This window comes from Pleurodeles waltl, chromosome 12, assembly GCF_031143425.1.
Source record: "Pleurodeles waltl isolate 20211129_DDA chromosome 12, aPleWal1.hap1.20221129, whole genome shotgun sequence".
Lineage (NCBI taxonomy): Eukaryota > Metazoa > Chordata > Amphibia > Caudata > Salamandridae > Pleurodeles > Pleurodeles waltl.
In genome coordinates, this window is record NC_090451.1 from 142,019,454 (window position 1) to 142,307,811 (window position 288,358).

The 288,358-nt window shown below is 44.7% G+C and overlaps 2 protein-coding genes across 2 annotated transcripts; both read left to right on the forward strand.

The window, feature by feature from the left end:
* Nucleotides 1-75,157: 75,157 nt before the first annotated feature.
* Nucleotides 75,158-95,827, forward strand: LOC138268067 (2-acylglycerol O-acyltransferase 2-B-like). Its single transcript, XM_069217428.1, has 6 exons — nt 75,158-75,452; nt 78,824-79,002; nt 83,821-84,025; nt 87,465-87,639; nt 88,528-88,727; nt 95,308-95,827. The coding sequence occupies exons 1-6, from the start codon at nt 75,176-75,178 to the stop codon at nt 95,460-95,462; spliced, it is 1,191 nt and encodes a 396-aa protein (XP_069073529.1). The 5' UTR covers nt 75,158-75,175; the 3' UTR covers nt 95,463-95,827.
* Nucleotides 95,828-98,783: 2,956 nt separating this feature from the next.
* MOGAT3 (monoacylglycerol O-acyltransferase 3) lies at nt 98,784-231,637 on the forward strand. Its single transcript, XM_069217429.1, has 8 exons — nt 98,784-98,899; nt 142,659-142,755; nt 146,407-146,514; nt 161,750-161,820; nt 166,276-166,480; nt 216,010-216,184; nt 228,646-228,848; nt 231,408-231,637. The coding sequence occupies exons 2-8, from the start codon at nt 142,683-142,685 to the stop codon at nt 231,560-231,562; spliced, it is 990 nt and encodes a 329-aa protein (XP_069073530.1). The 5' UTR covers nt 98,784-98,899; nt 142,659-142,682; the 3' UTR covers nt 231,563-231,637.
* Nucleotides 231,638-288,358: the final 56,721 nt, after the last annotated feature.

Here is a 288,358-nt window from a genome sequence, read left to right on the forward strand (position 1 = left end):
TCCATCTGTGATAGACCCCCAGGGTCCGGATGTCCTTGGCGATGGCACGCCAAACATCCTTCTTCTGGTGGGCGCTGACCTACAGGAATTGTACAGGGGAAAAAGAAAAGTTATTACCAACTGCACCGACACAGTCATTGGCCCCCATCCCTACCCTTGCCATGTGGCACATGCACTCACCGTCGTTTCATGCACGCCTCAATCTTCCCCCCCATCTTTCATCCACCCCACTCCACACAGGCATAGCCCATACAGCATGCTCCCAGTGTACTTACCTGTTTGTCTGGAGGACCGTAGAGTAGCGTGTACTGGGGGAGGACCCCATCCACGAGTTTCTCCAACTCCTCCGATGTGAAGGCAGGGGCCCTTTCCCCAGACGCACGAGCCATTGTTTCTTCCAGACTGAGGTCACAGCAGCACTTGCAGTGTAGGTCCTCTGCTGTTGAAGATCAGGTATCGAGTGATTGAACAGATAGAAAATTGCGGTCACATCCGCGGCGGTGCATACCGTACCGCCGGCGTACATTGTCATTGGCTCCTGGGACCCATAGGGTCCAATGTTAACCAATGCAGAATTGCGCCACGGTCTTCAACCGCCTACCGCGACGGTGTACAACGCCAGCGCAGTTACCTCACATTCCATTGTCCCACTTTACAGGTCAGGCAGCTGCCATTTCAGGGTCCCACATGGGTTAATTTTTAACTGTGTCACACATACCTAGGCCTTGCCTCAACACTCATACATGCAAATTTCGGATTATGAATCGTGTTCTGTGTAAGCTGTGGGTACGTACCTCTGAGTTGGTTGACTCTGTGCTCGCTGTTGTCCTTCATAGGCACCGTCCGCTGGGACATGTGAGGAGACGGCGGCATCCTCCAGTGTACAGACCGCTGGTGGACCTGTCGACAATGGAGGAAAGACATGTGATCATCACCTACAGGCTTGATCGTGCCACAATCCTGGAACTGTGTGCCCAGTTGGAGCCAGACCTGATGTCAGCTATCCGCCATCCCACAGGAATCCCCCCTCCAGTGCAGGTGCTGTCAGTACTTCATTTCCTTGCAAGTGGGTCATTTCAAACAACAGTGGCCATAGCATCAGGGATGTCCCAGCCTGTTTTCCAACTTGTTGTCCAGAGTGTTGTCTGCCCTGCTGAAACACATGCGGAGCTACATCGTTTTCCCTCAGGTGGAGGATTTGCCTACAGTGAAAGGTGATTTCTATGCCCTGGGACATATCCCGAACATCATAGGTGCCATTGATGGGACACATGTGGCTTTGGTACCCCCCCCGCAGGAGTGAACAGGTGTACAGAAACCAGAAGAGTTATCATTCAATGAATGTGCAGATGGTGTGTTTGGCCAACCAGTACATCTCCCATGTTAATGTCAAATTCCCTGGCTCAGTGCATGACGCTTACATCCTGCGGAATAGCAGCATCCCTTATGTGATGGGGCAACTCCAGAGGCACTGTGTGTGGCTATTATGTGAGCACCTGGAAGCAAGTCAGTGGGAATGGTTGTCTTGGTCTGGGGATATCCCTACAGGTTAGTGTGTGTCTAACAGTTGTCCCTCGCCATTTGCAGGTGACTCTGGTTACCCCAACCTGTCATGGCTACTGACCCCAGTGAGGAATCCCAGGACAAGGGCATAGGAACGCTACAATGAGGCCCATGGGCGAACCCGGAGGATAATAGAGCGGACCTTCGGCCTCCTGAAGGCCAGGTTCAGGTGCCTCCATATGATAGGTGGATCCCTATTCTACTCACCAAAGAAGGTGTGCCAGATCATCGTGGCCTGCTGTATGCTTCATAACTTAGCTTTGCCACGACAGGTGCCTTTTCTGCAGGAGGATGGTCCAGATGGAGGTGTTGTGGCAGCTGTGGAGCCTGTGGACAGTGAAGACGAGGAAGCAGAAGAAGAGGACATCGACAACAGGAACTCGGTGATCCTGCAATACTTCCAGTGAGACACAGGTAAGAATACAAACCTGCCTATTACATGTACTTTAACACTACTACCTCTCTACTGTCTGTCATTTTCACCCAGTGTATGGTCACTGAGTTGTCACTTTCCCTTATGATTTCACAGATGTGGGTCCCACTGTGTGACATCTGCTTTGTTTCCTAATGGACTAGAGCTGTGTGACATAGGTATGTTGACATTACAATTGAAAGAGCATTTTGACACTGTAATTGCTAATATACTATTTCAAAATCACAGACAGACTCCAGATTGTTTTGTGCTTTAAGGGTGTTTATTTAAGTGCTCAATATTGGAGGGTGTTGTAAAATGGTGAGGGGTGATGGTGGAGGAATGTCCATGGCAGAGTCCAGTCTATTAGTCTCACAGGTGCATTGCCCAAATGGGCATAGGAAGTGGAGCTGGGGCAGTTTGAGGATGGACAGGGTGACAAGGTGGGACAGAAGGATGACAATCAGGGTGGTCTCGTTTCTTGGTGTGGGTCTTGGCATCGTTCTCTGTCTTTGTCCTGGATCTCAGGGACCGTTTGCGGGGTGGTTCTCTGCAGGGGGTGGGGTGCTGGTGTGGTGGTCCTGTGGCAGTGCCTCCTGTCCACTAGCGCCGGCAGAAGTGGTGGGCAGTTCATCATCCAGGCTAGTGTCAGGGGCCCCTTGTTGTGCCACAGTGTCCCTCCTGGTGTTGAGGACTTCCTTCAGCACCCCTACGATGGTGCCCAGGGTGGAATTGATGGTTCTGAGTTCCTCCCTGAAGCCCAAATACTGTTCCTCCTGCAGCCGCTGGGTCTCCTGAAACTCTGCCAGTACCGTTGCCACTGTCTCCTGGGAATGGTGGTAGGCTCCCATGATGTTGGAGAGTACCTTGTGGAGAGTGGGCTCCCTGGGCCTGTCCTCCCCCTGTCACACAGCAGCACTCCCAGTTCCCCTGTGTTCCTAGGCCTCTGTCCCCTGGACCGTTTGCCCATTGCCACTGCCCCCAGGTTCCTGTTGTTGTTGGGGTGGTGGGTTAGCCTGGGTTCCCTGTAGTGGTGGACACACTGCTACTTGACGTGTCCTGGGGACAGAGGAATGGGCCCGCTGGGTGAGTGCTGTGCTGGTGTTTCCAGAGGGGGGAAGCTCTGTGGTGGCCTATGCCAGTGTGAGGGGAACCGACTGTCCTGAGGTCCCAGATGGGCCGGGCTGGTCATCTAGATCCAGTTGGACAGAGCTGCTGTCATCACTGTGGGCCTCTTCTGTTTGTGGTGTGGACATGTGTGGACCCTCCTGTCCGGTGACGTTGGGTAGGGGTCCTGAAGGAGTATAAAAGGATGTTTATTGCATCTGTGTGTGCCATGGTGTGCAATGGGTGGGTGACCGTGTACCCCAGTGTTTGCATTCCTGTCTGGGACCTTGTGTAATGGTGGTTTAGGGGGGTGTATGGGTATGTGCAGTGGCCATGCTTTGGTGATGGGTGTCCATGCTTTGTTGTTGCATGCAGGGCTTGGTGTTGGGATGTGTGGTTTGTGATATTGGGACATTTGTGAGGAGTTGGAGTGATGGGGGTGAGGGTGGGGGTATGTGATGGCATGCAGGTAGGGTGGGGGATATAGTAGTAACACATTGCTTTACCAGAGTCCATTCCTCCATCTACTCCTGCAAGGCCCTCAGGATGCAGAATCGCCAAGACTTGCTCCTCCCATGTTGTAAGTTCTGGGGGGAGGAGGTGGGGGTCCGCCACCAGTCCTCTGCACCGCGATGTGGTGTCTTGAGACCACGGAACACACCTTCCCCCGTAGGTCGTTCCACCTCTTCCTGATATCATCCCTATTTCTTGGGTGATGTCCCACTGCGTTAACCCTGTCCACTATTCTTCGTCATAGCTCCATCTTCCTAGCTATGGAGGTGTGCTGCACCTGTGATACGAATACCTGTGGCTCTACCCAGACGATTTTCTCCACCATGACCCTGAGCTCCTCCTCAGAAAACCTGGGGTGTCTTTGCCGTGCCATGGGGTGGTGTGGGTGATGTGTGGGGTGGTGTGTGTAGTGATAAGTGGGGTGATATTTAGTGGTGTGTTGTGTGAGGTGCGTGGAAGTTATGTGGGTGATGGCATTGTGTGCCTGTGGATGCTTGGTAGTAGTTTGTAGTGTCTCTCTCTGCCCTTCTTTCGGTATTTTGGTCGTAGGGGTTTGTGGCTGATGTGGGTGTGAATTTTATATTGTAATGGGTGTGTGGGAGTGGTGTGTGTATGTATATCAGGTGTGTGTATTTCGAATTGTCCAATGTGGCAGTGTTTTGTCAATGTGTGTGTATTTTTAGTGCGGCAGTGTGTACAGCCAATGGAATACCGTGGTTGACAGACCGCCGCGTGGATTCGTGGGTCGTGATAGTGTGGGCGTATTTCTGTTGGCGTGACGGTGGAGGTTTTGTTTTCGCCAGTTTATCACTGACCTTCAGTGTGGCGGACTTGTGTGGGTGTCTCAATTTTGGCAGATTCCGAGCAGTGGGTCGTAATAGCTGTGACGGAATTCCTCAGCCGCGGCGGTAGGGAACTGAGGTGTGGGTGCAGGTCTGGCAGCGGTCTTCTGCACGGCGGTAAGCGGCTTTTACCACCAATGTTGTAATGAGGGCCTTAGTGTAGTACATGTGGCCGACACATCAGTTAACTGGAGGTCCATGGATTCTAAAGAAGAGGCCGAGGAGAATGAAGAATATATTTTAATAATTTTATCCCGAAAATGGGTTGCAAATGAGTTGCTCTGTTTAATAGATGCCTCTGTAGGGGAGTCGGTTTGAGGAGCCAACGTCAATTCCTTGAAAATCTGTATAATTGCTTTATGGTAGTTAGAGGATTCTTCTATTTTCATACTATAGTATGTCACCTGGGCTGCTTTAATATTCTGATGATAATATCTAATAGCTTGCCTGTAGGCTTCTTTAGAAGAAAGGCTATAGTTCTTTCTCCAGATTCTTTCAAGTTTTTTAAAGTTTTTTTAAAAGTTGTAACAGAAAAGGTGAGAACCATGGGTTAGATTTATGGGTGGACTTTTGTAATCTAGTCTTAATAGGTAAAACAGAGTCTAAAGAAGTAAAAATCCTGCAGTAATCAGAGATGAATGATGAGAGGTTTGGAGCACTTTATGCCACTCTGTGGGGACTAACTTGGACCAGATACGTCCCACTGTTTTAGTCTTAGTATAAGCATCCAAGGTGTGGTTGTATGAGAGAGAAAAGGACATGAGATAATGATCTGTCCAGGTCAGGGGCAGAGGAGTAAAGGTTCTGAAATCAGGGACGTTACTAAAAGTAAGATCAATAGTATGACCTTTAAGGTGAGTGGGAGCAGTAGAATATTGTACCAAATTCAAGGCAGTTAGAGAGGCTAGCTGGGATTTGGCGTCAGGACAGTCTACATTCTCGGAGTGAATGTTGAAATCTCCGAGAATGGTCAGGTTGAGAGATTTACAAATGAGACTGGCTACAACATCAGGTAAGGATTCTAAGAAATTGACACAGGAACCTGGGGGACGATAAAAAAGAATACCTGAAAAAGTGAAAGTAGGCGATAAATATAAGGTAAAAGTCATACTCTCACAACCTGCGATATCCAATGATGAAGCAACACATTTAATTGCCCTCTTATAAATGATAGCAATACCACCCCCCCTTATGAGGGGTATATCCACATGAATTATAGAATAAGTAGATGGTAAAGTTCAACAAATATCAACAGATGAATGATCTGTCAGCCACGTTTCGATAAGGAAAAGTACGTCAGTTTGGAGATCTGTTAATAGTGTGTGAATATGTAAAGAGCGTGCTGGTAGGGAGCAACAGTTAAGCAGGAACATTTTGCTCAGTTGCTGAGAGGAGTTCATGGGAGGAGGGGAATTAATAGGTTTCCCAGGGCAAATAGGGCATAATAAAAAATTGCAAGCACCCAGAGTGTTAGAGGGACACTTACCGGTCATAGGAGATTTTAGTGCCGGTGGTGATAAAGGGGGGTGAGTGGGCATCTCAGTTTTCAAAGGAGCAGCATTTCTGGGCTCGTCTGGGCGCGGACGGGTGCAGGCGAACAGCAGGCTTTTAATCCCCCATCTGGGGAAGCCTGAGACCGAGCGCAGTAGCGGCTAGACCGCTAACCAAAATGGCGGCCGAAAATGGCCCTTTAAGACCAAAAGTGGAGAGTAAAAATGGAGACTGCCGGACCACTGAACACGGGAACCGGCAGCTCCTAAACAAAGAAAAACTGCCCCAAAAATAGTTATGCCACCAAAAAAGGTGATCCCAAAAGCACCAAAAACCTTTAACTAGTTAAAAGCAGCTAAAAAGATAAAACATTTTTTTTATTTTTAAAAAGAGACTCCGAGAACCACGTACCTGTTGTGTTTTGTTATGCTATGTTGTGCTATGTGTGTTATGTTATGCTGTGCTATGTTGTGTTGAGTTATATTATGTTATGCTATGTTGTGTTATGTTGTGCTATGTGTGTTATGTTATGCTATGCTATGTTGTGTTGTGTTATGTTGGGTTATGTTATGTTATGTTATGCTATGCTATGTTGTGTCATGCTATGCAATGCTGTGTTGGGTTGTGTTAGGTTATGTTCTGCTATGTTGTGTTACATTATACTATGCTATGTTATGTTGTGTTATGCTATGTTATGTTGTGTTATGTTATGTTGTGTTATGTTATGTTGTGTTATGCTATGTTATGTTATGCCATGCTGTGTCATGTTTGGCTGTGTTGTGTTATGTTATACTATGTTGTGTTTTTTGTGTTATGTTATGCTATGTTGTCTTGTGTTATGTTATGCCATGTTGTGTTATGTTGTGCTATGTTGTTTTATGTTATGCCTTGCTATGTTGTCTTATGTTGTGTTATGCTATGATAGGTTATGTTGTGTTTTGTTGTGTAATGTTATGCTATACTTTGTTATGGTTTGCTATGTGGTCTTATGTTATGCTATATCATGCTATCTTGTGTTATGTGATGCTATGCTATGTTGTGTTATGTTGTTATGCCATGTTGTGTTATATTGTGTAATGTTATGCTATGGTGTGTTATGTGACATTGTGTTATGTTATGCTATGTTGTGTTACATTGTGTTATCTTATGCTTTCTTGTGTTATGTTATGCTATGTTGTGTTATGTTATGCTATGCAGTGTTATGTTAAGTTATGCTGTGTTGTGTTATGTTATGCTATGTTATGTTATGCTATGTTGTGCTATGTTATGTTGTGCTATTTTATGCTATGCAATGTTGTGTTATGTAGTTATGTTATGTTATGCTATGTTGTATTATGTTATGTTTGTTATGTTATGCTGTGTCATGTGTTATGATATGCTATGTTGTGTTATATTATGCTGTGTTACATTATGCTATGCTATGGTGTGTTATGTTATGCTATGTAGTGTTATGTTTTACTATGCTATGTTGTGTTATATTGTGTAATGTTATGCTATGGTATATTGTGTTATGTTTTGCTAATCTATGTTGTGTAATGTTGTGTTATGTTATTCCATCGTGTGTTATATTGTGTTACTTTATGCTATGCTATGTTGTGTTATGCTATGTTGTGGTATATTGTGTTATGTTATGCTATGTTGTGTTAAGGTGTGTTATATTCTGTAATGTTGTGTTATGTTATGCTATGTTTTCTTATGTTATGCTATGTTGTGTTATGATGTGTTATTTTGTGTTATGTATGCTGTGTTGTGCTATTTTTGTCATGTCACGATATGCTATGTCATTTTATGCTATGCTGTGTTATATTTTATGTTATGCTATGTTTGTTATGTTATGCTATGTTGTGTTGTGTTATGCTATGTTATGTTGTGTTATGTTGGGATATGTTATGTTATGTTATGCGATGCTATGTTGTTTATGTTATGCTATGCTATATTGTGTTATATTGTGTGATGTTATGCTATGCTGTGTTATGTTATGGTATGTTGTGATTTGTTATGCTGTGTTGTGTTATGTTATGCTATGCTGTGTTGTGTTGTGTTATGGTATGCTATGTTGTGTAATGTTATGCTATGATGTGCTATGGTGTGCTATGCTATGTTGTTATGTTATGTTATGTTGTGTTATGTTATGCTATGTTGTGTTATGTTATATTATGTTATGCTATGTTGTGTTATGTTGTGTTATGTTGTGTTATGTTGTGCAATGTTGTGATTTATTATACAATGATGTGTTATATTGCGTTATGTTATGCTATGTTTTGTGTCAGATGAAGGGACAGGAAACTCAATCCACCAAGCTAGGACGGAATAAACACAAGGCAGCCAGGTTGCAGGCACTTTATTTTTTGCTTATTTTGTTAACCTTTATAATGCGCTCAAGGCTCCCAAGGGCGGTATACAAGGGGCACGACAGCACATAAAATATACAGAATAAAGAGGCTTATTTTATTTTCACGAGGGTGGAAGGACAGTTAAAAGTGCATGTAACCATACAAAATATTCTGAATAAACAGGTAGGATTTATACGAGTTCACGCTGTTGTGCCTGTTCACGTTATGAGTGCCATGACTGCCATGCAGCGAGAAGCGGCGAGACAATAGAAAAAAATAGTTTGCCCACGTTGAAGTATTTCGGCAATCGTACAATTAGCCATATAACAGGGGCAGTCTGCAAGATGTGACAAAAACAGCCTCAAGTTGAAACACACTTAAAGCATTTACCAATGACATCAAGTGAGTTCTGAAAGGCAAGCCCACGAACGAGTGAAAGTGATGGGCGTGAGATGGGAGTGGTCAAAATTCCACAATGCTAACAATGGGTCAAATCACTTGCACACTCAACCTAAAAAACGCCATTAAGAGATCTGGTGCTTTTGCCTGTTCATGAAGTGGAAGAGTGGAATATATGAATAGTTCCAGGCTCTAACACATCACACTGTTCTGCTGCATTCACAAGCAGCCTAACAGTGGCCGTTCCCCGTTCTCACCTCCCATAGAGCTGAGACGTATAAAGACCCTAAGGCTGTGCAAATATGCTGTAAGGAGACAACCTCACCCCCTTCACACTTTGCGAAAAAGAGCCTCAGCCTGCATAGAAACTGCTGAAAATAAATAATTAAACATGCTTCCTGTCACAAATGAAGAATGTAGAAGCCCTATTTCTATAGCTTCCACACTACATGACACCTGGAATGGAAGAGCAAACAATGTAGTCAGATCTATTCAATATATATGAAAGCAGTGCAAGACGGTGGGAGCATCACCTCAGCAGGATCTGACAGGCTACCGTGCCCAGGCAAACCAACACCTCCATGCACCACTTTATAATGCACCGCTTGAAGCACAGAAGTGCCAGGCACCCCTTCCATTAATAAAAAAAAATTAAATGGTAAACATAGTAGGGTGAGCTTTTTTATTTGCAGTAAGAGTCAGTAAAAGACATGGCACGTTTGCATTCGCCAAGTGCCACACGGTGAGGCATACAGTGGAAATAACGCTCACACAGCTTTGTCAACCAGAAAATGAAAAGTAAAACATTTGACATAAGCGAGACTTATTCGAAGCGCCATGGCTGACATGAGCATGAGTGCGAAGGAGAGATACAAAAGGAAAAAAAAAGTTTGCTCACAGTCAAACATGTTAGCAATCGTACAATTATCCATGTGACAGAGTCGATGTTAAAGGCGGTAACAAAATCACCCCAAGGCGGGACAAACGTAAAGCATCTAGCAGTGATATCAAAGGAAAGGCAAGCCCACGAACAAGTGAAAGTGATGGGCGTGAGGTGGACATGGATAAAAGTCCCCAATACTTACAACAGGTCAAAGCGCTTGCACGCTCGACCTAAAAATGGGCTTAAAGCCCACCCATTACTTACCTATACTCACCATGGTTGGCTCCGACGTCACTCTCTTTTCCTTGCTTCTCATTGAGCAGCACCTCCTTCTTCCTCTTTCCCTTCAGTTCTTCCAGTCTTTGACTTAGATTCTTCTGGTCTTCCTTGGAGTTTGGATGAAGTACAGTTTCCTGTCTGCGACCAGTGTCCTTCCATTGTCCACCTACTTGTCCCTCACATTCCCTTCTCCTTCATTGTTGCCTCTCCACGCTGCCCCTTGTTTTGATATCGCCCCTGCCCTCTTCTCCACTGTCTACTGATGATAAAAAACAAGTGCTATGATACTGTCAGTGCTGGCCACGTTATAGCACTTTGTTTTTATTTACTTTAAGCCATCTTAAACAGCAGCCCACGCCATTGAGCAACATCTTTTTGCGATTGTTTGTTGACCTGTGAGTGGAGCACGAGTCTGTTTTTAAGCTTCTGCATTAGTGACACCATGTGATTTCTGATTGCGAGAGCGCCAGCGGGAATTCAGATACAAGACGTGATACTGCAGCTGAAAGTCTGGGCGGGATCTTTGTCGAAACCTATTTTTCCCAGGTCAGAGGGACTGCTCAGGTGAGATGTGTGGCTGGGTAGCCATGGGCAGAGCATGTTAGTAAATACTTTGAGTGTAACACTTTAAAAATGCTCGCCACATAGTTTGAAATGAGCACCCATTCTCATTTTGGTGACCATTTTAGCAGCTGATGAAAATGAGACTAACTCCCTACCATGTCCACCAAATTGATTTTGTTCTTACTCTTTTACTCAAGTTCATGACAGCGTCTGCCTCTGGCTCCAAGAGTTGATTGGACATGCACTATCAATCGAAACCATGGGAAAACTGCTGGATCCCATTATAGGGTTTGACAGTGAAGTTCTGGTCCTGGAGCCTCACTCTTTAACTTTATGGTGTGACCGATTAGAATAAAATGAGTAAAGATACGCGGCCCACTGCAACAAGTTCTTCCACTGGATTAGCAATGTACACCTAGCCTGCCATCTTTTAACAAGCCGCCTTAACATGAATCAACGCTATTATTAAAAAAATATAGAACTGTTCACGTTACTCATATGTTAACAGCACCCCTGTCACAGGACTGTGAAACAAAGAAATGCTATATTTCACCTCCCTTTCCTACTTGCTAAAAATAGTTTTTCTTTCAGAATTTGCCTCAGTTTGAAATTGATCAGGCAGTCTGTCAGTTCATCATGCTGAAGTCGTGTATGCTGAGAACATCTCTACACATTACCAAGGCTGCTCTTTGAAATGCCTGGCACTGCCCTTTCTTAAAACAGACGCAATAAATATGATCACTGCACCAAGAGGTCTCCGTGGGGACCTGCTGGCGGGTGTTCGTCAGGGAAGTTGGGAGAGAAGGAGGGGAGGCGGAAGTGCAGGGAGTGAGAGGGAGGTAAGCAGTGCACAGTGTTCTCGTTGTGAGGTCATGACATCTTGACTCTGTCAGGGAGCTACCATTCCCACAGGCTATACATTATGTGTGAATGTGGCAGGCATCTTTCTCATTACTGAAAAAGCACAAGGTCACATACGACTCCGTGTGGAGCACTCTAACAGCATCCTTTAACCAGAACACATGCGTTTCTCAGGTACACTTTCTGTGGCCAGGTTATCTATGAACTCCAGGTCAAAGTACGCTATCTAATGACCATACAACATATCCCCTAACCCAGGAGTCGGAGAGAAAACATTGGAGGGCAGCCTTCATTGTTTGCTGTCTGCCCCCTGCCTTTCCACATGTGCCACATACACAATGGCACATGCAGGTAATGCTGTGCAACATCTTTTGTTGGTTGTTTGTTGGTCTGTTTTTTGGTCTGTTTTTACTGCTGATTTCCCTTATTTTTCCAATATTGTCTGCAGCAAGCACCTGTGCACATCACTCTCTCGTGCCTTGCAAAACGTATGTTGCTTGTTTTTACAGATTCAAAGCCACCCTGATATGCTCCACATTTTTTAGCCATCTGATTTATTTGTGGGGACCACTTTTATTTTGGTGCCCTGTGTAGGAAAGTCCTCCTTTTTGCCCTGGTCACCCCCACACTTTTTTGGACAGGTACTGGTGGTTACTGACTCTTGGCTGTGCCCTGGGTACTGCTTACCAGTCCCAGGGCCAGTGCTCTGTGTAAAGTGGATATGCAAATTAGGCTAATTATAATTGGCTAAGTTAACCTACCTATAAGTCCCTAGTATATGGTAGGGCATTTGACTTTGGAATTAAAAGTAGTTCCAAAGTCTTAAACTACCTTATTTTTACATATAAGTCACCCCTAAGGTGTGCCCTATGTGCCCCTGGGGCTGGGTGCCATGTAACTATAAGCAGGCACCTTATAAAAATAGTTTTATAAGCCCTGGTGCGGTAAAAACAGCCAAATTCGTTTTTCCCTCATTGTAGTGAATGGCATCCATAGGCTAGAATGGGGAGACTTTATTTTCATTTTAAAAGTCCCCTTAACTAATGGATACCAAGAGTTTGGTATCAAATTAATTGTTATAATAAATCCCACAACTTCCAGTTGTGGGATTTAATATAACTTGTTCAGGTAAAGAGTTTTAAACTTTACCTGAAAAGTTGCCAATTTCAGCCCTGCATTGTTTTTGCTGCTGTGCTCTGATTGGCCAGCCTCTGGCAGCCTGGTCAGGCTGCCTTGATGAGGTGTGAAGTGGCCTGGCTTCATACAAAGAGATGTGCCTGTGGGAGAGATCTCCCCTCAGCAGATGGTGAGGCAGGAAGGGGGTGGGCTGCCAAACTGGTCTTCAAAGGAAGAGAAGGACATTTGGAGCACCCCAGCAACACCCCCACATCCTGCAACCCCAGACAACTAGGTGCCCCCTTGATTAGATGAGGAGAGGGCAGGAGAGAGGTGTGTTTATGATTTTTAACCACACCAGTGGGTGGGCTCAGCCAGATGTAACCTCCAAAAATCAGATTCAGCCATGATGGATTTTTGAAGAATGTTGCCTCCTGGGATTGATTTTTGCCAAACTTCCCAGGAAGTGGTCATCACAGGGGTAAGGACCCTGCACCTGATTGGAGAATCAGGACCCCCCTGTTTTTCACCCAGGAGCAAGGATACAACTGGCAGACCTGCACCCACACCTCAGTTCCCTACCACATCCCTACCAGGAAGAACTACAGAAGAAGAAGGACTGCCTTGCTGGACCCCTGGCCTGCACCTGGAACCTGCACTCAGAAGGACTGCACCAGCTGCACACTTGGGCTTCACCACTAAAAGGACTTTGCCTGGCTTCAACTGGTTCAAGGAGGGACTCCCTGTTTGCTACAGGTGAAAAATTGCTAACCAGAGTCCCCTGCACCAGCTCCTGAAGAAATCACCCAGCTGACCACTGCCCAGTGACCAAAAAGGAGTTTGCGCCAGGTGAATTCTGGGAGTTGTAGTCCGCACCCTCAAGGATCATCTCAGAGCTTCTGGACCCTTGGGGTGAGCTGTGGACCCCAAAAGAACCTTAAAAGAACATCTGGGAGAAGCCCCAGAAGTTTGGAGAAGTTTGGAGTACTTTTGAAAAAAAGCTCCATAGAGGGACCGACCCACCACGGCAACTCTAGCCGGCTTGCCTCAACCGCGACCCGGCCTGATTTGCCGGTTCGTCCCGGTGAAGAAAATCTCCAAAAAAGAGACTAAGTCCGAAGGTAAAAAGTTGACTGGGACCTCCCAGCCAGCGTATCTGAGGAGGGCTCCAAGGACGTCGGATCAAGATCCAGGTTTACCCCGGTCGAAGGATTTTCACCTCGAAAAAATGACTAAGTCCGAAGGTAAAAATCTCCACTGAGGATTCCCGCGATGCATATCCGGAGAAGAGTTCCAGGAGGTCGGATTGGACTGGCAGGTTCGTTCCGCTGAAGAAAATCTTCAGCAAAACAACTAAGTGCGAAGGTAAACTTTTGACCGAGGCCTCCGGCAGCCTGTAGCCGAGCCGGGCTCCATCGCGGTCGGCCTTAAACTTTGACTTTGCCCCGGTCGAGGTGCAACCAGATGACCCGATTGGCGTTTTTTGTTTCTAGGCGCTAAAAAACTATAATTCTTTAAAAATTCATATCTCTGGTTCCCCTAATCCGATTTTATTCATTTTTGTGTCATTTTAAAGAGAAAAATATAAACTATTGTTATCAATTGGTTTTGTATTTTTAAACTGTTCCTTGTGTTTTATTTAATTACTGTTTTGTGATATTTGAATGCTTTACACTCTGTCTCCTAAGTTAAGCCTTGTCGCTTGTTGCCAAGCTAACAAAGGGGTGAGCTGGGTTTAATTTACTGAGACCTAGCTGACCTAAGTGGAGGTTAGTGGCCTATTGCTAAGTGTAGGTACCTACCTGCCCTTACCAATAACCCATTTCCCAACACCCTGGCATATTTCTTGTCCCATTTTGACCCTGCCCTCATGCTCGTCATAAAGTGCAGATGTACCAGTGTTTTTGCTGAACATGCCTCCACCTCCCCCCAAATGCTTGACTTCCAGAGAACAGAATGTATTGTTTTCTATATTGAACATAATAAGGCTGATGGTGAACTCTGAGACCACAGCCATGTTAAAGGTATGACAAGGTTCTACCACAGTTATTTGTTTCAGATTGGTAGTTGACTAGCACAGCCATTTAAACGTTTTAGCACCTAAACATGGGACAAGGCTATACGGAGTGGATAATCAGTGCATAATGTTTTTGAATGGAAAACTGGGGGTTTGTAAAGAACAGGTACATTCATCAACCAGTTCCATGTCATAAGTATGAGTCAGAGCCTGCCATGATCTTTCATCCAGCATATCCAGCAAACATTTAACTTCTCCAGATCAAGGGGCAGATTTATAAGAAAGTGGTGCAGCGGTCCTAATGTGCCACTTTTCTTGTGTCCCCTTTACTCCCCCAAACGACACCATGGTTGGATGAATATACAATAAAGCAAACCATGGTGGTTGTTACAACAACAGCGTCAACATGTTTGATGCTGTTGTGGCGCTTTGTTGCACTAGCGTCAAAGATTTTGATGCTAGTGCAGCAAAACACAGGGAGACCCATAGATTATTATGAGTGCTTCACTTTAACACCTACCCTGAGCAGGAATTAAACATGATGGAAAAAATGGCACTGCGAGATCTTGTAAATTTCAGTGTGCATTTTTTTGGGCCTCTCTGCGCGGGAACACCCCCCATGCATACATTATGCCTGACGCAGGAATAATTTGGTGCAAGGGGTTGCAAAGTTGCACAATGCATGCATTGCACTACTTTGTAAATATGGTGCGAGAGAATGGCCACTCTAACGATGCTTTAGCGTCATAAAAATGATGCTAAGGCAGCATTAAGGCAGTGCTAGGGGCTTGTAAATCTGTCCCCAAGTGTGCCCCCCCTTTCCATTTTTCCCTACATTTCCCATTACAATTGGTCTTGGGAAATAAAATATGTTCCAATCACACATGCCCACCCTCCCCTCAAACCACAACATATTATCTATACAAGGTTTCAGTCCAGCCCCCTGGTCTTCCAAAAAGTACAGATATATACCACACACATTGGCAAAGCCAATAAGTCTTGCCGATGAGGCCTATTGGCTTTGGCAATGGTTTGTAGCTATAACATACAGGAGTGCAGATGCTTTAGAGTGTGGTTAAAACTAATTGAAAAGCATCATGATACTTTTTATAATTATTGTTAGCCATGATGAACAGGTGCCATGTCGCTATCCAGCATTGCTACAAACCATTGCCAAAGTCTGCAATGCCCATGCGGTCTGTACAGCATGAACAAAAGCAACATCACAAAACAAAATAAAATGATGGACGGAGTGTTGAAACTTTTCAAACACTCACCCCCAGTCACAGATCTAGGTTTAGCCATTGTTATTTTGCTCGCCACGTCACCCCAGTTTGGACCCAGCCATAGGCAAATCAGTCTTGACCCTGTTCCCCATGGGAACAGTCCAGCCCGAACTGCAAGGCCCGGTCCTCCCTGGACAGGAAACAAGCATCCTGAGACCGGTTTCTGGGTATCACCCTTCATCAGCCAGGCTAGCTTGAATCCAGTGGCGCAGTGAGCAAGGGACCCACATCTGGGCTACCCCTGCCACTTAGGGCGCATAAAGCAACATCACAAAACAAAATAAAATGATGGACGGAGTGTTGAAACTTTTCAAGCAGTCACCCCCAGTCACAGATGTGGGTTTAATCCTGTGCCACTGGATTCAAGCTAGCCTTGGTAACCTTGTTGTTACGATTCAATTTAACCTTGTTAAATGCTACTGTTGTTTTTTCTATCTGCGCAGTAGGCTTGTGCTCGAGTGCTTGTTTCATTTTAAAATTCCACAGGTCTGACGAGGGTGAGTACACGCCACTCGATGACCTGTCAGGCTCTTGGAATTTCTGTCAGACGCTTCATTTGCCCAAACTAACCCTCGCAAAACACACAGGTTGTTGTATATTTTAAACAATAGCACCATCTAGTGGTGTTTTTGTTATCAGTATATATTAAAAAATATATATTTTATTAAAGAGCACCAGCGAGGTGGCTACCCATATTAAAATTTTGGGTAAGTAAATAGTCTATAATTTTTTTTCTATTTCACATAAAATATATATATATATTTAATATTTTAACAAATAATTATTTTTCTTTGTGCTCCCACCCTCATAATGGACCATAACAATGGTAATGGTAATTCATCCTTTCAGAATGCCGAAAAAGAGTGGCCTCCTCAATGTCTTCCCCCAGAGGTGAATCAAGCGCTTTCTATTGCCATTGTGAGTGCGATAGCACCTCTCTGGGAACAGGTTGATAAGCTCACTATGAGCATTCCAGGGGGTTTTAGTCATCCTGCTGAACCTAAACCAGGCACTAGTAGTCTTAAATTGAGGGTATGAAGGTCACTAAGCGTGATGCTGGGCAGCTAGAAGATTTTGAAAAACTTACTGAAACCTTCCATAAGAGTGGCCGCACGCTTAAACATCTGCCCTACCGGGAGGAAGATCAACCAGGGGAAGTGAGCGACTTTGTCACAGAAAATGCAGACCCCCTTCTTTGGGGCCACCTTGGAGGGGAGGGTGTATCGGATGCCAAAAATTTCTCAGGTGAGGAACCGTTCTGTTTCCCCTGATTCTTTAGAGGAAGAGTCGGATATGTTTAATCCATTTGAAATTTACCATCTCAGATCCTCAGATTGGGTTCCTAAACCTAAGATGGCTGATTATGTAGCCAATAAGATTCCCAAGCCTTTGGAAGAAGAAGTCAGGGCAAAACTTAGAGCTGAATGCCCCAGACCTTCCCTTCCTGGCAAGGTAGCCGTCACTCTTGACATTGATCCAAAACTATGTACCTTTTCCAGTACAAACATTAGAGACTGAAAAAGAGGATTGATAGGTCTTGGGGTTGTCAGGATAATCTCCTAGATGTGGTTGGTCCTCTGACTCAAATAATGCAATTAGCGGAACAGGCAAAACACACTGGAACTCCAATACTGGTGGACATTGTAGCTGGCTGGGTACAAAGGGCCAATGCGAACTGCGCTCTGGAAGCAGAATGCAGAAGATCGCTCCTCATAAAAATAGACTCTAAACTCGGGGAATTGGCTACTTCAGAGGCAGGTGCAATTGCCCAATGCAACCTTTTTGGGGATCCTTTTGGTAAAGAACTAGGGAAGTTTGTTGCAACCTTTTCTGCCTTGGACAAGGCTCACAGTTCCATAGAAAAGATTTTCCCTAATAAGGTTTTTGCTGGGGCCGGACGAGGAAGGGGGCGCTCTTCTGGCCGTTTTTATCACCAAGGCTCCTCGAGACCCTATCCAAAAAGGAACAATGGTTGGAATGACGGTCATCAAGGAACCTTCTATCCTTCCCAAAGTTTCGGCAGAGCAAGAAACAGCTGTGTCAGAGGAGGGGCTAACACACCAGGAGGGAATTCCGGTAAGCACCCTCAAGATCCTGGGGAAAGGCATCAGAGATTTACTCACAACTGGGAAATGATAGCGAAGGATCCCTGGATCATTCAGACAGTTCGATGTTTTCACATAGAATTTTATGGATCTCCAATCCAACAGACTCGACCCAGACCTTTAATTTTCTCAAAACAGGAGATTAATCTTATAGATCTGGAAGTGCAAGAACTTCTGCAAAAATTAGCCATTTGCAGGTCGGCACTTCACCCAAACGGATATTTGAGCAATATTTTCCTTGTAGAAAAGAAAGACAAAGGCTTTCGCCTTGTCATAAACTCAATTCAACGAATGGATAGTTTATCATCATTTCAAGATGGAAGGTCTTCATCTTTTGAGAGACTTCCTTCTTCCAAAAGATTGGATAGTCAAAGATGCATATCTTTCATTTCCCATTTTTCACCCTCATTGGAGATTTCTTCAATTTGCATGGAGAGAACAAATATACAAATTCAAAGCTCTCCCTTCTGGTCTCTCCTCAGCCCCTTGGTGTTTCACCAAACTCCTACATCCAGTAGTAGAATTCCTCCGTACCAGGGGAATACAGATGATTATTTATCTAGACGACATACACCTGATGGATCAATCCCTAATTAAACTCAGATTCAGTCTGAACACAGCTATTATGCTCCTTCAAAATCTCAGATTTGTAATGAACTCACCTAATTTGGAACTGATTCCAACCCAACAGATTGTATTCCTGGCGTTCCTCACAAACTCACTCATGTCAACTCTCCGCCTTCCACTAATAAAATTTATCAAGATTCAGAAAGAACTCAGGAAAGTTATCACAAGAGAAAGACTATCTCTCCGCCAATTGGCCAGGATAGTGGGACTTATATCCTCGTCAGTTCAGGCCATCTTTCCAAGTCCTCTGCACTACAGTGCATTGCAGAGACTAAATGTGTCTCATCTCCGGAGAGGTCTAACTTATTCAGAGATAATCTCCTTATCTCTGAAAGCCAAGATGGATCTCCAGTGGTGGATAGACCACATGGAAGCTTGGAACGGGACAGAGATATTCGGCACATCACCAGACATGGGAATAGAATCAGATGCCAGTCATCTGGATTGGGAAGCCAGTTACGGGGACATATCCATGGGAGGCAGATGGTCAGAGGAGGAACTCTCTCTACATATCAATTGCCTGGAACTCCTGGCAGGATCCTTTGCGACCAAATCTCTCACCAGGGACAAAGTATGTTGTTCCATTCTCTTGAGAATGGAAAACATATCAGCAGTCCAGTACATCAATCGTCTGGGAGGGACTCGATCAAAAGCCCGCTAAGAAATAGCAAAGGACTTTTAGCATTATTGCCTTCAGAAACAAATCTCGGTAACTGCAGAATATATTCCAGAGATCAAAAATATTTTGGCGGACTGGAACTCCAGGAACTTCACTGACACTACAGATTGGAAACTGGATCGGAACATTTTTCTAGCCCTAATGAAAATATGGGGTCCTTGCAATCTAGATCTCTTTGGTTCTCAAATAACTCACCAACTCATGAGATATGTCACTGGAGGCCAGACCTGGGAGCAATAGCGATAGACACCTTTCTCCATGATTGGTTGAAAGATCTTCCATATGTATTCCCTCTGTTTGCAATGACTTCCAGAGTTATCGCGGCTCACGCCTTAATATCTAAAATGCAGTTGTTTTATTAAAAGAATCTATAAAACTTAAACTGCCTTTGTCATTTGTATATGAGATCATACAGTAAATGAGAGAGCTGGTTTGGATCTGAGTGACCACAACTTCCCTGAGAAGTTCTAAAGATGTCATGCGCTCAGCTGCCCAATCATCCCTTCCCCATGGAGAGATGAGGCACTGCTAGTTAGCTGGAGCAAAACCGGATTTAGGGTGACAGAGGTACTTCCAAGTGGGTCAGACTCATTCCCCCACACCAGGAACGATCCTGCTACCTAGAAATCCAGTAGTCTCATTTAGGATAATGAGAGCCCACGCGACAATGTCAAATTCCATCTTTGATGCTAGTGACTCCGATATGGAAATCTCAAGCATGGTTCCCAACTCTGATGGAGCTATCTTGGGATCACCCAATAAAACTATCATCTTTCCCTTCAACACTTCTAGACCATCAAGGCTCTCCTCACCCGTTAGTCCTCCATGGCCATCTTTCCCTCATTGCCTGGAGGATTTCCAGGGAAGTTGAAAAAACAAACACCTCTCAAAAAAAGCTACTAACTTCATTCAACAAGCTTGGTCTACAAGTACAACCAAGGCATATGGATTGTCTTGGAACCGATGGAATTGTTGGTGTATAGAGAAACATCTGCATCCCTTGGGGGCAGAACTTGCCCAGATCCGGAACTTTTTAGCCAAACTTGCCCAATCGGGTCTGACTTACCGTACGATCAACTCTTTTAGGTCAGCAATTTCTGCTGGGCATATTACCATCAACAGGAAACCAGTCGGCAAACACCTGTGGGTATGTAAATTAATGAAGGGCATTCACCTTTCTAAATCTACAGAACCCAAATATTCGGGTCTCTGGGATGTTAACATAGTCTTACATTTTCTCTCTCTATGGCAGGATAATCATTTCTTATCTTGGAAACAATTATCAGCGAAATTAGCTATTCTATTATGCTTCATGTCTTGCAAAAGAGTTTCTGATGCTAGAGCCCTCGATTTATCAGCTAGGGTCTTCACTCCAGAAGGTGTTACTTTCACTATTTCCAGAAGGAGCGGAACTAATATTAGTTTAGTATCTTACCCTGCTTTCCCAGAACACCCTGAATTATGTGTAGTCAGATGTATAAAGGCATACGAGCACATGACACTCAAGCCCATATTTATACTTTTTTGCGCTGCGTTTGCGTCATTTTTTCACGCAAAAGCGGCGCTAACTTACAAAATACAATTGTATTTCGTAAGTTTGCAACGTTTTTGCGGCAAAAAGTGACGCACATGCGGTGCAAAAAAATTGTACATATGGGCCTCAATGTCAGACCTGCAGGTGAGAATCAACTTCTTATTGCCCCACAGAAAACCTTTAAAGCAGTTTCATCTCCTTCTATTGCTAGATGGGTTCGATGGATCATGACAGAGGCAGGTATTGACATCCGGAGGTTTGGGGCACATTCCACCAAAGGAGGAATGGCATCTAAAGCCATTCAGGTAGGTGGTAGATTAGAGAACATCATGAATTCAGCAGACTGGTCATCAGAATCCTCTATCAAAAAATTATATTTTAAATATGACAACTCTGGTTGTCAGTAAGCTTTAAACATGCATAATGCTCACCTCTGGTCCTGACATAGAATGAAACATTTCCTAGCTAACAAGAAGGAAAGGTTTGATTCTATTCAGGACAAGGAGGCAAGGATTATCCCACCAAGTAACTTCCCTTCTTAAAGTACCTCTCTTTCCTATTGACTAAAATGCCTATGTTTTTCTTCAGTAAGTAATATAAAATATTTTGTCTATTATCTTATTCCTAAAGATAGGATTCTTCTTCTTTCATTAATATGTTATAATGTCTTTATTCAAAACAGATAAATAATTAATTTTCTTTTGTGATGGTTTTTCTGTAATACATGATAGTATCTGAAGAACCTGATAACATGGTTTTTTCCTCAGTCTATGCAGGGAACAATCAAGGATTGGATTAGGACCATCATCAACTTCAACTTCCTCAAGTGAAGAAGACAGTACAGGAAGCTACCTTCATATGTTTTTCATCTGTGGAACTGGACTTGATTGGTCTGTGTTTGGACTCTGATTCCCAGAGCCTCATGGGGAAATGTAGGTTTTTTATATAGAGTTTTTTCTTTATTTCTTTTAATGTGCTATATTAATAAAGTGAAGAAAGTCATGCATAATCCTCACCTCCTTAATAGAATTTAAACTTTCCTTCTTGTTAGCTAGGAAGTTTTTCATTATACCAACAAATCCTATGTTGCAGGTAAATTATTTTAAGCATTCATTCCCTTATTTTAAAACATTTGGAACTTTCCACAGTTCAACTGTGAGCTGCTCAAAACTTGAATAAAAGGTGCACGAGTGTCATCAGTGAAACGTATGCAGCACGCTATCAATTACTGAAATACCTCACACCCGCTCACTCGGTCTCTATATTTTTCAACTTACACTGAGTTCATGAAACCTATGCAGCAACCAATCATTTATCAAAATTGCTCGTGCCTGCTCACTCTGTCTATATTTATTTTTTCAACTTACACTGAGTACAATCAATTGCAGCTCACGTTCGCCTGAGAAAACCTCACTCCCAATTATATGTGGAACACTAGCAATTCTAATTTAGCTCGTGTCTGTCTGGAAATATAATGTACGATATGCCACATTTACTTTAAACCTGTCTTCAGGCTGTGGAACATCAATGTTAATGCTCTCATTGTAAATTTATATTTATGGAAACTCTTCTAAACAATAGAAATAACACCAGCCAAAAACACACATACACAAGATAATTTAACCCGTAAAATGAGCTACTAGTGGATTACTAAAAAATGTAATTTAACAAACAACTCCTTCAAGCAGACTAATCACTTCTGCAAATTAGAAGCTTGAGCCAGAAACTATACAACATTCACATCCAAAGCCAATTAAAGACAAGTAATAAGGTACTTATCTGAACAGGAGCAGCATTTGAAAGAGTAGGACTGTTCTGCTGCCCTGTTATTTATAGATTGTTAAGGTTCTAATTCTGGAATTTCCCTTTGTTATGCAAATGCTTTAAAGGTGTTCCTGGAGGTATTGCAATTAGAAGGTAATGCATAATTGGTAGCCTCCAGTCGTGTAATGAAATTTATAATGCTTCACTTTCCTCTTTACATCCTTTCTCAGCTCTTTTCCACATTCTTTCCAAGATATATCCCTTCTTTCAACTTTCTATTGAATCTCTTGACCATACCATAAGTTAGTGGGTGGTACAGTGAACATTTTTAAATACCTTTGTTCTTCAAAGACTCTTCAGCTGAACTCCATTATCGGCCTCTGAGACGCCCCTCTCTTTGGAACATTTGTTCATATATACTTATGACAGGCCTTGTATGATTTCAGTCGCTACTCTTGAATGAGGCCTAAAATTTCAAAGGCTACCTCCAGCCACAGACCTGACAGACCCTGCAGCCCATAAGTGGTGTCCTTGTCTTCTTCACTTTATCACTTTGCTGACAATAAAGATCTTCTATTAGTATCCTCTTAACCTGCAGATCCTTACCATGCTGCCAATAGTCACAACCTAACTTCTCCCTAGTCTTCCAGATCCATAAATTTGCGGTGTAAAGTAAATCAATTAAATGTGACCCAATTTAATTTCAAATTTCCAAATCTGAACTTGAAACAAAGGTCTTCTTGCAGTAAAATGTCATCTTTAACAGCTGAAAAGGCTGTATTGTTATCCTTGAGGTTGTCACGTTATATCCACCCCCTCTTAACTTAGCTACAAACCTCCTACAACTCTTGGTCTTTGTCGAATTCTTCCAACCATTCCTGCTGAGTTACTCATCCTTCCATGACAGCACATACTTTGACACTACTTTCTGGACCACTACTCTCCTCCATCATCATGTTACATATTGACACCTTACAACAATATGGATAATCATTCAGCAGCTTCGTTGTCCATTCCTGGAAAGTACTTGAGTTCAAACACAAAATCCTGAGAACATACAAACCACTTTGCAAAGTGTGAAGAAACAGAGTCTAACACCATCTTCTCAAAACTGTCTTTAAACAAGTTTTGATCTGTACAGAAGGAAAATTCTAATTCCTACGAAAAATGCATAAACTTCCTTACCACCCAAACACTACTAGAGCCTCCCTTTTAATCATTAAACAGTTTTTCTCAGCAGCAACTAGTGCTCGAGAGGCAAACACAATGGCATTCTCACAAACACCACTTTTTGCTTCATGACAGTTCTCAAAGCCTTTTGCTTTGCTTTCATGGTTATACTACACTTGAGCACAAGTATGAAGCTCTGCATATAGGGTGCTTTGTTAAGACATTGCGTATCAAATCAAACTCTTTTTCACATGTCAGTCTTTTAACTCTATTCCTTTTCTTACTAAGTTAATTACTTAACTCAGTTTTGCTGTCGGCCTTTGCTAAAAATATAGATTAAAATTCTGCTATTCCCAAGAAGGTATGTACATCCTCTTTTTTTCTCTGGTCTTGGTATTTTCTCATTTGCATGCACTAAATCCTCTAGAGGCTCGACCTTCATTCTCTGTAATTACATGTCCAAGATAATGTATTTCAGCCATGCTCAACTTACATATTTTCATTTTCAAAGCTAACCCCACACTAGTACCACAATTACTTTCTCATTATATGCTTTCCATGTTTTTCCATATCCTGAAAAAATGTACTTTGGAATCCCACCAAACAGGTCAGTCATTGCCTTTGGAAACACAGATGCTGATAAACTCAGACCAAACACCATTCTGGTAAAGCAACACACTCCAAAAGGATTAATAAATGCTGCAAGATCTTTTTTCAATCCTTCATGTAGTTTAACCTAAAGTGATATGAATGTTAGGTCTAACTTTGACAAATAACATGACAGCGACAGCAAGTTTACCAGCTCCCATGTACTTGTCCTCCACTACACATTTATTCAATTGTCTGAGATCTATGCAGAGTTGCATTCCATCATTAGCTTTACAAGCTATTATGGCAGGTACCAATCATTCATTTGCTTCTGCTTGCTCAAATATGCTGATATGAAATTCAGAGCCTACTGACTCCCTGACATTAATGGTATATTCCCACCTTTGCTTGTTACGGGGACATCTCCTTCCTTTAATTTTTTTGCGGTTTTTGCAGTGATAATATCTCCTGAGCTAATTAATTCTTTAAATGGATGTTTTTTTAATTAACATTTCCAAGTGTGATAGTTACTATCACTGAGAAATGCAGAGACTGATGTTGCTGAAGAGAAGGGAGATTTATTTTCATGAGAGGCTTCAGCCACCAGCCAATTTCAACTGACTTACATATAAGGGTCACAGTCATATAATTAGATGCACACACAGAAATCCCCAAATCATTGTCTATGATATGAAGCTACACCACAAAAGAGAAACTGTACAAATGCAAGTAGCATGCCTTACAATTTACATGACAGCTAGCACACCCACATAAGCTATTGGTGGATTGTACCCTTTATGACTGGCCCTCAAAACTACAGACAATGCCAGCTTCTGAATATTTTAAAGCTATCCCAAGTTGATTTGTCCATTCAGCCTTTCTCATACACAAGCATGTCTGCAGTAGAGGTCAACAAGTGTTCTCCTCACTCTTTTGTATTTGTATCACAGCAACTAATGTTACGACTCGGTCGTCCCATTTCCAGGGGGCGCTGTAAGGGGACTGTCAGAAGCCTGGGAATCACCTTGAACACCTATCTAGAGTCCCTTGCTGACTCCTGTTTGTTTCTCTTTTCTCCATGGTACACTTGTGTAGGACTACATTTGCTTCTTGGGAGTGCAAATCCCATAATGCGCAGCTTGGTAGTCAGGAAAACCCGGATTCTGTTTCCCATTGTTTTCAATGGGAGAAGTCCAGTTGCTCCTTTTCACTGGATCCTCTCCTCCAGGACTTGCAAGTGTCCGAAACCACACACACCTGAAACCTCTCCTGTGCAGCCCAGCTTGGAACAGCTTATAAGCAGCCATTTCCTCAAGCTCCCCGTCGTGCATCGGACTTCAATTCCTTTGTGTTACAGACCCCTTGTCGGATGGTGTTCCAGTTTTGTTCTTGTTCTGTTCCAGCCTGATCCTGTTTCCTGTTTCTCTGCCCTGCTCCTGATTGTTCCAGCCAGAGTCTGCTCCCTACTTCTTAGCCTTGTACCTGTTTGTTTCTTCCAAAGCCTGCTCCCTGTTTCTCTGCCCTGCTCCTGCCTTGCTTCAGCCTGAACCTTCTCTCTGTTTCCCAGTCCCGTTTACTGCTCATTTCCTACTCCCTGTATTCCAGTCCTGTCCTTGCCTGTTCCAGCCAGAGCCTGTTCTCAGTTTCCCAGTCCTGTCTCTGTCTGTCCCAGCCAGAAGTTTGCGCCCTGTTTTCAAGTCCTAGACCCGCCTTTGCTTCAGCCTGAGCCTGTTCCTAGTTCTTGCCTCTGCCTCTTTGTTTGTTCCCTTCTGTTTCTGTTTCTTCTTGGTTCTTTGTGTCTGGTAAGTGTTCTATCAGTCTTCACCAGTGTATACGTGTCCTCCTGTGTACTGGGGTTGGCTCCTGGTTTCCAGGAGGCAATACCAGCCCCCATCCTTGTCCAGTGTTATAGGTTGTATTTCGTGCCTAACAGTGACAGTGTGCTATTGCTGTTTTCTCAGGAATCGCCACTGTGTTTCCAGCTGGACCCACAAGAGCGTGTCCTGTGTATGTAAGTACTATCCTTGTTTGTGCTCTAGGGTCCAGAGACAGAATCACTTCTGCTGCCTCTTTTCTATGGGGCTGGCAGGGTGACTATCTGTAAGAGCAAACTGCACAGAGGCATTGAGATTCCCTGTCACTGTGGGAGGTTCTGCGCCTTACTCTGTGTACAACCCCAGCGTGTTTGTCCACTGGTAATCCGTTTCCTGTTTGTTCACACAAGGGTTGCTCTGCTTTTAATTTCCTGTTTCCTGTGCCTATCCATAGCTGTCCTTTTGTGTATGCCTTTAGCTGCTCCTCTGCCCCAGTGTACTACCTCTTTAGGATATTCGGTGACCTCAAGGGGTGTCCCAGCCAGAGTCCTGATCAGACCCGCCCGAAACCGTGACAGCTAAATATTAGTTATCAATAGGTTTATTATATCCACAGATTCAATATGGATGCACTGTGGGTTGTTGCTTTTAGAAGGCAGGCAAGCAAAATTGTACTTTTTAGAGTTCTTTTCCTTCAGTGACTGTGTTTACCAACTTCATGTTGACACAGCGTGGTCCTGGCCAATTTGCCTGGCTCGATCTTGTTTGAGTAACATGTGAGATAGTGCTGCTATCTAGGGGCTCACACTTGGGAGAGGGCGCGCTGCTGTCTGCGATATGAACCTCCCAAGTAGCTCGGCAGTCTGAGGCCTAAGCTTGCATCATCTTCACACAAGGATTAACTCTTCTATTTTAGAAATATAAACAAATTTGTTATAACCTAAGAAACGGATATGCTGTCTACGCTCACAGCTTCTACATTTTGTGTAACTCATGGGCTAGTTCTGCTGCACGAGGCCTGTGTCTGTATGATTTGAGCCCCCAGTGATACATCTCTGCTCACAACAAGTTAACACATGTATGATCTGCTTCACTTGAAGGATATCTCTGCTGTATAAAGCTGGCACCTGTGTAGCTTTACAGTACAGTATGGGTGTAATGCAGCCTTTTGGTTGTTGAAACACAGGAGCAAAACAGACAGTGGAACCTGCAGACTGCTGCTCCTCCGCACTTACAGTGTGCATGCACATTCTGACACTTTCACTGGGCAGGCTTCTATTGGTAACTTCATGATAATCATGCCCGGAGCCAATTGTGCTACAACTGCACTCACTGTCACCTGTAATGCAGCCATGTCAACTGTCATATCCACACCTAATTTTATACTAATACCATTATCATAACATACGACCAATGATGTCTACAGGTTGATGGGTGCAGAGTTGTATTCCTCCGCCCCCAGCTTCCAAGTAAATAGCACACCTGCCTACTATTGGCTGCTTTTCATTTCACTTCTTGTGATGCCCCTTGACCCCCTGGCTCCACGCATTATTAACTATTTGCTTGCTGCACTCAAATCTTAATGAATTCTTATTGTAAACTTAGTCTAGTGATTAGTGACTAATTTGCATCACATTATTAATAAATAAATGTGAGCACACACCCCACTGATACCAACAGTTTTATCTATGGTTTTTCTTGGACTCACTGAGAAGCATTTATAGAGTTGTTATTGACTACAGTTACACAGCTGTTTTTCCATTCACATGTGGCGATGTTGGGTACAGTAAATTTGTATGTATGTATTTGGTATGTCTAAACTGCAAACCTAGCTAAAAGGCAGAGGAGCACTGTGCATGGTCAAAGATAATCATAAAATCAGTGAATGATGGGAGAGGTCACAGGTTTGTGGATGGTAAATGCACTGCAGTGCAGGGCGGCTCCCCCGCCAGCAGCAGGAGCTGCAAACCCTTTGAAAATAAAACAATAATAAACCACGTTTATTATCATTTTATTTTTAAAGGGAGCAGGGCCATCAGGGTGACAAGTGTGATGGGAGTGCACACAGCACTTCCCTCAGTGCGTATGTATTTTTGGTCGGCTGTCTTGGGCCGGCAAAACACACATGCTCATAAAGGCTCTCTCCAACTCGGCACTGTGTTGCCAACTTGAAAAGTACCAGCCCAGGCTCCAAGTTTAAATTAGAGTGCCCAGCCAGGGCACTCCAGCCAATCATAACGCTGCTCTGAGCAGTGTCATGATTGGCCGCAGAGCAGGCTGAGAGCCTGCAGTACAGCGGAGAACGCCGGAGAGTGGCGGCGATGTCCAGGTACGTTTTTTTTTTTTTTTTAATGTATATTTTCTTTTTATTTTATTCCACGCCCCGCCCTGCCCCACCACTTTTCAAAGCCGCCAACCTGTGACTGCTGTGGTGTAGTGTTCTTAGCCCCTTCGCTGCCAGGCCTTTCCCCCCCAGGTGCTAGGCCTTTTTTTGGCAATTTGGGGCAGTTTACGCTTAGGCCCTCATAACTTTTTGTCCACATAAGCTACCCATGCCAAATTTGTGTCCTTTATTTCCAACGTCCTAGGGATTCTAGAGGTACCCAGAGTTTGTGGGTTCCTCTGGTGGAGACCAAGAAATTAGCTAAAAGACAGCATTTTGTAAACAAAAATGGGTAAAAGGGCTGCAGAAGAAAGCTTGTGGTATTTTTCCCTGAAAATGGCATCAACAAAGGGGTTGTGGTGCCAAAATCACCATCTTCCCAGCTTTCAGGAACAGGCACACTGGAATCATAAAATCACATTTTTCAATACAATTTTGGCATTTTACTGGGACATATCCCATTTTTACTATTATTTGTACTTTCAGCCTCCTTTCAGTAAGTGACAGAAATAGGAGTGAAACCTATGCTGGATCCCAGACAGCTAAACATTTCTGAAAAGAAGACAAAACTTTTAATTCAGCAAGGGGTCATTTGTGTAGATCCTACAAGGTTTTCCTATACAAAATAACAGCTGAAATAAAAATAAATTGAAATTGAGGTAAAAAAAGCAATTTTTCTCCACGTTTTACTCTGTAACCGTTTCCTGCGATGTCAGATTTTCAAAAGTAATATATTGTTGTGTCTGCTGGACTCTTCTGGTTGTGGGAATATATTGGGCTTGTAGGTTCATCAAGAACCCTAGGAACCCAGAGAAAATAAAGGAGCTGCACCTTGCAATGGGTTTTTATTGCATACTGGGAATACAGCAATTCATTTGGTGAAATATAAAGAGTGAAAAATAGGTATCAATGAAACATTTGTATTTCCAAAATGGGCACAAGTCAAGGTGTTGAGAAGCAGTGGTTATTTGCACATCTCTAAAATTCTGCGGTGCCCATACTAGTATGTGAATTACAGGGCATTTCTCTATTACATGTCTTTTTTACACAAAGTCTTATATTTGGAAGGAAACAATGTAGAGAAAGACAAGGGGCAATAACACTTGTTCTGCTATTCTGTGTTCCCCCCAAGTCTCCCGATAGAAATGGTACCTCACTTGAATGGGTAGGCCTAATGCCTGTGACAGGAAACGCAACATGGACACATCACATTTTTACATTGAAATCTGATGTGTTTTTTGGAAAGCACCTAGCTGTGGATTTTGGCCTCTAGCTTAGCCGGCACCTGTGGAAACCTACCAAACCTGTCCATTTTTTAAAACAAAACACCTAGGGGAATCCAGGATGGGGTGACTAGTTGGGCTCTCATCAGGTTCTGTTACCCAGAATCATTTGCAAACCTCAAAATTTGGTCAAAAAAACACTTTTTCCTCACATTTCGGTGACAGAAAGTTCTCGAACCTGAGAGGAGCCACAAATTTCCTCCTATCCACCCTACCCCCAAGTCTCCTGATAACAATGGTGCCTCACTTGTGTGGGTAGGCCTAGTACCCGCAACGGAATTGCCCCAAAACACAACATGGACACATCACATTTTCCGAAAGAAAACAGACCTGTTTTTTGCAAAGTGCCTACCTGCGGATTTTGGCACCTAGCTAAGCCGGCACCTAGGGAAACCTACCAAACCTGTGCATTTTTTAAAACTAGACACCTAGGGGAATCCAAGATGGGGTGACTTGTGGGGCTCTCACCAGGTTCTGTTACCGAGAATCCTTTGCAAACCTCAAACTTTGGCAAAAAAAACAATGTTTCCTCACATTTCAGTAAGGAGCCACAAATTTCCTTCCACCAAGTATTTTTCCAAGTCTCACGATAAAAATGGTACCTCACTTGTGTGGGTAGGCCTAGTGCCCGTGAAAGGAAATGCCCCAAAACACTATGTGGACACATCAAAATTATCAAATACAAAACTACCTGTTTGTGCGGGGGGGTGCACCTGCGTTTTTCATCCTGGGCTCAGCAGCCATATAGGGAAACCTACCAATTCCAAACATTTCTGAATGTCCCGAGGGAGTCCAGGGAGGTGTGACTTGCATGGATCCCCCAGTGTTTTCTTGCCAAGAATCCTCAGAAAACCTCAAATTTAGCTAAAAAAATCAAATTTTTCCCACATTTCTGTGTGGGATCACCGCTAAGGCGCATATTTCCCCTCAGTCTCCCGGTAAAAATGATACCTCACTTGTGTAGGTGAGCCAAGTGCCTGTGAAAGGGAAGAGCCGAAAAACATGTTGAAAATGAGGTGAAAACAAAGGACAGTTTGAAAAAAAACATTTTTATGCTGACAAGTGGGGCATATTTTTAACAGTATATATGCAACAATGTTGGGTGGTAGGAATTTTGTGGATTCCTGCAGATTCTGGAAGGATCCATCACCAAAATGTGGGAAATATGTGTGATTTCCAGCAAAGCTGGAGGTTGGCTGGGCATATGAACCACACCACCCTGGACTCACCCAGATGTTTCGTTTTCAGATGTGTCTAGGTCTTGTAGATTTTTCTACATGGCAGCGTCCCAAAGTCCAAAAATTGCAGACCTCACCAGTCCAACTGGGATGATTTTGAGAGTTAGACAAGCTCTCATGGCCCAAATGTGAAACCAAAACCCCAAATAATCAAATGTCCTTTTGCTTGCTGCGGGATAAGATGTTTTTGTGTGCGGGGAGAGCTGAAAGACTGTTACCCCCTTCATTTGGGGTGGGGGCATAACAATGCCCATACTGGTTGGTAGCCACCACCCCACGATTATTATTTTTGTTTCATTCTCTGGCATCTAGTAGGCTTTCTGCCCCCCCCGAGAGTGGATCGGGAGTAATTGGCCCATCAGAACAACTTTGTCCCAATTTATTTGGGGTCGAGGTATGGCCATTCCCCCCACCCTCTTTTTTTTAAAAACAATTATTCCCTGGTGTCTGGGGGGCAGATGAGTCTTACAAACATAGGCAGATCTGCCCCCAATGGGGGCAGAAATAGCCTAAAATAAATTTTCCCCCCAGGGGAGCGACCCTTGCCTAAGGGGTCGCTCCCCTTGAGTGAAATTGGCACAAAAAAATACACTGGTGTCTAGTGGTATCTGCCCCCTTTGGGGGCAGATTGGCCTAAGACAAATAGGCTGATCTGCCCCCAAGGTGGGCAGAAATGGCCTAAAATAAATTTGCCCCCCAGGGGAGCGAACCTTGCCTGAGGGGTCCCTCCCCATCTGGACAAAAAATAATCCCTGGTGCCTAGTCGGGCTAATTAAAATAGGCCAATCAGCTCCCAAGGGGAGCAGAAATGACCTTAAATAAGCTTGCCCCCCCAGGGGAGCAACCCTTGTCTAAGGGGTTGCTCCCTTTTCTTGAAATTGTCACAAAAAAAAAAAAAAATCCCTGGTGTCTAGTGGTTTCTGCCCCCAAGGGGGGGCAGATTGACCTAATAAAACCTGAACGTCACAGCAGCGGACTTAACCACCTCGTCCACGGAACCCGAGGGGTTAAAGAAGTGAGTCTTCAACTCTTCTAATTTGGAGCAGCGTTGAGGCAGTCCTGATGGATAGAGGAATGTTATTCCTGATCCTGGATGCAGAGATGGAAAAGTCCAGCTGTCTTGTTCTTCCTTTTTAGATCGAGAGTGCAAGCGCTCTGGCCTCTTGTACTCTATTTGTGGGCCTTTAACCACACCCACCACACGCCCATCACTATTAGTTAGTTAGGAATTTACAACGCTAATAGCTCTAACTCACGCAAACGCGAGACCCATTCCATTGCAAATTCTTGTTTATACTTCCTAGTCTGCAGTTTGAATTTGCATTGCCTGTGTGTGTGCAGAGAGACACTGTAAAGAAATGGCTCCCTGTTGCAGTTACCCCCCACTTTTTGCCTGATACTGATGCTGACTTGACTGAGAAGTGTGCTGGGACCCTGCTAACCAGGCCCCAGCACCAGTGTTCCTTCACCTAAAATGTACCATTGTATACACAATTGGCACACCCTGGCATTCAGATAAGTCCCTTGTAACTGGTACTTCTAGTACCAAGGGCCCTGATGCCAAGGAAGGTCTCTAAGGGCTGCAGCATGTCTTATGCCACCCTGGAGACCTCTCACTCAGCACAGACACACTGCTTGCCAGCTTGTGTGTGCTAGTGAGGACAAAACGAGTAAGTCGACATGGCACTCCCCTCAGGGTGCCATGCCAGCCTCTCACTGCCTATGCAGTATAGGTAAGACACCCCTCTAGCAGGCCTTACAGCCCTAAGGCAGGGTGCACTATACCATAGGTGAGGGTACCAGTGCATGAGCATGGTACCCCTACAGTGTCTAAACAAAACCTTAGACATTGTAAGTGCAGGGTAGCCATAAGAGTATATGGTCTGGGAGTCTGTCAAACACGAACTCCACAGCACCATAATGGCTACACTGAAAACTGGGAAGTTTGGTATCAAACTTCTCAGCACAATAAATGCACACTGATGCCAGTGTACATTTTATTGTCAAATACACCCCAGAGGGCACCTTAGAGGTGCCCCCTGAAATTTAACCGACTATCTGTGTAGGCTGACTAGTTTTAGCAGCCTGCCACAAACCGAGACATGTTGCTGGCCCCATGGGGAGAGTGCCTTTGTCACTCTGAGGCCAGTAACAAAGCCTGCACTGGGTGGAGATGCTAACACCTCCCCCAGGCAGGAATTGTCACACCTGGCGGTGAGCCTCAAAGGCTCACCTCCTTTGTGCCAACCCAGCAGGACACTCCAGCTAGTGGAGTTGCCCGCCCCCTCCGGCCAGGCCCCACTTTTGGCGGCAAGGCCGGAGAAAATAATGAGAAAAACAAGGAGGAGTCACTGGCCAGTCAGGACAGCCCCTAAGGTGTCCTGAGCTGAAGTGACTCTAACTTTTAGAAATCCTCCATCTTGCAGATGGAGGATTCCCCCAATAGGGTTAGGATTGTGACCCCCCTCCCCTTGGGAGGAGGCACAAAGAGGGTGTACCCACCCTCAGGGCTAGTAGCCATTGGCTACTAACCCCCCAGACCTAAACACGCCCTTAAATTTAGTATTTAAGGGCTACCCTGAACCCTAGAAAATTAGATTCCTGCAACTACAAGAAGAAGGACTGCCTAGCTGAAAACCCCTGCAGAGGAAGACCAGAAGACGACAACTGCCTTGGCTCCAGAAACTCACCGGCCTGTCTCCTGCCTTCCAAAGATCCTGCTCCGGCGACGCCTTCCAAAGGGACCAGCGACCTCGACATCCTCTGAGGACTGCCCCTGCTTCGAAAAGACAAGAAACTCCCGAGGACAGCGGACCTGCTCCAAGAAAGGCTGCAACTTTGTTTCCAGCAGCCTTGAAAGAACCCTGCAAGCTCCCCGCAAGAAGCGTGAGACTTGCAACACTGCACCCGGCGACCCCGACTCGGCTGGTGGAGATCCAACACCTCAGGAGGGACCCCAGGACTACTCTGATACTGTGAGTACCAAAACCTGTCCCCCCTGAGCCCCCACAGCGCCGCCTGCAGAGGGAATCCCGAGGCTTCCCCTGACCGCGACTCTTTGAACCTAAAGTCCCGATGCCTGGGAGAGACCCTGCACCCGCAGCCCCCAGGACCCGAAGGACCGGACTTTCACCGGAGAAGTGACCCCCAGGAGTCCCTCTCCCTTACCCAAGTGGAGGTTTCCCCGAGGAATCCCCCCCCTTACCTGCCTGCAGCGCTGAAGAGATCCCGAGATCTCTCATAGACTAACATTGCGAACCCGACGCTTGTTTCTACACTGCACCCGGCCGCCCCCGCGCCGCTGAGGGTGAAATTTCTGTGTGGGCTTGTGTCCCCCCCGGTGCCCTACAAAACCCCCCTGGTCTGCCCTCCGAAGACGCGGGTACTTACCTGCAAGCAGACCGGAACCGGGGCACCCCCTTCTCTCCATTCTAGCCTATGTGTTTTGGGCACCACTTTGAACTCTGCACCTGACCGGCCCTGAGCTGCTGGTGTGGTGACTTTGGGGTTGCTCTGAACCCCCAACGGTGGGCTACCTTGGACCAAGAACTGAACCCTGTAAGTGTCTTACTTACCTGGTAAAACTAACAAATACTTACCTCCCCTAGGAACTGTGAAAATTGCACTGTGTCCACTTTTAAAACAGCTATTTGTGAATAACTTGAAAAGTATACATGCAATTTTTATGATTTGAAGTTCCTAAAGTACTTACCTGCAATACCTTTCGAATGAGCTATTACATGTAGAATTTGAACCTGTGGTTCTTAAAATAAACTAAGAAAATATATTTTTCTATATAAAAACCTATTGGCTGGATTTGTCTCTGAGTGTGTGTACCTCATTTATTGTCTATGTGTATGTACAACAAATGCTTAACACTACTCCTTGGATAAGCCTACTGCTCGACCACACTACCACAAAATAGAGCATTAGTATTATCTATTTTTACCACTATTTTACCTCTAAGGGGAACCCTTGGACTCTGTGCATGCTATTCCTTACTTTGAAATAGCACATACAGAGCCAACTTCCTACATTGGTGGATCAGCGGTGGGGTACAAGACTTTGCATTTGCTGGACTACTCAGCCAATACCTGATCACACGACAAATTCCAAAATTGTCATTAGAAATTGATTTTTGCAATTTGAAAAGTTTTCTAAATTCTTAAAAGACCTGCTAGGGCCTTGTGTTAGATCCTGTTTAGCATTTCTTTTAGAGTTTAAAAGTTTGTTAAAAGTTTGAATTAGATTCTAGAACCAGTTGTAGATTCTTAAAAAGTATTCCAACTTTTAGAAGCAAAATGTCTAGCACAGATGTGACTGTGGTGGAACTCGACACCACACCTTACCTCCATCTTAAGATGAGGGAGCTAAGGTCACTCTGTAAAATAAAGAAAATAACAATGGGCCCCAAACCTACCAAAATACAGCTCCAGGAGCTTTTGGCAGAGTTTGAAAAGGCCAACCCCTCTGAGGGTGGCAACTCAGAGGAAGAGGATAGTGACTTGGAGGAAAATTCCCCCCTACCAGTCCTATCTAGGGAGAACAGGGTCCCTCAAACCCTGACTCCAAAAATGATAGTCAGAGATGCTGGTTCCCTCACAGGAGAGACCAACACCTCTGAAATCACTGAGGATAACTCCAGTGAAGATGACCCCCTGTTAGCCAGGATGGTCAAAAGATTGGCTTTGGAAAAGCAGCTCCTAGCCATAGAAAGGGAAAGAAAAGAGATGGGCCTAGGTCCCATCGATGGTGGCAGCAACTTAAATAGGGTCAGAGATTCTCCTGACATCCTAAAAATCCCCAAAGGGATTGTAACAAAATATGAAGATGGTGATGACATCACCAAATGGTTCACAGCTTTTGAGAGGGCTTGTGTAACCAGAAAAGTAAACAGATCTCACTGGGGTGCTCTCCTTTGGGAAATGTTCACTGGAAAGTGTAGGGATAGACTCCTCACACTCTCTGGAAAAGATGCAGAATCTTATGACCTCATGAAGGGTACCCTGATTGAGGGCTTTGGATTCTCCACTGAGGAGTATAGAATTAGATTCAGGGGGGCTCAAAAATCCTCGAGCCAGACCTGGGTTGATTTTGTAGACTACTCAGTAAAAACACTAGATGGTTGGTTAACTGGAAATGAAGTGTGTGACTATGTTGGGCTTTATAATTTGTTTATGAAAGAACACATTTTAAGTAACTGCTTCAATGAAAAGTTGCATCAGTATCTGGTAGACCTAGGTCCAATTTCTCCCCAAGAATTGGGAAAGAAGGCAGACCACTGGGTCAAGACTAGGGTAACCAAAACTTCCACTGGGGGTGACCAAAAGAAAGGGGTTACAAAAACTCCCCAGGAGAAAGTGGGTGACACTAGAAACAAAGAAAAAGAGTCCTCAGTAGGCCCCCAAAAACCAGAACAGGTGGGTGGGCCCCAAGACACAACCCAAAACAAAGGTGGGTACCAGGGTAAGAACTGGGATGCCACTAAGGCATGGTGCCACAACTGTAAACAGTCTGGGCACCACACCAAGGACACTTCTTGTCCCAAAAACAAACCCCAGAACAAAATTCCAGGGGTAACCAGTGTAGCCATGGGAGATGACTCCTCAGATGAGGAGGTCTTCCTAGCCTTCAACTGGAAACAGGGCCCAACAGGTGAGTTGGAGATTCCAGAGGGAAGTAGACACTTCCACCACCTACTGGTGAATGGAATCCAAACCACTGCCCTGAGAGACACTTGTGCCAGTCACACTATTGTGCATGACAGGCTGGTGCTCTCAAACCAGTACATCCCAGGTGAGACTGCCAGGGTAAGAGTTAGCCTAGATAGGGTCACTAAGAGGCCTGTGGCTTTAGTGCCCATAGAAGTGGGTGGCACTCTTAGCTGGAGAAGGGTAGTAGTCAGTACAGACCTCCCCCTTGATTGTCTCCTTGGAAATGACTACCCAGAGGTTAGTCAGAGCCCAAGAGAGAAACTGGTACAGTGCCAGTCCTCTCCCAAGGATTCTGGAAGTCCTGCCTCTGCAGTAAATGCAAGCGGGCCCCAGAAGAAGAAGAAAAGAAAACTGAGTAGGAAGGGTGGACAACCTTTAGCCAAGGTTACAGCAAGCCAAGGAGATTCTGCTCCAGTAGGGGAGAACTCCAAAAATGGCCCTGATAAAGTCCAACCTGACCCACAAGAAGTCCTGGCTAGTCAGGCAACTGTTAAACCTGAGTGGGTGGCTCCTCAGCTAACAGGAGAAAGAGTGGAAGAAGGGTGTTTACTACAAGATGTGGTAACCCCCCACTCCAATACAGCAGACAGGCAACCTGAACTCAAAGAAGCCTGTAACTTAGCCCCTTCCCTTTTAGGTGAAGAGCTAAAGGTGTGGTTCTGGGCACTGACAGCTGTCAGTGGCCTCTGCTGGGTGTTAGCCTTTATGGCTGCACTATCCTTAGCATGGTGGTCTGACCCCATGCCAAATAGCAAGTTAGGCCCCCTGACCCTGTTGGTCATGGTGGGGTTACTCCAGCTCTGGGTAACCTCTCTGGGTAAGCTAGGGGTAACCCTGGCCAAGATAAGGTCAGCAGAGGTGGATACCTCTAAGACCAAAATAGAAAGAATGGGTGGAGACATTGAAGAGGCAGACAAGAGGCAATTCAGACTAGGTCCTATCACTGTGGAAGTAGGTCAGTTCCCCAAAGGGAATGACCTGAACAGAAGGATGTAAGGCAGAGTAGGCCCTGCAACTAACCAGCCTATTTCTCCTACTCTTCCTCGCCTGACAGACTAGGAAGACTCTCCCAGCTTGGGCTGAGTCTCCTGGCCTGTGGGCTGGGGGGGGCTTGTGTAAAGAAATGGCTCCCTGTTGCAGTTACCCCCCACTTTTTGCCTGATACTGATGCTGACTTGACTGAGAAGTGTGCTGGGACCCTGCTAACCAGGCCCCAGCACCAGTGTTCCTTCACCTAAAATGTACCATTGTATACACAATTGGCACACCCTGGCATTCAGATAAGTCCCTTGTAACTGGTACTTCTAGTACCAAGGGCCCTGATGCCAAGGAAGGTCTCTAAGGGCTGCAGCATGTCTTATGCCACCCTGGAGACCTCTCACTCAGCACAGACACACTGCTTGCCAGCTTGTGTGTGCTAGTGAGGACAAAACGAGTAAGTCGACATGGCACTCCCCTCAGGGTGCCATGCCAGCCTCTCACTGCCTATGCAGTATAGGTAAGACACCCCTCTAGCAGGCCTTACAGCCCTAAGGCAGGGTGCACTATACCATAGGTGAGGGTACCAGTGCATGAGCATGGTACCCCTACAGTGTCTAAACAAAACCTTAGACATTGTAAGTGCAGGGTAGCCATAAGAGTATATGGTCTGGGAGTCTGTCAAACACGAACTCCACAGCACCATAATGGCTACACTGAAAACTGGGAAGTTTGGTATCAAACTTCTCAGCACAATAAATGCACACTGATGCCAGTGTACATTTTATTGTCAAATACACCCCAGAGGGCACCTTAGAGGTGCCCCCTGAAACTTAACCGACTATCTGTGTAGGCTGACTAGTTTTAGCAGCCTGCCACAAACCGAGACATGTTGCTGGCCCCATGGGGAGAGTGCCTTTGTCACTCTGAGGCCAGTAACAAAGCCTGCACTGGGTGGAGATGCTAACACCTCCCCCAGGCAGGAATTGTCACACCTGGCGGTGAGCCTCAAAGGCTCACCTCCTTTGTGCCAACCCAGCAGGACACTCCAGCTAGTGGAGTTGCCCGCCCCCTCCGGCCAGGCCCCACTTTTGGCGGCAAGGCCGGAGAAAATAATGAGAAAAACAAGGAGGAGTCACTGGCCAGTCAGGACAGCCCCTAAGGTGTCCTGAGCTGAAGTGACTCTAACTTTTAGAAATCCTCCATCTTGCAGATGGAGGATTCCCCCAATAGGGTTAGGATTGTGACCCCCCTCCCCTTGGGAGGAGGCACAAAGAGGGTGTACCCACCCTCAGGGCTAGTAGCCATTGGCTACTAACCCCCCAGACCTAAACACGCCCTTAAATTTAGTATTTAAGGGCTACCCTGAACCCTAGAAAATTAGATTCCTGCAACTACAAGAAGAAGGACTGCCTAGCTGAAAACCCCTGCAGAGGAAGACCAGAAGACGACAACTGCCTTGGCTCCAGAAACTCACCGGCCTGTCTCCTGCCTTCCAAAGATCCTGCTCCGGCGACGCCTTCCAAAGGGACCAGCGACCTCGACATCCTCTGAGGACTGCCCCTGCTTCGAAAAGACAAGAAACTCCCGAGGACAGCGGACCTGCTCCAAGAAAGGCTGCAACTTTGTTTCCAGCAGCCTTGAAAGAACCCTGCAAGCTCCCCGCAAGAAGCGTGAGACTTGCAACACTGCACCCGGCGACCCCGACTCGGCTGGTGGAGATCCAACACCTCAGGAGGGACCCCAGGACTACTCTGATACTGTGAGTACCAAAACCTGTCCCCCCTGAGCCCCCACAGCGCCGCCTGCAGAGGGAATCCCGAGGCTTCCCCTGACCGCGACTCTTTGAACCTAAAGTCCCGACGCCTGGGAGAGACCCTGCACCCGCAGCCCCCAGGACCCGAAGGACCGGACTTTCACCGGAGAAGTGACCCCCAGGAGTCCCTCTCCCTTACCCAAGTGGAGGTTTCCCCGAGGAATCCCCCCCCTTACCTGCCTGCAGCGCTGAAGAGATCCCGAGATCTCTCATAGACTAACATTGCGAACCCGACGCTTGTTTCTACACTGCACCCGGCCGCCCCCGCGCCGCTGAGGGTGAAATTTCTGTGTGGGCTTGTGTCCCCCCCGGTGCCCTACAAAACCCCCCTGGTCTGCCCTCCGAAGACGCGGGTACTTACCTGCAAGCAGACCGGAACCGGGGCACCCCCTTCTCTCCATTCTAGCCTATGTGTTTTGGGCACCACTTTGAACTCTGCACCTGACCGGCCCTGAGCTGCTGGTGTGGTGACTTTGGGGTTGCTCTGAACCCCCAACGGTGGGCTACCTTGGACCAAGAACTGAACCCTGTAAGTGTCTTACTTACCTGGTAAAACTAACAAATACTTACCTCCCCTAGGAACTGTGAAAATTGCACTAAGTGTCCACTTTTAAAACAGCTATTTGTGAATAACTTGAAAAGTATACATGCAATTTTTATGATTTGAAGTTCCTAAAGTACTTACCTGCAATACCTTTCGAATGAGCTATTACATGTAGAATTTGAACCTGTGGTTCTTAAAATAAACTAAGAAAAGATATTTTTCTATATAAAAACCTATTGGCTGGATTTGTCTCTGAGTGTGTGTACCTCATTTATTGTCTATGTGTATGTACAACAAATGCTTAACACTACTCCTTGGATAAGCCTACTGCTCGACCACACTACCACAAAATAGAGCATTAGTATTATCTATTTTTACCACTATTTTACCTCTAAGGGGAACCCTTGGACTCTGTGCATGCTATTCCTTACTTTGAAATAGCACATACAGAGCCAACTTCCTACAGACACAAATAATGATGAGCTCATCTGCAAGATGAGCAGGGTGTTGTTGTTCCATTCAAGACACAGGTACATCTGGTAGCTATAGCTGACAATAATTTGAAGAGCAGTCAAATACTTTATTCCTTATGTAAAGTTTGTGGTCGTATGTATCCCCTGCTGTATATGATAAGGATATTGCAAGTCACCAAGGAGTTCCATAACCATATAGAGGAACAAGACAGAAGGCTGAGTTCCTTTACAAGGTTATGGGACTCCAAGGTGACATTCTGTTTTCCTTGGTTTTAACAGATGCTTCAGTTATGCTTTGTGACCTGACCTGCCTTTCACCCCAGCTGCTGGATCTGGCAGCAGGCATTGTGATGTCAGAACTTGACTGCAACAACTTAGGAGTTCTGTTTGGCCACTGAGTGTGTCAAAAGTAGCTGCTTTTGAAGAAATTAGAGATTGCCTTTTATACAGGGATTACAAAATCCTATGTGTTATTGCAGGCTCAACGTCCTACTTCCTACCCTGGAATCTTAACCCGTCTAAGTCAGTGTGACATGCCAGGTTGCTGTTATGTAACTGGGAAGCTTGTCACAGCATTACCATAACACAGGGGTGCTGGTCCTGATTGCTTTGTAAATGATGCAGCTGTTTCTGAAGATGCTGCAGGCAAGCAAGGGGAGCCAATGGAGTTTCATTAGGATGGGGGTGATGTTACCCTGTTTCTTCAGGACCTGATGAGACTACTGCAGCCCCTAATATGCCTTATACTATAGCATTATTCAGTGCTTTCTCACTGAGACGAGTTATACTTTACCTATGTTTACTTTCTGTAAGCTTTACTTAATCTTCACTGCATTCCTGTTTAGCACTCAGATGTGAGGAAGCAGAGATTTCACTGATAAAATGTTGAGTCTTTTTTACGTAATCATATTTACAGATTTATGTGTGGATTAATTAGATAATAATATTATGTTGATGAAAATGTGACTAATTGAATGGCCACCATCTTATGTAAGGCCTATATTTTATTCATGCTAACTTAAGCTGATGAAATTATTCTGTCTTTTCAAGAGAGTGTGTTTCTTAACTACGAGAAATAATAGAAATAAATGTGTATTTAGTGGCCTCTGCTAGACTGAAGTAGAAGCAGATGCAAGGTCATTGTGTAATGCTAGTTGTATAAAATGTTTCTAATGTGTTCCGTAGCCTGACTGACTTAATTGTTTAAACATATGTTTCTAACTTGTTTGTCTTTCTTCGAGGGCAAAGAGAGGACGAAATAACACATTTTGTAATCGTTATTCCTGTGACTTTGTATTTCGGTGGAGTGAAAACAAAGGCTTCACAGATGAGGCGGAAGAAGAGGAAGCCTAATATATAAAATGTATTAGTTTAGATTTCGACTATGGAATAACAGCAAATAGAAGAGCTTGGAGTAAACTAATTGTATAATTTTGATGTCTGTTAATATTCTGATTGGTCAAAACTTTCTCACCTCATGCTTTATCAATCATTTTCATTTAACAAGTTTAATTTAATGTTCAGTCACCATTGTTCGGGGTTATTTCCTTCAGGTCATTCTTTGGGTGATTCTCGTGTATCCTGAGAACTAGAGATTCTATTGCTTTATGAAGAAACTTAATGCTTAGATGGTTTAGTATATCTTATAGTCCAAATTCTAAACCATAACCCCTGTCCTTATTCTGTTCCTATCCCGATGACTGGTGCCTGATGCTCTCCCACTGACGAAGTAGACATTGTTGCCGAATTCTGTAGTATTTTGGTAAAGTAGAAATGTGAATTGTTATTTGTCTTTTGTTTTTCAGGTACCAGCTGCAATTGCTTATTTACTGCTGCATATTTTTGATAATACTCTAGCTAGATGTTTTCTAAATTTGTATTACTAAACTTTTTACATGAAACCATGCATGTCAATGCTAAGTAGTGGTTAGTGAGGGAGGCGTTGCTCACATGCTCATGATTTATCTTTGATATTTCCTTGACTTATCATTATTCAGATGTATTCAATTTCTCTTGCTCAGATTCTATTGCTATGGTTTTGTGTTATAACTATTGAGATAATTTGTATTTTTGCATTGATTAAACTCATATATCCTGTGTTTGAATCTGCCTTTGCTGATTCTCTAAATGTATCATTTGTGTTTGAGAATTATTTTCGTGACTTTAGCGTTGTTAATATATGAAAATACATTATTAACTTGTTAATAAACTGGTGTGGTTATTGAGGTTAAACTGACTTCCATGTGTTATTTGTTATGTTTATGAGGTATTCTGTAAGACATCCCCTAAAAACAAATTCGGTTTGGTTCATCGACCTAATGTGTGAAATCCACTATTCAGTCTAAAATATAGCTGGGATTTTACCCCGTTAATAGGTACTGGACAGGAATCCTACGGGAAGCTGCGTCCAGCCGTGTCATAAGCTTCTGCGAGGATCAGCGATCTCACAGCATCTGGCGCCATCTACTGGTACATTGTGAGCAGAGCAGGCTTGCTGTAACTTTTGTAAAAATAAATGTTGAAACAAGAGCGCGGAAACAGGGCAGGTGACGGGAGATTATCCTCCTGCCCTCCCCTTGTGAGGGGGCGGTTAGCATCTTTCAGCTGCTACGAATGTTTTGTAAGTAGGGCACAGCTGCCAACCCTGTCTTGGCAAGGGAGGCTGGGGTAATTTAGTGAGAGGTACAAGACGGAGAGGAACTCTGCAAGGACCTTGTGTGGACAGACATTTCCCAGGAGTCAATCCGAGAGGGGTTAAGCAAGAGTTCAGAATTAGGCAAGAAGCTCGGATCAAAAAGTCCGAGTTTCCAAGATGGGCTTGGCAAGCGTCCAGGGCCGTCATTCTGCTCAAGAAAAATATAGCGGTTTGGAGCACACATAGATCCGAACAAACGGCTTGAAAATCCGATAGGGAGTGAGGCAGAAATACAGATTGGGGCACACAGAGAGGCAGCAAGAGCGTGGGGCAGAGTTAGACGGACCTACTGGCATGATCAATCTGGGCCAGAAAATAGGACTGGGCACCGAATTAAAAGCCCCCCTCCCCCCAGTTAAAAATGTAGCCGACGTTTGCAAATCAAAGCACATTTTAATTTGTAAAGACAAGCAGCGTAGCTGTTTTGCAAGGTATGGAAGACTGTGTTTGCTGCAATATAAGAGAAATCCGCAGTAAAAACCAGGACACCAGACCATAAAGGTGACAGAGGAGCTGCAGAGGTTGGAAACACTCACACAGAGGCTGCAGGGGGGTGAGGCTGCAGGGGGGTGAGGTTACAGAGGAGCTGCAGAGGTGGGACATGCTCACACAGAGGCTGCAGGAGGGTGAGGTCACAGAAGGGCTGCAGAGGTGGGACACCCTCACACAGAGGCTGCAGGAGGGTGAAGTCACAGAGGGGCTGCAGAGGTGGAGCCAGGCAGCATAAAGAGGTGCTGCAGAGAGGTGTGGAACTCACACACAAATGCTTCAGGTGGGGAAGAGGATGAGGGAGTGACTAGGAGGCATGCCTACTGGGTGTGTAGTGAAGCAATCACCACGAATTTACACTGAATGGGACTGACGATGAGGCTCTGCGGGTCTCCACTGCGCTCTCTGTGGGCCAGGAGCAGCACCAGCTCCAAGCACAACAGCTTTGGGAAGACTAGGCACTGCAGCTCCATCTGATGCTGCAATGTCCTGACCTCTCCGGACCGCTATCTCCAGGCTGCAGTCACTGAAGAAGTAATGATTAGGGAGGCAGTACCACAGCAGCCTTCGTAGAAGGCAATGCCATACTGGCTGTATCAGCCATACCGGGCATTGGGCATTTACCTGGGAAGTGTGGGTGGCTGTTTTTGGTCCTTGGGGCCAGTTTGTTAGCAGTGCAGCAGTTTTAAAAGCACCCGCTGGAGAGTTTCATGTACATCCAGCAGTTTTCAAGCAACAATAAAAGTGTCAATAAAATCTCTGTTGATTAATTTTCCTACTAGAGAGAGATCAGAGTTTTGTCGAATGGCAGTTTTGACTCACGTAAGGTAGCGTAGAGGGTTAATATGCCTGCTACAAAGAACGTCTATCATGCAGATCACAGGACTGTATTTTTATGTGCATTGCTCATTGGGCTACTGATTTTGTCACAGAGGTTCTTTTACTATTGTGCAGTTCATAAGTTACAATTGTAATCTAGCACAGTGAGTTATGAACCATCAAAGAGTTGCATGCAAACTGCATGGTACAGGTTAGAAAGTTATGTTTTTCCCAGTGTTTTATTATCCTAATGGTGCTAAAAAGGGGTTGTTTCATTAGAAAAACATTCTTATTATTAAACCCAACTGTACTCACTGTGTTACATTCTGAGTCCTAAGTGTGTGCTTCTCCAGACTAAGCACTCTTAAAAATTGCCTACCAGTGTGGGAGACGTGAATCCTAAACCTTGTAGTCCCCTTTATCTTAAGTAGCATTTTCTACACAGATTTACACATGTCTGAATCATTGACTCTGTAGGTGTGTGAGATGTAAGGTGCTTCAACAACCTATACTGGTCTGAGAGGCGCTGTGAAACAAATTAAATGCATGTATCCTGGTGCACTGTAAGGTCATAATTTACTACGCTTTAAAGGCTAATACAATTGAATACGTAATGGAAAATGTATTGGGGAATTCACCATTTTTGCAACTTTTAATAAAGAGGGCGGCAGTAGGGCTGTGGAGAGACTGAACCATGTGACTGCTGCTGTGAGAGAGGCTGAGCTGTGCATACTGTGGGTACTCACCATCATAGATCCACACAACCAACATCATATAGCAACACAAATGTTTTATTTATTAATAAAAAAATTGTATTATTAGTAATGTGCTGAGCAAGTGATCTATCCTTAAATTCACAAATGTACACTGACATAGAGCTATTTATTGCTTTGAAATGATATGACCTGTTAAAATGCATTTTCATGGCTTATTCTAACTAGGCCACAAATGTCCAAAATTGATGTTTCATTCACTGTTTCCTGTTTCTGCTGCATGTAGTCAAGCAAGTCATGTTTCTGTATATCTCAATTACACTAGAATAATAATTTTTACCATAATATTTCCAAAGATCTTCCGCTTGTGTGCAGCAATAAATTCATTCATAATAGTTCACTTTTGTTTAGGTAACTAATTTGTTCTGACACTTCCAGATCATATTATTAATTTCCTCTGAATCAATATCAATGAATTGGGTTATTGCTTAAGGGATAGGGTTGTATACAGTATACAGTTTTAAATTCTGTATGTATTCTGATTTGATGAAAATGTATTTCTTTGCTCACCCCATAATGATTCAGCACTTTTCATGCTCTTCTATTGGGAAATTGCCTATATAAACCATTGATTTTGGTGGTCAGACAGAGACCTTTCTTTTGCTACTTGGGATGCAGTTCGATTTCTTACTAATTTTGCTGCATATTTGTGACTTTGACTATTTTGAATTTGCCCTGTATTCTGTATTATTCGATTACTGAGAGCCTTCTTGGCTCTGCGTTTAAATGAGATTTTCTGGATCTACACGCTATTATTTCTTAATTGTACCTTTTGCATTTTTGTACTAAATCTTCATAATTGTTGTAATACTGTCCTAGAACTCACTTATTGAGTCAGTTTTTCTTATTTGACACTATTTTTATATGCTGATGTGTACCTATTAAATGGGACACATTGCCGCACGAAGTAGAGGTTAACACTATCCCCATGCACCTAACCATGGCAGTGTTTTTGAAGTATGAAATTTAGAAGTATAATACCCAGCACCCATCAACGTAGGGCTGCACACCCGTCATCATATGTCCACATGATTAACATACTAAACCTTCACATCCATAATCACACTCCCACACAACCAGTATCATATGCCAACACACCCACCGTTGTACACTCACACAGCTAAGATAATACTCCAACATACAACCCATCAAACACCATACTGTACCACTTCATACACCAACCCCCACCCACCATCATAGTTTCACCCAACCAACGTAATAGGTAACATACACCATCATACTTCCAGATAAGCAATATAATACTCCAACACATCCACTATCATGCACCAACATAAAAAATAAAAAAATAAAATAAGAAACAAACCATGAAGTTACAAAAAAAAAACTAAGTAAAGTGAACTAAGGATAATTAAGATTGTCATGAGGAAATCCTGCTAAGCAGAACAATTGATGAGTTGTGACCTGCTTTGAGAGATCGTGCAAAATGGTGTGTCAACGCTGGCAGCGAATACCAAGGGTAACTGGAAAAGTGACATGGAGAAAGGACTTCCTGAAGTGGCTTCAAAATAGCTGACTTTAAGCGCAAAGGAAGAATTGATCTGGCTAGAAGCAACACCATTTTACATCCAGGAAATATTAAGGATGTCAGTACTGATACACAGGGTTGGCTTTCTTCCTGAACTTCTCCTCTGCTACCCGTCAAAATGGGTTGTGGACCCAACTGCTAAGACTCCACTGTATATTTTAACTTGTAGTAAATCTTGATATTAATGAATCTATCATCTGGCTTCCTTTTTAAGAACTTATGAGTACATTCCTCTTCAAAGATTGAGCAAGAAATATATATTTTGAATCAAAGACAACCCTAAACAGAATATGAAATGTATGGCTAGACACTGACTTAAATGAAGGAACAGTTTCAGGTGGCAATTCAAATTTAATTTTTGACATTTTCATTGAACTTATAGAGGTGAGCACACAAGGATTTAATTAACACTAGAAATACTGTGGTATTTGTCATGTTAGATAGTAGTATCTCAAACATTTGTGTGCTTGATATTTTAGCTTATGTTCTTTGATTACAGAGATTTAGATAGTGAACATATTTTGTTTAGTCCTGTTTAAGATTATCAACATTCATATGAGGCCCTAAAGAAATATTCAAAAATATTATCTTTGTGACCAAATAATTAAAGTCAGGTAGGCTGTATGTATGTTTTTCTACTTCAAATAATTAGAAAATGTCATATTGAAGAAACCAGAGAAAATAATCTGTATTTGCTATTGTCTTATGTAAAGAATGGAGTTTAAATTCTATTCGATGAGAAAGAAACAGTCCTTTCCGAGGAAAACCAGTAGCAAGGAAAAGCTAATTGTGCATAAGTCGATTCCGTTTTCTATTTGTTAAACCAATTCATCTTTTCCGCATTCTCATCTTCAAATTCATACAGTTTTTATATTCACAAGAGTTTGTAGGCACGAGGGGGCATTGGGAGTCTTGTCTTGAGTCTACACCTTTCCTGCAAGACCAGGAACGCAACTATATATCCATGAGTGTTTTTTCTACTACCAAATATGTCAGTCATGAAATTTTAAATTTTATGTGCATATTACATCTACCTTAGCTCCCACCCGCAGCATGTACTCTTCACAACGTCAGTGAAACAAGAAAAAAGTACTCCTACTGCTAAAGATTCAATCAATTTATGTAAGGCTCAAATGAATCAGCAATATTACACAACTAGATTATACAACTCTTTAAACAACAAAAGCAGAGCGCATTACACTAATGAAAAATTTTTTTTTTAGCACTGCGTGCACTATGTGTGAACCCATTTAACCATAGTGCATTAGGTGGTGCAAACTCCATTAAAAGTGAATCATTGTCGTGTGTATGATACATAAACATTTAATTTCTTAATGAAACTATTGATATAACCCCTTCTGTGCCCAGGACGTAATGGTTACGTCCTGAGGCACAGTGCTCGTGTGCCCAGGACGTAACCATTACGTCCTGGGCACAGAGCCCAGAGGGAGCGCTAACTCTGTGGGGTTCCCCTTTCACCCCCCCAAGGCAGGGATGGAAGGGGAAGCCCTTCCCCTTCCACCCCCAACCTCCCACCCCCCCGTGACGTCAGCGCGCGATCGCACGCTGATTGTCACAAGGCCTCCTCCCATCGCGCTGGAAGCTCAACTTATTTCCTTCCCTTTGAAGTCTCTCTGAGCGTTTTAGCAGCCGGATTGCAAGCCATCCGGCTGCTAAAACGCCCACTAGACACCAGAGATTTTTTTTTTTTGTGAAATTGGCACGAGTGAGCGACCCCTTGGGCAAGGGTCGCTCCCAGGGGGGGCATTTTTTTTTTTTTTTTTTTCCCTTTCCGGGGGGGGGGGGGAGGGCAGATCCCTCTAGGCACCAGGGAACTTTATTTTTTTTTTTTTGTATTTTTGAGGTGGGGAGCGACCCCTTAGGCAAGGGTCGCTCCCCTAGGGGGCAAATTATATTTAGGCCATTTCTGCCACCCTTGGGGGCAGATTGGCCTATTTTTATGAGGCCAATCTGCCACCAAGGGGGACAGAAACAACTAGACACCAGGGAGTTTTTTTTTTTTTTCGTGAATCTCACGCAAGGGTAGCGACCACTTAGGCAAGGGTCGTTCCCCTGGGGGGCAAATTTATTTTAGGCCATTTCTGCCCCCCGGGGGGCCGATCAGCCTATTTTAATTAGGCCAATCTTCCCCCAAGGGGGGCACAAACCACTAGGCAGCGGGGATTGTTTTTTTTGTTGTTGTTTCACAGATGGGGAGCGACCCCTTATGCAAGGGTCGCTCCCCTGGAGGGGAAAATTGTATTTAGACCATTTCTGCTCCCCTTGGGGGCAGATCAGTGGACTTTGGGTCAATCTGCCCCCAAGGGGGGCAGAAACCACTAGGCACCAGGGATCTTTTTTTTGCGCCAACGTCACGCATTGAGAGCGACCCCATAGGCAAGGGTCCCTGGGGGGGTGGGGGGTCAAATTTATTTTAGGCCATTTCTGCCCCCCCCCCTGGGGGCAGATCAGCCTATTGTTATTAGGCTGATCTGCCCCCAGGGGGGGCAGAAACCTCTAGGCGCCAGGGCAAAAAAACTTTTGTGTTTTTTTTTTTGTTTGTTTTTTTAGAGATGGGGAGTGACCCATTAGGCAAGGGTCGCTCCCCTGGGGGGAAAATTGTATTTAGACCATTTCTGCCTTGGGGGCAGATCAGCGGATTTTAGGTCAAGCTGCCCCCAAGGGGGGCAGAAACAACTAGGCACCGGGGATCTTTTTTTTTTGGGCCAATGTCTTGCAGGGGGACCGACCCCGTAGGCAAGGGTCCCCGGGGGGGTGGGGGGGCAAATTTATTTTAGGCCATTTCTGCCCCCCCGGGGACAGATCAGCCTATTGTTATTAGGCTGATCTGCCCCCAGGGGGGGCAGAAACCTCTAGGCGCCAGGGCAAAAAAACTTTTGTGTTTTTTGTTTTTTTTGTTTTTTTAGAGATGGGGAGTGACCCATTAGGCAAGGGTTGCTCCCCTGGGGGGGAAATTGTATTTAGACCATTTCAGATCAGCAGATTTTAGGTCAATCTGCCCCCAAGGGGGGCAGAAACAACTAAGCACCGGGGATCTTTTTTTTTTGCGCCAATGTCTTGCAGGGGGAGCGACCCCGTAGGCTAGGGTCCTCGGGGGGTGGCAGGGCAAATTTATTTTAGGCCATTTCTGCCCCCCCCGGGGACAGATCAGCCTATTGTTATTAGACTGATCTGCCCCCAGGGGGGGCAGAAACCTCTAGGCGCCAGGGCAAAAAAACTTTTGTGTTTTTTTTTTTGTTTTTTTTTTAGAGATGGGGAGTGACCCATTAAGCAAGGGTCGCTCCCCTGGGGGGGAAATTGTATTTAGACCATTTCTGCCCCCCTTGGGGGCAGATCAGCGGATTTTAGGTCAATCTGCCCCCAAGGGGGGCAGAAACAACTAGGCACCGGGGATCTTTTTTTTTGCGCCAATGTCTTGCAGGGGGAGCGACCCCGTAGGCAAGGGTCGCTCCCCGGGGGGTTTGGGGGTCAAAGTTATTTTAGGCCATTTCTGCCCCCCCTGGGGCCGGCTGAACTAGAGGCCAAAATCCACAGGTAGGCACTTAGCAAAAAACACCTCTGTTTTCTGTGAAAAAATGTGATGTGTCCACGTTGTGTTTTGGGCCATTTCCTTTCGTGGTTGCTAGGCCTACCCACACAAGTGAGGTACCATTTTTATCGGGAGACTTTGGGGAATGCTGGGTGGAAGGAAATTTGTGGTTCCTCTCAGATTCCAGAACTTTCTGTCACCGAAATGAGAGGAAAAAGTGTTTTTTGGTCACATTTTGAGGTTTGCAAAGGATTCTGGGTAACAGAACCTGGTCAGAGCCCCACAAGTCACCCCATCCTGGATTCCCCTAGGTGTTTAGTTTAAAAAAATGAGCTGGTTTACTTGGTTTCCCCAGGTGCCGGCTGAGCTAGAGGCCAAAATCCACAGGTAGGCACTTTGTAAAAAACACCTCTGTTTTCTGTGAAAAAATGTGATTTGTCCACGTTGTGTTTTGGGCCATTTCCTTTTGTGAGCGCTAGGCCTACCCACACCAGTGAGTTACCATTTTTATCTGGAGACTTGGGGGAACGCTGGGTGGAAGGAAATTTGTGGCTCCTCTTAGATTCCAGAACTTTCTGTCACCGAAATGAGAGGAAAAAGTGTTTTTTTGGTCAAATTTTGAGGTTTGCAAAGGATTCTGGGTAACAGAACCTGGTCAGAGCCCCACAAGTCACCCCATCTTGGATTACCCTAGGTGTCTAGTTTTCAAAAATGCGCTGGTTTGCTAGGTTTCCCCAGGTGCCGGCTGAGCTAGAGGCCAAAATCCACAGGTAGGCACTTTGCAAAAAACACCTCTGTTTTCTGTGAAAAAATGTGATGTGTCCACGTTGTGTTTTGAGCAATTTCCTTTCGTGGGCGCTAGGCCTACCCACACAAGTGAGGTACCATTTTTATCGGGAGACTTGGGGGAACACAGAATAGCAAAACAAGTGTTCTTGCCCCTTGTCTTTTTCTACACTTTTTCCTTCCAAATGTAAGGCAGTGTGTAAAAAAGACATCTATTTGAGAAATGCCCTGCAATTCACATGCTAGTATGGGCACCCCGGAATTCAGAGATGTGCAAATAACCACTGCTTCTCAACACCTTATCTTGTGGCCATTTTGGAAATACAAAGGTTTTCTTGATACCTATTTTTCACTTTTTTCTATTTCAGCAAATGAATTGCTGTATACCCAGAATAGAATAAAAACCCATCGCAAGGTGCAGCTCATTTATTGGCTCTGGGTACCTAGAGTTCTTGATGAACCTACAAGCCCTATATATTCCCGCAACCAGAAGAGTCCAGCTGACATAACGGTATATTGCTTTCAAAAATCTGAAATTGCAGGAAAACGTTACAGAGTAAAACGTGGAGAAAAATTGCTGTTTTTTTCACCTCAATTTCAATATTGTTTTATTTCAGCTGTTATTTTCTGTAGGAAACACTTGTAGGATGTACACAAATGACCCCTTGCTGAATTCAGAATTTTGTCTACTTTTCAGAAACGTTTAGGTTTCTGGGATCCAGCATTGGTTTCTCACCCATTTTGGTCACTAACTGGAAGGAGGCTGAAAGCACAAAAAATAGTAAAAATGGGGTATGTCCCAGTAAAACTTAAAAATTGTATTGAAAAATTGGGTTTTTTAATTCAAGTCTGCCTGTTCCTGAAAGCTGGGAAGATTGTGATCTTGCCACCACAAACCCTTTGTTGATGCCATTTTCAGGGGAAAAAACACGAGCTGCCTTCTGCAGCCCTTTTTCCCCATTTTTTTGAAAAAAACAAAAATTTCACTGTATGTTGGCTAATTTCTTGGTCTCCTTCAGGGGAACCCACAAAGTCTGGGTACCTCTAGAATCCCGAGGATGTTGGAAAAAAAGGACGCAAATTTGGCGTGGGTAGCTTATGTGAACAAAAAGTTATGAGGGCCTAAGCGCGAACTGCCCCAAATAGCCAAAAAAAGGCTCGGCACAGGAGGGGGAAAAGGCCTAGCAGCGAAGGGGATAAAATAGAACTGATGGACCTGTCTCATTAATTCAGCATAGGTGAAAGTTCCAGGGAAAATATACCAGTCCAATATAATAGTCGAACACCCTTTCCTAGGGTATGTGTGTTTATATGTATATATATATATATATATATATATATATATATATATATATCATCACCAAAGAAAAGAAACACCGCACTCCCAAAGATTAAGCTGGCAGGTTGATTTAATGATAGGCAGCAATGCTCAGACAACATTCATTAGGCACCATGTCAAGTTTCAACATTTCGTTGTTTTCAAGTGGTTATGAGTCTGTCTCCATGCTGTTGTTGATGCCTGCCTTTTCAGTGCACAGAGGCATTCTGGGATTTATTCTCTCATGTCCCACACCTGGGAACTCAGTCATCCTGAGAGCATTCTCAATTTCATCACAGGCTGCACGAGTCACGTTGATGCATTACAAGTGGATAAGAGCACATATCACACTTTTAATCTTCACGATGCCAATAAGAATATTAGGCATTTGGATGACTTAAACTCACTGCATTCAAACGTTCGTGTATATAGTTCAATGCCTGTAATGTTCCTCACAGCAATCCATTCCGTGTTTTACTTAGACTCTACGCACAGCCTTCGGTGGTTGGATAACGTATAGCATTGAAAATTACTTTTCCCTAAACAAAAACATAAAAATTCACTGAAAAAAATAAGGGTTACAGGGACATTATAGTTAGGAAATAGTCATAGTTATAGTTATCTCAAGTAACTATAACTTGTGTCCTAAGGTAACTATAACTCGCTCCCTCACCATGCACTACTAATTACCCCACAAATTACTGCACTCATGACATCTTTGAAAACATCATTGATAATATCAATGTCATATTTGCAGTAAAAAGAAAATCTGAAAAAATACTGCATGAGGTGGCTTGAGTTATAGTTACCTTAGGGCACGAGTTATAGTTATATGAGATAACTCTAACTATAACAGGTGAATTTCTATGGTTTCATACATTTAAAATGTGAGCCTAATTATAATGTCCCAGTAACCTTTGGTTTTTTAAGGGAATTTCAATGTTTTAAAAAAAATTATATTTCCTGACTATAATGTTCTTGTAACCTTTGTTTTTTTCAGTGACTGTATAAGCCCGGACCGATGAACAGAATTACATCAAAGTTGGCAGCAGGGTAGCTTCTGGTCCAGAAAGAGCCCTTTTTGTGAATTGGTGTTAATTTGTTCAGTGGTTGTGGAGTTATTAAAAGCAAAAATGTATATTCAGAGACGCAGATCCAATGCGGATCTGCAGATCCTCACACCAAAGCAAGGCCCTGATTGGCTGGCTGCAACCTGAGAGAAAAGTTGCGGCCACCATTTTGTATATCAGCTTGGTGCAAGGGGGGAAATAAAAGTCTATTCTGACCCCATAGGACAAGTGGAGGAGTCCCTTCATGTGCATAAATGTGCCCAAAATTAGATTTTTTGGGGCAATCCACAGACCTGTGAATCCACAGCAGTGCTCAGCATGACACCCAGTGTAAATCCACGACGGATCCAGAGTCTGATGAAAAAAAATACACCCACTCACACATTCATTCACCAACCCTGTGTGGGGCTGGGTGCGGCGGGGGGATGGATGCATGCAGGGGATCGGCCGCAGGGCCTGGCTGCAGGTCAGGTCCTTCAACAAACCCCCTATTGCGCACAGCTAAATACTGTGCACGAAGTGGAGCTGTATGCATGCAGGGGGTTGGTTGCAGGGCCTAGCTGCAGGCCAGGCCCTGCTGCGGCCAACTGCCCGCTGAGCTAAAAAAACATATTAATTTACTGAAATAAATAAAAGTTACAGGGACATTAAAGTTAGGTTTTAAGTTAGGAATTACCATTCAAAACACCTTAGAAATTCACTCAACGAAATAAAGGTTACAGAGACGTTATAGTTAGGTTCTGAATTTACATGCACAAAACCATAGATATTCAGCTGTTATAGTTAGAGTGATTTCAAGTAACTATAACGTGTGCCCTAAGGTAACTTTGGCTCGCACCCTCACCATGCACAGCTAATTACCCCAATTAATACATCATTTTATTAAATCTTCTATGGCATAATTGATAATATCACTGCAACATTTGCAATAATATTTTTGACAAGAAAACTGTGCATGGTGGGGCCGCAATTTAATACTTTTTCTAGGCATGTGATTTTGTACTTGAAGGGCGTGTGTCCAGTACAAATACTAATCTAGACAACACATACACCTCTACACTAGGGTGCAAAGGTTGTGCAGTGTTTGTGCACCACCACTGGAGTAGTGAGCAGCAGCAGGCCATTTTTATTACTCAATATCGCTGTGCTCCACTTACTCACCCGTGCACAATGCAACACAGCAGCTTTGGTTGCTGCACTACGGTATGCAAACAAAATATTAAATCTGCCTATTAGTGAGCATGACTAACCTGCCCAACCTTAAACATCTCACTTTCAGGCAGTTGATGGCAATTACACTGAAAAATAATCTTTCTGATCCATTTCTCTCTTCTTCTACCTTAACACTCTCTCTATCTCTACATCTCTATGAACCTGTCGTAGGACACTTACCTTGGGGTAAGACTGCTTAGTTTAGGGTGACAGTACCACCAAGTGTGGGTGACTGAGTCGGCCCCTAGCAACTGGAAGCTGTCGGTCTGAATTCATCAGTTAGCAGCACCTTACCCAAACCTAGAAAGTAAAGGTGATTTGTGGCAGCCTAGAAACATGACACTCTCACTCCTCAGGGAAGACGTGGTGAACAGATCACACCCCTTTCTCTCAGTTACACAAAATCTCACACATGCTAAGGCAGACAAAAAGATGCAAGGTAAGTTTAATGCATTTATTGAAGCTATTGCATCCCATTATAAAAAGCATGAACTGCAATTATTAGGCAGATGAAACATAATACATTGATTATTGTGACCGTTAGGGTGAAAAATATAAATTTTACCACCAGCCTGGTCTAATCATAAAATCTAGTGATTCCTTCCTACACCCTAATGTATAAACCTGGGAGCATAATGGTGTTAGCGATTCTGTCTGTCCCTTCTGTCTGTCCCTATGGGAAGAGCCCCGACCTCATACCTAAAATATGGGCAAGGGTCTGCCTGTTGTCTACTGGCAATCCTTCCGGTTGGCTGGAACGACAGAGTCAGGATCAGCAAAGCTGTCAACGAAATGGAGTATATCCTCAGACAGCCATGGCTGGAATACCCTCTAAGCACAGGCCTGACGTGATAATATGTCTATAGCTGAGGGTTGACCATGTAACTCTTGGAGCAACAGTACTAGGTAAATTATTGTGTACAAAACATGACAGCCTTGACCAGGGCACAGAGTAAAATGCATACAATGGGCTGATAAAAATGTGCAATACGAACAACTATGCCTTCTCAGAAAAGCAGCTGATTAAAATATAAACATAACTAGCTGAAAAGCGAGCTGTGCTAAAATATAATAAAAATGAATGAAACTCATATGTATGTGAAAGGGCGTAAGCTATGGGCCTAGAGCTAAAATAAGGGTGCACTACCCAGCTACTAAAAGGAACCCACAACACCCTCCCCAGTGTCAGTACAGAGGTGCAGGGACCATGACCTAAAAGGAACCCTAATCATGCTAACTATCTGGCTAAAAATAAAAATAAGGGAGATAAAAATGTCCAAATTGGCAAGCATACCAGGCCAAATTATGCAGCCAAATTTGAGAAAAGGACAGTTAAAGAGTTTTTTTTTAAATTGCCAAATGTAAAATGAACAATAATAGTGATCCTGCAGGAGGTCTCAGAATGCATCGTTGGTGATGGAATCTAGGATGGACCCCACTGCAGCAAGCGGTAAATCCACTAGCTCGTCAGTCAAAAGTTGGAAGGAGCACACATGATCCGTTGTCCCAGGCACAGTTCCGGCCAAGGGGGCAGCGTTCTGTGTCATGCCAGATGTTGAAGCACCAAGAGCACCAGGAGCCACTAAATCCACAAAGGGTGGCTTATAGAAGGCATCCTGCAACAACCACAATCTCATTGGACAGGTCCAGCAATGAACCTCATCAAGAACATCATCAAGTTTTATGTCCAGAGAAAGTACATGTTGTAAGGCAAGACACACTTCCAGTGCACATTTAAAAGGGCACCATAAGCAGCAGAAGACGGGCTGAACACAGTTGAGAAGTGGTCAAAATAACAGTGACCAATTCCTATCTAGTTCTTCTAAGAGTGTTGCTCCGAAATATGTATCATGCGTTCATAACATAGTTGGGCTGCTGGGAGCTCCATCTTTTCTCTTTGTTGAAATGGGGCAGGCATTGCGAATCAAAAATAGCAACAGCAAGATACTGTCAATTAATGCCAATACTAACTGGAATCCTCCAAAAACACTCAAGAAAAGTGAGTGGATGGCTGAAGGTATAACTCCAAACATGGTCTGGAAAGTGCTGACAATACTAGAACCAACAGCATTATAAGTGTACAATCCCAGCGGTCTTAGACGCACTAAAGATGCGACTGAGCAATTCACCAAAATGTTTTGGGAAGTTGGTATTTAAAATGGACAGTATCTCTGCGGACGACCTTGCTGCTTGCAGGTCATAGGTTTTACGGGCTGTGGTGAGCAACACTTGTTTTTGAAACAAAAGAATTTTCTGTCTGCTCAGCTTGTCAAGATTTGCAATATATGTAGCAATGTGAGGTCACAAATCTGCTACTTGTATCTCATGCATGCAGTACATTCCTGCAGCAACTCACAATTTGAGAGACCGAAATCACACATGAGACACCTGCTCTCATTCCCAAAGCAATCTTGAGCACTCAGCATCAAGTAACTCTCATTTGAAAGTAACTGAAACACTGGGTGAATGAAAGGGATGGAAATACCCTTCAGAGACCAAAGTTAATTTGCCACAGACACTTTATATACGCTTCTTAAAGCCATCTGTTTACAAATCATAGAATGGCTTACAGAAGTTTCACGCTGACTACTGCTAAGAAAAACCTCTTTGTCACCATTGAGGCATTTGTAATCAAAGGGCAGCTCGCACACCTCGTGGATGTAACTGTCTCCTAACTGTTCAAACCTGCCAACAGGAAAATGTTTCAAACACACATGAATTGGAATATTGATATTGGCAGAGAGATCACTCCAAGTATTAACCATATTGACAATAGTATTTCAGCTACAGTAAAAGGCAACTTTTCTAACTTTTCAGTGTTAAGCTTGATGTAACTAGCTTCTTTTTTAGTCATTATTTGTGTGAATAAATGCAGCAAATAACTCCTTAGAGTTAACGTGCTTCCAAGACACACTGACATTTTTCAGAACTTGTAGAGACCAACTCAACTACATAATGGTCCTAAGTTGACTCTGTCCATGGTGTAAAAGTGACATGTCATTTTTATTATTGTCAATAGCAGAAGACACACTGTTATTTAATGTGTAAATGTCGTTGGACAATTTGTTCATACCATAATCAACAACGGCTATAGCTTTCTCTAAATGTTCTTTGTCTATTTGCCCTAAACGTGCAGCAGCTTCCATTTGCAACAGCTTCCATATTTCATCATATATATCATATAAGAAACATTTAGAGTGTAGTTTTCTGGGATCAAACAAGAACTCATGTAAGGAGAGAAAGGTGTTCTTTTACAGCAATTAATGTGAAAGATTGTAAGCATTGCTGACAAAGTTTACCCATGCTGAATGTAGTGACGATACCAGAGTGTTGTGTGATGACATAACGAGCATGAGGTCTGCTCACTCTAAAACTCTGTGTAGAGTTCACAAAACGTGCATGACAATCATTTGTGTTCACTGGCCACAATAACCACCTTTGGGGCCTGAAAGTGATGAATTAAAGGTACCATTCTCGTCCCAACCATTGACATTCAGGTATTGACACCATGGCTTAATGAGTGCCAGCAGCCCTTTCATGCCAATCGGGAGGTAGCCAGCTAAAAGATTGCCAAAGACTGCACCATTGGCAAAGTGGCAGGTCCCTTTGAGTCCCCCTCATTTTGGGAACTTTGTCTGCTCTCTGCTGGGCACAGTCCCAAAAAAAGAACCCGGGCAGTTCCCCTTGATACATAATATCTCTCCCCCAAAGGGAAGTTAAGTGAATTAGGTAATTGACCCAAAGGTGTGCTCTGTATAGTACGCTTCTTTTGAACAGGCCCTGGCGATGCTCCAACAGTTGGGTAAGGGTATTCTGCTGACAAAAGCGGACATTGAATCTGCTTTCTGCTTGCTGCCGGTGCACCCTGAAGATTTCCATCTTTTAGGATTTCAGTTTGCTGGCTCTTTTTATTTTGACAGATGCATGCCCATGGGTTGCTCTGTGTCATGCATGTAATTTGAGACCTTCAGCTTCTTTCTGGAATGAGCCTGTAAGAAGGCCACAGGCGCAGAGTGGGTTCTGCGTTACCTGGATAATTTTCTTTTCCTGGGCCCCACTACATCTTCTCATTGTGTGGAGGTCCTGGAGGGTTTTGTGGATTTGATTGGGTATTTTGGGCTCTCCCTGGCACAGGACAAGACTAGCAGCTCTTCCACAGTAATGGCCATTTTGGGCATTGAACTCAACACCATGGAGGGGCTATACAGGCTACCCGCAGACAAGGTGGCTCACTCTGCAGCTCGCTGAGGGATTGGCTGGCGGCTAGGAAGGTTATGCTTCATCAGCTCCAGGTGTTGGTGGGACAGCTGAATTTTGCTTTGCGCGTTATCCCTAGGTGCAGGGCCTTTTCTAGGTCAACCTCTAAAGGCATGACCGGCTTGAAACAGGGTCACCATAGGACATGTCTGTCTTTTGAGGTCAGGCAGGACTTGAGCATTTGGGAATCAATTTTGCAGCTGTCTTTATGCAGATACGGCAGATGGCGTGGGTTTTGGGGCATTACTGGATGACCAGTGGTTTACGTAGTCATGGCCTGCTGAGTGGTGTGAGGTCGGGTTTGTAGGGAACCTGGTATTTTTTTCAATTGTTCCCAATTGTTGTAACATTGATAGTTTAGATTGTGCAGCTCAGGGACTGCTGTGTACTGTTCTGGTCAGAAAACATGGCAGTTGTTGAGGTGATAAATTATCAGAGAGCGAGCTGCTGCATGGTCTTGAGATTGCTTAAGGAGCCCATTCTGTTGTGCTTGCTGAACATTACATTTAGAGCTAAGCATGTTCCAGGGATACTCAATAGCACTGCTGATGCTTTGTCTTGCCTAAAGTTGCAGAAGTTCAGGCACCACCATCCAGGAGCAGCAGTGCACCCTAAACTGTTCACGGAACATCTGTGGAGGCTTGGTGCCCCTTCCTACCAGACTTTGTGGCAGACAGCTTAGTTCCTACATCCAGTAGAGTCTATAAGGGGGCATTTCAAAGATTCCTGAATTTTCTAAGTCGGAGGAGGGGATTTTGGAGCAGTCATCTTCAGTGGCATTCTTGCTTCCTCTGAAAGAGACTGGTAGGTCAGCCGCTTATGCATGGGGGTGCATGACTTCTCTTTCTTTACCAAACTGGGTGGGCGTAGGGAGTGGTCCTCCTCATTTCTCATAAAAAAGCCCTGATGGGTTGGCAGACATTAGAAGGTGGGCACACGGATGCTAGAAGGCCGATTGACACTCAGAGACTTACAGCATTGGTTGCAAAGTTGCCTGAAGTCTGCCAATCACAGTTTGAGGTACAGCTGCTTAGGACAGCCTTTTGCCCGGCCTTCTATGGGGCCTTCAGGGTGGGAGAACTGTTTGTGCAGTCTATGAAGGACATCCATGGGGGCATTCAGCTGGGGCAGTTGAGTTGATCTGATGGGTCTCTATCAGTGTCTTTGCAGTCTTCCAAAACTGACCAGTTAGGCAGAGGGGAGCATATACTCCTGTATAGGGCTCTGGGTTCACCCTGTTGCCAGTCCAGTCCCTGCTAGACTATCTGGAAGTGCACCCTTGGGGTTCAACCGCACCCTGTTCCTAAACGCTGGCAGAACCCCCCTTTCAAGATACCAGTTCTCTAATTTCCTTGAGGCTTACCATAGTTGGAACTGGTGACAATCCTTCACTTTTCAGCTTGCACTCTTTCTGTATAGGGGTGGCAACCATGGCGGATGGCACTGGCCTGAACAGACAACAGGTGCAGACGATCGGGAGGTGGCATTCGGATGCTATGGAAGGTACGTCCCCTTGCATTTCCTATGACTATTAATGTTGCTTCTCTTCCTCCCTCTGTGCATGCAGCTTCTATGCTGGGCCAGAAGGTGTGGGTCATTGGCCATTCTTTCATCCGGAGGGCTTGAGAGTACTACTGGGCTGGTAATTATACAACACAAGCCAGGGCTGCTGGCTTCAACATGTGGTGCCTTGGTCAAGGAGGGCTCAGAGTAAGGAGCCTGCAGTCACTGTTGGAGGAGATGGTTCCAAGGGGCTTCTGCCCCCGGTTCTGGTAACACTGTATCTAGGAGGCAATGATTTGACCCAATTGGGGCATACAGATTCATTTGATGCCATTGGCGTTGATTTCTGTGGCTCGCCAAGCACTTTCCAGAGGCCTTCATTGCATGGTCTCACATAGTGGCAAGTGCCTGAACAGACTTTTTTTAGCTTCTGAGATCACCCCAGTTGGGCTGTATCCTGCATGGCTGCATCAGGAGGGAGAAGTTCTTTCTGTTGGATGGGGTACATCTATCCCCTGAAGGCATGTTCACTGGCAACCTATTTGCATTTGCTTGTACTTTTCTTGTGGGTGGGGGGAACAGACGGTTGGTGAACCATGCTGGCCTGTGGCAGGGTGAGTTCACGGTTGGCAGGAATTTTCAGGTCACACTTGCAGGTCATTAACTAATGCATTCACAATAACTTTGTCTGAGGGACCTCAAAGGGGTGGTGCTGGCAGCATTTGGTAGAGAAGATGCCAGTGGAGGAGATGGAATGGTCGTTACAGCAGCCACAGTCTAGCTCAACCTTTACACAGTAACACTTTCGCTATACTGGCCTTTTGGGGGTTGGAAAGTGTAGCCCGTGCCTGGGGGGACTCGGATGCCTTTTGCGGGCTCTAAGGTGGGTATGGGGGAGTCCCCGGGGTGTAAGCGCCCTTGGGATTAGCAGGCCTCCCGCACATGGCTACGGGATCGACTAGTTTCATCTTAGGAGGAGCATCTTGGGAAGGTGTGCCAAGGGAGATTACACCTAGTGAGTGGGTCTTTAAAAGGGTAGGGTTGACCCAGGGCGAGTCTACCATGAGCTCAATGAAAGCAACTTCTTGGGGTAGTAGAGGGGCTAGGAGACTCGATGTATAGCTGTCTCTGTTAAACACCTGACTGGATGTAAATTCAGGTAATAATGTTTTCAAGCTGTGCTGATTTATTTTTGTTGACCACCGTTTGATTATGTTTCTGTTGAACCAACGTGTTTCTGAATAAAATACACCCTGAGATGTTTAAATCTCTAACCATAAACAAAGAAAGTTCTCAAGCTGGATTAAACAAGGGGGTTGGGGTTGGTACACGATGGGGGTACCGAGTGGGGCATTTGGGATCATCTGGTTTGCAGAGAGGGACTCAAAGTATCCATCACATATTCAGCTCACTCTTAGGACACCCATTCCACCTCACTAAGCTTCATCTCCTTCTACCGCTAGCATGACTTTGCCTCTCCCTTGGTCACTTTTTGTACCTACACATTTACCATTCACTCTCAATCCTCTCTCTACCTCAACTCTTACTCTGCCTCATCCCTATCTCTGTACCCCATTGCTCTTTTTCCATTAAACTTCCAGATATCTCTGCTTCATTTACTTCACTTCTCACCCAACCTACTCTCTATCGTTACCTCCCATCTCTCTCTCTCTCCATGTATTTACAACCCCACTTCTATCTTACCATTTCCCCTTGCATGTCATTTCTCTCCCTAGCTCACATCTTCCTCAGTGCCTCATCTCCCTCTGCCCCGCCACACTCAGTCTCACTACGTAGCCTTTCATTTTACTTCACTAGTAGTTCATGTGTCACCTTTCTACCTCTCCTTTCTCTTGTGTTTCCTTTACCTTCATCGCTCTTAAAAATTTACTCCTTTGAAGCTATCTTTATTTCTCTAACTCCACTCCTTTATTCTTCTTTCACTCACACACAAACATATATCTCGCTGGACATGCTTCTCTATTTCAACTCACCCTCCAGAACTCAACCCGCTCTCTACACCTACAAATCTCTCTACTTCACAGTCACTTCCTCTTCCTCATGATTCTCTGTCTCTGTGTAAATCTCACCTCTCTTTCTCAAATTCATGTTTGTCTCCCAACTTCCTCTTTTCTCTCTACAGCAAATTTCTCTTGCTACCTTTAACCCCTTCCTACCTACTCTCTTGTACACACTGTTTTTCTATATTTCTCCTCATTTTGCTCTTCTTTACCTTGCATCTTTTTAGTTTTCCTCAAGTCTGTCTACTTCTACCTCATGCTGCCTTTACCTCTCTCTAAATCACCCTTTTTATACTACCTCTCTCTACCTCATCCCTTGAAGCACTGCACTCTGCTGTCTCTCTTTCCATTTCCTTCTCCCTTGCTCTAGTTCTCTCTACCATACTGTAAAATCTTGCCTATTTCTCCACCAGCAGCTTTCTCTTTCTACCACTCTTTATCCTTATTTTTGCATTCCTCACTTTTCTCCATTTTCTTTGCTTCTCTGTCTACATCTCATCTCTTATGCAATAGCTCTATCTCTATCCCTCTTCTCCCTCTACTTCACAACTCTTGCTATATATACCGCGTGTTTTAGGTCTCTGCCCAACTCCTGTATCCTCCACCATCAAATTCCACTTACCCAGCAAGATCACGGGTAACAGGCCAGCCAAAGAAGTGCACACAAATAAATAGGAGAATAGGGACACGACAGGCAAAGAGAAATTAGTTGAAAGTTATTTGATTTAAACTAATGCAATGAATAAAATGATCAACGCAGCACTTTGATTTCACCCTTGGAGCAACGACGATAGTAGTGAAGGGGGATACACTTGTATTTACAAACGATGGCAATTAAAGCAACAATTTCAAGCACTACATGCATATGCTTTATTTTAATATTAAGCACTAATTCACTAAAAATCTAACAAGTTACCCATAACATGTTTTCCTACAGTGTAAGTAACAAACTGGTTAGACACTCGGGGCCTGATAAACAAACGTAAACTTACATGTTTGTGTAGGTTTACGCCCTTTCATTAGTCACAAAACTACATTTTAACAGCAGGTTTATGAGTGTGGAGAAACTTACTGTTAAAATGCAGTTTTGTGAATACTGAAAAAGCGTAAATTTGCATAAACGTGCAAGTTTACCTTTGTAAATCGGGTCCTGAATTCCACATAAAATGCTGTTATTGCAAGATAAAAAAATCTTGAACAAAATTCTGAAATAAACTACCTTTATCAGTACTGTTAAAGATTTATTTTGGTACTGTTGGTCATCGGACACCAGAATGCTTGAGCTCTCAGCTTTTATTGAGCACCGCTGTTCCTTAAGGTTTAACATATAACACAATATTGTTCATGAGCCAAAAAGGGGTCAAAAATTTAAAGTTGTTTCAAAGAGGGAGCCCCAAAATCAATGCTTAATTTGTAAATAAAAATGTGCTGGTGCCAAAAGCCCTCCTCTTAAACACGCGGCTGCCACATTTAAATGAGCAAGCATGGAATACTGAGGCAGCTTAATCCTATGGAGGCCCCATGGAGAGCAGACGCATTCTAGTCTCTCCACTTGAGCTTTCGGGAGGGAAGTGACGGAGGGAGGGCAGGATTGGTCGGCAGGCACGTGGGGCTGGGATATTGGAGGGGTATATATGGGTGAAGGGCGTAGGGACCGGCCTCTTCTGCGCTAGCCGTTTGCTCGGTTGAAAGTTTGGCCACCCACCCGCCCTACACTAGATATAGGTGTGAGTTGTTTTTTTCATGGGTTCAGTGCTGGGTTGGGTTGACGCCAGTTAGGACAGGTTTGCTGACAGGAGCTGTGTAGCATTGGATGGGGGAGGGTGGAGAATCAGATGTGGGCTTGGCCACCCTTCCAGGGGGAAGAAAGAAACAGGTGAAGGATGATAGCGTGGGGGATGCCCGAAGCAGGCAGGGGAGGAAAGGAAAAGAGGGATGTGTGGGTCAATTGAAGTGGGAGATGGATTAACGGACGCTAATGGAGGGGATGAGTGAAAAGAGGACTGGGGAGAGGTTTCAAGGGGGTGGGAGGGTTTGAAGTAGGTCAAAGTTTAGTTGTACAATGTTATTGTATATGAAGCAATCCTGTCCTAAATAAATGGCCTTTTACACTTTAAGAACACTGTGTCACTGACTGTGTCCCGAAAGCCACCTCAGGCCTCTTTAATCCATTTACGGCCACTCCCTGCTCCTTCAGCTCACGCTTGCAGCTTTCTGCTTTCTCCATTTGTAATGCTTTTTCGTATTTTTCGTCCTTCCCCTATGTGTATTATGCTCTCAGTAAAAGCTTGAGGCAGAAAACTAAGTGTCGGCCCTCAAAAATAAGTGCAGGTGCCCCGCACCAGAAACAACAAGCACAAATTAAGCATTGTGTGAAATATGTTTTGCCCTAGGCTTCCCAAGACCTCAAGTTGTATCTGTGTAAGAGGAAGCAGCAGAAGCAAATAACTCCCACCTTCTTACACTGACACTGCCTCGGTACCAGCTGCAACCAGTCATCACATCATGTGAAGAGGTGTAGTGAGATTTTAATGTTTACCCCAGAGTCTGTTTCTACGTGATGGAAGTGAAACAAATTGGTGCAAAACGTGTAAATACCAGTAAATTGAGGAAAAAGGATCCCACCTGAAAAGTGAGGAGGGTGCCGAGGGATTTTATGTCCACGCGAACAATTTTACAAAAAAGGAACAAAATATTGCATTCTGATGCGCGTCTGTCTCAGTTCTAATTATTCTGAATATTTTGAATATGCAGCACACTCCTTTGTAGCACGGTTGGGTCACAAGAAGCTCGCTGTACATTGAGAACACGTACCTACATCTACTGCTGACACACGAGTAATCAAACGTGTATTTAGTTTGACTATTACTTACAGAGGTTTCATTGATTTGATAACACCGGAAGTGTACTTGTCCATGTATCTGTAGACTGGGGCCCAGATTTCAGTTGTTTTCTACTATTTTTTAATATGCAAAGCATTCAAACCAACGCAGGGAAGTTACATGGAATAACCAGAAAGAAACGTGTGTGGGAGTCTGCACTGCTTCTAAACCACGGGGACGGATGGCGCAGGCCAGACACAATTGTTTCTATCCACAAATGTATCATGCTGTGGGGACAGTACAGGGTCTGCTGCTAGGAAAAGTCTGGCACGCGGGCAGTAAGTTTCCGCTCAGCTCGGACATGCGGAGCCCTTGGAGTTATGTCATGACATTCACCTACTGCGAGGAACAACGTAAGACCCTCCACTCATTTTAAAACGCAAAGGACCCCATTCTCAAATCCCTTGGTACATGTAAGTAAAATGTACACTGGCACATGATTTACAAGCTTAAGGCATTCGAAAAAGGTGACCTTGTACTTATAGCCATTTGCTCAGCGCCATACAAGCTACTGGAATAGGAAATGCTATAAAAGAGCATGTTGAGGTAGCGTAATATAGTGTAACATCATAATACTACCGCACAATGGTGTAATATTGTGCATAGGCAAATTCTAGCCCAACGGTGGGATGCCATAAAAAGTTTGTGAACAAACACAAACTCTCAATTCTTAAAACCTTTTCTGATCCGTATTCACCATGGAAACAGAGAGAGGGGTGCGATGGGAGAGGGGTAGGGTGGTGGTTGGAGATGGTTGAGGGACACCAGCAAAATTGATGGCTATTTATGACATGTGGGTTCGCCGCAAGAAAAAACTGTTTCCCATAGGAGAAATTAGTGCTGTTGCACAAACACAATGAGAATTCCCCGTGTGCGCAGTTGTACACTGTGTAAAGTTATGCATGGAAAAATTCCACCACGCACCTGGAGTATACCTGGCAACCGGTCACTGTCGCACATTGTCAAGCATACTCTGGAAAACCTTTGTGGATTTCTGAGATTAATAAGTCTTCACTCATAAAAGGTCGTATACATGTTGGTGCATAGGGCCAGATGTAGTAAGCCTTTTGCGACTCGCAAACGGCGAAAAACGCCGTTTGCGAGGCACAAAAGGCCTTCCGCGATGCAGAATCACATTTTGCGAGTCGGTACCGACTCGCAAAATGTGATTCCGACTCGCAAATAGGAAGGGGTGTTCCCTTCCTATTTGCGACCGCATCGCGATGCAGAGATGCTTTGGGACCGCGAAAGCGGTCGCAAAGCATCTCGCAGTTACCATCCACTTGAAGTGGACTTGAAGTGGATGGTAACACATTCGCAAAAAGGAAGGGGTCCCTATGGGACCCCTTCCCCTTTGTGAATGCCCACAAAAACATTTTTTCAGAGCAGGCAGTGGTCCTGTGGACCACTGCCTACTCTGAAAAAAACGAAACAAAAAGGTTTCGGTATTTTTTCGTTTTGCAGCTCGTTTTCCTTTAAGGAAAACGGGCTGCAAAAGGAAAAAAAAAACTGCTTTATTTAAAAGCAGTCACGGACATGGTGGTCTGCTGTCTCCAGCAGGCCACCATCCCGTGAGTGCCTAGACTCGCTATGGGGTCGCAAACTGCGACCCACCTCATAAATATACATGAGGTGGGTCTTTGCGACCCCATAGCGAGTCGCAGAAGGTGTCTGAGACACCTTTCTGCATACCAGTTTGCGAGTTGCAATTTGCGAGTCGGAAGGACTCGCAATTTGCAAGTCGCAAATTCTTTTGTACTTAAATCTGGCCCATAATTCTAAATATTTTTGCGAATCGGGCCTAAAGTACTAACACTTTTCTGCTGCTTTGAAAGTCTTTCAGTATTTTTCTTCACTTTTAAATACTGTCCTAAGAACTAATTTGGGGGCAGTAGAAAGTGTAGGCACATGCATTTGCCATTCCCCTGGACAGTGCATCCTCGCCTGTCCAACTTTCGAGAATTAGTTGGTGAGTCAGGTGAAAATTTGAGGTCTTTCATGGTCTGTAAGCAGTAGGCAAGTATTTCACGCCAATCTCCAGCCTTCTCAACAGGGTCTTACCTTAGGTATCGAACAGGCCTGTGTGGGGACAGAGGTGAAGATTGGTCTGCTGGAGTCACTTCAGGCTGGAAAGGGGCTCCAGTTACTTTCCTTGTGTGGAGGGGGATTTGTCAGGCGATAGTGGTGGGGAGGCGAGCATGGGGCGGTCTAGTGCCCAGTAAGTTACCGTACTTAGTTAAGGAGCAAGGGGACTAGGAGACAAGGTAGGGCAGTGGACTCGCCAAGTTTGGTGTTTTCTAAAGTTGGTGGCTGACGAGCAGTTCCGGTCCAGCAGCAGCAAACCACCACTGAAGATGCCCCTCTTTAGGTCTGATTGCAGGGTGCGAGCAAAACGTATTAACAATTCTTAAATTATACATAGAGTGAGCATTGCTCTCTCATCTGTGCAAGCGGTTGTTTGGTGTAACCATCCGCCTTTAAGGGAGTGCCCTCTTTGGAATGCATGAGGAACTATTTTACATCTGAAAAGTACGCTCAATTATCATGTTGTTTGTCACATTCGTGTTCTTATCTCCTGTATGCATTCTATGCAGAAGCAGTCTGTTTTTGCTGCTTTTTTCCACACGTTGCCAAAGCCAATAGAGCAGTCTTTAATGTGACAAACAGCATTTGTGCATTCAACCATACAAACATAATTTCTGAATGTCTGTTTACATTAATTGGCACATTGAAGACAGGCCTGTTCGTTGCGCCAGTGCTTGTTTTTTTCTTCAAAGTATGAGCTTTGCCTTCACAAAAGTCGTATTGATTTTTTTTAAGTTTGTAAAGCTGTTGCTTAACTATTCAACTTCCTACACCTCCCATTACTTTCTCAGAGGTATTAGACACCACCAGTTTGTTCCAGCAGTACTTTCCCCATGCTATACGGTTCCAAATATCGCCCATTTCCTGGTTCCAGCAGTGACTTCTCAGGGCTCTATGGCCCTAGCAGTGTGAATCACCTCTTGTAGTGCCATCTCGCTGCCCTGGGACCCCAGCAGTATGACTCGCCCTTGGTAGTGCCTTCTACGTGCCATAAGACGTCACTAACGTGAGGCTGTTCCAAGCAGCACACCATCAGTGCTACATGACCTCAGCAGCAGGAACTCCAACCCTCCATTCTTCAAAGTGCACCCCTTCAACTTCATTCTAGAGACTATCTATACTTTTAATCCATTACTGACACTTACCATCCTTTGGACAAGTACATTAGATTCCACTTTTAAGATAAATAAAACAATAGCTTATAAATACATTTAAAAATTATAACAATTGTACAGAACTTGGGAAAACAAAATTATAATGGGAATATGCACAATATTATATGCATAAATTGTTTGGCTTATGCATTTAAAACCACTTCTCCAATTTAGGCCAGTTTGTTTCGCACTTGTAAACGGATTTACTCAAATGGAGATTTCTCTATGGGTAAATCTCCTGTGGCGGAGGTATCTTTTGGACACCAATAAACGTAAATGTTGTAAGATATTCACAAACTGTTTTCCAACCCTTTCAGTCCCTTGCTCTGTGTTTTTGACTCATGCAAGAAGATACAAGTGTATCTTTGTCAACTGATTAAAAGGAATTTACTTGCAGGGATTGTGCAGGCAAAATGAATCTGGCCAGACTTCCGAGCTTAATCTTAATATTTCTGGGAAATCCAAACAGTTGTACATCTGCACCAAAGCGAGGTAGTAAACTTGCAGACTTAAGATTGTTTTGGGGAATGAAGGCTGCAATAATAAAGAAATGGGTGCAATGTATCACCCAGGGCCATAAAACCTTGGAAGAAGAAAGCCTCCAGTGTGGAGGGCATGGGCTGGAGACCCATAGTTAATAAGTGTCATGTTTCAATTACTTACCAATAATCTTCATTACTCCTGGTCCTGTATGTCCTTGCTCCATTCATTACTAATGAGGTGGATGCCACCTCACAAGACAGAAAAGAGAACAGGAAATGCTAGTACCAGAGTCCCTCCTCCTTAGGGACTAGCCTATAAGGGTACACTGTGCCCAGCATCCCCTGAGATTACCAATCTCTTTAGACAAGGCTCCGTAGCCAAAAGCAGCTCAATTTCCCTAATCCGCGCATCTGATTTAACTGCCACCAAGAACACCACCTTCAAAGTCACAAACTTAATATAAGTCTTCTCTAGGGGCTCAAAACGAAAGGCAGTGAAAGCTTTCAACACTATCCGCAAACTCTAGAGTGAAAACAAAGGCCTTGCCACTGGATAGGAAAAAGAAACGTTCTTTAGAAAACAAGAAACTAAATCAACAGAGTCTTCCAGAGTCTCCCAAGGGTCTCTAAAAGCCTTCACCACAGCCCATAGTGCTAGCAGAGTCGAAACAGACTGTTTCTTCTCATAACCTTCCCAAAGAAAGAGAACCAGTCACTGGATAAATGGAACGCAAGGTGTGCCATTTCTGAAAATTCGACCAATGTCTCCCATAGATTTTCAAGGTGGAAGGGCAACAGGGGTTCTGCAATGCCAGAGCCAAATAAGTCACTCAACCCTTGTGTTGCCAACTCTTCCTCTCAATTTCCAAACTGATTACCAAAGTCTTAGGGAGAGACTCCAGTTCGGTGACTAGGGAGGAAATGGAAGAAGAGGAAGGACCCATGGATCCTGAATTGTCAAACACTTGAGAAGGGTGGACCACTTTCTCCTGGGCCCCCACTGCCCTGTCCTTGCCCTACACCCTAGCCAGGCATCTTAGGGTCAAAGGGAAGGGGGGTAAAGCATGCAACAGTCAGTCAGGCCAACTGAGTGACAGGGCATCCTTCCCCCAAGCCTCTTCTTGCTTTGGCCTGGAATAAAACTGAGGGAGCTGGGCATTCCCCCCGGGAGGTGAAAAGACCCAGAAAGGAAATCCCAAACCTCTTGCAAATTGCCTGAAAAATGGGGATGGACAGATACATCTCCTGAGATGAGGGATATACCCAACTGAGGGAATCTGCTAGCACATTGTCCACCCCTATGATGTGAACTGCTACAAGAGATGACGTTCTGACCAACACAGCAATTGCTGGGCAACTAGATTCAAGGACTATGACCTGGTACCCCCTGATTGTTTAAATAGGCCATTACTAACACATTGTCTGTTTTGACCAACAAATGGTGACTTTTGAGAGCATCCTGGAAATGCAATTCTGCTTTCAGGACAGCAGAGAGCTCCTGTCAATTGGATGTTTGCCTGCTCTCCTGCATAGTCCATCTCACCCGAGTAGGATGAGAGGAGAGTCATCCTCTATCCAAATGAACTCTCATTCCTCATCAATCCTCGTAAAGGGTTTGGTGTGAGTTCCACACTCTTCATCAGAGACTCAGGAAGAAGCCACTACTGAGCACCTCTCTGATTTCGGGAGAGACCAGAACCAGCTGACTGAAATTCTCTGACTTCAAGTCCCAAAAGACATGGAGATGCTCGGAAAGGAAACGCTGATGCCATCTGGCTCAAGGATCTGTAAAGGCTTCTACTCGCAGGTAACCCTGAATCTTCAACCAAAGCCAGACAGACGAAGGCTGAGCCTGAAATGCCTGCAATGTCATCCTCTGCAGAGTCATGATCCTTGCCTCTAAAAAAAAGAAGAAAAAAAAAAAACTCGATATCCATTCGGAGCCTGGCTTTGATGAATGTCATGTCCTGCACTGGCTCCAGTTTGCATTTTTCCCCAATTCGACAGGAACCTATCAGACTGAACCTGAGACAGCACAATCTCCAATTCCCTGAGGAGCTGCTGTGTCAAGGGAGCATGCAGAAGCCATTTTACATTTACATTTTTAGAGCACATTCCTGCAATAGCATTGAAGCGCTAACAAGTGAGAAGAGCAGAGTCAAAACAACAGAACAAGGAAGACCAGATTATTGTGAGAAAAGCCAGGTTTTGAGATGTTTACAAAACAATATATAATCTTCCAGCTTTCTAATATATACTGGCAGGGAATTCCAAAGCCTAACTGCAGAAGATACTGTCTCCCCATCTGACTTTTTTGCAGCGGGGAACATGGACCTTGTAAAAACCCACTGGTCTTAATAGGAGGCTAGGAGTATACCACCTTAGAGTGGATTGAAGATATTCAGATCCCTGGGAACGAAGACCCTTATATGTAAGGCAAAGCCTTGAAGGAGATGAGCTTTCTAATAGGCAGCCAATGTGGCTTTCTAGCTGAGGCCGACCTTGGGAGACCCAAGACTAAGCGAGCTGCGGCCTTCTGTATGAGCTGAAGCTTATGTAAGGAGCCTTGATTAATGTTCAGTAATAATGTGCTGCAATAGTCCAGTCTAGACACGATGACAACAAGTATAACAGGAATTCTAAGCTTGTTGGGGAGAAAAAGTAGAACTTGCTTTAAGATTTTAATCATCCAATAACAGACATTGGTGGTTTGTTTAACCTGTAGGTCGAAAGTGAGAGAGCTATCAAACAGAATGGCTAAATTTTTAACTACTGGTATTGGAAATGGTAATGCCCCACAGGATTTGGGCCACCAGCGGGTGCCCCAAATGGGCCCATCTGTTCCGAAGACCAGGATCTCGGTCTTCTCTACATTCATTTTTAGCCAACTCTGGCTCATCCATTTGTTCACACCTCTCATACAATTATGGAACCTGACATCAACCTCTTTTCAGTCCCTACTAATGGAGACAATAAGCTGTGTATCATCCTCAAATGAAGAGACCTGGAAACCATGTGAGCAGACCAGTGTCACCAAGGGAGCCACATACAAATTAAACAGAATAGGGCTAAGCGATGATCCCTGAGGAACACTGCAAGGGAGCTGAAACAGGCAGCTCTGTAGTCCCCCCAACTCACAATAGTGGATCTCCCGCTAAGAAAGGACTCTAAAATACCTAGTGCGGCGTCTCTCATCCCCAACTGTTGCAGACATTGCACCATCAACTGTGGAGAAATAGTGTCTAATGCTGCTGAGAGATCTAATAATACCAAGATAGCTGCTCCTTCCTAGTCCACTTGTCTACATATGGAGTCAGAGGTGGCAATTAAGGTGGACTCCATACTATAGAACTTACGGAAACCATGCTAAGAAGGATCTAGACAAGCTTTTTCCACAACAAAAATCAGTATTAAGATGCTTTTCAAGTATCTTCGCTGGGGCAGGTATAAGGGAGACTGGGTGTAGATTCTTCAGATCGCCCGGATCATCTCCAGATTTTTTTTTTCAGTAGAATGACCATTGCTTCTTTCCAGGTGGTGGAAAAATCTTGGTTTCCAACACTTCTGCAAAGGTGGTTTGAAGAACCCTTGAGATATGATCTGGGGCCAAATGTAGCACCTTAGGTGGACACTGATCATCCAGAGATCTGGACATAATTGCTGCAAGAAGCGACAATCTTGTTCTCCAATTTTTCCCCAATTACTAACCTTCTTGGAGGTGAGAGGTCTGTGCTTAATCCCACCCCCCTCACCTTAATAGATAAGAGGCCATGGTCCATCCAGTCAAGGGCTCGGTTCCCCACAGAAGTGCAATCATGTGGAAAAATATTCCATCCAGGAATGTACCGCCAAGTGGGTGGCCGACATGACTCCTAAATTCCAATCAAAGTTGGTCATAAGGTCCAACAGGGTGCTTGAGTCATTATCCATCTTATCCTCCATGTGAAAATTAAAATCCCATAGCACAATGCATTTGTTGACAGTAATTAGCGGTTCAATTGCAAGGTGCCAAAGTAGCAAAAAACATTTTTTGGGACATGGGGGTCGATAGATCAGGAGGCCCTCCAGCCAAACGTTGTTGCTATGGTGTATCCTAAAAAAGGCACCTTCACATACCTCTGCGCCAGTATTAAGTGGTTCTATTTTACAGTGATATGGATCTATGGATCACTGCCAACCCTCCTCCCCCCTTCCAGGTTTTTCTAGCCTGGCGGACTTGTAACCTTGGGGCTGGATACAACAAAGTCAGGACCAGAGTTTTCCTTGGCCCATGTCTCGGTTACAAACAAACAATACAGTGCCATAGCTTCAATGGTTTCGCCAACTTCTGCACTGCGTATAATTACGGACCTCTTATTAATCACTCCACATTTCATCTCACTTGAAGCTGATCCGACTTGACAAGCTCCCCACCTTTGCAGCTTACCCGTGAAGCCAAGTCAAGGAAAAATTGCTTGGGATACTGAAGGCGAGGTACATCCAGGTTCAAACCGGCAGCCTCCCCGGCCCCCGATCCTGGTCGGGCATGGACAGGCACTGACGGGCTTGCCTTAGGTGCACCTTTGGCGTGCCTGCATCCCTATCAGTTTACATACCGGTTGCCAATCCATGAAGCGCAAGCAAGCCGGGATGTCCCTAGAGCAACTGGACTTCCCACCTACAATGAAGATTAGCAGGGCACCTAAGGTGGCCGCCACAGAAGGAGGGGCAGGCTCTAACAGGCCCTTTCTATCCCTCATATACAAATGTGCAGTAGTGCATACAGGAAAAGCGCACGTCGCTTTGGCTTAAAAAAAGAAAGCAAAGTGCAATCAGAAAAGGTGCTTTAATTAATATGAAATCCCCATCAGGCACACTAACCCCAGTATAAAACGCCCCTCTTAAAAAATAAAGTAAAACCATGAAAGTCTGCCAGGTAAAAAAGTGAGGTAGTGAGAATAAAACAGAATTAAAACATAGCGCAGATCACTCTACTCACCGCCAGTCATCCAGATAAGGATACAGACGAATACCCTATAGATGTAAGGAAGCCACCAAGGGGGGGGCGGCGCCTTGGTGAACAACCATGGAGCAGTCTTGATACCAGACAGGAGCACGTAGAATTAAAAGTGGTGATTCTTGATGCCAAACCCCAGAAAATAGCAATGATCAGGATATATAAGTGCATAATAATAAGTGCCCTGGAGATTCATGGTTACCATCCAACCAATAGAACGATCTGCTGAGGGTCTCCATCTTGAAAGGAAGGGTCTGCACAAACGTGTTCACGGTCTTTGGATTGAGAACCATCCGAAACCCTCCTGTTGCCTTCTGGACTAGGAAACATGATGGAATAAAACCCCAGACTCCGGGATGCCGGAGGAACCTCCGAGACCACCTTCTTCAGCTGCAGGGTCTCGATTCCCTGCTAGATGGCCACGTGCCTGTCCTTGTTTAATGATGATGGAGTCGGCCGTACTCCCGAGTCCTGGGGAGAGATGCAACTCGATCCTGTACTCAACCATGAGGATCTGAGGTACCCAACAGTCTGAAATAGACTGAAGCCAAGCCGGAAGAAAATGTTGAATCCTGCCTTCAACCACAAAGCCTTGGCCAACCCCTTGCTAGTCAGGGGGTATTTTAGGGGTTTTAGGCTTCTTCTCAGGCTCACTGAGAGAGCCAAACCTCCACTGTTTATTGTAATGTTGCCTACGGGGAGGCTGGCACACAAAGAAATGCTGAGGAAAAGAAAGCTGCTTAGAAGATGAAAAATGTCTGCTACATCAATTCACGGACACGGCGCCACCTGCAACCTCCAGCTCTCCTGTGGTCTGAAGGGGACAAGAACCTCCCCGAGGGAGCCTACTCTGTTCACAAGTGTTGCACCTGAGAAGTAGAGCCCCCATCTCCGTTTAAGGCTTTCGACGAAGGTCATCCTCTGACCTTTCAAGCGGTAGGTGTTGTTGGTGCGGAAGGTACAGGTGCACCAGGGCCCAGATATTCATTCCATTGTGACTAGCTTTTAGTGCCCAGCATTTCCTCGCTTCTAAGGCCGAGGTCGCCCTGGCTAGGCCAGAGGAATGTTTCACCCCCCCCCCCCCCCCCCCCGCCCCCGCCTTGTTGCAGCACGCACTGGACAAGGTCCAGTCCGACACAGCTGGCCCAGAAAGGTCGTCCAATGGAAGGCTGCCCTGGGGAGGTGTGTCTGCTGACCTCACCCCCAGAACTCCGATTAAATGGAAAGAGAGCAGCTCGCGCTCTCCCCAGCTCCCAGCAGCCTCTGGCCTCCCATCCTTGCAAGGACGATAGGGCTGCCGAGGATCTACCAGAGCGCGAGAAGAAAAGCCGGAGCTACATCGTAATGAAGATACAATTCGCCCCCCTGCACCTGCCCCTGAGCAGGCGGCTGCAGACAGCGGCGGTGCTACAATGGGTCTTCTCCTTCCTGGCTCTAGGTATGGGTGGTCGGGAAAGTTACTTCGAGGGGTGGCGGCCTAATTGCTGAAACAACTAATTTCTCTGTGCAGCACAGCGAGATCCGAGATCTAATTACGGCAAAGTAATCCCAGTAAGTGATGGGATGGTAGAGATTGAACCTGTTTGGGTCGGTTTAAAAGAGTTATATTTAAAAAAATGTACGTTTATAGTTTATTAAATGGGGTTCTTTTACATAATCTGTGAAGCAAATATTTATTCATCATTATTTAAAACGTTTTATCTTTCGTAAAGGGCTTAGTGTCCGTGGGTCATGTTCGCGCTATAGAAATCTGCACAATAAAGTTTGTGTCATAACCCTGTGCCACGTACTGAAGGTACAAAAGGCCAGTTAAAGATGTGTAATCGGGGTCCGTGTAGTCCTCGTTCGATCCCATCTTCTGAAGGCACTAGACTCCGCAACGCGAGATAGCAATCAAGGTAATTACAAGGGTGCTTCTAGGCGCGCGTAGCGATAGTTTATTGAGCCCAGAGGGAAAGAGGGCGCCTAGAAGTTTCTACTTGTGCTGGAGTGCCATAACTAAAAGGGATAATGCCCAAATCTTTTAATGTCATATTTACAATTTGTGGGTTTCCCTTATATAGATTATTACCACGTGCGTTTGTTAAATTTGCTTAATTGAGGCAAGCAAATACTACAATACCCATAATACCTTGAATTGTTAGAGGACCTCCGGGGAGGAGGAAAAGAACTGCTTCTTTATTTGCGCATCGATCCTATTCTGAGACGCACACGATACTTTTCTAAGTAAGTGTAGAGAGATTTTGAAAGCGAGTGAAGGGGGCCGCAATGAACACGGCTTGGCGAGAAGAGGCCTGGCGGCACTTGCTGAGAGTACTCTCTTCATAGGGTGAACACCACACTACAACTCGCAACGATTACATTTTACACTTTTAGGTTCTGGTGTGTCAGTCTAGTGCCTTCTGGGTGTTGTAGTCTTGGCGTGTTTCAGTTGAAGTAGGGATTGGCAGCAGAACTGACAACAGTAGGTGACACGTTCAGGACTGGAAACACTGGCTGATATGACATGAACTTAGTTGCACCCCAACCCCTTCCCCTCTGGGTCCATGTGTGTTATAGCCCCCTTTGTATATTTGGCATCTCACTTGTTCACCGTGTATGCATCCTGACTGGCTGCTTCGTCTAGCACTGCAGTTTCCAAGTAACAACTTGATGCATTGTGGGTCTTGCAATCTTGGTGGGCTTGTGTGGACTGCTTCGACCATCAAAATAGCTGTGATTTGTAGGTTAAGCTAGTCGTCCTTGTTGGCCTCGTGCCATGGGTGATACCCACTTCCACTCCTGGCTTTGTAGCTCGTGTCCCTGTGCATGTTGGGACTTGTAGTCCGTACTAGTGATGGCAGCAGTCTGTTCGGTCCTGGACAGTGGGGGGATTCTTCTGGTATCCACACCTGCCATGTAATAATGTTTTTTTATGGGGAGAGGGGACATTGTTCAAGGCAGGTCTCACCTTATTTAAAGTGCAAGCCGTACGGTAGACTCTTCCAATGTGAAAATGACACATCCATTTTCACAAATCTTTTTCACATACAATACATATTGGTGCATTTTTGCACACTTTTGTGTGTTATGGCATGCCTTGTCACATTCTTGCAGTGTAGAACTGTAGATGAAAGGGAAAATGCTGAGCCGCGTGTATAAGAATTAATTTTATTGATCCTACAAGGATGAAAGCCCGAGTAGTCCACGATGTGCTCCTTTCTTGGTACCTCTATGTGGCATGGAGATTACCCCATTGGGACCATTAAATACTTAGTCGTGTTGCCAGCCCTATCTGTTAGCCTAGTGGCTCCGCTAATAAGATATCTTCAGAGTTAAGACACACGCTAAAGAGAAGTTTGTGAATCCAGTAAGCGTCAGCTTGCAATCCTTTTAAGATCGCTTTGATGGTTAATGAACGCACCTCAGATCTATGCAACCTGCTGCCCACGTGTTCAAATCCATCTAAACTAGCTTAGAGGGTGATTGCGCCTGCTGCATCATACTACATATAACTCAAAGGCCAGATGTGAATTTCAGATTTCACTGGGTCGATGCCTTTATTGCAAAGCTTTGTGCAACCGCTGGTCATAAGGCCTAGGCCTAGTAATATAGCTCAGTGGGGTCTGCACCCTCTTGAAAGGCTTTCATATACTCTGCAAGGTAAAAACTTGGCCCTTGAGGGCTGGCTTAAACTTCGTTCTTCTGGGGTTCAGAGCACGAGTAGCAGCGAGTTGAGGAGTCATAAAGTATTAATGAAGCTGCTCTATATGGTAATTAATCCCATAAACCTGTGTCCAATAATATAATGGCATGGGACAGACTGGCTTGCGGACAAGAGGCTTCTGCTCTCTTGCTTTGTTCTCCTGGCACTAAACCTGCTTCCTCGTTTATTCCCTTCAAATATCTTATTTCGAGATCTTGAGACAGTAGAACATGTTAATATCGGTTTATGGCTTGCTCAGCTTGTGAAGTGAGGGTGCAGAGCTTAAGCTCGGTTTTTGGCTCGGGTTGGACTACATGAACAGGATCAGATCCCGACCCCTATTGTATACGTAAAATACCAGTACACAAGCTTTAGCAAGAGTTCGTTTTCCATCACATGATTAAGGAGTTCTATATTGTATTCTGTTGGGTACCTGCGTCTGTTAGGAAGGTGCAAGGAGGTGGCTGTGTCCAGAGGTGCCCTTGACCTCTGACATCTGCCTGCTAGGACACTTGGCACCACATAAACCCTCCAAGAAAGGCAGTACCAGCGCCGGTTGGGTATCTTTTTGTGTTACTAATTTTGATGTCAGCAAAAAACTTTCAAACCAAAATATACAGAGCCCAGGTAGAGACTAAATCCTAGGGCTGGGAAAAATATTTGTTGCTAAAAAACAAAAAAATACAAAATGCTGGCGTCAGCATTTCCCCTACTGGTGCACTTTTTTTTAATTTTTTTTTTTAATGTTAGAAACAAAGTGCACCATTGGGGGAAATGCTGACGCCAGCATTTTGTACTTTTTTTTTAATTTATTTTTTTATATATATACACGAAATGCGTGATGTGAACGACAGTTTCATTTGTTTGTGGGCTTCTGATAAGATTTTTACCGAAAAAGTGTAAGTTGTGCAACATTTCGTAATGACATACACTCGGGCATATCGCGAAACAGTTGTAAGGAGAATACTGGATATCACTCAAGATGTCCCACTAAATACTTTACTGAAGAACCGAAACCCTCAATTGGTAACACGAAGTCGGGTCGGGCAGCCCCTTCTATGGTTGTATCTCAAATTCTCCTCAGCAGTCCTCAGTCCTGACTGACGGTTCTCTCTCCTCCACAGCTCAGTGCTGCCTGGCCGTCTTCGTCCTGCTGCTGCTCAGTGACTACTGGTACCTGGCGCTGCTCTACAGTGCCTGGCTCTACCTGGACAGGGACACGCCTTCCTCTGGAGGTCGCAGGTCAAGCTGGATCCGAAACTGGAGGGTCTGGGCTTACTTCAGAGACTACTTCCCCATCTCGGTGAGTAAAGGCCCAAAGATGGCAGCTGTATTGCTTGTGAGTGTAGCTGGGAGGATGGCGGCTGTAAACGGGCAAAAAAAATAATCTGACTACAACTGGATGTGTTTTTTTTTTTTTTTTTTTTTTTTTGTTTTTTTTTTGCAAAAGCGAATTGATGAAATTCCCTTCCACTTATTGCAGAGGAAAAAGATGACCCGCCTCTGGACATCCTGCACATGAACCAGAAACTGTCCGATTCATGTGGTTCTCTGTGGTGAAATGAGATCCAGAGAGAACCACACGAGCCACAGGGTGTGTGGGCAGAGTCGGCGTTTTTGTCCCTCTCCGTGGACTCTCTTTTGTAAAGAGAACACCACAGAAGACGAAAAATGTCAGATTTCCCCTCCCGTGGAGTGAAACTGAGTGGTTGTTGTAAACTAATTTTAAAAAAAATGTTTTTAATACTGCAGACTTTGTCTGTGTGGCACTTTGCAAAATATTTTGTCCACTCCAACTCCCGATGGTGTGAGGAGGCAGCCCCGCTTTACAGTGACAGATCACACATCTGAGTCTTCAACTGGCTCCTTTTGGGCTCTGGCGGCTGGTACCAGAGTACCGTTGTCAGAATATCGCCTGACATAAAAATTGCAAGTCTATAGTCACAAAATATGTCCCCTTTTATGTTAGTAGAAAATCTACATCCAGTCAGATGGTATTTTCATAAGCAATACTTGACACAATGTGTTAGGAAAACATTCTGTAGATAATATTCTGGCATACCCGCCAAGGGGGGTGCCTTAATGGTGGTGAAATGTTGTGTTGGTGAAAGTTGTTTAAATGTGTTCCTGTATTAGAGCTTCCTACCGAGATTTAGGTACAGCCTAAAATTGGGAATCAATAATGAAGAAACTGGGAGATGAGGTGTTCGCACTGCACTAGAATGACCAGGTACTGCACTAGCTAAATAACCCTTCTAACAGGTAATTATCTTGATTCGACTTCCAAAAATGTCAAATAGTCATCCTAACCCTCTCAAATTACACATCAGTCTATGGTATATGATGAAATCCTCCATACCAGGGAGAGAAAGTGTCAAACCCATTGAGCACTACAAACAGACACAGATAAACAGCATCTATTTTTAGTGTAAAGTTGGTTATTGTTGGACCTGGCTTTTTGACGGGGACATCCCCAAACTTTTTGCCTCCTTCCTCCTATTTTTTCTGACCTGTTGTTGTTGGCTTTTGACCTCTGGGCACTTTACCACTGCTAACCAGTGCTAAAGTGCATATGCTCTCTGGGTAAATTGTACTACTGATTGGTTTATCCATGATTGACTATTTAATTTACTTGTAAGTCCCTGGTAGAGTGCACTACATGTGCCTAGGGCAGGTAGATTAAATGCTACTAGTGGGCCTGCAGCACTGGTTGTGCCACCCACCTCAGTAGCCCCTTAACCCTGTCTCAGGCCTGCCATTGCAAGGCCTGTGTGTGCAGTTTCACTGCCACTTCGACTTGGCATTTAAAAGTACTTGCCAAGCCTAGAACTCCCCTTTTACTACATATAAGTCATCCCTAATGTGTGCCCTAGGTAACCCCTAGAGCAGGGTGCAGTGTAGGTAAAAGGCAGGACATGTACCTGTGTAGTTATATGTCCTGGTAGTGTGAAACTCCTAAATTCGTTTTTACACTACTGTGAGGCCTGCTCCTTTCATAGGCTAACATTGGGGCTGCCCTCATACACTGTTGAAGTGGCAGCTGCTGACCTAAAAGGAGCAGGAAGGTCATATTTAGTATGGCCAGAATGGTAATACAAAATCCTGCTGACTGGTGAAGTCGGATTTAATATTACTATTCTAGAAATGCCACTTTTAGAAAGTGAGCATTTCTTTGCACTAAAAACTTGTTGTGCCCTTCAATCCACGTCTGGCTAGGTTTAGTTGACAGCTCCTTGTGCATTCACTCAGACACACCCCAAACACAGGGTACTCAGCCTCACTTGCATACATCTGCATTTTGAATGGGTCTTCCTGGGCTGGGAGGGTGGAGGGCCTGCCATCACACAAAGGACTGCCACACCCCCTAATGGGACTCTGGCAGACAGGATTGAGCTGAAAGGGAACTTGGTGCATTTCTTAGAGACTCTTTGAAGTCACCCCACTTCAAAGGCACAACTTAGTATAAAACAGGGCCTCTGCCCTACCTCATCAGACACTTGCTGGAGAAGAAACCTGAACCAGAAACTACATCCTGCCAAGAAGAACTGCCTGGCTGCTCAAAGGACTCACCTGTCTGCTTTTCTACAAAGGACTGCTGCCTTGCTGTTGGCCTGCTGCCTTGCTGAACTCTTGCCTGGCTGTAAAAGTGCTCTCCAAGGGCTTGGATAGAGCTTGCCTCCTGTTCCCTGAAGTCTCAGGACCAAAAAGACTTCACTCTTCCTCTTGGACGCTCCGTGCGCCGAACTTTTCGACGCACAGCTTGTTCCGCGGCAAGAAAAACGCCGCACACCGACGCTGATCAACGCGACGCCTTCGGGACGACCGAAACTTTGACGCACGGCCTCACAAGGACAACGCCGCCCGACTTCCCGGGAGAAATCGACGCGATGCCTGCTGTGAGATCAAAACTTTGACGCACGGCCTCGCAAGGACAACGCCGCCCGACTCCGCAGGAGAAATCGACGCGACGCCTGCCGTGAGATCAAAACTTCGACGCGCAGCCCCGCAGAACGACGCGCAGCCGGAAAACAAGCAGGAAAATCCACGCACAGACCCGGGACATCTGGTAATCCCCGCGACCCACAGAAAGAGACTGTCCGCGCGCCGGAAAACGAAGCCCGACTTCCCCGGATGGAAAATAACGACGCAAGTCCGTGTGTGCCAGGGAGAAATCGACGCACACACCCTTTTTCCACGCACCTCTTCCTTTGTGGCCCTCTGAGGAGATTTTCCACCAGAAACCAGGTACTTTGTGTTTGAAAGAGACTCTGTTTACTTTCTAAAGACTTAAGACACTTTATATCACTTTTCAGTGATATCTTTACAAATTCATATTGCAACTTTGATCGTTTTGACCTGAAGATACCCAGATAAATATTATATATTTTTCTAAATACTGTGTGGTGTATTTTTGTGGTGTTATGCTATGGTGTTGTATGATTTATTGCACAAATGCTTTACACATTGCCTTCTAAGTTAAGCCTGACTGCTCGTGCCAAGCTACCGGAGGGTGAGCACAGGCTGATTTTGGATTGTGTGTGACTTACCCTGACTAGAGTGAGGGTTCTTGCTTGGACAGAGGGCAACCTAACTGCCAACCAAAAACCCAATTTCTAACAGTCATTGTATCATATTTGCACTTACGAAGGTAAAGAAAACCACCCCAGTCCTACACTGGTCCAAACTGTTTACTTCCTGGTGGGGAGCCCTGATCTTCAATTCATGACCGCCAATGCATGTACACGAGGGATTCATCCATCCTAAGCCTCCAAGGATTTCAGGATTTGCATGGAACTGATCCTAGCTGTGTACACCTTTGGCTACACTGCCTCAGGTGCTGACATTGGAGTTGAGGGGAAGCAGATTAGAACTTCAGTGAATTCTTCCTTGTGTAAACTGCAAGTTCTCTAAAACTTGTCAGAGTCCAGACTGACAGTGTCTTGGCACCTTCCTTGACTATATGAACCAATGTGTTGAAATCCACTCTGGTGCACTAACCTTCTTGAATACCTATGTGTACAATGACACCTCCGAGCTCTGCCAGGGTCCTGGAACCTGGGTTTTCACCTTCTTTCAATTTCCTTACTCTAAGCATGCTTGTCTGTGCTCTTATAGGCCTCACCTCCGCGCTCTTAAAAGGCTTGGTCTTCCCATAAGTTAGAATCCTTGATCCCACCCAAACTGAGCTAGTTCTGGCTGTTTTGCAAATACTGTCAGTCTTCTTAGAGCAGAATTATACCGCCCCTGCCAGTGAAACATTGTTAACCTCCCCCCAGTACTAAATAACCGAGCCTCCGATATCTAATGTGACACTGCTCTTCTGTCAAACATGTTATCCTCTGTACCACAGATTCAACATGTGCTGATGGTCCACACAGCCTGAGGCCTCGGAGCAAGGGATCTGTGGTGGTCCTGTGTCATTAGTGTGAGACTTTCTTCTTGCAGGTTCTCCGAGATCTCTAGTGGCCCCTCTCCTCCAGCTCTGCACCTCCTTTTACCCCCCCCCCCCCCCAATAGGTCACCTGATCCTAGGTAGTTTCCTGCTTGGTGTCCCAGGCCCAATGGACTATTATCTGCCTTGGGCTTTACCAGTCTCTTTTGCTGCCCCTATTGTGTTTCTGGATGTAGACTACCCCTGGATATCTCAGGTGGGGGGGGGGGGGGGGTCTTCTTGGCTCCTACTTTCCTCAGTCTTTCTTGTGACTCTGGCTGTACCCCACTCCTAGGTCTCTTGGAGAAGCAGAGGCCAAGGAGGGACCAAAGTCTGTCCTCTTAATTTTCTCCTGCCCTGGTGTCTCGCATCACCGTTCAGTTCCCTCTGGCCCGACTAGTCTCTTGTGCCCCTACTGTGATATGAGACTGCTGATTTACTGCCCTGTCAAACGCATGGTCAAAAACAGAGGTCAGGTAAGGTTCTCAATGAAGAACACATGGGTAGCTTTGGTTGTCCATAAACCTGGCAAAGGATTCAGACTGCTCTTCCCTATTCAGGCACTCAGCAATGCCTTCAATGTCTGCAGTTCCGTCCCAAGAACCGAGCAAAGGGATTAATGTCTGCACTTCCTTGCCCATGAACCCTGCAATCTTCATCACTCTGCTGTTCTCTTCTTTTTGTTTCCAGTTGGTAAAAACTGCTGACTTGGACCCGAAGCACAACTACGTTTTTGGATTCCATCCCCATGGTGTGCTGGTGGCTGGCGCCTTCGGCAATTTCTGTACAGAGGGCACTGGCTTCTCTAAACTCTTCCCTGGCCTGACGTCACACCTGCTGATGTTACCCTTCTGGTTCAAGATGCCCTTCTTCAGGGACTACATAATGGGTGGAGGTAAGCACCAGGTGGAAAGGGGCAAGTGGGCTTTGATTACAAACGAATGACTAATCTAGACCCTTTTCTCAGTATATTTGCCACCCATGGGCCCATTGCGTGCTTCAGGATAGAGGGAGCACCTCCCCGTTAGTAACATATGGTGCTCTTGGGTCAAAATAAACACCTACCCCATCGGAATAAAGTATGCTCAGGCTAGAGGAAATACTGCCTCATATGAACTATATGGTGATCACATGAAAGGACTGGTCCTATAGAACCTACAGTGAGCGAGCTGTGGCGAAGACCCACCTCCATTGAGAACAACATCGATTAGGCCAGCAGAAACGATGGCTGCACAGGAACGTGTGGACCTCGTTACGGATGGCCTGGGAAATGGCCAGGAATTTCCCCATTGAGAAGGGGTGCAGCTCTAGCTTCAGGAGTCCAGTGACCACTCTGGGCCAGTGATACTTGGTCCCTGAGGATCCACTATTAAATGTGTAATTACTGGCGAATCTGTAATTCCAGGCCAATGTTACAGGTTCCTCTGGAAAGACCTCATTTTTTAGCAGCCGAAATCTGAGTTGAAAGCTGACAAATCTGTAGTGTTCCCACATACTCATAATTAGGATGGGAATGGTAATTGCCCTTAAGGCCCTATTGAAATCGAGTGGCCACTCTCCGTTAAGGTAATGTTGGGCTCCACTGCGATGGAAGACCTCTGCCCTTAGGGATCTCTGGTGTTTAGAAAACTTGGCTCTTTTCACTCCCTCTATAGTTTCTTGGCTTATGCCCTTTGAAGTACATTTTTCTCGAAGATGCTAGCACCTAAATGCCCTCTTGCATATGTCACACTTTAAAAATCTAAAATATCAAATATTAACAACATGGTTTTCTATGGGGCCCTCCATCTGGCCCATAGAGAGGCATGTTAATATTTGATATTTTATATTTGCAAAGCACAACATATGCCAGAGAGCATTTTGGTGCTAGTTTCTGCGAGAAAACTACTGTGAAAGGTACAAAACGAAGAAACTATAGTGAGTAAAAAGTTTTGAGGTGCTTTCTAAACATCAACAGCCTTTGCTGGCATCTAAGGTGCCAATGCAGCGGATTCCAGAACGGAGAGGTGGAATAAAAAACGCTTTTGCTACTTCAGGAGACTTTCCACATTTTGACTACCATTACTAGCTATTCTGGGCCTATTTGGTAGAGAGCTTTATGCGCTATGCACAGTGCTTTAAAGGCCACACTTTACCAGGGAGCCAGTGCAACTCCTCTAATGCGTTTGAGACTAATTCAAACTTCATAATGTTCTTGAACAGGCATGCAGTGACATCCTGCCCTTCTAAAGTTTCTTTAAAGAGCCTTGCTGCATGCAATAGTCTAACCAAAACAGGACCAAAGAGATGATGACTGTTGTTTGTGATTCAAAGGGAATCGAAGGCAACATTTTTTTTCAATGTTTTCTTTTTGTTTAAAAATAAAAATACAAAATAGCTCATTAGTCAGGTCAGCAGAGGTGAGATTTCTCACTTTGAGCAATAGTTCAGGAAGAGGGCCCTAGGTCTGTGTCCACCAAGAATGGTTCTAAAACGAGGTGTCCTAACCAAAGAAGAGCACCTCCGTTTTTTCTGTTTAAGGCAGTGACTTCTAATCTAGCTAATGACAGATCGCATGCAGGTTTTAAAGCGATGTGCCACACCTTCCATGCTGCCGGTGATAGACCCTGATTTGAGTGTCATTAGCACAGGAGATGGTAGAGAAGCCAAAACATCTCATCAGCTTTGCTAGAGGGGATACGTGTATATTGAATAGCGTGGGGCTCAGGGATGACCCTGGTGGGACACCATAGGACATGGAGACATTTTTGGAGGGAAAATTTCCAAAGGGGACCGATTGCTCCTTTCTTATAGGTAGAGAGCATATGAGACTGTAAGCCGAACCTCCAATTCCCATCTCCACTAAACATTGCTTCATGACAGAGTGATTCAGTGTTGAAGGCTGTTGATAGGTCCAAAAGGACCACAGCGGCCTTGCCCCCATTATCCATGATGTGACGCATCTCTTCGGTGGCCACCACCAAAGGTGACTGTGCTGTGGGTTTTTCTGAAACCAAACGGTCCCCCATTCAGAATCTCACTTGGTCTAAATATTCAGACAGCAAATTTTAGGTTCCTCTCTTAAATTTTGGGTGGCGCGGGAAGGCACGAGATGGGAAGATAGCCCAAACGAAGAAAATAACTAAACAAGGATTTTTGAACAAAAGCAGTATGGACGCCTTTTTCCAGTCTGTAGGGAATGTACCCACATTGATAATGCTATTCATTGGTGTGGTGAGAGGAATAGCAATTCTGCTATCTTTTGAAGGACTTTCTGTGGGCACGGGTCAGAAGGGGCATCTGATTTAGTTAACCCTATTAATTCTGACACTTTCAGTAGCAAGGGTAGTGAAGTTGGGAAAATCAGGTGGTTGAGATTTAAAGAATCATTCCTTAAAGTAGGGCCATTGATGGGCCGGCTAGCATCGAGGTCTCTATAAACTGCCTCAACCTTATTTTTAAAGAATTCAGCAAAGTTGTAACCTAAAATTTGACAAGGAATTAAAGTGTTAATTTAGGATGGGCAAGAGAGCGCCTGTACCGTTTTTAAAAAGCACCCTGGAAGATTTTTTTTTTTTTTTTTTGTGCTGACCAATTTTTTTTTTTTTGTGAAGTAGTCAGTTTTCTTTGCTTTTAATTATAGTTTTTAATTCTGAATGAGTTGTTTTATACCTTCTTTAGTTGCTCCTACAAACTTTCACCTGTCCCCGAGTCTTTTTCATTGCCCTAAGCTTGGGGGGGAGAACCACGGTGCGGACGTGTTTAAGCTAAGAAGAATACTTTGCTCAGTGCAGCGAGTACACATGCCCCTTATGTACATTGTTCAAGAGTCCGCCAGCCCCTACCACCTTCACACGTGGTTTATCCGGATACGACGACACTGGTCTCTATCTCAAGGACTGATATGTCTCAGCTCCCTCGCCAGGCTTTGCCAGAGACGCCCTCTTTACAAACACAGCAGAAAAGTTGCAGTAAGTGAAGGAGGAGGGAGCGAAGCTGCTAGTTTTGTAACTAAAGAAAACTGCTACATAAAGGTATCTTTGGAAATCAAGCTTGGCTTTTAACTCTATCTCTCTGGTGCCTTCAGAACATGTTGTTCCTTCATAGCCAGGGAATGCCTAATGTCTACCAGGCTGGGGCTTAGCTATCATTGGTGCAGTAGTATCAGGACCAAGCATGTCAGAAGGCCCATTACATCCCAATTTTAGTTTTTAGGTTTTTTTGTTGTTTAAAATGAAACCGGGGTTTGAGTGGGGATGGTGGGGCTTCTTTGCTACACCGCCACTGCTGACGGGCTTGGTTTGATATCTGGAGCTACATGGTGGTGAATATTTACTGTCCAACCTTTCTTCCAGGCTTGGTTTCTTCAGATAAATCCAGTGCTGCGTATCTCCTGAGCCAGAAGAGTGGCGGGCAGGTGGCTGTGATTGCAGTGGGTGGACCCCCCGAGTCTCTTGAGGCTCGCCCAGGGGCACTGACCCTACAGATCCTCAGCCGGAAGGGCTTCATCAAGATGGCAATGGTGCATGGGTGAGATCCTCCTGCTTCCAACAGAGCATGATGTGTAAATTGCTCCCCTCACGCCGTGCCCCCGACCCTACTCCTCTTGCACCTTCCTGTGACATTGATCCTTTCACCTTACGCATGCCCCGTGATCTCCCTCATGTTTTCAAGACCGCTCCTCTCATGCCTTCCCAAGCTGCTGCCCATCTCGCATCTTAAGCAGCTGCATTCACCCACCTTCCCATGAAACCACTAACCATGCATCGACTTTCATGCCACTGAAACATCACATCACCCTAGGATACTTCCCAACCGCTATCTTCTAACCACTTCTCCGCAAAATGTCTTGCAGGCACATATCTCCCCCACCCACCCTGTATCTCTCGACTTCTCCCTAAAAGCAAACCTGTCACTCATCTCCTGACCTCTTATACATTGGTCTCTGATTCTGCTAGCCCTACCATACTTCAACGTTCAACCTCTTCTAGCAGCACTTATTTGTTAACCCAATAAAAACCAGGCCCTATGTTTTTTGCTCAAAAGGCTGTGGCCAACTTTGGAAGGTCTGGGTGTTGAACACCTAAGCTGCATAGTCTTTATTCCACTTCAACTCTTTAATCCGCCACCAGGCACTCCCTCCCCTTTTATCTCCCTCTTGCAGATTGATGCCGACTTTCTCCCCTTTGTCACTGTTTCCCCCGCCACATGTGTTTTTCTTACTTGTTCTAGATCAGTCTGCTGAGAAAAGAGTCCCAGTGGGCCCCGCCTGCAACTACCAGCTCAGATTAAGCACTGTCCCCCTAGTAAACCTTACCACTACTCCCATCATAGCACTACCTGCTTCCAGCAACACTGGCCTGTGCTCTGTCTCCTTGTCTATCCACTGCAGCAATTGATGAGATTTTTCTCCTGAAGGGCACACCTCGTTCCAGTGTTCTCCTTTGGGGAAAATGAGCTCTTCAACCAGGTCGAGAACCCACGAGGCTCGCTGATCAGGACAGTACAGGAAGGGCTACAGAAGAAGATGGGTGTGGCACTGCCACTCTTCCATGCTCGTGGCATCTTCCAGTACAGCTTCGGCCTCCTGCCCTTCCGGAATCCCATCCATACTGTTGGTAAGAGCAGGAGCTTCCTCATAAGCCAGCTTGCAGCATTCATAGGTCTGCCAGGTATTCTCTGTACTTACATTATGGGCTCTGGTGCAGTGCACCTCTGGTTTAAATAACTGGTTGGAGACTATGCCCTAGGTCATTAAGGGCTATGAGTTGATCTAATGACTACTGCAGATACAGTACCTGCTACGCACTAGTAAATGGGATCTCATCAAAAAAGTGTTTGACAGTGCAAGCCAGTCTTGGATCTCCAATGCATGTTGTTGGAACAGGGATGTCCCCTGCCTGGTGATCTAGCGTATACCCCTAGTGTCTGGCAGCTGTATCTATGTACGCTAATATCTCGGCTTTTATTTTAGCCCTGAGGTCATACTTATTTATTCGCTGCACGGAGGTCTAGGACTCTCACTGACCATGCAAAGTCTAGGACCTGTCCAGTGAATGGGAGGCATGCACCAAGCATACCCTCATACTGGACAGAGTATCCTGCACCACTTCCTGATTTTCTAAACCTGTAAAAGAAACTAATCCTGAGTTTCGTGATCTATACGGTTGAATAGAACTTTTTGATCTGTCAGTAAGTTAGTCCTACAGCCCATATTTTTTTTTTTTTTTTTTTTTATTTGCAGCAATCTAATGTTATATGAAACCAAGAACATTGCACTCGCAGCATATGTATATGCCATGTATGTGTGATACATGCAGGGTAGTAGGACCGTGTGAGTTTCTGTCTGAGTACAGAAGTCAGTGGCATCCATTTTGGATGGCCCTGGTTTAGTATGGCACAAGATGGAGGATGAGGGGCACTTCACTGAATAGTGGACGGGTATTGCCTTCATTCCTGTGGCTGGATGGTGGAGAGCCAAACACTGGCATGAGGAAAATGGAGACAGCTTCCTTTATAAATTCCATGGCTACTGTGCTAGCAAGGGGCTGCCAATTACTTCTTCCTGACCACCGTCATTTGGTTAATAGTAGGGATGAGTGGTGGGACTCTAGTTTCTGTTCAGGTCAAGGAAGTTTCTAGGCTAGACCTGCCATTTTGTCTTCCCCTGATTACTTTATGGAAGGCTGATGAGAGCCACCTCGCACTTCACTGTAACCATGTTGTGGGAACACTGCCCCAGAGCTGCCTGCTGTGAGAACCATCCTTTGTTTAAAAAAAAGCTGTGCCTGGAGAACAACCTGTTCAGGACACATGAAACTGAACCACCTCAAAGCAGTTCTGCAGTTTGAGACGATGGATCCATAAACCCTGTCTAGAAACTGTGCATGAAAGTGTGATCCACTACACCTCACTTTGTTCCATTACCAAGTTCTTCATGGCCAAGGAAGGGAGTGCTCCTTAGAGTACTTGAAGGACTGCTGTGGTGCAAGACTGGTGTCTTCTGACGGACATTCTCCCAAACACTGGGGGGGATATCAGAAGTTGGCACTTTCTGCTGGAAGAGCTGAGCGTCTGCTGAGATGCCTACCTGCTTTCTGAGACTGGAATGAGTCTGCCTGACCATTCTTTCTAGCAGACTTTCCAGATGTTGTTCAGTGTGTTCCTTGCAGAGGAACACTCAAAGGTCAATGAGAGAGAGGCGTGAATGTAGCGCCTATAGGGGAATTGTAACCAGGGATATTGCCCTTTATTCTGAAATTAAATGGTTTGTGCCTAATATTGTCACCTGAGTAATAACTTTCTTTTTTCAAAATGATAAGGACTGGACATTGTTTTGTCTAGTTGATTGCCAAGTTCTGAGCTTGGGCAATCCCACACTACTTCCCTGAGAAGCCTGTGACTGCGCCCCCTCTGTTCTCTGAGAGTATCCTGAGGAAAGAGTTGTACTTGGCCCAGTTCTGAGAGACCATGTAGGAAGAACCAAAAGACACTGGTAAAAAAATTCCATCCAGCACCAATGTTTGGGCCCAGTAGCCCGCAATCTGACTTGTCCGCCACTATTGAGCAGGGTCTTACACCAGTCCATAAGCAATGGATCAATACAGATATTTAAAATATCCTTGGATTAAGCTGCTGTTTGATTTCGGTTTATTGGATGCACTTTTATCATATCTGGCTATTCTATATATCAGCAATGGACCAGTCCATGTAGGCCTACATAGACCTACCTTGACAAGAACAACTGGCAGGGCCACTGGAATTGTGGCAGTGGAAAAGCAAATTATGCGGCAGGGTTGGCTAAATTATGCGGCATGAAAAGGCAAATTATGGGTTGTAATGCGGCACATTTTGTGATAGTATAACTTCATTATTTTATCATTTTTACACTTGTTAACAATGTCTGGGCTTAGATTGCATCTCATCAGTACTAGGTTAACACCCAAATATTGCAATATGCAACAGAAAGGTGACCAATCAACCTTTGCAAAGTGCTTTTGACAGTTCTGCAACACAGTTTGCTTGTTTTTTTTTTCCTTTTAGTACCTTTTTTTTTTTTTTTTTTTTTTTTTTTTTTTCTACCGTTTGAGGTAGAAACATTTTTTTTTTGTTCTAATCTGCAGACAGTGCAAAAGATGACAGATTATATGGCAAATGTGGTAAATCCATAATTATGCGAAAAACCCAGTGGCCACACAATTGCATGATTGCAGTGACCCTGGTCATTCGTGTGCATTATATTTCTGAAGGTAAATGATGCACGGTTAGAACCTCGCCAGATTCCAAACCCACCGCCTCTCAACTGATATGTATTTAAAACAGTCTCCTTTTTCAAAGACCCTTTGAGATTAGGGGGGGGTGGTGGTGGGGGGTTGGCAGCATAAAGCTATGTTGACTCAAATACCTATTTTACAGGGGTTCTTATGAAGTGCCTCGGGCCGTAGGTGTCACTTGGGGACAAGAGCAGGGGTGGGGGTCGTCATTGCTTCCTTTACAGAGGACACAAGTTCTGTCCGGTAGCACTCACAATATTTTCATAGATATTTCCAGGCCTTTTTCTACCACTTGCACAGTTCGCACCCCCCCCTTTCCAAATACATCATTTAATGGAGGTCTGTGTCTGTTGGTACAGAGGAAGCTTGCACAGTCACACTCGGAAGCCTTAATCCTATAGAGTCCTCTGTCAGTTGGTACTCAAGGGGAAGTTTTTGCACTCCCATTTGGATCCCTAAACCTATGGATCCCCTGTTGATTGGTACTCTAGGGGAAGCTTGTGCAGTCCCTTTCTGAACCTATTATTAAATAGTCCTGTGTTTGCTTGATACTGTGGGTTGGTCTGATGCACACAATAGGCCTGGTCAGCGGCATAATTGTGGCCCCATTAGTGAATTACATATTTTTAAATAAAAAGATAAGCCCACTTTGGGGGGGCAATTTTGGAGCGTGTTAGATCATGCTGTATGTTTGTACATGCAAAGTATGGGAGACTGCATGAATTTGTGCTTGATTTGGGCAATATTTGTGGTAACTTCCGGGAAATTACCAGTAATAAGCGGCCAACTAGCCATTAAACAGGGCCAAAAACAGTCCTCATACTGACCTGTCAAACCAGCCATTCTAACACTGCCAGATTGCACTATTGCCCTATCGACTTGTTCGACCCTGTATATACTCCAGAAGCTTTTTCAGTCTAATTCTGAAACCTACGGATCTTACCTTTTCTCCTCCCTAAAAGCTGCTATGACCACCGACCACTACTACCCCACATTAGTGCTCCAAAAACTACTTGGCCCACCTGAAGAGTTCACCACTGAGTGTTGCTCGGGTCACCACCCTCTAGTGCCCCCAGAGAGTGATGCAGCCTCGGTGCATTGCACCAAACTATGATGACTACCATCCTCTGTTGCCTCAGAAAGGTGGGGTGACCACCACCCTAGGACCGCTGCCGCCCCACCAATGTGTTTACCCTCCAAAGGTGTGCTAGGACTTCTGTCCCCAGCCCTACTGTGCCCTGCTGATGGCAACAACCTCTACCATGGAGACGAAGTTTAAGTCGCTGTTGCCCCCAAAGGGGGGGCTTTGACCACTATCCTTTACTGACGGCCCCCCCCCCTCCACATCCCACAGGGGATGTGACCCAAGCCCTCGGCTATCCCCATGGTGGTGTGGCCAGATCCCTCTGTTGCCCCATGTGCTGCCGTCACCGCCGTCTGTAGGTCGGGAGCGGGGGTGGGCGGGTGATGAAACTCCGCATGTCTCCTGGCACGGCAGGACTTCGGACGGGCACCGGGCTGTATTGTGCAAAGCTGCAGGACTTTGCTCAATAAGGCTGATGGGGAGGGAGGCAGGGCGAGGGCGGAGTGTTTGCGTTTTGTCTGGTTTCCAAACCATGTTGCAGTTTTCTTGCCTGCGGAGGTAGCAGGCAGCGAGCTATCAGAGCAGAGGTCATGGACGGGATTACTCTCTCCTTGTAGAGTCCACACTGAGGAGCTGTACCCCTCCTTATTAATCCTGTACTTTGACCCACACACGCTCCTGCTGATTAACCTCAATCCTGACTAGTAGTCCCCTTTTACTATTTACTAATAGGCCAACTCGCGCGCAGCTCTTGATGTGCACCTCAATCCTGACCAACCCCCCCTCCCCACTTACCAATAGTGAAACTCGCGCGCAGCTCTTGGTATGCACCTCAATCCTCAATATTGGCACCCTTTATCCATATACTAATTATCGGACTCGCACGCAACTCTTGGTAGGCACCTCAATCCTGACTAGTAGTCCCCTTTTACTATTTACTAATAGGCCAACTCGCGCGCAGCTCTTGATGTGCACCTCAATCCTGACCAAACCCCCCCCCCCTCCCCATTTACCACTTATCAATAGTGAAACTCGCGCGCAGCTCTTGGTATGCACCTCAATCCTCAATATTGACACCCTTTATCCATATGCTAATATTCGGACTCGCACGCAGCTCTTGATACGCACCTCAATCGTGAATAGTACCCCCCCCTTCTATTTCACTACTGAAACTCACACTTGCAGCTCGCAGTGTACTTCTGTCCTAATGTGCAGCGCCCTCTGCTATTCACTCACAGATTAACGCACTGCTCTGCCACAGCGCCCTCCTCCTAGCCTCTGGGGCCTGCTCACAGCTCGGCCAGTCATCCTCACCCACTGCTGTTTTAGTACTGGGGCCCCCTACAGCTCTGCCCATGCACCTCACTGTTGACCTCTAGCGCTTCCTGCCACTCAAGGACCGGAAATCGTGCACAACTCCTGTTAATGCTCCTCGGGGTGACAGGGGTCCCGGTTTTTCCCAACGGTTTCAGCAGATTTCAGCAAATGTGGCTTATGTAACGGTTTTCAGACAGTGTCGACTAAAAAACAGAGGGGGCACGTTTTTAGGTGTCCCAAAGCGGGACTAGTTAGCAGCTGTTATACGAAAGCAATTTAATTAACAGGAATGATAATGGTGTAAAATTGCATTTTATTTCATGTTAGTGTCGCCTCTGTTTGTGTTAATGAGCGTTATCATTCTATCCCCCTTGGCTGATGAAACATTGTTCTCTTTAAATTTTTGCTAAATGTCCTAGTTTTTGGTTTTCGAAACCTGGTCACCTCATCCTCTGCTAACATGCAGCACTCCTTGGCACAGCATTGGGCATCCTGAGAGATTCAGCCAGTGACCTTTCTAGAAAGGGAGCCAGGATTGCTTCCTGGACGTTCCAGCAGCAGCTTAAGCTGGGGAAAAAACCCTGCATCCCTGGGCTTTGTTTATATATGGGTTGGCGGGGGTTTGGTGGCTCAGTGAAATGATGCATCTACTGGAAGGATCTGTGTACTAGCCTTGAAGTCTCAGGCTCCAATCCATATGGGTCTATTCAGCCTTTCATCCTTCAGACGTTGACAAAATAAGTACCACTGAGTTGTGCAATAAACATCCGATATGTCAAATACAGGCGGCGGTTCAAGTCTGATGGGGGGGAATAGTTACCCGTGCTACTCGATCACGGGAGCCAATCGTGCACCAGTCCGCTCACTGATGCAATATTTAGCGGAACACGTCCCTCCCTTGATAAACCCGGAGCCATGTTAGCTTTCCCGGTGCCAAATAAAAGGTATTGAAACAGGCTCAGGAGATAACCAGCCACTCAAGTAAGTGGAAGGGGCTGACTCGTCCCGTTAAACTATCACAAGAGCACAAAGGTCTAAAATACACTTATTTCCCAAACATGAGATCGGACCATGGGGTCCTCAGCGTCCAAGTGAGCTGATGGGCACAAGCTTATCACTTGATTCATTGCTCTCAAGTACCTGCAGCCTTACATGTCTATTTACTACAAAGCTCGAGGCCGTGGAAGTGACGTCACGCACCTTTGTTCTCTGACATCAGTCTGTCCTTGTTTCACATTTAGCCTGTCAGTAGCCTACTCTTGCTGCTGAGGGGCTCGAGGAAGGGCAAGGAGTGGGAGCTCTGTTTACTGCTTCCTGCTGGTGCCTTCATGGGCCAGAACACCAGGAGTTGCAAGGTCAGTGCCAGAACTGCCAGGTGTACCAAAGATCATTCCAAGGTTAGCAGCTGCTTTCCCTGAAGGACATCTGTAGCTTCCACCAGTAAGGATTAGGTGGTGGGATGTGATGATGCATTGCATAAATCCCCTGTGCTCACAGGAACTCTTTTCTTCTGTTTGTTTCTAGTTGGGGAGCCCATAATGGTGGAGAAGACCCCAAACCCATCCCGGGAGTCGATAGATCAGCTGCATAAGGTCTACCTGGAGAAGCTTGTGCAGCTCTTCGAGGCGAACAAGACACGCTATGGCATCCCCGAGAGCAAGCATCTCAACCTGATCTAAGGCCAGAGATTTCTGCCCCAAAAAAGGAGGTTTAACTGGCATTTTCCACATCACATGCTTTTCAAAGACTGTTGGGGGAGAAGGATTTACACATCCGATCCCACGAGCAGGCGAAGCCCTTCAGATGCCTGCGTTGCGGAGTGATGCATTTCACAGGTGGAAGGCATATCCCCCTGTTTCTGCCCATGCAGTCCGGGGTGGTATGGTTCTTTTGATTCGTGGCTGGCCTGGGTTGCAAAATGTTGCGCTATGTCGGCGACTTAATGAGACCAAGGACTGTATGTTGCAAGAAGGTGGCCTCAGTGTTCTGTGATCCGAGAAGAGGCCTGTGTATGTTACCAATAAACAGATTATTTTTTCATTGATCCCTCGGGTCTTTGTGACTTCTTGGCATCCTTTTACTCCAAGGTGTGGTGGATTTTTATCGGATTGCGTGATAGGGGCTTTGGTAAGAGGGAAAGCTATTCAGTAGCACGCTAGACTGAGCCCCTGGGATGCGATCATTGAAAGTCTTCCTGGGAGAAGACCTATAAGGAAAGGCTGAGCAGCAGGCTTGTGTTTCTGCTTGGTGTTCAGTAGTTTGTACCTCTAGGCAGAAGTAGTGTGAAAGGTAAAGGGTTGTAGTCTCTCAGATGAATGCACCTGCGCTGTTTCCTGCGGCGCTGGGCGCTGGGAGGGCGTGTTGGGAGCACAAAGGTGGGGGTTTTCCATGAAGTACCTCCCCGCTGACAGCTTAAGCCTTTAGGGTTGATCTGGTGTAGAAGATGAAGCTTTCTGGTTGGGTGTATGAGATTGACTCTTCTCTCTGATGTGCTGTACATTACTGTAATGCAGGATGTAAAGTAATTGAAGTCCATTAGTTACATCAGTGTGATGCATGTGTACATCAAAACCTGAAGAATGGGATGATAGACGAGTGCGTTCAACAGGGAGATTTGAAATCCGTACAATTGATACACTTTTAGGTCCGGCTATACAAAGCCGTATCTGTTTACCTGGGGTTAAACAGAACACATGCAAAGATCAGGGCTTTGAGGCAGCCCTCTTCTGCCAATGCTTGTGTGAAATCTGATTCACATTTTGGATCCCCATAGCACCGCTGCACTTTTGCATTACGCAGTGTTCTTTGGCAGGAGTATGTTTCTAGCGCTGCAGCTCAGCGCTGCTGGTCACACCGCAGGGGAGCGTGTTATAGACTCAGTACTACAGCTAGCGCTGTCTGGCTTCAGTGTGCTAACTCGTACAAACACAGGCGTGGGTGAATGCATGTTGACACATGAAAGGCAGAACTTTGGTTTTGATATTTGATTATACTGCCCTGGCATTGTGAGGTGCTACTGTGGGTGGTACCCTGCCTACAGCTGGGGAAGTTATGACCTCTGTCTCCAGCTCTGTTTCGCTCTGTCTCACTGGGCAAGCCACTCTACCAAGCTATCTGACTTTCAGTAAGATTCAGACTTGTGTCTACAGTGGGACATTTTTGGACTGAGGGTGGGTTGTGAAAGGGAAGAAAAAACATTGACTATCTTATCCCACATTGTAGCGACTGTGTGACCGCAAACGTAGTAAGAAAAACCTGGGAAGGAAATTGAATCACCAAAACGGCCTTTTCTGCCTGAATCTTTGGTTAGTGCAGGAAAGACTGAAGAAGGAATCCCATAAGGGGTCAGCCCTGGCCTGGTGTTATGCTTGATTATCCTGACAGCCTCTTCAGACTTAAACCTCCTTGAGGCACCATCCGAAGGCTGCAGCCTAAGCCATGTCCTAGAAAGTGCCCTGAGGAGGCAGTGGGCACACGCGCCCATAGGGCACTTTAATATTACAGAAGGGGAAACAGATGCTTGAAGGGCACCTTGTGTAATACAGATAGCGCTTGTGCTGGTACAAAACCAAGGGGGGAGGGGGGGGTTTGCTACCGTTATGGCATGAGGGCGTGGCTACAAGGACATGAGTAACGTTAAATGGTGTTGCAATTTGTCATTAAAAAAAAAAAAACGAATAAAACTAATTTTGCTTCGGAGATGTAAATTTTACATTTGAAATGTGTTTTATCCACATTTATGTAAACAGTTGGAATGGGACATCCGCTTGCTCCATGTGTTTTTTTTCCTCTGGTGCAAGTAACATTACAGTTGCAGTAAATTGCCCAACACTGAAAAAATGAAGTTGATAGTTCTGTGTCTTTCATTTCATCAGGTTTAAATTCAGCTAAACTGTGATAAGCCCATCCCACAACATAAAGATTTAATGAAAGCTAGAACACGCTTGCATACATAGAACTTAATTTGGGCAAAAACCTTATCCATCCCCCCACCCCTGTCCGACAGTTCTAAGAAGGCCACTTACAGCAACACACTAAAGTATTAAACAAAAGAACAAAAAAGACATAAATTTGTGTCTCCCCAAGTTGGAAGGATATGACCGGAAAGGGTGAAACCTGTCCTGGGTTTCTGGTATTCAGGTTCAGAGAGGACCGGGCCTGGCGCTCTGGTCTGTGCTGTTTCAATTGAAGCAGGATAAAGACTGATTTGCGTATGGCTGAGTCCAAACTGAGTTGGCTTGTTGGGCAAAAAACGATGGACTGGGATGCAGCCTGAGTAATTACCAGTGGCTGAGATTAATTCAAGCAGTCCACCCACCACTTTGTGTATACTTTAGCACGGAAAAGAATGGGCACCACAAGACAGAAAAACAGCATGTTCTGGTTGTGCTGGAAGTTTGAGGTTGGCATGTGAAGTTTAGCTGGACATATAGAGTACTGGGCCTTCATGGGATGAGGCATTTTGAGGACTCTCGGTGGACACGTTTAGTGTTTGTGGCACAAATGGCAGGATCTCATGGTAGGCACAGAGTTTAGGTGGGTATGTAAAAAAACAAGTATTAGCGTGGTGGTGGCAGCATAGAAAAGCCTGCAGTGGGTGTGGCGAGGCCTTTTGTTGGGTTTAGTAAGAATAAGTAATGAGCACAGGTTTTAGGCAGTCCTAGGGGGGCCATGGTCAGTGTTTCAGGTAGGCTTGGAAATAACATTGGTAGGCGAAGCCTTGAGGCTCTTGGTCAGTCGGGTGAGAACCTTAGATGGGCCTGGTGAGAGGCTATAACGCCACGATGAGGGCTGGAGGGGGCCCTGGCAATGACGGGTGGGGTGCATGAGGCGCATGGAAAGACCACGTGATGGGCAGGCCGAGCGCCTGACATGGGCAATGAAAGAGCCCTAGGTGGCACGGTGATACGCTGAATGCAGTTATCGCGTTCTGTCACGTGACCGAGCCTCCGGACACTTGGTATCACCCGGTGCCACCTGTAATCACTTGGTGCCGGCCTCCGGGAGATGCGCTCGCCCCTTCTGCAGCTCTCGCCACCGCTCCACTTACGAAACCGGAGCGAAGTGCAGAGTCCACGGGTGTGCGGGCGTCGAGGAGACGGCACTGACTTTCCAGGTAAGCGAGTCCCCTTGGTTTCAGTTCTTTCCTTCACTCTGCCTGCTCGGCGTGGCGCCCACAAGGTTTCAATCAGTGCCCGGCCTACGCTCCGTCTCGGGGTCCCGCTGGCTGCGATGGTGCCCCCCTCTGTCTCGGCCATGCTAGCCTTTCTGCTATTCCAAGTAGTTTGAATTCTCCCAGATTCTCACAGTTCAACGAGTTTCATCCCCAGCACATCCAATGAGGCAAGATTTGGATGTTCTGTTTAATAGTGACGGCCTCCCCCGCTCCTTCTTACTCTGGGCACCGAAGTAGACGTCCTCTCTTCCAGGAAGTAACACACAGCACCGCTTCAAGCAACGGGTAGAAAAGTGCTGCTTGCCACCTGTCAGTCAGTGTCTCCCGGGCTCTTACTCCAGCCCTGACCCTCTGTCCTCCTCATATAATACTGCACCATGGCGCCATGTCTGCTCCAGACTGCCTCATGATGTTAGTCTGAGCAAAGAGTGCGGTTCAACGTTCAGACTCCACAATAAAACATGTTACGCATCACCAGCACACTTGTATTTTTAAAGATAAACGCTCGCTGCTTCAGCTGTCAATCAGTGTGCAGCCAATGGACAGGTACTTCTATGGCTAAGGGGGGCTGGACCCAGATTTATGTAATGCTGCACAAAAAAACAAAAAACTTCCCTTTCTCAATTAACCAGTTTACTTACAAATCAATAGGTATCAAAAAATTTCCTAGATGTTGAACCGAATGATAATTCTATATACTCTATGCTGAGTGTCATCCAACTGGTAAAAAGGTTTGAAGAACTTTTTTTTTTTTTTTTTTTTGTCAACACATCTTTTTCAATTCAGCACACCATTTTTCTTTTAGAACATCGGCGGAAAAACTGTTAAAGGTGCAAACGAGTTTATGTAATCAGACATACTCGTATTCATTGACGTTCCCATTTATTGTTGTAGCCAATCATAATTTTGTATTATGTTGAAAGCTGGAAGAGTTTGTTCTGATGACCAAACAAGTCCATTCGAACAATTGGGATCTATTTCTAAACAACAAGGGGGACACAGGAAGTAGTTGCCAACAGGGCTGGAATTGGAAACCAGCATTGGCAAAGCCAATAAGTATTGTCCACCTGAGATGAGATATGTTGGCTGTATTAGGGTTGTGTGGAGTAGCACTGCATAGCATTGAGTGGAGTGGTATTGATTGACACTGTGTGGGTTGGCATTGTGAGCTGTGCAGTGGCACTGTGGTTTGAGGGGGATTGACATTGTGTGGAGTGGAATCATGACATGGAGTTGTATGGCATGGAGTGGATTTGTGTGGGATAAGATTGTGGCATGGATTGCTTTGAGTGGTGTGGAATAGTGTGGAGTGCAGTGGAACTGTGTGGCATGGAATTATGTATGCATGATGTAAGGAAATGGCTCCCTGGTGCAATTACCCCCCACTTTTTGCCTGATACTGATGCTGACTTGACTGAGAAGTGTGCTGGGACCCTGCTAACCAGGCCTCAGCACCAGTGTTCTTTCACCTAAAATTTACCATTGTCTCCACAATTGGCACAACCCTGGCACCCAGGTAAGTCCCTTGTAACTGGTACCCCTGGTACCAAGGGCCCTGATGCCAGGGAAGGTCTCTAAGGGCTGCAGCATGTCTTATGCCACCCTAGGGACCCCTCACTCAGCACAGACACTCTGCTTGCCAGCTTGTGTGTGCTGGTGGGGAGAAAATGACTAAGTCGACATGGCACTCCCCTCAGGGTGCCATGCCAGCCTCACACTGCCTGTGGCATAGGTAAGTCACCCCTCTAGCAGGCCTTACAGCCCTAAGGCAGGGTGCACTATACCACAGGTGAGGGCATAGGTGCATGAGCACTATGCCCCTACAGTGTCTAAGCAAAACCTTAGACATTGTAAGTGCAGGGTAGCCATAAGAGTATATGGTCTGGGAGTCTGTCAAAAACGAACTCCACAGCTACATAAAGGCTACACTGAATACTGGGAAGTTTGTTATCAAACTTCTCAGAATAATAAACCCACACTGATGCCAGTGTTGGATTTATTAAAAAATGCACACAGAGGGCATCTTAGAGATGCCCCCTGTATTTTACCCAATTGTTCAGTGCAGGACTGACTGGTCTGTGCCAGCCTGCTGCTGAGAGAAAAGTTTCTGACCCCATGTGGTGAGAGCCTTTTATGCTCTCTGACGACACAAACAAAAGCCTGCTCTGGGTGGAGGTGCTTCACACCTCCCCCCTGCAGGAACTGTAACACCTAGCAGTGAGCCTCAAAGGCTCAGGCTTCGTGTTACAATGCCCCAGGGCACTCCAGCTAGTGGAGATGCCCGCCCCCTGGACACAGCCCCCACTTTTGGCAGCAAGTCCAGAGGAGATAATGAGAAAAACAAGGAGTCACCCACCAGTCAGGACAGCCCCTAAGGTGTCCTGAGGTGACCCCTGCCTTTAGAAATCCTCCATCTTGCTTTTGGAGGATTCCCCCAATAGGAATAGGGATGTGCCCCCCTCCCCTCAGGGAGGAGGCACAAAGAGGGTGTAGCCACCCTCAAGGACAGTAGCCATTGGCTACTGCCCTCCCAGACCTAAACACCCCCCTAAATTCAGTATTTAGGGGCACCCCAGAACCTAGGAAATCAGATTCCTGCAACCTAAGACGAAGAAAGACTGCTGACCTGAAAGCCCTGCAGAGAAGACAGAGACACCAACTGCTTTGGCCCCAGCTCTACCGGCCTGTCTCCCCACTTCAAGAAAAACTGCAACACCGACGCGTTCCACAGGGTCCAGCGACCTCTGAAGCCTCAGGACTACCCTGCATCTAAAAGGACCAAGAACTCCCGAGGACAGCGGCTCTGCTCCAAAGAAGAAACATCTTTGCAACAAAGGAGCAACTTTGAAAGAACACACGTTTCCCGCCGGAAGTGTGAGACTTTGCACTCTGCACCCGACGCCCCCAGCTCGACTTGTGGAGAACCAACACTACAGGGAGGACTCCCCGGTGACTGCGAGCCCGTGAGTAGCCAGAGTTGACCTCCCCTGATCCCCCACAGCAATGCCTGCAGAGGGAATCCAGAGGCTCCCCCTGACTGCGACTGCCTGCTTCTAAGAACCAGACGCCTGGTAAGGACACTGCACCCGTAGCCCCCAGGACCTGAAGGATCTGACCTCCAGTGCAGGAGCGAGCCCCCCCCCCCCCCCCCCCTTGCCTGCCTGCATTGCTGAAGAGACCCCCAGGTCTCCCATTGAACTACATTGCAAACCTGACGCCTGTTTGCACACTGCACCCAGCCGCCCCGTGCCGCTGAGGGTGTACTTTTTGTGCTGACTTGTCCCCCCCCCCCCCCCCCCCCCCCGGTGCCCTACAAAACCCCCCTGGTTTGCCCTCCGAAGATGCGGGTACTTACCTGCTGGCAGACTGGAACCGGGGCACCCCCTTCTCCATTGAAGCCTATGCATTTTGGGCACCACCTTGACCTCTGCACCTGACCGGCCCTGAGCTGCTGGTGTTATAACTTTGGGGTTGCTCTGAACCCCCAACGGTGGGCTACCTTGAACCCAACTTTGAACCCTGTAGGTGGTTTACTTACCTCCAAAACTAACAAACACTTACCTCCCCCAGGAACTGTTGAAAATTGCAATGTGTCCAGTTTTAAAATAGCTTATTGCCATTTGTGTGAAAACTGTATATGCTATTTTGCTAATTCAAAGTTCCTCAGTGAAATACCTTTCATTTAAATTATGGTTTGTAAATCTTGAACCTGTGGTTCTTAAAATAAACTAAGAAAATATATTTTTCTATATAAAAACCTATTGGCCTGGAATTGTCTTTGAGTGTGTGTTCCTCATTTATTGCCTGTGTGTGTACAACAAATGCTTAACACTACCCTCTGATAAGCCTACTGCCCGACCACACTACCACAAAATAGAGCATTAGAATTATCTCTTTTTGCCACTATCTTACCTCTAAGGGGAACCCTTGGACTCTGTGCATGCTATTTCTTACTTTGAAATAGTACATACAGAGCCAACTTCCTATACATGGTGTGGAATTGTGGCGCCAAATGGACTGGCACTGAGGGGTGGAGTGGCACAGTGTGGGTTTGTTGTGAGTTGTGGACTGACACTGAGGTGTGAAGGGGAGTGGCATTTTGTTTTGGGAATTACATTTTGTGGATTGAAGTGGAACTGTGTAGCATTGTGTGGAATTGAGTGGGGTGGCATTGTGTGCCGGTGAGTCATATTGTGTGGAGTTGAATGGTATTGTATGCCATGGATTGACATGTGGCATTGAGTGGACTAGAGTACTATTGTGCTGAGTGCAATAGAATGACGTTGTGTAGCATGGAGTTGTATTATGTGACGTGGAGTGGTATGGTGAGGAGTGATATATGGAGTGGGATTCAGTGGCTTGACATGTGATGTGGAATTGTGTTGTGGATTGTAGTGGAAAGAAGTGGAGTCAAATTTTGTGGCATGGAATGTAGTTGTGTGGTATGGGGTGGAATTGTGTGGTATGTAATGAAGTGGAATTGTGTGGTGAGAATTATTTGGCGTGGAGCATCCCAGCATGGTTTGGAGTGGCATTGTGTGGAAGGAGTGTTATGGACGTTGCCAAAGTTTTTACTGAATTGCACTATAGCACTTCAAAGCCTTATGCTATATAAAGGCAATTATAATACAACTTGTTCCAAATTATCTTGACGTGCGATCTCTGGAAACGTCTGATGCCTTTAATCCAATGCAGAACATGTTAGTATGTAAAATGCTTCTGGACGAACCGGTTTGTTTACAAATAATGCATTTTTAGAATGGGGTGGGCTAGGGGACAAGGGAGCAACATATATTGTACCTATTGGGTATGAAGGAGATGGCCAGTGTTAAGCTACAAATGTTAAAACCCTTTTCCAAACAGGAGTAGCAAACGTGCTCAGTGATCAATCATGATAGAGAATGAAAGCAAGTAGCAATCATCTTGCTCTGAGAAGAGGCAAACAGAACAGATTGTTGGAGGTTTAACCCCAAAATATTCCGGAATTGAAAATCAGGGAGCTCTGACAACTCTCTCAGATGGGGTGGGGAAGAAGCAACACAGAAGAGGTGGGTGGGGGTGAATCAATCTGACGGAAAAGGAAGTGACGCCAGGCCCACACTGGCCGAGTAGGAGGCAGCAAAGAAGAATGACCATGATTTCAAAGAATGGTAAGCAATGGGCAGGTTCCTCCCCCTTTACAGTAAACAATACCCTTCCCAACAGTCAGTGCCTATGAGGTATAAAGCTATACTCTGGGAAACCATAATTTGAGGTTCAAGGTGTGGCAGAGGAAAGTGAGTTTGGTCACAAGGGCATAAGTAATTAGAACCATAATCTAACAGTCAACTTGTATATACTTTCCTAAAAATCAGTTGCAAAGGAATTGACAAGGACAAATGCAACAGTAAATCTGTTCTACCCCCCTTTTGAAAGAAAAATCCTGTGCTGAATTCAAAAAGATGTGCTGACCAAAAATGTCTTCGAATTTTGTACTTGGTGAATGGTACTCTAAACCTCGATTTTAAAGAAATATCCTTAGGTTCAAAATATATTTAGACACGATTCATCATTTGTAGCATATTGATTTAGTCATGTGTGTAACTGAGCTTGTTAATTGAGCAAGCGAGGTGTTCTTTTTGTAGTGATCTGTGAATTGGTAGCATCAGGAAATCTTTCACAGTTGCTATGCGCTCTACAAGTCTCAGTAAGTCACTCATTCAAAGTATAACAAAGCACCAGTGCTTGTTTTACTGGTAGAATTCTGGATTTTATGCATTTTGTCTGAACATTCTATCACTATCCAGGTCTAAGTGGCCTGGCTTGACATTGATGCTGTTTTGTTCACCAATGGTTTAAAATATTCATAGATTAGGTTTTGGATCCTCTCAGTAGAGCATCACTTTCTCATATCATTGTATTTTCGGGTTGGTGTACTATTTCACTCCCTTTGAGGTGTTTGCATTGCAATGCACGAAGGGCTATTTTACATCTGAGGTACACTGAATCATCTCACACATTATTTTTCTCGCAGATGCTTTGATTACAGACAATTTGATTTCTTGTTTTATTTTTCACTGCATCTGGGTTGTTCTTTAAACTTAGTCGGGAATCGAAATTAAACCCAGACATACCCCACAAAAGCTTAAACAGCCACGAGTGAAACAGAATATAGGAAGTGTAATTCTACATGTCCCTTTTCATTCAGCCCAACTCATAGTTCTACTTTTCATTTCCTTTCGTTTTCCTATTCAAATCTTTCCAAGAAGATTCTCCATTATAACAAAGGACCTCCGTGGAGGGTCAGGGTGGGGGAAAAGGCACTTGTGTCTCGGTAATATGGGAAATCACACAGCAGTGCTAGACAACGTGTACAGGCCCATCCAGGAGTGCTGTCAACGAGATTATTTCAGACATTGATGCTATCACTAAACTATATACTCTAGATATACATTTGGAAATGCATTAATTTTGTCCCCAAACACCAGCTTGTCGCTTTTCTTATCAAATGCATGTTTTTCTTTTGGAAACAAACCTCTTTAACAAATGGTTAGCATTTTCATGTTTGTCATTTGTTGTTCTGAATAACTCTTTTCATATTTTTAAATACATGTTCAGTCCCAAACAACAATTATATAATTTCTACGAAGTAGCCACATGTACTACTGCCACACATGGATAATCTTTGCCTTACATGTTCATGGATTATCATTCCATGCCATGGATGCCCAAATGCGTCTGACATTTCCAGTATTATAATAGGGCTAGCAGGATGACCAGGTGAGCACTTTCGACTGTGATGCCATGGATGGCCACACTATGGCAATAATGAGCATCAACATGCCACCATTTTGCACACATTGTCACTATCCACCGATGAATGGCGTCAAAAGACTTAGTTTACAATCAGTCCTATGTGGGTGGATCCAAAATACTAAGGATTGCCATCAATATGCCAGGACTAGCATCTTGCCCAGGGAGGGTACTGTCCTTCTGACAAATCCAGAATGAAAATAATCACCACCAGTATGCCATGGATGGTTCCCAAATACCAAGGGTTACCACAAAATATTACATGAGTCAAAAACATTTTAACATACGCATGTTCTCATCCTGAAGCATGCACAGAAACAGCCCTACACATACAGGCACTCAGCCGCACACACTGATAGTATGTGTGAGATAACATTATATCACTCGTGCCGGCTTTACCACTCCCCACCTCTTAATTCTTGCTGTGGAAGACCGTGACGCCAGGGCCTCCAGGCACCCAGTTTCGGTGTAGTCTCCGATCCGCGGGCCTTGTGAGCTGCTAGTGGTGAGAAGAGGTGGCTAATGATGTGTTCTAGATCATCTTTTAGGAGTCGGCTCACAACCACTGAGCAACATTTGAGAGATGTTTCAGGTAACAATCCGTCCTATGAGAAATGACTTTGTGGAACCCAAGCCCTCTTTCAGGAAGAGCACTCCTGAACACCAGGACACAATAGAAATATTTTAAAGATTTATTCTAGGTTTAAATCTGTTTGTTTTACAAAACAGTACCACCTACATCCAAAAGCATATGGTCATGTTAAAAAATGATAAGACTACACAGAAAGACAAGGCGCTGTGTCCTAAATATGGCCTCAAACGCTCCCACTTCCTGCTACGTAATCTCCCCTAAACCACCCTCTGTCAGTTCTGCTTAATGGCGCCTTCCATGCCCCATATGTGGGTTACCCGCCAGTAGGCGCATCCCATAGTCCTAATGTCCCATCACCTCAAATTATTAGGCAGCAGTATCTGAGGCTAGGAGGTTGAGTACATATAGGTATGTGAGACACGCGAGCTCCCTCTATTCCTGTTTGAGGAAGGTAATGCATGAACCTCAGGTTTTCTCAATGGTTGCTTCTTTTGCCTGAAGCATTGCTGAAATCCTTTCCATCCCCAGTAAATTCCCTAAGGCAGTGCAGCCACGCACCATAATCTGGTGCAACTTCTTTGTCCCACAGGGCCACAATGCTCTGTCTAGCTACACCCAAAGCTAGGGCTATAGCCTTCCCTCGGTGTGAGAGCGGTGCCAATGTGGGTGCGTTAGGTAGTGCCAGGGTAGTTTAAGGTGGGAAAAGGGGAATGTCTGTATGGAACATTTAGTTAATTCTATGGAGTACTTCGCCCAATGTTGCTGCAGCTTTGTGCAGTGCCCCCACCATGCACAGGTATGTGATCAATTATTTTACTGCATATGTTACAGTGACTTTATCACTGATGTTATCAAAGATGTCATGAGTGCTGTAAATTGTTTGGTAATTAGCAGTGCATGGCGAGGGTGTGAGTTATAGTTACCTTTGGGGACAAATTATAGTTACTTGAAGTAACGCTAACTATAACTGGTGAATTTCTATAGTTTCCTATGTTGAAAATGTGAGCCTAACTAATGTCCCTGTAACCTTTGTTTTTTTCAGTGAATTTCTATGTTTTTTTTTTTTTTTTAATGTATAGTAACTTTCATTAATATACGTTAATCCAACCACTGCCGCACACGGTGGCGGTTGGCCACAGGGCCTGCAGCCAAGCCCTGAAGCCAATCCCTTACAAGCACCCAACATTGCACGATGCATGGCTTTTGCCTGTTTGCAGCCAAGGTTTCCAGCAAGACCTGGCCTGCAGCCAGACCCTGTGGAAAACCCCTGCTAACCACCCATCTGCACAACCTTTTGGCTGTGTACAGTGGAAGTTGTCCGCTTCCTCGCTGGGTGTGAGAAGTTGCATCTGGGGGTGAGAGTGGCTGTGAGTCTGTCTGGGTGTGAGAGTGTGTACCTCAGTGTTTTAGTGGGTGTGTCTGTGGGTCTGTAAGTGGATGCATCAGACAGTCAGTGGGTCTGTGAGTTGGTGTGTGACGGTCTGACTGGAGCGGTGTCTGCATGCACGAGCGACTGAGTGGATCTGTCAGTGGATGCGTAAAGGTCTCAGTGCATGTGTGAGTGGGTGAAAAAGATTGAGAGAGAGAGAAAAAGAAGGTGAGATAGTTTCTTTTAGATTTTGATGCATGATTTACTTAGAATGAGATATTTCTATACAATAAAAAAAAAAAAAATTATCTGTAATTTGCGTTAGGAATGGGGACTCTGGTTGACAGTCAATATTTACTCTGTCCAAGCAGGGACCCTCACTCTTGTCAGAGTAAGGGAGATACACACTTGGTAGCTTGGTATGAGCAGTTAGGCTTATCTCTGAGGCAATGTGTAAAGTATTTGCACAATCACACAGAGTAACACATTGAATACACTACAAAAGGACTCAACACCAGGTTAGAAAAATAGCCAATTTTATCTGAGTAAAACCAGATCTAAAGAGCAAAATTCAACATACACAAGCAAGGTTATGAATTTTTAAAGATTAAACTTCAATATAGTGCTTAGAAACACAAATGCTTCAAATTGGTGATATCACAGCGTTGTGCCAGAGTTGTTTCCAACAATCTGACACTAATGGCGCCGCTCACTGAGTCACATGGACCCCCAGGTACAGTACCTTGTGAAAAATGAGGAATCAAGCCGGTGCACGGGGGTCAGGGATCGAGGCGTTGCTGGATCCAGTGCGGTGTTGGTTCAGTGCTGTAGAACGGTGGAGTGGGTGTGGGTGTGGGTGTGGGTGTGGGTGTGGGTGTGGGTGTGGGTGTTGGTGTTGGACATCTGGTCCTTGCTGTGGAGGTGAGGTGGCATTGGTGTGAAGCGTCAGATCCTTGCACTTCTGATGGGGACGGATGTCACAGACATCAGTGACATGGCACTTCAGGACTCAAGGGGTTGTGGACTTCAGTGAGGCTGCAATGGCATCGGGCCTGTTGGGTTCGTAGCACTCCAGCGAGGTCCTCGGCTTCAGTTGCAGGCGGCGTCACGGGATCCATCAGCAGCATCAGTCTGGAGTTGTGTGAAGTCAGTTCACTTGGTTCTTCTTGTTTTTTCACCGGTTTCTCCTTTCAAGGGCCCAGAGAATGGATTAGGCACCACTTGGCAGGGTAGGAGTCTCAGCAGAGAGTCCAGGTGCTGGTGTAGGAAGTCTTTGATGTCCCTGAGACTTCAGAACAGGGTGCAAGCTCAGTCCAAGCCCACAGAGAAACTTCACAAGCAGGATACAAAGCAAAGTCCAGGCTTTGTCCTCTCTAAGGAAGCAGCAACAACTGCAGGCCAACCCAGCAAAGCACACACAGCAAAGGGGCAGTACTCCTCCTCCAACTCTTCAGCTCTTCTCCTTGGCAGAGGTTCGTCTTGGTTCCAGAAGTATCTAAAAATCTGGGGTTTTGAGACTTCTACTTATGCCCCTTTCTGCCTTTGAAGTAGGCAAACTTCAAAGGAAAGTATCTGTTGACAAGATCCTGCCTTGCCCAGGCCTGGCCCCAGACACACACACCAGGGTTTGGAGACTGCATTGTGTGAGGCAAGCACAGCCCTTTCAGGTGTGTCAGCTCCTCCCTCGTCACTCTAGCCCAGGAGACTCATCAGGATATGCAGGCTGCACCCCAGCTCCCTTAGTGTCACTTTCTAAGGGGAATTTACACCAGCCCAACTGTCAGTCTGACCCAGACATGGGATACACAAGCAGGCAGAGGCACCGAATGGTTTAAGCAAGAAAATGCTCTAAAAGTGGCATTTTCAAACTGACAATCTAAAAACCAACTTTACCAAAAGATGTAATTTTAAATTGTGAGTTCCGAGACCCCTAACTCCATATCTCCATCTGCTTCCAATGGGAAACTGCAGAAGATATTTAAAGGCAGTCCCCATGTTAACCTATGAAAGAGATAGGCCTTGCAACAAGGAAAACCAAATTTGGCAGTATTTCACAGTCCGGACATGTAAAACACATTACTGCTTGTCCTACCTTTAACATACACTGCAAACCTACCCATGGGGCTACCTAGGGCCTACCTTAGTGGTGCCTTACATGTACAAAAAGGGAAGGGTTAGGCCTGGCAAGTGGGTACACTAGCCTGGTCGCATTTGCAGTTTAAAACGGCACACACACTGCAGTGGCAGGTCTGAGCCATGTTTACATGGATACTCGTGTGGGGGTACAATCAGTGCTTCAGGCCAACTAGTACCATTGTATTTACAGACCCTGGGCACCTCTAGTGCACTTTACTAGGGGCTTACTAGTAAATCAGATATGCCAATCATGGAAAAGCCATTTACCAATACAATTTACACAGACAGCATATGCACTTTAGCACTGGTTAGCAGTGGTAAAGTGCCCAGAGTCCTAAAGCCAACAAAAAATGGTCATAAAAAATAGGAGGAAAGAGGTAAACAGTTTGGGGATGACCCTCAAAAAGGGCCTGGTCCAACAGTAGTGATTGGCTTTAGTTGCTGATGGTGCGTCAGGGTGCCCAGTGGTAGATCCTGGGATAGTCAGATCGTGCCACCCTCAAACTGGATAGCATACATTTGTTGGGTGGCTTCCATGATGGCCTCCTAGTGCAAAAAGTACAGGTAAGTCAAGATGTCTGCTGGGGCATTATCACTTTCAAGTCCCGCCCACCCTAGGGTGGGGATGTTGGGCAACTCCTTGGGGGGAGACTGTGCTCCTCCCATAGCGAACCCATCCATTTGTGACATTTTGGTGGAGACCCCATCTTTCTGGGGCCACCACAAGCCCAAAACGAGCAGCTTTTATGGTATAACATGCTATCCCCCTTTCTGTTCCTCCAGGAGGGGGGGGGGGTTGGTGTTGTGCTCCTCAGATGCCGATGTTTAATCTTTGGGATCTGTTTTCCAAGTCCTTCAGTTGAGCCTGCAGTGCAAAGTTTTGATCTTGCAGGTCTGCCAATTCATGCCTATAGGTGTCCAGCTTCTCTCCCGTGTCACTATTATCCTCTAAAGTGGAGACCCTTTGTCCCAGTTGTCCCATTTCATGACGCACACATTTGTCCATCGAGACCTCTTGCCTGAGCAGTCAGATATCCTGGTGAAGACTGTCAAATAGGTCCTCCAAAAAAGCCCTAGTCAGGGGGTCTTTGCTTGTTGTGGAGAGGATCTTTGTGGGGAAGACTCACTGCTCTTTTACTTTTCATTGCTTCACTTGTGGTGTGTTTCAGTTTTCTTTGAGGAGGCGTTGGTAAGCATGTCTTTGAATGACGAGTCTTTTTTGAGTTTTATAGGGTACCATAATTGCAAAGTTTCCAGGCCAGGGAGCCACTGAGAGTGTCACTGGATTTCAGCTAATGTTGAGTGGCAGATTCCTGTCAAGCCTTTTGTCAGGGTTGGTGCTCTCAAGGCTCAGAGCAAGAGCCAGGCGCAGCCACTGGATTAGCATGCATCCCCCTCAGTCATGTAATAGTCTCTCTGCTAGGCCCGCTGGCCCCCAGGGCCGCACATGTGGTTTCGGCTGCATGAGTGTATCCAGTGCCCAAGAGACAGGGAAGCTACTGAGATCTGCCCACTTCATGCTCGCTGCAGCAACTGGATTCCTGGACCTCCATGTATTGCTAGATGGCTCCATCGAGTTAGCGGGGCTTCCAGGGGTTCTTCTAAGCCTTGTTGTGAGAGCGTAACCAAGGAGTGACTCCACTGAAGCACAGTTCTCCTATTGCCAAAGTCTTGCTCCTCTGGTAGGTTTGATCAGTTCAACCCCTCCGCGAGGCTGTTGAGTGTAAAAAGCTCTGCAGGCTCTCATGCATCCTGAGCTCACCTCAATCCGGTGGGCTACTCCCTCTGGCTGCCTCATCTCTGGGGCACCCCTCTGGGTAGTAAATTGGCATCTCAGGGCCAGTCAAGGCAGTCTCTGGGTAGGCCAGGGTTGCCACTCAACTCTTCTGCAGCACAGCGCCCCTTGACCAGGGGGCCCGGCCCGCTCGGGGGTTGGGGGGGAAGCCTACCAACCGCAGTCTCAGGCAGCAGATCATTGTCAGGAAGTCGATTCAGTGTTTCTGAGGCTGTTAGGTTGTGTCCAGCTGTTATTAAACCCAGTGGGAGCAACTCCGGATGTCGGGCGGGGCAGGACAAATGGTAAGATGGGAAGCTAGGCACGGAGCGGAGGAAAAAGTGCTCCTACTCCATCGCCATCTTTCACCCGCCCTCACTTAAAGATTTATTTTAAGAATCAAAACTGTATCCTAGTGCACACAATATGAATATTTACTACAATGAAGATAAACAGAATGGTAGCTGCTACTTTTACCAAAAGCGTGAGCAACAAATATACTTGCTGTATAACTTTGACACTCCCACCATCATTCCTTTATTCAATAAACTAATCTTGGCAGTAAGAAGAAAACCCTAATTTGAGTTTCAGTGGTTCACAACTGTATACCTGTTTAAGCAATAAGACTTTATGATCAATATAATAACCTTCTATTCTCATTTTATGCTGTCAGCTTGACTGATAAGATCAGCAAGCAAAGGCTGAATGCCTTCCTCCTAGCCATCGCCTAAAGTGGGTGATGTGATTCTGCCCAAACTGTCTCATCTGTGTACAAAGCTGCTCTCTCCTCTTTCACACCCTGTGCTTACTTTATAGAACATTTAGGGGGTCATTCCGACCCTGGCGGTCCATGACTGCCAGGGCGGAGGGCAGCGGAAGCACCGCCAACAGGCTGGCGGTGCTTCCTGGGCGATTCTGACCACGGCGGTAAAGCCGCGGTCAGAAAAGGGGAGCCGGCGGTTTCCCGCTGGCCCAGGGAATCCGCCATGGCGGCGCTGCTTGCAGCACCGCCATGGGGATTCCGACCCCCTTCCCGCCATCCTGTTCCTGGCGGTAATTACCGCCAGGAACAGGATGGCGGGAACGGGTGTCGTGGGGCCCCTGGAGGCCCCTGCACTGCCCATGCCACTGGCATGGGCAGTGCAGGGGCCCCCTAACAGGGCCCCATAAAGATTTTCAGTGTCTGCTTTGCAGACATTGAAAATCGCGACGGGTGCCACTGCACCTGTCGCACCCCTTCAACTCCGCCGGCTCCATTTGGAGCCGGCTTCATTGTTGAAGGGGCTTTCCCGCTGGGCCGGCCGGCGGTCTTCTGGCGGTCGCCCGCCGGCCCAGCGGGAAAGCCGGAATGGCCGCCGCGGTCTTTCGGCGGGAACCGCTTGGCGGGCACCGACCGCCACGGTCAGAATGACCGCCTTAGTCTTTATTGAATTTTTCAGAATCAACAAATATCAGAAAGTAAGCTGGTGCCCTTTTACTTATTTTCATTATGCCATTTTCCTTTGAATGTTGAGGGGATGACTAGAAGAGGAAAAACATAATGATCATAACACTGCAGGCCTAAGCATTTGCATATTCACTTGGAATTATGTTTCTCAATAGCTCACGCGGCAGAGAAGTTCACTGCCTCCTTAGCTACAGAGAGGTTGAGCAACTTCATGGCGAAAGCGAGCATGAGAGCGGTGGGGCATAGGGGAACTGGCCTTTCAGGTGCCTGAAGGGCAGGCCAGGCACACAATCATGGCCAAGTTGAAGGTGGAGACTCTGCCTTCAGCTCCACCTTTATCTGACATCTCACAGGTTGTGGTGGGGTCAGTGAACTTGCTGAGCCCAGCCTAGCCTAAGACAAGGTGTGCAAAAGTGTAGCCAGAGACTGGACAGGCCCATGCCCGCTCTTCCTGCTTAATCTGGATGGCGCTGCTCCACACAGGATTGAAATTGTCAGCCGAGGCCTTTCAGTACTTTTTATGTTTCTCTTTGGATCATGCTGGTTGCCCAAGCCACATCCCCACACGTGTATAGTGAGCATCATTGTTGGGCCAAAGACTGACTAGGGGAAGTAGAAAACAGTGACAGACCACTCATTAGTGTAAAACTGCACAATAAGTTTCTATCCATTAAAGAGCTGTTAGAAAAAGTGTAGTGTAATTCTTTGGCACCCATTCTAGAAAGGGCAACTCTAGTAATATGCAGAAGAAACTGTCTGTAAGAGAATAAAGGCTAAAGCTAGATGGCTATAGGCTAAATCTATATGACTAAAGCCAACGTTATGCACTGGGACTAAAACCAATTTATCAAATAAGCCTTCTATTTTGAAGAAAAACATTAATGGCAGTTGAATCACAATAATGTTTGTTTACTACTCATAATACACTTTTCATTTCTACTATAGCTCTAAAATGGTATTCTAATTGGAATTCATGTTATTAGTTTAAATGCACAACATCTGCCATGGTAATGTGTGATGCCCAGACAGATGGAGGGCACAATGTCCACCATCTTTCAAACGTGCTCATTTTTACATTTCATTTTAATGTTCTCTTAGGCTTTTAAATGAAGATTTTTAAGTTGCCATGTGCTGACTTATTGCCACTAACGTATTAGTAACATTTGATCTCTATCAATCCCTCCTCTGACGGCAACCTATGCTGTCACAAAAAGCACACTCTCATTTACAATGAGACAACTCAAAGTCTTGTAGTAATATAACGTGTAGGTCTAGGTCTACTGTAATTTTCAATTTTTAGGTTCTTGTAGTATCTGTTTCTTATGTTTTCCATTTCCCTCTCATTCCTTCTCTGTTTATTCTTTGCTCCCTGCTCCTTTGAGAAATTGTATGCTTTGTAACGTCAAGGAGCACAAATTATGCACACAGTCACTATCAGTAGAGGCTTCAGGATCATTCTCACAAGTCCATTCCCTAAATTCCCAAACCAAGATCCTACTCTCGAGAATTCTTAACCTGTTGTCTCCCAGATATGAGCCTGCTTCAGGTCATTCAAGTCATTTTTCAGACTTGCCAGCTTAGATATGTTTCTCCATATCTCCTTGCTGTTGTTAGGTATGTATGTGAAACAATATTGCGCCTTCAAAACTCAAAAGACTCCCCCTTCCTTTGCTAAAGGATGTCTAATGCAAAGCATTTTGCAAAACTACCGATCTTACCTCAACCATTTCAGTGTCCATTAGGAGCATCGCACCTGCAAAATTTGTTGACATTTTATCTACAATGGTTGATAACTTTCCTATCTTAATGTCATTCAATATCACACCCATTGATGGAATACAAGCTCCAAATATATCTCCGGTGATCTCTGAACTACTAGCTCCTCTCTTAGTTCTTATCTTGGGTCTCTCATTCCATACTGGTTTGTCAAAATTGGCTACTTGGTAGATTTTCAGCAACACCACCCCTAAATAGCATGTGCCACACCAACCTTTCGGTAACCTGTAATAAGCGTTCTTCCCACAAATATAATATATAGCAGACACACACACACTCTTTAACAAAAACACTTGTATGCATCCCTACAAATGTATTATCAGATTTTGACTGCGGCCTATATATATATATACCCAAAGCTTTCCTACATGCTGCAAACCTAAAGCCAAGCATCCTTGTGTATCAGGAGTGTTGTAAGTGGATTAATTTTTGTAATAATGTGGGACTGCCCTTTTCTATCATTTATTTTCTTGCTTTTCTCCTGTCATCAGCTTAGTTAATGAACTCTTTCTCTACTTGTGTGAGGATACGTTAGGTTGCTCTTGTGTGTCTATGCTGTGTAAAAGGTTAGTGTGGGTTTAAAGAATCCTCCTACTATATCTATGTTAGCTTTTGCAATGTCGCCCAAATGCTGGTTAATGGGCACAAAAGAGAAAAGATCGAAGTTGGAATAAAAATACTGTATGTATTCAAGCGGGTCAACAATAAACTGCAACTAATACCGTACATTAGTCATGCAAATTCATTGTATTCATATACTCATACAGCAGACTATAATAAACATTGGAAGACAAGTCTCCCTTTGTGTCATCTAAATTAAGCAATTTCTCATCCTCATGGAACTTATTGAAGTTAGACAGTGCCAGTCCCTTCAGCGGAGTTGCTGTGGCTTGTACATTTTCTTTCACCTAAACACTCAAACATGCAATCAATAAAATACTAACAATCACACAGACTATTGCTAAACCAATGCATACATATTTACATTTGCTACGATTTCCCTGTTCCGGGTTCATGGCTTCTGTAGAATCAGAGAGAAAAAGGAAAAAGTTTAAAGCAAAGCAAACAAAATAAAACATGGAAGCAGTGTTTTAAAAGTCTCTTTGCACTTATTTGCAAAGATTCTTGATCTCTAGAAAGTTCATTAAGTCTCAACTAAAAAAACAATTCTCAAACAATTCTCAAAGTTTCAAGGGTTTGTCTTTAGTAAATCACAGTCTGAGGATCACTTATTATTACGTCCAGTAGTGTTTCTGCTGATCAATTGGCAAGGTTATTTCAACACTCAGTTCAAATGCAATCTCAAGTTCCAGAATGAATTCTCGCAGTCAAAATATAAGGCCACCAACTTGTTCTCCCATTCATTTGCAACAAGGTAAATCCATTCAGGCGACGAGTATTTGCAGCTTGGCACGCTTTTCCTTTTTGTTCTCCTTACAGCACAAATCTCTCCTTCACTTTGATTTGATTCTTCAGGTGCTTTTGTTATAGTTGGGAGCATATCAGCAAATGGATCAGGTGTGGGTGCAGGCCATTGATCTCCTCTTGCAGTCCTCTTTTCAGGTGCAACTTGATTCTCAATGTGTGCTTTGTTGGCAGGAGTCGGCTGGCTTTGACTTGACCCTCCTGCACCTTTATCTGTATTTGGAATGCTGAGAGACTCATCATTTTGCAAAAACTCTGCTTTTGCCACTTGTCTAGCCCCCACAGCTTGGCTGACCTGAACCCCTTCACTTTCTGCATTTACTCCTAGGGGATCAGATTCTATATCTTCAAAAGGACATGGAACTTTGCATGTGTGGCTTGCATTAATACCATTCGGAAGACCAGCCAACTTCACAGCTGTTGCAGTCACCAAGATGATCTGATAGGGTCCTTTCCACCTTGGTTCTAAGCAATCCTTTCTTACAAGTTTCTTGTCAAGCACTCATTCACCAGCCTTTAGACTGTGACACTACACTTGGGCCGTTTGAACTGTTGCTTCTTCAACCCGATGAGACAAAGAGCGAACCACATCAGCCAGACCTCTGCAATAATCCAACACTAAGTAATTGGTTATGCTCACAAGTGCATTGGTGGGCAGTGCTAGCAACCTCATTGCATGCCCCATAAGGATTTCATGTGGTAACAGTCCTGTCTTCCTGCTGGTGCTACCCATGCGGATCAGGACAAGTGGTATTGCACCAGGCCATTTCAACATTGTAGAGGCACAAACCTTTGCCAATTGCGCTTTCAGTGTTCCATTCATTTGCTCCACCAATCGAGATTCCTTTGGTCTGTAACTGCAGTACAATTTTTGCTCAATGTTCAGTGCTGCACACAACAATTGACCTCTGTCTGATTCCAAAGAAGTTGGGAAACCAAACCTAGTGATCAGCTCCTGAGCAGCAGCTTAGCTACAGCAGGTCTGTCATTCCTGCATGTTGGGTATGCTTCTATCCAATGTCAAAACAGACACACAATCACCAACACATAGTTCAATCCAATGCAGGCAGGCATTTCAATAAAATCAAGTTGCATCCTTTTAAATGGACCTCCCAATCTGCCTATATGGCTCAAATTAACCATAGCGCGTTTTCCTACATTCATTTACTGACATGTCACACATGTGTGACACAATGCTTCTGCAATTAACCTAAATCTGGGGTTATAACATGTCTGTTTAAATGTGCAAATTATTGCATCTCTGCTGAGATGAACTTGCCATGGTAATACCTAGCCATAGATGTCAACAAACAATTTGGCAACAATACTTTCCCTTCATTTGAAATCCAGACATTATCTTCCTCTCTCTGTACACAACCTGTCCTACTCCAACTTCTGTGTTCTTCCTCCGTTGCTTCTTCCTTCAATCTCTTAACCTCATCCCAGGTTTCAACCACTGACATAAGAAAACTTTAATTTGTCTCACTGGTGTCACTGCCACCACCCCACTCTTCAATGAAAATGATGCAATGGAGCACACAATATCTGGCAGTTTGGCAAGCATAGACATTACCCAATGAGAGATAATCATTTGATTTCTGGAGTGCTGCATGTTTCACAACTACTATTTTCTCAGGTAATAGCAATGCATTTAATAAACTGTGTATTCTTTCAACATTTTGGATGGGTGATCCTGAAGAGGTAATAAAACCTCTCTGGTGCATAGTTCTGTGACATCAAGGCAGTCATATTCCACCTCATTCACATCACTGGGGCCATCAACACTGACAGGCAACAATGTAGCGGGATTCTAAACAGAACAGCGTTTTATAGGTCTTTTTGGGGATCCAGGGATGTGTAACTCATAGCGGGTAAGATAGGCGTTTGTCAAATACTGGGTTTTGGTTCTGATCAAAAGGACCTTGAATGAATATGGAACATATACAGTTAAAGGATGTCCTATAAAAATGCTTTCACATTGACTAAGAATTACACCAGTAGCAGCCACATTCCTTAAGCAGCCAGGAAAAGCTGCCGCAACAGGATCCAATGTAGTGGAATAATATGCCACGGGTCTGTTTATTCCTCCATGCAACAGTGTAAAAACAGATAGAGCACAGCCATCGTGTTCATGATAAAACAGTGAGAAATGTTTTGTGTAGTCAGGCATTTCCAGAGCTAGAGCTCTGCACAAACTCTCCCTCAGCTAAGCTCAGGTGTTGTCTTTTTACGTTCATCTAACTTCTGCTCTAAGTCTTCTGCTGGCTTCTTTTGGTTTTAGGTCTAACATTTCCATCACCCTCCTGTGTTATTTCTGGGTATAATTTTACTCCATGTAACCTGTCTGCTCTCCAAATGTTTTGCTCCTCATCCCATCAAGCTTCTGCCAATGTCTTTCTGCCTTTCTTATTCTCTCAAATTTCTTTTTTTTTTTTAAACGTTTGAATTGTTTTATTACGAATATAGGATGATACATAGTATATAGAAGTAAACTTTCAAAGCATTTTCTTTTTACAATAGGTGATTCCATAATAGGTATATAAACTTATACAATCTAACAGATATTCCTGGCTAGATAGTTGAAGGATTATGAATACACTTTTAAGAGAGAACAGGTAGAAGAGAAAGAAAAACAAGGAGAAAAGTTGATCTAGGAGTAAGGGAGAGATAGAGATGTCTTGTGAAGTAAGAGGTAGGGGAAGAAGGTTGGGGGGAGGGTTGTTAGGTGGAGAAATGGATAAATGAATAAGGGGGGGGGGGGTAGCATGGCCCCTGGAGCTAGACTGGCAGGACCAGAGTGTGAGTTGTTCCATAGTTCCCCATCCAATGTGAGTTGCCGCATGGAAGTGGACAGTATAGCACATGGACCTAATTTGTTGTGATATGAAGCAAAGTAAAGGTAGAGGTTCCAACATCTGTGGGAAGATAACACCAAGAGAGGAGTGAACAAAAAATTGTCCATAGGGGGATGTTAGTTGTAATGAGGCCATTTAAAGAATGGATTCTTCTTATACATGTTGATGTTGATTTCTAAAACACTAGTTGCATAAGAGGGTAAGGGACAGTGTCTGATTGCTTAGTCCAAGGTCCAGAGCGTTTTTCAAGGCGGGGGATCTAGAGGAGAGGAAGGGGGAGAAAGGATGAATGGGGCGAGGGGGAGAACAGGAGGGGGGAAGAAAGGAAAATGAAAGGTTCTGAGAGGGCGGTTGATGCTCATCGGCCGTTGATCATTGACCATCCGCCAGCTGCTTCATGGTCTTGTCAGAAATGGGCACCAGACTTCCGCGAATAGCGCCGCTTGATCCTGCAGGTTATAAATCACTCGCTCATGGGTGGCAGTTTGGTACATGGCAATCATCCATTCTGTCGGTGTAGGGGCAATACTGGACCTCCATTGCCGGAGTATGCATATTTTGGCCATGGCAATTGCCGTATGAAGTAACCTTTTATGGGCTCGTGATAGGGAAGGGTATGGGCGTGTATCGTGTAAGAGGATAAATGATGGCGGAGTCGGATTTGGTATCTGTATGAAGTCCATCAGGGTATGGCGTACCGCAACCCATAGGGGCTGTATCGTCGGGCAATGACATAGGATGTGAAGTAAGTCACAATGGGATTCTATGCATCTCCAACATTTCGCGTGTGGCATCAAGCCTGCCCTGAGAAGTTTAACGGGGTCCAGTACCATTCTTGAAGAACTTTAAATAGACAAAATTTCAGGCGGGCTTCGCGTACTCCCCTGTCAAGGGCTTCTAGTATGTCTGACCATTCTTCATCCGTATAGGTAATCTCAAGTCTGTCCTGCCATTTTAAGCGCAGCCGTTCAAGAAGAGGTTGCGAATAGAGATGGTTTGTTAACTCTGCATATAGACCAGCCATAACACCTCTGTGTTGGCCCCATTTCTGGAGATAGGTGACAATGGGTGAAGTTTTAAGCGTCCACGGGGGGGTTCCCAATATTCTATTCATACAATGTTTAAGCTGTATGTATCGCCACTCTTGATTATTGTGGATACCGAACTCTTCCTGGAGAGAGGCGAAGGTTCGAAAGCTATTTCCATCTACGATGTGAGATATATTAGGGGTACCTGCCTCGAGCCATTGAGGCCACCTGAGAAGATTTCCCCCTATTTTTATGCTTTTATTCCCTGCTATAGGAGCCTGGGTGTGTAGGGAGGGGTGTACTCCCAACAAGCAGTGGGCTCTGTGCCATGCTGTGTTTGTGGCCTTGAGAATGGGGTTAGATAAGGGGGGGTGGTCAGCGTATATCCCTCCCATCTCTGTATACTGTCCTCCTAGGAGTTTCTCTGTGGCTACCCATTACGGTGGGTCTGGTATATCTGGGAGTGTGTATACTAACTGTGATAGTTGTAAGGCTAATGAGTATTGTTCTACCGAGGGTAGGCCTAAGCCTCCATAGGATCGCCGTGCCAGGATTGTTGCAGGTTTCAACCTTGGGCGTAAGGAGCCCGAGACGAAGGTCCTTATGGATGCATCAATCAAGCGGAGCAAGGAGAGGGGTACCAGTAGGGGGAGCATGCCTAATACATATGTAAAGCGTGGTAAGGTAACTATCCTGACCGCCTGTGCCCTGCCCCACATGGACAGGCCTAATAGTGACCACTTGGCAAAGTCCTGTTTCATTTTAGATATAAGGGGGTCTAGGTTGTCCCTGACTATGTGTCCCAGGCCTCGGTTAATAAACATTCCTAGGTATTTAAGACGGGTCGGGGTCCATTTAAATGGGAGACCATGTATTGCGGCTCTTGTCGTTATGCAGGATAGTGGTAGTGCTTTGCTTTTGTCCCAGTTTACCCGATATCCGGATAGGGATGCGAAGTCCTCTATGGTAGAGAGCAGTGCTGGTAGGGAAGTTTCTAGGTCGGACAGAGTTAACAAAATGTCGTCTGCATAGAGATAAATTTTGGATAAGCCTCCGGTTATATGAATACCTTTTATCTGTTGGGAGTTCCGTATGGTAGCTGCCAGGGGTTCCATGGCCAATAGGAATAGGAGCGGTAACAGGGGGCAGCCCTGGTGTGTGCCTCTTCCAATAGGGAATGGATCTGACAAAAAGCCCCCACAGTTAACCTGTGCCGTGGGATGGTCATACAATAGACGTACTTTGGAAATAAATTGTTCTCCAAGGCCAAAGTGCTAAATAGATAGGACCATTCGATGCGGTCTAATGCTTTATCTGCATCTAGGGATAGGGCTAGGGCTTCTTCGGGTAGTTGTAGAGGTTCCAGCAGTGTATGGCAGAGAGTACGCATATGATTTCTGGAGGTACGGCCCGGTTCGAACCCCACTTGGGTATTGTGAATCAGAGATGGTATCACTTTGCGTAGGTGTGCTGCTAGGACACTGGCTAGGAGTTTAACATCTCCGTTCAGGAGGGAGATAGGACGATAGCTGCCACAGAGAAGGGGGTCCCTCCCTGGCTTAGGTAGGACCACAATTGTGGCCTTGTTGGACAAAGCGCCCAGGGAGCCTTCCTGACATGCTTCCGTCAGTGCTTCATGTACTGCAGTGATTGCCTCTTCCCCGGTCCATCTAAAAAATTCTGCAGGGAATTCGTCCTCTCCTGGGGATGTATGGTAAGGGAGGCTTGTTATAACTTGCGTAATCTCTTCCCTGCATATATCGCAGTCTAGGAGGGCTCTACCTACCTCCGACAAACGAGGTAGGTTAGCTGCGTTAAGGAATGCCTCCGTCTGTGCCTGATCAGTCGTAGTTTCAGGGGTATAAAGGTGTCGTTAGTACATGGCAAATTCGTTCACAATGTCTTGCGAACGAGTCAGCACTGCTCCTGAGGAAGATGTTCTGGCCAGAATGGCAGAAGCAGCCTCTCTTTGCCGGAGCTGAGCCGCTAGGAGACGTCCTGCTTTTTTTCCTTGTTCGTAATGGCGGTCTCGTAATTTTTGCAGTGCATATTCCGCCTGTGATGTATAGAGTTCATTGTGTGCCATTCGGCCTGTTCTAAGGAGCAGCGCAGTCTAGGGGATGGTTGGGCGGTGTATTGTTTAGTGAGATTCTGAATTGTGGTCTCTAAGGTGGTTTGGCGGGCTATTCTGTCCTTATTGGCTACTGCCGCGTCTCGCATCATATTCCCTCTCAGGGTCGCCTTTGCCGCTGCCCATAGAACCCTATTGGAGGTCACAGTACCTGTATTCTCGGCCATGTATGTGGATACCTGGGTTCTTAATTGCTCCTTCCCTTGGGGGGAGCGGTATCTGCGTACAGCGAGGTGCCATGGTTTTCGTCCGGGGTGGGGATAAGCCTACCTGGATCAGGATTAGTATTGGAGAGTGGTCTGAGAGGCCACTGTCTAGGATGCAGGTGTCTAGCATGTGAGGGATTACAGTGTGTGAAACCAAAAAATAGTCCAGGCGCGATTGGGTGCCATGGACAGCAGATAGAAAAGTATATTCCTTATCTTCCGGGTGTTGTATTCTCCAGCAATCAACTAGGCCAACATCCGTAGTTAGGTCCGTCAGGAGTGCCCTATCGTGATTGTTGCTACATCAATGGGGCCTGTCCTATCCATTATGACGTCTTGGGCGAGATTCCAGTCTCCCCCAATTATATATCGAGTAGTTCCGATTTCTGTCAGGAGGCGATTTAGTTGTAGGAGGAATGGGCGTTTTGAGCCTGTTGGTGCGTAGACGAAGTCCACGCATAGGAAGGTATTTCCTAGTTTTAGTTTGGCAAATATATATCTTCCTTCCGCATCGTTACATGTTTTAATGATTGTGATCGGAAGGGATTCACACGTTAGCATTGCCACTCCGCATTTGCGGGGCGTGCTGCTTCCAGGCGCTTGGTTCACTGGGCAGCAGCTGAAAGCAACCTTCCCCACCCAATCCCGTTTAAGTTTACTAGATTCCAGAATGTCAAGGTGGACCTCCTGGATCAGGGCGATATCAGTTTTTTTGGATTGAAGATAGGACAATATATTTTTCTGCTTAACATAACTCGTCATGCCATGTACATTCCAGGAGAGGATCCGTAATGGTTGTGTCGCTTCGGAGACGTTCCTCGTCATTCTGGATGATTGTGTAGAATCACACTTGTTCCGGAGTTAGCGCTGGCGGGTGGGGGGGGGGGAAAGGGGGAGCTACCTCAGCCGTTAGAGTGGGAGTTATGTTTATTATGGTGCAGTGGTTTATGGGAGGAGGGGTGCAGCTGGCGGAGGCTGGGGGTGCTCTCTAGAAGAGGGAAAGAGAGGGTGGCAGGAACAAAGGGAGAGAAAGTGGAGTAGATGGAGGGAGTGCCGAGAGGACAAAGGAGAAAAGGAAAGAAAAGAGAAGGAAGGGAAAGAAAAGAAAAGAAAAGTAATAAAAAGAGGGAGGGGGATGTAAAGATCGATGTATATATTAAAATTAAGAGAGTAACGAGAGAGGGTACTGGAAGGGGAAATAAGGAAGAGAGGGATGCGGAAGCTAGGAGTCTGACCTCCTTAGTTAGATCTGTAAACGGCGGGTCCGGTTCCTCGCGGAACTCACGTGCTGTCGGGGTGGTCCTTTGCGGGGGAGGTGAGGGGGGGGCAACAGGCATCCGGCTGTCGATATGACGATGACAAGGAGAGGTGGAGAGTTCTTGGTTGTGTATAGAAACAGGCCTATTCGGCGGCGGATGATGACAATTGTGGTGTTTATATAACTAAAGTGTTTACCGTATTGAGATAGGTGGGTAGTTGGTAGTCGTCGTGCCTGGATGATACTGTTGTAAGGTATTATTGATCGTGCGGGAGAATTGGTAAGAAAAGAGGGGGAAGAGGTTGATGCAGAGTGATGCGTGATGCTTAATGTATGATGTTGCAGGGGATGGGGAGTGTGTTGTGGGATCATAAGGTTGTATTGTAAAGTAAGGACGGAGTAAATGGAAAGAAGAGGATAGACAAGCGGGGGGTAAAGGGGGAGGGAGGTTGTAGACGGGACAATATAGTTCTAGTACAGGCGGAGGTACATAGAGGTGTAGATATAGTACATCCTGAATACTTGTTTTCAACTATAACCTTGCTTTATCACATACTACAACATTTCTGTAACCTATTATTTCTATTAACATAATATGTCCTAATGCCTTATCACACTGTTATATTATTAACTGTTAAACTAGGTGTCCAGCTATTTATCGCAGAGTAGGTAATGAGTGCTGCTGAGCCCTAGGCTATGCGAGGGCAATATGTGTCTCACACCACTGCAGACACCTTGTTATGTATTATTACATCATAATACTATAAGGTGGAATGTATTCGGATATTGTCAGTTTACTAGTTTGGCATATAATACCATCATGATTGTCCTGTCTTGTATGGGGATTACGGGTGTCGGCGATAGTTAGTCTGGGGACAGGTGCGTGCGTTCGAGGGGTGTAATTGACAGTTTATGTTGTGATATCGTAGTGTGGGATACCATATTATATTATGTTATATTGTATTATATTATTTTATTATATTAGTGGGGGTACTGGTGTACATTGGGTCACGTTTTGTTGTGTGCCCCAGGGTTTAGGTTAATTTATCTTTGTTTGACCTGATCTTGGCCCCTTGGGTAGATATGGGGGTTAATTAGTTTTGATATCAGTGTTAATCTTATGTGTTGTATGTTGAGGCAGGTTTGGGTTGGACTGTGTTGCTTGCTGCTATGGGGTATTCTATAGTACAGTGGGAGCGTGTCAGTTTCTATAATAGTTATTTGATACCCCTTGTGCAGTATTGTAGGGCCAGGTCTGGACTCTTATGTGGCTTACGGGGGAGAGGTGAAATCTAGCCCATGCATTGGTGTGTGTACTCTGTCGTACACTAAGAACAAATTACAATTTACTTGATAATTTCATATTATAAGGCCTTATATCGGATTATGAAGAACATGGGCTTTTTAATCGTCTGGCTTTAACAACAGCACCAACGATCTTAGACAGTTATAGGAAAGATACACATATATGATCTGAATAGGTACTCATCCGTCCTCGGGGGCAGGAGCTGCTGTTTTTCGATTTTCAAGCAATTGTCTCTCATATACACATCGCGTCGCCTTCTCAAGAAGATGGAGTCGTTGGTTTTAAAGGGGAGCAGGATTTGTCTCTTTCTAATAGTTGAGTGTGGGTTGCTACGGCGTGTAAGACCTGACCCCTGTCATCATGTGATCTTGCTAGCCTCTCTATGTCTCTGCCTCTTTGACTGGCTTCAGTGTCATATAGGGCCGTATTCGTCTTCTCCTTTCCTGAGGGGAAGGTTCCGGTACCTTTGTTGTCTCCTGTGATTTCGTGCGGGCGGTTTGTGCTAGTGGAGTCCATAGGTGGAGATTGGAAGGAATCAAGGAAAAGTCTCAGTTTTTCAGGGTTGTAAAAGTCCTTGGATCCCCCGTTTTTGGTAACCCACATTCTTGCAGGGTAAAAAAGGCCATATTTAATCTCCATCTGGCAGAGCCAGGGTCGTAGGGCTAGAAAGGCCTTTCTGCGTTCATCGGTCTCCTTGGAATAGTCAGCAGTTATTCGGATGTCATACTGATCTACTCGGAACGGACCATGATTGCGCGCCGCTTGAAGTATTTGACGGTTTTGGTAATGCTGTAGCAGGCATGCGATGATTGGTCGGGGCCTTGAAGAGTTGTCGCAGTGTTTTGGGCCTACTCTATGTGCCCGTTGGAATTCTAGCGGTGGGTCAAAGTCCAATGAGGTCAGTTTTGAGAGGGTGGAGCTCAAAAAGGCCTGTATATCCGTGCCTTCTTCGTTTTCCGGAATCCCAAGTAGGCAAATGATATCTCTCTGACTTCTGTCCTCCATGTCCGTTAGTTTACTCTTAAGGTAGAGGAGGACTTGGTCTCGGTCCTGAGACGTGGTAGCCTGCGCTTCTAATGATCCCATGCGTTGTTCCAGTCCCGTCACTCTAGATTGGAAGTCTGCGATGTCAGATCGCATGGATTTGGTCTGCAGTGTTAGTGAAGTTAGAGAGGCGTCCATTCCCTCTATGTGGCGACTGACAGTGGTGATCTCCTGTAGTATCCGGTCCATAGTTGTGGAGTGGTCTTTATATGTCCATAGTTGACATCGTGGTAGGCTCAGTTGGAGGTGGTGATGTGTGAGGGCCTGTCGTTGTAGGGGTTAGGCGTTTGTGATGTAGCTCTTCTGAAAATAAAAGCTGTCATGCAGGTTTGCTGGCGAGTTTATGGTTCGGTTTGCTACCGGGCATCGCCTCAACGGTCCGCAGAGGCTGTCCACTTAAAGCCCGGGTTTCCTTCCTCAAGGTCCGATAGAGGTATGAGTTTTCTGTGCCATTAAGTTCTCGTTTCTATTCCGTCTCTCCTTTTTTTTTTTTTTCCCCTTTGTTTCTGTTGCCACCTATTTATTGTTCCCCACTTTCCTTTTCCCCCTTTATTTATATCCACCTAGCGTCTATTGCGGGTTGTGGTGATCTGTCATTGTCTTCGGGCCAGGGGAGAGATTATAGCAATAAGAATTCCGCTGCAGTGGAGTTGGTGCAAAGCCTGCCGTAATCCAGAGTGTTAAGAGGCTGTGTCCGCTATTCGCCGTGCATGGTTCTCCTGTGATTGGGGTTGATTGCGGGGAGCTTTAGAGGGGGAGAGATGGGCGTCCTTTCTCCAAGTCTCTTGCCAGCTGTCTAACCTGGTTGGGGGTATGTATGACTGTACTCTCCGCCTGTCGTCGCCGGTATCCCCCTGGTGCGTGTGGGTTGCGGTGGAGGCGTTGGCTCCAGCTCTTGGATCTAAGTGACCTGGATGGAAGGAGAGGGGTAAGTGATGATGAGGCCCTCCTCGGTATTCTAGCTGGGATCACTTGCCCCTTACGTAGCTTTCTTTTCCATATATCTCTTCGTGTCTCCTTGCCTTGTCTTTCTTTTGTTGTTATTCCGTCTTAACGTTGGGTATTTTCTTTTATTTTATTTTTTTGGGTACCCTCCCGTTGTCCTCTGGTTCCCTCTTATTTTTCTCTTTTCCTCCTGTTCTTTCTTTTCTCTTTTTACCCCCTTTTTTTTTCTTTCTAATTTATGGTTTCATTTTCGTACCCCTTCCTTCCTCGTCTCTCTCTGACATGTCCTGTGGGGAGAGGGGTATAGGATGTTTGTCCCTCTCTGGATGCGGTGAGTTTACTCGTCCTTCTTCTTCTCTTCCTTGCCCTCCTGTCCCTCCGCTCCTCCAGCTCTTTCCGTTCACCTACTGCCCTCTCCACCCCCAGTCCTTCTCCCTCTCTGCTCCCCGTCTCTTCTCCTTTCTTCCCCTCCGTTCCTCTCCGTTCCTCTCCTCCTTCCTCCTCCCTTGTTTCTCCCCCTTCTCCTTCTGCTTTGCTGGTATTGTCTGCTTTGTGGGGGGGAGGAGGGGGAGTTGGGCTTAGTATCCCAATGGGTTGTCAGTAGGGTGGCACAGTGTCTCTCAGCGTTGGGAAGGAGGGGTGGGGGTGGGGGAGGGAGCCGTACCTCCACTGCCAATGTTTTTTTTCTTTGCTGGAGAGGCTTCTCTGTCGTAGATTCAAGAGGCGCCACCCCGCCTCTCTAATGAAACCTCCGCCCTCGCTTCAGTCATCGGAGGGCACCCGGCGTTTTGATGAGTCACCCCGCTGGGGGCTGGGAGTCCGAAGGCAGAGTAGAAACAGGCCTTCACCGTTCTCACAGCTCTCCAGGCCTCCCCGCGGCTGCTGCAAGCGCGCCGGCCACGGCCTTCAGGTGACGCGACTCCGCCCCCCCGGGCAGGCCCGACCTTGCCCTCAAACTCGCCTCTACAGGGTCCCCGGGCGCAGTTCAGAGGCACGACAGTTGTGGAAGTAATTGGCACTGGATTCAGTGGATTCTCCGGCCGTCTCTGTGCCCCCGTCACCCCCCCGGAATTGCCGCGGCGCGGAGCTCACACTCTAGGCGGCCATCTTGTTTCGTGGCCCGGCATCGCTCCCATTCTCTCAAATTTCTGAGCCTCTTTCTGTCTTGCAGCAAATTCCCAAATAGCAAGTGCTTCAAATTGAGGAGGTCTAGGAAGGGGTTTTGATTCATACAACACTCCTTAAATTTTCTAAAACCCTTAGATTGAAAGTTCTGTAACTGGGAAAAGCTAAGGCACCTTCCTTCTCCATGATTTTGCACCACTGTCTTATCCATAGACATGCTGAAACTCTTCTCTCTTCCATCTCCTCCAATGCTGGTGTGCCCTCAGGTGGAGTAGGTTCATCCTCTCTAACTGGAATAAAAACATCTCCTCTTAGCGCACCCCTTAAACCTTTGAAAAGCTTCATTTTGCACAAATTTAATTCCCAAACATGAATTCTATGAATCCGGGCAATACTGTTAAATCCCACAATCCTTTTTGCAAGCTGTCCCCAACCTATAGCAGCGCACTCTTGGCCATCAATCTGTGTGTGGCTCTTCTCACTAACCAACCAATCCCAGCATGGACCAAATGACATCACACTCACTACACTCTGCAGGTGTGACTTCACAGCCATTTCAAACACAACTAACGCATACACCATAAATGCAATTATTGTGAGCACAAAAACTAAACCTGTCTGCTCACTACGGGTAGGACTCAAATGTTTTGAAAGCTGTACAGCTACACTTGTGACTGTGGCTTTTGCACAAACTCTAGTCAAATTTGAACAGCAGATCTGACTCTGATTGATATGAATCATCCAAGTGCACTCATAAATCACCTAATATCAATGAACAACTCACACCCACTCAAGGAATCTACTTGTTTTGTCGATGGTGCCCAATCTACCAACACCTCACTGCAGACAATAAATTAACCATGTGTCTCCATACACATGAGCGGTACTCCGGAGTCTTAGGCCACACAGAACCCATAAACAGCAGCAACCACAATTTTCAGCACAAAGCACAACATTCACTTTGAGTACGACGACCCCCCTAACATCTCACACTTCACTGCAGTTTAGCAAATGGATTGCAAGTATAAACCCTTCTCAAAACACATACCGTACACTTGTAACACAACACTGGAACTTCATCCACCCCTACACTTCACCATGAACAGCACACTATGTGGCAAAATCTAATTCCCCTCCTCATGAGGCCTCCACTCTGCTACCAAAGCTGCTGGAGTGTGATTTCCTCTTGCCAATTTGGATTCTGAAACTGTGCTTGAGTGAGACACAATGACTTATCCCACCCAAACTAGAGGTCCATGGGATCTTTGGACTCAGAGAAGAGTGTGGTAATCAGATACATTCAACATAAACCAATAACATGAGAAATATAAACAATTTAAACACCATGACCAATTTGGCAATGGAACAAGACTCCAAACTGAATCAAGTTTCAAAGCTTTATTGCAACCACAGAGCCAATGTAATGTAAATTAATAACAATCAATTGTCAGACAGGGTCATCCCTACTCCTGTTACAAATTTGAAATTGCATGTGTGGGAATGACGGGCCTACACACGCAGACAAGACAAAAAGAAGAGAAGCAAAAATATTTTGGAAAATCATCTAACTAGGGTAACTCACTATAAACGTACACTGGTGAAAATCATCTAAGCTGAAAAGTAAACAAAAAGTATCACATTGCAGATTATATCCTCTCCTCATGGGACAGCAGACAGGAAGGATTTGTCAGTACAGAGTGCTAACAGCTTCACAGCACCAGTAGACAACAGCATACAACGCAGTTCAGAACATGAGCGCCACACAGAGCAAGACAACAGTTCAGAATTGGTTGGGCATATTATGACTGAACAGTATAAGCAATGGGACACTTAGAATGGGTGAACATGAGAGGCATAAGGGAAAATAGCTTTGAGGATGGTTGTAATGACTCTGAGAGTGTCACAAAGCGGGCTCTAACTAAAGTTCAAAAAGTCTCTCCCTAGCAAGAAAAGTCCATGGAGTTCTGATTGGTCCACCGTGTGGACTCATCCTACGCAGTTGATCAATATCCAATTAAAAGTATAGATGCCCGTCAGGTTTGCAACTGTTCTGGATTTTCTCAGGGAAGGTGTGAAGTCATCTCGATGAGTTCATACAGTTCCTTTGGTAAATGACAATTTGTATAATGTTTGAATCACTATGATTTTTTTCCCATGGGTCACAAGGTGATTCCAACAGTTCTCAAGTGAATTCAATAATACGTGTTGTCAGTCCGTTAGCTAGAACAAATATCGCTACATTCAAGGATAATAAAACGAAGGTCTCTCTCCTCAATACAATAACACATTCTCTAACACACAAGTAAAATAGAAAATAATTCAGGTCAAAAGAAATATGATGAATTAGCACTTCTCACTACTGCTGTGAAAATTAATCATTAGGCCTAGTCTAGCTAAGAAAGCATACATAATTCTAATTTCTAAACACTTATGCTAATGCATACCATTTAATGAACACGTGCAAAACAAAATAAATTAATTGCAATACTTATTAGTGCATATACATCAATTTAAGTACTGTTAGATCATGTTTGTTTACTACTTACAATATACTTTTTCTGTCTACTGTATTTCAAAAAGTAGTATTTTAATTGGAATTCATGTCATTTGTTTACTAAATATAAATACACAACATCTGCCATGGGAATACGCGATGCCCAAACAAGTGGATGGCACGATGTCCACCATATCTCAAACGTGCAAATTTATTTTTACATTTCATGTGAATGTTCTCTGCTAGGCTTTCAAATGAAGATTTAAAAATCACCATGTGCTGAATTCTATGCCACTAATGTATTAGTACAATTTGATATTTATCACTATGTAGTATCCAAAAGAGAGCCAAAGCTTTCAACTGATGCTACTGGCAAGTACAGAGATTTGTGGATTTGAAATAGTAAGAAACATGAAATCCAGAAAGAGAAATGTGTTATCGCAAACATTTCCAACCATAATCCCATAATTTAATTTCTTCATTATTTGTCAATAGAATAGCCAAAGATTCATTATCAAACTCAAAAACAAAAGGCGATAATGTACAACCGTGCTTTACATCTTATTCCTCTAAGAAGTAGTTTTACAGTATCCCTTTAATGACCACCTTAATTACAGAAACAAACATGCCTACAAAGCTAATGCTTAATAATGATTGAAATAAGAAGGTCATATTATCAAACTTATTTTCAGCATCTAATCAGATTACCTTTCTTGGGAAGTTCTCTCTTCTAGCTGAATGGATTACATTTAACAACACTCTTGTGTTAGTTATCTAAATCTCCTCTCTTCCAAATAGAAAAACACTGCTCTGTGTTAATCAGACCTTTTACAATTCACCCGAACCCCAAGGCCTAATCTTTAGGAAATATTTGGAGGTTTGAATGAATCATTGAAATTGGACTACTTCGGTCACCTTTTTTTCAAAAATTATTTTGTAGCCGATTTCTTTATTCAGTTGTCAAAAGTAAGTTTAGAAAATCTTAACTGAAAACCAGCAAGATAAAACTACCTGACCAAAGCATTTATGTAACACTCTAGTAACCCGACTGCATTTCTCTGTCTAGTGCCTCCGCACCATTGTTACATACCGTGGGCAATGGATGCTGTCAAAAAACATCCTAACATCAGTTAAGTCCTAAATCTCCCGACATGAATATTATGGTAAAACTCACAGAATCAATTCCTTTTTTATCCAATCTTTAGTGACAGTACAACCTTCATTATATTTTTTGTGTTCCTGACAGTTTTAATAGTTTGACATTACAAAAGAAGGATGCTTTTTGTACACTTGTTATATGGTAACATAGAGTCGTCACTTTGGAGTACACTATTGTGTTAAGGTTTTAGTTGATTTAATTCTCTGAGGAGAAAGGGATCCATCATCAACCTTAATACCAAAAATATTACCTACCATGTTCCTCTTTCTCAGACTGTAGACCAGTAGCCTTGAACATTTGTCCTCTGAATTCAGTGTATCAGACCCAACCTTAACAAAGGCAACTCTGCTTTGAATGTTTTCAACTAGTTTACCTCATACTTCCACTGAAGTTCTGAATTTCTCAACAAAGTGTTTTTCAATGTTTTTTATCTTGTGCTTAAGAACTTCTGACTAATTTTCTTTTCTTTTAGAAGTGTGTGATAATCTTTCCCTTGATCAATGATTTAAGATCTAACCATACACTCTCTGAGATAGGGAACAACCTGAAAGAGGGACGGCAGCAGGCACAGCTTGCATGCTCAGCTGCTAGTTCACTCATTGGCTCTCCTTGCCCCCTGCACTGAAGGGTCGTTTCTGGGTGAACAGCAGCATTCATCGATGTGTGGCGGAGCAGCATCTGAGTGCGTGATGTGCGGAAGTGGAAAGGAGCACGTCACCCAACGGTGGATGTGAAGGATCCAACATGCCGGTGGCTGAGGAAAATGAAAAGCATGGAATACTTGGTCCGATTCCAGACATTAGGCGTAGTGCAGGAGAATCTGTATAGTACAATCGGTATGCAGTTCCTACAGAGGGAGAGAAATAAATAAAGGAAAAAAAGAATCTAGGCTGGGGGAACTAGGGCAACAGATAGAGGGGATCTGATTGCTCAGAAGCAATAGCACTCACACACCCAGCTAGGTGTCATGCTTCATCTTCGGGCACCTCTTCTTTGGGCTGGTGCTGCAATGCAAACTGGGCCACTCGATGGGGCTCTTTGCCAGAGGTCTTTCAAGAAGATGCTGATGTAAAGAGTAGGGTGGAGGTGCTCTAGCTGTAGATTGGTGTCATGTGAATTGCAGATAAAAATAGCTAAGAGATACCCAATTAAATTTAATGGGTGGGTTCTCTTGTTATGGTTAAAAAGCAGTAAGAGGCTGAATGTGGCAGTAATGATCCCATACAGCTCAAACAATCATATGTGCAAAGGTCGACATGTTTCTTGCCTCAAGTGTCATCATCAATCAGGGCAATTGTTCAGGACCAAAAAACGAAAACTTAATCTAGTAGTGATGGGGAGAGGAGGTATAGCACTAGCAAACAGTACCCCAATCACACAAATCCAAAGCCTCACAGTAAAATGTACCCGGGGATGTCTAAAACCTGACCCATGTTTGATAGGCTTCTGACCCCTTAGGTGATGGCAGAGACCATGCTAGCTGTGGAACAAAAGGTTTCCAGCGCGCTGATTCAGCAGCAACCTACACCCTTCTCTGCCACTGTGGCGGTCCCCTACAATTTACTTTGAGCATTTGTATCTGGTTAATTAGGATTCCCTTTATTATAGTTTGGGTAAATTTGTGTTTCCTGGTCAATTTATAAAAATGCTTAGAAATGTATACCAAGGTGCTGAGGCCAAAATTGTTATGAATTCAAAGGTAAAGGTCTCTGTGAAAATAAATAGAGGTATTTGACAGGGGTGCCCTTGTGCCCCATTCATTTCACCCTTTTTATAGAACTTCTAGCAGAGGAGATTTGTTGCACAGGGTCAATCTACTCACCAATCGATGGGATATCAAAAATAAAACTATTTGCAGTTGATATAATTCTATATCTTAAGGTCGACAGGGCTAATATCCTGGGTGTATTCAATCTAAACCAAGATTTCACTAACATAGGTGGGTACAAGGTTAATCAAGGTAAAATGAAGTTGCTTTTATTTAACGCATCTTCAACCAAGCTCCCAGTATCTGTCCAGCATCTGGATAGCTCCCACCGCCCAATCCACTATTTAGGACTCTTGTTACTAATAGATACTCTCAATTATTTCAATTGAATTAAGTCACATCGCTCCGGAAAGTTCAGGGTTTGTTGGAAAGGTGGGCTCTTCTTCCGTTGACGCTGAATGGCAGGATAGTGCTTATTAAAATATTTCTATTACCGCTATTTTTATTTCTTTTTTTAATAAACCCATTAAAATGAATAGCTGATATTTTAAGGAGTTAGAATATCTCATTAGAAGCTTTGTATAGAACAGGAAAACTCCTAGGGTTAAATAGTCAATTCTCCAGTTGGACAAAACCAATGGTGCTTTAGCTCTTCCCCATTTTCAAATTTACTATCAAGTGACATTGCTTGACACCATGGCATGACTTGTTAAAAGGATTAGAGTATTGGATGTATTTTTTTTTAGGAATACAAGGTAAGAATCAGCAATTGACTTACCAGCCTACATAAAATCTGTGAAGCTTTCAAAGAAGAGTAGGTATAAAGTACTACTGGAGTTGGCAAATAGAATCAGTGCTCTGCTCCGATCACGGCAGATCCCAGACTGTCATAGTTTTATCCTGCTGGAGGATTGCACGTTTCTTGGCCTGAATCTATCTGGGAAAACGTTAGGATTGTGGACATCTAAAGGTTTTAGAGGGGTAGGAGATATTTTTATAATCCATAACCAGATTAAATGGCTAGAACTCATTCTGCGCCATGCGACAGGATGCCATCGGTTTGTCTTTAGTTTTATTCAGCTTACCAGTTCTTTAACAGCTAATTATCACAAGATGAGTGAAGGCTTAAACAATTGTTCGCACCTTTGTTAAGAACAAGGTGACAGGAATTGGTAATTGATACAGAGTTTTTCGAAAAACACTTAGATCAAGATTTAACTACCATGTATTTGGAAAACATATATGAGAAAACTAATTGCAGGATATTATAGGGAGATTTGGAGCTCATTCCAGAGTTGGCATATTAAAGTATACAAAATGTGATGGATGGAAAGCCTGACTTCATCTCAGGCACTGGTAATTATTTGGGGCCGCATCCAATAGGTTGGAATGTGGCCCAAGCGTTTGCCAGTGGCAGAGGTTTATTCAAGCATTCTATCCATCACTTTGTTGTTTATGCATTTGCTCCCTAAGTGCACCAGGTATGGCCAGACATGGATCCCAGACTTACTGTGTCACTGGAACAGGGATGTAGAATTCATATAGCCCAATGCCCAAGACATTGTTTTGGGTTGAGGACAACACGTTTTTATGTTTATGTTGTTCTTGGGACAAGTAGACCCAACCCCTTTGGCTGCCAGTTTGCAGAAGCACATTATGGATCAGGGAAGGGCATTTTCTCCAGTTAAGGTAATGTTTGTGTCCATATGGTACTACTGTTTGAACTTGTATTTATGGTTCATTAGTGCAAAGCCTTTACTATTAGGATGACCACTCTAAGAAAATGTTGTAAGCTCGGACTGCACTACTGACAGTGCTCCCACTATAAAAATGTGTACAAACATTTGCAAGGTTGAATAATATGAGGCTATGTGTAATGCTCCCAGGATGCTCTCTGATAAAATGCAAATATTTGCACAAGCTTGAAAGCAAGAGTGCTGATTCTTTGCTTTCAATATAAAATATTCACAAAAATGCAACTAGGAAGAAAACGTTTTGCTAAACTACTGTGAAATTTTAGGTGCCATTTCTTTGAAGCACCATTTAGTAAAATGTGTTGATGCATGCTAGCTTTTCCAAAAAATGAATTCATAATGGAAACATCAATGTAACCATTTTCAGCAAGATTATGGTAAACATGAAAATAAACAAGCATTGGCAAAGCCAATAGATCTAACATTGATGGTCAGCCTTTTGGTTTGGTCAATAACTATCTTGTTTTGACACGGCTTTTGTAAACAAACCTTTATTGCTGTGGAACCACCATAACAAACATTGGCAAAAAGCTCAAATATTTTTTGTCCTCAAAAAACACACATTGCCACAGTATTTCCTGGAATGAACAGAACTACTTTGTACCAGTATGCTCCTGGTGAAATAGCAGAATCCTGTCACTTACAGTGAAGCCAGCTGATAAATTGAGACAGAGAATTTTAATAAAAACAAATGGTCTTGTATAACCGATGCACCACTTTTCTTGTGTTGCCCCTTCCCCACTTAACAACACCATGGTTGCGCCGTATTTACAATATAACGTCAACATTTTTCACTCTATTGTGGTGCTTTGCTGCAGTAGCATCAAAAATGTTGATGCTACTGCAGCAAATCACAGGGAGGCCCACTGATTAAAATGGGTGCGTAATTTTAATGCCTGCTTTGAGGAGGCATTAAAAATTACTGAAAAAATAGCACAGTAATATGTCGTAAATTTCACTGCACCATTTTTCGGGCCTCCCTGCGTCGGAACACCCCCGTGCTTACATTATGCCTGGCACAGGCATAATGTGGTGCAAGGGTTTACAAAGTGGCACAATACAAGCATTGCGCCACTTTGTAAATACAACGCAGGAGAAAGGCCTCCTTAACGCCGCTTTAGCATTAAAAAAAAATATGCTATGGTGGCACAAGGTGGTGCTAGGGGCTTGTAAATATGCCCAAAGATTATTTGTAGGTCCAGGGTTTTTCTGAAGGATAAAATAAGTGTTTTGTATGGAGTAGGGGGGCATGTTATGATCACATGTCAAGTAAAAGTTTCATTTTAGTGGCACAATGGTTTTTCTTGCACTTCCCTTCACAGGAGGTTGCTGGAATAAACTGATGCACTGTATTATTATGTACATGAATAGGGGGGAGTGTATGTTGTTATGAAGGAAGTTTTTATTCCATCTTATTGCCCCATTTCGGTGGCATCAGGACTTTAGACTCTTTTTTTAGGGTCGAGCCTGTGTTGCATGCGCTTGCGCATGCGTATCGCAGCGAGACGCTTTAGTTATTAGAAAAGGGCTCGGAGCTCTATCGACGTCACATCAGTGTGTTTGATTGGTTCGTGGGCTTGACTAGTAAAATCTGCTTGCTTTCATTAGTGGAAGGCATGCACACGTCATGCCTTTTCTGGTGGTTAGCCCTCCTCGAGCGCAGCGTCCAAGTGCAGAAAACATGCGAGGCTCGCTGTTTTCTGTCGGATCGTGGACTACTTTTTCTCTATTTTCCTAGCGCGATTTCGCTTGGCAGAAGTCGAGCGCTAACACAGTTAATTTCACTTTTTTACGTACATAAAAGGACTTTTGCCGATAGATGAAAAGTCGGGTTAGGAGTTTACAACGCGATCAGCTCTAACATGAGCAAATGCGAGACCCGTTGCATTGCAAATGCTTGTTTCTTTTTGTAAACAGTTTCTATTGAGGTTCTGTGGTGTTTGACATCGGCAAATACAGCATATTAAGAAAGAAAGCTATCAACATCCGCAGTCTCCTTACAATATTTGTAGAAAAAGTACAGGGAGTCGTAGGAATAAATAATATAACGATAACAGTTTCTTGCTTGTACTTTGTATATGAACAGAAGAGAAGCATGTTGGCTCGTTTTAAACTGTGAGTGAAGAGTCACTGAGATGCCTGCATCCACTTAGTGGGTCGCCGTAACTTGATTTACCCTGAGTATACTGTATGGAATAGGAGGAACCCAGTAGGGAGTGATAAATGAAGCCTCCGTCAACTAGCGGGGAAGGCTAGAGACTGGGGGAGAATTTTGGTTTGGGAGCGATAACCAGGGAGAGAGACAAGTGACCTCACTAGGGTGGTGTAGAGAAGGATTAAGGGGGATGTGGGCAAGGGGGCACCGAGGGTGGGCGGCGAGTAAGAGAGCGGGCACCAGGTTGTGCTTGGTTTGACATGTTCCGATACCTGTAGGTGGGAGGCAGGAGGGAAAGGGCGATCAGGTGTGGGATTGGTTTCATACACTTGGAGTTAGAGTCTTGGACCACTACATGCCATCAGTGACACCACGGGATACGTTGGTTATATAGGGGTTAGGGAGGTGGGGGAGGATCCTCCTTAGTCTGTTACTTGAACTGTATAAACTTAGTGTCCCAGGCTGCAGCAATGGGGCATCTGCATATTTTCCGGGCTTCCTCCCAGTGTAGTGTGGAGCATTCCGTTTCACCCCAACAGAGTAACACCCTGTGCCACTGGGAAAGGACCCAAGGTTGTTGGGCTCTCGAGTGCATGTTTAGGAGGTGCGTAGCCAACCGAAAGCAAGGTTGGCAACGTGCCCTGACCATGTGAATGCTTCTTCCTAGGGAAAATGCCTAGGGCCGTAGCCTTCCAGGAGTTTAATGTTGTAAGTTCTGTAGCAGTGGTCAATTAAGTGTGTATGGGGTGCCAGAAGCTTTCTATGCTCGAGCATGACTAAAGCATGCGTTAGAGATCAGCCACATGGGCATGGGATCTGGGGCAGGTGCAATTTAGCCGGGAAGGTGTGAGATATTCCTTCTGGAGGATCATGTATTGGATGTTTTTAAAACAAGCATTCCTGGAGATGGTCTGGGGGGACTCTAGAGCTTTTGGAAGATGTGGTGTCATGGAGAGGTTTACCCGTAGGCCTGCTGCTTTCTCAAAGTCCTGAAAGGTCGCTGAGATCGAGGCCATGTCAGCTGATTCGTCTCAGACATACAGCAGCACATCATCTCCGTAGAGCGACAAGGAGTGTGTGATCACATCTAGCATAATACCCCATTGCTGACCCTCCTGGAGGATGTGATGGGCCAAAGGCTCCATGGCGAAAGCGAACAAGATAAGGGACAGGAGGCATCCTTGGTGTGTTCTGCAGCCGATGGGGAAGAGGGTGAGATCAGATGGCCTACACACACCTGGGGTGACAAGTTTGGGTATAATAACTTTGTGTATGCAAGCAGATGCTGGTCGAGGTCTGCTGCCCATAGGCGGCGGCCAAAGAGAAAGTCCTAGGTTAAAAAGAATCAAAGGCCTTTTTGTGGTCTAGTATGAGACATGCCTCCTGGGGGAAACATAGCTAGGCCTGATTTATGAAATGAAAGAGTCGCCTGATGTTATTGAACGTGTTGCGATTTGGCACAAATACATTCTGATCTGGATGAACTAGAGCAGGTAGCACTTGCAGGTACCGGTCCGCAAGGACCTTGCTGAGTATCTTATAATTTGCACCCATTATGGCTATGGGCTGATAAGAAGAGAAAATGAGTGGGGTTCCTGTCCAGTTTCAGCAGGGGTACGAGAAGAGGCTCCTGGAGGAAGGTAGGAAAAGCACCAGTGGTGAGTGCCTCATTGTATACTTCAACTCATCTAGGGATGAGTTGAGGGAAGCTAAAAATTGGTCGTAGTATTATATTGGAAGCCCGTCTAACCTCAGGGTCTTTTTACGGGCCAAAGCCATGTATCATTTTTTTACCTCGGCCACTGTGATCAGCTTGTCGAATTCCTTGTGTTCTAGAGCATTGATGGAGGGTAAGGGAAGGAGGGCTAAGAAGCATCTGATAGCATCAGGTGATGAATCGGGGGCGCCCTGTACAACTCAGCGTAATAGGAGCTAAAGACCTGCAGTATTGGCTGATTTTGACAGCAAGATTGGGCCTGTGTCTAGAACGAATTCCGTGATTAGGGGTGTGTGCATCTCCTGACAGGCTAACTATGCCAGCTGGCGGCCCAGTTTGTCCCCCGTAGCGTGAAGTCAGGTTGTGTATTCTGCGAAATTGTGACAATTGAGGCGCTCTACCAGGGTAGCCTGATGCTTCTTGGCATCTGTCAGGGTGCGGCATGTGGTATAATCTGGGAGGTGCGATTGTCTAGCGCGGTCACTACCTCGTCAGCGCCCTGAAGGGCCCTGGTCGGTTCCCTTCGGACCCTTCCTTTGTTTTGTCTGCAGAGGCCCCTGGTGACCACCTTAAAGGAGTCCCACTTGATGGTGTGGGTAGTAGCTGTAGTATGATTTTCTTCAAAGTATTGAACAACGTTGATTAGCTAGAAATCGCAGAACACCGGGTTGTCTAGCAAATCTTTGGACAGCTTCCATGTGGGTTCATGAGGATGTGGTGTGCCCCATTCAATATCCACTATGCATGTAGCCCTGCTAGTCTGAGTGTGGAGGGAACATATAAAGTGATCAAGCCGGACATAAAGATTGTGAGGGACCAAGTAGTGAGAATATAGGTGCAGGCGTGGGTTGTAGGTTCTTCATGCATTGAGGAGGGGCCACTGTTGGACCCATTTGGAGAACTACTGGGAATAATGGCAGGCTGGGGTGTGAAGGAGTGGTGGGCGGGAGTGGTGAAGAGAGAGGTCCAGTACAATATTGTAGTCCCCTTCTAGTTTCCAAGGGATGCCAACCTGTTGGGCTAGGATTCCAGATAACGTAGTCCAGAAAGCTGTATGCCCCGTATTTGAGGCGTATATACAGCTGGGGTCCCCATACAACTGGCCCTCCACAAAGATGTATCATCCATCTTTGTGACATAAACGCAGAGTGTGTCATGCTATAGACTGCACCTCTCCATCGCCTGCCTAGCGCTGGAGTTCACTAACGGTGAGGTGAGTCTCCTATAGGTAACTAATGTGTACCTGCTGTCATTTGATGTAATCGTACACAGGTCTGGTAGCCATTTGGTGATGTCAGATGTTTATGGGGGAGGTAAGATATTAGATGGGTGCGGGAGCTGTTGGATGGGTGAGGGGCTTGGCGCGTCCTACCATTTTCTCCCACAGTCACATCACACTGTGCCGGTTGCACACCGATATAGGTGCCTCTGTGGCCCCCGCAGAGGTCTTGTGGCTGGACTGTGCTCGTGACTGCCCCTGAGGTTTGTGCTTGTATGGATCAGCTGTGTCTCAGAAGAGTCCTAAACGGCTCACATGCTGACTGCATGCCTATATGGGCCTTCTCCTGGGGCGGGAAGCTGAATCCTCTCCTCGGCAGTGTGCAGTTGGGACCGCAGAGGAGGCCAATACACAGGTTGTGGGAACAGTGCAGGGTGGCAGCAGCAGCCCACACACCCTCGCACTTGTCGGGGTAGGCGTCCCCTTGGTGCACGTCAGCCATATCTTGTGCCAGGCCTCAATGTGGTTGGGTTCTCCGATCTCACTTGTAAGGAGCTTGTAGGTGAGAATTGGCCCCTCTGAAGGTGATCGCATACCCTGCGGAGGCTCAAGCAGATTGTTTGGTGTTCCTCTCCTGGGTGATTGTACCCTGCGTAGTGTGCTGGTGCTCAGGTGCAGGCCACAGGAAACCCCTCGACCGTGGGAAATGGGGGGAAAGGTTTGGGCCACACCCTGTCTGTGCCCTCACCGTGTGGGCTCTGCCATGCCCATCAGGGTCTTGTTGAAGCCACTGTGTGGGCTGGGCAGCACCTCTTCCTGCATTCTGATCGTATGCCAGTTTCCCTCTCCGTTAGTGTGGCGTGCAGGGTGGCAGGCCTCATAGGTTCATCGCTTGACCTCATTGGAGATGGCTCGTCCACACTCGCCGATGAAATAGGCCTGGGCAGTTTGCAGAGTTTCACTATGTGGTACTCCGCGAAGTGGCCAAAACTCTGCCAAACTACACAGAGTTCTGCAAGCAGTGGAGTGCATTTGGTCAGGCCATTTGCACTGAGTTTTAGCGCCGCATGTTTGCAAACGGCTCCCCGCGCAGTGCAAGAGGGCATTGATTCTTTTCTGCTGCTCGAGTAAATTTTTTTCACAAGTGCCAGCTTCCTCAATGAGAACAGAAAGTTTCTCAGCGCGAGCAGTCACATTGAGAAAATTGCCCCGAGAGGTGGTCTTGAGTAAGATTCAAGTAACTCAGCGCTGGCAAGAGAGGAAAAAACTCTGCTACGCTGCAGGAGTTTTGCGGAACTCTGTGCTCTAAGTGGAGCACGGAGTGGGAAAAACTACGCAACCTCTGAGTGGAGCGGAGTTCACCACCCACCCCTACGGCGCACCCGATGTGCTGCGGATTTCTCCGCTGCCCCCCTCACCCACAATGGTGTTCCCAACACCCCCCAGCTACCGACAGTCCAGCAGTGCCGCATGTAGTGTCAGGATTGTGATGGATTGCCCCGTCTGCTTAGCTCTGCTCTGCTAGCAGACATCCGCCATCTTCAGTGGTTAGGGCACGCCCTCCCCATCAGCACTTTAAACTCTTTATGGGTGTATATGATTGTACTGTATCGTTATGCACTTCATTTATTTTGCAAGTACTGTATTTCTATGCACTTTATATATTTCGCGAAATCATGTACAGTATCTTTGATGCACTTTTGTCATCCAGGTATCAGTGCTTTGGAGCAACTGTTTAAAAAATCTCTGTATATTCCAAGTACTGTATTTTATGCACGCTATACATCTTCATGACTAAGTACTGCACTTTCGATGCAATTTAGCTATTCGGGTATCAGTGCTTAGAAGCAATTACTTATTTTGCATTTATGCACTTCAAGATAGTACGCAGCTGCATGTTCATTAATTAGGAAATGTATTAGTCTCCTAAAAGACAGTAATGGTATCGAAGTAGCAGGGTTTGAAAATTCCACAAACTGTACAAGTAGCTGCCACATTTGCTTAGCTTTGTTTGTTAGTGCGTGATTTGGCGCTCCTTTCTGGTAATTATTAACTATGTATTTCCTTTGATATCAGTTCAATAAAACAAAAACACCTCTCTGAGATAGGGACACTATTCTACTATAGAATACAATCTCTCCAATATTCTCCCCTAGTGCCTCAATTAGGGCTTGTTTTTTCAGGAGAGATTTATCAATGGTCCCTATGCCTAAAGACCATCAGTTATTGCCATCCTGTTCATATTTCTGATGTTGTGCTTGACCCTGTGGTTTCTTTACACCAGGCTTTCCTCCAGGTCAGGACAAAGATGAACGAGGCAATGAAGAAGCACCTGGAGTCCCTCTGCCTCTTCCAGTGGGTGCTGACCTTTCTCTTTATGGGTAAGTGCCAGGCTCTCTTGCACGTCTTCATTAAAGCGCGAGCCCCAAAGAGATCCCCAAGCAGTGATTGCTCTGTTTGTATAGGAGAGGTGATGCCCAGAGACTTTCAAGCAATCCTTAGTACGACCGATCGTTTGGGTTTTGTATGTATCAAAAAGTGTTTATCAGGCTTCAGAGTTTCACAGAGAAGAGGTACCACATGGACATTAACAGTGCAAACTTCCCTTGTGCACACAACAGGCACGTCATGAGGAGCAGCAGTGCAAGACTCTGTCCAACCCTTTCCGCGCGCACAGACACAAAAAACACATACGTGGTGCCACACAGGCAGTGCCAGTGTCTCTCAAGCAGAGCAGTCAGAGGTGGTGTAAGACGCCTTCCTAGAGCCAAAACAGGGACGGCTGAGGCAGCAGCAATGCAAAGGCAGGCGGTGCCTCTCAGCAGACTGGAACCATGCATCATTCCAGCAGCCCTTGTGGAGGCCAGGGGCATGGGAGGTTGTAGGACCATGACGGGGTATGTAGGCAGGGGCCATGGAGGTCAGCACAAGCCCTATGCTGGAGAAAGCTAAGGGTGGGGCACAGGCCTTAGCTGGGGCACTGGGTGCTTGGGAGTAGTGATGGAGGAGGCACAGAGAAGAGGAGTTAATGATCTTAAGATGCTGTATGGTCCAAGTGATCCCTTGTTGCAGACTGTTGATGCTGAAGCTACCATAGAGATGTCATAAGTGTTTACACATAAGTTAGGTATTATCCGGGTCTTCAGGCTGTCTCAGGCCCACCTGTCTCAGGGCCAGATGCTGGTATCTCTATGGTCACGTCAGTAAAGTTCATCCACTGATGGAAGGGAGGGACATGCGTGCACTTACTCACTGTGGCACCACTTCCAGTGAAGAGCTTCAAAAGCCACTCCCACGGCAAAGGCTCCACCAGGCAAGCTAAGGTCAGCACACATTCTCTCGACAAATAAATATGCTTTTATCTATCCGATTGACTGTGCCACGAGCTCCAGCCTTGCTTTTCATAAATACAGAAGAAAAGGAGACATCTGTTAAATTACTTATTTTCATCATAACCTGCGATGTAACAACTCCCGACAGTTTTAAAATGTAATGATAATAATACAATTTGCAAACAAAATTCTAAACATATACATTTTTGTCCACAAAATTATCATAACAATTACACATTTGTATTCAAATAATAGAAGTAGATTTTCTCATCCTTTAATTGTAGGAGTTTATGAGCATATTTACCCATAACATGAAGGGTGATAACAAGTAGAACGTTACTATGTAAATGATTGCACCAAGTGATTTATTCTACTCTATCTCTACTAATGCTTCATAGCATTACTAAACATCACTTTAACTTTTTACCATGCATTTAATTACAGGACACGATTTCTGTGATGACTGTAACCTGCATTAGGTTGCAGAAAAGAGTGCTCTGTAAAATAACCAATATTTGAGGACTTTCAAAACAGAGATGAGGGAGAGTGTGTTTGTTTTTCTCAGTGTGTGTGTGAGTGCAAAAATCTCTGGTGAAATCCGACAGACACCTCACCATACCCAACTAAACGCACCTGTACCCAACTATTCATCAGAAGGTAAATTTATTGGGGGGGGGGAGGTGTAACATCTCCCCTCAACCCCCAGAGGCTACGCCCCTGCTTCTGACCTTCTTCCTGTTGTGGACTATCCATACAAAAAGCTGTGACTTTAACTGGATGTTTGTGCAGTGATAAAGTAAAGCTTCCAAGGCCCAAGTACAGCTGCCCATAGCTGACGGGAAAGCTAGAAGAACAGAAGAAAACGAGCAGATGGTAAGGCCAGACCGGTCACCTTGTTGCCAACGCGATAATAATGGTTATAATAATGGCTTATCTGATGGGCACCATTGAATTGTGAGAGGGATCCTCTCATCAAAGATGGCGGTCGCATTAACACGATTCCGTGATGGGCATAGTAGATGCAGGGATTTCCCAAGCATCCAATGGGGTTTGCTGGCTCGACCATTTCAGTGACCAGTCCTCTAGTTTTTGAGTGATTCTGGCCAATGGCAGATAGAGACTCCTTTGTTTCCCAAAGTGCATTCCTTCTCGAGGTAGATTTAGGTGCAAAGGATCAAAATGCCTTAACTCGTGATGGCTAGAAGTCCAGTTAGTCGTGGCTGTGCCGTGGGCTGATCAAAAATAGGAATGAAACTTCAGCCAATCAATGGTTGTTGGGGACTGTGGCCCTGACTATGTATGCTTTCAGGTGATGAGATACTTCAAAATGTGAACAACCCTCTAACAAAACAATGGCTGAAGTTGGCTAACCAGAAGCCATTATCCATGAGATATTAGTGATGGACTGAGTTTAATATTTCTGACAGGAAGTTTATGCGGTCCTGCCAGACTTTCAAAGGGGATAGGAAATCCCACTGCCATGTCCTCTCTTGCTAGTCAATCGATAGTGAACGGATTGCTTTGGAAAATAAAGCAGTGTTGTTGATAGAAATCTACTTGTGTTACATAAGGTTCGCAGAAAGAAAAATGCATTAATCCTTTAAGTTTCCATGTCCTGTATTTTGGACCTCATCCACATGCTCGGTCCATTTTCATAGGCCACCTCTACACGTCTAAACTATTGCCATGGAGTAAGTCTGTGCCCCAATAGACTGTCATGGGTTACATAGTCATGTCACACACTCGGCGGTACCTTCACGTAAGTGGTATTGAAGTGTGTGCCCTGCACCTAGCACATCTCCTCTTAGTACAGCAAGGTGTTAATGTAGGATTGTTTTGATGTATGCAGCATTCAGTACTTGTTACCTTTAGACCAGATTTTAAACCTATTTCTGATTAGATTATCTAGGTTGGAAAATGACTGCTGGTTGGTTTTAGAGTTTAAATTCCAACAATGTGATCTGCAGAGTCCAGTCTAAGAGCTGGGTTTACCAATGGCCATTTCCAAATTTAGGGGGTCATTATGAACCCGGCGGTTCAGACCGCCATGCCGGTGGTCGGAACCGCCATATAATGTTCACAGTGAGGGCCGCCAGGCTGCCACCGACAGGCAGCCTGACGGTGGAGGAAATTATTATCCTTCAGATGATGATCCCTTTTCCTCCAGCCTTTCCCTGGCGGGTTTCCCCGCCAAGGAAGGGCTGCGGGGTTCCCTGCCAAGGAAGGGCTGGCGGAAGGGGTGCTCCGGGGCCCCCCTGGGGGCCCCTGTACTGCCCATGCACTTGACATGGGCAGTGCAGGGGCCCCCGTGCAGTGCCCTGTTGCGCAGGTCACTGCCCGATTTATGGGCAGTGATCTGCGCGTCCGGTGCTGCTGCACCAAACGCACACCAAGATTGGTGGTGGCTCCATTTGGAGCCGCTGTCAATGTTACAGTCCAGAAGGGCACACATTATACGGCCGGTGGGGGGGGTCGTTCCACTGGTGGTCTTCTGTTTTTACTGCCAAGATCATAATGAGGGCCTTAATGTCTATATCACTGGACACCGGAACCAGAACCTTTGCCTGCCTGACAGTCTTGCACAGTTTCACTTCGCACAAGAGAGGCACTGGGAGAGCCCTGAACAATCTGCCCATTCCTCTCTCTGATTGGTTGAGTGCGTGCAGGTTTTAATGCTCTTGCCTTTGTTCTTCCCTGCAGGAATCTTCTGGACGGTGGTGCTGTTCTACCTCATGTTTACTTCCCTGTGGCTTATCCCAGTCCTGTACTACATATGGGTGTTTATCGACAGGGACACCCCTGAGCGAGGTAAGTGAAACAACACAGTACTTCATAAAGGATACTGAAGCCCCTGTTTAAGACATGGTGGTAATTCTGATGTTCAATAAAGCTGGAATACTACATGTAAGTCTTGAAAATTTTGTGGGAATCCCTCTATATGCATTAGCTCCACCGTTCCCATTGTAGTAGTTCTGTCAGTGTTAAGGTTGTCCAACGATACCTAAAACTGACATGATCAAATTACCCAGGTTTCCAACAGGTGTGACTCAATAACCAGCAGCAAAGACCCACACCACATGCATTAACATGCAACTGACTACCAATGCCACTATAACTGCTGCTGTGTCTCTTATTGGCCAGTCACATTTATTTGCACCTGATCATGCACACAACTGCACTGGTCAAAATATGGGTCCAGCATTCCATAAGGACCACTAACACTGTCATAAAATGTTGATAAGTACCAGGACGCTGTCTTCATTGTCATGTTGCTTTGCAAATGTTATTGTTTGGTGTCAGTGAGGTTTTCCACTGTGGCATTTCCAAAATATGCACTTCACATGTGTTAAAAGCACAGCAGTATGTACTGAGGTTCTTCAGCATGTTTTAGTGCACTTTTTACCACTGTCATTGTGGCAATATTTAAATGAAGGATATTGCCTTACCCTTTAAATGTGATTAATTTAAATGCAACTGAGGGCTCAGAACGCCTTCCATGGATCTGCTCCTGTGTGCTTACATTGCAAACCCACCATTCTTAAGGCAGTTTCATCAAAATGTGTCCACATGTTTGCTAAGGTAATCAGATTTGAGATGGAGTGATGGGAGTGATGTACTTTTAACACCCTCGTAACCCCACCACTTTCCAAGGGATTATGGCCCTAGTAATCAAACATGCCTTACGTACAAGGAGCATGCCTCTCACTAGCCACATTTAATCTGTCTGTTCCTTTAACATTGAGGTACCAGAACATCACAAGGAACTTATTTTCTTCCTACTCTCCATCTCTTTGGTGCCTGGTGGCTGCACATTTAAGGTATAGAAAATTATACAGGGCCTAACAGGTGACATTTTTGACTCCCAGCTTTGCAAAATTTTAAAAAGCTTCACTAGCTTCTCAAAGTGGGAAGCTTGCAAAGTTATATTAAAAAACAGGGTTGGTTTCATCTGCGTCAGTGGGAAACTGTTCCAGCTACCACAAGAAGTTGCAAGTTGCAATGGGTAAGTTATCACCTCTAAGTGCCAAGGCGCTGGTTGAGTACCACCCTTGGCATGTCTCCTCCACACCTCCTGTCCCTTCCATTTTGCTCAGCTGCTTTGCCTAGCCACTCTTTCAGCCCCTCCCAAGAACCCCACGTCCAGCCCCCAGTCATCTGCACATCCTGGTCAGGTCCCTGAAATCCATCCCCCTTTTAGATCACTCCGCCATACCTTAACGTTGCATGTAGTTACCAGTCCTATGATATCTCGCAGATCTTGAATGGACCACATATTGTGGCTGGAAAAAAAGCAAGTTGTGGGTCAGTCGGCAAGTGAATATTGCATCACTTAGTTCATAGAAAATAGGAAAATATTGCCTGGCTTCATCGAGAGACAGAACGGTAGTGGGGCTTTGTGGCTAGAATGAAATCTTGCAGCCTGCATATTATTTTTAACAAACCTGGATGGGATGTGTCTACAATCATCAATCAATCGAGGGGCAAGGAGGGGCTTCCTTGGGTGGCTTGGAATGCTGGATGAACCAACAGCGAGGACTCACTCTGCCACACTGGACAAGGAGACCAGGTCCATTGTCTACTATAAAGAACTTTAAAGCAGTTTGGACCTCAATTACAAACATTATCTTTTTGCCTATTCCACACTCCTCTGTGGTGAAAAAGCTCAACAGCTCCTCTTCCAGATAAAGAAGTACTGCTCTGGATTGGACTTAAACACTATTGGCTCTCCTGCTATGGGCCACTGACAGGACCCTGTTATGTTATATGTGGTATTTACAGAGTGCTCGTACACCAGAGTTCCATGCCTCTGTGGAGAACTATCACATAACCAGGACAAGAAAAAGAGAGGGCGACAAGACTCAAAGAAATAAAAGTGAAAACGTGACCTTAGCAGTTACAAATTAAACTTCCTTCAGAAGACTGTGAGCATGATTAGAGAGTAGAGCTTTTTGGTGGTCAGCACAGAAAAGTATCTGTCTCTAAAGGAGACCAGGTTGCTCCTGGGAATCTGCAGCAGTCACCGACGTAAAGAGTGCAGGGGTTGCTGTGGGATGTGGAACTGAAACTTCAAGAGCAAAACATGAGCTGAGCAATGATGGATAACCTTGTGTGCAAGCAACAATAGTTTAAACAGTACACACTATTTAAGGATCCAGTGGAGGGTCTGCAAGATAGCATTGACATGTTCCCTTCGCTTGTTTCTAGACAAAAGGCAAGCTGCAGCCTTTTGGACTAGCTGAAGGCATCTAATGGTCTGTTAAAGGAATCCCAGGAAGTTGGATTTCTCATAACCAAGGCAAGCCCCAATCAAGGCTTTGACTACTGGGATATGATAATCTGGGGCAATGAATGGAAGGGTTTTCTCAGCCACTTAGTATACCAGCAACATTAGTTAGCATTAGTGAATGGGCCAGTTTTGAGGTTTGACATTTCAGGGAGAGAATGGAATCTATAAAGATTTCTACGTTTCTGACCACGTGAGCAGGGTGTCGAAGACAAAATGAGTCTCATCCCTATTTGAAGCCTGAACATCTTTATTAAAATAAAAATCAATAGTCTGAGTCACAGAATCAGACAAGAGGTCCTCCGTGTGCCCACTGAGCATAAATGCTAAAGTACATATATGTATATAGAACAGATTTATGAGCTTTTCATGCCAAGGCACCAATGGAGTTTGCATGGCCAAAAGCAATACCACTAAACTGTTGAAGGTGCAGTAGTTTCCCACGACATAGAGAAAATTTCAAACTCATAACAAATATAAACTTCTTATCACTGAGCAAGCTATCTGAGAATTTGTGCTTACTAACGGGATGAATGAAAGTTAGGCTTAGTACGTCAGAAGCAGTACAGCTTGACACCACCGTTAGCATATGCAAAAAATGGCGGCAATGACCACAGTAGCACTAAGGCAAATCAGGAACTTTTGAAATCCCTTACTTTTGCACAATCTTATGTAGCCCCAGGAACAAATCATTGGACATAAGCCAACCTACTTCATGAGTTATTTCATCTTCAAGATATTTTAATGATTCATATTCAGAAGCGCTATCAGAAGCATAATTGCTCTTGCACAAAGTAAGCGGAAGGAAGAACACGCTTTATTGTTGGTGAGGTGATGAATGTTGCTCATGCAAACTTTTATAAATATGTACAATAGAAAACGTATTATGAAAACAGCTAATATTATCTTGTTTTCTTCATCCCAACTCCGCCCCTTTCAAAATGTATTCTTCAACCAGGACCAAATACTCAATCCATCCAGATTAAATCCATCATTAATATTGTTAATTACCTTAACACTATCACAAATTTGTCAGTCTGGTTACGAATACTCAAGGAGAGGTTTGGTATGCAAGAACATCAGGGCATATCTACTTTGGCACAGACTCCACAACTGCAGCATGGACAAAATCAAGAGTCATTCTCTTCTGTAAAATAGTAGTTCAGTCTGCTGCTAATGGGTGCAAAATTAGCTCAAAGCTTCTGCAGTAGAATTTTGTGTCTTCTAATACTTTAGCTATTGTGTGAACTTTGTTAATAATTAGTCAAATCCCCTGTGTAGAGAATGGGATGGGAAAGAAGTGAACAGTCCCTAATTTTGCTCTTTGTATTATCCTTGGGTAAGAGAAGCCAATGGGCATGTGGGGTGTGTCAGGGACAATGAAAGTAGGGTAACAGGGCCCAGACCAGTCTTTGTGCTGCCAAATATACTCTCTGTTACCGCATATGAAGCACCAGGTTGTTGTTGAAGATAGCAGAGTGAGGTTCAAAACTGAGTGCTGGGATGTGAGGCGGAGTGCCCCCACCCACATTTTGTTTGAAAAGGCTTGCTTAAGCTACTGAGCTGACGAGCTTGTGTTGATGCACCTTAGCTCAGTGATTGGTACAGAGAAGTGAGAAGACTTTGAGTCGCATTTCCAGCACCCCCACAACGACTTGTTGCTCTCTGCTGATCAAGGGATGAATCCAGAAACACGTTTCTAGAATTACACAGCATAGGCTGCACCAACAAGGGTGAAATCTTAAAGACTGCTACTGAAGTATTATCATGCACTGTATGTACCATGATGCATCGGGGTAAATTGAGTGCTGTGATGTGAGGCGGTGTGCTCTCACCCTCCTTCTGTTCAAAGTGATGTGTCAAGTTCACAATTCTCCCTTGCCAGGACAAACAAATTACAGTCATTGGAGCCTATGTGAATTTCGCCATTGCCATATTCACAATCTTGTCCTTTGGCAGTGTCAGCAAGGTGAGTAGCAAGGCTTAGGATGGTCTGGTTAGGGAAGTGGCAATCATCATCTATAAAAGGAATAGGGACAGTGGAGCATTGACACAAGCCAGGAATTGCCCTCGGGTATATATAGCTCAAACCGAGGGCATTATTTAAAGTATGAGTATTAAGAGTATGGCAGGCAGCCCACAATCTGTTAGGCTGGTGGAGGTACTTATGTCTGCCAACCTGGCCAAACTCTTGTCCACAATATTTTGAGATCTCTGATGGCCCTACAGAGACCTCTGTCCTCAGAGAGCTACTGCCACAGAGGCTCTTATGAAGGCACTGAAAGTTTGATGAGTGTCTGCCATGTTTCAAGCAGACGATCAGCAAACTTTTTTGTCTATTAATAACAAACTCCCAAACCGTTGTTGGGTTTCCAGCGGTGGAACTGGCAGGGTCACTGCTCTCAGAAACATGACAGTGTTCCTGACTCCAAATGGAGCCGACAAACCATCAGTTTGGCAGACAAAGTATTCCTTAAAGTTTGTGGCATAGTACCCTGTCCATCAAACTCTAAATCAGGCCAATAGTTGTTCTTAATTAAAGGAAATAAGGCCCATAGACACTCCTCCTTAGGTGCTGTCTGCAGGTGGGTGCCAATCCAGCAAGAGGAAAGGTTAAGCTTCTGTCAATATTATTCTAATAGTTGCAAAAAATGTATTTTCCCATTATAAAGAACTAAGAATCCTTCGAGGGGTGGTGGGTAGAGTGTAGTTGCATTCTTGGCACGCGTTACCCGATCCCTCTAAGCAGTACCACATGAAGAGCCAAACTGCAGGACGTACTGTACAAAAGGACCAGCAAGATCAACCACGGAACCCAGGCATTGGAAACCTGTCAACTACTGAGGTTCGAGGTGGTATCAATGGATGGGAAAGAGGGGTGGCAACATGAAGTGGGTTACATAGAGAAGGTGCAGTAGCTGAAACCTCTCACAAATCTTAGCAATCCAATGAGGCAGGAATGGGCTGCATACAGGCCTGTGTCACTAGTGCAGCAGGTGTAGTCCAGCTGGGCTGTAGGATTTGGTGGTTCGCTTAGAGTAACTGTTGTGCATTCAGGCCAGCGTTCCATGACATTTCGTGGCAGTGTTCATAGTAGTCAGGACTTGGAAAGGACCATGCCTCAACAGCTGGAGGGCAAACTTTCACTGACAAACACCTATGTGGACCTAATCACCGGATTACAAGTTTTGGTAGGGTTTGTTTGGACAAATAGTAAGGGCAGCTTGGACCTGAGAATGGAAGCTGTAGAGACATTGAATGAGTCATTTACAGTATTTGAGAACTAACTCATCATTCATATGCAGACCAAGTAAGGCTAGAGACACTGGGGATTAGATGGGAGTAACACTGAGTGAAATGTCTTAAATTGACCAGTGCCAAAGGTGGTTTATCCAGCCATCTTAAACGAGTTTCAGAACATATTTTCACTACCTTATTTTTCAATATACCATCAAAGCACTCAACCTTCCCTGAAGAAGACTCAGGGTGGGATGTACAGTGTTGTTTGATCCCCCAAGTCTTGCACAATTCCTGAACTATTAAAGACACAAAGTAAGAGCCAAAGGGGCCCCAAATCGAGGAAGGTGGCACAGGAGTGACAATATCGCTGAGTACCAGAAGCGAAGAATGGAACAAACCAATGCCTACTTGCACCATGGATCATGCCATCTCAGCTGACATGCGCTCTGTCATGGTACAACCTACCTAGACTCGGGAGGAAAACGTTGCCAAAGGGTCCTTTTTAAAGTTTTGTTTCTTCCATCTTTTTGGGTAGACATAAGGTCATTCAACAGTTTCAAAGAGGTACGTAGTAACTTTAGAACTCTCAGACAATTTCAGTCTTAATTGTAATTTGATCAATAAAAGTATTCCCCCTAGAAACCTACGGCTTTAGACGATTGGTGTGCTGCAAATTCAGCAGTAGCAATGGTGGAAAGTGTCAAGATCACAACAAGTAATCCTTTAACATATGTATCATTCTTAATTTGGGGTTCTTGAAGCAATTTGGAAATCATAATGCATCCAGAGTAGCACACAATCATGGGCCCTCTGAAAGCATAGAGAGTTTGTGAATATGGCAGAATTTTTTTTAAGCAACAAAAATACAAGCGTGTGTGAGGGTGGTCAATTCAGCCACATGAGCCAAGTGTATCTAAGGTAAACATTGTCTTTCAACTACTTCATACAGAATACAAATTGTGTATTTGGCCCCTTGTGAAATGCAGTCATTTCTAAGACAAGAAAAACCAACATAATATATAAAGTCACATTTAGGTATTGGTGAATCAGTGTCAACAGGGAGCTTGGTCCGGTGAGAAGTCATAAGGAGGCCATCATGTTGTCCCCCTTCCTGGACAGTGGGAAGCCAAGAAGCAGGGTTCATAATGGAATATTCGACCAAGGTGATATGAGAGATGGACAGCAAAAATGTTTTACACCATGAGAGTCTTATCATAGGGCATGGTAAAAGTGAAGGTGGATCAAAATCTATATTCTTAGAATCCAACATGAGGTGGGAAGCCACCTCCACAGCTTGCAAGCATGGCAGAGTCCTGCCACAACTGCATCAAGGGCTTTCGGTTCTTCTGCTCTAAATAATCCTGCAACAATACCTCAGAAGCAAAACATTCCATCATTTTCATGACAATACAGAGTTAATGGACTGTTACAGCCAGAAGGTCACAGAGGAGGGGCAGAGGATAATGCTTGTTTCAGAGTCATGAAGGCCTGCTCCTTCTCCCTCGACCAATGCAACTGTTCAGGGGCATCTTTCTTTACAAAAGTTTGGAAAGGCTTAACAATGCTCAAACATTTCAATATACTGTCAGCAGCACCCAAAGAGAAGGTGACTGGTCTAGCAACTTACAAATGACTTCAGGGAAGTCTGAGGATAGGTGACTCCCCCTGCTAAGATTTCATGAATTAGGTAGCAAACACTGGGCAGGGAGAAATGTAATTTATCTTCACAAATCTTGTCCAGTTAGTTTGCTAATTCTGTAAGGAGATACAGGGAACCAACCTTACATTGCTCCTAAGAGTTATATTTCACTAAAGTGAATCATCCTGGGAAGACAGGGGTGTCCAGATCTTTCTTGAATGCTTGGGAAAAGATGGAAGGTCATTCATCAAAGCCTTTGGGCAAATGGGATCATGTGAGGTAAACTACAAAGAGCAAGAATGTGAAGAGATACTCACTATGCAGATATATAGGGATTCCGAAAAAAAGCTGAACAAAGGTCCACCACATTGCACCACTTGCCGTTGGCTAGAATACGAGGCAATAATGGAGCAGGGTTTGGAGCAGCAAGAAAACTACGTATTACAAAAACATTAATGGCACACAGGTCTTCCACAAACCTATATAACCTTAATGGCACACCTTTATATATCTTAAGGGGTGTAGCTTGGTTAGTAACACTGGAAAGGATGTGAGCTGGCATATAGGGGGTTATTCCGACCCTGGCGGCCGGCGGTATGTTGGCGGTAACACCGCCAACAGGCTGGCGGTATTCCGCCCGCCATTCTGACCGTGGCGGAAAAGCCACGGTCAGACCGCCGGCCCCTCCACTTTCCCGCCAGGCGGATAATCCCCAGGGCAGCGGTGCAAGCACCGCTGCCCTGGGGATTATGAGTCCCCGACCGCCAGCCTGTCCGTGGCGGTAAACACCGCCATTGAAAGGCTGGCGGTAAGGGGACTGGGGGTGCCCCTTGGGGCCCCTGCACTGCCCTTGCACTTGGCATGGGCAGTGCAGGGGCCCCCAGGCATAGCCCCATCGCGCATTTCACTGCCCGAATTTCGGGCAGTGAAATGCGTGACGGGTGCTACTGCACCCGCTGCACATCAACATTGCCGCCGGCTCTATTACGAGCCGGCGGCAATGTTGATGTGCCATTTCCGCTGGGCCAGCGGACGGTAACGGTGTTACCGTCCTCTGGCCCAGCGGAAATGTCGGAATAGTGAGGCATGAATACCGCCGGCAATGGCGGTATTCTGTCTCCCCCGGCCTCGGCGGTCTGAAGAAAAGACCGCCGAGGTCGGAATGACCCCCATAATGTCAAAATACGTTATATGACAATCACAGCACATGTGAAGGGTGATGAATGCAGATTGCTAGGGGTGCTAAGCAAGAGAAAACACAATATTTTTTAAAATAACCAACATTTTTGAAAACATTCAGAGCAGAGAGAGAGAGAATGTGTGTGCGTTTTTGTCTGTATGTAGAAATTCCTTATGAAAAGGACACCTCACCATAGCCGACTGAAAGCACCTGTACCCAACTATTTCACGGAAAATACATTTATTAGGGAAGTGTAATACCCCAAACACCCCCTCGTATATATTTAGAAGGAGTTTTGATCAGTATAATGGGGGTTAGTATTGGAATACGTTTTTAATCAGTGCACAAATAACCGGTTGGATTCTTCCTTCTGCCTCAGGGCATAGCTGATGCTGATAGATGCAAAGGAATGGCTCCATCAGATCTATGTTGATAGTCACTCGTTTAGCAGTTAGGACATAACCCACATCATTCACATGTTTAATCATAACGGAGGGGGTACTTATTCAAGTATCACAAGTAGATTTTGGCATTACTAGTTTACAATCAGCATCATCAGTACGTTCTTCAGTTCACATAGAAGAGCTGAAAATGATCATTGCTTTTTGATACATTCACATAGACACCTGTTCTGCTCTGCTTCAGACTGAGAGGGAACGCAGTGAAAGGAATGCTAAGAATGCAGCACTCTTAGTTCCATGTTTCATACAAGGAAAGAATAACGTGAGCTTCTATTTCAAATGCAGCAACACAAATGCAATTCTAAAAGTAATCACAGCAGTAGAATAATAATGATCACAGAAACAAAGAAAATGCAATACTTCAACAATGGATATTATTATTATATATATATATATATATATATATATATATATATATATACTGTAAGACAAAGAATTTCACTGCACTCCATGAAATCCAAAATTAACCTGTATTTATTGCAAGCAACAACCACCTAAGTGTTTCGACTCTCACGGAGTCTTGTTCACGGTAAATGAGTCCTTCTTTTCTTTTCCCTTTTATCCTCAATATCCGTTCCAACCATTACAATGCATTCTGGATATTGTAGTTAGTAAATCTAAAACAAACTAAAAAAGCACCCACACCTAATAATTAAAATCATCAATAATTCTAAACTTACTGTCTACTTAATTTCTTTCTGGTTTTTCATTCCAATGCTTGTTAACCCCTGATTATCACTCTACCAAAAACATTTAAATCAAAACCATATGTTTCATAATATGTTAATAGTTATTTGAGGGCATTGTTTAATCCAACTAAAATATTATCGTATCATACAGGAAAATAATTCTATTCTTTTTATACAAAAATTCTTATTAATTACTTTGACACCAGTCCATAATGGTTATTGACTGAGCTTAGTACTATCATATTAAGTAATACATTATCACCTCCAAATAATTCTAAACCTGCCAATATAACGCTGTAGTCAACCAATTATCTCAATATAGGCTAAGTGCTTCTATGTTTGCCCTAAATTTTCTTAACTTCATTTCTTCTCTATATATGTCTAATAGGATACAACCTCAATACTTCCTCTAATGACTATAAATCATAAATGAACATATAATTCTTTGTCCATATTTATTCCATATGGAATTTTAGTACAGAGCTGAATGTATTTGCTTTTCACTCGTCGAAGTTCATGAGTTATGTCTCCTCCTCCATCATTTTTATTAATCTGTGCTATACCCACAAATTGTATTCCCCTCTAGTCCTTTATATATATATATATATATATATATATATATATACTACGTATTCATGCATGCACAATGCAAAGCTGAAAACAAGAATTAAAAATGAATCACCGTGGGGCTTGACACCGACTTCATCCCTTTGCCTGCCAACTTCAGGTCATGGAACCCTGACCAACCGAAACAGAAGGGAGACTAAACCGCAATGGGGTTTATTTTCTAAGCAAGGCATCCTTTCTCAGATGAGTTCCTTCTTCCTCCAGTTGCCAAGTCTCCCCACCTTAGATACTTTAACCAAACGTAAGAGGAAGGTTCTAGAAACCCCTCTCCCTTTGTGTAAGTTGTGAAATTCAGGTGTTGGCTATGTCAGGTCAGTGTTGAGAAAACATGCATCAGACTGGCAAACTCTCACAGTGTTTTCCCAAGACGAACTGTACCCTGCTCTATCATAACATTCTCTGCCTGGTACCTGTTATCTTCAGCTCTTCCTCCATGTTTTGCTCCTTTCCCTGGTGAGAAGAGCGAAAACAGTTTAACAAGCTGTGCACGGAAAAATACCTGCACCACCAATGAGATGGTGCTTGAAGCTAAGCTTAATTAAGGGGCCGTCAGAGCTGTAGTGGTACAAACCCTAACCCTGTCCCTCAACTGGGCAAATTAGCATTTCAATCTCTCATTGGTTTTCTTAAAACTCTGTAATGGAGACTCTTGTTTATGTTGGTTGACTTCTACAAACCAGTGTAGGAAAGCCATCCTTTGACAAGCATCTCCCTTGCTTTTGGGTTCTTTTAATCTTTTTCCAAAATTATTTGAGTGCTGTAGGTCAAAGGTACCACCTTCTGCAAAGTACTTCTTCACATCCTTATTTAGTGGTCTAGCCCAATGTTCTATGATCTCTACATCTGCACATGTGACACAGCTTTTCAGTGTATCTGAATCAGCTCCCCTCCTGCATTCATACTTTCATCTTCTAGGGAATTGCATTAGGGATTCTAGACACTTATCTACCTCATGCCTTTTCCTGCACCCTTTCTAGAGTTTTCTGCTCTTTACCATGGATCCCACATACACTTGTATGGCCTAGTACCCTGGGACTTTCCCATACCTACTCAGATCAGTTTATCCCATTCACTCCTGCCAGACAACCATGTACTCTTCAGATCCTTATACTCAATTAAAATATCCAACTTCACACTCCCATACATTTTTGAAAGCACATTAGCACTATCTAACCTGATCAGTGAGTCAAACACCAGGACCTGTTCCACTCAAGGTCTTCCTGGAGAATACTCTGTCTTAACTTTGGCAGCTTGGGTCATTGTGTGGAGTCCAGTCCAGCTCCGCTTTCTGCTTCCCGCCAAGAATAGGTACTTTCCAGCCAAATGCTCCAAGTCTGTTAAAGCTTAAAGAAAATATGCAATAGGCCAGTGCCCAGGTTCTATCACCTTATCAGGGAAGTCCATCAAGGTATTGATTAGTTTCCTCTGGCTTTAGACTGGAGAGGGGACGTGTTGGACCTGGCCCTCTCTGCAGGGTCATCCCCTGACTTTTAGCCTTCCTCCTACAATTTTTTTTTAATTCATTTTGTTGGCCTTAGGACTCGATGCACTTTACCACTGCTAATTAGTGCTAAAGTGCTTGTGCTCTTCCCTTAAAACATGCTATTTTAGCTTACACCCTATTGACATTTTTAATGTACTTGTATGTCCCTATTAAAGTGACACTACGTGTGCCCAAGACTTGTAGTTAACTGCTACTAGTGGGCCTGCAGCACTGTTTGTGCCACCAACTTAAATAGAACCTTAAAACATGTCCGAGGCCTGCCAGTGCAGCCTGGATGCAGTTTTAAACTGCCATGTCGACTTGACATTTAAACCCCCTTGCCAAGCCTTTAACACACCCATTTTAGTACATTTAGATCACTCCTAAGGTAGGCCCTAGGTAGCCAATAGGGCAGGGAGCTGTGTAATTAAAAGGTTGGACATGTACTTTTAAGTTTTACATATCCTGCTAGTGAAAAACTTCCAAATGATTTTCACCACTGTGAGGCCTACCTCTCCCTAAGGATAACGTGTAATTTCCAAATGGTTTCAGGTAACCATTTTGTGTTTGGTGTATCTGCAAATGGAATTTAACTCCTGACTTATGGTGAAGTCAGATTGTAACTTACAGTTTTGAAAATGCCACTTCTAGAAAGTTGACATTTTTCTGCTCTTGACCCTTTTGTTGTCTGTAGCTTGTCTTGGGTCACATGACTGGGTGTAACTGACAGACTTTGTGAATTCCTACCAGACAGTCACACCATAGAGCGATTAAGTGTGCCTTGATGGGCAAACTTCTGACAGGATGAGGGGGACTTATCTGAGCACAGCCTACTATAAGTGAATAGCCTGTGCTCTTCTTTCACACAAAGGGCCTACCGACTCAGCATTATCAGTGTAGTCAGCTTGGGGCCTGGGAAGGGGAGGCAAGAAATTCCATGCACTTCAAACCCACTGTCTAGAAGCTTCTCTCATCTTCCAGAACCAGAGTACCAGGGTATAAAGAGAGGACTCCAGACACCAACCCTTCAGCACACTTCTGGACCTGTGGATACTCTGATAGGAAGAAGGACCGCTGTGCTGCTACAAGGACTGCGAATTCTGATGGACTGCTTCCTGCTGGCTTCCTGTTGTGAGCCTCGAGGATACAAAAGGCTACCCAACCAGCTCCTGGACCCAGCTACAGCAAGCTCCTGAACCTCAAGTGGTGCCTCTCAGGTCCTGGAGCCTTGGTGTCGCTCACAGGTTCCTAAATCAAACCTTTTGGCTGTTCACAATCGCCAGCAGTCCCGTTCACATTGAGACCAGAGCGCTTGCACCGAAATCCAGCACTATCCTCTGCTAGCCCATCTCTTCACACAGCAGCATTGACTGTCCATGGGGGACCACTAACATGAAGCACTAGCCTGCCTGTCAGCAATGCCCGGCATTCTCCTCGTGCCACACCGACAACCACGCATGACGCTCTCCTTGATCACTGCAACCCTCTCCCAGTGCGAATGGGACTCTGGCACAAAACTTGAGAAGGTAAACCTTCAGCCAGACTAATCTGGGACTGCATCTGATGTGAGCTCCATTGCGGTTGGCCTGAACTTTTTGACTTTGACCGTGTCCAAATCAACCAGATATCCCCAGTTGGTGGTTTATGCTTTTAAGCGCTATTTTTCACTTTATTCTTTAAAAATTCATAACTCCGGTGCCACTGATTGGACTTTTGTCATCTTGGTCTTGTTTTATTTATTAAATGTTGCGCTATTTTGTAACTTGGTGTGGAATCGTCTTTGTATGGTGTTTTCACTGTGTTACTGTTTTAAATGTTGCAAAAGTACTTTACACATTGCCTCTAAGCTAAGCCTGACTGATTTGTGCCAAGCTACCAGAGGGTTGAGCATAGGTTAATCTGGGGTTTGCTTGTGCCTTGCCCTGACAGGGATTGCGGTTGCTACTTGACCAGAGCTCAAACCCAGTGAACCAACAACCCCATTTCTCACAAGCATAAGCAGCACACGCAGAGGGAAAAGATAAAGCTGTAGGTGTTCTGCCTTCAAATAGATAAAGAGAGGTAAACTGTTTCTGCTGAGCAAGTTAATCATACATTTCTCATTTCTAATGTCAAGAATAGGAACAAAGCTTTACATGCCATAGATGGGCACATTTCTACGGTATGGTTAACATAAGCAGAAATATGGCTATAGTAGTTAGTGTAACACTAAGGAAAAGATAATCCCACAGGATCTTCTCCATTCCTTGGTAACAGATGGATGCATCCAGCAATATCAAAAGTGGTTCTTTGGGTTATGTTAAGTCAGTCATTGGTGGATGAGGAGGAATTCGTTTGTGGGAGGTGTTGCTGATGTCTGATGTAATCTCTATGATATTTTCAGAAGAAAATGTAGATATTTTGTGCTTATGGCTTCTGAACGCATTGGGTTATTATTGTAAACCAAAGGTGAATAACACAGTATTTCACAGTGCTGCCTTCAACCGGAACTGGGTTTGCAAAGAAGCTATTCAGATACTAAGAGGTAGAGTGTTTAGCTTTGTTCAGATTAGTAACTAGACTGACATTCCTGACTTGCACTCAGAGAGAGAATTTTAGAAATGGAAGAAATGTCCTCCTTAAACTGCGGAAGGACTATTAAATTAGACAAAGTTGACCTGTGAATCCAATATAAGTTCTCTTATTTAGGATGACATCCAGGTTCCCCAGAGATTTGACTGAAATAAGTGTTGGGGTGAGTTCAGATGGCCAGTGCAGGTTATTTGTAAGTATCGCCAGAGGAGGAAGAGGTTCACAGTTTTGCAGGTTTTAAATTTTAAATAGCTACTGGTCATCAGCCATCATCTGAGAGAAGACAATGTCCAAAGACAGTAGTTGTGTGAAGAGATTGTTCCTGTGTCAGGGTATCTAGGTAACCTTTGCCTATTTTAGGCAATTAAGGTAGGGTGTTAGACTGAAGTAAAAGTTAACAATTGAGGGGTGGCCACAGATCCCACAGAGCAGGTAGAGAAAGTAGGTAAGGGTAGAAAAGGTAGGGCGTAAGACTTTCCTTTAAGGCACTCAACAATTGGAAAATTAAACCCAGCAGGCATTATTCTGTCCAGCTAAGACTGTAGCACAGACTCACTGTCCCTAACCTGTGGCACTCACCTAATTAGTGAAATGCCATTTTTGAGACTCATAGCAAAAGATGACATTTATTTCAAGATGATTGTGCATGCTGGCAGTTGTACTTTAGCTTTAACTATTTGGTGTAAGAGCCTTCAAACATCTTCATGCAAAGTAATGCTAGTAGAAAAAATGGTTTCTTTGAACAGGGATCCATTTGGCAGCTACACATTATCATGTTCCTGGTTTTGTTTATTTTTAATTTAGTTTCTATCCTAGATCATTATTTCTCATTCCATTTCCTTGATGTTCTTCTCTACTGTCCTATGCAGGAGGTCGATGTTCAAGCTGGCTGCGGAACTGGGTTGTCTGGAAATACGCAAAAAATTACTTTCCAATTAAGGTAATTCTAGATTTGATAAATGTGCTCTGGTACTAATACATATTTTCTTGTGTGGGTAGTAACAGAAGTAGAAGATATAGGGATACGAACTGTGCAGTGAGTGATAGATGCAAATATACCATAAATAAGCTAGAGGGAGACCTGTGTCGGTTATACAGAAAGTGAGAGACAAACATGAGCTTACAGCAGGTGAGAGACACAATAGCTAAAGTAGAAGTATATAATAGCTGTACTGGAAGTAAGAGAAAAATCAGGTACAGCAAGTGATGGACTGAAGAACTGCAGAGGAAGAGGAAGAAGTACTATAAGTGTGATTCACTAGGGTGCAAGTGTTAGATACATTAACACTTTAAGTAAGCAAGAGAGAAATATGCAAGTTATACAGTAGATGAGAGCGATATGTAGCATGTGACAGCCACAAGATCAACAGAGGAAGAAAGAAACAAGCGATAAATAGTAAGCAGGAGGCACTAGGGTGCGGGGGGCTAGACATACAAACACTATGTTGGAAAGAGAGAGAAACATAGTAGTTATACAGTAGGCGAGAACCACAAGAACTACATTGCATGGCCTCTGCAAACAAAATCACTGTCGTTTTCAGCAACTTCAATACACTGCTGGACCTAAACACGTCACCACTGGGAAGTCCATCCACTCAGGGACCTCATCCAACCCCTTTCCCCACCACGCCTACTCCAGAGGACTGCAACTCATTTGGTGTGAGCATGGCGCGGTCTGGTTGCAGTCCATCTCCACTTCTTCCTCTACCTCCATAGATGATTGGAAGCATACAATTGTCCTCCTATTGCTTAATAAAACTGTTGCAGACCCTTCAACCCTTGACAACTATCCCTGCTACTGTTCCTGGCCCAAGTCCTGGAGAAAATCATCAACAGATGCTTCACCTAAATGACCACCAACTCCTCCACACCACTCAGTCTGGTCTCAGACCCAACCACAGCACAGTAACTGCTCTAATCACCACCACAGATGAAATCTGCATGGCTCTGGCAGAGGAGACATGGTGGACATCATCCTCCTGAACATCTCTGCAGTGTTTGACACAGTCTTCAAACCCATCTTCATCCAGAGCCTACGTGACATTGGAATTCAAGGACTCAGACACAAATGGATCTGCTCTTTATTGACTGAAAGGACCCAGTCAGTCAGCCTGACACTGCACACCTCAGATGTCTGCGATCTCATCTGCGAAGTTCCTGAGCCTGGATCACGTTCAATGCCTGCATGAATTAAATCTCCTATTGGATGAAGATCAACTGTCTGAAGTTGAACTCTAGCAAGACCAAAATTGTGATCTTTGGGAAGATCACTTCCTTGTTTGGCCTTGTTTTGCCTACAGACCTAGGACTGACACTCATCCCAACACTCACGCCAAGCACCCTGGGGTCGTCATTGACAGCAAACTTGACAAGAGCCGTCACCAACTCATGCTTCAATACCCTCAAAACTGGCTCTTAATCAGCACCCAGAAAACCGTCATGCACGCCCTTGTCACAAGCATGCTGGACTATGGGAACACCTTTTATGCCAGGATCAACAAAAGTCTCACCAGAAGGCTGCAGACCATTAAGACTCAAAGGCCGGAATCACTCTCAGCCTCCCACGCTGCACTCACATCACACCACACTTGAATGAGCTCCAATGGCTCCCCATAAACAAAGGAGCACATTTCAAACTCCACACCCACACTTTCAAGGGACTACACAACACTGGCCCAGCATACCTCAACAATCGCATCTGCTTTCACAAACCCTCCAGACACCTCTGCTCATCCAGAATCCTACTTACATACATCCCACACATAAGGAAAAATAGATTCAGCATTCGAGCCTTCTCCTACATTGCTTCTCAAGCATGGAATGACCTCACTTCTTGAATTCTGCAAGAAACCGAAGACCCAGCTTTTTGAGTAGTACTTCTAGGCTCTTGGTTTGGCTAGACTCAGCGTCAAGATACCCTCCCTGGTCATAGTGCTCTCTACAAATCTGTATGACACAACAGGAAAAAACAGACAAGTGCTAGATAGCATTCAAGAGGCACTAGGGTGCAAAAGTTAGACATAAGAACACTATAAGTCAGCAAGAGAAACACACATGAATTTTACAGCACGTGAGAGCCATATGAACTACAGAGGAAGAGAGAAACGAGCAACACAGTAAGCGAGAGGTACAAGGGTGAAGTGTTAGACAAAAGAACACTATAAGTAACCAAGAGAGAAACATGGGAGCTATATAGAAGGATAGAACCACAAGAACTGCAGAGGTAGCTAGAGCTCTAGAAAGTAAGCAAGTGGCACTAAGATGAAAGAGTCAAACTGCAGAGCGCTATATATCGGCAAGAGTGAGACGTGAGTTATGCAGCAAAAGAGGGCCACAAGAAGTGCAGTAGAAGTGAGAGACAAATGCTAGAAAGTAAGTGCAAAGAAGAGACGCAATAACTCTATAAGTAAGCAAGAGAGACATCAGAGTTATTCAGCAGGAAAGAGATAAACAAAAGGTAAACAAATGCTGACAGGCTCAAGAAGTACAGTTGAACTAAAAGAGAATAATTCCATAATGAGCAAAATGGACTAGGGTGCAAAAGTAGAACAAAAGAACACTATCATTCAGCAACAGAAAGGCATGAAGTTGTGCAGCAGGAAAGAGCCACAAGAACTACAGAAAAAGAGAGCAGCAACAGCTACTAAGTTCTAAAGGTGCAAGAGTTAGACATAAGAACATATAAGAAAGCATGAGAAAGACATAGGTGTTGTAAAGCAGGCATTAACCACATAAACTATAGAGAAAGAGAAACAAGTGCTACACAGTAAGTAAGGGGCACTACGGTGAAAGGGTTAGGCATAGGAGCACTAAAAGTTGGAACAAGTGAGACATGGGAGTTATGCAGCAAGAGTGGGCCATAAGAAATACAGGGGAAGCGAGAGACAAGTGCAAGATCAGGCTTCTCCAACGAGTAGCTCGTGAGCTACTGGAAGCTCTCCAACGACCTGTAAGTAGCTCACTTGTGTGCAGCCCAGTCTAAATTAGAAGCTTCATTTGCTTGAATTAATATATGTGCCCCAAAATTAAAAATCATGCAATTGAGAAGAAAATGTAGGTATTTTGAGATCTCATTAGCTGGTGTTTGGAGAAAAATAGGTACATTTCCAAAATATATTTAAAGCTGATATTTGAGAGGTCAATTATGTAGCGCTGGAAAGACTTATTACAAATATTATTCCCTTGGTACCAAGGGCACTGCAGCTATGGCTGTTATGTATCACCCATGTAGAATCATTTCACATTGACTAAGCATTTTTAACTACTGAACTGAGGTGCTCAGTGCCTGAAATCTAACTTAATCATGCCTCGATGTTGTCACTTATTCGAAGTAATAATATTAGCATTAATATTAATGATATTAGTAGCTCAGGATGAACTTCACTGAACATAAGTAGAGAAAACTTATTAGAGAAAAGGTTGGAGGCCCCTGTGTTAGTAAGTGAGCGGCACTAGGATGAAAGGGTTAGACACACGAACATTGTAACTAAACAAGAGGGAGAGATGGGAATTATAAGCCAGATCAGAGAAAACCAAGAGATACAAACAGGTGACAGGAGCACATGCTACAGAGGAAGAGAGCGACAAGAACTGGATAGTAAGCAAGAGGCACTAAGTGGCAAGGGGAAATGAGAGCTAAATAAATGCTATATCACAAGTGAGAGAAACCCCACACAGAAATGAAACTCTGGAGCTACAGAGAAAGTTAGAAACAGAATTAACGAGAGGCCACGTGAGCTAAAGGGGAAATGAAATATGCATGAATTCCATACTGGAAGTGAGAGCAAAGAGACACACAGGAAGTAAAAGAAACTACAGATCAGAGTGAAAGACACAAGATATACAAGCAGTAAGAGAGACTAGAGGGAAAGTGTGAGACTTATGTGAGCTGTGTGCAAAGTAAAGCATTAGTGCAGTACAGGAAGAGAGAGATTGAAGCACTACAAGTAGGTAATTGATTAATTCTTCCCCTATCTTTTCAGTACGGAGTGAACACTGTGGTCCTCACTGAAGACAACAGGCGACCGCTTAGTCTATACAGAAAGTGTCTAGTATATCCCTAAATCCACACATGGGAGTGACAGTCCACCGCAGTTTACACACTGTGACAGGCTCACTAAAAATATGCACAGCTGGTGATAGGCCCACCCTATCATCGATACAAAAAGTGATACATGCCCACCAAATGTATTGATTGAATTCCTCTGTTCATTTTGTACAACATCTAGAATAGAAAACTGTACAGAACAAAATGGCATGTTCACCAGGGGCTCTAGAGTGAAATGGCAGATCCATCTTTGAGATTCATGCAGGAAGCACAGTAGATAGCCAACTCCTGCACGTCCACCTCTGTTTGACCCTCCATTTTTTTGAGTGTCCTTGTTTTTTGCTTCAGACCATAAAGACGGCAGATCTGAGCCCGGACAGAAACTACATCTTCGGCTGCCACCCACATGGTATTATGTGCACCGGGGCATTCTACAGTTTTGCATCAAACTCCACAGAGTTCCCTCAGAAATTCCCAGGGATACGGACAACCGTTGCAGTCCTGGCCGGCATTCTCCGTTTACCCGTGTACAGAGACTACATGCTGTTGGCAGGTGAGCCTTCGAGCCACACAATTCGCTCTTGATGGTCGGAAAGCCTCTTTAAGATTGAAAAAACACATTGCGGTGCACTAAGGTCCTGATTTAGAACTTGGCGGATAGACTACTCCATCATAAATGTGATGGATATCATGTCACCCTATTATGATCACCATAACACATAATGGGAACGTAATACAGCAGACTGGATAGCCTTCACATTTGTGACAGAGTATTCCCAGGAACGTAGCTTGGTCAATAAGATTGGGGGGCGTGGTGAGCTTCAGATTGTCCAAAAATCAGGCTGGCATATAATGCCAGAATATATTATAATACAATCAGAGCACATGAAGGGGGCTAAAGGGGCAGTGGAGAGGGAGTCGAATGCAGATTACTAGGGTTACTAAGTGAGAGAAAACACAATATTTTGTTAAATAACCAACATTTTTTAAGACTTTCAAAGCAGAGAGGTGATGAGTGTGTGTGCATTTTTTTTGTCTGTGTGTATGGAAAAATTATTTGTGAAATCCGACAGATACCTCACCATACCAGACTGAAAGCACCCATACCCAACAATTTCCCAGAAAATACATTTATTAGGGGGGAGTGAACATCCCTGAAGTTACGCCCCTGAGTATTCCCCTCTGTCAAGACATAAATCAGGCCCTGAGTGTTCAGCCGCTCTGTGACTCTCCCACCCTCTGACCTTCTCCTGACTGCCTACACCAGATCCTACTCCTATGGCCATGAAGTAAAGCTCTTATAGACTTTGGGTTAGCTGGCAAATGTGTCCACATCATTCCTTAAACACGCCCCTGTTCCTTACAGCAGGGCAAACACGGATTATCATCTTCCAGACAGAGACGTTTTCAGGCCTGGGCAAAGTCGGTTCTGGCCTAAGGCCACAGCCTTTCAGGGGGCCCCTGATAGAGCTAACTGTGTTCTGCAGAGAGGCTTGCCCCAATGACTTTGAATAATTCTTAAACAGATTTTTAAAATACCATTTTCCTTAAATTTATTTTTTTATGTGGGTAATGTGTGAAAGTCTATTACAGTTATTTCGCAGAGAAATGTATTAATGTTTTATGGACCATCCATAAAAAATTTCTTTTAGATCAAAACAGCACCTCACATTTGTGAAATGGGAGGGTGTCACAGAGATTATTTTCAGTAATATTAGTGAGCTGCTTCTCTGTTACAATATTAAAAACATGTCACTGTCCCTGAATATACATTGTAGCATCTGAAGGAGTGTGCCTGTACACTGTCAGTGACCTGGCCAAAGAGGGAATGAACGAGCTCTAATTTAATTATAAATTCAAAGTTGTTCCGAAAAGGGGCCACCAAAATTCGTGTGGACCAGGGCCCCCAAACTCCTTAAAATGTCCCTGCTTCCACAAGGGCATCAAATGAAGTGGAGACGCGTCTTGGTTAACGAAGGGAGCCTATACTGAGATAAGGGATTTGAGGGGACAGTGCAGAGAAATATTGGTGTGTACTAAGGTAGACACATAACGTGTGGTAACAATGTCTCCAAGGTCTGTGCTTTCAAAGTCTGATTTGCAGGGGCGCAGCTCGGGCAGTATGATGAGGGGGAGATGAGCTCCAGCTTCTCCAACAGTCACGCTGGGACATCGTATGAAAAACACATTTTATGAGAAGCAGGACATTGGGGCCCATATTTATACTATGTTTGCGCCGGATATGCATCATTTTTTTAAAGCAAATTCGGTGCAAACTTCACACCATATTTATACTTTGCAGCTAGACCCATCCAGCGCCAAAGTTATGGAGTTTGAGTAATTTTCAGTATGCGAAAACCTACCTTGTGCTAATGACATGCAAGGTAGGCATTCCCGTGCAAAAAATTACGCTAAGGCATGTGCGCCTTATTTATCCTCCTACGTCATTTTGACACACAGGAGGAGGCGGGCCTCAAAAAATGGTGCCCAGACGGATTTGTTCCTTTTTTTAACGCCTGTGTCAGGGCAGGCGTTAAGGGACCTGTGGGCTCATTTCCATGGTGGGAGACCATGGAAGCAGTCCATAGGTGCCCTTCCCTGCCCCCAGGGACACCCCCTGCCACCCACACCCACCCCTGGTGGACACCCATGGATGGAGGGACCCATCTACGGTAAGTAGAGGTAAGTCATTTTTCTTTTTTTGTTTAGGTGGCATGGGGGGCCTAACTTGGCCCCCCCTAAATGCCACTGTGCCCAAGGGCTAGCGCTGGTTTGCGCCAAAAAGTATAAATATGGGCCTGGGGGTTTTAAGAAGCAGTGGAAAAAAAGAGGAGTGCGGATTTTTTAGGGGTATATAAAACTCAATATTTTTCAAACTAATCAGCATTTATTTTTGAGCCATCACAACATACATGAAAGTGAGTGTGTGTTTTTGGCAGTGTGGGCGTGTATAAATCCCAGGTGAAATCTGACAGACACTTCACATTACCTGACTGATAGCACTTATACCCAACTATATACTACAGAATACATTATTGTAGGTTGATGTAACAGCCCCAAACACCCCCCTTGGAGCTATGCCCCTTCTGGTTTGACAGCACAGTTGTTGCCAGACCTTATGTGATCAACAGCAAAAGAGCGTTAGAAGCACTACTGAGAGTAGGGATTTGGTATCCACCCCCATGTTAATACATGGCTTGATTGAACAGAAGTTGTGTGCTTTCACAGAAAAGCAGTGCTTGCATTGCACTTTTGTCTTGTGGTAAGATTATGCAGCAGGATTGAGTTGTTTTTAATGTCAGGGCAATGATTAAGGCAACAGACTTGATCTGTTTAGTATTAAACAGGGGTGGCTCCTCTGCTATGGCAGAGAAGCGTTGCCCCCCTGCCAGAAGCACCAGCAACTGCAAACCTTTAAAAATAAAACAATAATAAATATGTTTATTACTGGTGTTTTTTTAAAGGGGCGGATCCACGGAGGTGAGGAGCATTGAGGGGAGTGCACAGAGCACTTCCCTCAGTGCGCATGTATTTTTGTCCGGCCGTCTCGGGCCGGCCAAACACACATGCGCACAGGGCTCTATCCAACCTGGCACCGTGTTGCTGGGTTGGGGACAGCCGGGCCAGGCTCCCAGTCTGCCTTGGAGTGACCAGTCAGCATTTAATGATTTTTTTTTTACTACACTGTGTTAAAGCCTGCAAACAGGGATATATAATTGGGTATTTTGGAAGAATATTTGATTTTGTACACTCTACCTCTGCTTTGTGTGAACTGCTTTTTACCTGGATTCTGGTCACAACATTTATTATCCAAGTGTTGCTTCCTTGGTGCTTGTACACCTCCTGCAAGGACAGGGGTCATTTCTTTTGAGCTTTCAGTATATATATATATATATATATATATATATATATATATATATATATATATATATATATATATATATATATATATATATATATATAGACATATGTATATATACACTTTGGGACTGCTACCTTCCATCATTGGCTGACCTAAGGTTGGCCAGTGATGGAAGGAAGCAGTCCCTCACTCATCACAAAGTGGGATAGGTCAGTGAGACTGCTTACCCCACACCACTCTGTGACAAGGTGTCACTGACTGACACATTGCCCTGGGCACTTCAGGGCTTAAAACTGAAGCGTCCAGGAACGGCATAATCATTGACAGTCCCCCCTCATCACAAGTGGGAAGGCCTAGAGGCACTTTTGCCAGGCTGAGAAGGTATCCTCCACATGGCTGTGAAATCCTGAGCCTGGCAAAGTTAGCTCAGGCAGCCTAGAGCCTGCACACTTAGTGCATGTCTATCTCCTGGCTGCCTGACCTGAACAACAAGAATGTCCATCCGGCTGACCTTTATTCAGCCTGACAGACACTCTTCTGGTCTGTGGAAATGGTGGTGGGCATGGCCCCTGAGCCCACACAGATGTTCAGCGGCTGATCACTACTTAACATTACCTTACAGTTTTGTTTTCGAACAACAAGTTTCTATTCACTTTGCACACTAGTAGACATCGAAAGAAGACTTAATTTATGATGTTCTTGCATCTTTCTGTTTTTACATAGAAGTAATATTATAGTGTACATTTTATTTCCTGTCTGCAGCCATGTACATTTCAAATGTATCTTTCTAGTTTGTGCATTAACACAACTGTGTGTAACATTCTGCAGAGAACCACATATATACAGAAGAGATTGACGGGAAAAGGAAAGAGTGAAAATAATTCCATCCGTGGTGTTCGGGGAATGGATGGTCCCACTCAGTAATCTAGTCAGTTTCCCTGTAACTAAGACCATGATCCTGACTATTAATTGTTCCAATATAATTCATTTTGCATTTAAAAGTTAGCATAAGTTATAAGTTAAAATTCATGTTATGAATTACATTGGAATATATCTTTGCAAGTATATGGTTCAGCACATTCATGATACAAACATATTTAGCAGAATTATCAATGTTTTGCTTTAGTAGCATTATTAGTGCTGCTATATAATTCCATTCAGGTCATCTAACTGTGTAAAGAATGCAATAATATAATGGCCAAATAATTTATACATTAAATTCATCATCAATAAACAAAAGAAAGGCAATCCAAACCCAATACAGTCCTCAGTCTGTCACATTAACATATTTGAGCAAAGTTGATTCCCCAAACGCTCATGGAATTTGTGTCCTGAAAACATAGATAAAATATTTTTGCACAGCAGTCCCATTCCATGTATGCTTCTCCATCACTGACAACCAATAAAAAATGTGCACCCACATTAAAACTATACATTTCCGTCATACGAATTTAGCTGTTGAGCAGCCACCTGTTTTTCCTATATATTGGCATGCAGCTCCTTATTGATAGTCGCCTGTTGGGTCTTTTCTGAACAAAGTTATTTAAATCATTGTGTCTCTTATGGTTAATCTAAGATCAAGAAACTTAGTGACACCATGGCTGTAGTCCACCATGAGCCTCAGGTTCAGGTCATTTGTGTTGATGCTAGAGTGGAAGGTATTCAAGTTATTTTCAGCCCTCTCCCAGATGCCGAAAGCATTATCAATATAATGTAACCACAGAATTATGTGGTCCATATATCTTTTCATTTCAGTGATCCATAGCACCTGCTCCTCCGACCAGCCCATGAACAAATTGGCATAGTTGATGGAGAAGAAGGTGCCCATTGCTGTTCCTTGTAGTTGTTTGAATTTATTGACATTTAAACATAAACAAAGTTTCATTGAAACATGTGCATCATATTTATTAACATATGTGCACGCTCTCACCAGCTGATTACCATTGCTCTTAAGTTAAGAAGTACTTACAGGTTTGCAGGCCATCATTATGTCTAATGCTTGTTAATAAAGCATTGACATCAGATCTGACTAGCATGTAATGCTCTTTGCATTCTATGTTCTGCATTTTTGTAATAAAATCTTTGGTGTCTCAAATCTACCATGTAAGATTTGGTACAGTAATGAAATATTTGGTGTCTGGAATGCATGATGTTAGATTCTGTACAAACGGGAAGAGGATGTGATCCACATATATAGATGTTGCTTCAAGTAAGCTGCTCTTGGATGAGATGCTAGGAATTCTAGGTGGACTATATTTCTCTTTATGAATTTTGTGTAATACGTAGAGTGTGGGTGTAGTGGGGGTGTGATTCCTCAGAAATTAGTGCTCATGCAATTTTAAAATGGTTTGATGTTACCAGTCGTTCAACATATCCTTATACATCATTTGTAGATTGCGGTAATACAGTTTATCAATTTACTTGTAACATTCAGACATATTTAGTTATCTTATTGCCTGGTCCACATAATTTCCCATGGATTAAAAGAAGTGCATGGCAAAACAAAACGGTTCTGGTGTGTCTTGCCTCCTTCAGCGGCTATGGCGGTCTACAGCTACATTTCTCTTTCTCTCTCTCTCTCGCTCTCTCTCTCTATTTTACCTAATGACGATCGCCACTAGGTAGTTATAGTTAAGACATAGGGGGTCATTCTGACCCCGGCGGTCTAAGACCGCCGGGGCCAGGGTCGGCGGGAGCACCGCCGACAGGCCGGCAGTGCCCCGCAGGGCATTCTGACCGCGGCGGTTCGGCCGCGGTCAGAAGAGGCAAACCGGCGGTCTCCCGCCGGTTTACCGCTGCCCTTAGAATCCCCCATGGCGGTGCAGCTTGCTGCGCCGCCATGGGGGATTCTGACACCCCCTACCGCCATCCTGTTCCTGGCGGTTCGCCCGCCAGGAACAGGATGGCGGTAGGGGGTGCCGCGGGGCCCCTGGGGGCCCCTGCCGTGCCCATGCCAATGGCATGGGCATGGCAGGGGCCCCCGTAAGAGGGCCCCGAAAAGTATTTCAGTGTCTGCTAAGCAGACACTGAAATACGCGACGGGTGCAACTGCACCCGTCGCACCCCTGCAACTACGCCGGCTCAATTCTGAGCCAGCGTCCTCGTTGCAGGGGCATTTCCTCTGGGTCGGCGGGCGCTCTTTTGGAGAGCGCCCGCCGGCCCAGAGGAAATGTCTGAATGGCCGCCGCGGTCTTTTGACCGCGGTGCGGTCATTCAGCGGCGGTACCCTGGCGGACGGCCTCCGCCGTCCGCGAATGAGGCCATAGTTTCTAAAAGTGTTTTTTTACTAGCCTATATCTTTAGTGCAGCTTGACGAATCTTCACAAAGCGTTTTATTCATTAATTTTTCCATAGGGATTTTGAACAGTGATAGTGCTGAAACTACTGGACGGAATTACACCAGATTTTGCAGACAGGTAGGTCCTGAGCCAGAAAGAGTGATTTTGTGTGTTTTGGTGTAATTCCGTTCAGTATTTGTTGAGAAATTAAGTGGAACACAAATTTGTATTTTTAGGGTCCCAAAGGATTCGCGACCATGACCGCTCCCGATCTCGTGCTGAGATCTGATTGGCTGGTAACACTTCAACAACAGAAGCCAAGTCCCAGAAAAAAAGTAAAAAATAATTAAAGGGGCCAGGGAACGAACACCATGACCATTTAGCACTGGTGGTGGGATTGCAAAAGGACCCACCCCAGGCTAAAAAGCACTTTTTAAAAACATTTACGGACGTAGTGGGCTATGTCCCGGGAGCATCCGCTTAAAAATGCACGTAGGGGCCTCCTGGCCCCCTCCTGCTGCCCGGGGACCACCCCCTCCCCAGGGCTTCTGATTAATATGCGGGGGTGCCCCTCCACTGCCCTGAGAAACACCACATCCCCAGGGCTGTAAGTAAATATGTAGGGGGCGCGCGCCTCCCGCTGCCCTGGGGATCACCCCCTCCCGGGGCGTTAAAGTAATAATATGGGGTGGATGCCCAGCCCCCTCCCGCTGCCTGAGGAACCTCCAGCTCCCCGTGGCAATCAATGTGATTTATGCGGGGGGCCTGTGGCCCTGCTTGCGCCCGGGGACCACCACCCACCAGGGCAAAATGTGTCAACTGTGTGGGGAAGGCCCAGGCCCGTTGGCCTCCTCTACAGCCCCAGGGACCACCACCTCTTCGGGGCTTAATTTGATTGATGTGTGGGGGCAGGGCAGTGGGCATTTGTAAAAATGATTACAGGTGGTCGTTTTCGCACCCCATTTAGCCCCGGGGATCACCTCTTCCACAGGACAATAATTGTAGGAGGGGGGCCACACAGCCCCCCTCAAGGAGCCACTGATGGCCCTGGGGACTGCAACCCCTCAGGGCCGGCTCCTGCTATTTCCCAGGATGCCCATCCCCAGGACATAGCTGTTTGCTGTGGCTTGGCTTCAGCTTCAGGGTAATTACGAGTTTGACGGTCTCAGGACTACCACATTGGCAGCCGTACTGCCAAGGGCCAGCGGTGAAGACTGCTACGTTATGACCATGGCAGTCTTTCAAAGAGAACAAAGCTAAACAACCCCCAGTGCCGCCAGAGCAGTCATGCCTCCACGGATGGTAGTATGCACCTTCAGGCCAGGTGGAACCATGTTATGAAGCTGCACACCACCAAGTTTTCCATTGCAGTCGCACCACCACGAAAACCCTGACAGAAACCAACTCTTTAAAAGGTGACACTCACCTTCAGGAACACACACCTGACTGGAGCCACAATGGAACCTGAACTGGAAGTCCTCCCACTGGTCCTGCATGCACAATGACTCCAGAACCAGTGACGAAGACAACAACCGTAAGTACACACCCCTACCACATACTCGTGGGAAAACCCAAACTACACACACACACACACAACATACACATCCGAGACGGCTTGCGATGGCAAGACACATGCAACCACATACTCATATGCACTCTCACACACACCTACATACACACACGCACACCCATACTACACACACCGCAGCCAACACACACGTGCCATACATACACCAACCCGCAGACAAAGCACTGGCACTGTTTGAAACAAACATCCATAACAGCACCGATGCACACAACGACAACACAACCGCAACTACACAGGCACTATGCCAGCAATGACATTGCACACCTCCACATGACAACACATACTGACAACAACACATAACAACACCAGACAATCAATAATCACATTCACACTGCCGTATGACAAAGCAGATGTCACAACACGCCAACACCACACACATCACATATGACATAGCCATCACCACACATATGGATGCACACACAACAACCACACAAAGGCATACAACACCACCATTACACAACTCTACACAAATAATACATAATTTTGTATGTACCAACACAATCATATCTTACACACAACATACATTACCCAACAATGACAGCGAGAAAAATGGCAGGGCCACACCTACACATGCAACCCAGGACCAACCGCTGGCACAGCCAACACACACACGTCACACATGCACAAATCAAAGTCCACAAACACCAAACTGCCATGTAGAAAAAAAGACAGGACAAGTATATAAACATCGAATTCAACAACATGTTAGTCCTGATGTATCAGTAAATAAGAAAATATTAAAACAAACTATGTGCAATTAAAAGGCCAATGGCAAGGCTGATGTGCCAAAGGCACAGGCGGCACCTTGTGCAGCCCCAACTTGACTCCTGGCTACAAAGTGACCTCCACATGGTAGGGCATCAAGGGTTAGGCAGGCACCTCCGGGATTAGAGGGGGTAAAAGGGGAGTATTTGGGCTTGGGTTTGGGAGAGGGGTCATTGGGCTTGGGTTTGGGAGGAGGGTCCTTTTGCCTGGGCTTGGGAGGGGTAGACTTCTTGGCAGGGGAGGGGCATGTGCACTAGCTGGGGGGGGGGGGGCAGGGGAGGACTTGGAGGTGGAAGGGCTGGACTTGGGGAGGGAGGAGGAATGCTTGGGGGTATCACAGGGTGGGAGAGAAGTAGGGAACAAGGAAAACTCTGAGAGGAAATGTTTTTTGGGGAGGTCATGGCAAAAGGGTTTGGGAGTGGAGGGAGAGGTAGCGGTAGTAAGATGTGTTGGTTTGGATGTCTTGGGTGCAAGTGCGTGCGTGGAATGCTTCTGGGTGCTGGCTGTCTCTTGGATGGGTGAGTGCAGGCGTTTAAGTGTCTTGTGAGGAGGGGGGAGAAGGTGCAGTGAGATGCCATGCTGGATGGGTGACTGTCTGTTGGGGAGGTGTCTACAGGTACGGTACATGGGCTGCATGTGGGGGTGTTGGTGGTTGTGGTGGGTGTGGATGTGGTGACTCTGGTGGATGTCTGCTGGTCTGATATTGTGGTGACTGTGGGTAAGACAGGTGTTGTGGCTGGATCCACAAATGATCGTGTGGTGGCTGCAGGTGTGTCAGGTGTAGTGTATATGTAGGAGGGGGTGGTGGGGGAGTCAGTGTAGGTAGTGGATGTTGTTGTGTCTGCAGGTGGGTGCTGTTTGTGTGGATGCCGGTGGTGGGTCTTGTGGTTCTTGTGCTTGTCAGTGCTAAGCTTGTCTGTTGTCTTCCCCCATAGGGTGTCCCACCTCTTCCTGAAGTCCTCCCTTGCGCGTGAATGGTTTCCTACAGAGTTGACCATGTCGACAATTCTCTGCCATAACTCAATTTTCCTGACAATGGAGGTTTGCTGGACCCGTGCTCCAAACCGTTGTGGCTCTACCAAGATGGTTTCATCGACCATGAACAATCAACTCATCATCTGTGAAGAGTGGGTGGTTTAGACGGGACATGGTGGTGGTTGTATTGTGGGTGGGTTTTGTCTGTGTAAGGGTGCAATGTAGGGTGCTTGGTGGGGTGGAGTGTTTGCTTGTGTGTGATGGTTGGTTGTGGTGTTTGTGTGTAGTTGTGATGTGTGTATTGTGTTTTTTGTGTGGTGTGTGCTGAGTGAAAAGTGTATATGTGCCTTTGGTGTACAAGTGCAAATTTGTTAGATGTTGGCTCCTCTGTGTCAGTGAATGTTGTTTTAGTTACAAAGGATAGTGGGTTGTGTGGGGAAGTGTTATATAGTGCAGTGAGTAGGTGTGTCTGGTGTGTGTCAGGTGTTGGGTATTCAAACTGTCCAATGTGGTGGTGTGTTCTGTCTGAAGTGAGTTTTTTAACGTGGCAGGACGCTCCACCAATGATTTGCCACCATGGAAGGACCGCTTTGGTGATTTGTGTCTCGTAATGTGGTGGGTGGAAAGTTGTCGGTCTGTCGGTGCTGGTGGTGGAACCGCCTCTATCCCACCCTCCAGTGTCCTGGTGGTCCTGGATTTGTGGCTGAATTTTGGCGATCTTCACTGTGTGACTCTTACTGAGATTAAATGCTTCAGCAAGCAGTGAGCTGCTGTTACAGGCAGCTCCCTGCTTGCTGAAGCAATGGCACTGCGAAGGAAGCCTTAAGTCTTCCCCCGTGGTGCCAGAGAGCCCACAAAGGGCCTTTTGTAAAATGAAGAATTAAATTAATAAATAAATAAGGATGGACTGCGGGGAGCCCTTGACGGCTCCCTCGTGGTCCCAGATAGCACGTATAGGGCTGAAAAAAATAAAGAGAAATCTATAGCTCAGTGTGAAGGCCGCTGTCCTTCACACTGAGCAGTCAAGGTTCTAGTCCAGCTAGACTTGTTTCCATCTCTTTCTCTCTCCCTCACTTTCTTGCGCTTTCTCTTTCTGTCTTTCTTTCAATCAATTTCTCACACACACACACACACACTCGAACCCATAAGCACCCGCTCACAGACCCACTCAGACAGTGATGCATCCACTCACAGACCCATTTAGACTCAAACACCCACTCACAGACCCACTGACAGCCTCATACACCAACTCACAGACCCACTGACAACCTCATACACCCACTCACAGACCCGCACAGACATTGACACACCCACTAAAACACTGATGTACGCACTCTCACACAGACACTCTCACAGCCACTCTCAACCCAGATACATCCTCTCACACCTATTCTGACACCCAGAGAGGCCCAGGCGAACTTCTGCCACCCACAGCCAAAGGGCCGTGCACAGCATGGGGTTGGGTGGTTGGGGGGTTGGCCGCAGGGGCTGGCTGCAAGCCAGGTCTTCTGGGCAACCTTCACTGCACATGGGCAAAGATCTTGATGGTGTAAGGTTGGGTGCTTATAGAGTGTTGGCCTCATCCCCGCGCACAGCCAAAGACCATGCACCACTTTGGTTGGATTAATGTATAATAATGTAAATTGCTATACGTTAAAAAAAGCATAGAAATTAATTGAAAAAAACCAGAGGGTACAGGAATGTTATAATTAGGAAATAGAATTTTAAAAAACCCATAGAAATTCACTGGAAAAAACAAAAGTTACATGCACATGCACGGTATAGTTAGGCTCACATGCACTGGTAATTACTCTACAAATTACTGCACCCATGACATCTTTGATAGCATCCTTGATAATATCAATGTCATATATGCAGTAAATCTTTTTAAGAAAAATCTGTGAATGGTGGGTGCACGGGTTATAGTTACCTTAGGGCACAAGTTATAGTTACTTGATATAACTCTAACTCTAACTGGTGAATTTCTATGATTTGGTACGTTTAAAATGTGTGTCTAACTATAACGTCCCAGTAACCTTTGGTATTTTAGGTGTATATACAGAAATTCACCAGTTATAGTTATATATATATATATATATATATATATATATAGATATATATATACATACATACATACATACATACATATAATACTGGCAGTCGCCAGTAGGTAGCTATAGTTAAGGCCTAGTTGCCATAGCGAAAGTGTTTTTTTGTTTTGCCACTAACTGTGGCGCCACTTGACAAATCTTCACAAAATTTTCAAAACTAATATGACAGTCGGATGAACTGCTGTCTTGAAAATTTCAGGGTGATCTGTCAAATGGGGGTAGAGAAAGAGGGGGTCCCAAAACATGTTTTCTCCATTCATTTTCCAATAAGTTCTATAGATATGCCTACAACTGAACCACTGAACTGGATTACACTAAATTTGGCAGGAAGCTAGGTCTTGGTGCACAGATTGTGCTTTTTGTGATTTGGTATAAATCTGTTCAGTAGTTTCTGAGATATTAAAGGTTAAAAAATATAGAATTTTAGGGGACGTGGAGCAATCTGCAGATCCAACTTTTCCCGTGCTGATATCTAATTGTCAGGCAACACTTCAACCTGGAAGTGTTGGCAGCCATTTTGAGACTTGGCTTCAGCTGAGTCTCAAAAAGAAATGTAAAAAAAAAAGAAAAGAGGGCAGGGTATGTTTACCCAAACACACTAGTCTTGATGCAGAGGTCCCCCAGAGGCTCCCTAGGGCTTAAAAGTATTTGTTTTAATCATGTCGCACAAATTGCAGCAGATCTGCGACTTTCGCTGAAAAAAAATAAATAGCTAGTGCAGTCTCCTGCACTTGCGTTTAATTGTGTCCCCAGGTGGGCCAGGTCACAAGGGCATTGCAGGTGAAATAGGAAGCGGTGCACAGGGCCCCCCTCCCCGGGGATGTGTACTATAAAGATGCACGGGGTGGAACACCACCTCCCTGAGGCATGTTTAAGAATAATATCAAAAGGGGGTATCTACGCACCCCCCATGCCCCAGGGATCACCAACTCCCTGGATATATCCTACTAATAATATAATGGGGGGTCCTGCGGGCACCCCTCCCATGTCTCTGCGACCACCACCTCCCTGTGGCTATGTTGATAAAATATGCATGGGGACCACCACCTCCCCGGAGCAACATATAAATTTAATAGGGGGAGACCTGCAGACCCCTCTGGCCCCAGGGACCACCACATCCCGTAGCTATAATTTTGAAATACGCAGGGTGGACTGGGCAGCCCCCCATGCCCCGGGGACCACCACCCAGGGGCTACAAATACATTTGTCGCGGAGCCCAGGCCCCAGGGACCACCACCTCCCCGGGGGAAATTTAAGTTGGAGGGGGACACATGGGTGGCTCCTGCTACCTCTCGAGGTGGCCACCCATGGGAGGTAGTTGTTTACTTTTGCTTGGCGAGAGCTGACAGCTCCCTCCAAGCAAAATAAATACCGGCACCCGCAGGAGGCGGGAACCGGCTGGGACCACAGTGGTATTGAGGCTCCCCTGCAGTCCCTTGGAACAAAAACTAAAAAAAAAAAAAAAAAAACTTTTCAAGGTGTAACTGCAAATCTGCAATTCCGACTTTGAAAAGTTATCCGATGAAGACGCTCGATGAACAATAACTTTGTTGCACACACCAGGGCACTAATTTGTTTTTACTGCAAATATTACATTGATATTATCAAGGATGTTATCAAAGAAGTCATAGCTGCCATCATTTGTGGGGTAATTAGCAGTGGGATAATTGCTATCATAATCTCACCGATGCCCTCCATGGTGTGTTGTGCTTCCCGTGCCCACCCCACCTGCCCTCAATGATCAGCTTGCTGCTCCTGTCCTGCCCCCCAAACCCCTTGCCCCCTGTCCCCTGTTTTCCATGTGCAGGCCTCTACCCCCTCCCTCCTGCCTTGTCTGATCCATTGTCATGCCCCTGACCCCTCCCTCCAGCCCTTCATGGTCCGTTATGCTTCAGCCTTCCCTCCTGTCTGTCGGGTATGGTCAGCTTGCTGCCCTTGCCTCTTTCCCCTCTGTTCTCAGTTCATGTGTATGGCTCTGTCCCTTCCATATTGCTTTCAATGGTCCTTTGTGCTGCACTGCTGTCTTGCTTGCCCAGTGTGGTGTATTGTGCTGATGGAACCACTGACGCCAACTCTGTAAGGTCAGTTTGGTTCACCTGCCCATCTCCCTCCTGCCTTCTGTTATCTGAGTTCATGGCCTATCCCATTCCTCCTGCCCTCTGTGATCCAATGTACTATACTTGCCAACATTTTGAACTTGGTAAGATAGGTTTTGAAAAAAAAATAGGGAATAGATTCTCCCCATTGATTTACATTGAAAACAAGATTTTAGGCAGGAGACAGATAAAATAAAGCCCTTTTGGACTTAAAAACATCGGGAGTCGTCTGACTGAATTTGGTCTGTTGGCATGTATGGTTGTACTGACACTTCCTCTTCCTTCTGCCCTCAATGGTCTGTCATATAGCCACAGCCTCATTGCCTGTCCTGCATGGTTGGCGTGTTGCTCCTGCCAACTTTCCCCTGCCGTCCATTGTCTGTTATGCTGCCACTGACCCTCCCGCCTGCCTGGCATAGTTACCTTGTCCCCTCTGTACCTACCCCCTGCCCGAGTCCGTGCTCCTGACATTTGCCTCCCCACATTGTTCTAATGAACAACTAGATTGTTGACATTCTATATTTATTACAAAAGTGTGGCACGCCTGATGTCATCTTGATGTACTGAAAACTGTAATACCTAAAGCATTTCCTTTAGAAATTATAAAAGTGAGAGGTTCTTATAAGTATAGAAATTATGGTTAGTGCACTAAAAAAATAAAAATTACATATTCTCTGACTTCTCAAATAGCGACAAAGCACTTTTAAATGATTTGCTACCTTTATGTTTTTTATTGAGTTGATCACTTGATATATTACACTTAAGGGAGAGGATGTGGTATTATGGCTAGAGCTGCAGACTTTGCAACTGGGGAACCAGGTTCGAGTTTTGGTGTCAGCTCCACATCCTGTGATTCTGAGCAATTACCTAATCTCCCCATGCCCAGAACCAAAATGAATGTGTCCTTGTAACTGGTGCACTGATGTTCATGTAAAGCTCTCCAACACCTTCGGTCAAGACTGTGGTATATAAGACTGCAAAAGAACAAAACAATTAAGTGTTTGCACACTTCTGTCATTGGGCTACATTTGGGTGATATTTTTGGGTGATGTTTGTGCTACATTTGGGCTCTTTTTTGTCTTGTGGTCATCTTGGGAGACGTATTTGAAGCTCCCTAATTCTGTGTCAGGACTGGAAGTGAGGTCTCTGCATTTCTTTCTTCACATTTTATTATTCAGCAGGTTCAAAGATCAAAAGTAAAACAGTGAACACTATGTATCCCATGGATCAAGAGAACTTAACCATGATAGCCAAAAACCAATGATAATACAGTCTACATGTCCATATAAATCAAGGCTCCACAAAGCCCTTCCTCTTACTCCACTGATGACTACCAGTTAGTTAAGTTCTTTGCTTCATTAACGACTCTGGGTTGTTCTAAGTTATAAAGGGTTTTGAAGCATTACTGTAGTTATACTGTGTGTTGTTTTAACAGTGTTCTGTTCTTGTATTGTACTCAGCTCACGCTGTCTATATCCGCATGGTAGGCTTTAGCCCGAGCACATTTGATTCTGCGCGTGTCCCATATGTGGTGCAGTTTTGTGGTGCCAGAGGATCCAGTTAGGTTTGTCGCAGCCCGTTTGCAGCACATTTCCACAGCGCACTGCAACACCGCTCTACCAGCACACGACATGCGCTAGGGAGAAGGCAGAGGTGTCCTAATTTTAGGCATCTAGCCCTCGCTAAGGCACCGCAAATGCAGTAAAGTATTCAGACCCTCAGGCCTCCTCACGCTATGCCACCTGGCGGCTCCTTCTTCCCAACACTGAGCACCTGCGAGGAGGCTGCCCTTCCTGACTTTCACAGGGCAAAAGGTGAAGATTTTTCAGGTGCTATCACCCTGAAGTCGATTCCTATAGGTATCAAAAATACTCACCCAATTTGGCTTCTGAAGAGGAATGGCCCCCTCAGGGCCACAGGGGTTGACAAGCTCGTATCACAGGCCATTGCCAAGGTGCTGGCACCACTGCAGGAGAGCGTGGACAAGATTACGTCCTAAGTTTCCACTGGCTCTGGAGTTTTGGAGACATGGGGAGGGGCCTAGTGGCTTATCCACGATGGGTTCCTCCAGGGCCCAGAAAAGTGACGGGTGCACCTGGAAGCCTTTCTTAACAGTGCATGCACAATTCAGAATTTACCTTACTGGGAGGATGTTTTCCCTGAGGGATTAGCAACACTGTAGCATTGGATTTTGGCCCCGAAGAGGGATCCCCCCAACTTGGGAAGGTGACATGGAGAAGGATGGCTCCTCAGATGAGGTGCATGATTCAGGCAGGGCTTGGCGCCCAATCTTGGCTGTCTGTGGATCCTTGGAAGGGAATTCTGCTAGTGCTTATATGTTTGAGCTGGATGGTTTGAGCTGGATGGCATTTATCACCTGAGGTCATCCAAATGGTTCACTGACCAAAAAGTTGCAGAATATGTGGCTAGCAAGATTCACCATTTCCTAGATAAGAAGGTGTGTGACTGATTGCGAGTAGAGTACCCTAGATCAGCCCTTGAATGCAAAGCTGCTGCCACCCCAGATATACATCCCAATATATGTACCTTTTTTGCCAAGTGTATGAAAGATCCTAAGAAGGGTATTGACCGCTCCTGGAGGGCATATCAGGATAAACTTTTAGACGTCTTGGGACCCCTGACAAAAATCATAGAGCTGGCAGAGCGGGCAAGGCAATCTGGAACCCCGTTACCCACTGATATTTTGGCTGACAGGACACAGAGGGTGGTGTGCCTCTTAGGCAACACCAACTGCGCACTTTCTGCTGAGAGACGACATTATTTTCTGATAAAAATCAACCCTAAACTTGGGGTGTTATCATCAGAAGGAGAGTCAATGGTGCATGGCAATTTGTTTGATGCGCTTGTGAAGAAACGTGGGAAATTCCTGACTGCTTTTTTAGCGTTAGAAAAGATGCAAACATCGGTTAAGAAAATCTTCACTGGAAAGGTTTTCTACAGGGCCGGAAGAAGAAGGGGTTGCTCTTCCAGCACTCTCTCCCACCAGACCCCTCGAGAGGTCAAGCCCGCCAAAATAATGAGTGTAACAGTGGCTGACAGGGCACCTTCTTCCCTAGCTGGGGAGGCAGAAGGTACAGAGCCAGTCGGGCAGCCCAAGGAGGGATTAACTTACCCAGAGGCCTTAATGGTAAGCAGTACCATTTCCTTCCCTCAAAGGCTGGGAGGGAGGTTAAGATTCTTCTCTCACAAATGGGCAGAGATCACTTCAAACCCTTGGGTGATGGAGACAGTGAAAGGTTTCCACATAGGTTTCTATGGAACTCCAGTTCAGATGGTAAGACCACGCCCTTTAACCTTTTTGGAGCAAGACACGTGCCTGATAGACTCAAAGGTACAGGAATTATTCTCCAAGGCTGCTAATTGGAAGTCAACTCTTCACCAGCGGGGGGTCATCAGCAAACTTTTCTTAGTAGAAAAGAAGGACAAAGGGTTCCGTCCAGTAATACAAATTAGAAGATTCAACGAGTGGCTGGTTTACCACCACTTCAAGATGGAGGGCATCCACCTCCTGAGAGCCTCCTACTATAGAACAATTGATTCTATACCTCAAGGATGCCTTTGTGGCATTCACAATTTTTCCCCCTCATTGCTGCTTTCTGCAATTCGAGTGGAGGGACCAAGTTTTAGAATTCCAGTCTCCTGTTTGGCCTTTCATCAGCACCATGGTGCCTCACAAAGCTTCTTGAGCTGGTGGTGGAGGCCTTGCGGTCGCAGGGTGTCAAGTTAATTATTTACCCCAACGATATTCTTCTGATGGATCAGTCCCGTAACCAATTGTTGTCCCATTTGAACATGACTATTGCGCGTCTAGAGGAGCTGGGGTTTGTCATCAAAGGGCAGAAGTCAGAGCTAATCCCATCTCAGGCCATGACCTTCCTGGGCTTTTTGATAGACACCAAATCAGCTACGCTGAGGCTACCAGAACAGAAAATTACCAGGATCATGAAAGAGCCGAACAAGCTCCTGAGGAGAGACAGGATCTCCCTCAAGCTATTGGCCAAGATAGTTGGCTTATTATCATCCTCACTTCAAGCTATATTTCCGGGTCCCCTGCATTACAGGACCTTGCAACAATTGAAAGCGACCCACTTACGGAGGACCTCACTTACTCGGAACTTGTGTTTTTGACAACAGAAACCAGGACGGATCTTAAATGGTGGACAGACTACATGGAAGCGTAGATTGGCCAGGCGATCTCCGGCCCTAATAATAGAATTGGACTCTAGCTGGCTGGGCTAGGGTGCCAAGTGTGGTATGATTTCCATGGGCACTCAGTGGACAGAGGAGGAGTTGAATCTACATAAGATCTGCCTGGAACTCCTCGCGGGGTCATTTGCGATTTGGTCCCTGACACGGGGCAAAGTCTCCTGCTATGTTCTGCTCTGGATGGACTATACGACAGCAGTCCAGTAAATAAATCGTCTGGGAGGCACCTGTTCAAAGATATTGCCGGAATAGGCCAAGGAATTTTGGTACTACTGCCTCCAATGCCAAATCTTGTTGACAGTGGAATATCTTCCAGGGTCCCAGAATACAGTGTTGGACTGGAAGTCCAGACATTTCAAGGACTCCAGCAACTGGCAACTAGATCCAGCAACTTTCCAGGCCCTAATGGATTGGTGTGGTCCGTGCACAGTGAATCTGTTCACCTCCAGACTGATTGCCCAACTCCCCAAGTGCGTCAGCTGGGGACAGGATCCGAGAGCATCGGTGGTAGATACCTTCCTGCAAGATTCCACCTTTTCTTCTGATTCCCAGAGTGGCAGCTCAAGTCCTGTGACAGAGAGCATTGTTGATCCTTATTACTCCTCTCTGGGGATTGCACGCATGATTGCCCACACTATTGGCAATGTCGTGGATGTCTCCTGTGCAGCTGGCATAGTTCCAATGGATCCTGCAAGATCCTGGTGGCTGTCCACACCTGCTGGTTCTACAGGGTCACATGACATTCATGGTTTGGAGGATTTCAGGTGGCGATGGCAAGACCACAGACTTTCAGATGAAGCTGAGAGACTCATACAGCATACATGGGCCCCAGGTACGGCCAAGCAGTACAAATTGGCCTGGATATAATGGACTAATGGATGTGTGGAGAGACACCTGGATCCAGTGGGGTCCATGATTATAGACATCATAAATTTTCTTTCAGACCGGTCTTGCTCAGGCTTGCCTATTGCATGGTGAATTCTTTCTGATTATCAATTTCAGCAGGACATCAGTCCATCAATAACGTCCCAGTAGGGAAGCACCCATGGGTGTGTAAACTGCTTAAAGGCATCAGAATGTCTAGACCTTCGGCACCCAGATACTCTGGGTTATGGGATGTCAATCAAGTTCTTCATCTTCTCTCAGATTGGCTAGACAATCAATACCTCTCTAGAAAGGAGATCTAGTCAAAGTTGGCTATATTATTGTGCCTTATATCCTGTCAGAGGGTTTTAGATGTTAGTCCTATGGACATCACAGCAAGAATGTTTCCCCCAGAAGTGGTCACCTTCCCTATATCCAGAAGAACAAAAACGAATACCAGGTCAGTGCCTTATCCAATGTTTAAAAGTCATCCCAAACTCTGTGTGGTATGGTGCCTTAAAGCTTACGAGGAGATGACTGCGGAGGTAAGACTGCCAGGTGAGAGACAATTGTTGATTGTTATCAAGAAACCGTACGATGCCGATGCATCCCCTTCCATTATCAGGTGGGAAAGATGGATCATTTCGGAGGCCCGGATAGATAATCACATTTTTGGAGCTCACTCGACCAGGGGTTCTGTGGCATCCAAGGCCATTCAGGTATGTAGCAGGCTCGAAGACCTTATGAATGTGGTGGATTAGTCGGTGGAATCCAATCCAAAAGATTTTATTTCAAATCAATCCACGAAGCTGCATCGTTGGTGGTGAGTAAGCTTTAAACATGCATAATCCTCGCCTCCCGTCCTGACATAGAATTACAACAATTCCTAGCTAATGTAAAGGAAAGTTTCAATTCTATTAAGGATACAGAGGCGAGGATTATCCCACCCTTAACATATTGGCAATATGATTTCCCACTCACTTTTCCTCATTTTGTAGATATATATATATATATATATATATATGTATATATATATATATATATATGTATACTGGTGTTTACTCATAGCGAAGTAGTCTTTACATTACAGATAGTATCACACATTTAGAGCTAAGGCTATAAAGGCGATATGTTTTTTTTATATGAAAAACAATTCTGTTTTGGTTTTGGGTAACAATGTTTATATAACAGGTATTATATTTTCTTTCCATGGGTTATCTCAAAAACTACTGAATATATCTACACCAAATAACAAAAAACATGATCCGCCCACCAAGTTCTGGCTTCCTGACAAATTTGGTGTAATTCCGGCCTTGTATTTTATATTTAAGACTCCCAGTTTTAGGACACTTGTTTTTTACCTTTCCATCTAATTGTATCTGTAGCTATCCAAACTTATTTAGTTTTTTTTTTATGAAAGAATAAAGCTAAAACTAGTATATGTCCACATTTATTTACCCATAAATATGCAGGCATGCTTGAATCCTTGCCAAGTTTCAGTTTTATGAACACATGCAGAAGAATAATCAATGCAACCCAATTTCCATTTTTATCCACTTTTTCAATTTAATTCAGATAGGAAAATACATTGTTTTCTAATTGTAGTAAATATTAAAAACTAAAAACGGAGCATTATTTATGTTATATCTCCACAAGCTACAGAAAATGCAATCATACAACTAGCTCCTAGGTGGCACTGCAGTCCCAGCTGTAAAGCAAAACTCTAAGTTGAAACATTTTTAAAAAAAATGTATTAGGTTCTGCTGGTCATGATTTCAATGAGCCACGAGACTTACAGATATTTTTCTAGAGTTGCTAGGGGGCTGCAGCACCCTAACCCACAATGTCAAAACAGTTTTTTGGTGATGTCCTTGTCCCTTTTGGAGACATCACCAAAAACTAAATATATGTAAGTAGCCCTAACTGGGCACTATAGGTCACTCCTTGAAGGAACAGTGAATAATAACTGAGCTCTGCGATTCATTTTTTTTTTGCGCACAAAAGAAACGAGTGCATATGCCAAGCATACGCCCCTAAAAGGATTTTGCGAATTGCCGCTACCTTTTGTTTAAAGACACAGAAGTCCAAGAAGAAACTGAAATGTGCTTGCCCACAAGGTGGATAACTTTCTGATAAGACTAATGAAGTGAGGCATATGGCTCCAGGAGTAACCAGGGTTCCCGGTAAGGAATCCTGTGTTTGAACAATTGGGAGACAGCGCCACCTATTGGCAATCATTTGTTTCCGTGCTGATCTGTGAAAACGATTTGTCTGTGGATGCTTTGAGAGTCTTTGTAGGGAATGTGGGTTTCGTTTAAATAAAGAACATCTGTATTAAAATGCTGACGATTAAATATTACTAGGTTGACAGGACATTACAAGATGCATATTTTTTCCTGCGAGATAGTTTGATCAACTTCACAGCTAAACATTCTCTTACTAGCACATTAGCGGAATTCACAGTAAATAAAATATCCCGTTGATTGGTGCGAAATTCACTCTCAGGATTTCAAACCCGAGGGAAGCCTTAACAGTGAAACTTATATAGTCCATAAGCAGATGCCCTGAGTGCAATACTTCATGTATTACTATTGTGAGTTCTGATTCCCCTCCCTCACTGTGCTATGCTATTAAATATCATATTACACTCTGCTAATCTGCATCTGTGGTTTATTCCATTGTGTTTTCAAACACAGATATTTCTCTAAAATGACGATGCAAAGGGTTAAATTATTTACATTTGTAAAATCATTATATCATGAAATATGTGAGGCAGCAAACTGTGATACTAGCCTGGAATTTGACCTTTGCACTATGGTAATAAATGTGAAAAAGTGCATTTAATATGGCCACATATGTTTTTTTACTGCATATGTAGCATAACCCCATTGACGCCAACCTTTAATGGAAATAAAGAGAGAACCGCCACAGCACAGCACTGATGTGAGATGCAAAGCAGAGAGACTGTGCCTATGACTCACCTGCAGCTGCAGCCGCCCCCTCAGCACTGAAGGCTTGCCTTCCCGCCTTCCACGCCCACTGTGCACGAGCTCCCAGGGCTCCTGTAGTGGGCGGACATCTTCGTGCACTGCTCTTTGATCTGACTTATGTGGGCCACGCGCTTCTTTAAGCCCGCACATCCCCCAGCCCATCGTGCACACATGCATGTCCGGGCTACAAGGTTATCAGAGAAAACTGCTGTTTATCATTTAGTGGCGTTTTTGTATTAATTGTTTTTCTGCTCTCTTTATCAGAAGTGCTGCAGAGAAAAACAAGAATTAGCCAAGCCTATAGATCTCAGCTCGAACCAAGCATTTGCAATGCAATGGCTCTCGCATTTGCACGAGTTAGAGCTATTAGCGTTATAAACTCCTAACGGGTCTTTTCTTGCCACATTACTTGGAAATCAAAAGTAAAACAATTTCACATAAGCGAGCCGATCCACAGCGCCAAGACCGCCATGAGCATCAGCGATAGGGAGAGACACAAACCGCCCCAAGCAGGGGCGTAGGAGACAATACATTTCTGGGGGGGACAGGGACAGCCTTGGGGACTTTCAATCAACCCTATACAAATCGCTCGTTGTTTACGAACTGCAGGCTCCGATAAATATACACAGTCCTATATATTGGAAGTGAAATAGGGAGAAAGGAAGGCATGTTTTCACAGTCTGAAAGTATCTTTAATTGTTATTTACATTCACAAAGTAATTAGCTAAAATGTGAAAATAACATGTTGATTAACCTTGCATCTTCATGCACCAAGCAAATAAAGGTAGGAGGGTAAAAAGGAAGAACATACCCTTTGCGCCCCACACCCACCATGCTCTTCGCCTCATGCCAATTGGAACCGCACTGGAGATATCAAAAGCGATTACGTACAAGAGTTGTAAACTGTGCTCGGAAACCATAGTTCTAATAACACTTCTACTCCTGTGTGTGATCTTAGGCAGCTCAGCTCCACATCAGTCATAACTAGAAGCATTTCAACTGAAGAAGCTCTTGCAGTTACAGGCTATATAAACATGGATTCTCTAATCTCTGTATAAACTGCAGTCACTAATTTCTCTAGAAAAGGCTGTTTGTGATGCACCAAGCCACTGCGTGTAAAGAAAAGACACTGATTATAAAGAAAAGACATCGGAAAATGACTATGATAGGGTTATTACAGTCGAGTTCTGACATTACAATGCCTTCTGCCAGAGCTAGCAGCCACGGTAAAAGGCAGATCAGGTCACAGAGCATAATTAATGCAGCTGTTTAAAGCAAAAAATTGAATGTTGCTTTTCTTTCTTCTGCTCTATTTTCATAGATTTGAATGTCAGAAGCTATGCACTAAGGTTTTAAGTGGTTTGTGGGAAAGTTGGTGGTGTGACCATGTATTATATGGGGTAAAATACCCCCCTGCGTACATAAGGATATTGCAAGTCACCTTGAAGTTCATACCTTATAAAGAGGCATTGGCAAAGCCAATAGGTCTCGCCTATGCAAGTTCTATTGCCTTTGCCAATGTGTTTTAGCCATGCTGTACACTAGTGAGACTACTATTCAGCATGGCTAAAGGTTAATGGCATAAAGGAGAATGTTGTGTCATCGACTGGTGTGGTGTAGTGTCATGGAGTAAGTAGAGTGTACTAAAATGGAACAGTAAACTAACTTTAAAGGAACAGGGGTCCCTTGAATAAAATGCAACACCACTCCCATAAACAATGATATTAAAGTAGTATGCAAATGGATTGTTTCATACATTTATTCAATCAAAATATAAAAGACAAATGTAGTGGGAAAACATCAACAGGGGAAATCGAGAAAGACTGGTATTCGGGCATTACACAAGTTATCTGGATGACCCAATGTCACCAATTACAAGAAAAATGTAAAAAGTAACCTATATAGTACAGTGGTTTAGAGGAAGCTGGCCTGGTTTGTATTGGGTACCTATGGTACTTACACCTTATACCAGGTCCAGTTATCCCTTATTAGTGAAATGTAGGCCGTGTCTAGAAGCCAGGCTCTCTAGGGGTAGCTGTAGCCAAGGCTTATCTAGGAGACGTGCAGAGCTCATGCAATACCACTGTAGTCACACAGCACTCACACACATGAAAGCAAACACTCAGTGTTACAAAAATAAAGGTACTTTATTTTAGTGACACAAATGCCAAAAATACCATAGAGACTATACTCCCTTAGGAGGTAAGTAATACACCAATTATATACACTAGTATGCAGCAATAGCAATAAAAAGTTAGAAAAGTGCAATTAGTGAAAATCACAATGGTTAGAAATGGGCCTAGGGAAAACACAAACCATATACTAAGAATGTAGAATGCGAATGTCAGTTTCCCACCTAGACAAGTGTGGTGTTTAGAGGAGCGCTGGGAGTATTAGAAAACACCAAAGGTAAGCAATAGAACCCACCTCAGAGCCCAGGAAAGCAGGAGTAAATGACAGTAACTTTCCTAGAACACACAAGAACACAAGAAAGAAGATAATGCAAGAACCAGAAGATACTTCAAGACACAAAGGGTGGATTCCTGGACCTAAAGACCTGTGTAAGAATGGGACTAGGTCCAAGAAGCACAGAAGAGTCCAGGGAGGACAGGAGCCCCTGCTAACCCGAATCAAGGTGCAAAAGAAGAACCACTGGTGAAGAACAACAGTCAGTACTGCATCCAAGAAGATGGATGCCGGTTCCTGGTTGGTGCAGATGATATCCCACACTGGATGGATGATTGCAGCCTGGTTTGCGTCGCTGGATTCTGCCAACAAACCTTGGCACACGGAAAGCCCACGGTTAGTGGAAAATGGCACTGCCTGGGACCAGGAGGGACCTGGTGGACTCTACCCAGGAGGAGGAGTCAGATGGGGCTCTCAGCAACTCAGAGAGCCCACAGAAGACCAGTCAGTGCACACAGGAGTCCTCCAGCACAGGGACAAAGGAGTTGCAAAAGGAGGCCCACGCAGCACAAAAACAAATGATCCCACACCGCCAGAGAACCGCTCAGGAAGCTGTGCATTGCCGGAAGGATTGCTGGTGGCCAGAGTTACATTGTGCACAAAGAATTTCATAGAAGGATGCCAACAAGCCTTGGCAACTGAAAAACACGTGGTGAACAGGGTTACTGTCTTGCGTGAGAAGGCAAGCTCTTACCTCCACCAAAGTTGGACAGTAGGACGTCAGGAACATCGGGACCACTTCAGTCCACCACCCGTGATGTAGGATCCATGCAACTCAACAGGAGAGGGGACCCAAGCAGATGGTCGTCGTTGCAGAGAGGTGCCTGCTGAAGCAGGGGAGTGACTCATTCACTCCAAGGGAGATTCTTTCATTCTTCTGGTGCAGGCTGAAGACAGGCTGTCCTCTGAGGAAGCACGACCGGGAAACAGTTGCATATGCTGGCAAGAGCTGAAGATACAATGTTGCAGAAGTTGTCTTTGCTTCCTTATTGCAGTTTGTGGAGTTCCTGGAGGGTCCAGATGCAGTTTCTTCAGTGACAAGGTAAAGTAAAGGATGCAGAGGATTCCTGCTGGAGTCTTGCAATCTGAATCAGAAGAACCTCCCAAAGGAGAGACCCTAAATAGCCATGAAAGGGGGATTGGTCAGCTAAACAGGTAAGCACCTATCAGGGGACGGCTCAGGCACCACCTGCTGGCACTGCCCACTCGGATGCTCCCAGAGTTCGCTGCCAACTTGGAATCCAAGATGGCAAAACACAGGGACCCTCTGGAGGAGCTCTGAGCACCACACCTGGGGTGGTGATGGACAGGGGAGTGGTCACTCCACTTTCCTTTGTCCAGTTTCGTGCCAGAGCTGGGACTGGGGGTACCTGAACCGGTGTAGACTGGATTATGCAAGGAGGGCACCAAATGTGCCCTTCAAAGCATTTCCAGTGGCCTGGGGAAGGAAGCTACCCCTCCCAAGCCTGTAACTCCTATTTCTAAAGGGAGAGGGTGTAACACCCCTCTCCCAAAGGAAATCCTTTGTTCTGCCTTCATGGGCTTGAGCTTCTCAAGCAACAGGAGGGCAGAAACCTGTCCGAGAGGTGGCAGCAGCTGGACCTGCCTGGAAAACCTCAGAAGGCTGGAATGGCAATACTGGGGGTCCTCTAAGGAGCCCCCAGAGTGCATAAAATCATACAACCAATGCTTCCAAAAGCCTTGGGTTATGATTCCAACATGTTTGATACTAAACATACCTATGTTCCGAGTTACCATTATGTAGCTGGGAATAGGTAGTGACCTATTTCAATTACATGTGTAAAATGGCATCCCGCACACAGGAAGTCTGGGAAAATGGTCCTGGGGGTCGTGGGGGCACCTCTGCTAGTGCAGGGGTGGCCTCACACACAGTTACTCTGCACCCTGCCCTCAGGGATGGAGGGCCTGCTATAGGGGTGACTTATAAGTGACCTGGTGCAGTGCAACTGGCAGTGAAAGGGTGCATGTACCTTTTCATGCAGGCTGCAATGGCAGTCCTGCAGAAGCCTTTGCATGGGCTCCCTATGGGTGGCAAAATAAATGCTGCAGCCCATGAAATCACCTTGAACCCCAATGCCCTGGTTACCTAAGTACCATATACTAGGGACTTATAAGGGGGCACCAATATGCCAATTTAGGGTGAAATACTGGGTTATCAGTATGCAAAAACCATAATTTAAGGGAGAGAGCATAACTACTGGGGTCCTGATTAGCAGGATCCCAGTAGACACACTCAAACACACTGGCAAACAGGCCAAAAGTGGGGGAAACCAAGCTAGAAAGAGGCTACTTTCCTACAAGGTTAGCATCCACAATAATGATTTACAAGCTTTTATACACCAACTTTTACATGAATGACTCAAATAGTGAATCAAGAAGTCATTAGCTTACAGTACCGATGCTAATGCCAACTCATGTACAATATCACAAATTCAAGTCAAGGTACTTTGGCCGACAATATTTTGATCCCCTAGACAAGTATCAGGATCATCCTAAGCCTTCGTTAAGCTTGAGTTGAAAGGGTTACAGAGTGCTTGTAACCAAAACGGCGAAGATAAATCGGACTCACGTCTCATATGAGTGAGAAGGCAATCAATGGAGATCTGAATTGATAAATCAAGCGCCAATGCCATAAAGTAGTATCAGAGTGGAGTAGTGTCACAGTGTAATAGAGTGTTGTGGAGTGGCAGAGTGTCGTAGAGTGGAAAGGCATAAAGAAGAGTGAACTGGAGTAGAGTGAAGTAAAGTAACGTGAACTAGCATAGAGAAAGTTGGGTAGAGTGTTGTTGAGCACAGTACATTGTTGTATATTGGAGTGGCATAGAGGGTTGTGCAGTGGCATTGAGCAGAGTATCGTAGATTGAAGTGGCATAGAGTGGTGTGCAGTGGCATACAGTGGAGTAAAGTGGAATGGAGTGGCGTATAGGGAGTTGTGTAGGGAGTTACAGAGTGGAGAACGTGTTAGAGTTTAATGGAATAGAGTGTCAGAGTCTAGTATCATGGAGTGTAATGTCATAGTGAAGTGTCATAGAGTGGAGTTGGGTGGTCCAGAGTGCTAAGTGGCATAGAGTACAGTGGTGCAAACTAGATTGGTGTAGAGTGTAGTGGTATAGAGTGCATTGGTTTTGAGTAAAGTGGTGTAGAGTGCATTGGCGAATACTGCACTGGTTTAGCGTACAGTGCAGTAGCATAGAGTGGTGAAGAGTAGAGGGGAGCACAGAATAGATTGCAGTGGTTCAGAGTACTGTGTCATAGAGTGATGCGGTGCATGGTAGAGTGAAGTGGTGCAAGGTAGAGTAGACTAGTGTAGAGTGCAGTGGTGGAGTGCAGTGATGCAGAGTAGAGTGGCATAGAGTGTAGTGGCATATAGGACGCTGGTGTAGAGTGCAGTAGAGTGGCATATAGTTGAGCGGTGCAGAGTAGAGTGCCGTGGAGCAGAGTAGAGAGGAGTATAGTTCAGTGGCAGAGTGCAGTGTTGCAGAGTAGAGTGTCATAAAGGGCAGTGGTGTAGAGTAGAGTGGGATAGAATGCATTGGTGTAGACTGCAGTGATGCAGAGTAGAGAAGAGTGGCTTAGAGTGCAGAGGTGCAGAGTAGATTAGAGTTGCATAGAGTGCATTGGCATAGAGTAGATTGCTGCAAAGTAGAGTATAGTGGTGAAGAGTAGATTGTTGCAGAGTGGAGCATAGAGATGTAGAGTGCAGTAGCATAGAGTGGTGCAGAGCAGATTGGAGTGGTGCAGGGTACATTGGCGTGGTGCAAGATAGATTAGACTGGCATAGCATAGAGTAGAGTTGCGTAGATTGCAGTGGCATAGAGGAGATGATTTCAAAGTAGAGTGAAGTGCCCTACAGTGGAGTGGTGTAGAGTAGATTACAGTGCAGTGGTGCAGAAAAGAGTGCAGTGGGACAGAGCACAGTGGCATTGAGTGCAGTGGTGCAGAGTAGAGTGGCGTGGAGTTCAGTGGCAGAAAGTGCAATGTTGCAGATTAGATGGTCGCAGAGGACAGTGGTGTATTGTAGAGTGACATAGAGTGCAGTTGCATAGAGTGCTGTGGTGCAAAGTACAGTGGCATTGAAAGCAGTGGAATAGAGTGCTGTGGTGCAGAGTAGATTGGCATAGAGTGCAGTGTGATAGAGTGCATTGGTTTTGAGTAAAGTGGTGAATGGTGCACTGGCAGAGTGCAGGGGTGTAGTGTACAATGGTTAGAGTAGAATAGCATAGATTGCAGTGGCGTAGAGTGGCACAGAGTGGAGAAAAGTCGTGTAGGGTGCAGTGGCATAGGGTAGATTGTTTCAGAGTAGAGTGAAGAAAGATAGAGAAAAGATAATATACTTCAATATGCTAAAGTATGTAACGATAACAACAACATAAATAATAACGCTAGGCATAACGGCCCAAAATGAAATATGGCTTCTCCCTGTTAGCCACGCTGTAATCAAGCACTTCATTACCTAGAAAACAAAACATTAAACATAAATGTTAGAAAAATATACCCTTCTAATAGCTAAATTGTTGTGTAAAAATGTAAAATCTGGGCTCAATCTCGACTTCACTGTTTCACCACCTGGTGTGATCTTAGGCAAATACAAATATTGTGTTTCACAGAGTCTCCTTTCTAGCCTGCAGGCGTCACGGTGAGTGGGACTCTGTTCTCTCTTTAGATCTTCCTCATTGTTTTGCAGCTCCTCTTGAAAGCATCCTGCAGTGCTCCTCTTCAAGGAAGCAGGTGACAGTAATCATCCAAAACTCTTTTCTCCTCCTGTGCCCTTTGTTCTTATGAGCACCTTAGAACAGGACAAAAGAGCAGAGGGCGCAGGGGGCCTCCTGACTCACCTTCATTTGGTTACCATCAGCTTGGAGGATGGTCTGTACAGGGCTATCGTAAGTAGCGATTTTGTGCGCTAATGGCCCTCTGAATAACAGATGTGAGAGGGGAAATTATTGTGTCCCCTTGTCCCCCCCACCTTCGTCCCCTGTGTCCCCTGCCCTCCAAAATCTGGGGGGGATACATCCCCCGCATCCCCCACACTTCCTACGCCCATGGCCCCAAGGAAGGATAAACGTAATGATTTTTGAAGGTCAAGCCCAGGAACGATTGATAGTGATGGGCGTGAGGTGGGCGTTGTTAAAAGCCCAGATACATAACACCACGTCGACCTGAAACATCTGTAGTCTTTCCAATGACACCGCCCAAGCTGATACACTGGGTGGTGCTTCACAGTTCCTTGAAAGTAGGGGTGTACAAAGATTTCATGTTTTACTTTTAAATTTATGTGGCAAGAAAAGACCCGTTGCATTGCTTTAAACTATGCCTCTAAAATCCCAGTATGTAAAGGGTCTGTGATGACCTTTTGCTTCCTCTTCCGGTACACAGAACTCTCACAAGCTCAGCTATCAAATGTGCAAACGCTGTTAGTCCCGGTGCTTTCCGAGATATGTGATGTTGGCTCATTGCAGCATGTGAAACAATTTGTAAAAAATGTTGACGATATGACTGAAAGCAAGGATAATTTTGACTTTATTTTTCTGTTGCTGTTTCTTTGAAACTATTGAAAACGTTCACACTAGTCCACGCTCTCTGGAGCATCTTTTTAGTTTTGAAGGGTGAATTTCTCACTGGAACAAAGTGTGTGGGCACCTATTTTTCTAAGTTATTTTAGGTGTGCCACACTGCAGCAGAGCTTACTTTGTTTCTGTGGCTTCGGGGATGTATTTAGCCTCACAGGGGCCGCGGATGCCTTCTTCTGATCCGAGATAAAACACCTTTGATTATCCTACACCAGTTTGGTAGCTAAACCTTCCGTCTCACTGACGACGTATGGCAGCGGAAGGGGGTGAATCTCAAAGCTATTTGCCCCTTCATGTTTAATTCACATTTGAAAATAGATGCTCTTTTCGAGTGTAACCATGGTTCATATTCACAAAAGATGAGTTTGCACTGATTATTAGACCTAAAGCTAAATAAAACGAAGAAAACAATAGTAATGTGCACCTGCAGACATTGACATTTGCATATCAGGGTGCAAACGATTTTCTGATCTGCAAACCTGGGAAAGTGATGTTACTTTTCTGTGTTTTGCATCGCATTTGCTCAGTGCGGAATTGAAAGTCCATCCCCATAGGTACATGAAATTCACTCGAGCATCATATTTTAATGTGAAGTGGTAATATGTAAGGATAGCGGGATTTACAAGCATTAAATTACCTCAGTGCTTAATTTGTAAATAGAACCATGTCGGTTCCAAAAGCCCCTTTGAAACATGCGGCTGCTGCATTTAAATGTGCGAGCATTGAATGCTGAGGCATCGGAATCCTGAAGCCATCTCTGGCCTCTTTCATTCATTTACAGCCACTCCCTGCCCCCTCCGCTCACTCTTGCAGCTTTCTACTTTCTGGGTTTGTGACGCTTTTTCCTTTTCCTCTGTCTTTCCCATATGTGACTTTTGCTCACAGTGAATGCCTTAGCTCACTGTGCTATATCACAAGGATTGCAGTTTATGAGCTTCAAGTAACAAAGGGATCTCTTTGTTGAAAGCAGAAATCCACTTACCTATCTACGAAAAATAAAAATCTACCATCTACATTTTACATTATGTGGTTTAAATGAGACACATTAACCCTCTATATCAGTGTTTCCCAAAGTGTGCTCTGCGGCACCCCAGTGCGCCATCAGTACTCACCATGGGCGCCGCACACTTCTTAGGACCATTGGAAATGCTTTCACTGTAGTATGAAAGCAAAAGACTTGCAGTGGAAGCAAACCAAACATGATGGGTTTGACAATGTACATCGTAACATTGCAAAAACCTAGCATGTTTGATTTATTTGCACTGCTATTCTTTCTCTTTCATACTATGGCACAGCTCCATTCTAAAGACATGTTACATTTAGATCAGAGGCATACTATAGTTAGTATGAAAAAAAAATAATCACAGTGCAAATAAATCAACCTTGTTAGGTTTGTACAATGTTATGTTGTAAATTGTAGAACCCATCAAGTTTATTTGGTTCGACTCAGTGCTTAATTTGTAAATTAAAACGTGGCGGTTATGAAAGCTCTCCTCTGAAACATGCAGCTGCTGCAATTAAATGTGCAAGCACAGAATCCTGAGGTAGTGTAATCCTAAAGTCTTGGACCTCTTTAATCCATTTACAGTCTCTCCCTGCCTCTTCAGCTCACTTTTGCAGCTTTCAGATTTCTCCAAATGTGGAGCTCTTCCATCCTTCTCTTCCTCTGTCCTTCCCATATGTGGCATTTGATCGCAGTACATGCCTGATGCAGAAAACTAAGTGTCGGCCCTCAAAAATAAGTGCTGGTGCCCCCCACTGGAAACCACCGTCTCAAAATAAGCACTGCTTCCACTGCGAGTATTTCTCTTTCATACTACCATACAGCTAACGAAGCCACGCAGTAGTATGAAAGAGAAAGACTTGCAGTGGAAACACTGCAAAAACCTAACAAGTTTGATTTATTTGCATTGTGATTCTCTCTCTTTCTTAGTACTATGTGGTTCCATTCTAGAGATGGAACGTTAAGAAAAGAGCTGTACAGTAGTATGAAAAATAAAGAATCGCAGTGCAGATAAATCAAACATGTTAGGTTTTTATAATGTGCATTTGTGGCCATGAGTAACCCATGTGGGAATGCCATGTGGGGGAGTTATAGAAGCCACACCTGTTAGCGTATGGAAGGGTTTGGGCCAGTGCTTGATGTCTTGCCTAATAAATAATGAGCATGTCTGCCTAGGCAGTGCCAAGCACATTCAGGACAATAATGAAGTGGTATTGCGGTCCATGTTATTTGGCTATTCAGGAAAAGCAGGTAATCATGAAATCACATACATGACAACATTTAAGAGGGAAGTGGGAGGTTTTATGAAAAGAATCAGTAGAATGTATTTCTCCCATTGAGGCTGTAATCGGGTCTATTGCCGTGTGTGACTTGCAAGTGTGCGTGGTGCTGCAGGATCTGACATCGAAAATGCTAATATGCTTTTTTTTGACCTGCCAGGAGCAAGGGGAAAGTGCTATGACAAGCTGAAAGAGTGTGACAAAAATGTTGTGCACTGGCCTGCAGCATCAGGTTACTGGCAGTGTGTACTCCAAGTCACCCAAGACCCCTTTATCGGCTCCATCCCAATTAATTTAAGAGAGCAAAATGGAAGTGCTCCCGGGGCCAGGCTTACATCCCCTCACCCGTAAAAAAAAAGGGACATAACAGGAAGCCTTGGCCAATGGCCAGTGGATCAAGGGAGCTGCGGGTCAAAAAAGTTTGGGAACCACTGCTCTATATTAATTTGGTTCAAAAGTGAGACTAGACAAAGCACAGATCAATCAAGCAAATGCTATAACATCCTCAGTTATCCTACCATTATTATTATTCTTGGAGGTTTACTGGGCACATAAATTAGAGGTGGGTAAGTGAGAGCCAAGTCAGTACCAAGCTAATGGTCTAGCTCGTAGAGCCCCTGCATAAGCCCAACCCCAAAAACATTTACTATGTAAATCACACAACAAACATCATTTAAAATATGAAACTGTCTCTTGAAAATAATAATAAGTGTATTTCTTTAACATGTGGAACTTTGTTATTAATACAGCACATCATGGCAAAGCACAAGAAACGCTGATTAAAAGACAATGTAAACCCTGTACGTTGCCCCATTTTATTATAGAGCAACATTATGGTCTAATGAATCAAACACAAAAGATTTTTGTACAACTGCTAAATCTGAAGTCCCATATGTAAAAGGGCTTTCATGCCCGATAATGAAGAAAAGAGAGTTTTGGTGAAATAAAAAAAGTTACCTAAAATCACACAATTTAAGCGGGAAGCCATGATTTATGCAGGTTTTCTGGTTTGATTCTGTACAGATCAGCAGCAGATGGGTATATATTTGTCTTTCCTTATTTTCACCCTTTGTTTTTACCTCTTTACACATTTTTCTTTAGTTTTTATATAGCACAAACTTGACGCCGCAGTATTGAAGCTCGTTACGTGAGGACCAATTACACTACACAAGGTCCTATTAGTTATTTATAGGCAAGGGTGTGATTTAAATATTTGTGGAGGGGTTACTCTGAAAGATAACCAGTCTGCCGAAATCTAAATTCCATTATATCCAATATAACTTCATCGTTGTGATGCAGTTCCCCCTTCTCCAATTTTTATGTCAGGCCCTAAGTGATTTGCCTAGACTAATGGGATATAGAGCGACTTGGCGCTGGGGATCCCATACCCCAGATTATATTGAAAAGGGGGAGAGGGCCGCATGGTCCTTTCTCTGGGCTGGTTTTGGCCCGGGTACCCCGTCCCCCAGGGCCTAAACTTATTCATAATTGGGAGGGGGACATATAGTTCCCTCCCCGGACTGATTTCTGACCCGGGGACCTCATCCTACAGGGCCTGCCGCAATTAGGAAGGTGAAGGAGCTGTGCAACCCCACTCCCAGAGCCATTTATAGCCCTGTGCACCCCATCCCTCAGAAAAGGCACCTGCTATGTCCTGGGGTGCCCACCCTGGTATATAGCTGTTTCTCTGCCTGCTTTGGTGTGGGCAGGGAAACCTGTGTTTGTTCACGCTTTGTGGGAGCAATTTCAAAGCTTCTGCTAGGCGAGAGCAAACACAAAGTCTGCTCTCAGCAGGCGGGAGCATGAAAAATGCTCCCACCCGCTGAAAGTGGACTTCAGGTCTGTTTCCCTTCCCTAAGTGATCTGAGCAGGGAAACAGATCTGAATATTGCTCCCACCCATGGGGAGTAGCATTTTTAGCAGCTCCTTGCGGGTGTGAGCAATGCCGGCTCCTGCTGGATGCAGGGAGGTGATTGGGGCCCTGGGGGTCTTGGGGCTCCCCTGCGGCCTCCATCAAGAATACTGTGGGTGCCCTGTGTGGGCTCCAGGGCACCCACCCTTTCTTGGCAGGGGTCTGAGAGATGCGGTCCCTGGGACTGAAATTGCCCCGGGCATGGGGGCCGCATGGCCCTTCTCCCCCTTGAGTAAGTGGCTGGGCCCCAGGGGTGGGATCGCCGGGGCTGAAATCAGACCGGTAGAGGGGGTGCACAGCCCCTCTCCCCCTCTTGTAATTGACCAGGTCCCAGGGGATGGGGCTCCTGGGTCTAAATTGCCCCAGGGAGGGGGCTGTTGCTCCCCTCCCCCTTTACAATATAGCCAGGCCACAGGAGATGGGGTCCACAGGACCAAAATCGACCTGGGACTGGGGCTTCATGCTCCCTTCCTCATTTACAATATAGCCAGGCCTCGGCCATATGTCAACATTAATGTTTTGATCTAAAAAACACATAAATTCACCAGTTTTAGTTAGCAGAGCTAACTATTCCTTGCACCACCCCATGCACCGCTGATGACCTCACATTACATCACTCATGACATGATCTATGACATCACTAATCACATCTCCAATGATATAATTGATGACATCACTGATTACATTATCGAAGGTTTTTTTTTTGTACACATTACTGTATAAATGAGTATGTCAATAGAGGTCTAAAAGTAAGTACCAAGTAGCTCAGAATAGTATGAAGCATCATTAATGCTTTCACACATACAACCCCATTAGGTGAGCTAAGCTTGTTATATGTGCAACATTGAGCCTACACCATGCATTTCATGGGTAGCTGAGTTCTTATTAATAATCAACAACAAATAGATGGGTAATCCCTACTGCACACAATGTTCAATCTGTATACAGTTGTTCAGAGGATATCAATTCACTCCAGATATGTTATGGTATATTTATTTGTGTAGCACACTAATCACCCGAGAACTCCCAAGTCTGGCGCTCCCAGCCAATCCAGATGCTGCCTTGAGCAGCATCAGGATTGGCCACAGGGCAGGCTGAGAGCCTGTGCCAGCCTGCCTGGTCTGGAGCAACGACAGACAGAGTAACAGCGCATGGCGGAGAAGGTCAGTGTTATTATTTTATTTTATTTTTTTTTCACCCCCCGTGCGCCGCCCCGGCCCTTCTTGTTATCGGGAGCCACAACTGTCTATATATATATATATTTATAAAATAAAGGAAGTCAGGAACTCTGGGTAGTTCACAAGTTTAGGTGGAGAGCAGCTCCTTTATATGTAGCACCCTACAACATCACTGACATGCTGAATCTGCTCACCTCAAATGTCTGTTTGTTGAGCAGAGTTTTTTAACATAGGATTAGCACAGAGCCATCTTCACTGAGCTACAGAGCGATACAGACTTTTGCCATGTTTACAGCAATGTCTCTATGCTTAGGATTAGAAAGTTCCATCCAAGCTGAGCTGAAAAATGACAAAAGCCTTATACCAGTCGTTCCCAGCCTGTGGTCCGCAGGCCCCGAGGTGTCCGTGACACGTTCACAGGGGGTCCGCTGACCTGGGCCGACAGGAAGTCACATCTCGAGCTGGGGCCTCTACAGAAACATGTGCATGTTTTTTATATTTGTTACTTCATTTGTGTAGCAGCTTCAAAAACACTGCAAAGTTCCTCAAATATCCTGCAGCTTTCCAGCAAAAAAAAGTGTCAAGATAAATCTGGTGATTAATGTACCTGCTGGAGAGAGATGGGAGTTTTGTATAGTGGCAATTTTGACTCCTCTAAAGTAGGGCAGATGGTTAAAATGCTGCAGCAAAGAAAGTGTATAATTCGAAGAAAAGTATTTTATGTGCATAGCACAGTGGGTTTCTGCTTTTGTCACAGAGATTCTTTTGTTATTGTGCAGTTCATAAGTTGCAATCGTAATCTAGCACAGTGAGCTATGAACTGCCGTCAAAGAACTGCTTGCAAACTGCATGGAACAAATTAGAAAGTTATTTTTTTTCTCAGTCTCTCATTATCCTTATGCTGCTAAAAAAAGGTTTGCTTGCGTAGAAATACATTATTAAATCCAGCGCTAGCTACTGTGTTATGTACTGAATCCTGAGTTTGTGCTTCTCCAGACCAAGTGGTCTTAGAAAATGCCTACCAGTATGGATGGCGTGAATCCTACACCATGTAGTCCCCTGTAAAGTGCTCCCACACCCTACACTGATATGAGAGGTGTAAAACAAATAAAATACATGTGCAAGAGAGGCTATGGAGAGATGTGAGGCCCTTATGGTTTTACTTCCTTTCCTTACCACATACAGGGAGTGCAGAATTATTAGGCAAGTTGTATTTTTGAGGATTAATTTTATTATTGAACAACAACCATGTTCTCAATGAACCCAAAAAACTCATTAATATCAAAGCTGAATATTTTTGGAAGTAGTTTTTAGTTTGTTTTTAGTTTTAGCTATGTTAGGGGGATATCTGTGTGTGCAGGTGAGTATTACTGTGCATAATTATTAGGCAACTTAACAAAAAAAAATATATACCCATTTCAATTATTTATTATTACCAGTGAAACCAATATAACATCTCGACATTCACAAATATACATTTCTGACATTCAAAAACAAAACAAAAACAAATCAGTGACCAATATAGCCACCTTTCTTTGCAAGGACACTCAAAAGCCTGCCATCCATGGATTCTGTCAGTGTTTTGATCTGTTCACCATCAACATTGCGTGCAGCAGCAACCACAGCCTCCCAGACACTGTTCAGAGAGGTGTACTTTTTTCCCTCCTTGTAAATCTCACATTTGATGATGGACCACAGGTTCTCAATGGGGTTCAGATCAGGTGAACAAGGAGGCCATGTCATTAGATTTCCTTCTTTTATACCCTTTCTTGCCAGCCACGCTGTGGAATACTTGGACGCGTGTGATGGAGCATTGTCCTGCATGAAAACCATGTTTTTCTTGAAGGATGCAGACTTCTTCCTGTACCACTGCTTGAAGAAGGTGTCTTCCAGGAACTGGCAGTAGGACTGGGAGTTGAGCTTGACTCCATCCTCAACCCGAAAAGGCCCCACAAGCTCATCTTTGATGATACCAGCCCAAACCAGTACTCCACCTCCACCTTGCTGGCGTCTGAGTCGGACTGGAGCTCTCTGCCCTTTATCAATCCAGCCACAGGCCCATCCATCTGGCCCATCAAGACTCACTCTCATTTCATCAGTCCATAAAACCTTAGAAAAATCAGTCTTGAGATATTTCTTGGCCCAGTCTTGACGTTTCAGCTTGTGTGTCTTGTTCAGTGGTGGTCGTCTTTCAGCCTTTCTTACCTTGGCCATGTCTCTGAGTATTGCACACCTTGTGCTTTTGGGCACTCCAGTGATGTTGCAGCTCTGAAATATGGCCAAACTGGTGGCAAGTGGCATCGTGGCAGCTGCACGCTTGACTTTTCTCAGTTCATGGGCAGTTATTTTGCGCCTTGGTTTTTCCACACGCTTCTTGCGACCCTGTTGACTATTTTGAATGAAACGCTTGATTGTTCGATGATCACGCTTCAGAAGCTTTGCAATTTTAAGAGTGCTGCATCCCTCTGCAAGATATCTCACTATTTTTGACTTTTCTGAGCCTGTCAAGTCCTTCTTTTGACCCATTTTGCCAAAGGAAAGGAAGTTGCCTAATAATTATGCACACCTGATATAGGGTGTTGATGTCATTAGACCACACCCCTTCTCATTACAGAGATGCACATCACCTAATATGCTTAATTGGTAGTAGGCTTTCGAGCCTATACAGCTTGGAGTAAGACAACATGCATAAAGAGGATGATGTGGTCAAAATACTCATTTGCCTAATAATTCTGCACTCCCTGTATATGAAAAAGCATTCTCATATCTTATGTACCTAAACCATAAAAACAAAAATAGCTTGGGAAATGTATAATCTGACCTGAGGATACAGCTTTCCTAAATAAAACCAAACATTGAAAAGTTTGTTTTCGAGATGCAACATCAACCCTCCCTTTAACATTTTTCAATTTTTCCATATTTTTTTCAATATCAAATAATTATATCTTTAGAAATTCGAGTATTTGGTGTTTACTCATTTGTGTATTTTTTGGGAATTACTGTTTTAAGGTTTGAAATTGAAATTGTGCAAATTGCTTGGGGGTCCCCGGCTTCCAGTGGTGATTCATTGGGGGTCCTCAGGAGTCAAAAGGTTGAGAACCACTGGCATATGCCACTCCAGGCACAGAATGACTGCTTTGGGTTGGTAAAATGCCACCCAACCCAACCTGGAGAGAATAAAAGCTATCACTGACACATGTTAGAGTTAGAGCTTATCAGAGAGGTATAGCTTTGTCCAGAAGCAAGAGAGCATCCAGTATAAGTCAAAACAATAACCTTTCAGGTATGGAGTGCCACACAGATTATGCAAAAAAAAGAAGCCAGGAACTCTGGGTGGTTCCCAAGTTTAGGCAGAGAGCAGCTCCTTTATATGGAGCACCCTACAACATCAGTGGCGCTGTGAAGCTGCTCACCTCAAATGTCGGTTTCTTTAGCAGAGTCTTTAAGCATAGGCTTATCACAGTACCAGTCATGCTTAGCTAGATTGTGACAAAGCCTTTTACCATTTTTACTGCAAAGTCCATAAACATAGGATTAGCAAGTGCCATCCACACTGAGCTGAAAAATTGTAACATTTTGTACCACTCCAGGCGTGTTGTTACAGCTTTGGACTGGTAAAAGACGATCCAAGCCAACCTGGAATGTATAAAAGCAACCACTGACATGTGTTCTAGTTAGAATTCATCAGAAAGAAATAGCTTTGTCCAGACACAAGGGAGCACCCAGTATAAGTCGAAACAATCCCCTTTCAGGCTAGGAGTACCACATAAATTATGCAAAAAAGTAAGCAGGGAACACCCTACAACACCAATGGCACTCTGAATCTGCTCACCTTGAATGTCTGTTCCTCTAGAAGAGTTTTTAAGCATCGGGTAACCACAGTGCCATCCACACTGAGCTAGAGTGTGACCAAGCTTTTTTCAATTTTTATAGCAAAGACTTTAAGCATTGGATTAGCAAGTGCCATCCACGGCAAGCTAAAAAATTACAAAAGCCTTTTACCACTCCAAATACCGTATTACAGTCTTGGATTGGTAAAATACTATTCTAGCCAACCTGGAAGGAATAAAAGCACTTCACTGACACATGTTGTGCTCTAGTTAGAGCTCATCAGAGAGGTGTAGCTTTGTCCAGACACAAGTGTGTATCCAGTATAAGTAACAACAATACCCTAAAGTTTAATGCTAATATCTTCCTTTCTTTAAAACAATCTCAAATATCCACTGAAAAAAACAAAGGTTAAAGTAACATTATAGTTAGGTGAATTTGACAGTTAAAACATAACATTTTAAACTACTGACATTCACTAGTTATATTTTAATGAACTAATTAGAACATGTGCCCCTCACTTTGCTTATGACCTCATAGACTGCATCAATCATGACATGTTCAATTACATCATTACGAGTGGTCCTTTTCCCATCCTTTGGGGACTTAAACCCCACACTTTTATTGGAGTGGGAACAGTTGCTGATTATGTCTTCCTATGGCATTATGGACATCCTTATCAGGGATGCCAATGAGAAAAGAGAGAAACTACTTATTGAAATCAGTGATTTAGAGAAAGAGATTCTAGATACAAAGCTATCCGAAGCAATAGATAAGAATTATGGTATCCTAAAAGAGGTACTTCAAAGACACCAGGAATATTTTAGGGAGAAAAAAATGTGTAAACTTAAACGGGACGCGAATGACTATGCCACAGGACGGGTTTTTACTTATTCCAGAAAATTTGATAACATTAACCTTGAGAAACAGACCAGCAGAAGCACTAGACCTCAGTCCCCCACACATTCTAATATTAGAACTAGTGACACAGATCTATCCAGCTGTTCTAGTCTAAACAGTGAGGATACCAACAGCTCCCTACGGGATAACACCAATGTATGCAACGTAAAGTCGCCTTTTTTGTTAGAGCTAGAGAGGTTCCGCAAAGGACAAAAAGTAACCGGAGCAGGGCAGACTACGTACCAAAGAGAACTAGAAGGGAAAAAGGCAAAATACCAGAACCAGACAAGGGCAAAATAGGAGTCACTACAAGATCAACCACACGGAACATGAAGAGTTAGACCCTGATGTTCATGATCATATTGTTGATCGGAGAGATATCTGTGTAACTAATTTGACCAATAAAATTCTTGATTCAAACCAACTGAGTCTTTTGAACAAGGGATTAGGATTTGTACCCACGTCTTCACCTGACTACATGGAGACACATATCAACCTGTTTAAATTCACACGCAAATGCAAGCTTTACAAACATTTTAAGGATAAACAAAGTATGACCAACCCTGTGATTAGGGACACACAAGCTTGTCCATTATCAATTAGAGACATTAAGGACATACAGACATTACTATCCTTGGAGGATGTTGCGGATACCTCACATGCACTTTCTTATGACAAGATACTATCGGATCTAGGACTAAATATCTCGGACACTTGCTACAGTGGACTAAAACCTACATCTAGATTTACGCCCACTTCACCAGCAGATAGTGCTATTGAATTATTCTACAAACTGGTCACCAAAGACTTATACAAGTTGGAGACACGACACAATACTAGATCCAGGACTATCCCACATAACATCACCACCAATGAGCGGAAAGCACTAAGGGCTCTCTCTAAAGAAAAAGATCTTGTGTTCAAGGAGGTGGATAAAGGGGGCAAGATTGTGCTAATGAATCGTGTTGACTACATTGCAGAGACAATTACTTGACAATGTAGCATATTGTAAACTGACCAACAACCTTATAGCCAGAATCACCAGGGATATAGAAACCAAACTGAGTACATGGAGGGACATGGGTCTCTTGACGGATTTAGAATACAAGTACTTGTTCAATTCTACACCTAGCTTCCCATGCATCTACATACTTCCAAAAGTACATACAATTGCGAACTTCCCCCCGGCAGACCGATTATATCTGGTATTAACTCTCCTACTGAGAAACTTTCCGAGTACATAGATTTATACCTACAACCATTCGTACAGAACCTCCCATCATATATTCGAGATACTAAACATCTCCTCTGCTTGATAGCGGACTACCAATGGACAGAGGGTCACATCCTAGCTACTTTGGATGTAACCTCCCTGTATACATGCGACCTAAAAAGACTGGCCTAATTGCCATACAACACTTCCTAGATAAGAGGGATGCTACACTTTTGCGACACTCAAACATGCTACTAGACCTCATACATCTTGTTATGGACAACAATGTTTTCTTACACGAAGGCTCTTGGTATCAATAGATACAGGGTGTTCTGATGGGGGCTACATTTTCCCCTTCCTTCGCCAATCTCTAAATGGGATTTTATGAGCAACAACATATTTGGCGTAACTGTGCCCCAGAACTTACGCAACACATCATGTACTGGGGACGTTACATTGATGATGTTCTTCTTTTCTGGTCGGGTGACTCTGCAGCACTAGATCTTTTTGTTAACTATCTTAATACGAACAATTTTAGCATTCATTTTACTTGTTGTTCTAGTATGGACAGTGTAGACTTTTTGGATTTGACCCTCAACACTAAGAAAGACAAAATCCATACAAAACTTTTTAGAAAACCCACTGCAACAAATTCCATTTTGCATGCCACTAGGGCCCATCCCTCCTCACAAATAAGAGCTATTCCCTATGGTGAGGCATTTGTAGTGAGGCGCAACTGCTGTGAGGAACAGGAATTCTCACAGCAACTAGATGAACTGAAACAACGGTTTCGTAATCGGGGGTACTCTGACCAACTGTGGGAAAAGACATATAAGAGAATCCGCACAGTTGAAAGATTATCTCTATTATCAGATACCACACCTAAAAAGACCAGAAAAAGGATGGGTATAGCTTTCATTACTCCGTACAATAATGCAAGTTCGGATATTTACAAAATCCTCAAGAAAAATTGGCATATCCTATTATCTGATGATACCTTGAGACACGGTCTCAGAGATAGACCGGACATCATTTACACTAGAGGACGAACTCTAAGAGACAGTCTATGTCATAGCTTTTTACCAAGTGACACAAAGGATAGCTGGATTTCACAACCTCCACAAGGGTTCTACAAATGTGGTCATTGTAACATATGCAACTATACCCTGGACAAAACAAAATCCTTTTGTTACAATACTGGTATCGTATTAAACAATTCATTAATTGCAATACCAGATTTGTGATATACTGCTTAATCTGCACATGTAAATTAATATATGTAGGGAGTACCATCAGACCTTACAAAGAGCCACTACAGGAACACATTCGAGCAATCAAAAATAACAACAAAGATTACCCATTTGCTATACATTTTAATTCTGTACATGCCCAGCGGGAAGTTCTGGGTATAAAAACACATAGTATTGCCACCCTGGACGGTTGTCCCAGGGGAGGCAACAGGACTCTTTTGCTTAGACGCCTGGAAAGCAGGTGGATTATCAAATTGTGTGCGGTAGAGGAAGGTCTAAATTTAGATAAGGATCTGCATGTCTTTTTATAACTGCATCTTTCAAGTAAATATTCTGTATTCATAACATGTCACAAGACCTTTAGTCAAAATGTATGCAAGTTACACATCTTATCAGTATATGCATGGACATATTAGCAACTCATGTTGAGTACTTGCAGTAGATATATATGATTAGATACGTATGGATGACATGGTTACATGTTTATCATTTATATACACAGTGTCAATCATATGCCTATGATATTACTTGTGTACTTACATATAGTGTGAGTATCCATATGTTTTTCCACAATATTCAGTGGTAAACTACACTATCTATTCTGATGGGCAACACTTTACGGATACTTTGGTCTATGTATATAGCTCGATTTTCATGTATTACTTCATTCAGTCATAATGCTATTTACATTTGATGCAGACATGTTATTGATGTTGGGGATCTATGCTTCACTTAACTCTATCTCTTCTCTTCATCACGAGCACCAAGTACAATTTTGTTCATTGTGCACCACTCACTATTCCCTAATTTATTCTGCTCACGCTTCCTCCTTTCCAATATGGCTGCCGTTTGCAATGTTCAAGCACAGCATTGTCCTTTTACTATGTTTATACTTGTAACAAGTATAAACGACACAGCTTCGAGCACGAGCTGCTACTTTACACGCCGTCGGACTAGGAAATAATTGTTGTGCACCTTATCAGGTAAGACGCCACTGCATTTAAAGTTTACATTAGTGAGTAGCTTTTCTTTCCTAGCTTAAATTACATTTATAGTTACCCGGTTTGCCATTCCTGACGCATTTGACTTTGCTATAGAAGACAGGAAATGTAGCCCAAACACATCTACTGATGTGCTTGTGGCATATTCACCTCTTCGAGGTCTTTGTCTGGTATATCCGGCATACGTTTTTTCCGAAATACATTTTGTATATTACTTTGCTATACAATTTGTAGGTACTGACTGTCATTTGATTTCCAACTTACACGAACGCTGAATTTATATGGAATATACTTGAATTGTGCAGTTTTGGAGCGTATATTCAACGTGAGGATACCACTAATTTTGCTTGGATAGAATCTTTCTTCTGTGTTTTGTTGCACCTATGTTGTGTATTTAGTAATATTGGTTATGTTTGGCAGAAGCCCTTATGGCCATTAGTAAGCACTTAGTCTACACATTGCGTAACTGCACCGTAGCCAGGCTACTCCCACTTTCAATAACCCCCTCTTTCTTTTTCGGTTAGACTTACCATGGTCCCTGTGTGGTTTTGAGACACATCAAAACATATTCTTGGACTTACCCAATCAGATTTTGTTCGCATTCATGAAGATTTTATTGTTGGAATTCGTATACTACGGCTTCAACATTTAATTTATGGTCTCTTTACCTTAATACTAAAGGTATGTTAATTATTATAACTTCTTATTTGTTTTATTAATCTCTAATTACTTTACTCTGACTATAGTCCTGCACCTTTCTGATATACATAGCACTTTCTGTCGTCCACTTTATCTTCCGACTATCTGTCGCCTATATAGGATGTACTTTTATATATAGAGCACAAAATCACTATGGACCCCACTTACTAGACACCGTGGTGTTCAACTTGTGGTGTTTCCAAAACTCTTTCTTCATTTGGCACACAGGCATCATAGGTGGATTGTCACCGTTTGGGCTAAATGATATGGCATACTGGACTGTTGGAACTAACAGCTGGTTTATTTATTATCTGTAACATTAATTCACAGCCTTGAGAAAGTCGCGTTTGACGAAACACGTGTTGGCTGTCGTTTGCATTGAACAGGCTGGCGTTTGCATTGAACAATATACAAGTGTTTGGATTTGACACTATATTTGGCACTATATTTGGTGGCCCTTGACCGTGATGACGCCATATTTACTACGAATTGCTGTGTGATCCAACTAAGAAGAATAAAGAATACAATTATGAACAGATGGATGTGCCGTTGTTCTTACTTCTCCGTATAAATGATTGTGGACCATCTTGGCTCTCAGTCTGCACACCTTGTGGCTAGGTGTGGCAACCACTCTGGCACTCCTGGAACACATGACTTGAGACTTTGGACTTCCTTCACTAGTTTTCTTGTTTATAATTTTGAAGCTAACTTTTTGGAAGTGTGCACCACTGTTCTACACAGCCACAGATTGTCTCTTCAAATCATCATTGATGACATCAGTGACAACATTTCAAAACACATCATTGATGACAACATTGGGCATGGTAGACAGAAGGCAAAAAAAAAACAGACCATATTTCTTCATTTAGAATTATCAAAAAACACTCTAATCACAGTAGCCATCCGATAGGTCTAAGAGAGAAAGAGGCATAATACAGGGCTAACAAACATATCTATTTTAAAATAGACAAATTGTTAAATCCTGAAATGGTTTAATAATAGCCCCAATGAAGGCAAAGCCTTGAATGTGTGAACTAAGCAGATGTACTCCTGGCTTAGGGTTTTGAATGGCTTTAGATGTATAAGTTGATGTGAGGATCAGGCAGAAAATTTGTCAATGTCAGCAGAGGCTGAAGAAGCGCTTACAAATTAGCCCATAGGCTTTGTCTAAAGTTTAGGAAGTCTTTTTCCAATCTCAGGATAATTGGCAATGATTGGGTGAGATGATCTTCAGTCCTGAGGTGATAGGTGAGTCTTGCCATTTGCAGTTTAGCAATAAAGATCTTTGAAGGGCCATAAGGATGCTGCCCATTAAAGATAGCACCAGTGTGGGGACTAATGCAATTTTTGAGTAATAGAAATTTGTCACAACAAGCAAACCGGATCTAATGGAAAGCTCCAATTCAGTAGTAGGTATATATAATGGGAATAGTCACTGACATAATGAGTGTACTGAGAACTAGCTGTGATATGCTAATTGGGAGGATGAAGGAAATCTCTGTAAGAGCCACTTTGCAAAACATACTACACCCCTCAAACCCATTTACAGAGGCTGTACTTTAGTAGTGCAAAATGTGTGGAAAGGTTGTTTCAAGCATTTATGAATAACCACAAAGTTGCAACTGTGTGGCTGTGCATCATATCCGCATTAGCCCCCTTCAATGGAAAGACAAATATTTCACTACTTCTTGGTCATACTGCAGATCAATGTGGACAGGTGCTGGAGTTCATGTAATGTAAGAGGAATCTACCCAAAGGGAAATCTGAAGACCTTATTTTATGGATCTGGTGTTAGCCAAGACCTTTCGATTTTTTTAAAACAATACATCTATACAATATAATTCTGATAATTTGTATAGCATTACCAATTTAAAGGGGCTGTCAGCCAGCTTTCTTCAGCCATTGGTCTGTTGGTGTGTCATTCAACTTTTGCTTCCACCCACCTTTTAAAGGTTTTGCTACTTTGATGTTGCATTTGTGTTTTTAAAGACGAATTATACCAGATGTTGGCACAGGGCACATTCCATGGTTTATCAGTTCCCGTCTCCTGCCAATGCTGCTGTAAATTCCTTTTGGAGTGCTCTTTATCTGACTGCCCGTATAACACAAAATACTAGATTGTGCCCATTTTAAATTGATCTGTATTAAGTTATCGAAAGCTTCAATATTATGTGAATTCATAAGCAGACAATTCTTCAGAACACACTTATTCTGGACTCAGTTTCACTAATGGTTCTGTAATAAACTTTGCCCAGGAAGCAAACAAGACTTTATCATGTTTAACATGCAGAGCTTGTAGCACTTTTTTGAATTTCCTTTCTTTGTTCCTTTCTTCTTCATTTCTTTCCATCTTTGTTTTCTTTCTTCTATTTTTCATTCCTTTATCCTTTTCTTTGTTTTCTTTTTCTGTCATTCTTTAGTTCCTTCTTCCATGTTTTCCTTTCTTTCATTTCTTTTTGCCATTTTTCTTTATTTCTTTAACTCCTTCTATATGTTTCCTTTTTTCTTTCATTCCTTTTTTCTCCTTTCCTTTTGTTCTTTCACATCTTCTTTAAATCTTTCTTTCTTTTTTCTTTTATACCTTCTTACCCTCTTCTTTGTTTTCTTTCTATCTTCCTTTACTTTTTCTTGTTTTGCTTTTTTATTCTTTCATTCTTTATTTCTTTCCTTCTTTCTTTCTTTCATTCTTTCTTTCCTTCTTTCTTTTTTTCTTGGTTTCTCTTTTTCTTTCATTTTTTCTTTCCTTCCTCCTTTCTTCCCTTCCTTTTTCTTTTAAGCTTTCATTCTTCTTGTTCTTCCTTTCTTGATTTCTTTTTTCTTTCATTCCTTCTTTCTTGCTTTCTTTCTCTATTGCCCTTTCCTTCTTTCTTGTTTTCATTCCTTCTTTCATTCTTCTTGCTTTTATTCCTTATTTCATTTTTCTTGCATTTATTCCTTCCTTCCTTTTATCTTTCCCTAAATCATTCTTTTTTGCTTTCATTCCTTTTTCCTTGCTTTCCTTCTTTCTTTCTTGCCTTTTTTCTTTACTTCTTGCCTTGTTTCTTTCCTTCCTTTTTTCTTTCCTTTTTTCTTTTTCTTTCTTTCTTTTTCTCTCTTCTCTTCTCTTCCTTTCTCTTTCTTTCTTTCTTTCTTTCTTTCTTTCTTTCTTTCTTTCTTTCTTTCTTTCTTTCTTTCTTTCTTTCTTTCTTTCTTTCTTTCTTTCTTTCTTTCTTTCTTTCTTTCTTTCTTTCTTTCCCAAAGGCAAGAAGCTGGCAGCCAATGGCTCAATGATCGGCTTTTTTGGTCTGTGTTGAAACAGACTTTTTGATTTTACTAAAATGATGTGAGTGACATAGTTACTTTTCACTGTTTTAGCCATACTTCATCCCTTTGTCTGTCGTTGTGTCATTCACATTCTTCTCTAACCCTCTTGAGCATGCATCAAGGGGTAATCTGTCACCCCACTTCAGTCATTGGCTTACTTCGCTGTGATTTCCGGCATGCTTCCTGTTCACAAGGAGCACATCCACACACAAAGTAGTTCCCTTCATTGCCTGGGAGTACTATGGTAATGTTTTAGTCAATTTTGTTATAGATTAACAAACACCCTGACAGCTGCCCAAACAAGAAAGTTTTGCAAAGCCATGACAAAACAAAACAAGAATTTCCAAAAGGCTGGCGGGTGATGCCAGGATGATTGGCTTTGCCAAGGCTTGTTTAAATAAGGATTTGAGCTCTCGAAAATTAATGAAACTTGGTTTATCAAAAAATAAGTATCTGAGATTTTTTAACACAGATTTCCCTTTTTGCTAATTTGCTTTTATAAATATAGTTCATTTTTTCTTGTGATATAGTTTGTTCATAGATTTCATAGATATATTAAAAGCTGGCTGGTCTAGTGACTCTATGTACAATTTACAACAGTTTCACTATTAGACTACTAACATTTTGAAAAGAGAGCTTTCATTGATTACTGCTCAAGAAAGAGTGTATACCCACACAGGCATTGCTACATTACACAGGACCTCACTCTGAGTGTTGGGTACTTCAAAATGGGGCACAAATGGCAGTTTCACCCACACAAATTGGTCCTAGATTTTTGTCTGTGTGATTTCCTCCACATAATACCTGGAGAAATGTGTGTTGCCAAAACAGCGTGTCAAGTATACTATGTAATAGTACTGGTAGCAATGGCCATTAAGACATATTATTCCCTAATTTAGATAAAAAAAATCCTGAACTGGACAAAGAGCAGACCCTATATGATGCATTAGATGTATTACCACACACCCACCGTTTGGGATTTTGCATTTAATTTTTCCTCAAGATTTAAAATGAGAATCTAGAACTTTTATTCTGAAAAGGTACTGCAAGACACGATATTTATGACAATAAGGAATTCCCACATGGGCTCCAAAAATTTACCATTTGTGATTGTGTGCGTTGATTCATTGTGTGTTGGGAGTTATGTGGCACGGAGTATTCTAACACGTGGCCTGCAGCGAAAGGCATGGAGGGAGTTGTTAATATGCATCCACAAAGTGCTGAAACACCGGGTAGATGGGATGCACGCTACTCTATAGTGTGCGGCTGGCTGGAATGGTGCTAGTTTGTAGTGTGGCCTATGTGGGAAGTGCTAAGATGTTATTTGTGATGACCAGTGCTGTGCTCTTACTGCATTTGTTATTTCAAAGTCTTAAACACTATCCTCACTGGCTCTGAGAGGATTACCTTGTCTCTGGTCCTGCAGTGGTAAGAAGAGGTGCACTCTAGGTGAATAAATGTGACCATTGACTCTGTGAAGGTGATTGCCCTATCTCTATGGTCTGTGATGGGGCAACACTGCCCCCCATTTCTATGCTACAATTATACTATGAAGAAAAGATGACTGTGTTTTTTCACTATGGTACATAGTTGCCTGGATTGACTGACATTGACCTCATCTTACCGATACAATGATATTATCAGGATTGGTGGTTCAGTCTATAATCATTTCTGATGTACTACCGTCTTGTACCTCTTGCAGGGGTGTGCTCTGTCAGTAAACCAAGCTTAGATTATGTCCTCTCCAAGAATGGGACTGGGAATGCAGTGGTTATCATGATTGGAGGAGCCGCAGAATCCTTGAACTGTGTACCTGGAGAGGAAAGAGTTGTTCTCAGAAACCGTAAAGGCTTTGTGCGCCTTGCTTTGGAACATGGGTAGGTACAACGCCTTCCAGGACACTCCTCATTGTTAGACTTTTAATCTAAAGTGATTAAACTATCCATACACATGCTCAAGTATCCTATAAGTGCATATTAATTAGGTTACAGATCTCCACAAACCAATCAACATGTCTAGACAGACGTTCCTTCAGGGCCTATATATCAACCACCATCCTTAACATGGCCAAAGATTCACACAGTACCATCAAAAGTGTTACAGGTCCACTGTGAGATACTAAAGGCGTCATATATCCTCTCATTGTGACCACATATAATGTCAAAGATCCACCCAGGTCCACCAAAAAGTCCCCAAAGGCATCAACAGCATCTTATTCCATCCAAACTTTAAACAGATCAGATCTAGAAAGAGTTTAGAACTAGATCAGAAATCGTTCAGAGCCATGAGCATATATACTCAGGGAGTCAGTACATGGTTAGATTATTATGGGGAATCATCAGTACAGTCATTTATTCACCCTGAGTTATTGGTAAGTAGGGGTGAGTAATTTGTTTCTGGGGGTATGCCATTGTCACAGAATGCACTTGGGCTACATCAGGCTAAATAATGTCAATTTCAGGGGGGTAGTTTTGTAGCAGTCCACAGACTGCTCCAAAATTAGTGGCCTGTACTTGAGTCCTGAGCAGCTGAGAATGTTCAAGTAAAGTCTGTTCTGATTGACTGGTAGCAATCAATCAGAATGGACTTAACATACGGGGCAATTCTAAATAGATCACATTCTCCCAATCAGAATTGGCCCATACATTACCACGCATTTCTTTGGATTACATTTCGCTGGCCAGGAAGGCATGGACAGCCTATACACATGTTTTTCTGTGTTCAGCAAGAAATACACAAGTTTTCTACTTCCCGTTTAAGCACATTTTGGCCTTGTCTGACACAGTTTCACTTTCTAGACAAGCTAATTAAAATACATATTTTTGCATGATTCCCTCTTTACATTGCATTTTCTTGCCTGCCATTGTAGGACTATGGATCTCTCTGACAACAACTACTCTCTGAGAGACCAGGCAGAGCCACCAACCTGGTCACCAACACTTAGATCAATGAGCAGAGTCCAAATCCAGCCGGAACTATTAAAAGGACCAGCAGTCAATAAAAGACTACTCACAGAGTTACCTGTTCACTTAGAGCCATGGACAGGTCAGCTATCTACATGAAAGCTTCACCTGATCCCGAGATCCACCCAGAGTTACTGTTAGGATCACAGATCCATCCAGAGCCATTAATATGTGTAGAATCTACCCAAAACAATCAACTGGATAACAATATTCTGGGTGTTAGCAACATAATCAGGAACCACCTAGAATATTCACCATGTAAACACCCTGAAAAAGCCATCATCGCACATACTCAGAGCCATGAACCAGGTCCAAGATCCACCCAGTAAACATCAACAAGGTCATAGAAATATTTATAACTATCAACAGGGTTAAAATATACCCATGGCCATCAGCCGGATCAGGGATTCACCCTAAGCCTTCAATACAGTCAACAATCCACAGAGAGCATTCACCACTATCTTATACCTTCATCCTCTACCCACTGTTTCATCATCAGAGTAAATCACCTGTAGGAAACCTTATATGGAATGAAAGATCTACAGGGAGCCAACCACATGATAAAATGTCCTCTTCTTCTGTAGTAATCTCTACTTCCATCTCTTCTGTAATACTCTTTACTTCTAGTACCTTCCTTTCATTTAACGTACTATGATTATATTATTTTTGTTACTTCCTTGCCTTCTGTCCAAATTTTTATTTCTTCTCTGTTTCTCTCCAGTCTGACTTTCTCTCCTTCTGTCACCTTTTTATTTCTACTTATTCTCTAGCTGAATACTATCACCTTCTCTCTTCATCTTCACATCATCTACTTTGTGCTCTTTTTATCTACGCTCCACATATATTTGTATTCTTGCTGTCTTTTGTATTCTCCTTAATGCCTCCAATTCATAACTCACTTTTATCTACTCAGCCCTAGTTTCTGCTCACTTTTATGTTCCCTTCTTTATTTCCTCACCCAGTTGTCTCCTCTTCAAGTCCTACTCTTCAGTCCCTATCTTTACTTCCATGCCTTCTTCACTCCTCTTTGACTTTTTCTATTCTCTCCTCCCTTTCACTTTCTCTACTGCTATACTCCTCTTAACTCTCTCCCATTCATTCCTACTCTAATTTATCTTCTTCTCTTTAGCCTATAGTCTTTCACACTCCTCTTCACTTTCTCCCCTCTCTACTCCTCTATACTTCCTCCTCATATTCCTCCATTTGTTTCATCCTCATTAGTTCCTAGACTTGTGTCCTCCTCTTTACTTCTCAATATTTCACCCTTGAAGTCTACCCTTGTCTTTCCCTCTTTAATTTTTAGCCTTTTTACTTCCTCTGTCTCTCTCCTTTTCTTCAAAGCCTAACATTTTTCATCTTAACCATGTTCCCTTCTCTTCTCCTCTTTAGTTCCAACCCAAATGTCTTATTTTTTAATTTCGCCCTCTCTGTCATTCACTACATTTCTGTGTTCCCATTAACACAGCATTTCTGTATTAAATACGCGTTTTGATATTGGTAAACAGATTTATTTTTCTGTGTTAAGGACAAAGTGATGTACTGAGCATTGTGGGTAACATGTTTTGTTGTATATTGTGTGTTGCACACCATTTTGGACTTGTGTTATCTGGGCCACATATAACAGCTAACTGTGGGTTTTCAGTGAATTTTATGATTTATTGTAATGTACTACATTCAGCTTCCATGTACCTATTCCAGGCAGTGCACTTTGTTCGGCTTTGCACAGTGGGAATTAGCCACAGGGCCCAATTCCATTGGGCAGACAACCTCTACTGTGCACAGCCATACACATTGGGCATTGACTACAGTGACTGTGACCAGGTCCTGAAACCACCACTCGCCCTTGCACCTAGAATCACCCTACCATAACCTTGAATGTGTTACCTTTTTTGTAATTAAAAAGCACAATTATTATCAACATTGCAGTTAGTTTTGGCAGCTGTTTCCAAATGCAAAATGGTGGGTGTGTGATCACAATTTTCATAAAAATGTTAAATTTGTGGTGGTAAATAGTTTCCATTTACTCCTATTTTCCATTCCTGTGGGTGCTCCATAGCACTACCCTGTGGTCAGCACCTCTCATACTTCCCATTAACTACAGATTTCTTTTATATACAATGCTAAAATTGTGATTATGACCAAAGTCATGATTTTTAACATGGCTGAATTTTTTTTTTATGCCCTTCATCAGCCAGGGGCGTCCCTTGAAAAATTCAAATGTGATTGTCAGAAAAAGCGAATTTTGAAACCACACTTTTAAATCGCTGAAATGTGCAAACGTGTTAGCCATTTCAAGTCCACCCAGAACTTTTTAAAATGCTAATAAATCAAACACGATTAGAGGGTTTTATACAATACAAGCACAGTTTTTGAATTAAGTTAGACAATCATGTGAAGTGTGATGCCAATCCGTTCAGTATTTTTTGCTGTAGCAGTGAGCAAAATTTACTATGGCAGCTTAAGTGAGAAAACACATGGTTTTGGTTCTCCCTTCATTATTTCTTCCCCTGATTGGAACTTCAAAACATGTGCCATGCTAGACTAGACCATAGCTGTATAAGCCATGTGAGTGCTAAATTAGATGCAGATCTGTCCACATGGACCAAAATTATAGGCAAATCAAAACGTCTTTTCAATGGAAAGTACAGCTGAAGCACATCTTCACAAGAGTGGGTGCTATTGTGAAAACTCTCTCTCTCACACACACACACAAGCACTCTCTCTCTCTCTCTTATTCATGCAGGAATGCTATGCAGTTAGCACCACAGGTGTGTGCTATAATTAACAGTACAGTAATTCAGTATGGCTGATGGCAAAAGTGAGAGGCATGGATATGTTTATGGAAATGCGGTATATTAGTGCCAGTGGAGAGTGGACTCATGGTTCAGTGTAGTTAATAGTGCTGTAGTCAGGCTTATTTGTTGGATCGGGAATGCGGTATAGTTAATGCCTCAGAGGTGTATTATTGTTAAGGCTCCCAGTTTTCCATTTGTACTGATTTTTACAGGTAAATTCAGACAGAAAACAATGTGTTTCCTGTCTGTGTTTATTTTTAAAAGAGGGAAAATACTGAAAATTATGCTTTTTGGGAGAGACTCTCCATTCTGCTTTTCATGAATTGCAGGCAAAAGCTGAGCAAATAGACAAATAGGGAGTTACAAAACAGGATCATATTTCCTTAAGCACAGGCATATGTTAACATATATTTGTAGTAAAAAGCTAATATGCACCTGTGGGTGTAGTTTTTTGTTATATGTGGCTGCTTAATTTGCTAAAACACAACAGGCTTCCACATATGAGTGAACGTAAGAGTTAAATAAATGTGGAAATATACCATTTCATGACTCCGTTTATTCTTAAAACAGAAAATATTGATAAATACCAATAAGATGACCAAAAAATAAACATGGATAAATACAGAAGAAAATGTAAAAAAAAATAAAAAAATACCATAACACTGGGAGCCCTAGTTATTGTTAATGGCACAGTAGTGGTACAGGGGTGAGGTATAGGTAATGATACAGAAATGCTTTATAATTAGTGACTCAGAACTGTGGCACAGCTAATGGTACAATAGCATAGTTTAGTGGTAGCAGTTTCATTCTATAGTTGAGATAAAACATTTACAATGCACAGATAAACTTTTGAAAAAAAATGAGGTCTGTTTCCACAAATCTTGGATTTTGATAGCCCTCATTTACAAAAAGTAACATTCTTTAATGTGCTATAACATATATCCTCAGGCTTTCACAAATGTTGTTTACAGGTGTTTCATGTGAAAATGCTATGTATCACATTAAACACTGCCATATTAGCTTTGCAAGTGCCGGGGAATAAGGGCAAAAAGACTGCCTTCTTTTAGAAGGTTTATAGGGGACAAAAAATTATTGTGGCATACAGTGTGATGATTGAGTGTATTTTAAAAATGTTAAATAATCCCAAAGGAGGCAACCTACTGTAAGGTGGAAGGATACACCGAATAGCCAGTAGCATGAGGTGCAAGAGATTGGAGCCAAAGTCCACACTGTGTATTTTAAAGAACTAATAACAAAACATGTCACATAGGTTCTCAATCTACCAACGAGGTTACTGGATTTAGGCGATAGGATCACATAGATTGTGGGTACTTAGTACAATTCTACACCAGGTGACACCTGTCTGCCTAATCCGTTTTTTCGGGCTAACTAGCAGCATCTCATCTCTAGCCGAGATGATTGTGGCAACCGAGCACATGCAAGATAGACTCCTCAGGGAATCGTGGTTAATCAGATCACATCCCTTTCTCTCGGTTACCAAAAGTCTCACTCAGGCAAAGACAACAGAGGCAGAATATAGTTTAATAAGCATTTATTGAAATAACTGTGTCTTAGATAAAAGCGTGTGTATAGCAAAAACTAGGATGATACAACACAATAAAAGCAAGCATGTGACTAGAAGTGTAAAACACAAAAATAGTCCTACCATACTGTCAAAAATGGGATGGATCTATAATCGTCCTGCCTATGCTAAGTATGAGCACACCCTACTAAGCCTAATCTGCCCTTCGGGTTTCCCCCTGGGAGAAAATCATCCCTCATACCTGTAGAAGAGGCTTGTAGTCTAGAAAGACACCCTCCCCATACGGATCAGGATTTCGGCCACCCAAGCAAGTAGTTGTAGCGAAGCAATCAGCATACAGTCGTTGTCATCTGGCTGGAATCTCCCTCTAATGTGTTTGGGACAAAGGGGTGTTTTTATATTAAAACATCTGACATAAGAAGTAGTCCCCGAGTATGAATGTGTGTTTTCTGTGAATGTTGGAGACACAGCTACCACGTTTGTCAGCAATCCTATCTGACTGTAGCTATACAGCACCAGCACAGCTGAGCTAAGAAATTTCACAACAAAACAACTATGTAAACTGTAAACTGCTGTACATCACAATGGTGCTGACTCTTTCATGTCATTAGATACATTTGCTTTTATTGCTTAGTTTTTGCGATTTTAATATTCTATATTTCGGTATCAAAGAACTTAGTTGCACAGCTGATAAACAGATTTGTATGTCCCCAGAAACTTAAAAAACTCATGTGGCATTGTACAGTCCCATATGGTCAGTAGATGAGGATTGCCTACCTTGCTTGGTGCAGCGGACACGTGCTGGGCCCATGGTCCAGATGAGATAAAAAAGAATCCAATCTGTGTTTGGCAACATCTCTCCCTCGACGGCCACACCATCCCCCGGGACCAATTAGTCCTCACGCTACCGAAGCAAAACACGGGTCCATAAACAAACAGAGATCTCAGAGCCTAATCAAAGGAGGAGGTTTGCACTGCTCTCACTGTACGGTGCCAGTGACTGGGGGGGTATTACAGTACTAATAAAGTACCTCGCCATTATAACGGGCCTGGGAGAGCCACTGTTCCACGGGCACCCCATACAAAGTAGTTACCGCTCGATTCATTTAACCCCAAAGTGACAAGAAAAACACCACACTTGTATGGAGTTAAAAGGCTACACTGCGCCATTCTTTCCTGCAGTGTTAAACTGAAGGAATTACACCAATGATTGATGATAACAATATCTGAAGGTGTGGCAATATTATTGTAGATAGGCGACAGGGTAAACGATGCCCCCTAGATGGTGCAAGACTTTAGGTTCAAGGTTATTATGACTGATTGCTGTGCCTCACCAGTTGCCCACAATTGGGACCACCCATCTCTCCTCCTTTGCATGTGCAGTGTTGGTGCAGATGGCACACACTGTGGGTTGTGTAGCTGGGGACAAGTTTCAACGTTTCATTTCATAGGCCACCCAGCCTGCCCACCAAGCCGACCTTGGTCACTGGCGTGCGCCAAGCGCAGGGGTACCAACCATAGCATGTCAGTGTCTGTGGGAAGACTGCATTGACCAGGCCTTATGTCTGAGTGAGGCCTGCGCTGCAGCTGATTGGTGGAATCCACTGCCGCTCGCTTCGCTGTGCTCTATGTGAGGGAGACGTGTGGTAGAGCTGACTCTCTTAGCATGTTCTAGGCATGAGGGAAGCATTCGCTGTTGCTTTCTCTGCTTTACTACATGCTTTGTAACTGATGGAAGCATGATGTGTGAAAGAGTGTCCGTGATGTCTGCTGACGCTCAACATAGAGACATAGGTTCTGGAAATGTGCAGTGGACGTGACCCCATGTCCTCCAAGGCATCCCTTGCCTGCTTGAGCCCACCATAACACAGGGTGTGAGGGCTGGGGAGGCAATTATTTATGAAGGGACAGCACGCATAGAATTCTTCTTTATATGATTGTGATATTCCACTGTAGTACAATTTTGCTAACGCCAGGCTGTTTAAAAATTAACTGTCACTTTATTCATATCACAGGGCTTGTCAATTTTACACTCCTAGTATATAGTGAAAAGCAAGACTCAGAGATGCACATAGTCCCTAGATAACGGCAGCGGTACAAAATGATGTTCACAGCCGACACGTGTTTCGTTCCACTCATGGGATGTTTTTTAAGCGATCGGGATCCACATTGCAGATAATTACCACCAGTTGTTGAAATCTTGTGATGGAACCTCATTTTAAACTGGCTAACACAAAATGTTAAGAGGTTATAATCCCTTTGATTGATGGCCCAGCATTCCAGTGTAGAGAGATAAACCAATGTGTGAGGCAAACTGTTCTTGTATCACACTGGGCAAGTACATCAGTATTTTGGATTCCTGATTCCATGTTTAGCTAGGCTGAAAACCACCCGCAAGTTAGAGTGACCCCTAACAAGAGGTAGACTATAAAAGCCAGAATCCTGGTAAATAGACAGAAACCCTAAAAAAAATTATTAAAGTAGGTCATTCCTTGCTCGAAGACATAAAAGAGAAGAGACTATCAGGCATTAAGGGCAGTAACTGACGGTAGTATGCATAGCTTCTGTCTCAGTTGATTTACTGAGTGTTCATATAAATCTTAGCATTTTCAAATATAAATTTCTGAAAAAGTGAGATAGTTTGTTTCCTCTTAGTTCCAGTATATTTGGACATAGGGGTGGAAGGAAAGCCCTTAACCACCTATCCCAGCCAAGTTATAGTTCAACCTTTTACCCATTACCCCTTCTTCTGTGACCTATTGTGGCACTATTGTGTTCCCACACTGATATCTGTCTCATATTCAGTTATTTTATGTTACAGACTGTTGAAGATCACATAGTTACCCAGAGACAGGCTTCCCAGCGCTAACAGGAATCAAGAGAATAAAGTGCATTGCTTTAAGGGATGAGGTTGCTTCCTGAAACCCAACCAAGTGCTGTTGGATCTGAGGTAGCTAGGCAAGGCGTTCCAGAGCTGAGACTCTAGGTGACCAAACGAACGGCCTCCGCCTCTCGCTCCTTTAACTTTGGGAGTGGCCAGGAAGGAGCGATTGTTAGATCTTAGCTCTCTCGCACCATTATATGGTGTATTGCTATGTGCCTGTGTTGATTTTCTTCTCGCACAGACATCCTGTTGCGATAACACAGATGGACGTTCAGTCAGACGCCAGTTCTTTAGACTGCACAGACTCGTCACAGATCTGCTCTTGATATTGCACAGACTCATTGTCAGGACTTGGTGTCCACGCTCCAGTGGCTGCAAGAACCCATTGAAAATCTTGATCACCGTTAGCCAGTTTTGAAATGCATTTTTTAAAGTTTGATGCCCCAGCAGTGGTGGCTGCTAGCAGGGAAAAGTGCTGGGCAGCGCATGGGGCAAAAATTATAAAAACTTAACTTACTTGCAGCCTCACCATGCTCTTCAGCTGCCAAATCCTGATGCACACAGGCTCCAAGACTCCCCTGCACCAATCCATATGCTGCTCGCATGCTGGTATCACCCAGCATGAGAGAAACACCATGATTGGGTGGAGCGGGCTGGTTTCACACTCCAGCAGGGACTGGGAGCCAGTGCTCCCGAGCCCTGCTAATATCTCCAAGCAACAGCCTGAGGATATTCAGGAGCACATGTTTGTTTGGCCGTCCTAAGACAGCCTTCCAAACCGACATGCGCACTGGCAGTGCCCTGTGCCCACCACTCCTCCTGCTGATGATGGCCCCACCCTCAAAACTCGCTGTGGCTCTTACAAGTAAAATAAAATGATTATAAAGCAGTTTTTTAAATGGCTTCATTATTTTGTTCTTACGTTTTGAATTGCTGGTTCCAGCAGGGGGGCAACACTTCTCCACCATAACGAAGGAGCCACCCTTGTGCCTCAGGGAATTCACACTGGTTACTACCCCCATTGCATTAGTATCCCCAAATACTGACCTGTGACACCGTGAACAGTGGCCTTTTTCCGAGGTGCATCCAACAAATGTATCCTGGATTACCAATAGCTCTGTTAACCAGAGGCCAAGACCCTGAGAACTGGCCCTTTTCCACCCTGAAAAACACATTTGAATTTGGTGGGACCCACGTTCCTTTTGGGTGGTGATTTTGGGATTGCCTCCATTTTTGGGCTATTTTGTTGGATTCCCAGGGTCCAAGCTCAAACTTACTGAATTATTCAGGCTTGCACAGAAGCATACAGTCATAGGCTGGGAAATATGATACATTGCAGGATTATTTCTGACACATTTACCCCCATTATCTGACTAGAGTAAAAATAGGCCATGGTGAGCCAGTGTACAATGTATACATCTTTATTGATTTCGCCCTCAATTGAGGTCAACAAAATGACATGTTTAAACTCTTATTATCTTAAAAGAAAATATACTAATACAAATAATACAAATTCAAAACTTTTTATAAAATATAGAAATGCCACAAAAATTGCTCATTTAACAAAGACGACTTCAAAATTAAACAATTCTCAGGAAAAAGGTAATATTATGATTTAAAAAAAAGCAAATGTAAAAACATTCTTCACTGCACTCTTAAAGCCTGACAGAATAAAGACCTAATGACTAGAATTCCTGAATAAAATTTTGGGTACCTTCTGTAGTGAGGGGGCAGATACATTTCTCCTTTGGTATACCCACCCACTCTCCCACTACTACACCTAAAGATAAGCTACACAACCTTATCAAAAGAATTGTTCTTCAACCCTGTACTCTAATGAGAGTTCCAGGCAAGGTTGTCCCTTTTTGAACAAAGCGGACTCTGTCATCATCTCGTGCTTTTTTAATTTTTTACTTAAGCGTCCCCGTCAAGATTGAAACTTACTCGAGGTTCTGCATTTTTTAAGGTATTGGAGGTCAAACATGACAAACATTTCTGAGATATACCACCGGTGTCCAAGGCATAGAAGAACATTTTTAGGAAGGAACTGTGTGTTCCCTCCCCAAAAATTAATCCTCTTTTAAAGAGTCCTAAATTGTGTCTTCTTAGATGCAAGTTACTTAGTGGCCCCATCTAATTACCATAGCCAGAACCATTGTGAATGAGCTTGTCACGCCGAGTTCCTGTCTTAATGCTTAGGCAAGAACAGTCAAATTTAAATAATACAGTTTTTGTAATAATTTCCCTTTTATTTTCTGGAGGGAAGATCCTGGAGTTTAGGGTCCATGCTCAATTGCATAGGTTAATATAGTGGAATTATAGAGAAAGCCAAGCCACCCCACCCCCTGGGCCACGCCTTGACCCTGCTGGGTAAGATGATGAGCATTTTCTAGGTCATGGGAAAAATCCTTTGTTGATAGGAATTTGATTTCACACATTTCATCCCTCCATACCCAGCGTCCAAGAATAGGAGAGAAAATTCCCGATTGAACCTTGGAAAACCTAAACCTTGTTTTTTTCACGTTTCTGCTCAGGAGATGACTCGAGGCATAATTATACAATGTTTCCACTCCCTTGGAGTGAGGTCAAAGAGGATGACCTTGTCTGCCTGCAATGGGTGGAAAACTTGAGGACTCAATTATCGATCTAGGAAGGTCGTGTGGATATAGGGAAAGAAGAGTGGCACTCACAGACATCCCTGTTTTAGCCTATTGTGTGTCTTTGTCCTGGGAGACACTCCTCCCTCCCCGCCCTTAGGTCCCTGCACCAATGGGAGCTGTGTAGGGCTATTTTTAATTTCATTAGACCTGGACAATGTTTGGAGTTGCTAACTTCCTCTAAAGAGCCTGTCTCAGTCAAATGCGGTCAAGAAATCTATGAAGACAGCATGTACTGACTGGTTCCAGAAACCATAATTTTTCAATACATTCTGGATGACTGGTATTTTACCCTGTGTGGAGCAGTTGGAGCTGAAACCTGGCTGTTTACACAGAGTAATGTCATTCTCTGTTACCCACACCTGGAAATTCTCAATGCTACCACTGGCAAACAACTTTCTCACCACATCAAATAGTGCAATTTGGCAAGAGTTAGTTCTGACCTTTCAGGGTCCATTTTTGTGTGTGGGGTGCACGATGCTACGCACCCATGATTTTGGAATAGTCCCAACCATTAAGCAGTGGTGAACCTAAGGGGCAAGGCGCCTGGCCCATAGTAGATTATTTCTTTTTTACCACCGCTGTGGGAAACTGGTTCCACCCGACGGCCCCCGAGTGACCCCATGGTTGTGATCTTCTTTTTGCTTTTCTGATGGTAATATGTATATGTCAAGTCAAGTGAAACATCAAATTCCTGCATGTATCAAGTCCATGGTCAAGTATAACTTTGGGTACCCTGCCCTTGTGGAGTTATGGCATGAGCTGTGATAAGTAGACACTGTAGTGCCTTGAGATTGTACAGTTAAGTGCATAGTGGGAGTAATTTGGTTATTGAGTTGACCCTGGCAGCATGGATACAAAGTCTGGCACATCTCAGCTAGGTTACATAATTATAGGTTCCGACGATGAGTTGCCAGTACTGGTGGGATGGTAAATCTGCATCCTGATGACAATTTGCACAGTACTAGTGGGACGATAAATGCGCACTCGTAAATACTGGTACAGTGCAGTCATACCCTGCCAACACCTTGTAATTGTGAGTTTATCCCCATGGAATTAGAAATAACCACGAGTACCCCTTTTTACTGCGCATAATTCTGCATAGTTTTCCCTTTCCGATGGATTATGGCTCCCATTTACCACCTGCTTCAAAAACATGAATCTGCATATCATGGTATTTAGTGTTCATTTTTCCTCTAATAAATGTCGGCAGGTTTGATCTGATTAAATTTAGCCATTGGATGGATTTTTATTGCACCACTCGTTATTCTGATGTGCGCATTAATCAGTTTTCCTTCCACTGTCTTATGTGTTAGGTCTTGCATAAGCTTTCTGTTGTTGGAGACATTTTGTGTACAATACCAGTACTTACAGTGGGTTTTGTGACAGGTGATTGCTTAGAACTGATTGGCTCCTGATCTGAGGCTCACTCCAGATGCAGGTTACATTCTACCCACATTAACTCAGGGTTTCCTTTGACCGTCTCTCTCTTTCAGTGCTGACCTGGTCCCGGTATACACCTTCGGTGAGAACAATCTCTTTGAGCAGGTGGTCTTCGAAGAGGGGAGCTGGGGCAGAAGCCTGCAAATGAAGTTCCAGAAGTTAGTGGGCTTCGCACCCTGCATTTTCAAGGGGAGAGGAGTGTTCTCGCCAAACAGCTGGGGTCTGAACCCCTTTGCAAAGCCGCTCTACACTGTGTGTGAGTACTGCTTTTATATGGAGTGCAAGAAGTGAGCTGACGCCATGGGAAGCATGGGGGAAGTGCATGTCCATGATGGGTAGGGTGTGCGAAGGACAGGCCTATGAAGTCAGAGAGGAGTGAGTGCACAACCTTAAAGTAGAGGGTGGCAGAAGGAGGAGGTTCTGTGATCACAGACTTGTGGATAGTACGAGGGTCTCGAGTGCCGGCCCATAGCATGGGTTGGGAGCCAAGTGTGTGGGGGTTCAGTAAGTGAAGTCACACTTCATTTGAAGGGCTCTTAGGTGTGGGGTGTTTCCCCGGGACGATAGAGTGGGGCCACTGTCGGTGAGTGCAGACCCACAGATGAAAGGGGGCAGTGAGTGCAAATTCATCAGGTGGATGAAAGTTTAGGGTCAGCGAGAGTAAAGTTCTATGGTGAAACAGGATAGTGAGTGCAAACCCACAGGGTGAGGCTACATGAAAAAGGACCATGGGTGGAAGTGGCCAGTGAGTGCTCACTCACAGAAGAAAACGGTGTCACTAAGTGCAGATCCTTGGGTGAGTACACACCCATAGAGTGGAAGAGGGTATAAATTAGCACAGACTGAAAAATGTTGGTTAGTGTAAAACCAGAGACTTCCCGCTGTGCGAGTGACTACAGATCAATCAGTGCAGACCCGTACAAAGGGAGGAGGCGTGAATAAGGATCCATGGTATAGGAAAGTGTCAGTGAGTGCATAGCCACAGAGTGGGAGGGCCATGAGTGAGTTCAGTTCCATAGCATGATAAAGGGTCACTCAGTGCATACCCATAGAACCATCAATACAGATCTATAGGACGAGAAAAGGTCAGTGAGTGCAGATCTATAGAATAGTGTATGTACAGGGCAATAGGAAGGAAAAGGGTAAGTGAGTGCAAATCCATAGAATAGTGTTTGTACAGATTAATAGAATGGGAAAGGGTCAGTGAGTGCAGATCCATAGAATAGTGTTTGTACAAATCAATAGGTTGGGAAAGGGCCAGTGAGTGCGGATCCATAAAATAGCGTATGTACAGATCAATAGAATGGGAAAGGGTCAGTGGGTGCAGATCCATAGAATAGTGTTTGTACAAAATAATATAATGGAAAAGGGTCAGTGGGTGCAGATCAATCGAATGGGAAAGGGTCAGTGAGTGCAGAGCCACAGAGTGGGACAGATGTGATCACTAGTATAGTAAAGGATTGGCAGGTGTGGACCCACAGAGTGGGAGGTTATGGGGTAGTACAGATCCATAAGATGGGGGCTGCTCAGTGAGTGCAGAGGAATAAACTGTGGAGGGTCTGAGTGAGTACAGTTCTATAGAACGGCAAAGGGCCAGTGAGAGCAGAGCCATCAATTGACACCCTTTTCCAGGTTCAGTCAGAGCAGACCAATAGAGGTGAGGGGTGTGTGAGTACAGATGGGAAAGGAGAAGAGTCAGACCAATATAGCAGGAGTGATGTGAGTGAGTAACCATTCATACAATGGAAAGACTTACTGAGTGTGGACCCATGCAGTGATTGGAGCGTGAGTGACTACTATAGATCCGTAGCATGGGAATGAGTCAGTGTGTGCAATCCTATAGAGTGGGAGGGGTGTGAGTGAGTACTGATCGACTGCTTGGAAAAGGTCCAATGAAGGCCGAGCCATGGATTGGGAGGGGTGTGTGTGTGTGTGAGTACAAATCCATAGTGTGGGAAATGGTTACAGAGGGTCTAGCTGTGGATTGGTTAGGATGTGAGTGAGTACAGATCCATAGCTTGGAAAAGGGTCACTGTGGGCCTAATAATGGATTGGGAGTGGTGTGAGTACAATTTCATTGTTTGGGAAAGGGTAACTGAGGGTCAAGTAAAGGATTGGGAGAGATATGAGTAAGTACAGACCCATAGCTCGTGAAAGAGTCACTGAGTACTGAGCCATGGATTAAGAGGGGTGTGAGTGAGTACAGGTCCATAGCTTGGGAAGGGATCACTGAGGGCCTAGCAATGGATTGGGAGGAGTGTGAGGGAGTACAGACTCATAACTTGGGAAAGGCTCACTGATGGCCTAGCTGTGGATTGGGAGAGGTCTGAGTGAGTACAGACCCATAGCTTGGAAAAGGGTCTCTGAGGGCCTGGCCATGGTTTGGGAAGGGTGTGAGTACAGACCCATGGGAAATGGTCACTGAGGACTAAGCCACGGATTGGAATGGTTGTGAATGAATACTGGTCCATAGCTTGGGAAAGAGTCACTGAAGACTGAGCCACGGATTGGGAGGGGTGTGAGTACTGATCCACTGCTTGGGAAAGGGTCACTACGGCCTAGCCATGGATTTGGGACGGGTGTGAGTACAGCCCCATGGCTTGGGAAAGGGTCACAGAGTGCAGAGCCGTCTCCCTGCTGCAGGGTCAGCGGGTGCACGCAGAGGCCTCTGGCGCTGCACTCAGCTCGTGCCTCCCCGGGGGGCGGCGCCTGAAAGCTCAGGACAGGTGGCGCGGATTCTCGAGAGCAGGATGCCTCGTGCCCCCTCCCTCCTCCACCTGACCCCGCACTAATTCCCTTGTTCTCTTTTTGGCAGTGGGTAAACCAATCCGGGTGCCGCACATTCCAGTGCCCTCCGACGAGGAGGTGGACCGGTTCCACGAGCTCTACATGGAGGGACTGCGGGAGCTCTTCGAAGAGCGCAAGACTCAGTATGGTCTAGCGCCTGCTCACCAGCTGCACTTCATTTGAACCCGGGGCCGCTGCTTGTGAGGGAGCGGAGGGACAATGACTTTCGTAAATGGACATGTGGCTTGGTATGGGTTTTAATACACTACACGTGTTGGGGGAGGGGGGGCGGGTGCTTGCGAGAGCGTTATTGATATGTCTCTCGCACACTTCAAGGGGGTGAGCTATCATGGTATGGCAGTTGCGCACTCCACAGGGGCTGGGGATACGAACCTCAAACACTGCACAGAGAATGAGGTTTAGCCATAACCCTCACACACAGCACATGGGATTAGGTATCGACAGGGGCACTTTAATTATGCAATTCTGTGGTCATGGCATTTTCTGTATAAGTATGAATTTGTCACATTTGCCACATAATTCAGTATCGGCTGCGTAATCTGCAGACTCTTTAAAACAAAAAATTGTTCTAGCTCAAAAGGATCAAAATATGTTAAAACTGCAGCGATTTGCGTTGCCACGCAGTATGAGACCCTATGCAAAGGTTGACTGATCATCTCTCAGTTGCTTATTACTGAATTTGAATGTTAAACCTGTACCTATAAGTGAAGCCTTTGCCCAGACAGTGTTAACTTAAAAAAATAACAAAATTATGAAGTAATGCTATCACAACAAAATGTGCCGTATTAGGTCGCATAATTTGCTTTTTCTTGCAGCTTAATTTAGTCAATCCTGCCGCATAATTTGGTCCCCCCTGCGGCATAATCCCAGTGGCCATATGTATGAGTACGACTCTCACACACTGCATGTATGAGGGAGTGACCCTCATACATTGAACAGAGGGTGAGGTATGTTCATGACCCACAGGCACTGCATAGGGGTGAAGTATGGGGGTGACCCTCAAACACTGCACAGAGGGCAAGGTATGATGGTGTAACCCTCACACATTGCATTGACTGTGAGATAAGGGCATGACACACACACACTGCATAGAGGGTGATGTATGGAGAATTAAGCGTCACACAGATCACATGGGGCAAGGTATGAGGATACACTTTCATACTGCACATAGGTTAGTATATGTGGGTGTCACCCTCATACGCTGCACAGGGGCACGGGTATTAGGGTATGACATTTTCGTAAAGTATATCAGGTATGTATAGTGGTTTGAACCTCCAACAGAGGGTGACAAAAGAGGTCCTTACATGCTGTATACGTAGGGTCTATGTGGTATGACCCTCACACAGTGTGCCGGGGTGCAGTATGCGGAGTGGACCTCACACACTGCAGAGTGGAGCAGGGGAGCATGCAGCAAAGAGGTGAGGTACGTGGGCATTGCCCTCATACACTCCACAGGCGCTCGGTTGAAGTTTTACAATCATACATGCAACAAAAGGCAAGATTTAGGGCACAGCCCTCACATGCTGCAGAGGGTGGATGTATAGAGGTAAGACCCTCAGACTCTGCGTACTGGACATGATGCTCCGCTCAATACCTGTAGGTAACACAGCATTTCCAGGATCGTGGACTAAGGAAAGAACTGTGCCTGTGCTGTAACAGTTTGATTGGCATTTGGGATTTTGTCGAGCATTGTGTCTCCTCTGTCTCTGCTATCTACACGGATTGGCAGTGGCCAGGTCGTCTACCTCTCACAATTGAGTGATAATCCCTCTCGATTTCTCTGTCCAAATGGATATGATGTCAACACACTGGACCTTGACATGATTGGTTTATTCTGGAAAACAAGACCACAAACAACTAGTCTCTGGATTCAGGGGTACAGCAAGAAATGTTATCGTTGCAGAAGGTTATGTGTCAGGAACGTCTTAAAACACTGCCCTGTTGGAAGGCATCGTGCCATAGTTCTCAGTGATGTCCCAGTCTTGCCTCAGGAGGATGAACTGTCAACTAAAAGTTTGGAACATTGTGAGAAAGACATAAAAATGATGTCTAAGTTACATGTGTAGCCTCTTTCTGTACTGAGGCATGAAAAAGTCAAGCATTAGTTCCTGAACATGCTCAAAAGGTGTCTTCACATTCACTGTGTCATAGAAAGAATTAATGCATGTCTTATGTTCTCGTGAGCCAGCCTTTATGAGTTGGTGAAGAAGCAGAATACGTTGATGGAGGTGAAACGGGGGTGCGATTGATGATAATCTCTACTGCATGATGACTGGCAAACGGGGGAACTGTGTAGAACTTTTTCAGCGAATAGATCTAAAGGAGTGCAAATTATACTCACATTGGGAGAGGTTAGTCTGCACTTTGGGCACACACTTCCTGTATGTATGTATCTCCTCTCTTCTCTGTCCCCTGAACCAGCAGCGGCTCGCAGGAAGGAAAAGGGGCGGAGCGGCGTGGCACGTGGCGGTGAGGTAACACGACATTAAAAAATAAAACACATAATGAAAAAAAAACTTACCTTTTTGCTCCGCGCCGCGCCTGGCAGCTCCCATCCGCTCCGACAGGACTGCAGGCACAGGCTCCCAGCTGGCCCTGTGTCCAATCCTAATGCTGCTTTCATGCTGCTGGCAGCATGAAAGCAGCATTAGGATTGGACGAAGTGCCCAGCCAGGGTGCTCCGTCGCAGATTGGGAGCCTCTGCCTGCTGTCTCCAACCCAGCAACCCAGTGCCTGATTTGCTGGCTTGGAGAGAGCCCAGTGCCAATGTGTATTTGGCTGGCCTGAGACAGCCGGCTAAACATATATGCGCACTCGCCCCGTCACAGCCCAATGGCCCCACCCCTTTCACTATAAAACAATAATAACCATAGTTTATTATTGTTTTTAAGTGAAAGGTTTGCAGCTGCTGTTGCTGGCGGAAGGGGGGATGCCCCTCCACCATAGCAGGGGAGCCGCCCCTGCCCTGATGTCTCCCCATGTCATGTTTAGTTGTTTCTCTATTCTTGTCTTTCTCCATTCCTTTGTGAGGAGGCTGGACTGACTGCACCAGGTGTGGGGTGTTTCCCCGGGAGGCTGGAAGGGTGGGGGGCTGCTTTTGTTACTGGGCGCCGGTTTGTAGCAGTGCAGTGGTTTTAAAATCACTGCAGAGTTCCTTGTATATTCGACAGTTTTCAGGCAACAATGAAAGTGCCAAGACAACTCTGGAGCTCCCCACCCCCTTGAAGAAGTCAAGCCTGCTCGCTGTGCACTGCATGGGTGCTGGTCTGACAAAGTTTGCCAAGGCTGCTTTGGCTTCCCAGTCCGGCCCTACTTTGTGTCCTAGCTCCTCTCCCCTCTTTTAAATCTCACTATGTTTTAAATACAAGAGTGAACTGCATGATTTGCACATTTACAACGTTTCTAAAGTTTAAGAGATTTTCCCAAAGCTTCACAGATTTGTAGGACACAATGCCTGCACATAATCTCACCTGGCATACCCTGAATGTCTAGCATGATTGTAGGACACCAGGGATTAATCATACTTTTCTAGCTACCCTGAATGTCTACCATGATTGTAGGATACCAGGATCTAATCATACTTTTCTAGCTTGCTGAAGCACCCTCATGGTCGCATGGTCTCTACTTTTATGACAGTGTTTTAAAGCCGAAACAACCAAAGCACCTTGCCATAAACTGCTATAGATTCCCTAATTGCTATAGAGCAGCAATTTCACAGGTGTAAAAGTATTGCCAAAGAGTTACAGATGTACAATTTTTTCAACCACTATACAAATTTAACTTTTCTGCGAGTTTTATTTCTTTGCATGCATTGATTATACTTTACAAAAGTATTAATAATGAAAAACTTTGAACATTTATAAATGTTCACATTTACAAATAATTCGGTAATTTCAGATTTAGTAGTGGTATCACAGTTTTAACACTTTATGGCTGGTTCCAAATTGTAGTAGATTAACAAATATTTCCCAAATTTCTCACAACTACAAGTATTGTCAAACTCTTACAGGTTTATGGATTTCACTATAACTTTATGGTTTGCGAGCATTGCTTAAAGCTTGTTAGAGAGGCAAGGTTGCCTATTCTTTACAGATTCTCACGTGTAAGCAAAAATGTTACAAACATCCAAATGTTGCTCAGTCGTAGACTTGAAAGTATTGTAAAACGTTAGATCTACAAGTATTTAAGTATTTTATGGTTATGCATGTTTCGCCCAAGCATCAGTGGTTCATGAGCATTTCTAAAGCATGTTAGATTTGTAAATATTTAATTTGTATTACAGATTTCCTTTTAATTCCAGTAGTATATACATTTTCTTACATTTTCAGAGATTTTACATAGATAAATTGCAATACTTCACAAATGTGCAATTATTTACAAAATGCTTGTATGTGGCTTAATAGTAGTGGTGAACCCCTTACACACATAGAACTATTTTCAAAACTCCTGCCTTGCAAGCATTAAACAATGTTTACCAATTTACATGTACCGCCACATTATTATGGAATTACAAGACAATACTGAACTATATACATTTACAAGCATTGCAAAGCTTCACATTTCTACATATATTTCAAAAGTGTTATTGATTTTCAACTAGTGAATGAAGTTCATAGACTTACAAGTATAGCTACAAGCTTTACAAAGTCACAAATTTTGCATACGTGCAAAGATTTTACAAGCATCGCTAAAAGATTTACAGCAGTAAGTAGTGCCAAGGTTTTTACATTTTACAAGAATTACTCTAAATTTGCAGCTTTACATAATTGTAAATATTATCAACGAATTACAGGTTAACAACTTTTTCCTGATTTAGAAGTTTGGACCAAATTCAACAGATTTATATGTGTTTGTAAAGTGTTGTGGATTTACAAATTCTCTTAAAATGTCACTTGTGTGTCTTTCATTGCTGCCTGGAGCTTTGGAGGCTGGCACCGTCCTGCACACATTGTTCTTTTACTTGTATCTGCCCTTTTCTTTCACCTACCATCATTGTCTGCCCATTCTCTCTTGCTACTCAGTACGCAATGAATATGACATTTTCTATACATTCTGAGATGAACAGTTCACTAAATGATTGATTAGAGGGGATATGAAAGGGAGAGCTGCCCATTATGACTCTTAGGGCCATATGTACGAACACTTTTTCCCATAGACACAGAATGGGTAAAAACCTTTCCTACATCTGGCCCTTAGCAACTAAACCGGCCTATTCCTATAGGGTGAAGAACTGGGTGCACATGGTATTCAGAGTAGCGTCTATCCCGAGCAGCTTCATTCTATTGTGATAGCAGCTCAAATTAACTCATAATAATACTAAAACCGTACGCATATTTCCCTATACTATTCCACCACTAATTCCTTTTGGGTTCCAGAGTAGCGTGCTACATCGCCAAAAAGCGATTCAACGCCTCGTCAGGGATAGTAAGCAGTATATAAATAATATTACAATACAATTGCAATACAATAACTATTAATATATTCCCAAACAGCCCTGCCCTTGAACTCTCCCTCTGTCTTCTAATCCTAGTGTCCTGTTTGCGCTTTTAGCATTGCATAGATATCCCTTTCCTTTGATTCATCTCTTTTCCTCGTTTTCACTTTTTTACATTTTTCTCCTCCATCTCTGTTTACTTCCGCCTACCTATGGCTTTTCCATTGCTTTTCCCTGCCTTTTCTCATTTTTCAACTGCACAGAGTCTCCCTTTCTCTCTCATGAGCTGTCTGTGTCTATCTCTACCCTCTGCGCTCCTGGCCTCATAGCTTCAGCATCCCCCTGTTACATTCCATGATACATTATCACTGTGCTGTCAATGTCACCTTGACACCCTTCTTTTTAACTTTTCATCCTCAACTCTTCCCCTGCTGTCTTATTCGAATGATTATTTTAGGTATTTCTCCAGTGCTGCCTCTGCCCTCCCTTTTCCTCATTCCACCTTCCTTCTCTTCCTCCCCTTTCCTGCAACAATTTCATGTCGACCCATTTAGCTCCTGTCTCTCCTCTCACCCCATCACTTTCACAATACAGCCTTCCTCTTCATTTGCTCACCTTTTCTCCTCACTGCCGCATAACACCTCTTCTCTTCTTCCTCTCGCCAGTCCAATTCACTGCCACAAGACACTCCTTTTCTCCTCACTCTCCCCTACTGCAATCTCTGCCAAGTAATAGCCCTTCTCTCCCCATCTGACCTCTCCCCATCACCACCACATCAAGCCTTTTCTCTTCTCTCATACCTTTTTCCCATTCCTGCCACATATTGCTCATGGCCTCATTTCTCCTACCTCTTCCTGCCACTTGCTTATAAAAAAATAATCCTCTCCTTTTCCACCCCCCTCCATCATTGCCACATATCTCAATCCTCTCCTTTTTTACCCCCTCCACCATTGCCACATAACTCAATCCTCTCCTTTTTCACACCCCTCCACCATTGCCACATAACTCAATCCTCTCCTTTTTCACACTCCCTCCACCGTTGCCACATAATTCAATATCTTTTCTCCCTCTCACACTTCCCCATCACTGTCACATCACACCCCTTCTCTGCTTCATCCCACCTTTCCCCATCACTCTTCCATATCACACCGCTGCCCTCCTCTCTCTCACTCCTCCCCGCCACTGTCACGTCACACGTATTCTCTGCTTCCTCTCACCTCTCTTCATGACTGACACCTTCTCCTTTTTTACATGTCCCTCTAAACCCTGCCACAACTCAACATTTCCATTACTACTACACACAATACATTTTCTCTCCCCACATTCATATTTTATCATTTGTTCCTCCTCACTTTTTTTTACCGTTCCCACTTCCCCCTTTCACTCTCCCCTTGTACTTCTCGCATTCTCCTTCCATTGCCTCAGCCATCAATTCTTTTCTTACCTCTCCATCCTACTCCCTTTTCCCATTCTTTTATTTTCGATCACTTAGCTCTGGTGTGCCCTTACCTCACTCCTCTTCCCAGCGCTTAATCTGTAAATAAAAACGTGCCGGTGCCCAAAGCCCTCATCCTAAACACACAGCTGCTGCAATTAAATGTGCGAACACGGAATACTGAGGCAGCGTAATCCTGAAGCCACCTCGGGCCTCTTCAATCCATTTACAGCCACTCCCTGCACTTTCAGCACACTCTTGCGGATTTCTGCTTTCTCATTTTGTGACGCTTGTTCGTTTTTCTCTTTGTCCGTCCTTCCCACATGTCTTTTCCTCTCAGGAAATGCTTGAGGCAGCAGAATAAGCCCCGGCCCTAATAAATAAGTGACAGTGCTCTGCACCGGAAACAAAAAGCACCAATTAAGCACTGCCTCTCCCCTACCTTTTTCTATACTTTTTCTCCGCACTCTTTTACTTTTGGCCCAGTTCATTGCCTCTTTTGTTTCACATCTCTTGGGCACCGCATTGTTCCCTTTCATTGCCTTTCTGTTCCCTTGTCCTTCCCCTCATGTCTGTGTCAGTTCATTGTCTCTCCTCTCTCTCTTATCCTAGCTAACACTTCACTGTCACTCCTTCATTTCTTCTCTAACTCTGTTCCTCTCTTTCATTGCCTCTCTGCTCTCTCATCCTTCACCTTACCTCTCCCTGTCACCGCACTCCATCGCTTCATCGCATCTCTTCTCTGTATCTCCTCCTTTCCCTCCTCTCTGAACCTGCAACCCACCTTCATTATAACTTTCCTCTTCTTCACTCAACTTTCTGCCAGCCTACCTCTCGTCATTGTCTCTTTGCTTTTCTCTATTTTGTATCTCCTCTGGCAATATATTCTTCCCTTTCATTGCCTCTTTAATCATCGTTATCCTTTCCCATGCCCTGGAAACTACATTCCTTCACTTTGTTGCCTCTCTCCATCTTTCCTCGCCTGTAGCCACATTCTTTCAGTTCACTTGCTCTTCACTCTCTCCTTCTTTGTATCATCTGTCGGTCCTTTCACCAACGACTGGTTGCAGACAAGGTATGTTGAGCCCTTTTCTTGACTGCCAGAGGAAATGGCAATTTATCACTCTCCATAGTGCGCTCTGCACAAAATGTTAATGTGAAAGGTATCTCTTTAAGAAAGCCCCTGTTAGGAAGGAAACCCTATAAAGGGAAAAAATCTCCTTGTCAGTCTTGTAGCTCTTGATTGAAGATGAAGAATAATACCATGCACTAATCTACCATTGACACAAGGAAGGAGAAACAGCCAAGAAAGAATTCCAAGCATGAAACCCAGAAGAAGATCAAACTGAAGATCAATTCCAGGCACAGAACACAAAATAAGCAAAATCTGGGAAAATAGTGGTAAGGGGCAAATGATACAATAAGAAAGGAATTAACATGTTGCAAAACATCCTGCTTTCATGATTGCCTACTTCATATACAGTTCAAACAGGAACTGGCAACATAGAAAATGACTATATCTCATCTTAGATTAGGAACCTCAAATAAGATCCCATGGACAAGCTACCATCTTTGGTTGCACTGGTAATAAGGCTTGGCTGAGTCACTTTTTAGAAAGTTGTGGCGTTCTTTTGATAAACGAAGAAAGATCCCAAATGTGACATCCTTAACTCTATGTTAGATTTCAAAGTCCTCCTGCTGTCCTTCGGGCTTTGCTTTCCAAGGAGCTTGTGGAACATCACTTTGGGTGACTGCGAGTGTGGAGACTGCCCAGTGGTCCTGGTGGGACAGACACTAAGGCCCTCATTATGACTTGAGTGTTCTTTTCACAAGACTGCCTAAGTCAGGGATGCCATATTACAAGTAAAGTTGGATTTCTGCCCGTTTACGGGTGGAAGTCCGACATCGGTAGAGAGGCGTTTTCCACCGCCAACACTGCCATGGCAACAGGACTCTGCACTCATATCACGATACGTAATATGGCGTGGTAGTTTCCTGAATGCTGGTGCGGTGCTGGTGATGGCAAATGCCGAGACCAATCCCCTCCCAGAGGACCACCTTATTGAGACAGGTAAGTGGACCATCCAAAAGGGGGGGAGGTGTTGTGTGCATCTGTGTGTTGTGTGCATGTATTTGTAGTGGTATGGGTGTGCGTGAGTGCGTGTGTGTATGAATGTGTGTGTGGAGGGTGTGTGTGTCTGCAGGTATGCAGAATAGAGGGGCTGTCGGGGTGCAAGGGACTAGGTTTGTGTATTGGGATGCATGCGATGGGGTGCATGTGTTAAAGTCTAAAGTCTGCCAGTGAGTGGGGTGTCTGTGTGGATGCGTGCGGATGAGGGGGGTGTCTTTGTGGATGCGTGCAGATGAGGGGGGAGTGTGTGCATGTAAGCGTATGCGGAGGGGGGAGTGTGTGAATGTATGCGTGCGTGGAGGGGGTGGGGATGTGCATGTATGCAGAGGGGGTGGGGGTGTGAATGAATACGGAGAGGGGTGAGGGTGTCAATGACTGCAGAGGGGGGTGTATGTGTGAGTGCAAGTGGGGGTGTTTGTATGTATGCGTGCAGTTGGAGGGGTGTCTGCAAGTGTGTGGACGTCTAGGGGTGTGTATCTGCTGGTGACAGGAATAGGGGTTCCTGTCACCAGGTGCGTTATCGCCGGATTTATGTGGCGGGGTGACTGCCACGAAAAGCCTGGTGGTTTACTGCCTCCTAATACGGTCGGCGGGCTTAGGCCTGCCTCCGGCCCGGAGGAGCTCACCGCCGGCGGTGTGATTGGACTGGTGGGACTGGCGGCATTGTGGCAGTTTGGCTTTGGCCAAACTGCACACCTCGTAATGCGGTGGTCTTTACTGCCACTGCAAGTTTGGCAGTCTCATGACCGCCAACCTCGTAATGAGAGCCTCAGTCATGATCTGAGCCTGAGAACAGTGTTCAGGAATACGCTGGCGGACAGCATGACCGGTGATTCTTCCCTCTTTGAATGCGCAGTCTTCAGCGAGATCTTGACACTGCTCTCTCCATGTATATTATGTGCATAGAGGTGGGTGAACCACTAAAGGCTTGAGCCTGGCTCTGGCTCTGGTTCAGCTCAATGTCCTCTTGGTCCTTCAAGACAAAAATGAGATAAACCTTCATGTGGAGTGTCACCCATGTTCTTGCTTATTTCATCAAAGTACCTTCTTATCCTTTCAGGAGGGAGGATGTGCTGTCCAGAATGCAGATGAGCGGATACGGAAGACCTTGCAGAGTGTTGTTAATGCTCTCAGGGAGGGATGATTATGCTAATGATTTCCCAAACATTTTATTAAAGCAGACGATTTTAAAATGATTTACATTACTAATCTCCTCAAGCACTTTTAAAGTACTGCCCAGGATCTTGAGTCTAAACTGCTTCTCCAGCCACACGGAGGAATAAAAAAATGCAAAACATCTGCATAGTGTGAGCTCTCTGTAAAAGTCTGCCTGCAACTGAGCTGAACCATGCATGTCAGAATGTGCTTAAGAACCGTGGGGAGTGGGGTACAGTGTGAATATATTCCACCAGATTTTGGAGTGGGGGGTGCAGGGGAAAATATTCCCACAAGATTTTTAATTTAAAAATTATCTTAAACAGTGCAGGCTGCCTCTCTGAAGCCATGCTGCACATTGTGTAAATCTCCCCAAATCACTGTAAACTGAGGAGCAAACTATGTGGCATCTCTATGAATGCTTTGTTTTGTTAATCATTTAATTGTGGTCATTGAAATGTTGAGCCTATCCTAATATTGGTCGTTTGTCAAGCGAGGTGAGGCTGCAGAGTAAGAGGTGGCAGGAAATACTGTTTGGTGTTAATGTTAATTCTATTTTGGCTGACCAGTAAATAAATGATAATTTTAGCAGCGGTTCAACGCCACAGTTAAATAATTAGAAAAGCACAAAGTGGTCTTAGACCCACCACAGAGTTTGTTCCTGCAGCATAATTTCGGACTGTCTCTGTGTTTGATCTTCAGTGTCTGTGGAAACATTGCGAACAGGACAAGCACACCTTTCAATGTTATGACTATGGACATGTAAATTGTCGGTTTGATTTAAGGTGTGATAATTGTATTTATTAAACTCTATGTAAACACTAATTGAAGTAATTTAGTACTGGATCAGCGCTCTACAAAAACTTCACTTATATATTGCTAGTATAAAGAATCTTACTTCACATTTAATAAAAATGTAGGCTGTATAGAGAGCACACGCTCAAATATTTTAGGTATCTTGTGGCAACATCGTCAAGACATAGGGGTATTTTTTAATGTTTAATTTTAAAGAAAATATTACTTTCACTAAATGTCACTCTATTCAGTGATATAATCATATGTACTCAATTTTCACACTGACAGATGTTGGAATATATATATATATATTTTCAATTTAAACACTTCGGCATATTTTCTCATGATATATGTTATATGATTTACACCTTTTCATGGTTCAGCTTGTGGCAAACCAGACCCCTGCCTCAGGTCTCCCGAAGGCTGCCCCCCACCATCCTCCTTTTTCCCCTCACCCCAGAAACTCAATGTGTCCTACATCCTTGCATGTCACTTGTGTCAACTGAAGAACTCTACCTTGGTGGGCTCTCTCATACTTAATTGGTAAATACATTGCCTTCCCTGGATGTATTTAGCCTCTCATGAAACCAGTTTATTTGTTGAGTCAGGGTAAACAGATGATGTCAACATTAAAAATCAGTAGACTGCCCCCCTAACTTTGCAACTTTTTCTAGAAAATCTTCCACTTGATTTAAAATGTAGCACATTTTCAAGACAGTATGTGGGTGTATTTTCTCAAAGAATTAATCACAAAGCATTAACCTTAGCTGTATAATGGAAGAGATACCCGTCTAGTGGTTGAATTGTACAATGTGAATCATGAAAATGTGGGATGAATCCTGGCTTGCCTGCTTGACCAAATTGTGCAATCCTATGCAGTTACTTTATTTCACTGCTCCTTGTTTTTCCTCAGTTTCACATTTATAGCACCTTGAAAAACACATATTTCTCTTGCACGTGGTTTAATAGCCTATAATGTTGCTCTATCTCAGTGCAGAAAATGAGAGGAATCCTGGCAGATCCCCGATCAAGCAGGTATTATTGAGCAGGATCTGGGCTGGACAAATGAGATAGGCTGAATTGTCCCTTTATGATTTGCAGTCACTAGAAGATGTTATTTTTATTTCCAGTTGGGTGCAAAACAAAGGCCCCATTTAAAGGGGCAGCAGTCCTTTTTGTTCCAGTTATCATCCTGGTTGGTTCTTATTTTGAGCCTAACACTTAGATGTTTGTGTAAGGGATGGAAACAAAGACACACAACATATCATTTGAAGTACTTAAGAAAAACTATAGTTTCGAAGCAGTTTTTTCACTTTGTGCCACCTATATACAGAAGAGATACGCATGTACTGTAAGAATATCAGATGCAGCTATCTGAGTAATTACCCAAATAACGATTTCAGTAGCATTAACAAATGTTTTTATTTACTTTGTTTTATAAAGCTACTGATCCCAATATAGAGTGTGAGTGTCTGTACATCACACACGTTATCCGGAGACAATATCTCATACAAATGTGTAAATCAATGTACAGGAAATGTTACATAGGACAATGAGTCTTACAAGGTGAAGGACGTCCAAATCGTCCTCAAGGTAGGCATTATGTGTTAAGACTGCAATAGCCACAGAAATATAGTCAGGATTTAAAATGTTACGGAGTGGGGTTGTCTGCACTAAGAAGACTTGATTACTACTCAAGTAACGCTTTTCACTAATGCTGTAGTAAAATGCTTTGCAGCAGGTACTCTATGCTACTTTATGAGTCAAAACTGTGACTGGCCAAAACACAGATCTCCCCAGCAACTACACTAGCCACCGGAGTTATCTAACCATCACTGCTACCCCTCAGTTGTGCTGGGCACACAAGGATCTCTGCAGCAGGTGCTTTAACCCTGTAGGATATTTTAAAATGCAGCCTTTTTGTGACCAAATCAATGTCCCACAACAGATTTAATGTCAGGTTTAATGATGTTCTGCCCCTCCCCCCGCCCCCCGCACCACCACCACACTGCCCCTACATCCATTTCCTTCATTGACTCCCTCATCCCTCCCTCACCTGTCACTACATTCATCGCCTTCGTCGCACCACCTCTCCCCCTGTCTCCTCACCTTGGCCCTTCCCTGCTCTAGTTTTCTCGTCCCTCTTTTCCCTCTCTTCGTCGCCTTCGCGCACCCTCCGGTCTATTACTTCTCATATTGTTGCTAAAATATCTCCCCTCCTCTCCGCTGCCTCCTCTCTCCGTCTCTTTTCCCTCTCCTCTTTGTCAGTTCACCTCTCCCCCTCATCGCCTCCCCTCTCTCTCCTCCTTTCCCTCGCGCATATCCCTGCCCCCTCCCCGGTCATCACCCCTCCTCCCTCTCCCCCTCCTTTCCCCTCCCCTCGACAGCATGCCTCCCCCTCGTAGACTCCTTCCCGCTTCTCTTCTGCTGCTATCCCTTCCCCCCTCTCCCTCCTCTGCTCTCCTCCCCTCTTCATCCCCAGTCTGCCAGGGGAGGGGCGGTGGGGGCAGCGCGCATACAATTCTGCATGGATGACATTTCTCGCTAATCTCTCTTGCTCTGCTGTCTCAATATTTTATACACGACAGGAGGTCTGTTACAGCAAAGGGCTGGTGTTGGTGCTGGAATAATTCTGTGCACCGACCAGCGAGTGTAGCTGAAGGTTACACGAGTAACTCGAGGGATAGCTCGGCTGTCCGATGAGCATCATTAATCCCAAGGGCTAGACCTGCTGTCTAAAGCTTCTCTGAGATCAGTGTTAAAGGAGGAATAGCTTCAGCGACTCAAGCTTCATTCGGAGATTACTAACCAGAGCGACAGCTCTGCTTTCTATGGCTTTACAAAGAGCTGTGCACTGTGTATGCCAAAAGGCCCGATTCAGGCAGGAGACGCCCGGTTTTTAAAGCCAGGATGATTTTATTTTCTGTCTGTTGCCTAACATTGCCTTTGCTTGAATGTACACCAATGAGGACACTAAAGTCCTTTCTTGCAAAATTTCCATCTTTCTAGTTTCAAAATGTTGGAATGTATGCGCAAAGACTAGCTGCTTAGTGTATAGTCCCGAGGAACAGCTCTGCGATTTAAATACCCACTAGCCGATATTAACCCGAGGGACAGCTCTGCTGTCTAACTCCTAACTATATGATTCTAGACTGGAGGGACAACGGGTGAGAAACTCTGCTGTCCGAGACTTCATCATAAGAGAAAGGTGTATTAGCTGAGGGTGAATCTACTTTTTCGGGCTTCTTCGGATGCTGTGTATTCAGAGGGATAGATCTGCTGTCCATAGAGTTACAAACAGCTGTGTACCTTGAGAGATGGATCTGTTGTATAACCTCCCTCAGATCTGTACCTGCGGTATAACTGTTGTCTCAGGTTTCACAGAGAGACGTGTTATTGAAGGGACCGCTCGGCTGCCTTATACTTAGGTGGGTGATGTTAATACCGAGGGACAGCTCTGCTCTCTCAGACAATACCAAGAGGATAGGGGTACGTCCGCTGTCACAGGCTTCTCTGGGAGACGTTTAATCCGAGTGACAAGTATTCTGCCCAGAGGCCTCTAGAGAGCCATGTGACAGGGTCGGACTGGCCTGGAGAGCAATCGGGCCGTGCAGAAGGGCTGGTCTGACAGGGCGCTACTGGGCTTGGTTTGTGTTCCACTGTTAATTTGTCTGATTAAAAAAAACATTGCAGCAAGTGGCAGTCTTCCGTACTTTACAAAACACGTAAACTAGGGCCATATGTACGAACACTTTTTTTCCCATAGACACAGAATGGGTAAAAACCTTTGCTACTTCTGGCCTGTATAGTCTTTACAAGTTCAAAACTTGCCCAACTCGCAAACTTGGGTCCCGTTTTTTAGCTGTCAGTTCGTTAATAGGGGCCACATTTATTTTTATTTTCTGTCCCAGCCCGACCTGACTCGAGAGACCCCCTTTCCTACTAGGCGTTACTAAGGGCTCTGTTGCCTGGAAAATGAGACTGCTGTCTCAGCCTTCTTTGAGAGATTCGTAAATTGAGAATCTAAACTGTGTGATTTGATAATGAGAGCTGTGGGACAGTCTGCTGACCTCTTGAAAGCTGTGTAACACGAGGAGCTGTGTTAATTTTGTACTAAGAGCTTTTCAATCTGAGGGATAGTGCTGCTGTCTCTGCCATATATGGCATTTGTACAACCCCTGTTCCCTTCTCTCTCCTGTTAACTCAATCTGCTTGCCATCAAACGTGACCCTGCAGCAGTGACGTAACGAAAGGTAAAGAGGATCCCCTGCAAGGTACCAGTGGGGGCCCCCTCCCGCCAGACAAAGTCATGGGGATTCCGCCGTACACAGTGTACTGTGCTAAAGGGGCTCCCTGAAGCTGGACGGCCCCCCTCCGCGAGGAGTGCGGGGCCCTTTGTTACGCCACTGCTGTGCCTCCGAAAGCCTTGCTTAAAGCAGTGTAACCTGAGGGCAAGCACTCCTCCTTCGGCGGTTACTGAAAGCTGCAGCCGACCTTTGCGAGAGCGTGAGGGTTTTATAATATGAGATGTTTACCTGCTGTCTCAGATGTCAGTGAGACCCGTCTCACCTTACAGCCAGTAGCGTAGCCAGGGCTCTGTGACCCTAATGCAAGTAAGGAAACTGTGCCTCCATCACCTGATGTGTGGTAAAAAAAAACTAGCACTTATTGCGGTGAAGTGGATACCTCACACGCCTGGGTCCGGTGCCACTGCACCTGCTGCACTATTCATTGCCTCTCCCGCCTTAAAAATTCAGTGTAGGCGAATGTATGAGGTCTGTCCCAGGTTGTAGTGATAGTTGGGCAATCCAAGTGGTTTATCTACCCTCTCAAGCACCTGTGTAACCTGGGTGGTGCTCTAATGTTGCCAGCTTAGGTAAATGATGTGCGAACTGAGTGAAAGCTGCGTTTTATTTGGTCTTTTCTGAGAGTTGTGCACCCTCAGAACAGATTTCCCTCTACTTCATTGCTAATAGCTCTGTGAACAAAGCTCTAACTCTGCTGTCTTTGGCATTATTGAAAGCTGTGGGACGGAACGTTCCTAACAAATCACTGTTATGTCAATTTAGGTTTTCGAGTTTCTCTTAGGAAGCACAAAAAACAATGTGTGCGAAATAAGGAGCCTTCCTGTTAAAATGACTGAGGCCTCAGAACAGGAGTCTGTGGTCGGGGGGTACCAAAGTTGCGCCTTTCTTTGTGAGAGTGACTACTCTCATCTCTGGCTGATTTTTGTGAGACTGCTGTGGTGGCAACAAAGATTCTAGTGAAGGGACAGGCCTTCTAACCTGTCTCTTCCAGGGTAGATGCCTACTGCCATTCCATGCCTAAAAGGGTCTGCCAGGGCGACTGGCAGACCCTTAACCAGGGACTTTCCCTTCTGTCAGCGCAATTATACCACAAGATCAGCACCTTGTATCCAGAGGAGGCCTCCGCGGCGCACAGGAGCGTGCTGCATAAGGGACTGGTGAGGATATACTGTACGCGGAGCGGAGGCGGAGCCAGGTGCAGGAGCGCAGGAGTGCCGTGTAGGAGTGGTGTGGACAGAGTGTACGGCGGTGAGCAGAGAGTGGGCCGGAGTGTTGACGGCGTCTGAGGCAGCGTTTGAGTTCCTCAAGTACCCCCACCCGAGGTTGGGGAGGGGCACAGCAGTTGGGCAGCGAGTCAGTTGGGCGGCAGTGAGCTACGTGCTTAGTTGTCGGTGCAGTGTGGCTCTTTGCCCACGTATTGGATGTGCTGTCTCTGTCTGCCGCTAATCTCCCTGCAGTCACTCTGATTCGGGACAAACATACATTGACACTCATTTCAAGTGCAAAAGGTCATTTACTTAGGACAGGATTTAGCATAAACATCAACAACTTTGAACTGTATGAAATCCCTCTCGCCCAAGTTTTAACTTAAAAGCTTCCTTATGCCCTTCCTTCTCTTCTAATAGCTCTCTTCAAATCCCCTCCCCTAGACACTCCCCTATTCCTTCCATGCACTCCTTGTTTGTAAACAATCCTCCCCCCATTCTGATTCTTCACCTCATTTTTCCCCTTGGAAGGGGGGAACAAGCCCGCATCTGGCTCTCACCCCTCCCCCATTTCCTGCCAACCCTTGTGCAACGCACCTGTCCTAACTGACGTCAAACCTAACCCTACCTACCTAATCCCTCCTTACCCTTAACAACCCTCTCCTTGCTGCCTACCTTCTGTGCAGGGTGGGTGGGTGGTCAAAACCTTTCCTCCCTCTCTGGTCGGCCAGGAAAGAGGCCGACCCCACCCCTCCACCCCCTTTTATCCCATCCCTAAAGCCCACCCCTACTTACCTGTCCCCCAATCCTGGCGCACCTGCGCCACTTCCTGTTATCCCGAAAAGACCCGTGGAGAGACTAGAGCGAGTTTTTCTCTCCGCGGGCCCCCCCATCGGGACAAACCTACATTGACACTCATTTCTAGTGCAAAAGGTCATTTATTTAGGACAGGATTTAGCATAAACATCAACAACTTTGAACTGTATGAAATCCCTCTCGCCCAACTTTTAACTTAAAAGCTTCCTTATGCCCTTCCTTCTCTTCTAATAGCTCTCTTCAAATCCCCTCCCCTAGACACTCCACTATTCCTTCCATGCCCTCCTTGTTTGTAAACAATCCTCCCCCCCATTCTGATCCTTCACCTCATTTTTCCCCTTGGAAGGGGGGAACAAGCCCGCATCTGGCTCTCCCCCCTCCCCCATTTCCTGCCACCCAGGAAAACCCATGTGGCGTTTTTCTGCCCCACCCGGCAAACCCCCGTTTGCCGCACTGCTTCCTTCTCATTTCCTAATCCACAGATCCTCCCCCCATAAATTCTCTAGCATCAGCCTCAAACCCATCAAATAATACGCATTTCCCAATTGCGATAAATGTACTCCATCATCTCTGAACAATGTCCCCTCTTGCTCCTTAATATCCTCGTGCCTCAGCACCTTAATCCCTTGGCCCCAGCAAAATACCCTCATTGCCCTATTCAACTTTTTCCGAGCCCGTTCAATGGCTCTGTGATTGATTGCCCCTCTCCATACCCGCCTGGGTATAAACTCTGTCCATACCAGACATGTCCCGCACAGTTTCCGCTTCAATAGCTCCAAATCTTTCTGCATAAATTGTATCAATGTGAGCCCTGATTGCCTCACCAAGTCATTTTCTCCCAAGTGTATTAGCAACAAATCCGGGCATCCCCACTGCGGCAAATTCCCTGTGATAAATGGGAGTAAACTCCCCCACCTCATTCCGCTCTTTCCCCACCAACGCACTTCGTGGTGTCTGCTGGGCAGTCCCATTGATCTGCCGTAAATCTGTTTTTCAGCGAATTTTGCCGCCCAATGTATGAATGAATGGCCGACCAGCCAAGTCACTGTCTTATCATTCCTCGGTCCGGCCACGCACCCTGTAAAGAAAAAACACTATAACAACTGTGATACACTTCTAACCGCCCGCCCCACCCAACCTGTATTTCATTAGGGCCTAACATAGCGCTCGCAGCATCTGGATTTCCATCTACCTATTGCTTTAATCTTAGCCCAATCCCATCCTAAATGAGCTGCTGCTGTTGCTGCCCCAATCCTAAAGGAGTGCGTTCCAAAATCCCCCACTTGCCGCCCAGTCCGGCCCAAAGCCATCCTCAAAACCTGCAGCAACTGATAGCTAGTGAGCTTCTTTCCTGATGCATGCACAAACACCCCTGCTTCCCCCGCCATACCCCACTTTCGTTTGAAAACCATCCACTCTTTCACTGGGCATGCTAGATCATCACCTCCTTTCTCCAACCATACCCACTTCCCTTTTCCTAACTGGTCCGTCTTGGACTTCCTGAGCCATATGCCCAATCTCCCTTGATGCATGCAGATCTCCCTCCCTTTCACACCGCAGTCCTTGCCTATGCCCAATAATTCAGATACCCTAAATGCCCCGAAAAACATCCAAACCATACACAACCTAAAGAGTCTTACTTCGTGTTCGTCCGTGCAACATACTGGTAAAACATGCAAAAGTTCTTTCAGTATCCCAAAGGTAATGGGCTCTCTTGCCTTACTTCCCTCCCCGGCCCTAACCCTGCCCCATCCTTTCAACATTTTCCCCAATAAATCATTCCGTGCTGGATCCATATCAAAGAAAAGCTTCCCATAAAATGAGACACCTGCTAATTTCCCGCCTATTGTGGCCTGGGATAGCCCTTCCTTGATCAAATACAGCACAAAGCGTAAGGCCCGTGCTTCCAAATGCTCAGACCACTGAGCCCAGAAATTGCCCTCAAACTCTTCAAAAGATTGAAAATCCAACCATGCCAGCCTGTAACTTCGCCGCGTAGAGACTGCCAAAGACATCTCCACTAGCCCCGAGATCATCATGCCCCCCACTCCCAAATGTCTGCCGCGACCGTAGTCTTGAACTGCTCTGCTCCTGGCGCCAGGTCGCGAAAACGCCGCCACTGTGAACGAGATAGGGAGTCTGCAATCTTGTTGTACACCCCTGGTATGTGTGCAGCTTTAAAGATAACATTGAGAGATAAACATTGCAGCATAAATTGACGAAACAAGCGCAAAAGTCTTAGATCTCCGGCTCTCTGTCTGATTACCAATTCCACCACTGTCATATTGTCCACCTGAAAAACTACCGTCCGGTTGGCCAGTTCCCGTCCCAAGACTGCCAGTGCCACCAACAAAGGAAAAAACTCCAGGAACGCAATATTCCTCCCTTGTTGCAACCACTGCCGGGGCCATGTCTCTGCGCACCACCTCCCGTCCCAGTAAATGCCAAAACCCGACACGCCTGCTGCGTCTGAAAATATTTGAACTTGCCATACTGTGTCCACCTCTCCAAAAGACATTGGTACCCCATTAAACTTCTTCAGGAACATCTCCCATACCTTTATGTCCTCCCTCAGAGCCAAGGAAACTCTTATCCTATGGTGAGGTAACACCGCCCCTGACATAGACAGTCCGAGTCTTCTACAAAAAGTACGTCCTCCCCTCACTACTCTACACGCAAAATTGAGATAGCCTAGTAGTTTTTGTGCAGTTCGTAACTCCATTTTGTGCAGAGTTCACACAGCTGCTAGGCATTCTAGGATTTCCTTCACTTTTGATGCTGGCAGTCTTGCCACCATTAGCTCCGCATCTAGCTCTATGCCCAAAAAGGTCATGATTGACAGCGGGCCCTCTGTCTTTTCCGGTGCCAATGGCACTCCTGTCTGCTGCATTAGTCTCTGAAAGGCCGCCAAGGCCAGCCCACATGTCCCAGATGCCGCTTCCTCTACAAACAGAAAATCATCCAGATAGTGTGTCACTGCTTTGTGGCCACTTGTTTTCACAAAAACCCACTGTAGAAAGGTACTGAAAGTTTTGAATAGCGCGCATGATATCGCGCAACCCATAGGTAGAACCCTGTCCACATATATGGCTCCATCTAACTGCATGCCTAGAAGGTCGAAATCTGCTGGATGAATTGGTAACAGACGGAAAGCAGACTGTATATCACATTTCACCATTTCCGCTTTTAACCCGCACCTCAAAACTAATTTCACCGCATCATCTACTGACGCATAAATAACCTTGGTATCTTCCTGCACGATAAAATCATTTACCGACGTCCCCTCAGGCCATGACAGGTGATGTATAAGCCGGAATTCACCTGGCGCTTTCTTGGGTACTACCCCTAGTGGGGATATCATCAAATGATCCATTGGCCAGTCGAGGAATGGACCTGCTATTCTCCCAAGTGCCACCTCTTTGTCTATTTTGTCGCGTATTACCTGCGGCTGCTCTTTTGCAGACCGTAAATTGTCTGCCCATCGCCTCTGCCGAGGACCTAGATAACCTACCCTAAAACCTTCCCGAAAACCCCATTCCAATTGTCTGGCCCTATTCCTGTCCGGTACCTGTGCAGCCATGGCAACAAAACTTCTAATCTAACTGGCGTAGGCCCCTTTTGGCGCAGGAGCGCCTTGTGAGCCTCTTCCTCTTGTCGCCCTCCATTGTTCTGCTGGGCTGTTGAGGGAGAAACATTGTATGACTGGATGACGACCCCCGCACTTGGAGCAGTCATGTTTGAACCTACACTGAGCCCTTGAACAGAAGCCCTTGTTGAAATTCCAACAAGCCCCTGTGTTACCCGCCTGCGTTTTTGTAGTATGTCCCACCCCTCCCAAGGCGGGGCGCGCCTGAAAGGGCTTATATGTTACTGGCAAGCCGCTCACCGTATGAGTGGATGCCGCTGCCTTTGCTGACGCCATCCATTGCATCCATAGCTCCGGATCTACGTCCCCCCATGGTTTTTCGGGGTTGATGCTCACCCGGGCCCTAAACTCCTCGTCATAACTTAGCCATGCAAAACCCCCAAAATGCATCTGAGCCTTCCTAATGATATCCATGTACTTGAAAAGCGCGATGGCCCGGTCTGGGTATTTTTCGCAGTATATGCTAGCGAAAATCAAAAAGGCAGATGTCCAATTGTCCATGGTAATGGGAACCCTAGGCCTGCGTGCTAACTCCCACTCCTCTTCCTTTGAGCCTTCCTTGGCCTGTATGTCCCTATGTAGCAGTTTGAAAACATCCACATATTCATGTTTCCATATCCTCGCCTTAGTTTTTTCTGCAACATGTGACCCTAAAGGCATGGCCAAACCCATGTACGGAAGGCGCTTCTTGTGAGCTCCCCCTTCTTTATCCTCCACGTTCTTGCCCTCACCAGTGGGCGGGCTAACCGCTGTTGTAGTACTGGTGGATGCCGTCTCTTTATCCTTGTTCATGTCGCCCTTCTGTGCTACGACCTCCCCCGGGTTATCCAATCTCCCACACCTATTGATTTGCTCGTGCGCGTCACCTTGCTAGCTACTCCCCCATCACTCCAGACCGACCACCATCTCCCCTTACCTCCAATTGGTTCATCCACATAACGCAGTGTTCGCCTCGTCATTCCGACACGTGGCCTCGTTAGCCTTACACTTGACGGCCCTTCGGCCATGACGTCGTCCTGAAAAAGAAAAGCAGAGGCAGGGGTTGCGCCGCACTTGCGCCCCCGCCCCCCACTTTCTTAACCCCGCTCACTTCCTCCTCACGCAATTCTCCATCTTCCCAATCTCCCTCATCTTCGTCATAGTCCAATTCCAACTCATCTTCCTCTTCCCCACCTCCTTTGTTTTCCATATACCCTTGAGATTTGGTTGCCGGTGGTTCTGTTGTACTTTGCCCCACATGGCGTCTGCCAACCTGCTAATGTCCCCGTTCCCGGGGTGTAGAGAAGGCCGCCGTAGACCCCTCTATTGCTTCGTTCCAACACGCTTGGGCCGTATTGCGCCCCGTTGGTGCCCCCTTTTTCTTGCCAACCTCTGACGTTGACATTGTGCAGCCTCTCCCCATGTGGCCGCCTGAACCACTGGGGCTTTCCAAGCCAACCTGCCCCTCGGCCGCACCAGCCTCCTGAAACCTACCCTCTCCTGCCTGTGGTATCCAGACCCAGGTACCTTTTCTAGCCCCTGCTGTCTGGACCCCCTTCATGTCTGTGACCTCTCTGACCTTTTTGGTATCCTCGTGTCGCCTCCCTAGCTCCTCCCTGTCTTTGCATAATTGCGCCCATCTGGCCTCGGTTTCTGCCACGGCCCTGCGCTGTTCGCGAATTCTAGCTTCTAGGTCCCATGTTTCTGACTGGTCCCACCTTGCCTGGGGGGCAGGTCCGTGTAGCCCCCCCACCAAACCTCCTCCCTGGCCTGCTTAGGTAACTTCGCCTGGCGTGGGGCTGGTTTGGCCCGGCCCGCCCCTCCTCTGGGTCTCCCCAAGTATTTACATCTTTTCTTGGCTGGTGGCTCGTGACCCATGTGTAAGGTATTCCCGCTCTTGGGACGTGACAAATCCAATGGGGTCTGCATCCCACTGGGCCCTGGCGCTGGCTGGTCGGTCCCGTCCCCTTGTTGCCCCAGGGCTTGCCCTGCCATGTCATCCCCTACTCTGCCTAGGGGCCCCCCGTGTGACGGGCCTGCGCAGCCTGTTCCTATATCGCCCAAACATTAGCGGACTCAACATGTTAGGAGTCTCTGGCCGTACCTCTGTGGCCCGTTCTTGTCTCACTGGTACTTCCTCTGTGTCCCCTTCTGAGTCCTGGGGATTGCATGCTGCGATTGCCGCCACTACCCCGCTAGACGCAGCCCGTGTTGGACGTGTCATGCCCACCCAAGCCTGCTCTAATACCCCGGGCCTAAGCAAATCTGCCTGTCCGGCCTCGCCCAGTACCCGAAGCGCTGCCCTGACAGCCTCCGCATCAGGAACGTTAGCCATGTCCCCCACTGCCCTGCCCTATATACCTCCCTATTTGAAACACACCAATTAATTGTAATTTTATTTTATTTTTTTAAATATTTTTTAATGCCTCCTATTTCCTTTAACTTCTAAACAGGGCCCGCCCAGGCGCTGCAAGCTGTGTGGCCTAGTCTGGTTGAGCCTCGCCCCCTGATATTCATGCGCGGTACCAACTGGGAGGGAGGGGGGGCGCTGTGAAAAAACCCCCGCTTGTTCGCCGCCGCGCGGCCTTTTGCCGAAAAAACGGCTCCGGCGTGATGCGCCGGGAACCGCAACACCCCCGCAGGCCTCCGCGCGCCTGCACCTCTCTGTCCGTGCCCCGGGGCCGACAAACAATCTGCGTGCTCCCGGTGTCTGCCGAGGGCACCCAGGGGGCGCGGCCGAGGCCGCGTGTGTCTAATTTACTGCCGGGCCGCCGCCCACTCCTTTGCCTGCCCGGCCCCTGCGCGCCCGTCTTGATGCGCGTCTGCCTCCCTACGCCCGCACTAAACCAGCCGGTTACAGATGTACCGGTCCCTGCCTCGCGCTCCCTGAACTAACCTGAGTAGGGCCCCAGAAACCCTAATCTCGTTGCTTCCTAACCTGCCGTACCTCCTCAAAACCTTTCCTCCCTCTCTGGTCGGCCTGGAAAGAGGCCAACCCCACCCCTCCACCCCCTTTTATCCCATCCCTAAAGCCCACCCCTACTTACCTGTCCCCCAATCCTGGCGCACCTGCGCCACTTCCTGTTATCCCGAAAAGACCCGCGGAGAGACTAGAGCGAGTCTCTCTCTCCGCGGGCCCCCCCATTGACAGTACCCCGTCACACAGCTCCAACCTTGCTTTCGCACCTGCACTCCTGGCCGCAATAAGCAATAGACAAGCAAAGAAACTGAGCAAAGCCAATGAGCCAAACGAGCCTGGCCCGACCTCTCAGTCACAACAATACGGTATTGCTGTTATCTTCATTGCATCCTCATCAGCTATACTCTGATTACCACTTGATTACTCGACTACTCGTTAGCATTAGAGCAATATTGAGTAACATAGTGCTGCACTCTGCACCCCGCATTCTGTGACCTGCATCTTGTATTGGAGCCTGTGCTGGTGCTGGTTCATATATTGCTTTAATTAGGAGCACAGCCACAGACACTGCCTTTGTGCTAGAAATTGGGTCTTTGGTTGGCAGTCAGGTTACACCCTGTCCAAGGAAGGACCCTCACTCTAGTCAGGGTAAAGGAGAATCACCCTCAGTTAACCCCCACTCATCTCCTTGGTAGGCCCTCTTCATTAAGCTGTGAGAGTTCTGCTCCCATACCATGCTCTGGGGCATCTGTTTGCACAACAAACTCCTTGGAATAGTAAGGTGCCTTCAGCACATGTGCTGTGCACATGGCAGCCTTCAGGGCATCAAAAGCGGTCTGGCAAGCCTCTGTCCAGATCACCTTCTTTGGTTGCTTCTTGGAAGTCAGCTCAGTCAAGGGGGTAACAATGGTGCCATACCCCTTGACAAACCTCCTGTAGTAGCCAGTGAGGCCTAAAAAGGCTCTCACCTCAATCTGAGGCTCCCAAGCCAGAATGGTGTCAATCTTTGGTTGGAGGGGTGCCACCTGGCCACTCCCTACCTGGTGTCCCAAGTACACCACAGAACCCTGCCATATTTGGCACTTGCTTGCCTTAATAGTGAGGCCTGCCTTTTGCAGGGCCTCCAACACTTTGCAGAGGTGTTGCAAATGTTCCTCCCATGTGGAACTAAGGACAGCAATGTCATCCAGGTAGGCAGCACTGAACTCATCCAACCAAGCCAATACCTGGTTGACCACCCTCTGAAATGTGGCAGGGGCATTCTTCATCCCAAAGGGCATCACCTTAAATTGAAAGGTCCCATCTGGGGTAGAAAATGTGGACCTCTCCTTGGCCCCCTCAGATGAGGCAATCTGCCAATACCCAGACGTTAAATCAAACGTGCTGAGGTATTTGGCAGCTCCCAACCGATCTATGGTCTCATCAGCTCAGGGGTTGGAGGCGCATCAGTCTTACTGACTGCATTGAGACCCTGGTAGTCCACGCAGAACTGGAGTTCTGGGGTAGCACCCACTGCAGCGGCATTTGGGACCAAAACCACATGGCTGGCCCAAGGACTGCTGGAATGCTCAATAACCCCTAGGGTTAACATCTTGGTTACCTCATCCTTGATGCTAGCCTTGAATTTGTCAGTTACCCTGTATACCTTCTGTTTAATGGGTGTACTGTCCCCAGTGTCCACATCATGTGTGCACAAGTGTGTGACCCTGGGAATCAAGGAGAACAGTGAGGAGATCTGTCCCAGCACCTGGCGACAGTCCCTCTGTTGCTCTGCAGTCAGGGAGGCGGAGAGGTTCACTCCCTCCACAGACCCATCTTTCTCTCCTGCAGACAGGAGGTCAGGAAGAGGCTCACTCTCCTCCTCCCCCGTCATCGGTCGCTAGGAGTATGAACAAATCAGTCTGCTCAAAGTGTGGCTTGAGCCCGTTCACGTGCAGGACCCTCAAAGGATTCCTGTGAGTCTGCAAGTCCACCAGATAGGTGACTTTACTCTTACGCTCCACCACCTCAAATGGTCCAGTCCACTTCTCCAGGAGTGCTCTAGGCTTCACTGATGCCACCACACACACTTTCAGACCAGGTTGAAACTCGACCAGAGTGGCATTTTGGCCATACCAGCGTTTCATATCCTCCTGGCTTGCTTCTAGGTTCTTCTGTGCGAGACCCCTGAAGCAGGCAGTCTGGTTTCTCAGAGTCAGCATGTAACTGAATACATCCTGGGGGAGTTTAATAGGAGCTTTTTTCAAAGCCTCCTTCACCAGACTTAGAGGTCCCCTCAAAGGGTGGCCATAGATCAGCTCAAAAGGACTAAAGCCAAGTCCCTTTTGAGGCACCTCCCTGTAAGTGAACAGAAGGCATGGCATGAGGACGTCCCACTTCCACCTCAAGGGCTCTGACATGCCCATTATCATGCCTTTCAAGGTGCGGTTGAATCTCTCAACCACACCATTGCTTTGGGGGTGGTAAGGTGTGGTGAACGTATACGTTACCTCACGCACCTTCCACAGAGACTTCATATAAGTAGATACGAAGTTGGTACCCCTATCAGATACCACTTCCTTGGGGAACCTCCCAGTAGATCAGGTGAGATCCTGGTCTGCAGCCTGCTGCCGCAAACCCTCTAGAGTAGGGCATGTCTTCGGTTCCTCACAGAATGCCTCCCTGGTGGGTCCTCCTTCCCGCTGCCACTGTGATAGCTCAGGGACCTCCCCCAGTTCAGCCACCTGTTCCCCTGTAGGCTCCGGGGCATCACCCTCAGGCTCTGCCTCCTCCCAGACCGCAGGAACTTCTGGGGCCGGTTTCCCGCACCCCCTGGCCTTCCTCTTTTTGGCAGTCCCCTGGGCCACTGTATCAGGCTGCAGGGGACCGTGACCACCCTGAAAGGCTGCCATTGACATGGTGGATACGCATACCTACCCAGGCAGACCCAACATCTCCAAGTGTGACCTGTGTTCCACCTCCTTCCAAGGGGAATTCTTCAGGTTGGTTGCCAATCAAACAATCTACAGGCATGGTTGGACTCACAGCTACCTTCAAGGAACCTGAGACCCCCCCCATTCAAAGGGAACCTGCGCCCCTCTGCACAGGTGCTCTGAGTTGTCCACTGCAACTACTTGGTGAAGTACCCAGGGATCTATCTGCTCTTCAGACACCAGGTGACTCCTCACTGTAGTCACACTGGCTCCTGTGTCTCTCAGAGCCTCCACCCTCTGTCCACTGATGTTCACCCATTGCCTTTACATCTTAGTGTTCTCAGGCACTAGGGTTCTCTGGACCATCTCACTGTCACCTAGTGAGACAAGGGTCATCTCAGCTGGCTCCCACCCACCTGAAACCAACTCCTCCCCAAGCGCTGCACTAGCCAAACCCTGGGGCTGCACACTAGTGGGTGCCGGTGTACTCTTGGGGAATTTGGGGTCTCCCCTCACATGATCCACCTGGTCACATGCCTAACACTTATGTGGGGGACCCCCTTCCACAGGTCTCCCTTTGGAGAACCATGGCTTCTTTCACTGGGGGGGGGGTGTTTGGGAATCCTTTCCCTTGGAAATAGGTTGGGCCCCTTTAGAGAATTCCCCCTGTTTACCCTTACCCCTCCCCTTTTTTCTGAGAGGCATGGTCTCCCCCATACCTCTTCTAGACCCTGGTGCTCTCCCAGAGGTCCGCTTCCTGTGCAAGCTTCCTGGGATCAGTCAACTTGCTGTCAATTAGGTTCTGGTGTAGTCCTGAAAAACAGACACTGTACAAGTGCTTCCAAACAATCAAATTGTAAAGCCCCTCATACATTGTCACCTTACTGCTCTTCACCCAACCATCCAGTGATCTGAAGAATAAATCAACACATTCCAACCATGTTTATGATTCCTTCCTCTTATAGGACCTGTTACTTTCCCTTATACTCCTTAGGGGTGAGACCATACCTTGTGAGCAGGGCTTTCTTCATGATAGAGTAGGTGAGCCCATTAGGATCCCCTAAGGATGTCAGAGTATCCTTCCCCTCTACCTCAAAGTGCTTCCACAGATGCACCTCCCAATGAGGTTCAGGGACCAGATTCATATGGAGAGCAGACTCATACCCCTTGAGCCACAAAAATGTGTCATCCTCCCTTTTGTAATCCTTCACAAGACCTTTGTTAATGTGCACCCTCCTCTCAGGCTGTACTGTGATATTGCTGCCACCATCTCTATTAGACTGGCTCCTCTGATCTAGCTTCCTCAAGCTAAGCTTATGAGCCAGCAGTATCTTCTTTTCCTCAATGGCCATCTTTCTCTCTTCTCTCTCCCTCTCCATCTTGAGTTTGAGCTTCCCCAGCTCCAAATGGTATTCCCTCTCTGCCTGTCTGTCCTGTAATTCTTCAGGTGTCAGACCCTTGGAGGACACACTGCTATCTGCCCTGGAGACTCTCTCCCTAGACATAACAGGCCCACCCACTATACCATTGTGAATGGATTGTACCTCCTCCTCCTCTGTGTGCTCCTCAGCTTCCTTGGCTGTTGCCCAGGCCCTCGGTGCCTTCTGCAGCTCCTCCTTCCTGATGGAGCATTTATTGGGACAAGCAAGGCTTTTGCAGAACTGCTTTAACTGGGCAACTGTATAGCTCTCCAGTTTCTCCAAATCAAAAGCAGCTCCAGCTGATGCATCTCCAGACTGAGGCATGATGAAGAGTTAAGAATGCAAAGTTCCCAAGGCAGAAAAATAAGTTCCCAAATGAAGTTAAAAAAAGTCAATCAGGGGATCAGAAAAATATGGAAGTAGAACAAAAAAGAGTCCCAAAAGAGAAAAAGCAAAAATCATAAGACAAGTAATATGTGGTCACGTAATGGTGTGGACTGAAAACAATAGTGTACACTTAATCACTGTATGTCAAGTAAAAATACAAGTCCAATCCCAACTGCGGTTCACCAATGTCAAAAATGGGGTCTTTGGTTGGCAGTCAGGTTACCCTCTGTCTAAGCAAGGACCCTCACTCTAGTCAGGATAAAGGATAATCACCCTCAGTTAACCCCCGCTCACTCCCTTGGTAGCCTGGCCGAAGTAGGCATGCTTAACTTCAGAGTTTAGGTGTGAACTATTTGTACCAACACACAGAGTAACTCAGTGAAAACACTACAAAATGACACAACACAGGTTTAGAAAAATAGGTAAAATTTTTCTACACAAAACAAGATGAAAATGAAAAAAATCCACCATACACAAGTCAAGTTATGAATGAAAAAGCAAAAAGAGTCTTAAATCCTTAGAAAATTGTGCTAACACTGTTAGTGTGAAAAAGAACCTGGGTTGCGTCAAAATAACACTGCACGGGGAAGTGTGCATCAGAAAAGGCCAGCGATGCGTCGATTTCTCACTAGCAAGCGAGACCGTGCGTCGTTCCTCCGCCGGTTGGGTTGGCATGCGTCGTTTTTCCTCTCCACAGGAGAGCAATGCTTTGATCAGGGCAGGCACCTCGGGTCCCCGCACAGCGGTCTGTGCGTGGGTTTTCAGTCTTTGGCTGCAAGCTTCACCTTTCAAGGGCCCAGGAACTATATAGGGTATCACTTGGCAGGGCAGGAGTCTCAGCAGAGAGTCCAGGTGCTGGCAGGGGAAGTCTTTGATGGCCCTGAGACTTCAACAACAGGAGGCAAGCTCAGGTCAAGCCCTTGGAAATTTCTTCACAAGCAGGAATGCACATCAAAGTCCAGTTTTTGTCCCCTTTTACAGGCAGATGCAGCAACTGCAGGAAAGCTCCACAAAGCACAGTCACAGTGAGGGCAGCACTTCTCCTCAGCTCATCAGCTCTTCTCCTTGACAGAGGTTCCTCTTGATTTCCCAAAGCGATCTAATTTTTCAGGGGTTTGGGTGCTCTTCTCATACCCATTTTGGCCTTAAGGAAAGTCTCTCTTGCTTGTGAGATCCTGCCTTGCCCAGGCCAGGCCCCAGACACACACCAGAGGGCTGGAGACTGCTTTGGGTGAGGGCAGGCACAGCCCTTTCAGTTGTAAGTGACCACTCCTCCTCTCCCTCCTATCACAGATGGCTCATCAGGACATGCAGGCTACACCCCAGCTCCCTTTGTGTCACTCTCCAGAGAGAGGTGCAGAAAGCTCAACTGGCAAACAAGCAGAGTCGCAGAATGGCTTAAGCAAGAAAATGGCTACTTTCTAAAAGTGGCATTTTCAAACACACAATCTCAAGGCCAACTTTACTAAAATAAGTATTTTTAAATTGTGAGTTCAGAGACCCTAAACTCCCCATCTCCATCTGCTCCCAAAGGGAATCTACCCTTTAATTATATTTAAAGGTAGCCCCCATGTTAAATTATGAGAGAGATAGGCCTTGCAACAGTGAAAAATGAATTTTGCAGTATTTCACTGTCAGGACATATAAAACACATTAGTATATGGAGTGTCATTTTGAATCGGTTTGAGGAGTGGGTGGCAAGGACAAACATTCTATCGCCAATTCAATATGGGTTTAGGCCTGGATTAGGCACACTGGATCAGGCCCTAAACTTACACCTTATTCTTAGCAAATATGTTATTGCGAAAAGGGAATCTATCCACTTAGCCTTTATAGACCTGTCCAGTGCATTTGATATGGTGAATAGAGTAAAATTTTAGGCAATAATGGACACAATGGGGGTGGAGCAAGATTTGTTGGATCTGATCAAACGTTTATATTCTGACCTTACTATCACAATTCAGTTTGGTCAACACGGCGAAAGATCCCATCCCCTTGCATCCAATCGGGGTGTTAGACAGGGCTGCACTTTGGCACCTTTTTTATTTCTGTTGTACATAAATGGCTTGTATAGCTATTTAGCTCAAAATGGTAAGGATTTCCCAAGGATGAGTTTTAGACAACTGCCGATTTTATTGTTTGCAGACGACTCCGTTTTAATTGCCCGCACGGCCAATGGCCTACAGACCCTTTTGGATCTTTTTTTAACGCACACACAAGAGCTTGACTTGAAAGTTAATTTTAAAAAGTCACATGTTATGATCTGCGGTCCTAAAAACACACACACTAAGGGGGTTATTACAACTTTGGAGGAGGTGTTAAACCGTCCCAAAAGTGACGGGAAAGTGACGGATATACCACCAGCCGTATTACGAGTTCCATAGGATATAATGGACTCGTAATACGGCTGGTGGTATATCCGTCACTTTACCGTCACTTTTGGGACGGATTAACACCTCCTCCAAAGTTGTAATAACCCCCTAAATGTTTTAAAATGGGGGGGAACACCTTAACAAAGGTAAAATACTTTTGCTATTTAGGTTTGTACCTAAGTTCCTCTCTGTCATGGAAATTCCATTTGAATTTTAAGCTCCAACAAATGGAAAGAAATGTTGAAGCAATCTTTTGCTTTGCCAGTAGATTAGGGCATAGACCGGTTCATCGGATCATCACGCTCTATAAATCCAAATGTGTCTCGCGGCGATTTATGGGGGAGGCCTCTGGGGATATACCTGTTCAAGTATATTACAACGGGCAGAGAACACATTTCTCCACCGGCTACTTATGGTACCCAAGAATGTAGCGAATATTATATGCCATGAGGAGTTGGGAATCCGCTACATTGCAGATTTGATAGATATTGCCCCCCTTTTGTATGGATAAAAGTATGGTCAAATCCGGCGGCTACTTTAACACATGATTGTGTAAAAGACTGTATTTCGTTAGCAAACCACAACAATATTGCATGGTTAAATTTTGTTCATAACTGTTTTCGAAATTTGGACTTGGAGTTTATGTATTCTAAACCAGAGCTCTCGCCCGCCAATGCGAAGGAAATTGTTAAATTCCGATATAAAGAGTACGCTACGAATCTTAGATACCAGGTGGCAGAGAAATTTAGTTCTTTTGATTTATATGTACAAATTTCATCATCAAATTCGATAGAACCTTATTTTGTTTGGTTTCCGATCACTTCCCTATACTCTTTACTTGTACTTTTTAGATTTAATATGATTCACTTTAGATTGGCGTTTCCAACAAAATGTCTGTGAGAAAAAACATTACCGCCATGCCCTTGTGACAATTTCTCGAAACAAACTACTTGTCACTTTATTTTATTTTGTTCACTCTATTCAGTTCCTAGGGAAACCTTTTTATTACCTATTTTGCGTAATTTACACATTCTTTCTTATAAAGAAGGATTGATTGGCATTCAAAGCCTTTCATCCAAACAAATGTGCAGCTCTATTTTAAGTTTTATCAAATCCGCTATTACCATTAGGAATCAATATGAATTAGTGATGTGATTATTTATTAATGGAATTCAAATACTGTTTTATTGTTGTATACGATTTTATAAGTATTTATTATTATATATTGACTTAGTACGCTTAGATTTTATAGACTTGCAGATCGAAGAGTCTTGCTTTTTGAATTATGCAATAAGTACTGTCCTTTATGATGATTTATATATACGTATGTGTACTTTTATGGCAATACGCCAAATAAAGTTATTTTGACTGACTGACTGACATTAGTATATGTCCCACCTTAAACATACACTGCACCCTGCCCATGGGCTATCTAGGGCCTACCTTAGGGGTATCTTACATGTAAAAAAAGGGAAGGTATAGTCGAATTGGCAGTTTAAAACTGCACACACAGACACTGCAGTGGCAGGTCTGAGCCATGTTTACAGGGCTACTAATGTGGGTGGCAAAACCAGTGCTGCAGGCCCGGTAGTAGCATTTGATTTACAGGCCCTGAGCGCCTCTAGTGCACTGTACTAGGGACTTACCAGTAAATCAAAAATGCAATCATGGAAATCCAATTTCTCATACATTTTACATAGGAACACTTGCACTTTAGCACTGGATAGCAGTGGTAAAGTGCCCAGCGTAACAACAACAGCAAAAACAGATTCCAGCACACATGAACAACCTGGGAAACAGAGGCAAAAAGTTAGGGGAGATCACGCCAAGAATGCCATGTCTAACACTTTCAAACAGAGCAGAGCAATTTTGGAAGTGTGGAATAAGCGTGGAATAAGCATGCTTGTGACCCCCTAGCCTAAATTGACAAAGTGAAGTGAAGGAGAGTAAGAGCAGCAAGTGGCAGGGGGTGTTGCGGTGCTCAGCATTTGTGGACATTGTCGGACACTGCCACATTCAATTAGCATTTACATTCAACTAGCAATGAATCTACGAGGTGGACATTGAGTGTGCACAAATCTATAAAAAGCTCATAGAAACTTGAAAAATTGGAGAATCAGAAGTCACGTGTCACAAGTTATGAGACAATAAAAAAAAAAGCAAAAAACACAAAAATCGAAGCTGCAAATTATTATGTGACATCCTTAGACCGGGCTAAGCCGCAAGGAGAGGAGTCGGAGCTGAGGTTGGAGCTGTTCAACGAAATAACGATCTCACAACCACGAACAACAGTGGCAACAATAATACCACATAGAACACTGTCTGTCTGATTTCTCCAGTACTCTGAGTACTCTGAGCCCCTTAAGTCCCCCAGGATACCTGAGGGCAAGAACAGAGATAAAAAGGGCACAGAGGCCACAAAGGTCATAAAAGGTGCAAAGGCCACAGGTAAAACAGGCAAATCATAAGAGACAGAAGGAACAAAAGGCCTGCAAAATATTTGAGGAAAACTGGAAGCTGGTACACAGAATTTTCTCTGCATGCAGGGAAATTAGTAAACCAAGGAGGCAGCCTAAGGTAGCAAACCCGACTCACTCAGGACTCAAGGTGCTGGGGCTGCGTAGTTAATCTAACATGTCTAAAACAGGAATCAAAAAGTATTGGTGTCATACAAGTCCCACAGGCCCGGCAGGCTGTTATGTTGTCATAGTGACAAGTGGGTTCTAATGGAATGCACGGTTTTTAACCCGGCGGTCTGTTCATGGCGGTTGTGATGTGACTGGCCAAGGGGAAGGAGCCGTGCCTGTTTGTCTCAAATAAATATATGGAATTGCTCCATTAATTTACTCTGAGTGTCAGCGTCATCACTTCATTTGGCGACGAGGATGGGATCTGCTCCAGTCATATCCGTGACGCCCTGACACTCGAAGAGGACGCGCTCTGTGTCGCGGACAGCCGACAATTGAAACAGGAGCTTAGCAGGCGGCTCATCTGAAATGGGAACTTGGCAGGAAGGGCATTTGGTATGGCAAGAAACTGGTGGAAGAGGCTTCAGTGAATTGTGTACTACGGTTGAGGCCTCTGTGTTCTTTTTTTTGGTTGTTTTTTGAACAGTATGCCACCGAGCGTGCGCATAGTCAAGCTACTCTAACCAAGTACGGCTGTTACCTGGCAATGCTCACATACTGCGTGGACAGCAAACTTGTGCAGATTCCTCGACAACGCTCATACTCAGCTCGTACAGCAGGCTCGTGCGAATTCCTCGCTGTGGGCAGCTTCCGCATTGTCTACCCTTGAGAATCTCTCATTAAAGGAAAACCCTTAGCAGCCCCACTTCGCTTTAAAAGTGGACTATTCAAAAGCTTCATTTACACTGGTGAAATAGTACTTATAACTTTGTTACAGTTATCCCTAGCATGTCTATGGCTTCCTCCATCAATTTACCTCCTACCTTGTTAGATCAGCATGGCCAACCAGCCATTCAGTGGGAGGAGTGGATAGATTTATTTGATAATTATCTATTAGCTTTGGATGGACAAAACTTTTCACCTTTGAGGAAAAAGGCTTTATTATTGAGTACTATTGGCAAGGAAGCACACCACATATTTAAGTACCTACTTGAAATCTGTGATGATGACGGTCAAGCTTTACAGAATGTATTTGATGAGGCGAAGATATGATTAGAAAAGAGATTTTCTAAAGAAGAGAACATTGTCATGTCACAGTATAAAGTTTACACCAGACCCCAGAGAGGAGAGTCACTAGATGACTTTTTTTCAAGTTCACGTGAACTTTCAGTGAAGTGCACGTTTGGAACAATGACAGATTAACTGATTCAGGACCAACTTATTGTGCATTGTCGGAGCAAAAAGACTCAGGAGCGGTTATGGGCAGCGAAAAATCCATCTCTCAAGCATAGCTAAAATAGTTGAAGAGTTGGAACTATGCATGAAAGAAATCAGCAAAAAGTGCAATGTCTCGGGGGAGGGTGATGTAGCACTTATATCAAATAAAAGTACTGCTCCTAAAAATAGTAGCCTTACTGCTCCTAAAAATAGTAGCCTTCCCAGTTGACAGACTGTATACGAGGGTAAACCAACAAAATTTAAAGGGTGCTCCAGGTGTGGGAGCTCATCTCACACTAATGAAGCCAAGTGGTGTTTTGCGCTAAACAAAGATTGCAGAAAGTGTGGTCGCAAAGGACATTTTGCGCAAATGTGCAAGGATGTATACAGAACACGTGTAGCAGCGACTGAATCTTTTGTGGAGGAGAGTAGTTTGGAAGACCGTGTACTCATGGTGTGCTCAGATGAAACTAATGTGGAGCGAGAAGCAAGACCGAAGAGTAATGTTTCTATTTTGGGCAAGAGTGTAGAGTTGATGGTAGATTCAGGCTCATTATATACCATTGTTTCAAGGTCAATGTGGATTGAGAATTGGTCTGATGTGCCTTTGTTGCCCAAAGACATTAACCCTAGAGGGTATCAGGGATCAAAGATCAATGTATTAGGATTTTTATTTCACCCATTCTCTTTAAGTCAAGGAGCATTGAAGGGAAAGTGTATGTGGCTGATACTGGCCCTCCCATATTAGGTTGGGCTCACCAGTATGACTTACATATTGTCATTGATCCTCATTCAGTGGCGAAAATGTTGATGGTGAATGATCTCAGTCTTGATGAAATTTTAAATGACGCGAAAGATGTCTTTGGAGAGAAGTTGGGTGAATTGAAAGGGTATGTACACAAAATCATTTTGCAAAAAGAAGCTGTGCCTGTGAAGCACAAAGTGAGAAGGGTGCCTGTAGTGGTTAGAAGTGAAGTTAAGAAAATGTTGGATAATATGATGAAAAAGGGTATCATCGAACCTGTAGAGGCGTCCTCCTGAATCTCTTCAGTAGTTATAACCAAGAAATATGATGGGAAAACTTCGATTTTTGGTGGACTTGCGAAGTGTGAACCATTTTGTAGGGACTGATATGTTTCCCTTGCTGAATATAAATGAACTCTTGTTATTGCTTAAGGGAGGTAGATTCTTCTCTAAGTTAGATCTAAATAGTGCGTACCATCAAATTAGGTTGCATTAAGATTCCAGGGCGTTAACAGCATTTATAACTATGGAAGGCACTTTTCAATTCACTTGGATGCCTTTTGGGCTGTCTTCAGCTGCAAGTGTTTTTCAACGAGCAATGTCACATATCTTCAGAGGGGTACAGATTTTTTTTTTTTTTTCAGGATCGCATCTTGATTTTGGTCGAAAGGAATCAAAGCACAATTCAATTCTCAGTGTAGTGTAGCGTATGCTCAGGGAAGTAGAGTTAACTCTGAGGAAAGACAAGTGTAAATTTCTGGTTGAGGAAATTGAATACTTGGGCCACACAATTTCTGGTGAAGGGGTTAAACCCAAGGAAGACCTACTAAAGGCTATTAGGTCCGTGTCTGTTCCAAATGACAAAGAACAACTACGTTTGTTTATGGGGCTCATTGAGTACTACAGCAAGTTTGTAGACAATTTTGCATTGAAAACAGAGTCTGCGGAAGCTGTTAAGGAAAGGTAGTCGTTTCAATTGGGAGCATGGTCAGCAGGAAGCGTTTGATGCAGTGAGACAAGATATTTGCAATGCAGGGATATTGACACCCTTTGACACGTTTCGCAGGGCGATTTTAACAGTAGATGCTAGTGCGTGTGGCGTAGGAGCAGTGTTGTCACAGGTGGTAGGGAAGAAGGAAGTGACAGTAGCTTTTGCTTTGCGCTCTTTAACTGAGAGTGAACATAACTATTCTGTGATTGAGCGTGAGGCGTTAGCTGCCACTTGGTCGGTGGAGCATTTAAGAACTTTTCTGTAGGGCATTACTTTTACTTTGTGTTCAGATCACAAACCTCTACTTAAAGTTTTAAGTCCAGGTGGAGCAGGTAAGGGCTCTGCCAGGTTAGCAAGATTAGCCTCCAGGTTGCAAGAGTATAGAAATGTGATTGAACATATTCCTGGTTTGAAAAATGCTCAGACTGACTGTTTATCTAGATTGTCCTTGAAGTGTGAAGATGTTAAAGACGGACATGTTGTTTGTGGAGATGAAGATGGTGCTGTAGCTTGTCTGTCTGATGTGGAAGACTTTGGGGCTGGAGCTTTTGGGGCTAAGGATTGGGAACTGAGTACGGAGAAGGATTCTGTTTTGAGTGAAGTGGTAAGTATGGTTTGGGGAGGAAAAAGGAGAGAGAGCACAGTCAGTGTAGCTGTGCGACCCTATATAAAGTTGGTTGATGAGTTGGCATTGATAAACGATAAGCTGTTGATTAGGAATGACAAATTTGTACCTCCAGAGGGTATCAGGAGCAAGATTTTTGCTTTGGCCCATGAGGATCACCTGGGACAGACCTTAACCAAAAAAAGGGTCAGAGAAAATTTTTGGTGGCCTGGTATGGATGACTTGATTTCTCAATGGGTGGAAGATTGTGTGGTTTGCAAAGAAAGCGAAAAAAGACAAAAACTAGTGCCACGAGTGTATGTGGGCACATAGAAGATCCAGGTTCATCATGGAGTACCATTTGCTTAGATTTTATTGGTCCCATACATGACATGAGGAACAATGTTCAAAATGCTTTAGTCATGGTTGATGTTCATTCGAGATGGGTCATAGTCAAATTTTTACGTGATATAACGACCAGAAGTACCATTGAGACCTTAAATAGAATTTTTCTTGAAGAAGGTCTTCCATGCATTTTGATAACGGACAATGGTACCCAACTTACATCAAGGGAAATGAAGGGGTTCCTTGACAGTCAAGGAATTATTCACCACTGTACTTCTTTGTACAATCCTCAATCCAATGGTATGGTTAGGAGAATCAATCGTTTGGTGGAAGGTACTATTCTTATGGCCATTCAGAGTAGGAAGGAGGTGTCGAAAATGGTGGAAGATATGGTTTGGGCTCATCGCGCCACCATTAACAAAGCAACTGGGTGTTCTCCGTTTGAAATGATGAGAGGCAGGAAACCAGGCTTGAAATTAACCCCTGCTTGGATGATGTATACTGACCCCAAAACTGGTGTACCTAGGAATGAGATGGGGAAAAATGTGATGTGGTAGTATGGGATTGGGTGAAAATCAAACGAGGCAGTTTGTCTGGTGGACTTTCGAAATTTATAGGTCCATTCAAAGTCAGTAAAGCATATAGGAGTTATGTTGTGCTAGAGAATGGAAACAAATGGAATAGGCACTATATAAAAAAAGGGGGTGTTGGAGATGTGAAACTTGTGTGTGGCTTGTCGAGTGATAACAGTTTTATGTTGATGAGTGATGAGGAGATGGGTTGTACGTCCAGAAGTAGAGTTCCTGAAGACCGTGGCAGAAACGCCAAAAGTAGAGTTCCTGAAGACCGTGGCAGAAACAATTTTTCGTGTCGGGAATTCTGGTGATTGTACTCCAAGTTTAATCAGCAGTTATCGAAGTCAAAGAATTCAGAAACCGCCCGTTACCTGGAGGAATATGTTCAACTCAAATGAGCGTATTGTTCATTTCTTCAGGTTTACGCTATGTAAGTCTTAAGAAGATAATGTTTTGGTTTTGTTAGATGTTTAGAAAAGAGGGAGATGTGTTATATTGTCATAGTGACATGTGGGTTCTAATGGAATGCGTGGCTTTTAACCCGGCGGTCTGTTCATGGCGGTTGCGATGTGACTGGCCAAGGGGAAGGAGCTGTGCCTGTTCGTCTCAAATAAATCTACGGAATTACTCCATTAATTTACTCTGAGTGTCAGCGTCATCACTTCACAGGCCCTGCAAGCACCATGCGTCCGATGACACGTGCTATAGAGCCCACAGAATCCACATAACCCATAGATCCCACAGGCCCCATAGACCTGAATAGCTGTATTGGATATGTCAATGAGCTGACCTTGGATAAAAAAAATCTAAGGCCCAGGAGCACCAGAAGGACTCAAAGATGGGCCTGAAGCTAAAGGTTCCAAATGTTAGTAAAACATACATACACAACTATTTCACAAGAGCAAGGAGCGGATTTGGTACTGCAGGGGAAACTACTGAATCCACTATATCCGAGTATAATCAAGGCTCATGGACTGCAGCTGCCTTGCCAGAACTGGCTTTTGACCCAGCAATTGAGTCAACGCAAATAGAGCAAGCACAAAACAATGCCAGCTGTGCTGCTGGCATAGACAGCAGCCTGGACACTTCAACTATCGGGGAGCTGATAGAGCTGGCAGACACCGCAACAGGAGAAAGTATGAGCATGCATAATAAGACCCATTATAGTCTAACCACCAAGACTAACACTGGTAATAACATTAACACCAATCAGATGGTCGCTGTTCACCAAGCTGAAGCAATGAGAATAGCCCCAATTTCTAAACAGTCAATGAGGGGGCAGGCAGCTCTCCCAAGTAATAGGCTATTGCTAGCAGCGGCAGAGATCCATCAGACAGTGTTATTCCAATCGGTGGAATCGCAAATACAAGAGTCCCTTGACAACAGTCGGACCGATTCCACCCCCCCCCCCACAAGGGTGGCAGGGGGTCTTGCAGGACTCTCATGGTGCAATAGCCCAGGAAGGCTAGATACTGCAAGAAACAAGCCTGGAAGAACAAGGCCGTGAGCATGAGCTCAGGGGAGACCGCAGATAGCACATAGGAGAAGAAAACTCGCCGAATGAGGGGTGGGAGGGAGTGGGTAGTGCTGACTGCATCATTAATACTATTAACAATTCCCTTCTAGCCGCAGTAAAGGCTCTCACATGGCAGTCTCATAAGAACGAGATTTATTTAGAATTAATCCACATGCTGGCCTAGAATTTACTTCTGTTAGATAATAAACTGAGCTCACTAATCGGGAAGATAGATTGGTGGGACCACAGATGACCATCCTGGTAAGGGAGTGGTCGGGAGTCACAAGGAAGCAATTATAGACAAATTATTGATACTGCCAGAGCTGTTAACTAGCCTTATTCAACACTGTAAACCAGCTTGGGAAACCAATAAAATAACCAGCAGTACGTCACCTGGAGGCAAGAAGCAAGATATAGCACCCCTCAAAGAAATTAGTAAAGGGAGGTCTTCTCCACCCACATCTACAGCTAAGGAGGTGAAAAGCAATGAGAACGGATCAAGAAATGAGCCTCCTTTCGTGGTACTCCCACTCTCTCCCACTATTATTGTGGCTAAAAATAGTCCACAAGAGCCAATTCCGGAGATAACCTTGAATCAACTGTGTAAGTTTGATACTAGGAACAATCAACAGCCACAATTAACAAGAAGACAGAAGAGACTGAAAATAACACTCAAAGCCACAAAAAACTAACAGACAGAGACATACTGGGAAAAAGTCTAACGTCTCCAGCAATATCCCAGTTCTGTTGGAGCCTTACCCAATCTTTAAGCAGAGATCGGTGTCTGCTCCCTCTACTGACACTTGTTCATTTGGGGAAGACCAGACTGCCAACGACGAGCTTAAATCTCAAAATACTAACAATAAGGATGTCCCTGTCAGCAAAGTAGATCATAACTTTCAACTTGCCAGCTTTGGGATGAAAGACCCCACTGTAAAATCTGGCCAAGCACCCTCCATAGCAGAAGGCGGGATCAATGGAATAGACAACCCAAGGATAATAAAGGGGCTGTCAGAGGCCGGTGAGTCAGAGCCTGCGAAGGATCAAGAGCACAAGATGGGTGTGGAAATGCTATACGGGGACATCCCTAAGACAAAGGGGGTCATTACGACCTTGGCGGGCGGCATCAGCAAAGTATCATTGTAAGAATCTTTGAATAGGAAGGGCTGCTGGAAAATTGGGGCATAAAAATAAGTAAGCCAGTTGTAGAATGGTATCCCTGAGTCCTAGCTTCCGGAAACCAAGCAACACACCTGGATACAAATACATTTAGCGCTTTGAGAGGAACTTTGGTTATAAAACCACAGATGCTAGAGGAAAAAATAACCATACAGCTGACAAGGAACACAGGAGAGTTTCAATCTGATGGGATAAATGATGATCACGATAATGTGAGGAAGCAGGGATGGGAATGGCTACCTACAGCTCTGACTACCAAAGGGGAAACGTATATTTAATTGCAAATGCTCTCCCATAAAATCTCAGTACAAAACAATCAAAATAATTAATTGGAATGTGGCTGGTTTGGTCTCCCTTATAGCCAGCTTCAGTATTAAGAGCTTTGTAAATGATGTAGATATTCCGTGCTTCCAAGAAACATGGTCGACAGAGCCACTGACTATTCAGGGTTTCACAATAATTCAATTGCCCGCCCACAAAAAAAAACTTGTTTGGAAGACATATTGGAGGACTTGCAGTTTACGTTAAGTTAGACTTGGCTGTCAACCTAGTAACTTGGGAGAAATCAACAAGTAACATGCAAGTGATAACCATTCTTGGCCTAGCCTTTTGTAAAAAAAAAATCCCCATAACAGTTGTAAATATTCCTATTAACCCCTTTCAAGGAAAGAAACAGATGATGGTTAAATCAATTTTGCCCTTGCTTAAGGAGTTTTTATATGAACATCCAGATCACTAATATGTGATTGCAGGAGACTTCAACATTTGCCAACTTGGTAAGGAAATAGGGCCCTGCGAAGACCCCGCAAGATCATTCTTAGAAACTTTCTTTGAAGAATATGATCTTAGAGAAACAGACTGTAGCAGCACAGCAGTGGGCACACCCATTCCAATGTTTAGAAATATTTGCACAATAGATTACATTTTCTTAAAGCCAGGATTGATGTGTAGATGCTCAAGCCACTAGGTGATTATTAGAACTGAAAGTGAACATAATCCAGTGGTAATAGAAGTTGATCTTGGCGCAATGAGACATGAACCCTGTAAAACTACCGTCCATTAACTTATTGCTGGCTTATGCCTATTAACAAAACTAATTAAATGGAGCGCAGCTTACAAAATAAAATATGAAGCATGGAAGCAGGCTAACAGCCCAATAAAACTTCTATTTGGGGCGGGTCAGATAACTGACCAATGGGGTCATGTGCTTAAGAACCTTCATGCTCAGCTTTGTAACAGAGCACAGGTTGGCCACACTGGCGGCAAAAGACAAAGTATGGGCAAGCTGCCAGCAACCAAGGAATGTATACAGACTAAAAGGAGGTGTCAGCAGGTAAAAAGGCACTATAGGAGGAACAAAACTCTTACAATAGAAATCCTCAGGAGGCTGGCAAGGAAAGAGTACAAACGAGCAATATGGTCATTGAAGGTAAAAGAGACCGAAGAATGTTGGAAACGCTTGGTTGTACTGCTGCCACCTAATAAAAGTAGAGAATTCTGGGACTATATCAGTTCCCTGCTATATGCATCTGAAACTACGTTTAACGTGATTTCTGCCAGTGATTGGGAAAGGCACGTAGGAAATCTTTATGTGGACACAGAGGATGTAGAGGCCCAAGATCTCGCCGGGTGGCACCACAAAGTAGATGGGCTAGATGATTAGACAGTAACAGTCACTAATAAGAATGTGCAAATGGTGCTTGGTAACATGAGGCTAGATGGGGCTTCCGGCCCCCATGGACTTCCAGGGAGCATTTTCAGAGACGATCAGGCTTATTGGGATGAACCTCTGACCGCTCTATTTAATGACTGTCTACACTACTAGGTGGTCCCAGAGGCCTGGCAAGGTTCAATACTTCAACCCATTTACAAAAAAGGGGGCACTACCCTACCTGAAAATTATAGGTTGATAGTCTTACTAGATGTAGCTGGCAAAGCTTACGCTAGGGTCTTGCCTCAAGAGCTCAAAAGCTGGATATCAGCAAATGATATCATCCATACATACCAACCCGGCTTCACACCTAGTTCTTCTACCTTAGATAATGTCCTCGCACTTTCATATCTAGGTCAAAAGGCATTGATACCATCATACCATCTTTTTGCATGTTTTATTGACTATTGTGTGGCCTTTGATGGGGCAGTGTGCCATATCCTTTGGAAGAAATTGACGACCTGGGGGATACCAAGTAAACTGCTTGCATCAATAATAGCACTATATTCCAACACTTGGGTGCGCATAAAAGTTACAAACACACATGTAACCAGGAAGATCCTCACCAACAAAGGTTTAAAGCAGGGCTGTGTTATTGCCCCCACCCTTTTTAATTTATACACAGCAGATCTGGGTGCGGAGTTGCTTAGAGGAAATACGATGCCTCCGAGACTAGGATAAACTGTGGTCCCTATAATTCAATATGCGGATGATTTGGTCTTGCTCGCCCAAACCCGGATAAGGCTAAAAAGGGGTTTAGATGTACTGCACAGCTACAATGAAAGAAATGCCTTAAGAGCAAATGCAAACAAACACAAATGATGGACTGAATGCGGAACCAATCAAGCATTCACCCCCAGTCACAGATCTGGGTTTAATCACTCAATTCTTTTGCTCACCATGCAACCCCAGTTTGGACCCAGCCATAGAGCAAGTGCAGCAAAAACCAAGGTCCTGGTCTTTGGCCGCCACATAAAAAAACATCAAAGAACCTGGAAACTTGGACCACTAAGCATAGAGATGGAAGATAAATATCACTACCTTGGAGTTTGGTTATCAAACATGGGTAGAATATCACATCAGGTAGTGGCATTGATATCCAAAGCAGAGAAAATCTCTTATGCATTAGCAAAACTCCATTAACGGCTTAGGGCCCCAACATCAGAGGCAATAAGGAGGTTGTTAAAGTTAAAATTGCTACGTGCAATTACTTACCATCATCTTGCATTCCCTGGCAGACTGACAACTCCATTGGAGAATTGCCAAATGAGAGCCTATGAAAGGGTATTTAAGATCCCCAGACCAACTAGGCAGGCAGGGATACACCTGGAACTAGATATATTAAGAATGGGCATAATGTACAAAATGGACATGATAAAGTTCCTTCAGAGTGTTTGCAAGGCAAATGCCGACAGCCTGAGGGGGGGCTCTGAAAGCAATCTTTAAAGGCAAAACCAGCAGTTGGGCCATCTATCTAACACAGACCGAGGAACAGTTCAATCTGGCTCCCTCCTATACTTCAGATCCCTCTTTCATGAAGGCGGTGCTGAAGAAAAGATTGAAGGAGATAGGCTTGCAAGCCTCTAAAGATAGAGACATCTAAACAATCAGGGATATCAGCGGAGCCGAAGGCTTGCTTGAATCCTATGCAACCACTAAAGGCCAGCCTCACATGAAAGCACCTCTAGGAGCTCGAGCATTTCAGAGCATCCTGCAAATGCGCCTTTTAAGTCTATATGTAAATGGAAGATGTTGCAAGAGCACTTGCAGGAACATACTCTGTGTAAATATCACACTGAATCTATAACACATCTTGTATGCTGCTGCCCATGTTTGGCCTCAGAAAGACGTCAACTTTTAAAACCCCTGTTCTTGAAACACAGGGTGGGAACATGCAAAGAAGCTATAAGATACATATTTACCGCAGTGGTCCCCATGGAACTGGCCTGCTTTGGGAATTTTTTCCATATAATGAGACAGGCCCTACACCATGCACGGGGCCAAAGTAGTGTGGTAATTTTCAGGAGGGGTAAGTTCTAAAAGGAAATGGCATTGACAAAATGGCTCCTACTCCCTAAGTGACCCTACATTTCTTCTTGATGGTCCTGGGCACTGGAATGATGAGATGTAAGAGGTTACCACTTGTCACTATTTGGCTAAAGAGCAGGAGCTTATGGAGTCAGCACTTGCACTTCTTAATGCCTAAAACATGTCCACAGAGTTGAGAATTAAAGCAGCTTAGGGCACATGGATGCTTGCACTTGCGCTATTTCAATATGAAGCCAAGGGGCTTATGGGAGTTAGCATTTGTACTTTTAAAGGCTTATTATAGTTCATAGATCTAAGATTCAAGCAGCCCATGGCAGAGCCCATGATATTGAGACAGATAAGGCTTTGTGGTCGATAAGACGGGCGCATGGAATGTATTATTTTGCATTTTACTCCCAAGATATTGACTAATTAGTGGGGCACTTGGAAAGTTAGACTCGGGATTGTGCTAACAAGTGATTAGAGCCTATTAATAACTCAATGTATGTGAGCCTAATGATCTAACAAAGAGAAAGTTCTTGTGCAGGGAGGGGTAATGGAAGCAATTTTGCAATTGTAGAATTTTCATCTGTTGTACATTTGGATTATTTTAAACGTATTTTATATGTATTTATTATATGATGCCATGTGACTTATTTACCCACACAAGTTTTATGTGGGGGTTTGTGTTGGTTAATAGTCTTTGCATTTTATGGGCATTTATCCTCTTTTATTGTATTTGGTGCAACAATTTAAATTAATCATGCAATAAAGATTCATTCATTCATTCATTCATCCCGTCAGTGCAAAAGCTGCATGTCCACCTTGAGCTACTGTTGCAGATGATTGTGGATCCTTTTCAGAGAAACATCTGCTGTATTATTAACAGCACCCGTAATCACCACCTCCTCAAACAACAACTTGGCTGACTGGCTGGTCAGATTTGCCAAGAGAGGATCTACTAACAACTTTTGAGGAAGATCCAGGTCCCCTTGAGTAGCAGATTCAACCATCCCATACACCATATACGGACGTCTTCTCCGGGTCGCTCCATTCTATCCTTAAGAGCTCCTGGACTGCTGAATTAATTAGAAATTTCAGAAGTTCAGTTAATTGTCTGACACAGCACTCACTAGAAGAGGATTGATCTTCACCCAAGAAAAGCTGTAGGTTGGATAAAATGTAGAACAATCCCATCAACCCCTCCTTCTGCATGTACTTCCCACCAAGAGTACACCTATTTGTTTCACCCATGTCATAATTTGGTGATGACCAAGAGGAAGGAAATGAAGAAGAGGAAGATGTGCAAGACAACAGGGAATAGTCTATCCTTGGAGGTGAATGATACCCTCTATAGTATCCTTTTCCTCTTCCATTGTGACCCTCCCTTCCCTCTTAAAGAACGTGTCATTGGATAAAGGTCTTGCTGCTGTAGATTTGTCTTGTTATTTCACCATGAACAAACAGATTCATTACCCACTTTTGAATATTATAAGGCACTCTGAAACTGTCATAAAGTGACATAAAAGGACTGGGCGCTAAGGTCGAGGGGGCGCCATTTGAAAGACCGGCTGAGGAGAGATAACAGCAGCATGTAGAAATATTTGGAGCAGATTTAAGAACCCCTAGCGCCTCTTAGCACCACATTAGTGACATTTCTTTTCACTAATGTTGCCCAATGAGGCCAAAATCACGGCGCCAAATTTACAAAGTGGAACAATGCATGCACTGCTCCACTTTGTAATCCTTTGGCTACATTATGCCTGCGCCAGGCATAATGTATGCAAAGGGGGCCTTCCCCCACTGGGGGAGGGAATCAGAAAAAATGGTGCAAAGAAATCTAAGAAATTTTCTCTGCACTTTTAGAGGCACACCATTGTTTACAACGGACCTCAAAAGGCTTTGCAGTATTAGCATCAACATTTTTTATGCTAATCCTGCAAAGCTCCAAATTAGTGTCAACAATTCTGACTCCAGGTCCCTAATTACCACCTTGGTGTTCCCTATCTTAGATATGGCACATACATGGTGGTGTTAGGCGGGCGCTAAGAGGTGCAATAAAAGTGGCGCTACACTGGGTGTTTCTTAAATAAGGCCCTTTGTATTTTTCAGGGCATAACAACAACAGAATGTTAACTGTGGTGATCAATGCACTTGATGGAGGATCTGTAAACCTGCCAAAATATAGCATGCCCTTCCTGCCACATCCTCCTCTCATCCTCCTGGCAATGTTGGACAGTCTAATTCCTGGGAGAGGCATCATAAGATGTTATTGTTTACAAACATACCAGAAGGTATCGTCTGGATTCCTTCAATCCCATAGGAACATTAAAGAAATTGGATCAACCATGTAGGCACTCATCCATTTTAAGTGGCCTACATCCCAGCACCTTGCCATGTCCTGTACAACTAAACCCTCTCCAATCCCCTCATACAAGGATCCAATGGATAACTTTGAAATTTAAGTCAGGCAAAAGCCAGTGGAATTGGTTTGTGTGATTATGAATTATTTATTATGTGAACAACCTCCAGTCTCTGACCCGACCTAGAAACTCTACCACACTTTGATCTTCCACCCCTAACATGTCACTTTGGGCCTTTAGAGTTTGGCAGACATGGTACTCCTTTCTCAGACTACTTCTTCCTACAGGAAGAGCACTACACCTTCTGCCTCATTTAGCCTTTTTTTTCCCTGCACGTCACCGCCAGAAAAACCCAGAGGGTGAGGGACAGGAAAAAAATAATAATTACCACAACACCCAGGGAAAAAATACCTGGGTGTAAAGGTTTTTTTTCCCTATCTTTTTAACAACAAACTCTGGCAGTTTGTTCTTGGAAAAAAAAACTCTAAAGTTTGGTGTTCAACCATCAAAACCAACAGTGACCCTACACCAAACCTTTAGTACATTGAAAGGAACAACAGTGAATACGGTTCCTTTAACTGTGCAGAGATGAGTTCAGAGTCAGCAGTTATTTCTAAATTTTTGGCCCATGGATTACCTTTAGGAAGGCAAATATAATGTTCTTGTCATACCACCAAACACTAGTCCATCCACCAAGGTCAAAATCAGTCCCTTTGTATTTGAGTGGGTTAATACTCTTTGCCTGACTTCTGACATGGCGGGTTTTCTTCTCATGACATCACTGCACAAAACTCACAAGCCAGCTCAGCTCTAGCCCAGGAGACCCTGAACGCGCTGATCCTTCCGTGACTGTTGTTACATTTTGTACATGGACTCTTCCATGGTTTGTATTAGTGAGGGGGAATGTCTTTAATTCCCCCTATCGTGATATCAAGCAATGGAATGGTCAGTGACGTAATTGATTGGTTAATTGTTTGATTTGTAAATAAATAGCCTTGGGAGGTTTTCCCAGGTGTGTGGAGCAACGGAACATTTGGATGTGGAGTGTTTCTGTTACCGGTTGGCTGCTGCTTGCTGCTGGGTGCTCTCGCGGCCCTTTCAACACCACAGATTGGCGACGAGGGTGGTTCTGGCCCTTTCTTTGGCTTCGCTGACTTTTCTTTCTTCGCCGGCTTCAGCTGGTGGTGATAGGTGCCTGCCTGGGGGCGCATCACGTTGTTCCTGCAGCGCAGAGCTGGAGTGTTTTGCTGATGCTGCCTGGAGGACGCTGCTTGGAGGACGCTGCCCGGCAGTGCAGCGGTGGTTGTCGGGGCAACCTGTTGTGCCCCGGGGCGTTATGAAGTCTTTTTTCTTTGCTCCCAGCTGTTTTGGAGTCCTGGAACTGTACGGTGACTTGTGATGGGTCCTCGGGACCCTCGGGCTTGTCCTGTCATCCTTATTGCGGGGTGAGTTTGGCCTACTTTGTCACGCAGTGATTGTGCCTCCAGCGCTGCGGTGTTTGGTGTTGGCTGAGGTTCCCATGTAGCTTCCACAACCTTTGGATGGCCGATTTGACTGAGATTATCTTGGCTGGTTCCTCGATTTCTGTCCTCCTTCGTATTTTGCTGGATCCTTGTGCCTCCACATGACTGTGCTTCCTGGGGTGGTGTAGGACAGTGATTCCGGCATTGTATTACAGAAGTTGGATTTTGTCTTTTCACCGTACTGGGGGTATGCCTCTGTGATATTGCACCTGCTGCGATTTTTTTTTGGGTTGGTGTCATTATGGCATCCATCCCTGTGTTGGAACCTTTTGTCATTGATGGCCCTCCGTCTGCCCTTGCTGCCCGGCGGAAGGAATGGGTGGACCGTTTGGAATTCTATTTTGCAGCAACAGCTTTGGAGAATGATCGACGCCATCCCATGCTGTTGCATCTTGGGGGTGCAGCAATTCATAAGTTGGGCCGATCAGTGGTTGAGGAGGGTCCGCCATATACTTATCAATCATTGAAACAGGCGTTGACAGCCCATTTTGAGCCTTTGGCGAATCCTGATTATGAACGATTTCTTCTTAGACAAGCAAGGCAATTTCCGCATGAGTCGGTTGACGCCTTTTGTGCTAGGCTTAAAGACCTGGCTCGTACTTGCACTTTGGTAGATGTGGAGGATGAAGTACGTGCACAATTTATATAAGGGTGCACCTCTGTAAAATTGAGGGAACATATATTTCAGGTGCCTGGCATGTCAATGGTGAACATTCTTACATTGGGGCGGTCTAAAGAGCTTTCTAAGGTGCGTGCAGCCCATATGGAAGCGGCGTTGCAGACACAGGTCAAAGTGGAGCCAGTGAATGCTGTTACTATAGCGACTGGGGGGAGGAAGAGGTTTACATCCAAGACCCCCACGTCGCCCCGGTTTTGTTATTCTTGTGGGGGTCTATTTCCTCATTCAGGAGTGTGTCCGGCGCAAGGCAAGACATGTCCGAATTGTAATAAACGCAATCATTTTGCTAAAGTCTGCAAGTCTGTGTCCCGTCGTCGGTAACAGAGGTTCAAGGCAGTCCACTCGGTACAGCTGGTTGTTGTCATGGATGATGACGATTTGGACGATGATGAGAGTGGTGAAGGTACAGTTCAAATGATACATGCCTTGCAGCCCAGTGGATATCCTCGGAAGCGAGTGCCAAGATGTCCAGTTTTGTTGGCGGGTCATAAAGTTGATGCGCTGATTGATACTGGTGCTTCCATTAATGTTTTAGCAACATCTGTTTTGCAGCGTCTTCCTCTTCAGTCCCATCTACGGCCTACGACGACTCAGGTTTATGCGTTTGGATCTTCAAAACCATTGCCATTGGCAGGGGTGTTTACTACGATACTGTCTCATGAAAACCAGTTGATACAAGCTAAGGTATTTGTTACCACCACTGGATCACACATGTTATTAAGTTGCGGGATGGCAGAGCGGCTTAATCTTATATCTTTTGCTTTCAGTGTTCATTTGGGGACTGTGGAGAATTTGATAACCGAGTTTCGATCACTGTTTGAAGGCATAGGTTGCTTAAAGGCTCGCACGGTGTGTTTACATATTGATAAATCCATACAACCTGTGGATTTGAAACATCGTAGGGTTGCATTCCATCTGAGGCCTAAGGTGGAGGAGGAGTTCAAGAAGCTGGAACAAGCTGATATCATTGAGAAGGTCGATGGGCCTACGCCTTGGGTGTCACCCATTGTGATTGCCAGGAAACCCCGTCAACCTGGGGAGGTGAGGATTTGTGTTGATATGCGCCTGCCCAACGTTGCCATAAAGCGTGTACTGCATTTGACACCTACTGTGGATGACCTTGTAGCTGAGGTGGCAGGGTCAAAATGGTTTTCGAAGATGGATTTACGGGCAGGATGCCATCAGCTACTGTTACATCCTGATTCTAGGGACATTACCACGTTTTCTACTCATGTGGGCCTCAGGCGCTATAAACGTTTGAGTTTTGGGATTTCTAGCGCTGCTGAGGTTTTTCAGGACACTATTCGTGGGGTTCTTGCTGGTCTAACCGGAGTCATCAATGTCAGCGATGACATTCTGGTGCATGCACCAAATAAGGAGTTGCATCTTACACGACTTAGAGCCACATTTCAGAGGCTTTACGATAATGGTCTGACGCTCCACAAGGATAAGTGTTCGTTTTTGCAATCAGAAGTGGCTTTCTTTGGGTATTGGTTCTCGGGAGATGGGGTGTTGCCTGACCCGGACAAAGTAAAGGATATTCAAGCTGCCATGGCTCCCATCAATGTATCTGGTGTTCGCAGTTATCTGGGTATGCTTAATTACTGTGGGCATTTCATCAAAATTTTGACAGCTTTGACGGCTCCTCTGAGAGATCTTATTAAGGCTAATGCTGTTTGGGAGTGGAGGCCTGATCAAGAAACTGCTTTTCAGGCCACTAAATCAGCACTCTCTGAGCATACCACCTTAGTCTATTTTGATCCTACTAAGGACTCGGAACTGTCGGTTGATGCTAGTCCTACAGGGTTGGGAGCAGTGTTGGCACAAAAGCAGATGGATGGGGAATGGGCTCCTGTGGCCTATGCCAGCAGGGCTTTAACAGAGACTGAGCAACGTTACTCACAGATTGAAAAAGAAGCCATTGCAGTACACTGGAGCTATAGACATTTTCATTTGTATTTGTATGGTCAGCCCTTTGTGGTATACTGATCATAAACCTTTGATTCCGTTGTTAATTGATCCTCATCCAAGCCTCCACCACGTATTGAGAAGTGGATCTTGCAACTGCAAGATTATCATTTTTTGGTGGTGTTTTGTCCTGGCAGTTTCAATCCTGCTGACTATCTGTCATGACATGCCAGGCCTGCTACGTCTCGCGAGGTTGCAGATGCAGAGGATGTTGAGGAGTACGTAAGGCTGATTGTGGAACGGTCTCGCCCGCTGCCTATGTCTCTTGATGAGATTCGGTTAGCAACGAATGATGATGAGTGTCTGCAGTTGGTGATATCAGCTGTGGCATCTGGAAAGTGGAACCTCCCTCTTCGGATGGCGGCAGCACGTACCATGTTGTCTTCGCTATATAAAGTACGACAAGAACTGGCTGTGTCACCTGATGGATGTTTGTTGAGGGGACATAGGCTTGTTATTCCTATGGTATTGCAACACTCGGTCGTGGAGCTGGCCCATGCTTCTCATCAAGGCATGGTAAAGACTAAGTGGCATATCTATACTCCGTTTGCGCCGAATTTGCGTCGTTTTTTTAGACGCAAATTCGACGCAAAACTAACTCCATATTTATACTTTGGCGTTAGACGCGTCTAGCGTCAAAGTTCATGGAGTTTGCATCATTTTTTAGCATGAACACCTTCCTTGCGTTAATGATATGCAAGGTAGGCGTTCCCGTCTAAAAAAATGACTCCGATGCATATGCGTCGTATTTATACTCCTGGGCAAAAATGACGCCCGGGAGTGGGCGGGTGAAAAAAATGACGTGTACCCGCGTTAGCGCCGTTTTTTAACGCCTGGGTCAGGGCAGGCGTTAAGGGACCTGTGGGCTCGGAAGGAGCCCAGAGGTGCCCTCCCATGCCCCCAGGGACACCCCCTGCCACCCTTGCCCACCCCAGGAGGATGCCCAAGGATGGAGGGACCCACCCCAGGGACATTAAGGTAAGTTCAGGTAAGTATTATTTTTTTTTTTTTTGTGGCATAGGGGGGCCTGATTTGTGCACCCCTACATGCCACTATGCCCAATGACCATGCCCAGGGGACAGAAGTCCCCTGGGCATGGCCATTGGGCAAGGGGGCATGACTTCTGTCTTTGCTAAGACAGGAGTCATTTCTATGGGGGTTGGGAGTGAAAAAAAATGGCGCAAATCGGGTTGAGGCGAAAAAATTGCCTCAACCTGACTTGCCCCATTTCTTGACGCCCAAGCCCCATATCCCCCTACGCCGGCGCTGCCTGGTGTACGTCGTTTTTTTCCACGCACACCAGGCAGCGCCGGCGGCTAACGCCGGCTAACGTCATTGATTAAATACGGCGCCCGCATGGCGCTTCAGAATGGCGTTAGCCGGCGCTAATTTTTTTGACGCAAAACTGCGTTAGCGCTGTTTTGCATCAAAAAGTATAAATATGGCCCTAAATCCAGACTGAGGAGTAAGGTTTGGTTCCCGGGACTGGATGACCATGTTGAGCGGGTGGTACGTCAGTGTATGATGTGTCAAGCTGTTGGTCCTGGTGAACGTCCTTCACCGATTATTACCAAGTTCATCCATCCTGTTCCCTGGTTTAGAGCAAGTGCTGATTTTTGCAGTCTGCCAGATGGTCGTCACACTTTTGTTGTAATAGATGACTTCAAAATATCCTGAGGTGGAAATTATAGACTCTGTTACTGCAGCACAGGTTATACCACGGTTGGAAAAGATCATGGCCACTCAAGGTTTGTTACAGGAGATTCACACTGACAATGGCCCTCCTTTTTCAAGTCAAGAACTTGCTGATTATTTGTTGTCCTGGGGAATTGTGCACAGGAAAATTACTCGTCTGTGGCCTCAAGCAAACGGAGAGGTAGAACGGTTTATGAGAACTTTGAATAAAGTACTGCGTATTGCCATTGCTGAGGGCCATAATCTGGATTGTGCTGTATATTCATTTTTGAGGGAATATCGTTTGACTCCACATATTGTTACTGGAGAGGTGCCTAGCTCTATTTGAATTAACAGAGAGGTACGGGATACTATCCCTCATGTTCAGGAATTTACTGATTTGCACCATCAGGTGGGGTAGGCACTGTCACGGAGAAAGGACAGGACTGACAAAATGTCACAGAAGAGAGGAGCCAAGGAACGTGATGTTGGCGATATGGTTCTTGTGAAATGTAGGAAAGGGGGAAGTAAATTTGTGTTACCTTTTGAAAAGGATCCCTGGATGGTGAGTGATGTTAAAGGTACCATGATCACTGCTAAACGGGGTTCAGAGTCGATCACACGGAACATTTAATTCTATAAAAAGGTACATGCCCCGGACTTCCAAGTGGCAATAGACATTTCCTCATGTGATATTATTGATCAAGATTATGATGATATTGCGTTGCAAGATCCATGGTTGGAGACTCATGATGCATTTTCTGGTAGGGTGATGTGTCCAGATATGCAGAACCCTGATGATCGAGGGGTTTTGGATCATGGCACATGTAAGTCGGTGCCCATGGGCTCTGAGGTGCCGAACTCTGGTAATCATTTGGTTATGGAACCTACTACATCTGGACCCATGGTGGCTGGTTCGGTCACATCAAACCGTGGGGATGGGCCATACAATCTATGCCCTCGCCCACAGTGTTCTACCAGACTTCGTGGTTTTGTACTGAACTGATTGTGTTTCGATGCTTGATGTATGCTATATGATTTTGTGTATTTGTTTTTCAGATCTTTTTCTGTAAACAAACTGATATTTGGGTATGTATATATATTTTTGTCATGGGTAAAGGAGGAATGTTACGTTTTGTACATGGACTCTTCCATGGTTCGTATTAGTGAGGGGGAATGTCTTTAATTCCCCCTATCGTGATATCAATCAATGGAATGGTCAGTGACGTAATTGATTAGTTAATTGCTTGATTTGTAAATAAATAGCCTTGGGTGGTTTTCCCAGGTGTGTGGAGCAACGGAACATTTGGATGGGGAGTGTTTCTGTTACCGGTTGGCTGCTGCTGGCTGCTGGGCGCTCTCGCGGCCCTTTCAATACCACAACTGTGGTACCCCTCATGTGCCAGCGTGCCCAGCGTTGAGTGGAAATAACGTGACAACAAAAAGTCACAGGTAGAGAAATTGTCAAACACTGAGAACTGCAACATTTCCATATGCAAAATCCAAGGTACACGACCTGCTTTTGCAAATACATTGTTTGAATTTCAACCTTAGATGCATGCAACTACTTATGTAAGCGAAACCACCAGCCCATCAACGGAGGCATCACCGGTGCACCAAGAACAAACACGGCAGGCAAGGAGCGGAGGCAGGCCAGGCATCCTGCACGAAGAGGCCCGTAGGATTACCTATGAACGGACATTTAAGACATTTTAACACAACCTCACAGACTCCCCATAAGAGAGAGTATCAAATTGTAGTCTGGATCCTGGCACACTCTATCCTGAGATGACAACGTGTGGTTAGAGCAAGCTAAAAAAAACATTAAGCAATGCATACATATAGAAGGCAATCAACTAAAGAAAATCGGATTAACTTGCCATTTCAAATACTTTATGTACCTCAAGCTTTCCTTGCTACACGGACTTCTGTTCTCCCACAACTATTCAGGATGAGCTAACATGTCTTTTATCAGGATACACCCATTAATGTTTTACAGTACTCAGGCTTCTCCTGATAGCACCTCTATACTTCTGTCCTGGTCACCCCTAACCCAAGTCAGCCAATGCTGTGCCTAGCCAATGTGTTGCCTCCCCTGAACTCCGTACATCTCCTTGTGTGCACCCATGAGCATGCAAGCTTAACTCACATCTCCCCATTTTTAATAAACAAAACTGTCAAGTCTTCCAGGTCCGCGGAGGAGCTGCTCACCTAATCAAAAGTCTGCTGTGCATTTTATGAGATATTCCCATTCAATCCCGTTATAAAATCAGCACTGCAAACCACAGTTAATAAAAAACAAACACTGGCAAAGCGTTGACTGCCAGACTTTTGGCAAATCTTGTTTTGTTTTAGCATGATTTTTACAAAACTTTATTGTTCAGGAAACTGCCGCGGGAGGGGGGAAGGCAGGAAGGAGAGAAACAAAGCAAGAAAGAAGGAATGAAACAAACAAAGAGAAGAGGAAAAGAAAGATGAAAAGAAAGAGAAAAAAGAAGGAAAGAGGGAAATGTAAAGTGTTACTAGAGCTGCAAATTAAACACAATAAAGATTGGATTTCTCCCTTGGTAAAGTTTATTACAGAATCATTGGTGAAACTGAGTCTAGAATAAATGAGTTCTGTAGAATTGTCCACTTATGATTTGTGATGTATAATATTGAAGCTTTTGGTTCGTGTACTGCATACATAGCTAGAAGAGGATAACTTAATACAGAACAGTTTCAAATGGATGCCCTTAAATACAAGCAGTCAGATGAACAAACAGCATTGCCAGGAGACAGGAACTGACAAAGCACGGAATGTGGCTTGTGAACACATCTGGTATAAAGGGTTCTGCTTTCACTTCAAGCTCTAATAACAAAGGCAACACTAAAGAAATGATAAAGTAAAAAAAAAAAAAAACACTGGCACAGAAGGGAACTACCTTGTGTGCGGATGTGCTGATTGTGAGAGAGAAAAAACAGTCACTCAAAGTTGACCAGAGGCAAAGTAGGCTGACCCATTTCTTCCTGCTGTAAGTTGTACTGATCATAAGCAAAATGTGAATGACACAAAAACAGATCAACGGGTGAAGAGACGTACCTGAAGGCTCCTTTAGCTACATTACATATATAACTGTAATAAAATTAAAAGGTCTTGGCTAATGCCAGACCCAAAATCTGGACAGGATGAACTAATAATGCATCGGTCGTTAATGGAGGGTGATACTCAGGAGTACTGGCGCCCCAATACTCTCTTATCCACAAACTTCAATCTGTTATATCACGGTGCTCTGCACTAGGGTCTCACCCCCTAAATACCCCCAAAGGTTATACTAAATAACCAACAATAAACATGAAAAACGTGAAGGCACACGTGAAAAAGATACAATTAACAATCACAATATGAAATTCTCTGCTAATATATTTCAAAACCAAATAATAATTAGTGAATATGACACTTAATTATTTTATAATTCAGTCTAAATCAAACCTCAAATCAAAATCTACTGTCCATACTTAATATGATTCATATAACTCATTTCTTTATAATTAGGTCCGGATCCACTTCCAAATTGAAATCAGCTGTCCAAATTCAGAATCTTATTCAATTATTGTAGTTCAAAATTCCATATATTTTGTTCTTCACTCTTGTACAAATGTCCTTCAATCACTCATATATTCATTTGTTAAAGTTCTCAAAAGTTCTTTGTTTATCCGTTCCTAGTATTTTCTCCTTTCTTACTTGTACAGATGTCCATCAACACGTGTTTCGTCCGGGGAGTACCCCTGGACTTCTTCAGGACCTCCCAATGTGATATAATTTAGAATCATACGACCTAAATCAAACTAAACAATGCATTCGAAGTTAGAATACCAGTACTGTAACATTCAGTCTACATTCAATAGTAGGAAATGTACATCTCTCCTAGTAAAAATTATAATATATATTACATTGAAATATTTGTCTTGATGTATCATTATAATCAAAATAATCTAGTCTTAAAACATCACACATAATAAGTTCTATTAAATGTATTTAGAACAGCCTTCTCCTGTCCCTTAATGTAAATAATCCAGTTACATAGTGTACAACCTACATGGCTAGAAGTTTAAATAACCAATACAATTCACATAGTGCCAACGGGACTTGTTCTTCTCCTCACTTCATCGCCTACAAAAAATCACATCCTTATATTACGGTGTACCATAGATCAATTATGACTAGAGATGTGATTCAAAATATATACCTTAGTATGTCTGTATATATAAAAGTCTTACTCTCTATTACCTCACAACCCATTCATATTATTTTTATT

Coding starts and splice junctions, on each gene's coding strand:
- LOC138268067 (XM_069217428.1), top strand. CDS start 75,176: ATGGAAGGCTGCCCTGGGGAGGTGTGTCTGCTGACCTCACCCCCAGAA. Junction 79,003..83,820: donor GAGACTACTTCCCCATCTCG/GTGAGTAAAGGC, acceptor TTTTGTTTCCAG/TTGGTAAAAACTGCTGACTT. Junction 88,728..95,307: donor GAATCCCATCCATACTGTTG/GTAAGAGCAGGA, acceptor GTTTGTTTCTAG/TTGGGGAGCCCATAATGGTG.
- MOGAT3 (XM_069217429.1), top strand. CDS start 142,683: ATGAACGAGGCAATGAAGAAGCACCTGGAGTCCCTCTGCCTCTTCCAG. Junction 146,515..161,749: donor CAGGGACACCCCTGAGCGAG/GTAAGTGAAACA, acceptor TGTCCTATGCAG/GAGGTCGATGTTCAAGCTGG. Junction 166,481..216,009: donor AGACTACATGCTGTTGGCAG/GTGAGCCTTCGA, acceptor TACCTCTTGCAG/GGGTGTGCTCTGTCAGTAAA.